Here is a 288,358-nt window from a genome sequence, read left to right on the forward strand (position 1 = left end):
TACAAGGCTATAGCCTTGGAGGTTTTTCACCTTCAAACCTACAAGGCTATAGCCTTTGAGGTTTTTCACCCTAAAAACACTCAAAACCTACAAGGCTATAGCCTTTGAGGTTTTTCACCTTCAAACCTACAAGGCTATAGCCTTTGAGGTTTTTCACCCTAAAAACACTCAAAACCTACAAGGCTATAGCCTTGGAGGTTTTTCACCTTCAAACCTACAAGGCTATAGCCTTTGAGGTTTTTCATCCTAAAAACACTCAAAACCTACAAGGCTATAGCCTTTGAGGTTTTTCATCCTAAAAACACTCAAAACCTCCAAGGCTATAGCCTTGGAGGTTTTTCACCTTCAAACCTACAAGGCTATAGCCTTTGAGGTTTTTCACCCTAAAAACACTCAAAACCTACAAGGCTATAGCCTTTGAGGTTTTTCACCTTCAAACCTACAAGGCTATAGCCTTTGAGGTTTTTCATCCTAAAAACACTCAAAACCTACAAGGCTATAGCCTTTGAGGTTTTTCACCTTCAAACCTACAAGGCTATAGCCTTGGAGGTTTTTCACCCTAAAAACACTCAAAACCTACAAGGCTATAGCCTTTGAGGTTTTTCACCTTCAAACCTACAAGGCTATAGCCTTTGAGGTTTTTCATCCTAAAAACACTCAAAACCTCCAAGGCTATAGCCTTGGAGGTTTTTCACCTTCAAACCTACAAGGCTATAGCCTTTGAGGTTTTTCACCTTCAAACCTACAAGGCTATAGCCTTGTAGGTTTTTCACCCTAAAAACACTCAAAACCTACAAGGCTATAGCCTTTGAGGTTTTTCACCTTCAAACCTACAAGGCTATAGCCTTTGAGGTTTTTCATCCTAAAAACACTCAAAACCTACAAGGCTATAGCCTTTGAGGTTTTTCACCTTCAACCTACAAGGCTATAGCCTTGGAGGTTTTTCACCCTAAAAACACTCAAAACCTACAAGGCTATAGCCTTTGAGGTTTTTCACCTTCAAACCTACAAGGCTATAGCCTTTGAGGTTTTTCACCTTCAAACCTACAAGGCTATAGCCTTTGAGGTTTTTCATCCTAAAAACACTCAAAACCTCCAAGGCTATAGCCTTGGAGGTTTTTCACCTTCAAACCTACAAGGCTATAGCCTTTGAGGTTTTTCACCTTCAAACCTACAAGGCTATAGCCTTGTAGGTTTTTCACCCTAAAAACACTCAAAACCTACAAGGCTATAGCCTTGGAGGTTTTTCACCTTCAAACCTACAAGGCTATAGCCTTGGAGGTTTTTCACCCTAAAAACACTCAAAACCTACAAGGCTATAGCCTTGGAGCTTTTTCACCTTCAAACCTACAAGGCTATAGCCTTGGAGGTTTTTCACCTTCAAACCTACAAGGCTATAGCCTTGGAGGTTTTTCACCCTAAAAACACTCAAAACCTACAAGGCTATAGCCTTGGAGGTTTTTCACCTTCAAACCTACAAGGCTATAGCCTTTGAGGTTTTTCATCCTAAAAACACTCAAAACCTACAAGGCTATAGCCTTGGAGGTTTTTCACCTTCAAACCTACAAGGCTATAGCCTTTGAGGTTTTTCACCTTCAAACCTCCAAGGCTATAGCCTTGGAGGTTTTTCACCTTCAAACCTACAAGGCTATAGCCTTTGAGGTTTTTCATCCTAAAAACACTCAAAACCTACAAGGCTATAGCCTTTGAGGTTTTTCACCTTCAAACCTACAAGGCTATAGCCTTGTAGGTTTTTCACCCTAAAAACACTCAGAACCTACAAGGCTATAGCCTTGGAGCTTTTTCACCTTCAAACCTACAAGGCTATAGCCTTGGAGGTTTTTCACCCTAAAAACACTCAAAACCTACAAGGCTATAGCCTTGGAGGTTTTTCACCTTCAAACCTACAAGGCTATAGCCTTTGAGGTTTTTCATCCTAAAAACACTCAAAACCTACAAGGCTATAGCCTTGGAGGTTTTTCACCTTCAAACCTACAAGGCTATAGCCTTGGAGGTTTTTCACCTTCAAACCTACAAGGCTATAGCCTTTGAGGTTTTTCACCTTCAAACCTCCAAGGCTATAGCCTTGGAGGTTTTTCACCCTAAAAACACTCAAAACCTACAAGGATATAGCCTTGGAGGTTTTTCACCTTCAAACCTACAAGGCTATAGCCTTGTAGGTTTTTCATCCTAAAAACACTCAAAACCTACAAGGCTATAGCCTTGGAGGTTTTTCACCCTAAAAACACTCAAAACCTACAAGGCTATAGCCTTTGAGGTTTTTCACCTTCAAACCTACAAGGCTATAGCCTTGGAGGTTTTTCATCCTAAAAACACTCAAAACCTCCAAGGCTATAGCCTTGGAGGTTTTTCACCTTCAAACCTACAAGGCTATAGCCTTTGAGGTTTTTCATCCTAAAAACACTCAAAACCTCCAAGGCTATAGCCTTGGAGGTTTTTCACCTTCAAACCTACAAGGCTATAGCCTTGGAGGTTTTTCACCTTCAAACCTACAAGGCTATAGCCTTTGAGGTTTTTCATCCTAAAAACACTCAAAACCTCCAAGGCTATAGCCTTTGAGGTTTTTCATCCTAAAAACACTCAAAACCTCCAAGGCTATAGCCTTGGAGGTTTTTCACCCTAAAAACACTCAAAACCTACAAGGCTATAGCCTTGGAGGTTTTTCACCTTCAAACCTACAAGGCTATAGCCTTGTAGGTTTTTCATCCTAAAAACACTCAAAACCTACAAGGCTATAGCCTTTGAGGTTTTTCACCTTCAAACCTACAAGGCTATAGCCTTGTAGGTTTTTCACCCTAAAAACACTCAAAACCTACAAGGCTATAGCCTTGGAGCTTTTTCACCTTCAAACCTACAAGGCTATAGCCTTGGAGGTTTTTCACCTTCAAACCTACAAGGCTATAGCCTTGGAGGTTTTTCATCCTAAAAACACTCAAAACCTACAAGGCTATAGCCTTGGAGGTTTTTCACCTTCAAACCTACAAGGCTATAGCCTTGGAGGTTTTTCACCTTCAAACCTACAAGGCTATAGCCTTTGAGGTTTTTCACCTTCAAACCTCCAAGGCTATAGCCTTGGAGGTTTTTCACCTTCAAACCTACAAGGCTATAGCCTTTGAGGTTTTTCATCCTAAAAACACTCAAAACCTACAAGGCTATAGCCTTGGAGGTTTTTCACCTTCAAACCTACAAGGCTATAGCCTTGGAGGTTTTTCACCTTCAAACCTACAAGGCTATAGCCTTTGAGGTTTTTCACCTTCAAACCTCCAAGGCTATAGCCTTGGAGGTTTTTCACCCTAAAAACACTCAAAACCTACAAGGCTATAGCCTTGGAGGTTTTTCACCTTCAAACCTACAAGGCTATAGCCTTGTAGGTTTTTCATCCTAAAAACACTCAAAACCTACAAGGCTATAGCCTTGGAGGTTTTTCACCCTAAAAACACTCAAAACCTACAAGGCTATAGCCTTTGAGGTTTTTCACCTTCAAACCTACAAGGCTATAGCCTTGTAGGTTTTTCATCCTAAAAACACTCAAAACCTACAAGGCTATAGCCTTGTAGGTTTTTCATCCTAAAAACACTCAAAACCTACAAGGCTATAGCCTTGGAGGTTTTTCATCCTAAAAACACTCAAAACCTCCAAGGCTATAGCCTTGGAGGTTTGAAGGTGAAAAACCTCAAAGGCTATAGCCTTGTAGGTTTGAAGGTGAAAAACCTCCAAGGCTATAGCCTTGGAGGTTTTTCACCTCATAAACTGTCAAACCTCAAAGGCTATAACCTGGGAGGTTTTTCACCCTAGAAACATGACAGGCTGGATGGAGGGAGAGAGGACAAAAACACAAACACTGAACTGAACTTCAAGCAACAAAAAGCAAACAGAGAAATGATGGAGAGTTTTCATGAATTCAACTTCATGTATTCCAATGGAAGGCTCTCACGTTCAAATAGAAAACAACTTACTTATATCTGTCATTATGAATCTTTTGTTTGGAAACTCTCTTTACACTCAAAGGTTTTTGTTGGACTTAAAAAAGATTAAACATGGAGTGACAGTGAAGATATGCAACCCTTACATTGTCCCTTACATGGAGCTTCATTGCATGCTTGAAATCATACTTCTCAGGGGCTTTAAAGCTGTGTAGTTTATAAAATAGCAACATAGTTATAATTTCATAATTTAAAAAATGCTACCAATAAGTCAGCATTTTAACTTGACTACATAGTATCAATCGCAAAGTGGATCAAACTACCAATGAGACACTACTGGATCAGTATGCATTGTTTATTAATTTATACAATTGCGCATTTCCCCCCCAAAGTCTATTTACACAATATAGTTCATTTCTTTAAATATAAGTTCAGAACAGAAACATTCAAATTAGCTGTTAAGTGTTGCATTGTATAAAATACAGTGGCAAACATTTAAAAAATGCATAAAAACAATTGTGAACAGCACTAGATTTAAAAAGTGACATTTAGATCCAGTACAGCAACTTTTTTTTTTCTTTTTCTTTTTCTAATCTCTGTGCAAAACTTTGCAATTCCATCAAAGTTCAGTGGACGACTCGAGTTAGCAACTTTTGTTCTACACGTGTGCTCGAGGAAAGGAAGCTTATCAAAGAAAAGACCCCCCTGCTCTCTGCTGGAAACATCTGGAAACTGAAGTCTGTCTCAACACACTAAATGAGCTCAGAGTTCGGAGGGAGGGAGAAGTCAGTGTTACTATGATTATGTGCAATATTAAATCAAGACAAACTCTTTGAACAGCGTACAGGAAACGCAGCACGCGGCTGACGGCGTCGCCTGTCTGACGTCTTGCTTGCTACATTGAAAGGCTATGCGTTGCGTTGCGTTCATCTTCACGTCGTCGTCCGCCCGGCAGCCTTACTAACGTCAGAGGGGTTCAAAACAATAAGTTACATAGAAAAATAACAGAAAAAAATTAAATACTTCTTAGAAAAATAGGTCTAACCGTTACATCTCTGTTATGAGTAATGTGCCGTACCTTCCAAACGGTTCATTGAGACCTGGTATCATTTCATCGAGTGCAGTCTCCATGCAATACGTGAGCTCGAGTTGGAGTGGTTAGAAAACTAAAATGACTAATTCATTTGTCAACATGCAGTTCAGCCTACAAACAGTTCAGTACATTTACATGTGTGACAGTGGAGGAGCGGGTGTCTGTTGCATCGGGCAACAGATGCTGTTTGTAAAGGCTAGAGCAGGCTTAGAAAGCTAAGGCTATCAGAGGCGGAGCCGTGTCCTTGGCCCAACATGTCTTTTTTTGTCACTTCACGGATAACGCTTTGAAAGAGAAACATTTGTATGTACTTTTTAAGAAGATAATGGAAGACCTAAAGCATGCAACCAAAACTATCTGTAGAGATGGTCCAAAATCTGTCCAGCTGAGGAGATTCAGAGTCACTTCCTGTTCAGCAGCTTTTAAAGGACGGCGTTGAGGCAGTTTGGGGACGTCAAGCTATTTACAACTGTGTGTGTGACACCAGGGAAAACCTGATCACTCCTGTTATATCAAATCAATCTGACAGAAGAAAGAGGGGGTGCTCCAGCACTTCATCTAAGAAGTTAAGATTTTGATGAAGTCGTTTTAGTCTGAAGAGATTCTAGAAACCCCCCAAACTGCCTCTGCATGAAAGTCCTTCAAAAGTTTCAACCACTTGCAGATCTCGCCCCATTTCTACTCTTCTGCTGATACGATGCAGGTGCTTCAATGTGGAACTTCTACATTTCAAATCTACTAAACCCACAACTGAAAGCTTTCTTTTTGAGCAAGTGGATTTGAACAAAGCAAAACAATCACCAGACGCTGTAGAAGAGGCTTCCTCTTTCTGCAGGTAGGCTGTAGGAAATGATCTGCAGAGTGATTTCAACTGGTTCCTTATTATTGCTCTCAAAGAGGGATAACAGCTTCTTGTGCTATATGGGATGTTGGCGTTTTCTACAGATTTGGAGCGGGTTCATTTCAGCTGTCGATGTTGAAACACAGATCATCGTGCAGCAAAACAGCATTACAGAAATGCCTGACAGATTTTCAAGTAGGTTTTTTTTCCCCCCACCAAACAGGAGGAGCTGTAGAAAACCACACTTGTGAGCTACAGTCATCTGTGAGCATGCTGAAAACACACCTGATCCCGTGGTGAGCTGCAGTGCATCTGTGTGTGTGTGTGTGTGTGCGTGTGTGAGAGGGAACATGCGGCAGAACAGAAAAGGAACCGTGAGGAACAGAAACATGCATATCTGCAGTAGAAAAAGCACATCAGGTGCCTCGTGTTGCTGGCAGTGTTCTATTGAAGTATGTACACCGTAGGTAGATGGTGACTTTACATGTGGTAATAATAATATAGTGTATAAATACCTCTGTATAAATGGACTTTATACATTAGAATCAGAGCGCTGGAAGGGTGGGGGAGGGTTTGTTTTCCCAAAAGGAATGGAAGAAAGTCTACAGTTTGTTTTCCTTTGCATATTCAGTCTCTTTCTTAGACCCTGAGTCAAGCTTGGAGAGAAGAGCATCGGGCAAAGACTACTTTCCTGGAAGCCCCGGGTCAGAAACTGGCCTGTGGAGACCCAACATTCCTGAGCTGCTGGGGACGTCGGGTAGAGACGCTTGCCGGCTCGAAGGGAGCCTCTGCGCCTGTTGGTGGTGGTGGTGGTTGTGCGGCTCTACAGAGTCCACGCCGTTAAGCGCGTGTCTCTGCTCTGCGTCCGTGTCGCTCTCCAGCAGTCCTGCAAAGTTACCGTCCGCTAGAGTCTCTGTGTGGAGGAGGACCGGGGAGGTTTCTTTGGGTTTGTTTGAGGCCTTTTCCAGGACAGGACTCTGAGGGGGGACAGGACAGATGGAGTGAGCACTAAAACTGTTCCAGAGCAAGTGTTATTTAATCGTATTGCTGCAGCACAGAGCAGGTATTTACTGGCAATGATTAACTCTACACAGAGCTTTGTGTCAACACTGTGATCCAGCTCCACGGAAGAGTACCTGTGGCCGAGGTGGAGGAGGAGGAGGAGGAGGAGCCAGGCTGAGCTCTGGCTGGATGGCGGACACAGGCTGGCACCTGATGGCCGGCCTCTGGTACTCAGGGCTGGAGGTGACGGTGCTGTATGCGGGGGGGCCGGATGTGGTCTGCCTCTGGAGGAGCTGCAGGATGGCTTGGATGTCTGACGTCATCTGGGACTCCAGTCTGATGGAGGAGAAGAAAACACGAGTTCAGAACAGAAAAAGGAGACAGAGCAACTCCTGATTGGTTGATGGTGCTCCAACACTTGTCAAATAAAGGCAAATAAAGGCCTGATGATGTCACATTAGAGGAGTGAGTGTGTTTTAATGTCTGTTTGTCTTGGTTCTGCTGTGACCTCATCTCACCACAGGAATCAATCATCTCATCCTCAGCTCTAAGACAGATGTCATCTTTCACCCTGCTTTAAATAATCATGAAAACAATAATAACTTTAATTATAGGGCATTTAAAAAAAATAACAGGTTACAATGTGTTTTACAAGGTGAGGAAAATGAAAGAAGGTCACTAAATCACACAAGGGCAGCATCGGGAATATACAAATGAATGACATTTCAAAAGACTTCAGTGGAAATAACTACAGGGATACAATTATTTTAAAATATTTAAAAAACAGTTCCAATCAAGTAAAACATGTAATCCAGATTTGGTGTAATTCCCAAATTGGCCACTAGATGGCAGTATTTGGTTATATATGTGCTGTGGTCTAATTAAAATGATCTGTTTGTTTGAATTTAACTGTGAAAACAAGGAAGGACTCAGCATACCAGGGTCTGTGGTATTAAAAGGGTAGATATAACTGTGTATCATCATGCATAATGAGAAATAAAATGCCTGTTTATGATGTAAATAGACAAAGAAAATAAAATCAGACTTCAAATTCACCCACAAAAACAGACACATATAAGATATTATGTTCAGTGTTCAAGGGGCAAGATTACCCCTAATCTGAAGTGAGGCAGGCTGGACCTGTGAGCCTGACATCAGAGTAAAACAAACCCTCTTCTCACACATGTTTGGGACAGAGGGACCAAACAGAGCGGCCATACCTGCAGTCTCGTTCACACACTGTCCACATGGAAGAACGTTGACCTGCACAAAAAACTCCACCACCCTCACCCCCTGAAATACACCACCCTCACCTCTCACGATGACAATGAAGAGTCTTTGCGATGTGTCTGCATCTCGTGGCTGAGTGCTATAAATACCTAGCCGCCACCGCTGCCTGTCTGACTCCTCCTCATCTGTATCGGTGCACCAGCCGAGAATCACACGTGCTGCTCACACAGTGTGTTCACACAGCTACAGCAGGTGTCTGGCTTTCAATGTCTGTGCAAGTTGTTTTTTTTTGTTGAGTTAATTATAGAGTGAACTGTGGAGGTTTGAAGGGTGACTGAGTACAGATATGAAGATAGAAATAAAGACACCAGGGCCAAACACAAACTCTGTGTCTTAAGTCATATAAGGGATCACGAGGTGTTGGATTTGTATCTTTTGCAACTGGTGCTGAGCTTCTTCTACCTTCCTGCTGTGTGTCTCTGCTCAGCCCTCTGTCACAGCCACTACACCACTAACTCTCCACATTCACAGCTGCAGACTGAGACTAAAGCAGAGGAGAGAGAGATGTCACCTGATGTCACCTGCATCCTATATATGTTCTATTAGACCTGTGGATTGTTGACAGGGAGATTTAGTGAAAGGCTGACCTCTGTAAAATGACTAAATCAATAAGGACTTCAAGATGTCTTACTTGTATTAAATCAAAACACTGACATCACTTAATGTATTTCTTTAACAGCCCTCTCCAGCACTCTGTATTCTTTCTTACTCCCACAGACCTGATCAAACTGCACAGATGTGTGCTGGAGTTTCCCTTTAAAAGGTGTGTTTCCCACATTGAAAAGCCACCTGATTCTCATAACATCCTTTGAAACAATGATATGATGAGATCTGAGCTCAAGCCTGAGAGGGGATTAAATAAATGAGGCCACAAATCATCAGCTTCTGCACGCTCACGGTCAGGAGGAAAAATCACCCTTGTGCTGAGTGTTTCACCTGGGCTGTGTCCCTGGACTTTAAGGAATGTGTGCTGCGTTTAAAGACACAGTGTTCCCTCCACCTGTTGAGATGCTGCTGCAGCAGGTCCAGCCGTTGCTCCACCTCCCCGTACGTGAGGTCCGTGTCGCTGTCCTCCTCTCCGGCAGGCGTCTCCTGACACTGCGCCGACTCCTCCGCGGCCTCGTCTGGACGCTGATGCACCCACTCCTCTGCGCGGAGCTCTGGAGGGAACAGAGAGACGTAAACACACACACACACACACACACACAGAGCAGGGTAAATGATGTGTGTCATTCAGAGTGAGCCTCTGGAGGAGCATCTCCTTTGCTGTGTCGTCTCATCCTTCAGCTTTACCGAGCTCTGATCAGCTTAGAGCCTCATGACTCCTGACATCACAACACATCTGACCCTGAGAGTTTAGATTCCCCTCCTCACTTCTCCCCGTGTATGGAGATTAAACCGACACTTTCTGTGTGTTGTCATCACTCGGCTGTTTATAGAAATCAACACCACTCTGCTCTCCGCTCTGGCAGAAATCCTCTTAAGGCCGCAGCTGAATTATGGGATATTACTTTCAAATCAACACGCTGACACGACACAGTCTCCCCGTGTCAGAGGAGAATCACACTTGGCGGCTGAAACAAAAGGAGTCCTGCAGTGTTGCTGGTGTTGTGTTGCAGTGTTTGCAGTGATTTTACAGGCTTTAAGCTGTCAGAACTGCTCGGGAGGTTGTGCGAGGTCAACATGTAGCAGCAGGCAGACGGTGAGAGCGAGGATTTCTTTCCTTTGTGTTGAAGCTGCTCAGTGAAGCCTGCAGCTCTCACTGTCTAAACAGCTCGGAGATCCACAGGAGGATCCAGAACTCGCTTGTTTCGTCTGAGGAAACGTGTCGCAGTGTTGAGCTGAGCTTTCACATGAGCTGCAGAAACAATTAAAGAGATATCCTGTACATCTAAAAAGTGACTGAACGCACACAAACAGGATTCTATCAGATCCTTCCTGTAAGTGCATTACTTGGTTCTGACCTACGATCAAAAGGGGGGTGACCCCAGGGCCGGTTGGCGGGATATAATCCTCTTACGTTTTTATTACTGAGTGGGTTTGAGGTTTCACCATAATGACACATAATCCTTGTTTGGATTTTTAATAGGTGTGACATTCCTCCTCTGGGGCTCAGAAGTTAATTTGGAAAAGCTACCAAAAAATCCCTGAGCCAATTAGAAGCATCGTGGAGGAAAACTCAAGAGGACGAGGGCGCAGATTTGCAGAAAATTTCACGTCCGCCTCAACAAGAAGACAGTGACTCGTTTCACACAGATGTCATTACATTTGGCTCTCCAATGGCTCTCAGTTATATGTGTGCGTGTGTGTGTGTGTTTGTGTGTGTTTGTATTGGGACAAAACTATCTCTTAATGTTAAACAGGAATGCTTCTTTTTTCCTGAGCCCAAAATAAATCCCTTCATACCGCAGAAGACACGGGAATGACAAGAGCTGCATGGACAGAGACGGATGCACAAAATAAAACAAAATAACAATGGAGTTTAAACCTGATTAAAAATGTGATTAATCGCGATTATCTATTGAAATTCAGAGATTACTGTAATAACTAGAATATAAGTCAGTTAAACGTCCTTCCACCTTTTATTTACTGCACTTGTTTTATCATTATTTCTAATCACAATTGTTTTCTTTATAAAAAACAAAATGTGTCTTTTTCTGAAAATGTGCCTGTTGATTTATAATCCATGTGTTCTTATATTCTTGCCATTACGGTAATTGTGATTCTATAAAAATGCTAAAGTGTAAGAGGGGTAAAAGTCTGCAATGTGCAGTTTCTGTGCAACTGTGAAGCTCTTCATCGTACCATCTGTTGTTGCTTTCATGCCAGCAATTCAATACAGCAGTTGAGCTCACTAGCACCTCGTGCGTTAGGAGGAACCCACTGCCTGTCACTATTTGTCATTGTATAATTTCATCCAGCCCTACTTGAACGGCTAACATTAAACATTTACTCTTGGTGAAGTGTTAATACATCTTTCTAACTTGGCTCATTAAACTGAGCCTCAGCCTCAAACTCTGAGACAGCCTTAATGTAATGCAATATCCACACTGACCACTAGGTGGCGCCAAAGTTCCAGGCGTGATGCACACTAGTTTAGACCATGTAGGTGTGAGTGAGTGTGATTGGAGCTCATCTTGAGTTTAAAACTTTACTGATGGATGTGAATAAATGACAGCATACAGGTGAGACATGATGAGACTCTAACTAGACATTGTTGCTCTGTTGAAGATGCTCCACAGCACAGTCCTCACCTTTATACGCCTGATTCTGTGAGTTGTCTCCCGCCTGTGCTTCTGCGGCGCCGCTCAGCCCGAGCCCCAGGGTGTGGTCCCTCACCACCGGGTATCCCAGCACACCAGAGCACAGGGGCCTCTGCTCCTCCTCCTCCTCCCTGCCCTCCTCCTCCTCCTCCTCATCCTCGTCCTCTCCCTCCTCGGCGGCGGATTCTCTCCTGTCCTCGGCCGCTGAGGAGGCGTAGAGCGGCCTCCCCGATGCGGCGTCGCAGTAGGCGGCTGCTGGCTCCTTGTTGTGGGCGCCTACAGGGAGAAACGGTAATGAGGAGATGTGCTCGGGAGAACACTGACTCCTCTGCTTCGGCTCCCTCTGGGGGGACGCCGCGGATGACTCATTATCTCTGACAACAGGTGCTCAGTGTTTTGCTCCGGGGTTCAAATGAGGACAAACAATGTTAAAAGGAGTGAACAGTGAGCCTTTAATATCGTAAGCTGCTTTGAAATGATCATGTTGTGTAACTCGGCCTCTAAATGTGTGTTTACACATCGAGCACGATCAACAGTGAGTGAGTAATGCTCCCGTCTATAACTTCACACCTGATGCACGGAGGCAGGATACGCCAGCTGCTGGACTGTGAAACGAACTGTCCTTTCCTGCGTTATATTAGGAGACGGTGTACACTGTATTCAGACAGCCTTGTAACCATGGTGAGCAATTAGATTTGCCTGAACTGAGGCCAAACTGCTGAGTGCTGCTGTGCTGAGGCTGCGTCTGCGAGTCCCAAGTCTCCGGGCTGTTAGAAGTGAAATTACAACTGTTCCCGCGGTGCGAGTCGCTCCGACACGCTGAACGCTGTCATGTCAAGGCTGCTGCAGTGTGAGGGCTGCTGTGTTTATCTATAATGTGATCTGAGGAGACTGTTGTTCATAAAGGAAGCTGAGGGAATGATTTCATGACTGTTTGAGTCTTTATCAAAGAAGAATCACTTCAATACACGTTAATAAAAGAGCTTACTGCATCAGTACTGTCCAAATCACATCCTCATGGGCTCAAATCTCACGTGACTTATTCTCTTGTACTTTTTAAATCATCATGCAAGATTTATTAGATTTATTATGACAATTAACAACCCTGAAACCTCTTTCAGATCCCAACCAGATGATCTGACACTTGAGGAATCTGATCCAAGTTTAAAAGTTTGTGGTTTTTGTTTAGAGGAGCTAACACACTACATCTAAAGAGTCTGAGGGCCTGATTCCCTTCAGAATTTTGCTGCTTTTGCACCTGCTTAATCTCTGCAAACGAGCCAAAAAACATCATCTAACTCACAAAGCATGCACAAAGGGTTAAATGCACCACGGCGTCTCTGTGCGTCTGTGTTGTTTGCATACATTATGCATTCATTTGGTCCCTTTCTATGCAAATGAGCCTCACTGCAAGAAACGCCTCATTCACAAACACTGGTACAGTTAGAGTGACATTTTTACACTCTGCTTAGAGTTTGTGTTAAATGCACTGGAGCATTGTAGTTTAGTATTGAAGTATATGCATCAGTGAGTGACAGGAGGGACGGGGAGGACTTTCATCTCTCTCTCTCAGTGCAGCAGGTTGACGTAGACCTCCTGCCTCTCAGAGCAGGATCCAATAAGAGTTAAATTTATATATGGCTGATCATGTTCAAGAGAAAAGGTTTTGTTCCAAATGTAATAAAAGCCTGCCTCAATTGGAGGCCAATCTGACTTGAGTGAATCCAGGTTGAGGTCATAGGTTAAAGTAAATAAAGACCCGGGATGATAATTTGAGTTTTAGTGTATTTAACGTGACAGATGGTTCACATGTCTGTGTCAATAACTACTCCAGCTGAGGTGACATCACCTGTGCACAGACAACGGGTGGAGCTTTGCCCCTGAGGTCTAACTCTCTGCCGGTGCCGCAGAGGGACTGAGATGTTATCACCTGAATAAACAAAGATGACACACACACACACACAGGCAGTATTTTCTGATTATATAAATCACTGGATGGATAACGGCACTGACCTGAGGAGGATTTCCTTCTGTAAGACAGACGTCTGGGACACTCCATGTCGTCCATGTTGGAATCAGTGGACTGCTTGTTGTTCTGTAAACGAGAAGGATGAGAATTAAAGGGGATAAAAATAAAAACACAAGTCTTCCTTTTTTCCTCAAACCGGTAAATTTTAGTGCTGGAATATTATTAATAAGGGGTTATAATTGTAGACCACACTCCAACACAGTAGGGGGCAGTTCTGAACACAACCTGTCTTGATTTAAAGTGTGCTGGACGCATTCCCAATATGGCGACACCCATCTTTAGGCTTCAAAACGCCTCTATAAAAACAAATGGGTGGCGTCACTGAGCCCATGTGTATGTCTTACACTGACTTTGATTCTCTTCAGAATATTGTGTGTTCATGTCTTTCTGCACCGGTGTTATGAAAAATCCTGTCAGACGTCAAATTGTACTCCCTCTCCAAAAAGAGGAAGTCATTTTCCAATGATGCTCATTTATCTCTCCTCATTCGTCCACTGATAACACGCTGTTTGCCTCTTTCACTCAGCTCCCTAAGTAAGTAATCCTCCAAGAATCTCCTCCTGCATCTCTATCTTGTCAGCACAAATAACACAAAGCTGACACAAAGTGCACTCCCCGCTCTGTTCTGAGATAAATAAAACAACAGACTAATGCTCAGTCTCATTCATAGAAAGCTTGAGGCCTTACAAATCTTCCCACTGCGCTCCATTCATCAGACTTACACAGCCTACGTGGATCCCTCCATCCACCCCACCCTGAGAGCTCTGCTAATACTCTCTATCTCTCACTCTTGTCTTCTAGCTAACGGGAGATTAAAGGAGAACAGTCAAAATCAGCCTTCGTGCTTTCATTCCCATGACCATGAATAAAATGAGGCGCTAAGGAGAATTAACAGAATAAAGGCGTTCACTGATTGAAATGGCGAGGCAGAGATATGGACAAGAAGGGACTCTTTAATTTGAGTTAAAGGAGCCGTGATTGATTCCATGTTAAAGACTGCGGTCCATCCAGCCTTCTCTTACCTTGGGGTTTTCATCCCGGAGGTCAAAGGTCAGCTCCAGGTTCGTTAGGAAGTGGTCGGCGAATTCGGGGTACATGTCCAGCACCTCCAGAATCTCCTCCCTGGTGATGGTGTGGAGGTCGCAGTAGCTCAGCGCACGCACGTCGGCGCAGGATTTCCCCGGCTTGGAGAAGAGGTGGATCAACTCGCCAAAGATGTCGTTCTTACCTAACGGAGAATAAAGAAGACAGGCGATCACACTCCTTTCAGCTAATTGAGGACTTTCCTGCTCGGCTATTTCTGCCGCCTCAAGTCACATCCACAACGTTTCTGCTTTAATTCAGCAGGCAGGAGAACACGGTGTCGAACAGAGTGTAATGCAGGATGTGGTGACCTATAAAGACGCACGCCACCTGGCAGAGAGCGTGCGGATGTTAAAAAGGCTAAAGGGCATCACGGTCCCATAAAACTGGTTTTACAGGATGACAGAGTCAGTATGGAAGTCACACGGGCCAAACATTCAGTGCTGCCTCTGTTTGGTTTGTCATGACCTTCATGGAGCGGCCTCAGGGTTTACCTCACTGCTGCTGCTGCAGAGGAGGATAACAGAGGCGAGGTTATGAAGCCCCAAATTATTTAATATGCTCATCACAGGAGCTTTAAGCCAGTGATGTTTGTGAACAAACTTGAGTCAGAGAAGATACTCCTGAATGTTACTCAGACACGAGTGAAAGTCATTCAGAGGCTTGTGCTTTGCTTTCTGAGTCAATCTATTTATAGTTGTTTAAAATTGACCACTTTGGGCTTCCATAGAAGATACGAATATTCAAAATCAACCTTTTAAAATGCAAAAAGAATCATAATGTGAGCAGAAGGATGCGTGTTGTAACATATGACTCCATGTCGTCGTTTACATGTATGTTAGTGTGAAAATGCAGCAGTTTTCTTCTTCTGAGAAAGTGCAGAGTTGAGTTTAACCTCTGTCTTCTACATCCATGTGTCCACACCTCATTGGCTGCTTGAAAACAGTCATTAAAAGAGGAAGGAATGCATATAAGGCTGAGCAGGATGTACCTGGAATAAGGAGAGGACAGGAGAGGTGATGATTTCTATTCTCCTCGTCTTCCTCTTGTCTTCTCCCTCCTCCCCACCCCCTCGCTCAGCTCTCCATCCCTCCCTGCCTCTCCTGTCATCCATCTCTATTTGAAAGCAATCATGCTCCCATTTTTTCCTCCTCAAACACAGATCCTCTGTTCCCCCTCGTCCCACCGTGCGTCCACCCCCACTCTTCTCCAGCCCTCAGCCGTTCATCTGAGACACGACAGTGAGGCGGCGGTGGCGTTCTTTGAAGTAAGTTATTACGACGTAGCCGCTGGGGATCTCAGCTGCCAGCCCGGCTGTATCAACGGCGCAACGGAGCCATCTTCATTTAGTCGGCCCACCTGCGTCTGCGCTAATGGAGCCGAGTTCAGGCGGAGCTAACCGGGCTGAATGACGGGACGTTGAGGCGATGTTTGAAGAATTTACAGCGCTAATTAAGAAATGTTTAGACGTTCTGTGAACAGGAGAAGAGAATCAATGTCACTAAGTTGGCTCATGTGTGGTGTTCGGCATCCTCAGATCTGATTTCCTACAACCGCACAGACTACTGCATGCCTTTTAACTGTGCGTGTGTGTGCAGCAGAAGGCATTTAGAGTGCCACGCTTACAGAAGCTCAACTTATGTCAGAGCCAGAGGGGGGGCACTAACCTGAGGCATAAAACAGAGCTACTCTACTCAGTTAGCTACATATGATTCATGTTTAATTGAGGATGCTTTAATGGAACAAACAGACAAAATCACTGCTGGAGACAGACCAGGAAAAGTGCCTTAGCTGGGTAAGAAAAACTGTCATCCTTAATAGACCTGAACCAAGGTGCAGATAATGCATTAAGAAAGGGAGAAATATTTACACCCATTCCCAACTTGCTAAACCATAACTTGTTTTTTTCTCTTACAGTTTTTGCATTTTTATATACTAGCTTAATGTATCATGCTTATTAGTAGGTGATCAATTAGCTAACCGTCTCTAGCTTTGTATTTACTGGACTGACTTGAGAGCTGTTTGAATCCCCTCGTCTGACGCTCAGCAAAAAGAGAGAAGTCTATTACCCCCTGAAAAACTGGGAGGAAATGTAGGCACGTCATCCATATTGAAATCAATTAACATTATGTATCAGTAAAAAAACATGTGAAAACATTAAAAACAGTCCAGCACAAAGGATTAAATCACAGTAAACCTCCCGAGTGTAAAGAAGACCCACCCAATATGGCCACCACCACGTCATCTTTCAGGATCTCGATGGATCCACGTGAGACAAAGTAGAGCGCGGTCAGCACGTCTCCGCCGTGGACCAGGGTGTCTCCAGGTGGGGCGTGGGTGGTCTTGAACCTCATGGCCAGCGCCCGGAGGCAGCCCTTAGTGGCCCCGCGAAACGCCTTGCAGCCCTGGAGGAGGTTCTTGTTGAGGTGGAGGCAGATATCTGCCTGCAGGCACTCTGGGAAACCCTTCAGGACCTGGGAGTGAAACACGGGTCAGAGCAGACGTGACGGTGATGAGTCGTGATGTCTCGTTCTAAAGTCACAGTTTTCATGGCAGAGGCTGCTGGAGTGTTGGATTTCGATTTTGGGGTGGTGCTGCAGGTCGAATTTCCAGAGAGTTTTGGTACAATTGCCACTTGTGTTCTTTCCTTCTTCTCAAAACCTTTTTTACCCTGCAGTACAAATAACCTACAATCCGGTCTTTCTGCACAGAGCTGCACTTTATGGCTCCTTTGAGCCTTTGAGCAGCTTTAGAGGAAGACAAGACAGCACATTTAGAGACTTGGAAGCTGCAGATAGACGACAAAAACACAACTTCCTAATTTAGTATGCCTCTTTTTTATAATAGTTTGACATGTCTAATTTAAAAAACTTTCACTGCCTTGTCTCCTGCGATCTCAAACTACAAGACAAAATCTTTACATACTCCTCAGTTTCTCAACAGTTATCTCTGCAGACAGAAAAAACAGAAATGAATATTATAAATGTTGAAACTGGATCAAACCGTCATCAGCTAAGCATTCCTACCCATCCATGTTAGCCTGGGAGACTGTTAGAAAATACAATGACAAGTATTTAAAAGGTCATTTTAACATTACAAGTATCTATGAGGATTTTCTGATGCATAAAAAAGGCTTTTAAAAACACTTACCCTTAAAAGACAAAGACAGAAAGACCACTGACGACACCACTAATGATCCAAGGACAACATAAACAATTTCAACATCATAACAAACACTAAGGGGCAAGGACAGGGACACATAAGGGACAGCTGGAGCAACACAACACAGCTCTACTCTTTGTCATTACACATGAAATACAATGTGCTAATGACACCAGCACAATAAAAAAGTCTTGTCTGTTTTATTTCCTCTCTTCAACTGGCTTTTTTGTTGTTGTTGTTGCATGGGACGGAAACTGATCAGTAGATTTGAAAAGGAAAGACTGAACAACATTTGGCAAGCGCAGGTGCCACCGCGGAGCGTGCAGCCAAGCCTCCCATAGTGGGAGGGAAACCTGGCAGCACACCGGCGAGGCTGTGCCCACTCTTGCAGGCGTGATTCACTCTGGCTCTGGTACCAGATGAATAGCGGTTGTGTTTGAATACGCAGATTTCATGCAAAATATAAAAAATGGGGGGGACCTCAAGGCGGGTCACGTGCAGGTCTACGGGTAACATAATTTAGGTCTCCGGTGAGAGACGTTGATGTTGCTGGGTGTGCTTTCTGCAGGGACTGACATGCACAGGTAGACATGGTGGATTCCACTGTTGTAGTCGAGTCATCAAAACTTCAGGTCTGAGTCGAGTGTCAAGTCCTCAGAGTTCAAGTCCAAGTCTGAGTCAGCTAAGAAAGATAGGGGTCAAATCTGGAACAAGTCCCTGTTACCTGAGTCCAACTTCAGTCGGAAGTCTGCAGGGTTCAAGTCCAAGTCACCAAGTTCTAGTGATGTCTAAGAGGAGCCCCCGTTACTTAAGTACAAGTCCTCAGGGTTCAAGTTCCAGTCACCAAAGAAGAATCCTAGTCAAGTCCCAGTGAAGTGTAAGTCGGGTCTCCATTACTAAAGTACAAGTCTGAGTGAGTCAGGTCTCAAGTCCTCAGGGTTCAAGTCCCTGTCACCGTGAAGAATCCAAGTCAAGTCTGAGGCAAGCCCCCATGATTCCTAGTTGACTCTCAAATCCTCAGTGTTCAAGCCAAGTCCGAGTCAAGTCTCTGTTACCTGAGAATGAGTCAAGGTTTGAGTCCTCAATGCTTAAGTCCTAGTCACCAAAGAAGAATCCAAATCAAGTCCAAGTTAAGTCTGAAACGAGTCCCGGTTAAGTATGAGTCCTAGTTAAGTCTCAAAGTCACCATTAAGTGAATCCTACTTATGTCTCAAGTCCTCAGGGTACAAGTCCCAGTCACCTCAGTGCTTGATTCCAAGTGAAGTCACGAGTCAAGTTGGAATACAGTCCAAGTTTTGGACTCGAGTCCTACAACACTGGTTAGTCCATGTCTGATTTAGGATCACAGCAACGGTTTACAGAGTGGGGATCATGTATGTAGAGGAAGCAGTGTGACAGGTAGGACAGTAAGGGAACATCTCCTCCAACAACATGCACAAGGATCAAACAACTGGATAGTAAAAATGTTCTTGAATATTCTCTAAATGCAGATCTACAACTGGGAAACATTCATATCAACATTAGTTTTGTTTATACATGTACCTCCTGCTCTTACCAGAGTGGTGGGGTCATTCCATTTGACATGAGGCAGACATGGAAAAGACAAACTTATATAAGTACCATGAACAGTATCAGGACAGGGAAAGCCAGAGTTACTGAATGACTAAGCAGCAATTGTGGCTTTCCATCACTTGTAGCTATGACTGAACATTGCACAGTAAATGTTGCGCTATTGCCTCACAGAGTGGTAAGAGCAGTTTTCATGGACAGGGTATTCAAAGACATCAAACTCACACAAATGATACCGGAAAAAGAGAAGAAACTGAAGAAACGACAACAGACTCAAAGTTAGCATTGAAATAAACTAGCTAAACAAAAGCCACACTGGCTCGCAGGGTCGCTCTCGTACCATGTTCATGTCGATGCCGTTGGTGTACGACCACGCGTGCTGGAAGTACTCCTCCAGCCTCTGCCTCAGCGGGTTCGGGATCTGGTGGAAGCGGATGAACTCTTTGACCCGGAGCATCTGGAGGTGATACCGGGCCGTACCTGAATACAACCGCTGGATGATGGCGGACACGTTCCCGAAGATGCTGGCGTACATTAGAGCTGGGAGAGAAGCCATACAGGGGACGGTTGAGCTGTGCTTCTCGGACACTGATCCTACTTGTCCTCCTTATTTATTCCCAACACACTGTGGCTGCTGATTCCACACTACTTTCTCTATGTCTCAAAGGAAAAGTATGTGACATTATGAACACTGGGAACACATTAAATCACAAGTGTGTTCAATTAAGAGATAATTAGAGAACATTTGACATTCAGGCCTTTTTTGTCTTTGCAATTACAGAGGACATTTAAATATTTAACACCTATTATACTTTTAAAATGTGGTGGTTCAATAGCTACTTAAAACACTGTTTGAGTTTCTTTTCAGATTGGCCCTGATTTCAGATGGTTTAAATAACTGCATTAAGATCTGTATGTACTGTGACTCAGCTGCCACTCACATCCAATGAGCATGACGCAGATGGAAAATATCTTCTCAGAGTTGGTGTTGGGGGAGACGTTCCCAAAGCCCACGCTCGTCAGACTGCTGAAGGTGAAGTAGAGCGCTGTGACGTACTTATCTTTGATTGACGGGCCGGAGCTGGGGTCACTGTAGTTGTATTTTTTCCCTGTAACACAAACAAAAATAAAGAAAGTGTCTTAAAAAGGGAACAAAAGTATTACTTTTATCACTGCTTCTGAAAAGTAAGACAGTCACCTATCGACACCCCCAGGTTGTCCAGCCAGCCGATCTTATGCTCCAGATAAGGCTTCTCCACGTTGCCAATGGCGTACCAGATGCACGCCAGCCAATGAGCGATGAGGGCAAAGATGCACATGAGCAGCATGAGGACGGCAGCACCGTACTCTGAGTAGCGGTCCAGCTTACGGGCCACTCGCACCAGCCGTAACAGGCGGGCTGTCTTCAGCAGGCCAATCAGAGTGGTGGTCTGTGAGGGTGAGAAACACACACAGGGTTTAGTTTGTGCTTGAATGCAGAGAAGTAAATATGTGCTAATTTATTATGTGTAGCCCTCCAGGCTTTGTGTGTCTCCCCGTTCTCCTCCTTTCCTTCCATTGGCTGGTAAACACAGGGAACTCCAGCCAACTGCAGACCATCAGGGGGTGTATGGATCCCTTCTGTACATTTTGGAAATGTTCCTGCTCCATGAAACACCCAGATTTTTTGATATTTCAAGCTATTTCACTCGGGATTGTGTCCAGCTTTGGTCTGTATAGCAGCTGGGCCTGTGTCAGTAGGTGGTGGCAACAGTGTTTAAATTTTGGCACTGTTTTTTTGTGTATTTATTGACTAATTTAATTTCTATTCAGACAGTGTTTTCACATCCAAACCACTTCTTGGTGTGTTTTAACTTTGTTATATCTCTGATCGGATTTCTACGGAGGCCTTAAGCTGCTATGAAACCACACATTTTTAGTTTTAACTCCTTATTTCTACTACTTATGTGTGCTATTATTTCACTGAATACAAAATGTTTATATTTGTATTATTGTGGGTCAAAAATGCTGGCCATGTTGTGTCTAAGCTGTAGCGCAGACTCTGTAGTCAAGTGTTTTAATTAACTGTGTTCTGAGTGTTTTGTTACCTTTAGACTAGCTAGGGAGTTCTTGAGATCATGCAATAATTAATCTGTTAAAATGGGAAAACCTGCTTTTAAAAATAAGAGTTTTCAAGAAAACATCTGAAGTTAACCTGTTAAAACAGAGGAAACAGCATCATCGCAAAATAATGAAATAGGTAGAGATTTACTTAAAGGAGTAAATAAATGTACGGATGCATGTCCACCAAGACAGTATATCACTACACACTGATAAAAACAACAAACCAACAACAGTTCCCCAGCAATCAAAATGAACAAGTTGTTTATCTCCTGTCGGCATCAAAGGTTGAGGTCAGGGTCACGAGAAACGACCGGCTTCAGGATTAGAGATTCTGAAACATATGTAGCTTAAGAAAGCTTAATCTTATTCACACATCCCACACATACGAGACTCACAGACTAGACAGTGGATCATTCCTGCTGGTGTAAACAGATGTTTCAAGGTCTCAGCAGCATCCCTCAGTGTCAGCACAGCTTCTCTGACTTATGTGCTGCTGCTTTAGGCGCTGCAGATCATGAAAGTCGGTATGACAGAACTGGATTTTAGATGGAAAAAGAAAATATGCGTATTAAGGAGAGCGATCGGTGAAGCGCTTTTGAATAAAAGTCATCCACCAGGGGCAAAATAACTTCAACAGATATATATCAGCAGCTTGGAACCTGTGTTATAGTCTCAAAACCAGCCGGTGGGCACTAACAGCATCGACACACATTTAGACGCAGACACGAGGAAACTCACGTGCATCCATGACAATGTGCACACACTGCCTTCTGTTCTGCTTAATACACTTTAATCCTCCCGTCTCTGTTCTCGTCTGGTAAAATTAACGCACAGACTAAGTGAGGGGAGTTGATGAGAAGGGGAAAGCATACAGCCATGACATGAGTCCTGATCTATTAGTGTTGTGCAATCTGTAAACACAATAAGTGAGACTTAGAGACCTCTAATAGGTCCTACCACTCCCTTTCACAGCTGACAATTACCCTAATGTCCCCTGGGAAATAATTACCTGCAGCCTCCTGCAGTAATTGGGCTTCCTCACATCTTGCTGATTTCGGCTTCATGTACAGGTGAGAGGCTGGGATTATTCAAGATGGAGGAAGGTGGATTTTACTCGTTCTGCAGTGGGGATGATTCATGAGGGGGACAGAGCGTCTCCATCATGGTGAGGGAGAGTGCCGAGGCTGCGTCTGATGGGTCAATTAAAGAGCCTCCGTCCTCCCGATCTCACCCCTAAATCACCGCCATCATTCACCGCTGAGCATCCGGGCAGCCGGCGCCTTCGCTGACAACTGAGTGAACAGTGAATGAATCATATGCAGGAACAGATGAGCCCTAAATTATCCTGTGAATGAAGCCTTTGAGCGGGCACTACCTTGGCTCTGTGAGATGACACAGCACCTGCTGGATGATGTGGCCCACACAGTGTGATGTTGATTAAAATCTGGACTTACAGTAAGTCGGAGGCGTTTGAGGCTGAGGATGCGAGGGCTAAAGCTCCCATTAGGAACCAGCTGTATAAAACATATCCGCTGAATATCCCTCTGGCCATCTGCCGCGGCTGCTTTCTAGGCTAGCTCGGCCACTTTAAAAAACACCAAGAGTCAACTGTGATTCTGATTCAACCTTTTGAAGAGAGACCTCGATGCCATGCGTTCAAATATTGCTTAAAGTGCTCAGCAGTAAAACAAGAAGCTGAGGTTTGAAGCTGAAGACCTACAGAGGGATATATATGTGCCTTTTAGCCCCTAAATGCTTTATTCTCCTTTCTGTGTCTGCTTCTGGGTAAATGGGATAGAGTGATTATTGTGAACTGAATTTGTGATGTTTTTCGGCTGAATTCTTAACCCTGCTCAAGAGACAATTAGGACATGTTGTAAATGATCAAATCAACGTTGTCAGTAACAAGTGCCTAACACAGACGGGTAATACCGTGACAGAGTTGTCACTCCAAGTAACACCTCTCACACACACACTCATAAAATCCTTTGTTAATACAAAAATATTACACCTGCAGCTTCAATCACATCACCAGCCCTTGCATCCTCCGTTTACTGAGGATGCACAGGTCACGGAACACGCCGAAAATATTCTGCTTATTCACTTAATCTAAAAACAAAACAAACACCCTGCGCACAACTGCATTGTTGTCCGAGCACAGAGAATTTAAAAGACATCTCTGTCTGTTCTGACTGTGTGCAGCACAGCAGGGCAAAAGTGAGACTGAGGGGGCCGCTTGTTACAACAAATCTGCCTCCTCTTTCTTCTTTGTTTAGCACAGCCGCTGCTGCAGGTTTTTTGCAGGATAATAGAAGTCGAAGTGCGTTTCTGTACAGTCTGTTAACCGAGTGTAAAAAACAATGCAGCATTTCACGGGAGAGATGCAGGTTCAAGCTGGTTACAAGCCGTAAAAGAAACATTAACAATGCATTTGAGTGTGAAATTAAATCAAGCTCAAAAAGCTAACTTCATATTTAAGAGCACTAAAAAAGGTCTCACATTCAAATAAGAGATAATCCTCAATGTGAACATATATTTTTGTAATGAAGTAAATCATTTATGCATTCATACATTTAGGCTGAGGAGTCTTGCCTTACTTCAACAAGCTTTGTTGGGCTCAACCCTGTCCAGGAAAGTATCATTTGAATTCTGGTTTTAAGCAAATTTCCAGGCTCTATAATTTGCAATAACCTTAACAGTACGTATTTGTGAGTATAGAGACGACAGGTGAACAATTTGATCCACTCCTGACAGGATGTTGATATGAAAACTATGGAAATGAAGTAGCTTGATGATTCCTGTAGGTAAATTCAGCACCACATCATTTCTTTACATGTACCAGTCTGCAGGATCTGCCACCCCACACAGACTGAGAATTACGTGAGATTCCAAGCTGCCATGTTTTAATGAAATCAGTGCAAAAAAAAAAAAAAAAATCTCACATATTATCAGTGATGGTTTCCAGGCAACAAAGGTGCACGAGTTGAAGTCTAAATATAGTCCCCTGTCGCCGCACAAAGAGCTAAAATAACACATCTCAAAGGCGAGAGCTAAAACTGTACCTGGATGTGTTGGTTTTTTTTAAAGCTGCCTACCACTCATGATTGGAAGAAGCTAAAAATATGACTTTTTGTTGTTCCCGTCCTGTCACCACGTGCTTTGGACAACAAGCTGTAACGAGAACACACATTCTGTCAGTGCACCAGTCGTCGAGCTGTATGACGAGGACATACATTGTGCCGTGTTGTCGCTCAGCTGTCTGCTCCGCTTTCTCCGCCTGCCAGTCACTGCCAGCCCGCAGCCATGGAGTCCCTCATAGGAGCCCAAATGTAATGGTAAATAATGACTCTGCAAACCAAACAGGCCGACATCAGGGCCTCGACCTCGACACACGAGACAATCTGGGCGGCTTCCTACGCGTGTGTGTGTGTGTGTTCTGACTGTGCGGCATTTGATCTTATAAAGTCTACAGGATGTAAACAACATCTAGAAAAACAAAGTTGGCGGTCACGTTAAACGTCTATTATGTCTGAGTGAAAGTAAACATTCGCAACTAGCTTGAAACCTTGGCCAGCTCTCAAGACTGTGTGAACCTGGCCAGTGACATTATGACTGAGTTAGGTATTTAAATGTATATTGTGTTAAAATTAGGAGATTAAAATGTTCTACTTGTCCACATTTAACTGATTGGTCATGTGTTTTGGGACTGGGGCACATGGTCCCAAAACACATGACCAATCACTCTCGATTGGCCTCCATTGACTCTTGTACATGCAAATCCACTCCTTCAAATACAAGAAACATGAGCTTTTTGGGGTGTGGGGCAAAATGCACCCCAAACACATTACCACCACAGCCCAGCAGGTGGCAGCAGACCCGTTTAATATAGCCACCTTCAGTGTAACAATACACATAGATGTATCCATGCAAAGAGGCTAAAGAAATGGACTTCCTGGTCTTGATTGCAAGGCAGCCATGTTTAATCAATCAATTGAATTCGTATCAAAGCTTATACCTTATACGTTGTGAGGCAAGCTCTTTCGGCTGTTGTAGATTTGAGTTTCTAAAGGCTTAAATACATTTTTGAAGAAGCTTATGTTCTGCTTAAGATTTTTCTTCAAGAATAAATGGATTCATTACAGGAGTATACCGGGTAAAGCCCTGCAGTGGGGGCCTGTGCTTAGATTTATATCCTTTGTTGTCCCTGCTCTCTCCTAGCATTACTTAAGTTACTCAGTCATCTCGCTCACACATACATGAACAAAGTAGTTTCTCACAGGCAGAGTGGTTTGGGAGGCTGAGACCTTTTCAACTCATTTGGGTTGCCGGGGGCCTTCCAGTCTGGCTCTGATGAAAAGAGAGCGGAGGGAAGCAGATGTGACAGCCGGCGTCAGATTGGTTTAGCAGTCTAAGTGTTGGAGGAACTACACAGAAATATGACGGCTGGAGCCGTGGAGCCGTGGAGCCGTGGAGCCGCGTGTCACGGAACAAGAACAAGTGCCATGCTGTTAGAAAAATAACCAGAGAAACTTCTAATTATTCTGCAGTTTCTACTGCGAATCAGAGGGTTTGGATACTGACACTCTGAAAACAGTTCAAATAATCTTGAGACGAATTGAGGATCAATTAAAACCCCTCTCTCTGCTGAAAACCCTCCCTCAGGACCATCAGATCCTGCCAGTCCTCCCCTTGTGTCTCCATCTGAAACAATGGGTTACTGGGGAAACTGCTGAGGGTCATCTGCTTTTTAACGAGTCTGGCCAAATTGTCCCTGGAGCTCCACAGTTATAATCATCAATCACAATCTAAATGTCACAATATGAAGATTAAAGCAGCGACTGTTTCGCTTCAAGATTGTCAGGATTGGTTTTCGGATGTGAAGCACGACCATTGTGAGGTTGAGTGGACTCTGAGTTTTACTCTTAGCTATTTCAAGTAAATTGAAGTGAAGAGAACGAGGTAAAATATAATCCAGCAGGGTTTACAAGATGAAACTGGGGAAATTAAATCACCAACACTTGGGTATTTTAAATCCTGAGCAATTTGGCCTTTAGAAAGACCAAAATGCCAAGATACAAACTTCTGAAAGTCAGTTTTTACTCTGCATGAACTTAGAGAAACCTGCATAAGCCACTGCAAAGTATTGTGTGATATAATCTGGAACCATTACCCTCTCTTTGAAGTCAAAAGGCAGGAATGTATAGCGCGAACTGACTGCTGCATTTATTCGACAGAGTAGCACAACTTGACAGAACACTGCCGCTGCCAATACACTACTGGAAACTCACCTCATCTGATCCTGAGCCAAAGATGAGCAGGTCAAACGGGATGGCGGCCACCATGTCTATGAGGAACCAGCCTTTGAAGTAATGGATGGCGATCTTGGCCGGGTGGCTGACCACCTCCTCGTTGATGTTGACGTAGGTGGTTCTAAAGTTTATGAGGATGTCCACGATGAACATAATGTCCACGATGAGATCCACCACGTTGAGCGGCGAGCAGGAGTAGCCGCACTCCCGCCTCCTCTGCTCCTCGATGTCGTTGAGGAGGAAGGCAGCCGAGTAAGGCGTGAAAATGGCCGTGTAGATGACGAGCAGCAGGATCAGCCAGTCCCACACCGCTTTGAAGGGGCTGTAGTGAAGGATGGTCCACTTGTCCATGCGGGGGGTTTGGAGCTTGTACTCGGGCAGCACGTCTGCACCCAGAGAAAGGACCTAAAGAGAGGGAGAGCATATTATCACTTTAATCCAAAATGCTTTTCATCAAAGCAGAACCTTCATTTTGCTGGTGTTTGCCATCTGCTCTTCTCATAAAAGACAGAAAGTATACTTTAATGGTGTTTAAATGTCTGTCTTCACTTCATTGACTTCACATTAAGCTAATTTAAGTCATCATAAGGAGACTGATCACTTATTTGGCAAGGTTTGTTTCATTTTTCAATTCTCTTCTCAAGTGCGGTTTTAGGCGGTAATTTATCTATTAGATTAAATCTTCACTTTTCCCATCATCCTTGGTCACGATAACAACTCTTAGGAGAGAAACCAGACACCATGTTCCTCTTACAAGTTCTCATTTTCCAATCTGCCTTTCCCTCTTGCAGCAGCAATTCAACAAAGCAGTAACATCAGAGAAATTCAGAGTAACATTTCACATCCCCAAATTAGCCGTTATGCAGATGATATCCTACTGTATTGACCCAAATATGACTGTTCAGAAGTAGGTTAGATTTTAAGCATCATAACTCGGCGGCAGAGACAAATAGCTGTCACTGAACTGAGATATGGAGTCATGGAGAGTAATGTCAGAATGTGAGCTTACACCTGACAGAAAGAGTGTCTCACAATCAGAGAAATCTCGGAGTGTGAGAGTATGCTACTGACAAATGGTAGCATTTTAAACTGAGACAGATGCCCTAATAACTAAAAAACAATACCTTACAGTCATTTCAGTGGTGTGTTTATAATCTCAGGCTCCGCTTTTTCAAATTTGATGACATGCATTCTCTAAATAAAAAGGTCCATAAATTCTCAGTGAAATGTAATTTGGTACAGTAGAAGTGGATAAGCATTTCATTTCTGTGCTTCATTAAGTAATCTGACTGTAGGAGCTGAACGTCATCATCAAGACTGTACATGCTGTACATATATACTCTACAAAACTAACCCAGATCAACAGTATGTCTTTACTTAGAGAAACTGCAGCATGATTAGAATCAAGGCTTTTAGCTCCCACTCCCTCCAATAAATCATTCATCTGTTTAGTGAAGGGTGCAAAAATACTGCTTGTGGGTGAATAATTAAACATTTTGATGATGCATAATTGTATTTTTTGTATAATCTACACAGAAGTGAGCTACTTTGGAGCATTGGTTTAATCGAAGAGAAGAAGGTGGTGCATAGCTTAACATAAAACTCTGCAAGAATCCTCTTCAACTCCTAAAACAACCGCTTGCATAAAATCCTGACTGTGTTTTGCATAAAGGACGGAGGTGAAATCTGCTCCAGCCAGCCGGGACGTCTCCATCATTATCTCTGTTATTACAGTTACTATATATATATATATACCCTGATAGGCTTTAACATCAATATTACAGCAGCGTCACGGACCATTTGGGATAAGAGTCTCGATGACTTGCAGGTAATTATAGGTGCAGGGAGAGGATCCATCTATTCATCTGAGTGTCTAACACTTCAATAGGCAGGCTATGGCTTTCCCTGCTGATTATTGGAGTAGGAAGGTGCGAATGCAAAAGGATAAAGACATATAAAGTGCATTAGATTCAAGGGCAGACTAGAAAAGACTGAGAAAAGACAAGAAATGACTCTACTTTGGCGTTGTTTGATGCTATCTCTGCCCGGGCAGACAGAGGATGATGTATCGCAGGAGAAAACGCTGAAGTGTTAATAACTGAATTGGTTAGAAGAACCTCCTGCCCTTCTGTGCGGCGGCGAGGGTCAAAAGCTTTTACCCTCTGATACGGGATAACCTTTGGAATCGATCAGGAACCAAAGGACGGACAAAGGGGAGCGTGTTCTATTATTCATCAGGCTGCCACTTCATTAAAAGCGGATGTTTCGAACGCTTGTTTTCATTACGGTCATGAGTCGGCCAGTAATTGCTGCTGACTTTCAAATATTTGTGCTTAGTGTTCTGTGCTTCAATATTGATTCCTGTTAGAGAGGAACACAGGTAGGGATGTGAGGACAAAGGAGTACAAGCTGGGTCTTTTGGATGCCACTGTGAGGAGATACTGGGTGCCAACTATCTCTAATGAAGAGCGTTTCACAGATACATGGACGACCAAACTTCATATGATAAAATGGTCTTCAGTAGTCCTGAAATATCTTTGAAATACCAGATCCACAGTAGAATCCCTAAGACCCGGAGACTCTCAGAGCCAGTATTGGAAGCTGTTGAAGGGATATAAGCGCGGGTTGATCGCCTTAAAATTCAACTTTCTGTATTGTTCACCAGAGAGCGCTTTTGGGATTAAAAAAATACACCTCATGCTATCTCTGCAAACTCACTTCCCCGCTATGATGAATTTGATGTTTTGATGTTGCAAACAAGATGGTAACCTTGCACTTTGCCAGCAGCGCTCAGCATGCATGGATACATCACCCCCTCGGCCTGCTGGGAAGCCTGGGAGGAGCTGTTTGGTTGGCACAATAACAGCGCAGGATTAACGCGTTCCAGCCAATCTGTTTCTAAATAAAAGATCCCATCTTAATTATTTAACCTACCTACTGTAGCTATGTGCACTGGGCGCAAATGAACTCTCTCCTGTGGGATAATGGAAGGCGGGTTGTGTGTTTGGCTCGGCTTCAAACGGTATGCAAATGAGCATTAGCTTTCTCTTCTTCTCTGGTTCACTCTGCAGCGTACTTGCAGGGTATTATTCATAAGAGTGGAGCGTTGTTTCATGTTCCTGTCGTTGGTCACGTGGCTGTTATCATTAAAAATGAGGCGTGCAGCGTTGATTTGATTGCATGTTCCACTTCAGTGAACCCATACGTTTAAAATTAGATAAATGCAATGACATCTTCAGAATGTAAGACACAGAATATGAGCCTTCTTCATTAGCGGACCAGCTTCCTCGCTGAACGCTCCATCTGCCTCGCCTGCCTGTGAGGCGGCCAAGGCCAGGAGAGCGAGTCTGCTCAGACGCCTCGATCGCAGCTTCACGTTGACTCACAGGAGTCCTGAGTCGGTTTCAAGACATCTGCTGCCGCTTTGTGTTCCACACAGTCAGGTGCCTGGAGAACTGTTTGCAGATTTAAACTGTGGAAGATAGGGAAACTGTAGGATCCTCCCTGAGGCTTATTTTTTCCCCGTTCTGTGCCTATGATAACATTAACGCTGAACAGCTTGGAGTAAACAAAACATAGAAATGACAATCTGCTCTGTTGTGGAAAGAGCTCGAGAGGAGGAGGAGGAGTAGGGTTAAACGCAAACTGGTGTAGCTTCCAGTGTAGCCGGGGAAACGTGCCCTTGACAGCTAATTTATAGGCCGTGGTGTAATTGTGAACACGAGGCAGCAGGAGATAACATTGTGACAGCACATTAACCGTCCAAACCCCAGTGGAGCTTTGGAGTGTTGCTGCGGTTCACAGAGAAGCAACACTTAACTGAGCATTTTCCTGTTTAATCCACCAACTCAGAAAAACATAAACCACTGTTGTCCCTGAGAGGCACAACTAAATATTCTATGTATGTTAATTCTCTGTCAAGTTGATGGTTTTTGCCACAGTGTCAACAGGCAGAGGTGAAACGTGTGGATTTATTTGATATAACGTTTCTGATCAGGTTGTCGCTGGTATTGCTTTTGATCTTGAGAATGAGTTACCTTTGTTTTAGAGTCTAAACCAATCAGAATCAAGTATTTAACGTAGCTGGGAAACATACATACTCAGAATTCTTTCACATGAAGTAATTTCTCCCTCCCTCTTCCCTGCATCGCGATTATGTGATATGATTTAGGATAAAATCATCTCATTGCAGGTGAGGATCTCTCTCACAACACAGGACTTCCCCTGTTTTAGTGTAATATAGTGCGGGCGCTCAGGCAGCTGTGGGGCTGAGAGGGTCTGCGAGGGAGAGAGAGGGAGAGGGAGAAGTGAATAACATCCTCAGCCGGAATCAAAGCCAAGACGAGACAGTTACACGGTCGTATCTTTGAAGTAATGTGCCATTTTACACACTTACTCCTGAGCACAGACAACAAACCAACACAACAGAGGTTACACAACAGCTGGTTTTCAGGTCCACTGGATCCACATCAACAAGGCTGCCCTCCTGAATAGTAGAACCAGAGGTCATCGTGGTCCGCTCTGCTCTGAGGTTGAAGTTGCCTTTGAGCGTGAACAGGGGGTCAATTTCCTCGCCCTCTTATCTGTTACACCATTAATTCAGCATAATGCAAAAGCGAGACCTTATCGGTGGTTTCTGGGCAGCTTCGCTCCACCTCTGGGAATACATTAATTTACAGTTCTGGTCTTCTCTGTGATGCCTCTCAGGCGTGGCGGGGAAGGTGAGAACGCCCTCTAACCGTGTCAGTAACTCTAGAAATACGTCCCAGGCTGAAGACGCTGTCTGGCAGCGGTAAGAGTATCCGTGATTGTCCGCCACATGTGATAGACACCTCGGCTGTTTTACGTATCAGGCCCCTATGGTTTCAATTAATCACCCAGAGGCACACAGAGGACAGGTGGTGGAGGGAGGGAGAGAGGGAGGGAGGGAGGGAGGGAGGGAGGGAGGGAGGGAGGGAGGGAGGGAGGGAGGGGGAAGGGAAGCAATCTTCTGACTTCATCGGCTTTCAATTTGTGAAGGGGTTATTTATGATGATAGTAAATGATATAATGATGAACATTAGTATTGGATTCCAATGTGACCCTAATACGGTCTGCACAGGCTCAGTCAAAACATGCTTGGTGGGATGAATTATTGATTATCACAAACCTGACAAGACAACCTCTGTTCTCTTTTGGATCTAGATCAAGTCTCAGGCCAAAATACCCAGACTACAGATTGTTTAAAACATGGATGTAGTCTCACTGTAGTCGCCCATTGGTTCCTAAAAAGGCATTATCCATAGCCTTACCACTTGCAAACAGCTGCAACAAAGACTGCTTCATAGTCTCAGTAATGTCACTCAAAGGGTTCAAAGGAAGCGTCATGAAGCCCAAAAATGGTGGTTGCAATATCCGAAATGCTGACTACACTAACATTTAGCGAATCAAGAAAACATTTGAAGCAAGGTTGAGGTCATAGCCTTGCCACCTCACATGCAGCTGCAACAAAGACTGTATAAACATAAGACACAGTCTCAGTATTGACACTGAATGGGTTCTGAAGAGGTGTCATGAAGCCAAAAAACAATGGTTGCCATATTGGAAATGCAGACTCCAACAACTTTCAGTGATTCTGGAAACCTTATGAAGTCTAGGCCACAGCCTTGCCACCTTGCAAACAGCTGCAACATGTCTAAAACATGGATGTAGTCTCAGTGACATCACCCATTAGTTTCTTAAGAGGCATTGCGATGCCCATTGATCGCATACACCATATAAGAAGCAGTGATTCCAAAATGTCATCAAGTAACAAGCAATGATGTGAAGTCAAGGCCATAGCCTTACTGCCTTACACCCATATTCATGCATAATTAAGCAAAGTGCTTGCTCATTGGGTAAATGAATGTTGGGTCTCTCTTAATAATATAACAAAATGTACAGTCAGGACCTGCTCTTTTATTTTGGGAACTTGACCTTTATTGGGACAGATATCTATGGGCATATGTCCCCTGATAGGTGTAGCCAGAAACCCTCTGTAGTTAATTTGACATAAAAGGCCTTATAGTCTTCACATTATAAAATGCTCTTCCCCTCTTGGAGGGAAAAACACATAAAGAAGAAATGCTCCTGGAGCAGCAGAGGAAGGATTCTTTTGAAATATAGCAAATTAAAATTAAATATGCCTTTGGACACAGTCACAGCAGAGCATGTTTGTGTACTACAGGTCTCTGAGAGTCAAAAATGTTGGATATAATGAACCAACCAGAACCTGACTTGTATTCATTACTATTTTGAAAAACAAAATCACAAGCAGGCCCAACCCGGACACAGGCTAACCGTGGATAATTAAAGCAAATCCAAAATGTGCTCGACCTGAACAGACCCCGACCGAAGCAGCATGATGATCAGTCAATTAACAAGAAGCCACGGGTGAAAAATGCAGCGCTATAATAATAATAATGATGATGTCCTTGGAATAATTATAAAAATCGTAGAGACTAATTCCAAAACCAATTTCTTTTATATGGCTCATTTAAAGACTCATTTAGAGGAATAATTGAAAGTTTTATTTCCTCCTCTCTCAGGAGCAATCAAACATCCTGGAGCTTGGCATTGGACAGACAGCCCAAAGTAATATCTGGGATTACAGCTCCAAACAAAGAGTCAGAATAAGCACTTAGAAGCATTACTTCTGAATCATCAGATATGATTCTTTCAAGTGTTTTCAGTGATTATGAAGTGTTCTCTGGGTAAAAGTCTTACCTGTGTGACCTTGTCTGTCACATTGTGCGTGCGGTCTTTGACTTTCGGTGCGATGATGGTTTTCTCTGAAGACGGAGGGGAGGGGCACTTCTTCTCGTTATTGGCCTCGGAGAAGTTGAGCGTGATGAGCGGGATTTTGTTGATGGTGCTGTACTTGTTGAGGTTGGAGTCGGAGGTGGAGCCCAGCAGGCTGGATTTGATCTGACTGAGCGGCCCTGAAAGGGACACAAGGAGGAGATCGATGATGAAAGCTGGCACCATCTCAGACTGCGTTCTGTCTATGGTTGGGTGTGATCTGAGGACATCAGGGAGCTTATCGTTTGTGATTGTTGTGACATGGGTAGTGAGCATGGAGTGGCCCCTTACTTTTGGAGTGAGTTCAACCACAACACAACACCAAGAATACAACAGATACTCTACAGCGTCTGATTGACCCGTCTAGGGTGAACAGGTCTTTCAAAGTCGCTCATTAAAAGATAATGAAGAACACTACTGGTGAAAGAAAAGAATGATTCAATGCACAATCAGAGAATGCAACTTCCCACACTTAGTCAACTCATCTCAGTGTGATGGACGTGACCAGTGTGTTGAATTCACAAAATGTTCCCTAGTCACTCCACTCAGTGTTCTCTAGGATGATAAAAACGGACTCTCTCACAAATTATCTCCCCGTCTTCCAGTGAAAGCATTCAACACTGTGACAATATGTGACAGCACTGTGACACACACTGACACGTGGCCCGATGAGGGGTGATAGAAAGTGAAAAAGAGAGAATTGCTGGTTCAGCCCGGGTTCTGCTTCTTCTTCTTCTTCTTTTTTTTTCTCCCCCTTTTTTTCACACAGTACAGTACAGTGATTGAGAGTCAAGGACAGAGAAACAGACAGCTGAGGATGAGAGCACATTGCATGCACAGCTTCGATTCATGCCACAGAACGGAGTCGGTCGCAGTCGTGAAATAAAAAACAACTGATAAAGGGAAAAGCGGAAGCCATACCCCCAGCCATCCAGGAGCGAGACACTGGCAAACCGGGAGAGAGAAGAGACAGGAGGTAAAGGGGGAAGTGGGGAGATGGGAGGGTGGTTGGTATTGAAGGCTCAGCAGATATGGGTGCAAACAACATCACTTATAATATCACATCAAAGCAGGAAATAGAGCAGTTTGGCAGCTTCATGAGTAACCTTACATACCAGCATAGTTATTAGGGATGGGTATCGAGGACTGGTGCATCAATGCTTCCAGTTACTGACTGATGCAATATTAAAAAGGTCCCAGACAATTGGTGCCTCCATCAGAATGAATCCAACTAGTAGTCTTTTAAAGGCAGCCAAGTGTTGCTGGAAAAATCCTATCTGTGCCTTAATGATGGTGTAAGTGACAGTATTAAGGGGTCACCAGATACATGACTTCCTGTTTACATTCTTGGCTTCAGGGCAGACACGGCAAACGACTAAAAAGGTATTGAAAATGTAGCCAAATTAAATATATGCCAGCCAAAGACTGTACAAAAATAAGGATGTCTCAACAGAGCCTCTGAAGGGAAGCCAAAACTTTTAGAGCTCCCTCTGGTGGCTGTCTGCAGTATATGCCATAAGGCCCACCCCCTCTTGTTCTCTCTGTCATAGCAGTTTGTTCTTTGCAAGGTAAGTTTGATAGATAAGTTAACGTTTGTTTGTTAAAAAAAGGGGGCATGGCATCATGATTGACAGCTCTGTTGAAAAAAGAAGAACATGGAGAGCAAAACACTTTCAAAAAAGTGTCATTTATTTTCTTATAACTATGAAAGTCTGCTTCAAAACCACACTAGTGTCTATTCTGCTGTAGACCGGGTGTGCTCTTTAACATTATATTGGTTGGTAATGTGTGTGTTAGTTAGCAAAAGGGGTGTGGCTTCAGTCCAGCAGCCCCACAAGCCAGATTGCTTCTTCATATGCCTTGGTTCCCAAATATATGTCACCTATAGGATATGTCAGCGCCCTTTGAAGCATTTTTTTGGCTTCACTTGTTTTTACAATGGGAGGAGATGGAGGCGTGTCGTCCATATTTATGTACAGTCAATGCACTAAACTACACTTCAGTTTAAACTCAGGACTGGTTAGCACTGGTTTGAAGTCTCATGGGAATCAGAGTTGATATTTGTGTTAATAAAATCCTAAAGATACCCATCCCTAATTCTTGAATTGCTAAACAACAATAGCAGTCAGAGGGTTGGGACTTCTTATTTAAACTTTAACACAGCTAAAAGTTAAGTGAGATAGAGTGAAAGGCATGCAGCATCAGCTCTGCTACAGTTCCATTGCAATTTAAATAAATATGAGAAAAGGACACGGGTGAGCATAAAGAATTCAAATGGAAAAACAGTCGGGTTTCTTTTCATTCACTTAAGACAAGGAAACGAGGAACAAGAGGTTACACAGAATAAAGAGAGGTTACAGACAGTGGGAGGAATCATCTTGTAAAAGCTTCATTGCGTTTTTTCAATGAACAAAAGCAGCAGAGGGATGTAATGTGTTGCTTCATGCATGCGCGTGCAGGCCTCAGTTTCTTTGTTTTTTCTTTAACCAAGCCCCGGGGCGAGTGGCTCGGGATCAGCAGGTCATGACACTGAGTCATTTAGTGTTGCGCCAGTGTTTGGAGACTCCTTACAAACACACTGTCCAGTCATCCAGCAAGGCATCTGCATTCAACATGGACCTAAGTCGTGTGGAAAAACTCATGCAACAAGCAGTAGACATGGAAGAAACCCATAGAAATCAAACAGCTCGGGGTGCAGAGGGCTGTTTGTTACCTTTAAGATTGCGACCATTGTCTGCGATGGCGGCAACACGGCGTTGAGAAGGAAAGAAGAAGGAGGTGAGAGAGGAAGTTCTGCTTTTTTTTCCGTGATGATAAATAGGGGCTGGCATTAAAGCCCAGCCACTGCCTCCATGAACAATTCATTACCGTGAAGTAGATATATGACCGTGTCAGCCACCGGGAGCCATTTGAATAAGGATTCCAGATAAAGGGAGTGGTGGTGGACTGATCGGCCTGGAGGAAACCGGGCCAGTTTGGGCCACAGCTACCCTCCACCGAATGAGAGGCCAAAAGGCTAATGAGGGATTTAGACTCGAGGGAAGATCGATAGCACACAGTGCAGATGGCGACTCAATGTATTGCTGATTAAGAGACCAGCGTGCGACAGCTCATATTTCCTATTTCAGGACTGCAGGGCATTTGGTAATTAATATATAGACAAATTATAGTCATTGTTTGTCGCCAGTAATACATTCCCTCGTGACTCCTGTCATGTAAACATCTTGGCAACATCGGACTCTGTGTAATTACTGACACCGCTGGGGAAATGTTGTTTTGTTGAAGCAATTGTTGCCAACTGTGAACTCTATTAAAAAAATCAACAACACAATTTATAGAATATGAATACATCTTAAGATTTGAAGAACACCGTGTCCCTCGTGCTGACCAAGTCATAGATGACTTTGTTCTTAAAGTTTGAGCACGTTCCTTTTCAAAAGGTTATGAAGGCGAGTGACATCACAACTCGACGCCATGCAATGTGACGTACTGCAGCTCGATGTAAAGCAACGCAACACAGCCTAGCTCGCCGCAATGCAGCACCATGCAATGTCACGTCACACAACGCAACACTTCAGTTCACCGATGCAAGCACAGCGCTTCCTCCAGGACCAAAGGAAGCAGAAACTAATTTGAAGGGAAACAAGGTGAGGATACTCAGGAAGTAAAATCCTAAGCACGCAAGGGGCTGCTGTCACCGTGTGCTAGATAAATGCAAATGCTTGTTTACTCTCAGGTCACATTGACAGCTTGATGGCGTTAGAAGCAGTAAAGAGTCTTAAAGTTTGAAACAGGAGGAAGAAAACGCCTCACTAGTGGCCTTCATCACCAGAGATAGACAAACTAACCGATGAGAGGTAAGCTCTGTTTCTGCTGTTTGATTTGTTATTCTGTCAGTTTTCACAAGAAGCAGGCGAGAACAGGCCTTAATCTTGACAGGAGTCTAGACCCTCTAAGATACCTAGTCTTTAAGATCTATAACAGGAAGTTAAAGGGGTGACATCGAGAGATATAAATCCTTTGAGGCAGTGAGTTGGTTCCAAGTGTCATGTTGTAATTTTCAAATGCTTAACCGGGCGCAAAGATACTTTCACGTTTAGTGGATTACACAGACTTTCATATTACATAACAACACTTTCTATTAAACAGATAATCTGGTATAAACAAGTTCAAACAGGCAGCTTACAGTGTTCATGTTATAAATATAAAGGACAGCAGGAGATTCCTACCTTCACTGGCGTGTCTGTCCCTGAACGCCATCTTGGAGTTGGACCCAAAGCCCTCCATGTCGTGCACAGACGACGCTCTGCGAATGCTGCACACGCTCTCCCTGGAGGCCGTTGGAGTGAGTCCCGGGATTGACGGCGCCGCGATGAGTGTGTCCTCTTGGCTCTGCTGCGAGGTCGGGGCGGTGGCTTGGTCCGGGTACGTCCGGTTCCACGGACCCTTGGGCGACGAGTGGTCCAAAGGCCCGGACACGGGGGTGGAGCAGTGGCTGGGGCCGATGAGGGCGCGGGTGTCGTTGGCGTAGGAGGGGCTGCAGCTCTCCCGGGTGTTGGGGAGCTGGTAGTCGCGTGTGGCCACAGAGCCGTCGCTGTGGCGGGGGGAATCCACCATGACGGCATCGGGGTCTTCTTGGGGAAGGGACTGCTTGCTGATGCCCAGGAGAGGGAGAGCCGGGAAGCGGAAGCGAAAGAATCTCCCTTTGCCTGAGAGAGAGGAACAACATCAACAAGAGAGGAAGCTGAAGGGCTTACAGACAATTGGTAACACATAAAGTCATGAGTCCTCAGGCGATGGGCAGCCTCGTCACTCAATTATCATGCAGAGCCAAAGATCTGAAGGTATTTGACGGCTAAGAGGCTAAAAACAGCAACAGTCAGAGGGGATGTTGCTTTTTTAATGAGCCGGTGGGATCGACATAACCCCCTCCGACCTTGTGTTGTGTTTTCACGGTGTGTTTGCAGCAAAACTTGCTCGCAGTCTTCAACATCCCCGCTGATATCTCATACTTGTTTGCCAATAGCATTGAGGTGCCTGCCAGTACAGCGTTCTTAAAAAGACCCTGGCAGATCAAAACAAATGCTCGATCTGCCTGAGGCGCCAGATCAATCTTCAGTTTCCTTCAATTATTCATGGGGGAGGACGTTAGCTGAAATATTGTTGTACGTTGAGGAGTCGGTAGCGGATCACGTGCAGGGTTTTATTAGTGACTGAGCTCTTGGGAAGTGAACGCAACACAAAGTGATAATCAAGGTGGTTCTGCAGAGGCCGTGGTGAGCATCACTGAGGGAGTGTTATGCAGGAAAAAGTGAAGGAACACAAAACGGTGTCCACCATTCAGAAAAAGGAGCATTCTGTTGTGTCTAACAATATCTGCAAACATGTCGAGAGAGAGAGAGTCACATATGGGCAGCAAAGCGTGGCCTGCATGTTGTGAATCATTTAGTCGCCTGAACATATGCCGTACATATCAGTCTCTACATGGTCTCTCTACCATGAGGCGCTCATGCAAACCTGAACACATCGTCATCAGGATGCAGTCGGAGGCACATCAGGAGGTAAAATAGAGAGTTCATGTTTGAGGTTTAGCAAGGGAGCAGCATGCATCTTTATCTTCCTCAGCAGTGCTCCTTCCTCTGAGACTTGGAGCACAGAGGGAGACAGAGAACTAATTTTAGACACAATGCTCCACGCCTGCTCGGGTCAGTGTAGTGTGTTAAAATTAAGTCTCCAGCCAGATGTTGATGAAGCCGGAAATAATGATTTGCATTTCATCTGCGAGTCAGAGCGTCGTCTTAGTCTGGCATGACTACACAAGTCATCCGAATGAGGATGAAAAGGAGTCCACTTGGTGGTTTTCTTTTTACCTCTGCAAAAGCATCGTAAACAAAAGTTGTGTTTCATCCGATCTGGGCACTGTGAGGCGAATGAGGCTGCAGATCAAAAAATACCTTCTGATTCATCACTCTGCAGCCGATCCCAAACCAGCAAAAGCCAATTTATATGCCAAAGAGTCTGCACAATACAGCTAAATCTGGTTTGGAGTGGCTGCAAATGCTCCCTCCCCTCCTCCAGAGGAAGATTGCTCCGTTTTGCAATCACAACAGAGATCGTGCAGGTTGTTGTGCAGGTCTTGAAGTCATGATTTTAAGGACTTACCTCTACTGTTAAAATGACGCCTCAACAAAAATAAAGAATGGTATGAGCCGTTTCTTGTTGCTGAACCTGGAGGATAAACATATATATATACCACAAATCCTTTAATTAGCTTGTAATGCAGTCATAAATCCATGCTGTGTGCTTAGAGCACTGTATGTAACTGTTTAATTTGGATCTTGTAAGGGCTGAGTGCTGTGACTCTGTGTACAGTACATGTGTCTGTTCACTCTCCCTTCCTCCGTCCCTGCAAAGAGAAAACCTCCCCACACAACCACTGGACGCTGCACAGTGGCCCTTGTTGCTATGATACCAGAAAGTAATATTTGCATTGAATACTAATTGGGCCCTCAGATCCCCCCTCGTGTTGGGGAATGAAATGTCTTCCTGTAATGCGAGCATGATTCAGATGTCATGGGAGAGGTAGAGGCGGAACAATAAAGCGTCACCCTTTGGTAAAACCGGCTTCATGTCCTTTTGTTTTCTCTGCGTTGCTCTGGTGCTTCCGCTGACGATGAATGAAAATAAAAAGCGCCGGCTGATTTGCATGCTGTGTGCTTTTACCTCCAGGAGTGTTTACCTGCGCTCCCAGTGTGCATATTACCCAACAGCTCCAGAGAATAACACAAGTAATGCTGCTGTGTCCCCACTCTCATTTATAAAGAAGGAAAATTAAAGTGTGATTGCACTGTGCCTGAGTTAACACTAGTTAATTTCAATATTTATGGCTTTTTTCAAATTAGCTAGTCGGCAGTGATGTGTGACATTAAGGGAACAAGGAATAGAAACACACTGTATGATTCTGGACACAGATGTTCATCTTCAGGTGGGGGAAACATGGCCCTTCTTAAAGATACTTTGCTTGTTGTTTTTATTTATTTAATCTATTGTGTTTTAATCCCTCTGTAAAGTAGCCTTGAATGTTAGGAAAGGCGCTTTTAAATAAAATGTATTATTATTTTTATCATTATTATTTATACGACACTATACAATATGATCAAAACAATGTGATATGATAGATGATATGATAACGTATGGTACTGTATAATGTGATACCTAAATATGGCCCATCATTACAATAACATCCTGATTCAGTGATCTGTTTTAAGTGCCGTATTATTTTTGAATAAAAATATCATTTTACTACGGCTATATAATAATTGTATCCCATGAGTTAGGATGATGATATACTGCTGTTTTTATATTTTGTCACACCCCTGGTGCAAATTAAGTTTTTATGTTTAATGATGAGAGATAAATGAGCCATTGTTGAAAGAAGTGGGAAATCACAGCTCTCAGAGTACCACCTGTATCAAGATAAATGTGTCTCAATACTCGTTTTAAACCCTCGTCAGGTTTTGTGAGAAGATATTCGTCAGCAGTTAGAGGAAGCCAGATCACCTTGTTAAGTGTTTTTCATTAGAACTTCCTCTGCTGTATTACACCTCTTTGTAAAGGCTCCTTCCTCCACTGTGTTGCTCTGCTGAGGTTGAACTTAACTGCGAAAATATTTGAAAGAGAAAGTTTCAGAACCTCTGCTTTAAAGAAAGGGAATAAAAATAGAAAAATCCTCTCTCCTTCTTTGGCTCAAAGAGAGGATGAAGGAGGAGGCTGCGAGAACACAGAGAGAGAGAAAGACCAGCAGCTGCCAACTTGCCTCGAGGGGAAGCACCCGGCTCTGCAGAGGTGGTCAGCGGGGCGGGAAATGGTCAGGTGGCGAGACCTTCACCTTATGGTTTCTTACAAGTTCAGGTTATGAGACGCTCCGGGTTAAAGGTTGTTTCACTCCCACAGTGGAGGAACAGAAGGATGTTAATTTCTGTGTATTGTTTTTATCACGACTCAGGTTTCTTTTCATCATATATATAATCCAACTATAACCTGGTGTTTCTCTGGAGACAGTCGAATATTCTCACCCTGCTTCCCGATTTAAAGCACCAGTCTGGAGTTGTATCCTACACATCAACGTCAACGGATTTTTTTCTGTTTGTGTGTAATTTATAGATCCGTGGAAGAGGCCCTGCTCGGCGGCGTCAGAGCAAAATGGGACAATCAAAGACGGCTGCAGAATGGATGGGTCCTCGCTGAGCGGCAGAGGCAATCGATAAGCAGCACTTAATGTGTGGCTGCTCATTCCCCCAGAAGGAGACTACATAATGCAACACATGGATCATCACCTCGCACCATCTAAAGGCAGCCGCTCCTACACGTACTGCAGGAATGTGTCTTAAAATAGCAACGCAGGGGGGTTTTCTCAGAGTTGAATCTACATCTGTAGCAGTTTGTACATCCGGCTTGTTCTTTAAATATGTAGAGTTATTCATAATTTGTGACCTCTATCCATCTGCTGGTAAAATCTAAGTGCAATAGTAAGTCTCTGGAGTTCGCTGAAGGAGTGGAGTGATGAAACGAAGCCAAGGAATGCCAACTCTCCGAGGTAATCAGAAAGATCGTAGAGGTTGTGTGTAGGCTGAGAGAGAGAGAGAGAGAGAGAGAGAGAGAGAGAGAGAGAAAGACGTGTCCAGCACTGAAATCAACCTCGTAAACAAATCTGGACCAGTGGCGCCCACTTAGGGAGTCAGATAGACTTTAACTCATAGAGGCCTCCTCCATCAGGGACTGCGTTTGTGTTCAGGCTGAGCAATTAGCTCCCTCAGGAAAGTGACAGAGGAGGGCTTTATCAATGACACGTAAACACACAGGCAGACGACACTGTCTTCTACACTCGATGTCCCGCTCTTTTCCCAGCGCTCCCCATGCGGCAACGCAGCCTGTAAGGGGCCCTCATCCAATTACAGTCATGTAGAGGTGACCTCTGCTCCTCTATGCCTGCACTTTTATATGTCACAGACAGAGAGAAGAGCGAGGAGGCATCAGGAGCGTGTTGGAGAGCACCGCAGGGGAACGGCATTATACGCTATTACACCGACAGCTCGGGGAAAGCGGAGTGCTCTCCAGCACTGCTCCAGTAGTTCATCAGGCCATCCCGGCAGGCTATGAGCTATAATTGGGCCAGACCTTTAAAATGATGGCAGGCTAACACGTCAGTGTCTGCTAAACGATGGTGTCAACATGCCAGAGGAGATGTCTTGTTGGGGTTTCCTTTACCGCATTGCTGCAAGAACGAACTGAAGCAGCTCATATGAAAACATCATCAAACACTGAGTAACGCAGGAGAGCTACAGATTATAGTTATTCCTCCTTTTGTTGTTAAACAGAACTGGTGTTATAACAAAAATGGAACCGATACAGAAATGAAAATAACTGCAGTTCCTTGAGTGTCCACTAGAGGCTGGCTCCAAAGGCCAAGGAATTCCAATCTAAGCCCAACGTCAAGGCTCGGACTTCACTCCACCTCTTTGGATTAGCCCAAAGTAGATTGGAGTGAGCATCTTCTACTCAGTCTATGGTTGTGTCTGAAACCACGTACTCGCTCTGTAAAGGTTTGCATGCTGAGTTTGAAACATGTTTTTTAGAGTGTTGGTTGAATATGGGTGTATGCGGTTTATTTGTCCGCCCAAAGGAGACGTGAAATCCTAAGCTGGACATCACAACCAGTTAACATCTGAATTTAAAGCCATGAACTTGACATATGTAACCATAATGGTATCCAGCATGGTGTGCAGCATTAATGTAAGGGTCATGTTGAGCTCTTTGGACACAGTGGGGGGTTTGTTGAAGGCACAAATTGATGTGGATGTAGGGAAAGGTTGCGAGGGAAAGGTCATGACTGGCTGTTACATTACGATCACTCAGGGATGATGTCTTACTTCATTTAGGGACCAAGCAGAACCTATATAAATGCCGTATTGGATAGAAACCACCATGTGCTGTCACGTTTTTCCTCTTTACTCACGTTGATCAGCTTTGGACGGCGAGGTGTGGTTGAGTCTCTCCAGCGAGTCGCTGCTGCCTTCGTCCAGGATGTAATCGAAGTTGAGGATGAACATCATGACCACGCCCTCCTCGTTCTTCACGGGGATGATGTGGGTGGCGCACAGGAAGTCTGAACCTAAACCACAAGAAATGAAACCAAGATGAGAAGTGGGTAACACATTTTTATGTTTTGTTTTTGATGAGTTTGGTGCAAGGCTTACTGCAATCACTCATAGAACCCCTGAAATTGAACTCCCTCGCCATCAATCTAACGGGCGAGCTCGGCTTATTCAAAATTCATAACTTGATTATTTCCCATGCAGAAGAAAATGGTCAAACTTTACAGAGAGCGAAAGGAACAAGAGTTTCTAGACAGAGTACAGTTTGACCCTGGAGCTTTCCATTAACACTCTTTGACATTCAAACATCTTAGTCCGGATAAAGCTGCGTGAGGCCGGGAGGAGAAACAAGGGTGAAAAGGTCAAGAGGTCCACTGAGAGCGGAGCCTCTGGAGCCGAATGATTTCATAAACCCAGACAGTCCTGCTGCTGGGGACTGTGGGGTTCAGTACAGTCAAGTACAGTACAACATGCACTCACCTCCAGATAACTTTACTGCCTTATCCTGTTACCTCCATGCTGTTTGACCCTGCATGACATGACATGCAAATTCATCACTCTGCAGCACGATTCATGCTCGCTGAATGCAGCAACCACAGTTCTTATCTTTCTTGCAGGAAAGAATTAATTGGTCTCACTTCTTTAACCTGAAATGCTGCCGCCGGCTCCACAGTGGGAGGTAAATTCAACGCAACACTCCTAATGACTCACACAGCACACAACTGGTTAACAGAGATGTTTATTCCCTGCCTCTTGTCTTAGAGTCAAATTGAATGGATGGGATGTGGAGGGAGCCATGCCAAAGATTACTGGTGTAGAAAATGAAATGTAGATTAAGTTTTAAATAATGAACGTGGACATCTCTGGAAGATGCTCTCCCTCACACTCGGCTCTAAGTCCTGCTGTCACCAGGAAGCTATTTATAGCTCGCCCAGCAGGCACCCGGCCCACAGCACTTCTTTTCTGGGAGAGGGAGGGGGGGGGGGGGGGCACAGACATGCTGCTGCGCACAGCTCTTCCTCCACTGGCTCTCGCGAATATGCCTGCCACTCAAGCCAAATAGCTGCAGACGTACAGTCCTCGTTAATATCTCTCCCACTGTATCATCTGACTCTGGAATCCTTTTGTGCTGTAACGTGACATAGCGGCCGCTTCACGAGGCTGGGGTTTGATTTATGTATCGGGTGGCCCTGATTCCGCTGGGCTAAGCAGTAACCTGCCCCTAATAGTACATCAGTGTCAGGAGGAGTGGCTGGAGTCATTAGTTTTGGTCAGAGTGAATAGAGGGCGGGGGGAAGTAAAATGTACATCCTGTGTCTTTCATAACATGCAAAAGACACTGCTACTGCAGGTGGAGTTGTCTCTGGATGCACTTTGACCAACATAGAGTCAAATTATATAATTTTTCTTCACTACAAAACCCCTTCGATGTATTTCAACTTCAAAATCAGTGTTTTAACCTTATTTAAAGGTTGCTTATTTTAAAAAGAAGATGTGATAAGCATCTTCCTTTTTGAATCCCATTTTTGCAGATTCAAATTGAAATCATCACGTCAGTCTCCATGGAAACAAACGAGCACAGAGGAGACAAGCAAACTTCACTTTGCCAAGTTGGATATTAGTTTCATTTGTCTGCGGCACAAAGCAACAGCATGATTGTTCTCCGATGAAATATAATCATCTCCCTGCTGTTAGATTGAGGAGAGCTCTTGCATAAAAAATAAAAATAAAAAAAGAGAGAAATGTTCCTTTAAAATTTGGCGGATTTTCAGTTTTAAGCTAAAAATGTTGGAATTAAAACTCAAGGGGTGCAGGTTTGGCTTGGTTGGATTTCCAGTCCTGACAGGATTTGGTGCACGACTCTACACAAAAAAAACACCCCAAAAAACTCTCAAGTTGAGATGAAACGACGAGTCAAGAGGGACATTTTTTTCTAGTGTAAAGCAGCATTAGAGGTCAAGTGTAGAAGGCCGACTTCAGAAGTTTAACTCATCTTGTACACACTTGAACACCAATGACAAAAAGCAACACAGGCACACATTCCTCCACACACACACACACACTCCGGAGTGCTCGGCGTAACCTCTGCATGCCTCAGGAGGAGCCAGCTTTGTAAAGCAATCTGAGTCGTGTGTGTGTGTGTGTGGACATGTATGCGTGCACTCTAAAAATAAGCCGCTTGGAAACCATAGGCATCTATAATTCATTGCAGCAAAGTATTATGTTCTAGAAAGTATAATGGTCGGACTTGGTTGCGATATGAGAATGAGAGGAGGCTCTATGGAGGGAGAGGGACGGGGATGGACGTCTAAATCAATATGAGAATGAGTTTGTAGGGATTCTGTTTGGTTATCAAAGGGTTAAGAAATGTTTTGTTCATGCATGTGCTGCTCTGTCATGTCGCACACTGCAGCTAACAACCAAATGTCATGCAAATGAATTTGAATTTTAAAGAGAGAGCGAGTTCAAGAAAAGTGCACGTGGTCTGGACTGAACAGGGATGAGAAGAGGACGTGTGTGTGTGTGAGATGAAAGTGTGTGTTCTCTGTATTAACCTCCACTTCGACTTGCGTGTGTTTGCTCTTAAAATCTGCATCTAAATGTAAAAATGACAGTTTCCACTTGTGCTGAGCCGAGTCAGAGTGCGGCTTGTTTCGTTTTTCCATTACTGTCAGACACAAACAGAAGTGTGTGATGAGGCACGACAGAATGAGGCGAGATAAATCTGTTAATAGGAGTTATTTTCCCCTCGCTTTCCCCTCCGTTTCCCATTATGCTTTACTTCTCTCCGCTCAATATCTGCCTCTATTACTCTCCTCTTCTTTGTACTTTCCATGTCCTTGTCTGTCTATCCCTCTCTCTCCATTCACTGTTATTAAATCCACTCTGGGCCTGATTTTTTCTCCTTTTCCAATCTCAGAAGCTGTCTGCTATCACCTCACAACAATATATAGGCCTCTTTGAACAGCAGCTACCTTGTATTGTGGTGTTGCAGGCAGTTAGTGATAAACCATTTACAGACAGGGCTTTTTTTTTCTGTGTTCAGCCTTGTTTACAGCCCAACTAGCAACTCAAGTGGCCGTGTGTTCAGGCCAAAAGCAGGTCAAGATTGTCCTCCTGAAATGTCTGCAAAATACGCCGCTATTTCTTTGTTGAGTCTCAGCTTCACTGTAAATTGTAAGTTACACAAAGTTTGACTCAAAATGACAAAAATATGATGGAGAATGTAACATTTTTAGCTTTGTAGGTTCTGTCCTCAGGTGGGAAATAAATCAAATGCAAAAATAAAAATTAGATGAATTGAGTTCAGATCATCACTTCTCAGGAAGTTGAGGGATTTTTAACAAATTGGTTTTATGGTTAGTCTCAGTTTCACTGTAAATAGAAGGTTAGGTTTAGAAGGTTTTTTTCTGGGTTACTTCATCCATATGATTTCCTTTTGATTTTCTTGCTGCAGCAGTAAGGATATCTAAACACTGTATGTCTTTCTGGCGAGTCTCAGTTTCACTGTAAATAGTAAGTAATCTAGAGGCCTCTCTGGCATACTTAAGGTATATGAGAAATTCTGCCTGCTTTTGCTCTCCACAAAGACACACTAAAAACACACTCTAAACAGACACCATAATTCATCCTGTACAGAAAATCTGCACCCTTGAGTACAGACTCTACATTTTTATTAAGGATCTGTAAAAAGAGATTAGTCTTTTTCAGTTACTTCTTCTCTGGTTCCACCTTCAGCCTTTCTTTCTCACACTCCCTGCACATGTCTCTCTCCCTGAGAAATGAGATCGCAGCTCAGGGAGGCCACCTGACGTGTTATAAGCGGACAGATCAAACACGTCCCTGGTGCTACAGCAGATGCAAATTTGTGCCTGTCTGCCTGCCTGCCTGCATATCCTGCCTCAGCTGAGGGTCAAAGACAAACACACACACGCACACACCCGCAAACAGAAACAACATTTACATTTCTCAGTTGCACACAAACGCACGCACATAAACACTAATGAGTATCACTGATTCTCAGTTCGGCTCACACACAGAAACACACAGCGGCTCACGCACAGGCTGCCGGCAGCCTTAATTAGCAGAATGTTCTCTGTCCAACTAAATCTGAAATGCAGGCGCTGGAGCTGGTTTACATGCTGCAGCGTAATGAGAGGATGCACCTTTGAAAGACACTAAAACAGCCTTAGTCAGAGCATCTCTGATCTGAATATTCATGCGGAGCAAAACACAGCAAAGCATCCTGGGTGTGATACATCAGGCCATCTTTTTCCTCTTCTTTAAAACCAAACCCTCTGTCTTTTCAAAAACAGCCTGACTCAGCGCTCTCCTTCCCAAACTCAGACGTACACTCACGGATGGACGAGCTACAACAGAAACTATCTTTTTCATTCCTGGTCTCTAATCCTCCGAGGATGATGGATGGAAGGAGAGTGCTGACTTGCAGTTTGCAAGAGAAATCAAACAATCTCAAACTTTGGCAAGGTGAATGTGAGGTAATAAAACACAGGAGGTGCCAATCATCCACACAAACATCTCAAAATTCCTCCAGCTAAACTGTGACGTGTGTTTGGAACAGGCCTGATAAGCCTACTGCGTGGCATTCTAGTGCGTTGCTGCTCCGGCCTGCTGTGTCAAAGTCAAGCAATAAGCCTTAAGCCTGAGTGGAAACGTGGGTCTTATCGATTGAAACATTTTCCACTCGGCTTCATTTCCTCGCAGTCTACCTGGATTAACGGGGCTACCTGGTAATCTGCTGCTACACAGATGGCGCGGCAGGATGACGGCGCAGCGTGCCTACACAGAATATGCCAAGTCACAGTATGCCGAGGGGCTCTTTAATGGCGTTAGGACACTCATCAACACTGGTCCTAATGGTGTTCTGACTAAACTGGACTAAAAGATAAGAAGTAGTCTGGTGGATGTTTACAGATGAGTCTGGTTCTGCTCGAGGTTTCTGCCTGATTGAAGGACGTTTTCCTTTCCACTAAATTTTTTATTACCCATATGTATTAAATACTGGATTCTGATTGGTCAATTTCACCCCTGCCTGTTGACACTGTGGCTGAAACATGACTTCCTGTTTCAGGCTGGACTTGAAGAAGGGGAAATAGTGACCGTTAGCAGGCAGAGAGCAACCTGAGGTGCTACTGGGCCCAGACCATCTTGTATGCGGACAAGGACAAGGGGAGCAACATCCTGTCCTGCAATCCTGTTTACTTTAAGTGGCAGCAGCACACTTATGGCAAAGTGTGGTGACCTGTAAGTTGGAGGCAGCAATAGTTACTGACACAGGGGCGGACAGGCAGAAATATTGATGACACAGGTAGCACTTTTAAAAGATGTGTGCTCTCCACGCTCCTGTCAGAGTCGCTGCTCATTGGAAAGAAACAGATAAAACTGTAAAACAATCAAGGCTGATTTTGAACGCCTCTGATCTCTCCTGGTTCCTTTGACCTTGAAGTTTGGACTGAGAACAGCCTCACTGTCGGACATCAGGAGGAAGTTCGCCTGAGGACACGTTAATATTGCCCTGATTCACCACTGACCAACTGTTCACACAGAGTGGCGCCTTCATTACTGAGCTCTCCAAAACACACACACACACACACACACACACATACATACACACACACACACACACGCATCTTTGAAATTACCTCCCTGTTCACCTGGGTTCACTCACCCTTTGCCTCCACATTCTCCTCCTGAAGTTATATTAATGGCTCCTTATAAAAGGTGGCGCCGGTTCAAGCTCATTTTCAGGCTGAGAGCTCGCTGCTGCTCGGCGCTGAAGGTCTCGTTTTTCCCTCCTTCATTTCAGTCTGCTAAATTAATAGTGAGGCAGCGATGTGTAGGATTTCGTGGGAATCTTTATGGATATGAGGCAGAAAAACTCGACTAATGTTCAATTATATGAATTTTTTATGATCACTTTCTAAATTAAAGCCCTCCTGACTCGGAAAAAACGATTCAATTTAGGATCTAAATGGAGACAGCTTTTCTTAAAGTTGGAAATGAAATGTGTAAAGGAAAAACACTTATTTCAACTAAACTTTTAACTCACATAGGGGAACAATTCGATTTAGAGAAGAAAAGTAATTTGCAATTTCTCTTACTCTTACTTTAACTCCAACAACATTTTTCTCACAGCTTAAAGCTAAAACTTTTTATGGTGTGTTAGAAAGTTAGAAGAGGTAGATAGACTATTTTAAACGATGGGTGACGTGTCAGCTCCATAAAAATGAAGCCAAAACACTTAGAGCTCCCTCAAGTGATTGGCTGCAGTTAAAGTACTAAAGCCTGCCTCCTCCATATAAACAGATGGGACATGGGTCAAACTTAAAAACTGAAATACAGGTCAAAGAAACTTTTCTCAAACATGCTTTCTGTTGTTATAGTCAGTTCTTATCAAGCTAATTTAAGTCCAAGGGAATTTTAGTTTGCAGAATGTCAGTGTCTGTCACAGGGGGTACCTGTGTATCACTCTTCTGTAAAACTATTAACTACTAAAACCACTAAATTACCATTTTGGACCCTTCTGTCTGAGGGAAAAGCAGCCTCAGTGTGGAAGCTTGTAGCAATGGGAAGTCCAGCTCTTTTTAGTGATGCAGATCATTTGGCTAAGCGAGAACCGACTCCCAAACGGCTCTTCATAGAACTATTTTTTAACATTATCCTTTTCTATTTACTTTCATTTGAACTATTTATATTCTTATCATCATTTTGATGCTCTAATTCTTTCATTAATAGCTTAAATTACACACTTTATTGCTGTTGGTGTGCATTTTTTTATATGTAGCATGTTTTGTCCTGATTTTGTGTTTCATTTTTCTTTTTTTCTCATTTTCAATCGCTTTAAAGTTCTCTATATCACATTTGATGTGTTCGAAAGGTGTTAAATAAATAAAGCTTGATTGATTTTGGTCAACAAGAGCTGGCTTGAAGAACTGAGTCGTTCGTGAACACCACATTGCTGCGTTTCTACAGTGAAGTACAGTAACACGAAAATTGCGGCATTAAAGGAACTTGAATTTAATAAAAGTTAAAGGTTTTAAAATTGTCTTTACATTTCAAAAGTGAGCTTACAATAACAAAAGGTTACATCTTTGTTATATGCACACCACCATGTTTTACTGCAGTACACCACAGACCTGAGCAGATATAATACATACAGCTCCCAACTCCTGTGTGATTCTGCAAGGTCCATAATGTTTAATAATGCATTGTGTTTTTGCACGTAGAAATCAAAGTATAAAGTTTTAAGGATATATAAGTAGGAGAAAGTACAACGTGTCACCGTGAAATACTGCTAAGTGTAGCAAACAACCCCAGAAAGACTCACTCAATGAGACGACTGCAGCAGTGTGCTGGTGTGATGATTGAAGCTGGTTTCACACATCATAATACGAGTTAAAGCTAGTGCAAATTACAGTTTTGCCCAAAGAGGGGAGGACAGATGACTGAGCGCTGTGGGAAAGATTTTCTGCTCCATTATTTCATCAAAGCAAAGCCACATTTCTTTGACTGTTATTACACACTACATTTCGCACATCACTGAGGAAACTTAAATTATTAAACAAATAGGGATCGCTGAGAGTGTGTGAGTGTGTGTGTGTGTGTGTGTGCTGCGGTGTGGTGAGGGGAGTTCCAGTTTCAACACGCTGGAAATTTCATTAGATTCTATTTCCACTATCAATAATTAAGACAATGCAGCTCAACAGGGGGCGGCTTTAACGCGGACACGACGTCCAGAAAGTGCGATTAAGATGCCATCCTTCAAGTGTCTTTTCTCTCCTTCTCTCACACACACACACACATACACACACACACACACACACACATTGTTGACTAGTCGTGTCTGACAGTGATTATGGCATGGTGGCACACGGGAGCCCTGATAACCTTCATTTGGAGCGACTGCTGCCAACAGGATCCCAGTGAAATCATTTTAAATTGCAGCCTCTGCCTCTTGCCCTGGACTAATAGCCATGTGTGCGGATGTGTGCAAGAGTTATTTGTGTGTGTGTGTGTGTGAATGAGTGACACTGATGTGAGCGAGGCCTCCAGCTGCAGGGAGCTAACGCTGCTTGAGGGGTTGCAGTGACATCTCCCTCATTGTTGCCCTGCAGCTCTCTCTCTCTCTGTCTCTGTCAAAGCGCTCAGCGGGGAGCGTGTGTGGCTTTACACGGCTAATTGTCAGCGTATCAACTTATCCAGGCTGCTCTCTGACCCTGAGTTGATCTCTGCGGCACTATCATCATGTCCTCCTTGACTTAACATCAAAAAGGTGAGCGCAACGTCAGCGTTCTTTGACGGCATGAAGCCCGGAGTGAAGACGGTGTCTCTTCTTACAAGCTGCTCAATCTGGCGGTCACTCTTGAGAATTGCTCAACCTTTACAATAAAATTTAAAGATGAAAATAAACACAGCCAGGCGAAGATTATAAAGATATAAAAAAGAGAAAAGTTAACTCGTATGATTGACCTTCTTTCAGCTTATTTTTTCCCCTCCCATTCCTGGGAAATGTGATCCTTTCCCCTTCTCCTGCGGGAACATTCACTCGTAGAGCTGAGAGCTGTTTAGCTCGGATGCCAGCTCTCTAATCCAGGAGGGAGACTTTATCCCCAGGGAAACAATATCATCAGAGCCGGCATGAAGGGCCTGGTGGTAACCCAAAGGTCATGTGTCAAATCACTGCAACACACAAGTTCATTCATTGACTGGAGAATCAATGGCATGTCCAACCTTACGCTGCTTCCTAAGCTCCCATTCGCTCCGTTCAGCATTTCCACACTGCAGACACTTTCACTTGATGTATTGCTCAGAGTGGAAAGTGAAATAAAGATTGTTATAAAGTGTTATTATATTCTGCTGATCCATCAACATCTGACAGGATAATGGGAAGTTTAACCAGGAGGGACACACGGCTACTTTTTGGGTATTAGAGAAAGGGGTCAATTATTTTCCAGTTTAACTCACTTTACCTCCTGACTCCTCACAGGGCGATGATCACATTCATCCTGCACTGTACCTTTAAGAGGCATTTTTTATTCTTCAGTTAATCACATACTGTGATTCATTATTACATCATTATCCTGCATCTCAACCAACTTATCCAAGAATGAATTGTGATACATTGTATTGTGATATTATCACTACTGTGGGCAATTAATCATGTATCGTATTTTATTCTTCTATGTTATATCATAGCACATAGTTACGTAACATATTGTATTGTAAAATATCATTGTATCATATTGTATCAAATTGTTATATATCCTAATGTAAGGTAACCCAATGTAATGCAACGTACTATTGTAACAAAACGCAACCCAGCGTTGCGTATCATAACGTGACGTAACGTGTCATTATTAACTTAACGTAACATAACACAACCTAGCAAAGCGTATCCTAAGATGATGCATCGTAACATAATGTATTGTATTGTAACATATCGTAATGTAACATACCTTAAATTAACACACCATAATTTAACATACCATAACATATCGTAACTGTTACTGGACAGGGAGCTAACACTATTTTTTTCACTGCAGTGACAGAAAATCAATTTTATCTATAAACTCATTCAGAGCTTCAGAAGTTATGACTCCCATAGTGAGGTATATCACTGTTAGGTAACTCCAGTGGCCCATATATTACGTTGACTCTACTTGTATCAATTACAATGAGACACCTTGCAGAAGAAGAATGTTCTCATTCAAATTTAAACCACTGGAACAAAAACCACGAGACTGAGAGACGGCTTCATCTTCAGTTCTAGAAATCCAGCATCAACAATCCATACTACTGCATCTCTACTCTCATGTTGTCATTGTGCAACAGCCTCGACTGAAGCTATAGGACCTGTGGGTGTTTTAAAGTGATCCACTGCAGCCTTTTGAGGATGTGGAGGCAGCTGGTATTGCCTGAAGTAGTAAACTAGAAAGACAAAATCAATGTGGAAGAGAACGTGATGAGAAGGACTCAGACATTAACGCCTTTAACTCAGATATAATTGTACTTTTTGTTAAATTGTGAAGCCCGGTTTGTGAAGCTGATTGAGGAGATAATCTAAGGTCCGGGGAGCGAGAACTAAGCAATTCATGGAATACAACAAAGCCTTGCAGCGTGGCAGAATTAACGGGAATAATCTGTCTGAGGCTTTGGGCGCTGTGCGGTGTCACAGCAAAAGGTTATCTGTGAGATCATGGTGGGTGATGGAAGGCTCTGCGGACTCTCTGTCAAACAGCAAGCTGTGACAGTGCCATAAATACTCTGTTTATCATAACAAATGTGGAAGAAAAGAGGAGGACTTGACAGATGGTTCAGCAAGAGACAAAAAGCAAATTGATCAGACGTGTTGGGGAAATAAAAGTGGACTTCTGAAGCGCTGCTATCTTCAAAAACACACAAAGTTTTTCTTTTTTATGTACAAAACATGTCTCAGACTTTTTATGTTTCCAAACACAAATGGAGCCCTTATCAGACGGCCAAAACAGAAAAACAGAACCATAGAAATGTAATCAAAAGCCAATTAAACTGATGTACATGAGTGTTTGGATTATTCCGGCTACAGCTAATTAGTGGCTTTCAAGTTTGCTGGTGTTTTTAAAGGGCTTGTGTGGTTTTTGTGTTCACGCTCACTAAAAGGGTGTTTGGGCTGGATTTCATAACCCTTAAAATACAACACTCACTTAATCTCTGTGCATGATTTAGCTTCTTAACTCACAGATATGTGGAGATAACTGAGTCTTTACTTGAGTAATTCAGGGTGGGAATCCCAGGGTAGTATAGGATACGATGTTACCCAGATGACATGATGAGGCAATTCTACCAAAACAGACCAAACCTATTATTTTGTAAAGCCTTGAGTTGATTCAAAATTGCAGAAATTATGATTGCAATTCTGACGTGAATCAGCCCCCTCCCCACTTCTACTACAGACGTCTTCTAAACAATGTAACGCACATCTCATCATCTGAGGCCCCGACAAAGCCTGACGAGACGGCCTGACAGAAACAAGCTAAGGCAATTACACCCTCACTGGGATGTAGCGTAAGTGCTCCTGCAGATGCTGAAGCAAATTCGATTAGAGCTCCCTGTAAAAGCTTTTGTGTTAAAGCGGTTCCTGTCACTTCTGTCTCATCGCAGCACGGTGGTACTAAATTACTTTTCTCATATTGTCAAGAAGTCGGCGATATGCATAAATATCTGCCGGTGTGTGGTAGAAGAGAAGTGGATAACCATGTGAGTTTTTGTGTCTGAGGAAGATCATCGTGGTGCAGCGGTTTGATAATCTGCAGGTGTCCCATCAGACTCTGAGGGCTTCTGATTCAATCTCCATGAAAGTGAGTCTGGGGTTGATACGGGGTGCTGACCTCTGCCTGGCATTTATGTTCAGCGACCAATAATGGGCTAATTTGTGAATGTAGACTTTCACCAAAAGGTCGAATGCAGGGATATTCAAGAAAAATCAACCCTGTGGAAGGGAGGTGATTCAAGGGCGTACTTTGTGCAGGAAATGTGAATTAAATGGCGTTTTTATGAGCGCTTTATTACACAAGTACATCTGGAAACTGACCAAATGTAAAACAGACGCCCACATGAGCATAACAATGAAGCTAGCACGTGATCTGATGAATGAAGGAGCCTGAGAGAGAGAGAGAGAGAGAGGGGGGAAAAATGAATGGCTCCTCATTCACAGATGTACTCATATCCAATCTGTGAATGAACGCAAAGCAGGGATCACGGCTGGAAATCACATACTGATAAATATGAGTGCTCCACTGAAGAGCGGGGCGGAGGGGCTGAATGAGTATGTTTACAATAAACCTCTTAAGTGCGCTCGCGTGAGTCCCTCTAGGATTCTCGCATTAAAACAAAAACTGCTATATAATCTGGGGAAATAATCTGTATTGCTCAGATACAGCTCATCACATGGATGAATCATATCCTCCATCGCTCGGGGAAGTTGGGTGAGACCGGGTGTTGTTCTGTTGGTATGGCTGGAGTTAGAGGAGCCACTGGAGGGAGGGGAGGGGGAGCAGCAGAGCGCGGTGCTGGTTGGGGGAAGGGGGGGTGTATGTGCTGTCAGACTGTTTACTGTCTGTTTGTGGTAATGCCATCACATAATGGTAGCGTGTGTGTGGGCTTAATCCATACATCCAACATGGGAGTGACCTATATTTAGACTCTGGCGCGGTGCCAGCAGAGCACGGCTGGGAAATAGATTTCATAAGAACAAGCAGAGGTTAAACTGGTATGTTTGGTTGATCCGGGTAATCATTAAATATTGTACACATGGCTGGCTGCTGATATGATACCCACAGCAGGTTTTTAAATCTTCTTTGTACGCTTATTTTGTGGATAAATGCTGCGACTGAAACCTAATTTTTATTACTTCAAGGGATATTAGTCAGAAGAAACGCTGCCAATTATTACACTCAAATTTCAGTGACAGGAAAAGAGTGATCAGATTTCTCTACGAGTGTCGGGATTTTATTTTGAAAGCATAAACATCTTTTTAATAACCTTTTCAGAGCAGCCTTGAACTCCATTCAACTTGTCTGGATGACTGAAGAGAGAATAATGTTAAGATGTACAACCATGAAGACGAATGAGGCACACGGGGGAACAATAGAAAGAGAGAGAGCCTGGAGGAACGACTTATTGATCAGAGTGACCCAAAAAGCAAAAGCAAAAGCAAGGGTCCATGAATTTAAAATCTAACCTTTTCAAAGACGTTTCTAATTGAAGTCGCTGCATTTCATTTGATTTAGCAGGTTCTTTATGCTTAGTTGTTTTAGCGGGTTTTGCATGAGTCATTAAGTGACGGTTGTTTTATGTTTTATTCTGAAAATATCTGTTTGTCTGCCTATTCAGACTTAAAGCTGCTAAACACCAACACCCTGTCATGACTCTTTGAGCCTTAACATGAAGGAACAAGGTACCTCAAAGTGCCTAAATACCCCTTTCCCACCAACACAGTTCCAAGGCTGGCTTGGAACCAGTGCCTCATCTGGAACCAATTCTTTGTGTGTCGACCATCACAGAACTGTCCCTAAAGTAGGAAAAGAGCTCCAAAAGTGGCACCAAATCCTTGCTGAGCTTACATCAGGGGCTGAGGGGCAGGGTGTCTGTGGAATAGCAAACTGGTTCTTGGAAGTTTCTCATGAACCAGCATGAGCATCAGCTGAGAACTAGCACGGCTACTTAAGTGGAAAAGGACCCTGAAGGGTACCACGAAAAAAAAGGGGAGTTCAGTTGACTGTAGTGAAAAACTATGCCTGATAAAAGATACTGTTCTCAGAGTCCCAAACTTTGAAGCCTGGGGTCACAGAGTCAAGTTACAAGTCACAGTTCTTGGTTCGTGATGTTGTTTTTCAAGGGGTGAAAGCACCTCAGAGTACGCTCAACAGCTGTTATTTTTCAAGCTTTGATTTTGTGTTTCTGCCCCCTATCGCCCCTCGACTCTATCCTGACCCTGATCCTGAAGCCCAGCGATGGCGTGCACCATTCTGGGGATGCTGACTCAACCTACCTTTCGAATCATCCTATAAAAAGAGGATGATGTGGATGCTCCAGGCAAACATGTACAACACACGCACCTGTCTGTCAACTCAGCTGTGCCCCTGATTATGCAGGACTATGACCCTTTATATCATCATAACATAAGTGTCAGCCTCAAGTGGTCGCTTAAGGAATTGCAGTCTTACTAAGTCAGATGAATCCCTGATTTGGTGCCAGGCACGCTTTTATTTTGAAAGGACGCAAACCTGATCAGCTAAAAGAGCAAGCAGTGTAATGATAAAGCGTCATCTGATGCACCTGCATCAAGTCAAACTGCTCTGCATTCATGATACCAGCTTATGAACTGATTCAGAATCACGTTTTTGATGCATTTTCAGCACCATGTGAACGACTGGCATGAATTCACACAATCAGTCCCTGTCGTCGGTTATCTTCTCCAGCTTTGAGCCCCAAAGGCAGACGTGCCAGGACGAATTTGAGAGGTGTAATGATATATCATGGCCCTCTCAGCTGTTTCCAGGACAACACTTTCCTGCAGAGAACATCAGAACTTTTTCTATTAAAGGCACGAGGTGTGACAGACGGAGAGATGCATCTGAAGAGAGCACCAACAAGGTGAAAACAGTCTCCTTTATTGTCCGTTCTACATCACTCAGGTTTCTAACGGCAACAATCGAGCAGAGAGGCGATAAATGTGCTTTTCTTGTAAATGACCACTCTGCAATCCAGGAGCCTCTTCTTCTTCTTCGCCGGCAGCCCTGAGAGGCCAATGAGACCGGTTATAGATGAGATCCTCCGTGAGGCATGAGCGTAGTGGAAATCGAAGCCTTTCCTACAACGTGCATCTGTCCGTGTCACTTTAGATTGAGAGCGGGGGGCTTGCTCATTACGCTGCTTTCTCTCAGGCTCATGAGAAGTGATGAGAGCGAGCCGAGCGGCCGTATTCAAAGTCACACCCCATTTGCCGAGGAACTCCTTCATTTATTTCACCCTTTATGGGTTTAGTGCGTGTTGGGCACTCGAGTTACTGCAGAGAGACGGACAGAGGGTGCTGCAGACGGAGCCAGGGCCAGCTGTGATTGAAGCAGCTTCCCGATTCAAGAGGTTGTCCAATCTGATACGGAGCTCCACCTGATTCCTCTCCCTCACTCACACCGAAATCTACTTTCCCCCTCTCCCTTTGTCTCATTTACAAGCCAAATTTTGTCTTTGAATCCTTCCTTTTTCCCTCTCCTCCCCAACATCTGCTCTTCTCCTTCATTTCCCTCTATCTCCCCTCATGCATATGTCTTCCACAGACACAAGCTGTCCACTCGACGCTCGCAAACACAGCTGAACCCTTCGGATGTGGGAGAGAGACTGCAGGCGAAACAGAATAAGAGCTTATCTTGTTTGCACAGCAGTCGATGTACAAGAATTGGGTTTTTTCACGGAGAGCGGTTACAATCCCAGAGTCAAAGCACCGAACCGAAGCTGCTGGAGGCAAATGACCAGAGTCCAGTTATCTTCGGTCATCATGTGTGGCTTCCTCTGGGGCTTAAGAGCCTCATTCAGTGGTAACTTGTTGTTCTTAAGAGGGATGCACACCAACTGAAGGAAAAACTGTCTGTCAAAAAGACACATAAGGGATTAAAAAATCAGCTTTGAGGGAGTAACATCACAGTAATTTCTGACAGATGGATGTCTGACAGATTTATCTTGTTATCTAAGTGATCATGAGAAGTGAGCGAGTCGTTGTGTGACTCAGCAGCCTACCAATACTTGCGTTTGAGGACAAAGATGAAACTTGCACCATTCGCTAGTATTTGCCGATGTTTGACTCTCTCACAGTTGGCTACCTCTCGTAACCCAGCCTGTAGCTGCTGCTGTGTGAGGTGACTTGGGGTGTTTACAGTGTGTAGCCTATTCCAGAATCCAGATGCCCATGCCATTTATTTTGGGAACCTCTGATATGACCCATGGAATCCCTGAAGCATCAACGGTGTAATCCTGGGACACCGGAGCGGACTGTTGAGCCTCACCAGAGTGTTGTGGCCCAAGTTTAATGAAACACCAGTGACGGGAAACGCCACTTGATAAGCCTCATGATGCACTTGCTCTCGCTGCCCATTAGTCCCCGTCTATCTTCATGTTTGGGTTGCGTTCAAGATTAAGTCCTGAGATGTATATGTTAAATCAGTGAAAGCATGGTTAATCCATAAGGAGGTCTAGTGGTTACATTTCCATTACACACATGACTTCAAGTGTAACTTCCCGGTCCACAGAGTGTGCTGTTATTATATTCATCATATACTTCATTTAAAATGCCAGCAAGAAAAAAACCCGCTGTAATCCGAGTGAGCATCACTGAAGCACAACTTGAATCTATTTATAGCGTGACATTCTCAGTCTCATTTGCTATTTGCAAGTGGGAGCTTTTTACCATGTAGTGAGCTTATGGATTTCTTTATACACAGAGGACCTTAAGAGGCAGCTCTTTAGCTTGAAGAGCAAGACGCTGAGATTTTTCTCTTTGAATGACTGAGGCAGAAGGAGCGGCTGCCGCGTCAATTACAAGCATTTATTTTTTACCGGGTGAGTCCTGAAGCTGTCGTTGCAACAAGTAGGTCTGAATACTTTCTCTGTGAATGGGGAGTTAATTTGCGGTGAATGCATTCATTAAAAGTAAAAGACTAAGTAGAGGAAGAGGCACTGGCTGCTGCATTAGTTGTAGTTAAAAACCGGAGTGCATTATTCAAACAGGTGTAAATAAGGTCCAGGCTGTCTTGGCTTCATAATTTGCATTTGTTTCAGATAGGAAGAGATCGTCTCAACTCGCAAATCCAATTTCTCTCTGTTTTATTGTCTCATTACAGAGTGAAGCATTAGCATTTAAAGAGGCCTCGAGGCTATCTTATACAACACCCTGCCAGAAGAAAACGAACCCAACCTACAACTTGGAAATGTTACAGCATTTACTGCAAATAATGGAGTGGTTCAGACAGAAGCTAATTAAGTGGAACACCATTAGAGTATGTTGAAGATTTCTGCTCTAACTTTTCCAGTTTGAAGCAAAAGTGGTGAGGAAATATCATTTTACTTATCCCAATGTGGGGCTTTTGGGTAGGACATGAAGGGGGAGCAGGAGGAGTTTTCAGAAACTGTGGCTTCTAGTGTTTCAGTCAGGACCACTCAAAATAATTAGTTGCATGCAATTGGTGAAATTTGGCAGTATGGCTCTGTTCTGGGAGCTCCCTGCCTTTCCACATATGTACATGGAAAGGCAGGGATGGGTTGCTGTAAAAGTGGGCTTTTTAACATGAGTGTTAATGGAGATTCAATGGCTTTTTTTCCCACTTTTACAGCAACCCATCCTTGCAGAATTAATTATTTGCATACAGTAAGTGAAATTTGGCGGTACAGCTCTGTTCTGGGAGCTCCCTGCCCTTCCACTTGCCTATGTGGAAGGGCAAGGTTGGGTTGCTGTAACAGTGGGCGTTTTAACATGAGTGTTAATGGGGATTCCATGGCTTTTGGAGCCAGCCAAGTGGACACTTGAGGAACTGCAGTTTTTCACACCTGGACAGTGGCTTCTTTTTTAATATCAGAAGTTGCCGCCTGGTCTGAACACAACTTTTTAAAATGTGTTTCTATATTTCAAACATTTACCACTTTGTGCACGCTTTAAGAATCAATATTTTCATCCTGTTTCCATTTTTTTCCCCCCCTTCTATGGGTCTACTTTTTGAAAGAACTGATACATTGCTGATGTCAGACTAAACCTCATATCTCCAAAACTACAGCTTTTCAGGAAATTAAACAACCTGTGTCTTTAAATAACAAAACACTGAACAGAACATTTTCCATTGGCTGATATGTTTTAACGCCCACTGAAATGCATTAAGGGTGACAAAGAACATACATTTTTGAAAAAATAATTAAATGCAGAGATACAAGGTTTCTGCCTGTGGTCTCTTTTAAACACAACTCAAATCCACACCAGTCTCTGTATCTTTCCCACGCTACATTAAGCATAATGACTACTGCAGCATCCTCAGGTTTGCTTTTTATCTGTTGGCAACGAGTGAAAACTAAAAGGTATAAACATGTGGGATGAGGACAAAAGAGCAAAGCAAAATGGCACTAATGCATCACTCTGTCATTTAAGGTGTTGACACCTTAAGAAAAATGCACTCTGTGGAGAATACACCGAGGTGGATAATTAAGAAAGAGACAAATTCATGCTGGAGAAAAGGAACAGGAGTTTGTGAAAGGAGCAGAATGACATGAGAAGACTCCCCTTGATGCAGCAAACTCAGCATCTAAATGTCAAGCTCCGGGACTTCAGGAACAAACTTTTTGCCACTTTAATGGCAGCCTCCGCTCCAGCAGAGGTCATCGAGATATGTGCAGCGGAAGGCAAAAAGGACCAGCGCTCGAGCAAAGGCACAAATCATAAAGCATTAAGAATGTACCAGAGATTGTGCTGACGAGTGGAATCTCCTTCACGGACTGTAAAGGACAGTGGGTGATGCGTTTATGTAGACCCGGGGTCGTGGGATTAAAAGAGGGGAAGATTGCCTCGCAGAAACCCCCAGCGGTCCACCGGGGAGGAGAGCAATCAGCCTGCTGCAATGACATTTCCCCGGGAATTCCAATACAAGGAGGCACTAGAGATAGCAGATAGGAGCTGAGAGCTAAGTGTGGAGGAGAGCCGACGGAATGCCAAGACACCGAAAACGATAGAGTCCTTTTTCTACTTTGCTTTCCACAATCTTTTCAGAGCCGCACTACGACAAGCATCTCTATTTTCTCACTTGAGCTGCCTGCCTCTTCACATTTCCTTCAACTTCATGCTGCATAGTCAAAGATAATAAATGGTGACACATGCTCGAAGTACAGAGCAGGTTTTTCTAAACAACACAAACAAAACTTTCCGTATCGCTTGATTACGTGATTAAAACTCTAGAGAGAAATTCTTCCCAAAGTATAATCTCCGGTCTCATTAAAGTGTCCGGCTATACTTGCTTGTTTTAAACAGGGGATTATAAGAGCAGTCTGCCCTGTTGAAACAGGTGTATGACCTTCCCTGGAGAAGCTCTGAGTCAGGTGAGAGGAAAACACTAAGGTAATTAGAGGCCCGGCACACAGAATGGTAATGAGGCCTTTTCCCCTGCTGCAGGGTCCGACAGTCAGAAGCCCTCCAGCTCTTTTTACTCAAGCCTCCCGTGGGCCGGCGAGTCGAGGGGAGGGCGTTCGTCCGTCATTGATTCCCCCTCTCCAGTGCACCGGTTTTGAAGATCAATGCAACATGAAGGTATTTGTGTCCTCATTAAAGCTGTTTGCTCTGCAGATCGATGACGACTGAACCCCCAGCACGGTTTGGCAGACAATGCGCCGGCCAAGAATGGCTTCAGACCGGTTATGGTCTACTTTAAAGTACTTAAATCCTTTATCAGGCCGATAGGACAAAATGAAAACACTCCAACATGAAGGAACGGACTTCATTCTAAACTATAATGGACCTAACTTGATTAAGTGTTTGCAGAAAATGTAATCAAGATTCTCTGATAGCCTTCAGAGATCAAACATTTTGTTGAGTTTAATTAGTTCAACATTTAATCCCAGGGGGGGTCAACATAACGCTACACAAGACAGTTTACAACTGGGAATCGCTCCTGCATCGGGAGTTTGGAAAACACTTCCATAAATCAGGAGAAAATCAGAGGAAGAGGGAGCACCTATCAATTTTTGAAGGTTCGATACTCACATCGATACCGGAGTTTCAGCATCAGCAGACAGAGATAATCCATCAAGTCCTAGAGTTTAATGATTTAGATGTTTGCTTCACTGTGTTCTATTTAAGAAATATAAGGGCCTGACTTCATAAGAAGAATCTAACATTTGCAAGTAGTCGTAGAGCTCTTTGGTGTAGCAGCATTGACGTACTGGTGCCTCTGCAGCTGACAGAGGAGGAAGTGTCAGCTGATGTAGAGCACTACTTTGTAGCATGAGAGACCCCACAGATTGGTCCATGACACAAAATCAAAGGTGTTAACTGCTGCAGGCCAAGGGGTTTCCTTAGGTTGGCATGTTGTGATATGCCTTACCTAGCAGGGGACAGTAGTTTCAGGCATACTGGCCCTGTATGAAACAGAGAAAGCAACCAAACTGGAGCTCATGGAGAGTGCTGATGCATTAACCAGGGATCCCTGGAGAGTGAAACGAGAGTGAGTGATAAAAACTATCTCAAAATGACCACCTGACACTGGCTGAACATTTTGTACATGCACTCCTGCATATTTCTGAATGTGAAACAATGTTATCTTTAAAAAAGAAACACTGTATGACACAAAATAAGCACTCTTAAGGAGTCCCGTCCCTTTAAGTGATGGTTTTGAGAGCACACTGGTGTTGCAGTGCAGCATTTATTTGACTAATAAATCAAAAAGTGAAGATTATAACGTTAATTGAATTGCATTAGTTTGATTCCTAAATGAAGACACTTAGAGGAATTGCTTTAATTTGTTGATATTGGCTTTAAACTGTTTTTAAATGCAAAATAATTGGGTTTAAATCCTTCAATAAAAAATAAAAATGAGAAATTCTGCAATTACTCATGCTTTAAAGGGTTAATGGTTTGACAGCCCTACTTAAAATGCTAAATACAGTTGTAAATGTAGTAATGCTAGAGGGTTTCATTGGTCTGTTGATAAGGGATTCTCATTATCAGAAAACTATAAATAGAATGTCCAATATTTTGTCACTATAAGCTGTCAGCTGAATGTAGCAGGAAGTTCTTAATTTCTCAGAGAAATGAAGCTGAGAAGAAAAGAATTAGAGAGGAGATGTCCACGTCTGGGAGAGAAATGTGTGACAAACATAATAAGACATGCTGAAACTCCAATCACAGGGGCACGATGTCACCTCGAGCGCAGGGCGGCACGGGGAAATTGTGTTATTCACGGCACTGACTGAGCCTCAGTCTCCTCAAAGTTCAGTAAGGACAATATGCACCGAAGCTATGGGCGGCAGTCTCCAGAGAAAAAGGCAAGCCCACTCAGAAAAGAAGCCGACATCTTTTCCCGTCTATTCCCTCAAGCTTCTCTCTCCAACCTTATCGCACACTTTCAACCTTTGACCCCACACAACTATGTCTCCAAGGATACTATCGTTTGTGACTGTTCTGTAAACCCTTTTTGACCTAATCTGCGTCAGCGCTCTCCCTCTGGGTGCTCTTGTACCTGCCCGAGTATGATTTACAGAAACGCATACACAGCTCCTGTCACACATCAGCTGTCAAAACAAATCCCTCAGACTGCATCTTGTTTTTTTATCAGATAGAATACCCAGCAGTTTGTGGGCACAGATAAAGTTTATCCCTTCCTCAAGATAAGAAACCTAGAGTATTATTTCTTGTCTTTTCTGCCCTCCCTTTTCTGTTCTGCTGCAACAAACAAAAAACATTCAACCTGACAAAAACTGCTGCAGTGTTAGGAAATAATGGTGCACCCTATGGGAGAGGCGTAAGTAAGGCTGGTGGATATCCGTTTGATGAGAAATAACTCACACACTGCAGTATTACAGAGGTAGATGTTTTCAGCAGGGTTGTTTAAGGTAACTTAAGGTGACTTACACAACCCAAGGTTTTATCGACATGTTGGTAGGGATGATGATGGAGGAGTACAAACAGAAGGTACAAAATGTGCCAAAAAAGACCCGACTGAAAAAACGATCTCAGTGTTTGCTAAGTAATCAAAGTGCCTTTCCTTTGACGTTATTTCACCACCCTTAAGAGTCTCATATGCATCCATGCAGTTAGGGCCTGTGTCCACTGCTAGCAGCACTTATTTTCAATTCAAAATCAATGCAGCTCAGTGTTCTGGCGCCTGTGTCACCTGATTTTTATCGCCACCCTTGGGGTACCCTATGGGCTTAGCTATTTTTCCACCCGTGAGACTCTTGTATGCATGCAGTTTAGGGCCTGTGTCCACTGCTGGCAGCACTTACCACTCATCAATGTCACCAATCAATCAAAATCAAGAAGGGGCGGGATTTCTGATATCAGCTTCGTAAACAACAACACTAATGGTGAAGGTGCGTACAGAGGAAATAATAACCACACTCTTTATTTCAAGGGTACAATTTCTGGGTATAAAGCTGCTGTTTCTTTATAAAATGCCACTGATTGAGTGAATATGAAGCATACACAGCATTTAGAAACATACTTAACAGTCACCGCTAAGGGAAAGTGTCATGCAACAACTTTTGTGACGTCACATCTGTTAGTTCCAGTGAGAAGTGCTGAAAAAACGCTGTTAGTGGACACAGGCCCTTAGCGGTTTTGTAGTTATATAGCTATTTGGGACAGCAGTCCATCAAAGAAGTAGTAACACATACAAGAAATGTTAAAAAGTGATTATGGCAACAAAGATTAACCAAAATACAAAGATGAGAACCTTTTAGAAAAGACAAGGGATCAGAAAGAGAGGGAAACTTGTGTGGTTGTCTGAAGAGTCGTTTTATTTTCACATTTATCTCTATTTTTCTCATGGTCGGGTACACTCAGTAGTGCTCTTCAGCAAGTGTCAAGCTGTCTTATTTCACTCCGGTTTACATAACCCTCTTCAGAAAAAGTTAGTGCTGCAAACAGGGAGCTGTTGATGTGTTGAATGTGGAGTTAAGACAAAGTTGCTGCTGCATACTTTTCCAATTCCAATTAGAGACTTTTTGAGACCCAAACAAAGGAAAATACAAGTTTTACAGAGCCCAACATACAGCAGCTCACATAAGCGTAGGATAATTACCCATATATGCCAGTTTTAAGATATTTTATGCATATATTGCAGGTTACCTCACACTCCTTGCTTAACCCTGCCAAACAATCCCTGTGTTTTTGTTCCTTGAAGCCAATTTTCCATGAATTTGCATTTTCTCACCTTCTTCTCCTTCTCTTTCCTGTTTGTGGTTTGTGAATGAAAAAAGATTATGTCACTGTGAATGCCAGAAATTGTCAAATTACGACCCCCAAACATCACTTTTCTGGAAATCACATTTTTAATTGTAGTTTATTATGTCCTCATTTGCTTTTGTGACTCATAAAGAGGCACCGCTGTTGATTTCAGTCTGTTTCATAACCGGTTAAAAGTTCTTTACTGGTGCTTTAAGGAAGAAGAAGTTTTATCCCAGCCTGAGTTCTGATTCAGTGTGAATCAGTGTGCTGCGCTCGTAGGACTGCAGAAGTTGTACACTGGAGGAAACGTAATGCTGGAGAAAAAGGGCCGTCTGACAGCAAGGTGTAAAAATACTCAAAAATATGCCGCTCCCCTAAACTGATATTGATTCCTCTTTGCTCTGCCTTTCTCAAACTTCCGTATCAGTACTCTGGTCAGCTTCTCCGAACAGATCTGCTATCCTCTGTAGGTGATAAATAACTTATGAGTACCTAATGCATCCCCTTATTAAAGAATCACGACCATCCTTTAACGATCACCTCAGATGAAACACAATGAGAACATAAACATCAAGGCGCACATGACGCTTATAAAACTATAATCCCTATTTGTGCCAAAGTGAAACCTCACCGGTCTCTGAACGTTATGCAAGAAGGCTTAATCATCTGAACACATATGTCATTGTGAAAGGTCAAAGCATGAACCCTCCCTGAACGAGCACAAGGATGCGACTGGTTTGAATTTCACTTGAAACAATAGCAGCTGTCAACGCCAAGTCCTGAAGTATTTTCACGCAGCGTATGCACACCAAAAGATTATCGCATATATAGGGAGGATGTGTGTAAGTACGCCGTACGCTGCGGATGAGATGCTGTTTTTTGGGAGCAGGAGGAGTGAACGCCTCACTATCCTCTCAGCGGTCTACAGGGAAGTGAGCTACATCCTTTGCAGGGTGCCCTATCCGGCACAGGCTAATGAACATCTCTCACAGCCACCCAGCGCCTGCATCCTTTCAGAACTGGACTTCACGGCTAAGGAAACCTGCACAGCTGCTCTCTCCGCCCCCTCAGGGTTCTAAATGGGTGCACTCTGTGATTTGCTGCAAAATGCTCCAGATAGGGCTGCCTCAGAACTAAAAATTACCCACAGTGTACCTGGAGTGTGTTTTAAAACACGCCTGTAGGTGGGTCTGTCTTATGAAGTACACACTCTTGAGTGTTATAAGAAGGAGACCTGACACAGTGGTGCGTTTTTCACTCACCATCCTTGCGGTGGTAGGTGATCTCCACCTTGCGCTCCTCCGAGCCCAGCAGAGCCTGGGCCACCTGGGCCACCGAGTGCCGGGTGGTGAACTCGCCGTGCAGGAAGTCGCACGTGCACGGCTTCTGCATGACGTCCGGCCGGGAGAAGCCTGTCATCTCGCAGAAGCCGTCATTACAGTAGATGATAGCGCAGTTCTGCACCCGGGCATTGGCTATGATGAATTTCTTATCTGTGGAGGGGCAGAATTAGAGAAGAGGGAGGATTTATTAGTGTGGTGAATCATGGGAACATCATAATCAATGATACATGAATGCATTTTGCAGAAATATAAACAAGTTGCCCCACATTTTCAGATTCTTTTACTCATGTGAAAACAGCCTAATCTTGCACTGTTTTGAATAGGCCTCCAGCAAGGTGTGCAGCATCACAGCACCTCAATAATCCATGATAAAATAAACAGAGCTGGAGGATTTAATACTGGCAATGAAGGTATTTGGGGATATGATCTGAAAGTAATTAAATCCTTTAATCCGTGCTTCTCTGGTAGCTTTTTAAACTACTGGAGCAGAAGGGTACAGCACTACTATCAAACAACCCCAGAGCTTGATAAGGTGGCAGGATAATTAACTTATAATGACTTTTAATGGACCTCTGACATGCAGTTTATCAAAAAGGGAGGAAAATGGAATTAGTATATTGTGGCATATCTGCATCACACGCCTTGTTGTTGGAAAAGAAGGCCGATTTTCTGATAATTGTTGTGAGGATTCAGGATGCAGACACAAAAGAGAGGCAGCACTAGGCACCATGGAGAGAGGTACTCACTTTGTCCTTCGAATTTCCGGATAATTACTCCCAAAAATGTGTTTTGTGGCGCAACGTGACCCCTCCGGACAGGCATGGTTCCCCTCCAAAAATAAAGATGATCAAAAACCTTGGGCTGTCCAAGTCAGAGCACGCAGGTCCCCCTGATCGCCTTCCGTCAAGTTCTAGCAGCCGAAGCCAGAGGGGCTCCCCGTTTTCTTTGTCACCAATCAGTCATCCTCGCCGGAAAAATCTCCCCCCTCTTCCTTTTGCTTCCCTTATTTCAACTCCGACGCGTCCCCGTCTGAGCGCATCGCAGTGGCTCCCCTGCGCTCCTCCTCGCCGATGTGAAGCTGCAAAGAAAGGAGTCGGCAGACCGCAGTTTCACCAACATCTCACCGACGCTCCTCGAAAGCTTCCCTGCGCGTTTGTGCCGGCGCAGAAGTGAGTGGCTGTGTGCTTGCGTGTGTGCGTGTGTGTGTGTGGGGGTCTATTGTTGTGAAAGGAAGAGTGATGGTCTCTGAGGCCAATGGCTGAGAGGCTGGCGCACCGAGAGAGGCGCAGCGACGACACTGAGGAGGGAGAAACCCACATGGATGCGTAGACAAAGCGGTAGACTGAGAGAGAGGAGAGGCAGGGCTGGATTGTAATGGATTACTGTTACGCGTTACAGCTGCGTTATTGGAATACTGTGTGTTGTTATTAAGCTTCCCCTAAGTTATATCATTGCCTTATCACGCTTACCCTATTAGCCTTTGTACAAATTATCAATATATACACTACTTACCTTATAAAGCCTATGTTAAGCTTAACTTTATGTTATAGCTGGCTTCTTAAACCAAAGACTAATGCTTTATTTTTCATTGAAATTATGTTTGTTTGTTTTTTTACCTTTTGCACCTATTTATTTTTTTAATATTAACCTATTTATTTTATTGTATTTCAACATTATTTATTTTCTTATTTATTATTTTTAACTCATTATAATTTATCTTTATTGGGTTTTTTTCAATAATCCATCCACCTTTTTTCTTTCTTTCACTTGCTTTAATTGTTTACATTGATCTTCTGTATATAATGTGTAAAAATCAAAATAAACATCTTTGAAAATAAATAAACAAATAAATAAATATATGCAAAAACAGCCTACATAGAAACTCAAGTCTATTAATTATGTTAAGCCTAATGTTTTTAACACAAATTATTCATAAATATTCAAACTGCATTCTCTGTCTAATTTCTCTGCTTCATTTTAACCAGGTGTTACTCTGCTTGTTGTTTTTTATTTATTTTATCACGTTGTTTTATTTATTGTGTTTTAATATTTCTGTAAAGTGACCTTGAGTGTTGAGAAAGGTGCTTTTAAATAAAATGTATTATTATTATTATTATTATTATTATACTTCTTACTTCTATTTAATTTAAATTCCATTTGTAACATTGTATTGTATTCTAGCTTTATTTATCTATTTTTATTTTTACTTATTTTATTTTTTCTTATTGAAACTTATTGAAACTTCTTCTTGATTTTACTTATGTCTGGGTTGCTGTAACAACTGAATTTCCCACCGGGGGATCAATAAAGTAATATCTTATCCTATCTCTTATCTTACTATTATTATTATTAGAAATGTATCCATAACTGTGAATAACGAGCCCAAATCTGGACCTAAACGCCTCATATCACGTCTCATTAATATACAGCCCGGTGGTTAGCATCAAAACATACCATAAATCAATTTTAGCATAACATATTATAGTTTTAAGAAAAACTATCAATATTCAATAATTACCTTCACCCATTTCGACCATGTTTTTGAAGTATCTGGCATATTTAAAGTATTTTAGTGAGTGCTAGCTAGCTACATTAGCTTCAAACTTAATACTCATGCTTTAGTTTGATGATATTAAAGATGTGAAACACCAACCCTTTCCATTAAAGCTTCAAATCACGACGAAAACTAATAAAAAACGACCTCGTTTTGACACAAATGAGATATTAATTTTAGCGCACCTGTGACTTCTCTCTCAGTCACGAGCTCATTAGCCTGGTGCCGCAGCACCGACGTCATCACCGCAAACGCAGGTGTGTCGCGTGTCCTCATCAAGTCCAGCCTGAAGCCACCATTAGGTCGTGTTTTTAAATGTCTTCTGCAGCCTGGAGTTTTCCACACAATGTTTGCATAAAAACGTGACTGACTTCCTCTGACTTTGCCTCAGAGTTGAGGGGCGCTGGCCATGGTGCTGCAGAGGCATTTCACTTTTCCTCCCATCAGAGGAAGGCTGGGTTTATAAGCTGCTTACACAGAGTGAGGAGTCAAGGGAGGAAGGGATCCACGCCTTGACCTAGGGCACTTTATCAAGACATTAAGAGATTGTAGTCTTGTCACCTGAGACCTTGAGTTTAGAAAGTGGTCATACAACAAGCATTAGCCAACCTTTCTGTCTCTCTATGTAGCTGCAATTTCAACTAACTTATTGGCATTTTAAAGCCTACTTTTTATTATATATGTCTGTATTAACTCTTCTTCTGCAGATAAACATCTACTGGAATAATATAGTGGTATAATAAATGCACTGAAAGCAGTAGAGTGCAAGTTTTAACCATCCTATTATCCTTGGGGTCAACTAAATTAATGACTAATATCATTTTTTTGGCTTCATATTTCATGACTTTTCCTAAATTAATGGGGACAGCTGGGAAAACATACAATTAAAATGTTGATATGTTCCAATTTCCAGTAAAAACAAATTACGTATCAGTGTTCCAGGCTGTTTTAGCTGTATAAAACAAGGAATATCAACATTTTTTACACCTTTGTTTTGGATGATATTGAGGTCACTATAACCAAAGACACTTCTGCATGTGACTGCAGGAGCTGAGATTGAACCGCTAACCTTGATATTGAGATATAATATTTCAAGCCACCATGTCTCAAAAGACATTGAATGATTTGTCCTGTGTCATATGTTTTTATAGCAGTTTGATGTTCTGTTTTACAAATAAAGCTTTAAATTGTGTTTATGCTTGAAATATATTTTATTTAAAGGGCTATTTAAAAAGTCAACAAAGAAACAGAGTACCTGACACATAAACCTGGGTAACAATCAGCTTCTGGAGGTTTAAATTGCTTAAATTTCAGGGTAACATGAGGGTTAAGTAAACAATCATGAAATCCTCATTTTGTCCAAAAGCAATCGTGTTGCAATGTTAAAACAACATCACGTGATCTTGACTAGGTGTTTAAAGATGTCAATACTCTGTCTCCTCTGTTGAATTTATTCATCTTGTTCGACTTTCCCTTCAGGATCAATTCATCCCCCCCCCCTCCTGTGCTTCGCTCCCTAGACGTGCTCAGGCAAACAAACACACACTGAGTGTCTAGAAAAACATCTGTCTGCCGCCGTCCACCAGCTCTCCCTCCATCTGGTCCATTGAGGAAAAATGATTCACCACAAGCAGACATGGGGGGGTAGGAGAGAAGGCGGCATATGCTGCTTTTACTACCTTTTGTTTTTACGATGAATACAGTACATTCCATGCTTTGTTTTCTCCTTTTCACACATGACAGCTTTCTTTGGATAGAGCATGTGTAATTTTTTCCCCTGTGGCTTATGCCCTGCAAAGACTCCCTCAGCTGCTTTTGTATTTATCCATATTAATCTTTATTTTGCTGCCAACATCCTGAATCACAATACAGTTGACACCAGTGATATTTTAATCCATATTCTAATCTCTGTCTCTGCCACACAGCAGGCACGACTCACTCATGCACAGTGCTGAAACTGAAAAGGGTAGGCCTGCCTTTGAGTCACGCTCACATTTAAGGGAGTGACGACATCACTTAATTGTATTCCACTCATAATATGCTCACAGGATGGACAGCAGGAGGTGACTTACTGCCTTCAGAAGAAGGGAGTCCCTGCAAAAACAACACATTTAGCTTCTTTGCTCGTGCACTTCAGCACAGCAGAGCAGTAGGAGCTCTTGTTCTGGATATCACACAAGTAGACTGAACTCATAAATTATACACTGCAGTGAACAGAGGAATTATTGACCGACTTAAGTATACAGAAGAAGCCTGGTTCCTGTCTTTGGATGCAAAACCAGTGAGTGGGAATCCCTGCTTTTACAAGAAATGAAATGATCATTCAGACAATTTCAGAAAGCATCAAGAGGAGATATGATGGCACTAAAAGCTCACTAAACTCAGAACTCAATTTCAGACTTTTATTATTTCATTACTTGAAGCACTAAAACTGAGAAAACGGGGAAAACAAATATTACTGCTGCAGGTTTCTGCAAGAAGGCAGCGATGAAGTATCAGAAGCTACAACCTGGACAGCTCACCTGGATTAACCTGTGAATTGAAAACAGTAAGCTAGCAGGACTGTCAGTGTGTTCATCCACTTCTTTGGTATATACTCAAAAATTATGGATTGACTGCTTTCCAGATGGTCCAGATCTTCATGATCCCTGAAGGAGACACCCTAAAGACTTGGTGACAGATGTGCATGGTTCCCAGAAGATGTACCCAACTAACTACAGACTTCCATGAGGTTGAAATGTTGGATTTTGAGTGACTGGATCAAAAATGATTTACATTTTTTAAAATGTATTCAACGAACTGATTCTCTTCTCATTTTTGGTGACCTCTGACCTTCATCTGGCACCTTCAACAGGTCAAAATGTTGAAATGTTTAGTACTTATCTAGCTTCTAGTGCAAGTTGCATGATTCTGAGTTAGTTGGTAAAACTTTGTTTGGATTCTACTTTTATTGCCAATATGAGCCAACTCAGATTCTCCATGATAATCATGTACTTTGTATATTTTAAATTCAGTGTCAAAGGAAGCTATTACGCACATTTTTTATGAGGTTCATTTGGTACAGTTAGTAGAGACTTGTGTTATCTGGGTTGTATTAGCTCCTTTCCACTTGCTAGATCCCATTGGTCGAGAGGCACAGTGGTTTATGGAAGCTGACAGCCATAAATAGATTAGACTGTATTTACTTTGCATTAATCGAGAACATCAATCTGTACATTCCCTTTATGAGGCTGCGTCATATCAGCAGGTTTATGAGTCAATGCAAGGAAGGTAAATTAGATTTTGTCCTGTAATGCTATTAGAGGTTAATAGAAAAATTATGTTGGCTAATGTTGCAACACAAACTAGTTGATTTGGAAATATCTCAAAAGCAATATTTGTTCTGGTTGTGAGATCAAGTGTAATCTATTAAGTGCAATAAAGTGATTAGTCTACCAGACTGGTAGCTGTTAAAGCCCTTTGCTTCCTGAGGAGTCAATAAGTGTAGTGAGCTAATCAATAACACACTATCAAACAGGAGGATTCTAACAATAGCAAGAAACAGCTCTACTAGCTTCTATCTATTTTCTAGGCACTGTGTGTTTGCCTCTAGCTGGTATTTCGCCCCCATTCTGATCTCACACTATATTCTCTCCTGTTCATCTATGTTTTCCAATATATTATTTTTTATGCTAAGCTACGGTAACTGTCTGATGACTGTTTCTTCATTTTAAGTGCACCCCCCATGAGTAGGGTATCAATCTTCTCGTCTAACTTCCAGCAGCAAAGCCAAGAAGTGAATTTCAGAAATTATACAAGTGTTTCTAAAATGGCTGTTAAAAAATGTTTATGCTCTCATTTGGAAGAAACCTGTTTGAACTCATTATCTCTATATGTTAATTAAGCTATTAAACTTCAAAAAGGATGTAAAGTTGGGAAAATTTGATGTAACATAGCTAATATGGTACAAAAGCTTACTCCAGTTGACTTTTAAGTAATCCTTGCCCTCATAAATCAGCCTTAGCGGTCAAATGTGGACATTTTAATGGATTTTCTTTGAGGCCAAGAGCAAATGTAAATAATGCACCAATTCTGTTTGAGTTCGAGGACTTAGTTATAAAAAATTCCAGATCAAATGTTTTTCTGACCAACAGTGCAGTTAATCTCAAACATGGCTTTGCTTCAGCGAGGATGGATTTTCTTCTCTGGGATTTGGTAGGACATGTCTAAGTCTGTAAAAAGACAGAGCTGAAACCGGCACTTTATAATTGGAGCTGAGTCAGCAGGTGAATGATTACAACGATGCCCTTTGGGATCATCACCATCATTATGATGTATTGCAGAAAGACAAAATGGTTATTACTGTAGAGTCTAACCTTGCCTTGGGCCCTGCTAATTAGGTGGACTAATACCAAACACCACAAGCTCCTGACAGGCTGTCACTCTTGCAGCAAAGAGGTCTAGATCCGGCATTGCATGTGGTAGACTGTTACAGTGGCATGGACAGTGTTTAAGCGAGTGAGGAGACTGTCCTTCAACCTGGGTTCAAGCCCCCTTGACAGCAAACATCAATCCTGCTGAACTATCCTGGAGCAAGAGCAGACACTGAATTCCCACCTGCTCCTAAGATGTTCAGCCAAATGAGAACCTTCCCCTTCAATCAATAGAATATCTCATCATTTCCTCCTCCCCGCTCAGTGCTAAATCATTTAAAATGAGCTTTGTCATGCAGAATTTTGGGATGCTGTCCACTGTTGAACAGCCCCCCCATGGATTTTGTGCAACATGGGATTTAAAGGTTAAGAACTGAGTTTTTTTTTCTCCAGATTTTGTGAGCATAAGAAAGCTAACACGGTTAATTACATGGGCTGCCAACAAACCCGCAGTGATTTCCCCTGGTGGTTGTAAAGGATCTCTATTACTATGAGGCATTTTCTCTGACCTCAGCCCAAGAGAGAGGCTCAGTGTACTGTAGCCTGTGCAGCAGTCATTAACAAAACCCAGCGCGGTCTAATCCACTCAGCATCGGCTCATTCATGGCTACAAAGAAAAATGAATTGTTGCTGTGTATGAATAGCTGGTGAGAGTTCATATGAATCTGATTGCATTTAGAGCATCTGGATATCCTTTGACAGCAACATCATTGTCTGACTGAAAGCCTTTTTTATTGGCAAGACTCTACAGCCAACACACTGACAACACAGTGAGTTTATTGTTATGATAACAATAATATTTCTATTCAAACAGAGAGGCATCAAAAAAAGGTAGAGTCTCTGGTTTACACTGTATACCCGACAAATCCCTGAAGACATGGACAACACATGAGCAACTTGGCACTGTGGAGGTCAGCATCAAATGACAATTCATGAGATTTCACTAAGAACCACAAGTATAGACCTCGTGGTCACACTAGATGAAGTCAAGGGATCACCAAAGTCAAAATGATTCATCCTCTGAGGAATATGAAAGTCTTCGGAGAATAAAATTTACACCCTGCCAATCAATGTCATGTTATTCAACTGTAGAGATCAAAACTTGAACCAGCTGGTGGCCTGGCTTGCAAAAGGGGGTTGTCAAACATGGTATGATTCATCATATGGGGACAATGACAACATGTTTAAAATGTTGGATAATTGTAAAGATATTTTCCCTAGAGCTAAAAGTAAACCTTATGGCAACACTAGACAAAGTCGCAAGGTCACAATATACGAAAGGGTTCATCCTCTGAGGACAAGATACAGTAAAGGGAACCCTGAAATTAAACCAACAATGATAATGGAAGTCTTAATGACTACAAGCCATGTCATGATGATAGTGGCAACAAACAATACAGATCCAGCTTGATGGTGCAAGAAATTGGGATGACTATGATAAAAAATAAGTAGCATCGCTGAGGGTATACTAATGTCCTTCCTCAGTGAGAGAAGAAAATCCTGTCTATGCTATCTGCTTTTGGCTGCCCCTGCTGCTGCGAGTGTATTTGAGAGGAGAATATCCCCCCGAAAGCCTGACTCTATCAGCTCAGTTGGCCCATTCATTTTTAACTTAATCTCCTCAGTATGTGGAGCAATTTAGATCGGGTAGCCGGGCCGTGCCCCCTAATCCACGGATCACTCCAGGCAAATGGCTCCTTACATCCAGGAATGACTCTACAGTCTCTCTATTCTCTCTCAGTTTATTTTAGCCTGTTCTTGTTATTGTTGGACCTTGATCTTTGCTCTGGCCTGGAGCCAGGAAAAGACAACAAGAGAAGGCTGACCAGCTGAAAGACCATAGCTGGAAGGTTGCAGAGTCAAGCAGAATAGAAAAGTGAGGTAGACAGGGAGAGGAGTTGATGACGACCGACAAAGAAAGTTAGCCAATGTTCCTTGCTGGACTTTTTGTCTTCTCTGCAGTCAGCTATTCAACTTTGTCCCAGACTTTTTCCACAGCAGGCCCCTTCCACAGATAAATGTCTCACCTTTCCTCATCTGCTGTCTTGCTATCTGTGGGGAGCTGGGCAGTTCAGCTCAGAGGTTCATGGGAAATACGCGCCAGGGACGCAGTGTTGGCGTGTCAACGATAACCCACGTGTCACCCGGAGATACCGCCGGCGGCTCCCTGTAAACTCATGGCTTTGTCTTCTGTCATTGTCGCCATCACAGCTAAACGCCTGTGACTGCACAGCTCATCACCAAAAAGAGGTGTCATCTCAGAGATGTATCACCCTGCTCATGTCCCCGTCTCTGTACTGGTTCACTCGAGGTGTCAAAGTGTAGTGACTCTTACTCAGGGAAGTGTGTGTTTGTACAGTATCTCCTTGTGTGTGTGTGTGCTGTTCCAGTCTGTCCTTGTGAGAACAGATCAGAGTTTCGGCCCATTTGAGGGAAGTCATTTTGGTAAAGTGAGGTCATTTCACTTCACATGGACATTATTTTACGGACCGTCGCCAGTTTAACCTGCTTGGGGGCCCAAGTGTAGAAATTGGCTGTTTGGCACATCTTGCAAGTTTCCATCAGGTACAGTGAACACAGGAAACTAAAAATAGCTGCTTTATTTTAACACAGGGACCCAGACACTTCAATACTGATGGTTTCACTTTTTTGCACCTCCATTGATTGAGATGATATGAAACATAGCCTTGCCAACCTGGAGTAGTAAGATTGAGAGAACCATGTAGTCTTGGGAATTGTATATTTCAACAACTATTGGATGGACTATTGCCATAAATGGACGAATGTAGTCTCAGTGGTGTCACCAATTGGTTTCTAAAGAGGTGTTATGAAGCCATTATTGGAAGTGCTGATTCCAACTACCTTTCGGGAAAATCTAGAAACCATGTGTCCACAAAATAAGCCACACCCCCAAATATGCATAATGATATTCTTCTTATTTTCTAAATTATTCTCATTACTTAAAGAGATATGATATAAAAATACCCAAACCATTTTGCACTAGGGTGTTAACATGCTTTAAAAACAGGAATTTCAACATGGGGCCTAATGGGGGTTCTTTGGCTTTTGGAGCCCCACGTGGACATTTGGGGAACTGCAGTTTTTTTGCACTTTCACATAGGCTTAATATTTGAACACTGGTGGTTGCCGCTTGCTTAAAGCTAACAATCAAGACTATCATTTGAGCAGTTGGAACATTTTCCCATCTGGTTGAATACAGTACTTCCTCTAGTCTTCGCCCCCTGCTGTCCATTAGAGAGAAAGCTGGTTCAAGGCTTTTCAGCGTTGGTTCCACTTTAAGAAACAAGCAGCTCTTTTGAACTCCTTTATAAAGTGAATTTGGTTGACACTTTTTATTTTGATTTACACGCCTCAACAACTGACAAATGGGGTGAGTACTTCACTTTTAGTCAGGCTATAAATGTATTAATTCCAAGTACTTTAAAAATAATCAAGTAGCTGCAAACTGTCATGATTTTTTAAGCAACCCTGTTAATAGTTATGAATTAAAAATAGTATGAGTTTATATCAGTGGAGGCTTCCTTTTGGACAAACATTAGCACAAATCCAGAGCCAGCTCTCAAATCAGCTTCATGTGCCAGTTCCCACAACCAAACCCAGGAGCATATCACTGCAGTCTGTTTCTGCATTTAGCATTTCTTTGCCCTATAATGACTCCTGCTGAGGGACCTCACTGAAATCCTCCACTTATGAAATTACAGCTGTGGTGCCAAGCTCCGGCGTTGTAGACATCCCGACTGCCGCTTCCCCTCACTCGAAGCTCGTTACGTGTTTACACCTGAGATTTGCACTCATATTACACTTATGTGTGGTGTAATTAAACAAAGCAGTTATTGACATTGCAGATGGTGACAATTGCATCTATTTATGAGAGCAGCTGGATGTTTCACAGCCACAGAATCACAAACAAGTCACATGAATCATCCTCTGGTAACCATAGAGAGTTGGCGTTGGAAGCTGAGGACTGATTTTGGAACAGAGTCTCAAAAAAGGATTCTGCACTTGGCAGCAAAATTACTCTGGGCGACATTAAAATTTAAATATAGCCTAGTTTCTACAAAGATGAACAGGAATACTCCTAAGCTTGTACAATAAATGCAAAGTTCACACCACTGTTTCCACTCTGAAGTGTTGTCTCATGCACAATCTCACCTTGGAAACAGTTTACGACAGTTCACAGCAGCCAAAAGAGCATCATGTTACTGCATACTCGCGGTACAGCTCATACTCCCCACACACACACACACGCGCGATTAGACCAACATCATGATGAATTGCGATCGGTGTTGACAGAGCACACAGGGACTGAGGTATTTTTAGACTTTGTTTACCTATTGAATTACACTCCATCCCAGTAATCCCTTGTACTTCCCTTATGATCTGGAGTCAGTACAGTAGCTGGTCAAAATGTAGCTGTATGATATTCAAAGCTCATACGGTTACAGTGTGTTCACAAATATGGTTCTGAATGTTCCTGTGGTTATGTAATGTTTGATCCTCTGCCAATGAGAATCAAAGAAAAGAAACGCCATTTTGGCCGACATTACATTCAAATCTTACTAAATCCTAAGCTACGTCTACTTTTGAGTTTGTAGATGCTCCAAAAGATTCATAGTCTCCAAATTTCTCGACACAAAACATTTAGATTTAGTATTTTGTAACAAAATCAAGGCCAGTTTAAAGATATATATATATGTTTCCACACTTGTTATGTAAGAGATGTAAAAATACATGTATGTAAATACAGCTTAAGCTAGCATAAAACAACTGTCAACATGGTGTAACAGCTAGCCTTGATCCGTCCAAAGGTATCTAAATCTGCTTCCCTGTTAGTCATAAACTCATTAATTAACATATTTTCACTAGTTTATCAAATGCAAACAAAACAAGAAGACTTCCTGGACCGTACCCTTTCACAATAAGAGCGAGTCTGAGGAAAGTTACTGCTCCAGGCAAATAAAGGTCCAACACAAATAGTCTAACCTAAACAGTTATCCCCTGAATCCCAAATGTGTCCTCAAAGTATGCTTTCTATCGTTCATCTTTGTTTTCAAATATCTTGTGTTTTATGCTAAGCTAGGATAACTGTCTGATGACCGTTTCTTCATTTCAAATGTACCCCCATGACTAAGGTATCAATCTTCTCGTCTAACTTTCAGCAACAAAGCCATGAAGTGAGTTTCAAAATAGAACTCATTTGATGTCAACATGCCTAGATTCATAATCTGTTACTCATGACTCATAGCTTGCTGCAAAGTAAAGTGTACATGTATTTCTGTATTTATATGTGTATACCTGTGTTTGTGTGTTGTGCGCACTAATAGCAAATTTCATCTATGTCTCAATTTGTCCATGTTTGTATTTTTATAAGTCTGCAGCATGGTTATCTGTGTCTACAGGTAATATAAATGTACTAAAAATGTGTGTGTGTGTGTGTGTGTGTGTTTACCATCTGTGTCAGTGTGTGTTCAGTCAATACATCAAGGGTTGATGGTTTCAAATGACCCTACTATTAAAGGGCTATTCCTCTTGAGTCTCCTGCCTTCTATGTGATGGCTCCATTCATCTTGTTCATTAACATACTGTTGTCAAAACCTCTGGCAGCCCTCCAGCCCACTGAAGCCATCTTGCCTCCCCCCTTTACCTCTCCTCAGGTCTGTCTCTCTCGCTTACTTGCATGCTCTCACTCTCTGCCAGCTCCAGCCGGTCTAGGGGATCAGGAGCCTGGGTTGCCGTGGCAACTTGTCCTATCCCTATCACTGGATGGATCATCCCTCTGATTGTGCTCCCTCCTCTTGATGCTCACACAAGACAAGCACACCTTCACCTTTACCTCTTCAATAAAGGCATTTACTCTTTTAGTCACTTTCTTTTTCGCTCTCTCATCATCCATCTCTAAATGTTACCCTGAGTTGGCCAGGTGGCAGAGATGACATGCTGTGTGGCAGATGAAATAAGCCTTTTCAGTGGCTTGTGTGAGTGGCGCTACAGGGTCAGCCAGACCTCAGTGGGATTTCCCATCATGCCTCCTCCAATGGCAAGGCATTAGTGTGAAATCAGTGGCTTGCAAGGATGGGATTCACCAGGCAGAACTGGATATCTTTAGCTGTCCAAGCTGTAGGAAGCTTTTAGGATTCAGGACTGTGATCTCTCATGGGGATACTGCAAGTGGACAGCGCACACATGCATATGCATGAGCAAAAAAACCCTATGCATGCATTATAGACACATTAGGATACATACGAGTCCTGGATCAGTTAAATCTCATAGGATGGAGAAGTAACATGAGCCTGCACGAGTCTGCTAAGAGGCAAAGGGTAAAACAAGAGGCGGTACATCTTGATTTGGAGCTGCCTGCTTCTTAAATAATTAGCAAGTTTGTCCTTCCGATCTTCCCAATACAAGCTAAGATACTGCCAATCGGTAACTATATCTAATCTAATCTGCTAGACGGATGTTTCTTGACCTTGAACCCTTGGGACAAAAGAATGGGCAAGCCTGGACAGTCAGGCCAGCACCTTGGAGATAAATGTTGTTTACAGCTCGGTCTTGATGAAAATAATAATGCTATGGGGCGTCACCATACTGGTAAAAGCATAAAGAATGTGTAGAAAATTTGATGGCATGATGGCATTTCTTTCAAATAGTTTTCAATACATTTAAAATCCCAAATGAAGAAAAAAAGTCAGGGAAGGCATTTTGCATGCATCCTCTGGGGACCATGAATCTCTGAATCACAGTTGAAGTGCATTCAGTGCTATCAGATGTTTTTGATTGATAATACTGATAAGAAAATGCTTGAATTTGAACTTAAAGTTGCGCTAATAGAAAAGCCAGCAGGTCATCAAAGTCAGGGACCATCCTCTGGGGGCCATGATGAATGTTTAAATCAAGTTTCACTGCAATCCATCAAATAACTGCCTGGAAATATCATTTAAGAAAACAAGTGTGAGCTTCATGATAACACCAATTGAAAAGTCAGGCAATCCCCAAAGGATTCATCCTCTGAGGACCATGAAAATCCCCAAATTTTACAGCAATCAGTTCAAACAAGGTGAGATTTTATTGTTAGGACCAAATTGAAAATGTTTTCCATCATCCTCCATCCTTTGATTGCCGTTAAAGTTTTCTATCAAGCCCCAGTGTCACTGCGGTCATATCTGCCTCACTGTGACTGTGTTGCAGATCAAAGAATTGCAAGAAGTTGCCAAGGATAGTAATTAAATTGCAGATGAATATATCTGCTACAGCGCCCAGATCCAGACAACAGACTAGTCTACACTGTGTATAAAAAGCACTTTGATCACTGCATCACTTTAAATCAGGCACAGCAGTGCTGAGAGTGAGTTTACGTGTGCTGGCTACAGCAGCACCAATTTACCACCGCCAGCTCTGGGAGTCAACACATTGCTCCCCACCGTCCAAGTAAAACGGCGAAATGTGCGCCTGGTTGTTCCTGACAAATTAAATCACCTGGGGTTCCTGAAAAGTCTCTAAATCTTGAAACATTTCCCTGGCTCTGAAAAATGTTTGAATAACCCAAATGCTCATTTATCACGCTGCTACACACACAAACATCATCATCGACCGTGAACAAAATCTTGACAGGACAATCCATTTAAAGGATGTCATACAAGGTGAAGTTACCCACTGATCAATCTCCTCTATTGATTTATGGCTAATGACATTGAGAGATGACTGCAAAAAGCTCCTACATTTAGCTTATTGACAGGCTGTATCGAGTGACAGAGCCCACTGAGAATCATTTTTAGGATCGTAAAGCTACAGGCCGGCTAATTGACAGTATGAAGGGCTTAATATAGAATGTAGCTTCAATCTATTAGGATATTTATAGTATCGCCACTGAATATCTCTGTGCAATGAATCAGTGACTGAGTGACTTTTGAAGGAGGGATAATGAACAAGGATGTGATCTTTCACCTGCATGACCTGGTATCAAACTTTTTAAAAATGATGTGTCTTTTACACCTTAATAATCCACTTCAGTTTATGTTGTTGATGTCAAATTAAATCAAGTACCTTTATTTTGTGCCTATAAGAGTATTTAGCGTACACATCCATATATTCCAAAAGGCAATTCATCTGGCTGCTGAACACTGTGACCTCGAGTCAGTGAAACACGAATGAAAAACAAGCGACAGTCAGTAACCAAAGACATCCACTCTAAATCTTAGTATACTCAAGTTATAATGATGTAATTAAACTCAATTAATTAGAGCAGCCCGCATCTGATGGTGTGACGCACCTCAAACGGCCTCTCAGTAACAGGAGCTCGGGCTTAAGACGCTGCCTATCGAGGGCAAAGGAAACTATAGAAGCGTCCTATAAACTTAGACAATGACTTCTACGGCGCAAGAGGGATTCAGTTTCTCTTATAGGGCACCACCAACAGCAGCTGGCCTCATTAGATGGTACAAAGTTATACAGAGGTGAGGTAAGGAGGGAAGTCACCTGGAGGAGCTCCAGGATTGTTTTACAGCGCTGTAGTTTGGTTTTTAAATGCCGTGCACTCTGAATGAGCTTCAGTCCTGACTGAACTCTCCGGGTGGTGATATAGATGACTCACTGTAGAGCCACCCTAAATATTTAATGAAGTGGTTGCCAGTGTTTACATTAAGCACAAGGTGTCCGGCTGTGAAACCTAAGGCTTTGTGGGAAGATATAATCTAGCTGGGAATGGAAGCACAGCAGGCGTTACAGGTGACTTGGAATTGTAAATCTCAGAGCTTACAGGGGATCTAACAGCTTCGTCCAGTGGGAGGAGAGAGAAATCTGCTGTATGAGATATCATCTTATGGAAGAACAATGAGTATATGTCGCCCTCTGTTGGTGATATTTGTCAAATACAACAAAGTGTCTCATGTTACATATCACAGTTTGAGTCCATTAGGAATAAGGAATAAGGGACTTTGTATGCACTTGAGGTGCAGACAGAGGGGTCAGAGGTCACAGTCAGCTGCGGAACAGCAGTGGTGAAACTAAATTAGTCTCAATTTTAGGTACAGATTAGAGCCAGAACTACATATTTTGACATTTCAATAGTTTGTAATCTTCTGGTATGAGAATACAGAAAAAGTGAATATGTAAATCTATATTTTTAATGGGAATTTTCCCAGTTAAGAATTTTTAAAACTATATTCATACATAAAATTACTGTTATTATTGATGCAGTGTTGCCAATAGGTAAAGTGGGTCTTAATTTTTCATATCTACAGTTTCCAATCTGTGTGATAACTAAAGATATAAATGTTCAAGAGAGTAGAGCTGTAGAAGTAGGAAATATAACACCACAAAGTCACTTAAAATTTGAAATAGTACCATGTTTTAGGAAATGTATAGATGGCTGCTCTTTTAAAACATATTGTTTAGAATAGATATATAAAGGAGGGATACAATTACAGGCTATGTCATTATTTATCACTGCTATAAGTTTAAAATGAGAAGATAAATACTGTTCTCATGTCTGTCTGGTTTATTTTTACATACATACATAGACAAACTTAAGTGCAAGTACCTTATAGGGGATGCTAGCTAGCAACACCTGTCAGTAGACAGGCTTTTGTGAGTAAACAGATGGAAAAGATGAGTTAAAAGGGAAAACAGAAAAGGTAAACTGGTATGGAACAATGAAAGGAAGTCATTGTTCTCCAAAAACATGAGATAGGAGAGAGGTGACCATCATCAGCATAAGAGCTAACCAAAGATCTGCGGTGCTAAGGTGTTGTTACGTCAAGGGGAGATTCTGACCTTCAGGCGTCCATCCAACAACCAGTGGGACTCTTCTGTATTAAGACTTGTGTCAGTCAGTAGAAGTTATAGTTTGCCTTTGAACCCAACTTTGACTCATACCAAGCACCCTGATAAATGCCCGGAGATCAGTCTGACACATCTGACCCGGATCTCCGCCGGCCTAATTTCATCAATTGCGATCATTTACAAGTCTTGTTCTCGAGGTGGAACACAATAAGCCGAGTTACGCGAGCCGCCTGAAAGAGGAGCCACGACTTTCACGTCGTCTGAAAAGGCCGGCCGCGCGGACACACAATCACAGGTGTCAGCTGACCTCTGCTGTAAGGACACAGCTCAGGGCGAGCTTGATTTCATGATATGACTTGTGTCTCAATCAAACATTTAGCGCACCTTGTCAAAGTACACCTGGTGTCACCCTGGGCCCACTGCCAGTGTAGTAGAGTATCACTTCATGTCATTAACTATAAAAGAACCAGAGGACGAAGAGCGGGCGCAGAGTGAAACTAAAGGAGGAACCTTAGAGGAACACACCTGCCTGAATCTCACGTGTGTCTGAGTGTGTGTGTCTGCAACCTAGACTCTGACCAGGACCCGGTTGGGATGAGAGGCCTTGTCACGTCTGCAGAGATCTAAACCACTTAGAGGATGAGCACTGGTCTGAGCTCCCGTCAGACATCCCAGCGCAGCATTCTGCCCAGAGTAAGATCCTGCAGTAGCCCTGTTTAGCCACAGATAGCGGCTAAGTGCCCTGTTAGTTCACTCTATCTCCAACCCTTCAAGCTCGATTCCCGAGAGCCTCTTAAGAGACGCCGTGCAGCTTTTTTTCCCCCCTCCTCTCAAAAGTAGCTGAGCTGAGAAAAACACATTTGTCACACTGGGGAGCTTTACAGGTATCAGCGCCTGTTATAGCCTATCAGACTGCTTTTACAGTGCAGGTTTATAGACGCTGGGAGCGTTTGTTCAGCTATTAACGGACAGTGTTTGCTTTTAGGAGCGTTCACATGTGGGATATACTTACATTTCAAGTTCAAACTCTGTAGTTGTTGTCGTTATAAATACATTAGTGTGTTTATGTCAACAATAGAGGCACTTCTTGGGGACTACAGCAGCGGATTAATATAACTTTACAGTATTTGGATATGGGATTGACAAGAAAAGACTTAAAGTTTATCTTCTACATAAGTGAAACAAACAAACACAGGATGAGAGTTTTAAAGCTAACACACATTAAACAACAATAAAAATAAAGGCTTATGTTTGAGGTATTCAGATACAGCGGTATATTGTATGCACAGGGGTGAATCAACTGATTTTGGGACACCAGGGCAAACATAAACCCCCCTCACCCACTAGTGTATATTAATGTATATTAATATATAACTGTATTTGTATATATTTTTTCAGGATACATACCATATATGGTACATGTTATCATACCTTTATTTTCAAAAGTTGATGCTGTAAAAGACAAAGTTTTAGAGCCACCCCAAAAACATAACAGCACCCTTTCATATCACAAATTGTATAATTTATGCATATTATATGTATTATATTAATAATGTGTAATTTATGTTTTCTCCAAAGTTAGGGTTGCCATTTTTCTTGGGTAGAGTAACACGTAAGTTAAACCTGAGAGTCAAAGCAAAGGGCAAAAGACTTATTCCTCAACAATTACTGAGTGTATCAATAAAATACACCAACGTAGTGAGAAATTCAAACTCAGACAAAAATAAACAACAAATACGAATAGGGTCTACATGAAAGCTTAGTAAACACAGGGGTGTATTAACACACTTCAGGGCCCCAGGACAAGCATAAGTTGTGGAGCCCCAAAGCAGCCCCACCAAACTTAATCTGATTTTATGCTTCTATCAAAATATATATATTTATGTTTGCTTATTTTTTTCTGCCATGTTAAGAACATACCTTGTTATAATACCTTATTTGATTAAAAAAAATAAAAATTAAACTTCCCTGTGAAAGTGAACAAACTGAACCTCCTCTGCACTACATACCTGCTCACCTGACTCCCCCTCTCCTATGCAGACTGACTCTATACGGGCTATAGGTTTACCGTCACTAATACTGCTGCGTTATGTCTTAAGTGTCCAGGGGTTAAAGATTTCAAGGAGAATGCTTACTGTACCTCACTTTGTAGCGTCTCCATTTTCAGGCTGGGAGCTCATCTGTCCATCAAACTCTCACATGGACGATCTCTTTCCATCCATGAGAGGTGGCGGGAGTCACTTTCAGGCAAACGAAGCGGGTCTGGGAGGTGAAAGGGAACACAATACCAGCTCTGGCGGGTCAGGGAGTGTAGTTTGGATTGGACTCTGCAAAATGAGGAAAGAGTAGAGTCCAGAGTTTAATATTTGACATTAAAAGCATCAGTTTTTCATTTTTATGTGAATTTTGTGTTTTTAAAAAGCATAGCTGCAACTTTCCATCAGACTTAAAGTGGAAAATAAACTCCTGCTTCTTTGTGTTTTAAATATTCATGCATCTACACTACTAGAGAAACTCTATAAGGAGGGTATGGCCAAGTTTCCTCCCTGACTTTATCAATAAAACACCAATATTCATCGAATTACAACACCGATTTAAACCCTACAGTCTGACTGTCACATCAACCACATTCTGCTCTCACACCCTGCATGTCATATAAAAAAATCATTAAAGCTTCCCACTGCTTTTTAATTTCAACGCAAGTCATAAAAAAGTGATCAATTAACGTGATGAAAGCAGAGAGAGAACAAAGCTGAAAGGGCGATTTGGTGCACGTAAGATAGAATATGTCAAGGGTTCTTTCAAAACGTTGAAGAAGTGACAAAACAATGCAGCTAATATTAGCGTGATAAACCTCTTCACATTTGTCTGCTTCAGGAAAAACAGCCTGTCCATCACTCAGAGCTCGGACAGTCAGAGGGCGGGTTATTAATGGATGTATTTTTAAGGGTGCTGAAGAAAGACGAGGTTGAATCAGAAGTTGAAAGAATGAAGCTGAATTGAAAAGAGGGGGAACTATTAGAGTGAAGTTGAGTAATTTGTCCAGCAGATGGCGCTCCTTCTGCAGGAATGAGAAGAACACAACCCATGCCTTCTGCAAACAGCAGTTACATGCTTTCTTTCTTATGTGTTCCTCCCTTAACTGAGCAAATTTGACATTTTCATTGTTTAATGTTAATTTTAAATCTTAAATTAACATTTTTTATGTCTAAATCCCTGCTGCACTCTCACTGTTACAGCATGCTGCATGTTTAAGACACAAGCAGCCTTCAACATATTTCTTTGAGTCTTCTCCTTCAAAATAAAGTAAATGAAATGACTCAGAGCATTTTAATGTCTCTTAATTTAACATTTTAATGAATGTATGAAGTGAAATGTTAATTTTCAAAATTTAAACACTAGACATTTAGATGTTACAGGTTTTTACATCACAACTGAGAACCAAAGTAATACACAGAGGTGCTTTTTAGGGTGCGTATTTTAAAACAAAGGGAGGTTATTAAGAAGGGAGTCATCACTTGTTAAACCTTTTGTTTCTGCAGGGGCCCCAAGCCTCTCTTTCCTAAACAACACACTAAAACACACTCAGACAAATCTTTTGCAGACAAATGTTATGCATCTCTGGAATCATTTGGAGCATTATCTGAAGATAATATATTGTTAGTGTTACGTTTAGCCAGCCCCTCCTCTTGGGTCACGCCCCCTGTGTGTAACAGTGTTGTGTAATAGTGACATTATTTTACACTAGAAGAAGGGTCACCTTTAAGACGTAAAAAGCACACATTAGTTGTTGACCATGAAAGGTTGCTACAGTCTTTATCTGTTTCTCCTTCACATTTTATAATATTGTGTAAATTATATGAGGGATGCACGATATCAGCTTTCTACTTATATCCGAAATGCTGATATTTTCCCACTCATTTTGGTGGATACAGATATTTGCACACCTTTTTTTCTATTGCAAAGTACACCAAGTCTCTCCTGTACCAGAAGTGACCTGTCACTGTTATTGTGAGAGGCTATTTGTTTTGGAAACAGACACAAGATGACGAACGAAATGTTATTCTACCATAAATGGTAAATGTGTTATTTGTTCTTACTTTGCAGAAACTCTTGCTGCTGTTCATGATGACACTTCCTATCTATTTCTACTAGTTTTATTTTAATCTAATTATTATTGAAAAATCTATTCTAACTTTTTGTTATTTATTTACTTATTTTGTATGTATTTAATTCATTTTTAATTATCTATTTTTTAACTTTTCCATATAATAATAATAATAATAGACTAACTTCTGCCAACATTCAGAATAAAGCGTGATATCTGTGCGATGAGGACACCATGTATCTGCTGAGTTGATGACATCACAACTTATTCCATTGTTCTGGGCGACTTGCCTCCTTCAGTGTATTAATGTTAAAACACACTCTGCACAGAAAGGAGCAAGAAGCCAGATATAATACGGAGTGGCAGAAATGCAGAAACAGAACATTTAGTCCGTTTTTATGATTATTTTAATAAAAAAGAGGAGGGGTTGTCTGAATGTGAGAGAGTTATAAGAGAAACTGGTTATTAGAGAATATAGGTCAGTTATGAACGGCACTCAGGCAATCATTTCCTCTTTATTAACCTTTATGATTTTAGATTTGGAGCCTAAGTTTATGGGTAATTTGTTCTGTCTTATAATGCTCACATACATTCTCAATATTAATGTTGTAGTAGCAGAAAAAGAAGCTTCAATCACCTACTGAGGATATAGCCTCAGTCCTCAGTACCAGAATCCTGGATCTGAAAGCAGCCGCTACCTGACATGAAATCTTCCCTGTTTTCCTTTGAGTACATTTTGAGGAAGTCATCACATCATATCTACAAATAATGCAAAAAAATGAGCATGTAGTATCCTATATTTACATTTATATTATTGATGTCATAAGTAATTTTAATTTTGCCCCCATGTGTCACACAGAAATTTAACATTTCATCAAAAAAAGTGTTGAGCTAATAACACAACTTTCTGCAAATTTAAACACACTGTAATACAATTCATGCACTTTGTTATGTTTCTATAGTTTCGTGTCAATTTTAAATGTAGATAAAATGTTATTAACTTTGCATACTTACCATTTTAATGACACATTTCCATTTCATCTATGATTCTAAGTCTTTTCATACATTTTTAAAAAGATGTACGGATTCTAAAGAACAAGCCTTTACAGCGACTCACACATCCGCTACATAGGTTCATCATACAACGTAATTAGAGCACCTATTCATGTATAAATTATATACATTGACTTCAGGTGTTTCTGTTTAAAAAGCCTGTGAAAAGTCAATTTGTGTCCTTTTTATCCACTTAAATCTGAGCATTTAATTATGGGCTAAGGCTGAACCCTTTATCTTACACGATTCAAATAAAAGACCTAAATTAACCATGACGGAAACTGGTATTAACTCCTCTGCAAGAAAGAAAATTTTGCAGCTTTAACTTTGTGTTCTGATTTTTTAGGAGCATTACTAGTCCAAAATATGCTGCAGTCTGAATGTAATTAGAGTTATCTATAGCCCTGGTTAACCCTCCCCTGCGATGTGAGTTACTCTGAGAAACACTCCCCTGTAACGCTGCATTTATCTTCATGAAATGATCTCTCTACTGTTGAAAAGGCCCTCTCTCTAACACAGCTGAAGTCTTATCCAGTACGCCCTCTAGGGGGCGATAAATATCAGGAAACAAAGTCAGTGAGCTGGACTGCTCCACTTCTGTTACATTAGAGGAAGATGTGAACAAAAAAAGAAAAACTCCTGCCTGATCTCTTCCTGTGCGATTAAGGAGTGGATGAAATGAGGAGCTGCTAATGCTTGAGTCAAATGATACCTTTCTTAAGTCCTCCTTAAACTCCGCTCTAATGTGTGAGAGGAATGCATCCACCAGGCTAACGGATTCAACATCTGAGTTATGAGACAAGATAAAGAAGAGATGTAGATTTCTTTTCAACAGATGAATACGATGCTTGTTTGGTTTGTTTCACCTCAATACATTTGAATAAATCCATTTTTAATTACAACAAGAAATGACAACCAATATATCTCTATCTTTCCATGGAGCCAACTTTCTTTTAGCAGGCAGAAAAACTTGAGCAGAATCTCACAATGATTCCTATCCTACTTTTTGACAGATGGCGGTACACCTTTGAGTGTGTGTATGCTCAAGTTATCTGATTATCAAGTTATCATGAATAACAACGTGGCAATCTTTAGACAGAGAACCAACATGAATCTAACAGTGAGCAAAAAGTAGCAAGGGAAAACTTACCAAAGCAGGCAGACAACGTGAGCAGGACCAAACTCACTGGTGGACAGCCATCTGCAACAAAAAGACATACAATAATAACATCTTAGAGTGTTGGAGATGAGAGTCCGTCTGTCTGTTTGTCTCCCTCACTTCAACCTTTTTGGCAGATGGCTTTCCTACAACGATTCTGGTCCTACTTGAGTTGTCTGCCTGTTTCAGTACGTCTTTATTTGCTGCTGTTTCTCATTACTAGAGTAATATTGGCTCTTTATGAATAATACTTCAAAGAGAATCATGTAGAGGTGTAGTTGTTTGTATTTGTGATAACTTAATAGACAGATAACTTGAGCAGGTCCAGACTGATTTGGGGATAGCCATCTGCCAAAAAAATAGAATTTAAAGACAAGGACACATTTTTTTTTGAGACAAACAATACATAAGAGTCAAGTCAGAGATGAGAGTCTGTCAGTCCGTTTATTTGTGTTAGTAATTAGTCTGGTTCTGCTCAAGCTGTCTGCCTGTTTCAGTGTTATACACAAACAACCAATATAAATCAACCATATTTTATTAGTGTACAGCCATCTGCCAGAAAAGTATGACAGACAGAGAGTCAGAGGAAAAATGACCGAAAGGCTCTCATCTCTGACACCTTAAGATGTCATTAAACCCATAATGTGGCATATTAAATGATTACTAGCATGGCACGCATAATTATCATCAAGCTAATGACACTTTGATGCTCTTATTCCCCCATTTTTCTGCTGTTCTTTGCCATACAGGTGCAATTTAAAGACTCCTCGAGGTCATCAAGCTGATTATCTTGTCTTCTTTGCATAAAGTCTAACCGTCTTTTTTCAAAGGTGGGGGAGGTAGGAACCCACAGGTGGTCTCTCTCTCCCAGGGCGTGGGAGTGAGCCAGGAAGTAAGGTAGCAAAATCAATATCATGTGAATTATTAAGAGCTTCCTCCCTCCTTCTTTCCCTCCTTTTTTTTTCCTCTTCGTGTTTCTTTGTAAGTTTTTCTCGACGCACACATACTATAGGATATTTCTGCCCAGGCCACACACACACACACATGCACTGGTCTTGGCGCTCACCCCTTGTTGGAGTGCTCATTAGTCAGTGCAGTGATGCAGAGTCGCCCTGTCATTAGCTGAGAGCTCTGTGTCCTCCACTCCCTTTCCCTCTGCTTTTTATTCTTCCTCCTCTACTAAAGGATTCGTCTTCATTTTATCTCCAACGCCAGGGGCCGTTTCAGAGATCTACATGACAAAGATCTCCCTAATCCCACTGACGTCTAAATACCCTCAGCAGACTGTCTTTATTAGCAGAAGTGAGATCAGGTATCCTAATTGCCTTTGCCGTACGTGTCACTTGTTACAGCCTGAGCTGAAGCGGTTGGAGTTTGTTCGACTCCGGCTTTGTTTCGTCTCTTTTGATGGTCAGAAATTAAACCATTATCTGATTCAGTCTAAATTGCTCTGCCTGTCATGTGTTGATAACTGTGTACAATATAGGTATCCTAATTAAAGTAATGTACCAAAACAAAGATGGGAAAACACACAATAAAAGCAGCAGCTCTGTATTTAAATCTGTCTCAGTAAAGAACCTAAGCACCATCAGATAATGTACTATAAGTATGAAAATTACAGTATTTACTCTGCAGCCAAACACCCCCTGTTGATTCATTACAATGTTAACACTATGCAGCATCATTTAAGCAGCAAGCGACTTAAAGTAGAGCCACAATAAGCTGATGTTGACCAGTTGTTGGGACCTAGCTCCTTTAGAAACTTCCTGATGGGAAACATCTTTATCGATGAAATGCTAACAAATGAAACTTGATAATGGGCGGCCCTAATTTGACACTGCTTTAAAATTTAACAATGCATTCTATTTTAAATTCTCTGACGTGAAAAGCTTTGGTATGCATGTAGGAGAATAACATGTCGAACTTTAAGCCTGAAACATTGCGAAGGGGAAGTACTCAAGTCGATGGAGGAGACCAAATTGGTGCTAAAACTATAGAAGGTCGAAGCTGTGATTCCATTTCTTGCCAGTGAACACATCACATGACCTGAGTGTTTCATAAAAAGAACATGATGGTAGTCTCTGTGATGTCTCTTAACCTTTAATTTATCTTAATTGATGTATTATCATCAAACCATTCAACCCCCTTACACCAAATATTTCCTAAACTGTACCGCCATGATGCTAGTTAACATCCTGCTTACACATGCATGACTATCAACAGCATTTAGAAAGAGTTATCACATTTTACTTAGATTCTTTCTCTCATATCCTGCAGGATAATACTTCAATTATCAAGAGGTAGATGCTATATAAGCTGAATTTCTTACACGTCAGGAAAGACATGAATAGATTCAAAGCACAGCTAAGAAGGATTTCGTTTTTCCCATTTTGACTCAGTCTCAACATCAACAGTAAATGCCAGGTTTGGGAGCCAGTCCTTCAGAATCAAAGACTAATGGCCTCTCTCATCATTTTTTTTTTTTCACCAACATTCAACAATTACACACACAGAGAGCTACATCAGAGGGGAGGCAGAGATAAAATGTCTCCACAGAGAGCAGCCTTTGTGATGCAGCATGCAGCACAGCCCAGAGACATGTTCTGAGTCACAGGCTTCACTTTCACTTTTTACTGGACTGGAGGACCTCTCACTCTGCTGCTGCTGCTGCTGCCATCACTAGAACTAACGATGCTCACTGCTGAACACAGCTAGTACAACTCCTTTGAAGGCATTCTGGGAAATGTAGGAAATCGATAACTGAAGTTGAAAACGTATTGTTAAGCAGGCAGTAATGATTTTTGATGCAACAACCGATTATCACAGTTATGGAATCCAAATGTAAGTCACAAGCTGCCTGCTAGGTGTAATATTAAGCTGAAGGACATTGGGATTAAAGGACACAACTTACTTTTAGCTAACAAGAATTACTTACAAGTGTTGATGCAGCTGGTTCAGACAGTCCTCTTCTTCATCATCCTCCTTATCATCCTCCATGTGTGGGAACTCAAAGTCTTCACAGGGTTGCGGCCTGCCTCTTTACCTCACTCCAGCTCAACAGAAGTTAGATCAGGTGGTCAGCATTTCCAATATGGCACCTGCCAGTGATAGCACTTCAGAAACAGATAGGTGACGTCACAGATACTACGTCCATTTATTAAACAGTCTATGGTTTTGACACTTGGACCTTTAACTGAGCTTGCATATTTGACACCACAGAGGTGAGCACAGTTTGCAGGAACACATGTTGCAGTTGATTTTGACTCAATCTTAAATGCAGCATCATGCTGCCCCAAGAACCAAGTTGTATTGATCCACCACAGAAAGTAGTCCCTTGGTAACTTCTTCATTGACAGGATGTATTTACATATGGAAGATGACAGACATTACACAACTGACTGCAGTCAACTTGATCTCCCTTTAAATTTGTTATCTTCATGACACTTGTTCAAACAAATTGTAGCATGTCATGATTTCTCATGAACCGCTACAACACACACATACACCACCCTCCATTCATCCTTCTCATCCTCTCTGTCCCCCCTTCAGCTCTCATGACACTAATGCTTGTTCCTTATATGTACACACATGGGTGATGAATCCATCACAAAGAGGAGATGTATTTATTCTGTCTCTGGACGCCCACCCCATGTTCCAAATCCTAATTTGTCTGAGAGAAGAGGGGGGTCTGACACGCAGACGGATGGGACACGCTTCAGTACATGTGTCGTCCGATCAGTCTTCGTCTTCTTATCTCTGAGTCGGCCTTTTGTTTACTGACACCATCAGTTTGATCCAACATCAGCTAATATCCGTTGGACTAATGACTGCATTGTGAAATCTATCAATCCTGTGGACGCCGAGGGAGATGTTGAGCGACAAAACTGCTCCGAAAAAGTTGTTGGAAAACATGCCAGGTAAATTTCCCATTAGACGCTCTTAAGTAAATTCCCTGGTATGTGAGATATTCCTGTCGCACAAACACTCATCATATCCGACCTGCTGTGTTTCAAACCACCATCAACAATGCAATTAATGAACACAATGATGATAGCGCCGCGAGGACATTCCTCTTTGCTCATCATGCATTCCACACCGCATGCTATTACAAATGACCAAACACTCCATATAATAGCACATCATTTAGCCGATGTCCTTCGCTGGCTTGGCTCCCCGCATACTCACACGCCGGCCATCAAAATCTCTCTGATAGAGCACATTAATTACACCCATCCACAGACAGCTATGATTACAATTTCACACGTTTGAATGGACTACAGCCATTTGCCACAAAACTGCAGAGGCAGAGCAATGACTTTGGCGAACAGAGGTGGGGGCGGTGGTGTTGGTGGGGTTGATGGGGAGTTGTTCCTAATTCTCCGGAGAGCCGCAGATGCAGGATATGTGGACGCATGGATGCTGACAGCTCATGGCGTTTAAGCAATGTGCTGTAATTGCATGCAAATGGACCTGAATCTGTATCTTCACACGTCTTCATTAGCCGGTTCACAAGTGTCCGCGGCTCGGGATGGAGGGACAATGGAGGGTTGGCGTTAATTCTTAGTAGGCTGGTTCTGTTTTCACATTCGACAACTTTAATTAAGCGATAGATTAAGTTTTGAAGGGATGGTTTAATGCATTGAATCCCTTGAGTGCTCTCATAAACAGCAGAATGTAATCAGTCAGTGATATCTAATGGGGTTGAAAATGGACACAGACATTTAGATTTTCAGCACCAGCCTTTTTTTTTCTAATTCAAATCAATCTGAAACATTGCTCTTAATGTCTTCATGTGCGTTGCTTTAATGAATATAAAGTAATATTCTTCCTCTTTATGAGAAATACAGTCTGTCCTTAGGTTTATTAATATATACTCCTTTAGCAGATACTGGTTGTTTCTTGTGACGCTAATTTTAGTCTTGTAGAGAGGCAGAGAAGATTCACACCACTCTTTAGTGTATATGTGACATGAAGTGGTCTATATGCTAAGCTAGGCATGACAATGAGCCTCTAGAAAGCTCACTAGTTAGCATGCTGCATCACATTTATACAATTTAAGAGTAAAAATGGCCTGTTTTGTTTTTAGAAGCAGACTGTTTGGGCTGAGACCAGTGAGCCCCCCATCTCATGTTATCAACATTAACAGGCTATAAGCTAATACCATGACACGGCAACATGTCCACTTTTTACTTCTGTGTATGGATGAATGAATGCTAGAAAAAAAGACATGTTTTTAAGTCAGCTTTGGAGTCACAAAAACATAATTTTAAAACTTTTTTAAGGTTTACTTGATGTATAACTACAGAGAAGGCTAAAGTATGTGGCAGCAGACATCATATTCATTCTCCGCAGCAAAGGGTGTCTCAAATATTTTTTTTTTCAGTGTCTGGAATCGTTTTGACCTGTAATCCCCAAGATTATAGTGGCTAAACTGCCCACTGTGTGTTTTCATGCTCTTTATCAACTCCTGGTATGCCGCGCTGAGAGGACCGCTGGCCTCTGGATGCCCTTAGCCTGACATTCAGGGATCACAGGGGTAGCTCGCTGTGCGTGCGCACGTGTGTGTGTGTGTGTGTGTGTGTGAGACTGTTACCGAGTGTGTCCTCACCAGCGCGGGTGTCTCTGATGCCCTTGGGGCGGAGTCAAGCTCCTAGGAGGTAACAGTGAGGTCAGGGGGCACCGCAATTAGGGAGCAGTTGGAACCATTAATTAGACGATATATCACTTACACTATTGTTGGTATAGACTGTGTACTGTATGCTTGAAATAACCTCTGGACAACTTTCCCTCCTCATCATTTTCCTATTTGGCTCAAGTCCTGTAATTATCACCACCTTCTGTTGAAGTCCTCCTCCTGAGATAACCTAAAAGTGGAGGAGAAATGACATAATCTTCAACATGATAACACAAAACAATAAGAAATGAGTAATCCAATCTTTAAGACGATGCCTGGAATTGAGAAATACTCTTTCAACTCTGTGCCACGTCTGCAGGCAATGTGTCTCCTGAATTTACATCAGATTTTTCTCTCTTTTCCCTTTTTTTCGGAGGGTTTTCACCTGTGATCTAAGCCCGCCTTGAGCAGTTTGATTTTCCTCTCTGTGCCTCCAAGCCAGGCTGTGAACTTTCAAAGGCTGCGAGTAAAGCCGCAGTTAAAATAAAAAAAAACTCAGAGAGAGGGGGATCTGAGCCTGGTGAGCTCCGGAGCTCTGCGGCTGAAAGGAATGGCGAATGGGTAGAGGCTACGGTTGTTTAGAAACTATAGAAATCACGGCTTGTAATGGGGATTGACAAGGCCACCCACGTGCGGGAAGGACATGATGTGCACGAATATGATTGTGCAAGGCGCCCGCCTCCTAAATACGTCACCACGACCCCCTGTGTGTGGTGAGTGGGGTGATATCCTGGCGAGCAACACGCCGCCAACCCTTCAGTCCAACGATAAGGCTTCTCTCCTTGCTGTTCCTGTACCTCCCTAACCTGCAACTGAAGGATAAGCGCCGGAACACAGTAGCGGCTCCTCAGAAGCAGCAGAGGCCATTTTGCCAAGCCACTGCGTGATTGACAGGAGCTGACGATAAAGGGAGAGAGGAGCGGCGTTGAAGGATAGCCGCCTCGGTGATGGAGTGCTCATGGGGAAGAGTAGCTATTGAATCCTCTTTTTAATCTGTCCGTCAAGGTTATTGAAAGTGCTGTCTTCGTTATTGCACGCCAGCCTTGGACTTGGAGGGGCCATAAGTATGAAAACACACCCTGTTCGAGTGGGCAGATAAACAAGCTGTAAGCAAACAGAAACACAACTCAGAGGGACACTTAAAGACCCCCATGTGTGCTAAATAAAACTCTGATTATCAAATTGTACTTTTGCGTAAAGAAAGCTGCAATAAAGTTTTCCTCTCTGCGCCAAAACGTACCACGTGCACAAAGCCCTGATCCCCTCAACCCCAGATTTAACAAAGTGAGGATTTTGATCCACTCTTCACACCTCTCCTTTTCCCCCCTAGTGTCGTTCGAGTTCAGGTTCCACTCCAAACCAGACCCCTTTTTCAATCAATGTTCATCAGCGGGTCCAGCAATAACTTGTCAATGGGATTCTCATTAGGATTCAAGTACGCTTTTGAATGATATTGTATAGTACTGAATCACAGTGACAGATGACCGGGTGAGTGGCAGTTGAGAGCTTGTCATGGAGTGAATTTCAATCAAAAGGGGGGGACAGTGTCAGGCTGAAATTGATGTGTCTCTATCAAAGTACTGATACTGCATGTTCCTGTATTGTCTGATAATCTTTAGAGGAAGTTCAGAGGCTTACAAACTATTTTCACTCGGCTTCTGAAGAATACAGCGGCCATTATTCAAGCAAACAACCAGGCTAGCTACCTTATACTGCACTGAAAGCATCTGAGTGAGGTTACTTATTAATCTTGCTTTGCTTACAAGCACAACCAGGGTTGTCTGGTTTCATCGTTTAACACCAGAAACTTGCAAGAATTAAAAAGTAGAGGCAGAAAACCAACATAAATATCTGCCCTGTCATGATAACGTAGATTTTACAGTGTGTGTTTACTTCTACGGGTGGCGTTAGCAAAGCCAAAAAAGAGAGACTCTCACAGTGATAAATGAGATTGCACTATTACCAGGGAGTTAATCTGCTGGTGAGCTAATCTGCTTGAGAGCTAATCTGCCTGAGAACTAATCTGCTCGTATGTTTGCTGCTGCCGGTGCAAGCTAGTGCATTGTTATCTAATAGACTACGCTGAGTTATGATGGTTTAGGAGTTTTTATGGGTAATTGGATTAAAGTGAGCTTCAAAAGGAAATTGTTGTCCAGTTATACTAGATCAATTCTCTCATTTCATATTTTTCTGAAAATAGATGGTGCATCATTTTAGCTAGCTACAACAGATGTATATTAATGATTCTGTATTCTATCTTTTGCTATATTTTGTCATTATTTGCCACTAATTTCCCTTATGTTGCAATTTTGTTTTAACATGAGCGTCCTCTTCTAGAGCCCCTGGAAACATCACCGGTGCACCCCATGTATCGTGCCAGTATCCCGTCCCTGTCGTATGTTGACTTAGAGGCTGCATAGTCAAAGCAATATCTGCACGAATTTGGAACTCTCCAAATTTAGTACCTAACTTATTTTAATGTCTTTTAGTGGATCTTCTGAGGTGCCACAGTGACTTTAAAATTGCAAATGTTGAAGCTTAGAGCCACAAACTGAGCGGCTATATTTGATGAGTTGGGATTGAGATGGTTTTTGTTTACATATTCTTATACACGGAACAAGGGAGTGATACCAACACAGTTCTTGTTAGCAGAATATATTCGTGTACACAGTCTGCACATTGGATTTACCAACTATTAAACTACTGACCAGACGTCTCCCTTTATAACTCATAACTAATATGATGAGTGCAAAGTAAACTTTATGGAAAACAGAACCCATCCCCTTGTCCATTTGAAACATCCCGAGCTGGCTGAATTGCATGACTAACCAAATGGAACTAAACGTAATTAAGATCTACTCAAGGTTAATTTGGTCAGTAATGGCATTAAGTATGTATGGAGTAGCCCTTTTCTAAATACCAGTCCATTAAATCTGTATTATTATGGGATGATACTGAAATGAGACCAAGCATATACACATTAAAAATAATTAGTTTGTTCTGTGTGTTTTTCTTGGAAGAGGATGAGAGGGGGACTGAGGTTGGATTTAATGTTTATTATTGCTAATTGTCTCTATTTAAACATGTCTTTTCACAATCCCCTCCCTCAGTGTGGAACAAGTTATTCATGTCCTTTGGTTGAAATCAATTGGTCGATGTCCACTCATTTGAGCTCCATTCAAAATCCAAATAAAAGACCGTCTTTTCGAAACGGAGCTCTGGTAGGCAAGGAGTGCTTCTTTAAAAAACCGGCATCTCTTCAAGAGAAACAACCTTCCTTTCGCTTATTCATTTCATTTCAAAACTTGGTCCCAGATTGCCCTTAAACAGAGTAATTTTCATATGCCGAAAGCGTTGCTTTGTTGTTGCTTGCAAGGCTAGCTTCTATGAACAGCGTTCTGAAATTACCAAATAATCCATCAAGAGCCAGTGCTTTTCAGAGAGCACTACCTTGTATCAAAGGCTTACCTTGCCTTGTATTCAAATTTCCCCGCATTATTTGACCATTCATTTCTCTAGAATAAAAAAACCTCCGGAAGATATAAAATCTCTGAAAGATGTATTATAATGGAGAAAAATCACTTATTTACTCATGAGTAGCCTTTAATTTATGCTGTCCCTGAACCATCAGCGGCTACTGAATACCCTCTTATCTATTCAACTCTTTATGTGTCCCTTTTTAATATAACATATTAATCTGCCATTGACTGTGTAGTGTTTAAAACAAAACTCCCTCTACACGATAAAGTCGCCATAAGTCTCAGTTTACATGCATGTGTGTGCATGAACGCATGGGAATATTTGTTTAAGGGAGAGATTGTTATCCCTATAGCATTATCAGCTGCAGTTCACACTCCAGTGGCGATTTGAATGCCTGCTTGTGTGTGCACACTGTGGATGCATGTGTGTGTGTGTGTGTGTGTGTGTGTGCAATCACAACATATGCTGGAGTCAGTGGGGAATAGTTTTCCCCAGAGGGTATTCCACACAGCCCTCCAGTCAGTGTCTCAAATTAGAGAGAGCAGCAGCATAGCCGTGCCTCATCCACTTTAATAGCATTTTAACTGTTATTGGAGCTCTTATATATGAGCATTCAGTGATGCTGGTCATGCCGGCACGCCTATGAAAAGGACAGTGCCACAATAGCCTCCAACTGAACTGTGACAGGCCAATTAATGAGCCTTCATTGGGAAACAGTCGTTACATAGGTCACCTAAGAAGTGTAATTAGAATGCATTGTGGATTCTTATTTTTATTGGGAGCGTTAAATTGAAAGAGGGAGCGGGCGCAATCAATGGCGTGTGGTTATAACGATGCAGAGTGATAGATTTGGGTGAAAGGAGAAAAAAAAGAGCCTGTTTATGGAAGAGATGCAAAGAGGCGAGAGTTAGAGCTTGTGTTTTCCACCACACACACACATGCGCACACACATAAATGTCGCCCATGAGGGTTGATAGATGTGTCACAGTGGGGATGTGAATGGGAGCCAATTACATTTATAATGTCAGACGTGGTGCAGAAATTAGCTTCAGTGTTATTATGTGGAAGCTAATTGCAAGGAAATGCTAAAATGATTTAAATCACCAGGGCTATTTGAAGACATTAAGACATTTTGAAGATAGCTACAGCGCTAACAATTTGTACCACCCGCTTTATAATTACATTTAATAGGTTGTCTTATCAGTGCTCGAAAAGTGGATTCGGATTATCGCCAGGCTGGACAGAACAAAATTGTATTTTTTTCCTCTTTTTTTTTTTTTTTTTTAAGTGATGAGTGCCGGCCATTCTGCTCATAGGAGAAGGGAGAGAGATAATATTCCGGGGGTTAAACTCTTGGATTGCCTCTTCAAAAGGTAAAATGAAGCAGAACGCCATTGGCGGGGGCCATGCTTTGTGTTTTCAAGAAGCCAGTCTGGAAGGTCTACTATTGGCATTCACCGCCACTTAACTTTCCACCGCAATAGATTTCCTACAGTATGCAAAGACACATACAGAGCGTGTTGCCAAGCCGTCCTCAGAGTTGACCCCATCCAGCGGCACTGACCTCACCATTGTCGGCGCTCTCAGCATTCAGATTGTATGCTAATAAGGGCAGCGATGGAGGGAAGGGGGAGCTGGAGACATGCTTTGTTATTAAGTGTACGCAACACTTGAGTTGCTGCTGCTTATTAATGTTCAGGGTCTAACACTTGAATGGTTGTGAATTATGTTGGTTTTACAGAGCAAGGCAGAATGTAAGTATTGTCCAGAAAAAAAAAAGATGAGAATTTAAATGGAATCTTTAGAAAAACTTGACTTTTGTTTTGCACTGAGGAGAGACATTTTCCCACCAAATTCATGTCACTCACTACTCTTGCTTTTGAAGGACGATTGGCATTAGGTATAGAGAGATTTATTGTGGAGTCTGGTCTTTAGGCTAGCTGTGCTTTAAGTACTGTCTGTCCTGAATGAGAAAAAGATCTATAGAGGATGTGATGTGGAGAAAGAATCACAGCAAGAGAGCAAACATGATCAGGATGGTACAATTTGCCCTGTTCACATTCATCTGCCACGTTCCCCTAACCTAGCTAACTACCTATTTAATTTGTTCTTTTAGCTTAAAATATGACCAGACTTAAAACCAGTTCTTCAACATTTAGAGTTTTTCAGCTCCATCTGAAGGCCATGAATGAGGAACTTAAACTAGTACAAATATTTACAAGCCAAAGTAATGTAAGCTAACATAAATTCTGTGCTGTGTTCAGGTACCTAATCGCATTTTATCTTGACATATGGCCAGATGTTCTCCGTCTATTTTCTTTTCAGGGACTAATTTCTCATGAAGTGATTAAATCAAACCAATGTTACCTAACATTGAGCAACAAACATCCTGTAACATAGCGGTACAGCATATATCAGCATTCAGCTTCCCTCTCTGAGCATGATGCTGGAAGCAAACAGCCGTCAGGTGGGTATCATCACTTGAAAGGAAGCTGTTAAAGAGGTATTTCCACATTCTGTGAGCGAAGGCAGCCAGAGGCTTAGAGCTCTCTGTCCGCAGCACCTGAAATCCTTATCCACAGGTGTACAATCAGCAACATAAGCAAGAGGCCCTTTACCCTAAGACCACATCATCCGCAGGGCCGGCCATGCAGACCCGGGGTGCCACTCGGAGCTTAGAAGGAGATTAAGGCCCGGATCTGGCGAAGGAGGAAATGTATCATTCATAAAGCAGCGTTTCCTAATGGTGTATGATGTCTGCAGCATGTCTTAACCATTTAACCCCTGGATCAAATTATTCCACTTCAAGTTTGGCTTTTAAGGTTTCACAGTGTGTGTGGGATTTTTACCCAAATTAAAAAATCTTGATCTGATTTTGTGTGTTTTAGTTTTCGAGGCTGCGAGAGAAGCCTTGGGTGTTTGTTCCCTCTTTAGATGTGTGTATGATCTACAGCAGGGAACCTTAACTTGTTTTAGTAATTGCAGCTATTATGTGACACATTTCCCTCCATGATAGTAACAATATTTGTGAGCAGTTTTAAAGGATAAGTCTGGTTATACTTTGCATTTATCTTCTTGTGAACAAATGCCACTAAATCAACCAAGCCTACTCTGCATGCACCTTTTAAAGACCGATATATGTAGTTCTCATGTGTTATTGACCTCCATTGATGCCAACAAATATGACAAATACACATATAATTGACATTCTTAAGATTTGAAACCACTTTTCAAGAGCTTTGAGAAAAATACAGATTAGCAGTAGAACTGTAAATCTAAAAAGACTGATTTTACGCTATCTTAATACTTAAAGCTCCTGTGAGAAACTTTCAGGTGGTGTCGATTTTGGCGCCCCCTGGTGGAGAAAGCAGTACCTCTTATCACCTGTTGTGTTTTCTGATGAAAGATCTCATTCTGCTTCATCAAACGTGCCTCTAATTATACATCTTTGTTGTGGGAAATGTAAATAAAAGCTGTCTTTGGGCCTCATGTGACACCTACCCAGTCGCAGTAGGTAAAGGTATTACAAATAACGATATAGAAGTAATCAATTTAGTCCCTAGTGGTCTGTATGTTGTTTTTTTATGTTATAAGAAGACCTTACTATGAATGCAAGTCTATTTCATTACCAGCTAAAAACTCCCTACTATAGCTTTAATTTCAGTAACAAGATGCCTTAAAGCTCCTGTGAGAAACTTTCAATTTGTGTTGATTTTGGTGCCCCCCTGTGGACAAACAGGACCTCTCATACAAAAATCCTCATCTTTCATTTTAACTGTTAAATGGATCACTCATTATGAGTCTGTGTGGCCGTTTCTGTAGACTAGCCTTTGTCCGACACCTACCCCCCGGCAATGATTTCAGACATTAAAAATAACTACATAAAAATAATCAGTCCTTGTGCTCATGGCGGTGTCTGCTCTTGTAGGTCATAAAGAGGCTTTGGTATTAATTTCAGTCTGTTTTGTGACTAGCTAAAATCTCCTCACAGGAGCTTTAAGGTGTCAAAGTTGTATTAAAGATTCAAAATAAAACAAGGTTTCGTTTTTTACATTGTTACGGATAACCAATTATCATTGATTAGTTCAATTTCGTGACTCTTTAGGATATCCTGAACCCCCCTTATAGAAACACACCTCAAGTGTCACCTACGTTAGCATGTTAGCGTCAGTCAGCAGCAGGAGGGAGGTTTGTGAAACCCCGGGCTGCTGCTGCTGATGAGTCGGCCTTGATTTGAGTGTGGCGGTAATCAAGCTCTGTGTGCAGTTAATTCTATGTTCCATTATGTGCTTACATGCATAGGCACACGGTGAATGATTTCCCCTCACACACACACACACACACACACACACACACACACACACACACACACACACACACAACAGATAGAGCTCTATATGTCTCTCTACCTTCGCTGCTGTGAGTCATTAGCCATTCCAGACGCAGGGTGATCAGCAGAGCCAGCCTGGCCTGAGACAATTAGAGACCCCAGAGGTGGCTGCACATCACAATGAGCCCCGCGGCCATGATTAAAACATCAGCCGCTCTCTATGCAACGCTGACGGAAAAGAGAGAAAAAAGGAGGGAGGGAGGAGATCACTAAAAAGAGATGAAGGGATTGAGAGTTGAGTTCTATCAACTGCCTATGTTCCTGATTAAAAGAGGGGTTTGTACATCATTTTGTGGGCTGGAAAAAGACGTCAAAAGAGGCGCTCATTCATCCTTTATTGTACATAATATTCCCCACGCACACTGTACACACACACACACACACACACACGAGGGAATTCATTTTAAAAAGTCACATGCAACTAGGTTAGAGCATATTCGAATAAGACCACAGCAGCCAGTGGATTACCAGTGCTACAACGCTGCTATCTCCTTTGACATTTGTGGCTTTGATATGTATCTCAGCGAAGGGAGATTTAGATAGCAAATCCCTCAAGTGCTTCAATGAACCCAGGTGTATACTGTTCAAGACGCTGAAAGACACGGGCAACATCACTGGGAGACTACTTGAAACAGGATCTGAGCTTTTTGAAGCGACGAAAAATCATAATTACAAAGAGGAGTCAAGCTCTGTTTAACATGAGGCGAAGGAGTTCAGAGAGTTTAAAGGGTCCGTATGGACGTGACAATTCACATTTAAGACCTCTTATCAGGTATGAATGAAAGACGGTTTGGTAAAATAAGCAATTTATTTCTTAAATAGATTTCCTAATCTGGGTTTTGTGTGTCGTGTTAGCTAACGTTTGCCGTGTCCGAATTTAAAGGCCGCATTTGAAGACATCACATCGGCACATATGTCTCAAATAGAAGGCTCCTTTAAATGCTACCAACACATTTATCCTACTTTTCCCAAGGACAGGAAGGATACATCAGGTGCAACCTTCACCGCCTCACATATCCCATGATTCTTTGCACCTACGATCAAAGTAGACAGCAGAGTCCCAGGGGGTAAAGCACAAAAAAAGAATAATAAAAAAGGCGGATTATGGTTAACTTTCATATCGTTCGCCGTTTAGCCAGCTAGCTACACGTTGCTAGAAGTCAGGGGCAGTGCTATGTGACTCAAGTGTACGGGCAGGAACAGGCGGTGATGCAAACCGAAAACCCTCCGAAGACCAGACCAGGCTACGGAGACTAGCTCTTTCGAAGACTGGGTCCTTTCGAAGGATCCTACCTCTGAATTGGGACACAGCTCTTCTGTTATGGAGCTCTAATTTGTTTTCGTGCCCTCTTATTTGGTCTTGCTAATCTTTTAAGCTTCTTTAACACACAGCTGAGCACACAAAACCAGAACGAATGAACTGCCTAGCTAATTCGTGACAGCAAGTACATTCTTCGGACACGTAACTCTGAGCAGATTACGGGTTCTTCACGAAAAAGGATGTGACGAAATCTTGGTGGTAAACGTACCAAACAAGTAAGATACAATGTTAGCTGGCGTTGGCGTTCATGGTCAGAATTGAAGCCACAGAGGCCAAAATGATACAACTTGTAGTTCCTGGTATGAGGTAAGCACTACAAAACTCTGCATCCTTATAATGCTTCAACTAAATATTATCTTTCATTGGAAACTCTTCGAATAGTGAGTCACCGAAACCCTCTGACTTTGTAAGATGAGACTTGTAAAGTTCCAGACACAAACTTTGTGATACAAGCTTTGAAGTTGTCCAAGTGCCAATGAATGCAACTGCGGTGTCATCATCGGTGTAGACTGCCAGGTACAAATGGTCCAAAAGTATCATAATGGAGCTGATTTAGAAAAAGTACCGCCGTTTTATTGGAAGGTATTTCCATTATTTCGTCCATCCTCGGTAACTTTACAAATCTTTGTGCTGTAGCGACAAAAGGAACTGGTTGATGTGACATTTGGAAACTTAATCTAACATCAGGGGCTGAATCAGTCAGCATAACACTCACTTATTATTGTGTAGCAGGAACACTCAGAATAATGTTCTGACAAAAAAGTACTGAATATCAATTTCTGCTCTATTATCAGCCACAGATACAAAACTGTCTCCAGTCAGGGAACCTATTCACTGAGCTATTCCCTCTGTGGGTTACCCTCCCATCCCCAGTCCTCACTGCCTAGGCCGACCCTCATCTCCCCCTTGCCCCCCCCACCAACCCCGCTCCCCCTACCCTCCCCTTCTCTGGAGCCTGGCTGTCCTCTGATCTGGAGCGACACCGACCACTTACCCACGGCAGCGGTCCTCCCGGAGAAGGTTGAGCTATCCCAGAGTCCCCGCGGTGTGCGAGCCCTCTGTCCCTCTGTTCTTATGGTTCAGTCACCATTGAGCAAAGCCACATGGGAGCTCCACTCCAGCGTCCCCCTAACCCACAGAAGTCTCCACTAAAACTCCCTCAACGCCCACTGTGCGGTGTGTTGTTCTTTTTGTGGAACCAGAGGAAGAGACGTTGCAGGTTTCAACTTTCTAACAAAGCTCCATGAGATGTTTTTTGTCATGTAGACTTATTGACTTTCTTTACTTCTAACTAAGAAAAACGTTAAATGATGCATGATTAGGGAGAAGTTGCTGGTTCAACGTAAATGAAGGGTAAATAACGCCTGTCTGACGCAATTTCGTATCTAATCGGTCTAAGTCGAGGCCGCTGATGCTGTCTCGTTGCATTCCAGACGTTGCTGCATCCCCTCCTGTTCTGACACATGCTATAACGGCTAATTAAATGTGATGGCTGGTATTATTCAATTCGGAAACAGTCGTACCTCAAAGAGCAAAGAAAATTACAAAATTGATTTGATGACAGCTAAATTGCAAGAGAAAGGCCTTGATTTAACCAGCCAATGTAAATGAGTCCAATTTAGAATCGTGTAATGCGGGGCCGGCGGAACGCGGCGGAAAATGATCAGGCCTGGCCAGTCACAGATATTAAAATGAATTATATCTAATCGGAATTTTAGTCACGCTACATTAACTAATAGAAAGTTATTAACATTTCAAGAGCGCGGGGAGGAGAGGGAGGAAGGGAGAAAAAAAAGCTTTTGCCTGCAAAATTAACAGTGGCTGGGCTGACCCGTGGGCCCGCGGATGTGAACACTGTAATGACAGCATAATGGCATATTTACATTTAAAACCGCGCCGGCTAATATTCAGATTCAGAATTAGACGTTAAGTCAAGGAATATTTGGTTTGGCCTCCTGAACTCTCTGCTGAGGGTTTCTCTGATTTCAATACTACAGTCCAACTTTTAATTTCCTTCATATTTCCCAGACTAATCCCTTCTTTTTCATCCTCCCTCCAGTTGTCACTGCTTTCTTTTGTAGCGTGTCTCGCATGTAGCATGCTACAGTAAAGTGCCGTCTCCTTCCCTTGTTCCCTTCTCCTTTCATCTTTTCATTAGTATGTGTATAGAAACGTGTTGTCTCCACCTGTGTTTGTCTTTGTCTCCCTCTCATGATGAGCCCAGCCTGTCATTAAGGCTAGAAGGCCATCCCTGACAGCTATTTTACCTCTGGCAACAGAGTTTTGTATTTTAAGTGTTCCACTTTTATATTAATTTTCTTTGCTCACCAATATCACTTCAGTCTCTCATGCTTCTTCAATCCTCTTCTTTTTCTTTTTTTTTTTTAAGTTCAAGGGCTGTGGAGAACACAGAGGAGCGCTTAAAGACACAGCTTTTGAGGCTGTTGATACCTGCCAGGTTTTGCTAATTTTCAAAGTACAGTGAATAAACCATAATGAAACAGCACCCAACAGTCAGCCAAGGACGGCACGGCATTCAAAGATGTTTCATCGCTTATCACACACTGCCCACCGAGCCATTAGTATTCACAACATATTAGAAGTTTCATGGACATCATACAAGATGAACTCAAAGCGTAGTCAATCCTTAATAAAGGCATCAAAATCTTTCAGTATTCACAAAGTTTGTTTTCATGACCGGGGGTTATTCAAATTCCTGTGTTTTTCAGTGAGTGAATAGAACAATTTACAATCACACATTGTGAGTGAGTGTGTGTGGAACTGTGTGTGTGTGTATGTGTGTGTGTGTGCATCTTTGTGTGTTATTGTTTCTGGGTTTTTTCGCCGGAGTTGGGCTGACCTCTGGCTCTACACGTTCAGCGCCAGACATCACCGCTCCTCTGCTCTCCTCATTTCCACTCCTCCGCTTGTCTGCAGCCGCTCTGTTCATCCGCAGCGAGCGATGAAATTTTTACATAGGACAGACCGGCTGCTTTATAATTTAACACAGTATGGAGCGAGAGCAGCAGCGGATAGCTCGGACTATAGAGGAGTGATATGTTTAATGTTTGATAAATAACTGCGAGGTGGTCGTCGTGGTTTTATAAAGGTGTGTGTGTGTGTGTGTCATCATAAAATGTCTCTGCAGCAGAAATGATATTTGAACGCTTCCTTGTTCGTGTCCTTTCAGGTTGGCACTCTTAGCTTTTGACATTCATGCATGCACGTGTGTGTGTGTACACGTGTGTGTGTGTCAGTGTAAACTAGGTGTCTGTATGCGTGTACGTCTTGCCTGAGCCAGCGGTGGTCTGCTTGTGAAAGAAAAAAAAAAAGAAGCAACAAAGAACGTCTCAGGCTCTGACGTCCAGCCAGCAGACCTTCCTCTCAGCCCACCATCTGCTCCCCAGGTCACCAGACCCACCAACCCACCCATCCACTACCCCCCCCCCCCCCACCCACCCACCCACCCTGTCCCTGCCTGCGAGCTTAGTAACTGGTTTCAATATGCACTGATGTGTGAAGCGCTTAGAGACTGAGCTCTGATTTACTGTCGACTAAAACTTCCCCCCAACAGCTATTTTATAAACACGGCTCCTCAGCGCAGGAGATTCGACTGTCTGGCAACTTACTGCATATTAAGAGTAGAAAAACACCTCGCTGTGACCTCACAGGAGGCGCTTGACATTTGAGTTTTTCTTATAAACATAAAAAAGAAAAAAGAAATGAGGCGTGTTCATGGACAGGTTACATGATTGACACCTAACTCTACTCTGATTTGTGTCAGTGCCTTAATCTGATGGAATCAGCTGATTGTATCGTATTATATTGTTATATTGTTATTATGAACAAGAGTTTACAGAGATCTTTCTCATGGATTTGGAGACATTGGGGTCCTAGCTTTAAAAGTCAACTACATGGTGGCGCTATGGGGAAAAACAGGGGCCCTGTGAAGGCAGTAGAATTTATCTACTGGGGACCATGAATGTCTGTGCAACATGTCGTGACAAGTCATATAAAAGATGTTGAGATATTTCAATCTGAAACTAATGACAGACAGAAGACAAGAAAGTAGAAAAACACTTAGTCATTAAAAGAAATGCTGGATAAATAAATGGAATATTATGAAAAAGTCTATTAGAGTCCACTTAGAGTCAGAATTTGTCAGGTACTCTGCTACTCAGGTGTTTCAAGTGCAGACAGAAGAGGTAGCTTGTGTTAAATGCTCTTACATTTGCAGCAATTTTATCTATTTTATAGAGAAACAGAAAGAGCTGTAATGTAAAGTGTTAAGTGCAGGTTACAGTGTCCTCCAAGCATCTGCCGGCATGAGTCTGAAAACTACCTGCAAACATCTCTAAGATGTTCAAAGTAAATATATGTTTGAGGATTGATGCATCCTGGTGTCTCTAAGGAGCGCAGAGCGGTTTAATTGTTGTTTTCTTGCCTCTTTCTGCGTGCATGGAAAAGTCTCACATACCAATAACTCTCCTCAGCAGCCGTGCTGAGATAGCTCACAGCCTGTTGTTGTACTTCACTTAATTAGACTGCTTCTAATGGTGGGTTTAGGGTCTATTTTTTATGCTGTGGTGTATGAGTGTGTGTCTGTGCATGCTGGAGACCGAGGTGAGCGGCGGGGCACGAGTATGAGCTCGCATGTTTGTGTTTTTGTCAGCGAGCGGAGGTGTCGGCTAACGTGGCGGCGGCGGCTACATCCGTTAGCACCCCATGGAAAAAAAAGCCCCGAACAGTTAGTCTCCCCCCACCACTTTACAAATGAAATCAGTGCTGTGAGGCGGTGGATTAATATCATAAGGAAGGCCAGAGTGGGCCATTAGAGTGGTGTAATGTTGCTCCGGGGCCTTGTGATGGATGGCCATCGGCGCTACGGCCCTATTTGCACACAGTCACCTCTGCGGTGGCCACCATTAGCAGGACATGGGAGGTAAGGGCTAAGGGATGGTGGCGAGGTGGTTGGACCGAGGTTTTTATTAGAGAGGTGTGTGTGTGTGTTTGTACATCTCTGTAAATGCCTGCGTGAGCACATGAGTGTGTTTATATTTGTATGTGCATGAGTTTCTGAAATTACCAACATGTGCGTTTGTGTGTGTGTGTGAGTCGGTGAGTGTGTGTGCGTCGACTCTTCAGCAGACAGATGTTGCGCTCCCCGCCCTCCACTCCATCTAACGTGTCTGTCTCTCTCGGTGGACGGCGGTAGTAGGCAGCAAACACACTCAGTGTAATTAAGACAAATTAGCCCGGATGGCAGCTTGCAATAACAACAACATATGTTGGGAGGTTTGTGTACAGAAGAATACAATCAAAATCATCATTAGCGAATCACTTATAGTAAACAGAATCACATTTTCCACCTTAGAGCTCTTGTCGATTAATAAATGGCTTGATTTCTTTTCATCTATTTATCTCTTTCCTCCCTCCTCGCTCTCTTTGTTTCTTCTTTCCTCTGCGATCAGCGCCTCTGCTTCGTTCTATCTCTCACCACGTCAAGCTATTCGTCCCTCTGCTGCTCATGTGGGTGTAGTTTACAGTGATAATGATGGCATGAACCAGCAACATTTCCAGCGACTGTGGGTTTCTTGATTTGAGATTGGAGTAAACTTTGCAGCTTTGTGTGTTTGATAGGCAGCTACGGATTTATATGGGTGTATTTAGGAGTAAAAGTTGAAAGGTTCCAAGTCCTATGACTGAAGAACTCTTGCAGAAGTTACATTGTTACAATGTCATTTAGCAGAGGCTTTTATCCAAAGCGACGTACATACGAGAACAAGAACAACACAAGCAAAGACATCTACAATGAAGCAACCAAACCATTTAAGACCTTCCATTATCATCATCAACAATTAACATCACCACAATAATGACCAAAGTACCAAGTGCTGGGTCACTCCAGACCTGAACACAGATTCCCAGAGTAGAGCAGGACAGTGCGAGTCAACTGTAGCTGGACGACATGATCTGCTACTGAGGACAACAGTGGAGAACAGTCTAGCTAAGTGCATAGTGCTTCATAAAGAGCTGGGTCTTTAGCTGTCTTTTAAAAGTAGAGAGGGACTCTGCAGATCGAATGGAGAAGTGAGGCAGTGGAGCCAAATCAAGAGGCAACCTCCAGTCTAAAAATATGAGTCCAATGCAGAAGTGCTAGAAACTGCAGTTCATCGAGCGTCCACTAGAGGCTGGCTGCAGAAACACCGGAAACCACATACACACCAATTCAAAAGAGCCGATCTTTACAGCAGAAATAGACATGTTTACAGCCTGGTTCAGAAGACGAGTGTAGTCTGGATAGCTCATTTCTCGATCAACACACACTGTAGGGGGGGTGAATTTTTGTTCTGACGCGGCAATTTCGAAGATATTGTGATTACTAGTCTTCCAATGAGAGGCACAGCTGACTTGATGACAGGTGGGAACACTGTAGCTGTTGGCTAGGAGGCTCAAAGCCCGCCTCATTACGTCACAATCACTCAACAGCAGCAATATGGCCGCCACCGCCAATTGGCCTCAAAACAGGGCTTCAGAAACCGATGGGTGACGTCATGGATACTAAGTCCATTATTTATACAGTCTATGGTCAGCCCCCTGTGTCCTGAGTCCCCCTCATAAATCATAGGTATAGAAACATTCAGTCAACAGCAATCAATTTAAGCAAGCTACAGAACGCAGATGCTGACTTGAGCTCATTGTTCTTGCTAACGCCAGTTTCTTCAAAGTGCACTTTGCAGCTATAATGGTGACAAATTAGACATCAAAACTCATAAATATTAACTACATGTGTGTGGCTGAAGAATGTAACATAACTGGAGATTGGTGATTTTTAAGGGAAGTCAGGGTTTTAGCTGTCTTTTAGAATATTTACATCTGTGCTTTGAATCAAAACCGCAGTAAAGCAATGTTTTTAAAGTCGCAAAATACTTATTTTCCAGCTTTGTAATGTTAAAGTTGAAATGTAACCCATATAAATTGCCATTAGCTTTAAAGAATTGTCCTTTATCTAGAAAGAAACATCCACTTTTACTGCTTGTGTACAGCTGTGGCATTTGTTGCATGAAACAACAACTACCAACAGAGCTAAATTGTATTTAACATTACTAATATCCAATAGTATAGTGACAGTTAGTGTCACTAAAGCTAAAGGCAGATATCTTCCTATCTCTGGCAGGCTTTTCAGTCTGACATATTCCAAGGAACAGGCTCATAAATATGCATATTGATGCTTATATTGATGCAACGCGGCTAAAGCTAGTTCCCACCTTGAACTAAATTAATACGACGCCTTGCTTTCATTTATTTATCTTTACACCCTCGCTAACAGGTTATGTTTCTTTCTGTTGACACTCTTTGATTATCCATCCGTCTTTGTTTCTATCATCTCCTCTCCTTCCCTTCCTCTCCTTCTACTTGTCTTGCTCTATCGCTCTCCATGTCACTCCTCTTCTCTTCACTTCTCTCTCCATCTCCCTAAACATTTCAAAAGAATGAATTACTTTGGGCTGTCACTTGGCCCTGGCCAAGAATTCATTTTTGTGGGTCAAGTGTTTCAAACTGTCATCTTTGACAGGAACCATCTCATACAATAACTACATGGATGGACCTTGACTTGGAGCACTTTCATTTTTTCTCTCTTTCCTCTCCTCTCTTCATATACATGCTAAAAAGATCGCAGCTATTGTTGGTACAGGAGTAGGGCGGGATGGAGAGATAGGAGAGGGGAGGTGAAGAGCGTAACCCTGAAAAGGGCGGAAAAAGCAGGGATCAATACTGGATTAATAGATTCAACTCGACCACATGCAAAGTTATATGAGTGAAAATATCAAGAGCTTTGGGCGAGCCCTGAAATGTTCCAAGGAGAGGATAAAGGAAGACACTCGACACTACAGGAGTGCTGCAACATTTAACTGCACCAAGGTCTTTAACATAACTAATTCATTAAAGAAAGGGAAATGCATAAAAGATTCTGTCTCAATGTGAGTGATTGGGCAAAGATGGCATTGAAGTGAACATAAAGCCTGTGCATGTGTGTGTGTGTGTGTGTGTGTGTGTTAGTGTGTGTTTGCTGGGGACAGCAGGGCTTCAATGGCATTGGACTTGTGCAGACAATCTATTTACAGTGTGCTCAGGGGAGCTTATAAACAAATGTTGAGTAATTTCAGCCAGGAGTAATTACCCTTGCCGCTGACAAGGAGAGTGTGTTAGCACTCCCCTTCACCCTCGGCCCTGTCCAGAAGGCTTCGAGCTTGTGCACAAACACACACTCCCACACACACACGAATGCGCGGACATGCACAGATGCACATTCTCAAAGTGGAGAACTTCCTCGCATACGTGTGGCGTTTGTCCAACAGTCGATAACACAAACACCTCTCCAGCCTTTTGGTTTCACCTCTAGATTTGAGAGCGAGCTGATGAAATTTTCCTGCCTGCTTGTGAAAATGCAGCATGCAGCTTGAAACGGGGGGGAAATAAGCAAACCACACATATATCTGTATGCTAGCTGCTAGCTTAGCACTGTGACACATGTAGCCTGTTCAAAATGTCCAACTGAACACATGAAAGCCCTGTAGCTGCTTCGAGGCCTCTTGGTAACTTATATCTCTCCTAGCTTTAGCTACAAATTTAACAAATGTTCACAAATTTGAGGAAACAAGTGCATTTAGCCGATCTATCGTACACATATATCCTTTTAATATCAAGGTTTTGAGAAAGGTGATGTAATTAAGTCGCAGAAAGCAGTAGGATCTTATCTTATTAGTTTATGAAAACACTAAGGTGGTAGTTTAGGGGATACATCTCTGAAAGCCTTGATATATTTGAGGATTCTTGACTTCTCTTTTCCCCCATAAAGATGCACTCCTTAATCTCCCTCCCTAAGATGAACTCTGGAGCCGCCTTGTAATCGCTGTCAAGGAGAAACTGAGAGAAAACAGTCTGAGAAAAGTAAGAACAAAACAACATAACAAGAGGATCTCTACCTCCGCTCGTTCACCTTCATTAGGATTCAGCAGGCATCGAGACAACAGATCATGTTATCGAATGGAAAAAACAAGCAATCAAAGTCACATTCATTGCTCCATTGTTTTACATTTTAATCATTCGCAAGACTTAATTACAGGATTGAAATGTAACTAACGAACAAGCAAATTAATTTTCACCTCAACCTCTGGAAGGCAAGCGGGCCACATACAGGCTTTATCCCGCCTGATCGATTATGATCTCGCGGCTCAAACGGAATAGATTCCCATGCAAATTCAGCCGGATCAATCCGCATTCCCACAGAATCAATGAAACCGCTTTTTTCCAGAGGAGATTGTATCATTAAGAGATGAGGTGATAAGAACTGGAGAAATAACGCACGATCAGGATAGATTACAGAAATCAAAACCCAGCATAGTTGAGGGTTTGAAATGTAACCAGTGATACAGAGAGGAAGAAGGGAAAGAGGAAGGACTAAGTCTCTGAGGCTGGATCTCTGAACAAACAGTGTCACATGTAATGTAGTGTTGGAACTGTTCAACAATAAGGGGGGTGATTTGTGTGGCATACAAACTGAGCTGAAAAGCTCTGGGATGCTGCACAAGGTTGAATTTCTCTCCCCTTAAAACATCTCAATCCTTTTATCCTAGAAATCAAACATGCCAAAATTTGGAAATATTGAACTTGCCTTACTTTCTGGAGTGAATTCAAAATGTCCAAATTTTTGGCACGTCTGATCTCCAGGATAAAAAGACGGAGGTATCTACACTGCTTTTCTTTTCGCCTGTATTTTCAAGGTGTAGGAGCTTTCTTTAATACTCAGGTGAGGCGAAGCTTTTGATTTGATGTATTACTACTGTTTCAGATCAGAAAAACGTTACAGGGAGGGCCATAGCCAGGTTTCTATAAAGACAAGGGTCAAGGGCCAAGTTAGAGCCAGGGGTGGGTCTAAGAGCTGGCTAGGGGTGGCCATGGCCCCTCAATTTTTTGGGGTGGCCAATCAAGGTGGCTACTTGCTCTATCAGAGGCGGAGCTTATTTGTACACCTTTTGTTAATTCTTTAAATTGTGATTTTGGTCATACATATTTTTATTTTTTATCCTTCCAGATTTAAGCTAATAGATTCAAATATTGCCACTTTTGTGCTACTTTTTAAAGCAGAAAAATACAGGACTGTTACGTCTTGCTGTTACATTTGTGTTCATAGTTAAAGTAGATATGATTAGTGTTTGCTTACAGACATCATTTCTGCCACCCCTGCAAAAGTCACTCCCAATTTCTTGCCACCCCAGTCCAAAAAGAGTCTAGACACACACCTGGTTAGAACACAAATCTTATCTACACATGAAGCTTATATTAAGTAACATTAGCATTCATTAAGACTTCTGTTTTTGCCATAATGACAAATATTAGCTCATATTTGCTGTTCTTTGTGCTCCATTTTTGTTTACCACCAACCCCTAAGTGAAAAATCCTGCTTTTCAGCTGCTGAATTTGCCTTTAAATGCACTAGGTAGTTACTAACTAACATCTTTGCTATTTTAGGCTTCACAGGGAGTGTACAGGGGATTTATTCAAGCTTTGTCAGTCAACACAAATAAAATCAGTATGGAGCAGCCAGAGTCGACAGCCAGAACAAACTGAAAGACACTAAAATGCAATTTATGCTAAAAAACTGCAAAGTGTGGCGCTGTTCTCTGCAGCTTCCTCATGATGAGGGAGCAAGATGACACAGCATAGTCATGTGAATAAAGAATATTGATTACAGCAGCTCTAAGTGCGTTATACTCTTTACAGTGTTACTCTATCGAGTAAATTTAACATAACATGTTTAAAGATTTCTTAATACGTCAAAGAGAGGTAGAAATGTTTAAACTCCAGACCCTAAAAAAAGTCACCTTAATTTAAAATGTCAAGATGATACGGCTCGTAGCTTTCATCATGTTTTGTTTGGGTTAACACGTGTCGAGAAAAGCTTTTCTCACGCTGGAAATCTTGCGTCATCTGGGAACGACACCGAGGTCACCGGTGGGAAAGTCACATTTTCACATTCCAGTGAACAACTTCAATGTCAAACTTGTCTGCTGTGTCCTCCACATCGAGCACAGAGAGAGGAATAAACACTACCACTTCCCCACTTTCCACTTACAGAGTGCGTCATCTGCATATCTACACATTGTGGTTACATCACTGTATACAAGAGTCTATATGCAGCACCTGTGCGTGTTCCTTTAGAATTAAATGTGTACGTCTTTGTCCTCTCTTTGAATAACTTTTCCCCCGGCTGATATAAAATGCTGCGAGGGTGGTGGGCGACGTTAAGCGCCATTGTGTTGCCTTGGCCGAGGACTGCAGGAAGTTGTGTTTGGCACGAGGCCCAGAAGCAAGGTGAGGACAAACACTCCCAACAAACACGCACCGACATCCACAAACCTACGGACGCATATCTGCTACATGGTCCACATTCATAGTGTGTGTGTGTGTGTGAGTGTGTGTGCAGGTGTTTGAACGTGTATCCAGGTCTACCTTTCATCCGTGCAGAGATTTGGAGAGGCAGGCTCCTTAATTCTCCCTTAATTCATTTGTGCTCCAGATTCACTCGGCTGCCGGGATAACCTGGGAATGATAATGAAGAGGAAGGAGGGAGAGGAAAGAGATAGAGTGAGGCAGAGTGAGAGGAGGAGGAGGGGGGGAGAGAGGAAAAAGGACATGAAAACATCACAGCACATGGCTCCTTCTCCTATCTCCCCTTTGAATGTGTTCAGAATGGATTTAGGGCTTTTCACAGAGTCTTTTAAGAGAAGATGGATCTTATTAGCGCTGATTGCTAGTCACAGGACGTTTTCAGCCTCAGGAACCCACCTTACTTAACCCTTTCACAGATGAACAGGGAGAGCAGCACTGAGAGGGATGGTGGTTTGATAGCATTTTATCAAATATGAATTCAGTATTGACTCCACTTATCAAATATGAGTGCTTTAAACGGCGTTACAAATCTTCAGTGTTTGGTCAAAGCCTTGAATCCAGACTGGTGTGTCGATACTGGAAACTCTGTGACAACATGTTTTATCTAAAGACACCTTACATAGAGAGCAGGTCTAGACCGTACTCTTTGTTATATGACATAATGACAGGGGTGTGTCCAGAGACTTGACTTGGGGTGGCTTGCCCTTCAAACCTTGATTGGCCACCCAAGGTGCAAACCTGAAAATTGAACTTGACATTTTGCACAAGCTCGCCTCTCGTGACTTAGGATTGCGTGAGAAGGGGCGCTGGTGGCCTAGCGGTCTAAGCAACCCACATACAGAGGCTACAGTCCTCGTCGCAGGGGTCGCCGGTTTCGATTCCTGGCTGCGACCATTTCCTACATGTCTTCCCCTGCTCTCTACTCCCCACATTTCCTGTCTCTCTTTAGCTGTCCTGTCAAAAAAGGCAAAAAGCCCAAAAATATAACTTGAAGAAATGTATTTATTGTGTGAGAACACTTTGAAGCAACATGGCGGCGTGAAAGTGGTAGGAGATGAAAATGACGTCCCTTTCAGATGTTTTTTTTTTGGGAGGGGGGGGTTGTTCTGTTTTTGGGCAGGAAAATGTGGGGAGCAGAAAGTTGTGGAAGTCATGCAACAAATGGTCAAGGCTGGGAGTCGAACCTGCGACTACTGCGACAAGGACTATAGCTTCTGTGCATGGGGTGCACACTTAAACTGCTAGGCCATCAGCGCCCCCTTTTGGCAATTTTTAAATAATTAAACATCAGCTTAAATGAGGGAAACCGCTGATGATCTCTCCAAGACTGCTATGATGTCACGCTGGTGGGCTACTACCATTACTTTGATTGGTGCTTTATGTTAGCCTGGAATACATCAAACATAATGGACCTCCATATTTTCCTCTGTGACTTTCTATCTGTACGTATTGAAGCAAGGAGACCAAGTCTACTTCCAGGATCTGAGTCTCACTTAATCTACAAGCGAACCTCATTCTTGTTTTTAGGGATATTGTCACTTTTGGCTTCCCTTAATTGAGCCGTTTGCCGTCTTGCTTAAAGAAGTCTCCACAATGGGTTCAATTACTTCCCTGTAACTAATTGATCTCGCCTGAAACAATGGCAGCAGTAGAGTAGTCCCAGCAGGGCGCTGGCCTCCCCCTCCAGGAAACCACACGCAAACACCGCCGCTAATTGAAATTATTTCGATTAATACAAGCTAATCGAGGCTAACTATGCGGCATCACAGTGGGTCATGCAGTCGGAGAGCATCCCTGTTCTCTCCTCCGTCTTCTGTTTGTGCACTGCACCTCTGTGTTTTGACAGTCCGGCCCTCCTCAATACACAAAGCAACAATTCATCCTGCGGAGAAGAACAGGAGGAGAAAAAAAGAGAGAAGGCGCTCGGAGCAGGGCCGATCGATAAACAGAGTCGGAGCTGTGATTTATTTACCGCTGTGTGTTATGTAGAGAGCGAGAGCAAGGGGAGAAGAAAAAGCCTTCTGATATGGCCACAGGCAGCCGACATAATGGGGCCCTCTCAATCTTCAGTGAGTGGCTTGTTGGATTGTCAGGCAGGTTTTCCGCCGCTGTTCAAAAGCGATCAAACCCCCGAGATGCGGGCGACCAGACAGATGATTACTCACTGTAAACGATCCAGGAGGAGTGGAGGAAAAAAAAAAAAAAGAGAGGAATAACTACAGCGGATATTGATGACTCAATAGACTCGGTGACAGACGATTCCATTTGTGTCGAGATAAAGTGTTGACCGTCTCGGATCAATCATAATACGGGGGCTCTTATTGAGCATAAAAACCATGTTTAATGTCATTAAATCCAGATCAGGCTCTCTTCTTTTCTGGAAGTGTACACATATCTGAGCTTGTACAGTAGAACGAGGAGGGAGGAAGAAGCGGGGGGATGGGGGAGTTGTGTTGTTGTTGGGGAGGAGGAGGAGGAGGAGGAGGAGGAGGAAAGGCATGGGTGAACAAGGGGGAAGGAAAAAAAAAAGAAACCTCCGAGGCAATCATTTCTGGCAGAGCGGTGGCAGTCAGTTTTCAGTGTGTGTGTGTGTGTGTCCAAGTGTGTGTTTTGTTTCGTAATTTCAGACGCTTCGGACGCGGCCGACACTCAGAGAGGCCAATAACAGTTTGCAGACTGCTGATGTCATCACATTTTGACAAACTTCTCAATCCGGAGTGACCTTCGAGCCGCCTCACACACACAGACGCACTCACCTCTCTCTCTGCATCCGCTCCACTCTGCTTCATCTCCGGGCAGACGGCGCCACAAGGTGTTCGAGTTGTTGATGGGAGTTCTATGGAGGAGAAGAGTGACATAATAAGATGTTATGATGGAGGGATGAGACATTTATGGATGAGCCTGTTGAATTAATAACGTTTTAAATGACTGGGGCAGGTGGCAGACGGCTGTACATGAATGTGTCTGGTCCTGCTCAAGGTTTCTGCCTATTACAGAAAGTTTTATATGCTTGGGAATGGAACTTTTTGTCCCCCAGTCTCTCTGAATTTCCCTCAAGGATTAATAAAGTACATTCTATCTATTCTATTTATAGAAGAACAAATGTTTTGTGTACATTGAGGATGACTTCTGTTGTGATTTAGCGCTAAAAAGTGATTATGACGCTTAAGTTGGCGTCCGATTCAGCTGTTGAGTTAAGGGAACTGGGTCCTGATCCACAGCCACTTCACCTGGAGCTATCAGATCTGGACTAGATTAACCCAGCCTTTATAAAACACAGTTTCACAGGCATTCTTGTTATATTTTTAATCACATACCATTTTGTCCCTTTCAGCACACTGTAGTCAAGCTGCTCCAGTGTCTTCCTGCTTCCCGGTGCTGCTGTGATGTCAAATAACTCCAACAGGACAGCTGAAGAGAGACGAGAAATGAGGGGAGGAAGGAGTTAGGGATGATGACTGAGGGGTATGGAAATGCTTAAACTGCTGGGCTGACTAATTTCTCACCCTGCACTCTTTTAGCAGTCAAACAGAACACTCTGCAGGGGGACGTGAAGAAGGGCTGACATCACTCAATCTGACACCTACCTATCAGTGGTATTCAGACTCACCAATGACTATATAGAAACAGTATCTCTTCCTGTTAACAGTCTTGTTTGCTTTTGTTGCTCATAAAGAGACATCAACATTCATTTCAGCCTGTTTCATTAGCAGCTAAAAAACCCTTACTGGAGCTTTAATTTGGACTTAAATACAAGAATAAATGTGATAGTGTATTTAAAATTAACTTGAAGATAGAGTAGGTCTACACCTGTTTATTTAACTGATAAAACAGCTTTTAAAAAGTATGTTGCCCAACATGTGATTTGCACTAATAAAGTTGTTTTTTTACATTTCATAGTTAAGAAACAGCAAATATTTGTTTCTCACACAAGCACTGGTCAGAGAGCTTTTTGTTTTTACACCCCTAAGCTGTGGAGCTCTCTGCCTCTGGACATTAAAGTGGCGAGCTCTCTGGGTGTTTTTAAAATTAAACTTAAGACTTACCTTTTTAATCTAGCTTTTAATTTGGAGTAATTTATTTTCAGCCCTGGACTGCATTATTATTTTTATTATTGAATCATTGCTTTAACATTTATTTATCTTACTTAATTATTTATTTATATATCTATTCCCTGTATTAATCTGATCTTGTTAACTCTACCTTATTTTAAACTTTTCTTTCCACTATCACTTATTTTATTAATTTAACTGTATTTATTTCATTTTAAAGCATTTTATTTATAATAATGCCTTTTATGATTTTACCATTGTTGTTTTCTATCTCTGTTAATCTGTGAAGCACTTTGGGCTGCATGTCTTTATGTATAAAAGGTGCTATATAAATAAAACTGAGTTGAGTTAAGTTTAGAAATGTAGTCTTTAATATTCTCACTCATATGTGACACATTTTCAGATCCAGCTTGATTTACAAAAGCATGATTTGGTCCTGTTTGGTTAAGATTTGCAAGTATTAAATCTGTATTTAAGGTCTTAAAGAGCCAAATTAGCTTTACATGCTACCTTTAAAAACAGAGTTTCTAGAGTCATTTGTGAGTACAGCTGAAGCCAGGTGACTCAGCAGGTAGTGAAACAACACAGGCCTGAACAATAAGGCCAAACACTAACAGGACTAACAGAAGGGGAAAGTTAAAGTTACAGCAAGAAGAAGTTTGAAAAGTCATAACTGTGTTAGCTTGTTGAGCTGTACTTCAAGCTAACAAGGAGAGCTGACACAGAGAGCTTAAAACACATGAAGTGATCAAACTGAGTGACTTAGCTCAACTTGCAGCTCCTCTCTGGTCACATGTTTGATCCCAGGTGTGTTTGAAGAAGTTCATTTCAAAGTCACACTGACTTTAAACCTCCTCCACACTCCTCAGAGAGTCTCTGTGGTTGTTATGTGGACAGTTAGTATGTTTTAAGCTAGCTAATCACTCAGTATCTTAGCTAACTGGCTGTGTAGTGGGGCTTCCCAGAATGCATTGCAGTGAGGAAATGGAGGGGAAAGGGTTTGCAGTGCTTAAAAGGAGGTCCAGGGAGGCATTTCAAAGTAAAATACAACCAGGAAGTAGATGAAAGTGAAGTGGTAGAAAGGGTTATGTGTTTCTGAGGAGTTTGATTCAGTTTAGATGCTTATATTGGCTTGCATGTATGTATGCTTACTGCTTAAAAAAAGAACACACTTCATTTTTTCATGATTTTATGCATTTATCTTTTGATTTAGTTCAAAATATCTCTCTTCTAGTCTGATAAATATGTTCCAAGACACTTTATATATTTGTATTTTCTGATTATATGTTCCTACCTGTGTGCAGCAGGTGATGATGAGATGAACCTGTGGAGGAATCCACGGTTGACACTCACCCCATCAGTCAGGAGCCCTGTCCTCTCCAACCCCAACCCCCTCCTCCTCCTCTTCTTCTGTCTCCCACCAGATCTCCCCCTCTGCCCCCTCCCCACCCCACCTTCTCCTCCGCCGGAGGCCTTCACCCTGGGGCCCACCTGACTGACAGCTGTTGATTTGGATCTCTCCATCACACGGCAGATAAAAACGAACGAAGGTGGAGGAGAAGGGGGGGGGGGTTGGGACTCATTCCTGCCTCCAATCCTCACTGCAAACGCAATTCCCGGGCACGGGACTTTCTGCAGAGGCCTCCTAATGAAGTCATTCCCTGTGCACATGATTGGGTGAGATTGCCACCATACACCACCACCACCGTCCTTACCTCCACTCCCATCCCCCATCTTTACTGAGTGTACTCATGTGGAAACAGCAAGTGGTTGTGTGCATTTTTCCATGTGCATCCATCCTTTTCCCTGCATGTGTGTGTTTATACATCTGCAACACATGTGATACGTGTGTGTGTGTGTAGGTGTGTGTTCTTAACTAAGCTAACACAGTCTGACTGGCTGCTAATTGGATTTCTCCATTTTTGTCCAGTTACACACAATGTAGTGAGAGGAATGACACAGAAATGTGATCCAGTGTGCAGGAAAGGAGGGGTTCTCCACTTAGCAGAGAGGTAGAAGAGATGAAGATGTGATGAAGGTGTTGGAGCAGAATGTGCAGGTATAAAATCAATCAAAAGGAAAAGCAGGATTTGAGTTATTTCAAGCTGTCAATCACTGTCAAAACAGAGGAAAGGCTCTGATGAGGGATGATCTGAGAGAAAAGGTAGACAGCTAATGAATTTATCACAAAAAAAAAACGGCGGCGACACTCCAAAAAAAAATATTTGCAGAGGTCTCTTAATGCACATCACAGTCCCTGATAGTTCACTCAGCGACACCTCCTCAGCAGGAATCCTCCCGAGACAACCTCGCCGCCTGTCAGTCGGTCGGTCTGCCACTCACCGCTAACACGACAGCCCGTCCCAGAGTGCCTGTGAATCTGACAACACACACACACACACACACACACACAAACACAGCAAGTGTTTCTGAAGGTACCCTCCTGTGACGCCGGGAAAGCTTGTTTTAAGTTTTCCTCGCTGAGGGGAGGTGGGCGACGGGAGAGAGAGGATGAGTCACGTCTGACTCCCCGTTAGCGAGGGGGCCGAGCGATGGATGGATGGGTTTTTTTTGGCGCCTTTAAATCTCCCTGAAGAATCTGAAATCATGAGTGATACCTTTTTGGATATCCCAGGCGTGCAATGAATGAATGAAGTTTGAGGAGTATTGGTTTATTTTTAAAATCACATATCTAATTATCAATCCTCATCAAATCAAAGCTGAATCTCTAATAAGTGACGATTAATTGGCTTCTAACTGAATTTGCATGACAAAAAAAATGCAATGCTTTATCAATATGCCAACATCATGCATTATTAAAGATGGACGCCATTAGCATAATAATATATTAGCATAATCAAGCAGCCGGATTTGCATCAGAGCTGCTCTTGTAAACCGCACAGGATCTCCATGCATCAGCGAAAAGGTGAAGTCGTTTCAGTCTCCGTGACATCTTCATCTTCAGCGGGTCCGCCGCTTTGTGAAATCTCAGCTTAAGTTTCCCCTCTGTCATTATTCCGTCTCAATGGAACCAAAGTCCAGAGTGTGTGCACATTTGGAGTTCTCACTTTGGCGCCATTGTTGCTTGACTTCCTGTCTGAAAGAAGATTTCTGGAGGGTTGGAAAGGTCGCCTGAAAGGACACGCTCCAACAGAAATACCAGCACTACAGCAGCTTTAGTGCTTTACTCCACTCAAGCATTTCAGTTTTACGCCACTTTATCTGACGGATGTTTACTTTCAGGATTTAGATTTTGCTCACAAAACATAAAATATGAAGCTTTACAACTGATTTAACCGCCTCAGATAATATTAAAGCTCCTGTAAGGAGTTTTTAGACACTGAGATGAATACTGATGTCTCTTTATGACTTACAGAAGTGGCTATAGTTGACATTGCTAGCCATCTAATGCCTGTTTGCCTAACTATGTCACTCATAATTTTAATCTCTTTTAGATCCAATTTGGTCTCCACCAACTGCTTAAAACATCCTTGTCCTTACTATTCTGCTTGGTTAAATATAACTTTTAGCTAATGGTGGCTAAAGTACTCACATTTAGATCTTTTATGGTCTTCAACAAATATCTTTACCTTTAGCTGCTTTATTTTAAAACATGTTCACCAGGAAGTTGCTCATTTTCCTGAATAGCTCTACACAGGAAGTTCACAGTTGTTTCTTAAAGCTGTTAAATGAAAACAGCTAGAGCTACACTCATGCTTGGTTGATTGTGAACTGTAGCTAATGGTGGCTAATAGTGGCTTATGGCTATTTTTGACATTAGCAAACACGTTAGCTAGCTGTTGCCTATTTGTCACTCATAGCTGCTGAATTTTCCCCACTTAAAGAGTAACTGGATATAAACACAACATGGTGATACATTGATTTAATCAAAAATGTAAGCTAGCTGTAGCCTGTTTACATTACACAGGTACATAAGCTCATTAGCGCACATTTGGGGTCTTGTTTTGTAACACATTGATTGAAAAGACAGTTTTCACTATTATTTGTCCTGTTTTGGTCTCAACCATCTCATGAGAAACGCATTCCTCTCTTTAGCCGCTAATGTTTACACTACAATCACAAGCTAGCTTACTTGCTCTGTTCACTTCATGCTAGTGGGAAGTTAGCATATGGCTGTTTCCCTGAACACAGCTATTTGCTATGGAGGAAGACATATAAAGAGGGATATTAATGAACTAACAGTAATTATATGATCAGTTGTTAATCTAAAAGTATTGATTATTTTAGGTGCATTATAAATTCACTAAGGTAACAAATAAGGATCCTTGTGTGTTAAGATAAAACATTTAAACAGTGAGAATAATAACTCCACTCTCATGACATCTATGGATGCAGCTAAGGCGTTATTAAATATCAGTTATGGACTACTTCATGCACTGTGGTGGTCTGTTTTCCATACTGGCGTCCTGCATGGACAGATGTCATCAACATGTGATAAGAAACAGACTATGTGATTAATTTCAATTGTATGTAGGAATGCACACTGGGGTTTTTATCATTAAAATCAAGTAGGTTTGGGTTTTCAAGTTATATTCAAAGTGAAGCAGTGTGCCCCTGATAAAACAAAGCAAAGGCACTTAGCATGTGTTCTCCTAGTTAAGATTCCCTCTCAGCAGTAATACAATGTTTCTGAGTGTCTGCTGGAAAACAAGTGGAAGGTCAAGAACACGAACAATAGATGTTGATTCCAATTATGTGTAAAGCATTGAACAAGATGCGCTAATGATGGCGTTGTCGGGAGAAAAAAGGTGTTTATATGCTACTCTCCCAAAGCCTGTGGAACGGTTTATTAGGCAAAGGCTTTATTTCCATAAAGGCTGATAAGACTTCAAATGATTCAGTGAAAAACAGTCCTGGCATCGGCACAGCAAAGCAGTGTGTGTATTTATCTCTCCCGACGCTGGGAGACAATCAAGACAAAGATGATAGCACGTTTTTGAAATGCAGCACAGAGGCATAATGAGATTGCGGCTACTTCAGGAACAAAACCAGACAAAATGCTTTTTTTTCATAAATGGCTCCTTGTTTTATTCACTCAGACCAAAAAAAAGAAAAAAAAAAAGGCCATCGTTTTCAATTAATGAAGCAGGGAATTGAGTCCGAGGTCCAGCGGGATATGGATTAACCGTGATGGCTTCAGGGCCCAATCTCACACTGAGTCTGCGCCGCGGTCTGCATGGAGGAATTTCTCATTCAAGGCCTGGACCAGCCCCCCTCCAACGCCACCTCCTACCCCCAACTCATCCACCCATTCCTCATCCTAAGGTGAGTTGCTTCAGTGCAGACCGCTATTAGTGGCGGGGGGAGATAAAACTGTAAGTGTTGCTCCCAATTAGTGCATCAGTGACCGCTCTGTGCCTCCTCCACGGCGAGGCCTGCGAGGAAGGAGGAAAGAAGGAAGGGAGGGAGGGAGGGAGGGAGCAGGGGGCTGCAGGGAGGGAAAGATTGCAGGAGGGATGACAGGAAAGAAAAGGAAAAGTAAAGGAGTGGGTTTTAGAGGTAGATAAAGAGAGGACAAGAGATGAAAAGTGACTAAAAAATGGCTTAAGCATTCATTTTGAGTGGCGAGACAGCTCCTATTAACATTTAACAGCGTTTGCGCAACTTGGTGTGGAGGTTAGGATGCAAATGAGGAGGAATTAAAACTGGCCAGAGGTTTGTCATTGATGGATTGCAGTCTGGCGCTACTCACCACTTCCTAGTGTCCATCACAGACGATTACTGTATAATTAAACCTTATTTCTGGACTCTGCGACGCATAATTACTTGTGTGGGAATGTAACCATCATCTAAAAGCTCCGGCAAAATGCTTTAGCATTTAGTCTGGCAGGCTGCAGTCATTTCACAGAGCAGTGACAGATAGAGCCATCTGATGATGGGCAAAAGAACAGTCACTTTTAATAAGAGGTGGGGGGAAAAATATTAGGCGACAGTGTGCTGATTATAGGAAAATTAGGCTTTCAAGTGGTAAAGTCCTTTGTGTTATTTGCATAATTTATTCCTTCTTTACCCCCCTACTTCTTCAACCACCTCGAGTTTTTTTTTTTTGCGAGCTGTGGGCAATTTCCTCTCATATTTGAATGGATTGCACATTTAAGACTACTTAAGGAAAATGATCACTTAGCATATTTTAATTGTCGTGCAAAGAGTGAGCAGAGGTGTGAGGCGAAAGCTTATAGTAGGAGGACCCTTTAATGTGAAGGGGACACAGTGGTGGCGTGGCAGATAACCTCGGGGTGCACACACATGGGCCGACCTCCCCACACACACTCACTGCTTTAAAGTACAGGAGTGTATCGCAGTAAAACTAAGTCATTCTCATGCAGGAAGAGTTCTTTCACCTGATTTGGAGAGAGACTCGCTGGTCAGGTTGGTTATATTTACCACATAATGTGCAGTGTTGTGAAAACAGGTTATTTACTCAGCATGCTGCCACAATATTTATGAAGCCTAGAGCAGAAAAGGTAGTGAAACAATCAAATCTGGTCTGCCTGGCTGTCTGGTAGGATTAGAAACAACATTTTATGTTTACTGGACAGAACTTTAACTTTATATTTCTTTTTATCACTCCTGCAGCCGAGACAAGTCTAGACCACCTCCAGAGATGTGAGTACAGGTTATATCTGCAGCACTCTGCTATACTTCTTATTAAGCTTAGAGCAAGAAAAGGGGGAGGACAACTCACAAATATCTTTTCCCTGTCTGGGTAGTAAGATCAACATTTGCACAATTTCTATATGTATACAGTTTATATACACACGTATATTACTAACCAACCTGCTGCAGAAGTATGTGAAGCTTAGAACAAAACATAGGGGAATAAATTCAACCTTATCTCTTTATTTTCTTACATTTTTTTAAGTTGGGGACCCCTGCAACGAGGACTGTAGCCTCCATATGTGGGGCGCTTAGACCACCAGGCCACCAGAGCCCCAACCTTATCTCTTTAGACACTAAGGTCAGTTTGTCAATAATTCCTGTACAAGAACAGCCTAGACCATCTTCAAAGTTTTGAATACTTCAATTTGCAAACCAGCCTGCTGCTTTGGTATTCATGGAGCCTAGAGCAACATAAAGGGGGAGGGAAATAATCAAATCTCTTTTTTGACGCCATCTACTATAGGTTGAAAGATCTGCATATCACACTATATGAATATTGCTCAGACAAGCCTAGAACACCTCCAGAGGAGTGAGTACAGGTTATTCACAAACGAGCAGTAGTAATGAAGCTTAGAGCAAAAAAATAGGGGAGTAAATGATCAAATCTTTGACTTGGGATATTTAAAGCTGGGAAAATGCATAACAACTTATTTCTGATGGTATGTTTCTAAACAATAAGAGTATTTAAATTCCAATAAAGCTTAAAAAAATCAGGCTCAAGCTCACTCACTGAGTATTGTTCATTAAAACAAACTACAAAACAGTTTGTTGGGACTATTTCATGTGTAACTTTTCCTGCTGGGGTAAGCAGACTCCATCCACAATGCAGTGACTAAGTTATTTACAGACCAGACTTCTTCAGCTGTATTGAGGGAGCTTAGAGCAAATAAAAAAAAGGGGAGTAAAACAATCAAATCTCTTTCTCTGTCTGTCTTATAAATTTGAAGTCTGTAAGAAAATCACTGTATTTACGTCTGGAGGAAAAGCATGTGTCACAAATTATTTCTGATCATGGTTACGGCGTGTTTCAAAGTGGGGAAATAAAGAAAACAGCGGCCCTCGGTGACCTCCGACCTCTCGTGAAGCGTTCGAGTTTCCACGGATAATTATAGAGGCTATACAGCAGCTTCCCACACCTCGCCACCAGCTATATAATGATACCTTGGCGGTGTAGTGTAGTGGGCAAATGCACATCATTTTCATTAAGAGCACTCACATAATCCGAATTCTTTGTGATGGAGGAAGATAATTAATGCTTTAATGTTTTTTGGTCTTGCCACTCTTACCACAGCAAGAGAAATGAATTGTTACATTTTAATGAGAGAAGCGATGGCGCCGGGTTCCTGCGCTACACGGATGGTTTTATAATTGCACACAAGGGTGACTAACTCAAGGCTCATTAAGGCGATTTTTCAGCTGGGCTATTTTTTGGCAGGACAATACATTTATTTTCCCGATCTCCTCATAAATAAATTGTTATTTTTATTCATCCCTCAAAGTCTTAATGTGGCGTTTTTAAAAAAAATACAACATATACAGATATAATCTCCCAAGAAAATGTCTTTAATGAATCGTTTGTTGCTGCTTGTACCTAAGATTACATGAAAATACATTTAAGTTGACTGCAAGTATGGCAACATATTCACACATATAAACAAGTGGTGCATTTTGTATTGTATGTATAGGTATGTACAACAGAAACACGTTACACTCTGGTTTAAAGTTGTGCAAGTGTGTTATATATACTAACAATTTATAAAATTCAACACACTAAATAAAAAAAAGAAGAGTGTGCCCACATATATACACATTCACACGCGCACAACCACAGTAGTTCACAAAAGATTAAAGCAAATGTATTGGATTATACATTTCCGGGTCACCTTAAAGGCGACCCCAACTGTTCCGTCCTCACAAACGCTTGTGAGTGTGTTTTTGATGTCAGTGTTAGCAGGTGTGTGTGTGTGTGTGTGTGTGTGTGTGTGTGTGTGTGTGTGTGTGTGTTTCGCCTATAGCTCTGACCTGACACAGTGACAGAGACACACACACTATAGGCTATGCTGCAGCCTGTGGTTGCACCATCAGCTAAATGTTTTAAGTACAGTCATCTGAGGTAGACTGCGCAAAACGTCATGGTGTTACTCTCCTCCTCCTTCTTTCTTCTTCTTCTTCTGTTTTTTTTTTCTTCTTTTTTTTGTGATTTTTTTTTCAATGCATTTTTCACAAATGTCTGACATTTGGAAAGACGTAAAATCAAATACCACGTGTGTTTTGTAGCCATGAGGTAGAAATGCTTTAAAGAGGAACTCAAGCGTCCATTTAAAGAAAGGTTCCCAGAAAAGAAAAGAAAGCTAGAATCAAACACCATGTAGAAAAAAAAAGAAAAGAGGTCGAGACACAAAAGAAGGACCACAGAACACGCAACAAACAAGCGTAGCATTGACCGGTGTGTTTCAAGTCGTTTGTTCGTCGGCTGTGGAGAGAGAGAAACGCCTGTGCTGTTGATGTGTGCTCTGAAGTGCATTAGTAGGTTTTTCTGTCTAAGGGGACTCTCTCTCCAGAGGATTTGCTGACAGAAGGAATTCTGGTACAGATTGTTTTGAGGGTGGTTTTTCTGACGGACCACTCTGCTTTCCCCTTGTGCTGCCGCCACGCTGCCTGGCTGTCTTTCCTTTCCTTTCCGTCAATTTTGCTGACGCTCAGCAGAACTTTCTCCACCCCCCCACTCCCTCCTCCCTCCTCCCTCCTTCCACATCAGGTGCTGCACTGATGGCGCTCAGATCAGAGATAGCAACACAGAGCTGGGCCTGAGCGTACAGAGTGTAGCTCCGAACTCCTAATAAAACAATAAGACAGGAAGTGGCGAATGAAATCTCCTTCAGGGTTAATATCAGACGAGACAAATCAAGCGCTGCCAATGATACATCTGAAAAAAACACGTACATTAAGCTATCTTCCTATGTCACAACGGTAGTGCTTAAAGAGAGCGTCTTACAGAGTGACGAGGAGGAGGAGACAAAAAATACATTCCAATGTAACACAAGGTAACCTTTAGGGAAGAGGGACCTTCAAGAATAATGCCAAAATTCCTCTATTGGGTTTCAAAGCTTCTCAGTTGGCTGAAGTATCCAGATGTGTTTGGATGAGGTGCTTTGTGCCGCCTGTGAAAAATAAAACTGGAAAAATACTGACGTGGGTTTGGATTTGATTAGTTTGATCATGACTGTAATCAATATTTTGATTAGAACTCGTCTTATAGTCACTTGTGTTAACTTTGTCTCAGATTTGGTTGGACAGTATTCATAACAACACTAAGAGGCGTCCATCAGTTAGAATTACTATCATCAAATGACCTGTGACCTGCACCAAACAGTGATTTACTCCTGATTTTTCTCTTTCCACTTGTGTAATAATTATAGATGTTAAGATGTACGGGGTCAATGACCTTACCTAATTTAAATTACAGGAGTTGTATCCTGTTCTGCAGCTACTCCAGTTCAAATACAGGTAACACCATGAACAACCCTATGTTGTTTACAAGTTGTGAAGCCTGTTATGAAAACCAGCTGCTGTATACTAAACAATAAACGGGAAGTCCAATGTTTACTTCCCAAACAAAGAGAAGTATGTCTTTGATGTCACTGATTTCAAAGGAAAGTCCAACATTTTAGGAAATGTGCCGTTTTACTTTAATGCCAAGAGTGAGATTAGATTTAGAACTGCTAATAAAATGCTCAAATGTCTCTTTTAACACTTCTGATGTCATATAACTCAACAATTTATAATCATATACACATATAACAATGTATATACCTGGGTTTGTTCACTTTTAACACAGCCATCTATTGGTTTTACTGTTTAATGTCCCTAGTATGCTAGCTAAGCAAAGCTAAGCCACGCCAAACCAAGTTAACAGTCTCAATTTGATATTTTAACACTAGGAAAGCTAGCTAGCGAGTAAATTACCTCAAAAATTAAATAATATCATAAAAAAATTGACACAGCTAAACCTTGTTGGTTTAAAACTAGCCTATAGCAAGACGCCTGTTAGCTTAACGGCAAACTTTGATACATTTTGTCTCTTTTTTTTTGGCCTTGTCATTGCTCCTTTCTAATTCATTATCAAGTGAAGCTAGCCAGCTAGTAGCATTAGATAGTGGCTAGCTCACAATAAGGCGTAGTTAGACAGAAGCTAGCATACCTCCTATAGCTTTGTTATAGCTTTCTTTAGTGCTAGCATTAACTTAAAGCCAGTTTGCTCCATGTTTAACTGTTGGTGGGAAGAAAACTAGCGTGTTTCTTGTAATTTTGTAACATTAGTTAGATTAGCTTAACATTTTACTCTTGGCAAGAAAGAGAACTAGCATGTTCCCCTTAGCATTCAACAGTTTCTTGGCACTAGCATTAGCATGTAGCCAGTTAGCCTCACATTTAACTCTTGGTAATAAAGAAGACTAGATGTTTCCCATAAGATTGATCAATTCTTGGACGCCGTAACAGTTCATTAGAATTTTTTGGTGGTGTTTCAGTGCATCATCTCAGAGGACACGTCTCCCTCACTCCACAGTATCACAAGTTAGCGCAAAAGTTAGCCGACAAACGGATGAAGCCACCATGCAGCCTGACCACGAAGCCTCGATCGCATAATACAAACAATGATTATGTTGTTTTAATAAATACACAACTCCCACCACCCTACACCTGTCCGCCTGTGAAAACCCCCCAAACGACAAAGCAGGGCAACGTGGTTTAACATTTTTTTAAAGAGCTATGGAAACAAGCTTCAGGATTGGTCAAGTACAAACAGGTGAGTAACACACCTGCTGTGAGGAAAAGGAAATCATGTTTTTTAGTCTCACTGTTGATTATGTTCCATCACTCCAGAACATATCTATTACATTCATTGTCACCTCTTTGCTGTTTATCCTAGCCAGCTGAGGAACACCTAACACTGTTTAACTAAACTGCCAAACCACCTCGGATTCCCCCCTCAGATCTTAGTGCTTTTTGTCAAGGTATCTTGAGGTACTATACAATTCACAAACGCTTTCCTGAGTTTTGTTTGTTACGTTTGTTTGCTTTGCAGACAAAGGATCAGAAGAGATGAGTGTGAGTCAGGGCCCAGACTACTGCCACCCTGATGGATTACTGCTCTAAGCAAGACAATAAAGACTGATTGACCACCGCCTATGGCTTCTGTCAATCTCTGTTTTTCAGACTCACCGTTGAAGTTTTAAAGCTCTTAATAATCGTCAGCTCATGCCATGAATGTAGATTGTGAGGCAAATAAAAGAAAGAAACTCAGAAAGCACCACTTCAGGCACTTGGATAGCCAACTAAATCTCAAGAACAAGAACATAAAGATATATACACAGACACTGGGGCGTCTCTTCTGAAGCCAACTTGCTTGCAATGTGTAAACAACGCCTGGCTTTCCGGAGTGTCAAGAATTCAAATTAAAACTCTTGCTCATTAACTGCAAAACTGCCAGTTGTCTCATCAAAACCAGGTCTCTCTTGGTGCATCTAAACCCTGCTTGTGAGAACTCTGTGGGCTTGTGTTGGCCTTCTGTGTGCCTTTCCCTCCAGCACAATGCTTCTGCCCTGAGGGGAGGAAATGTGGATGCCTCTTTTTCTCAAGGGCGGAATCCTTCCTTTCACTGGCTGCAGCCGAACATTTTGTTCCACTCAGTGTATGTGTCAATCTCTTTCTGCGATATACTGGCTTGGAATTTACAAAAGACACTCTCAAAGTCCTGGTAGGTAAGTGGCCTGACCTGTCCCCTGGGCATCATACCCGTCATGTCCATGCCCTGTGCAGAGGCGTGTAACAGACCAACCAGGGCCTCCTGGCAGAATCTGGCCAGGTCCAGTCCAGAGAAACCCTCGGTACGCTGGACCAGCAGCGCCAGCTCCTCCTCGCTCAAGCAGTATTTGTGCTGAGATTGAGCCAGGAGCTGGCTCACGATCTGGTGCCGGGCTGTGCTGTCCGGCAGGGGCACGAGCACCCTACGAGAAAAGTACCTGCGCAGCCCTTCGTCCATGTCCTGGGGTCTGCTTGTGGAACAAACCACCAACACTTGGTTGCTCCCATCCTCACCCGAGCCCATGAGAAGAGAGTCCAGCTGGGAAAGTAGCTCCCCCTTCAGGCGGTTGATGGGACTCTCTTCGCTGAGGTGGGCTGACAGCAGCATGTCCACCTCACTTATGAACAGTACTGAGGGCTGCCGACAGCGGGCCACCAGGAATGAAGCTCTTAAAATCTTTTCTCCGTCCGCCAGCCACTTAGTGGCCAACGTGGAACCACTGAGCTGGAGGAACGGTGCTCCCAGTTGGCTTGCCAAGCAGCGTCCCAGCAAAGTTCTGCCACTGCCCCTGGGTCCAAAGAGCAACACACACCGTGGAGCTGGTCCTAAACTGCTGAACATGTCTGGGCGCAGAATTGGCCAAAGGACCTCCTCCTTAAGGGTTGCCTTGGCAAGTTCAAGTCCTGCGATGTCACACCAATCCACTGGGGGGCCTTGCTGAACAATTTCAGAGGTAACCATGTCGAGGAGGTGAGGGTCACTGGTTTTCAGCTGCTCTTCAGCAGGCCTGGAGGAGGGATTGGATGAGGCGGAGGTAGGCCCTGGTGCTGAGTGGGGGATGTGAAGGCGGTGGTCCTCAGCACCTTGCTCACTGAGGGAGGGGGAGGTGAAGTTGACAAGAGAATCTGCAGAGCGAGAACTCCCCAGGGTGGAGGAAACATACGTTGGCGGAGTCATTGGTCCACCTGTTGCCTGGCTGCTGTACTTCCTCTGCTGCTGCTCTGACGACATCGAGGACTTCTGAGGATTAAACGGTAAGGATGACTTTTCTGCACTTCGGTCAAATCCACCACCACTGGCACTGTTGGAGCCTCCGTTTGTACTGCTGCTGTCTGCTATCCTGTACATGGGGCTCTCAGACGCGCTCCGAGCCTGGCCATAGCCGAAGTTACCATAAGAGTCAATCTCTCCTTGGCCCGTCATGTAGAAGGCTTTCCTCTTCAGTGAATTAGAGGAGCTACTGTTGAGAGGAGTGGGGGCAATCGGGGTCAGGTTGTGGCTCTGGTATGGGTATCCAGGTAAAGTAGAAGGAGGGGGAAGAGGTGTAGGTGCAGCAATGCCTGAGGGGAGGTATGAGGAAGGAGGGGGCGCCCCCCCAGGGCTGTACCCTGGCCCTACTGAGCTCTGAGCTGGGTAGCCTGCTGGGGGGTAATTATAACTAGACAAGTTAGGGGAGCCTCCATTGTAAGCTGGGACTAAAGTGGGGTGGGAGGGCGGCGGAGGGGGCGGCTGCAGGAGCCCAGAGCTGTGCAGGGGGGAAGGAAGTGCCGGGGTGGGGGCAGACTGGGAGCTGTAACTACTGTGCAGGTAGGAGCCGCTGTATGCGGGGCCGTATTCCTGAGAGGGCATGGAGGAGGTGTGGAGCGCGGTGGCGGCGTGGCTCCCACAGCTGCTGCTGGAATAGCTGGGTTCGCTCAGGGTGCTAGAAGCCAAGCCCGGGGAGCTGCACATGCCAGACACCACCTCTGAAGCTGCTGCCACCCCACCTTTTCTGATAGACACCCCCTCTGGGATACAGCTCATGGGATAGACGCCATCCTGCCAAGGTTCTGATTCACCTTTCCGTCCATTCATCACTCCTGGCCCCTCGGAGTAAGCGCCCGGCATCTCGAGAATGCCGGAGTACTTCTCGGCATACTTCTTCAACAGGTTGGAGGCGGTAAGGGCTGAGATGTCGTCATTGGCCCAGGCGTACTGGTAGGTGGCGGAGCGCTGTAGGTGGCCGGGCACCGCCCTGTACGCCTCGGCCTTGTGAGCTGGCGAGCGCGTGGTGGAGGAGATGTCGAAGTGCTGTTCGGCCCACTGGCTGTGCTCGGGGGTCCACTGCATCTTTAAGCCTGAAAGAAATAAGGACACAGACGACTTCAGGTTAACACAATGACTTCTAAAATAATTTGAGTAATAATTGGGATAACAACACCTCCAAATTGCTTGGGATTGAAGGTGCCCAATTAAAAAGGTGGCATTCAACTGGAGACTTGTTTGTGGTAGTTTGATTTTTGAGGTTAATTTGACTTCATAACGTACACAGATCTGTCTCACTGGGCTGATGGTAGTCTGTTTTTTTCCACTCGTGAAATGTAAGTATTTCCTCATGCTGTCAACAGGCTTTTGCTAATTGGCGGTTTATGTTGGGCCTCCATGGTCTTTCTTGATGAACTTGTGCTTCGATTTGGCGCGATATAAATAAAAACTGATGGTTTGATTGATAAGGAGACTGGAGATGTCAGCAGGTATAGTGCATTACAGAGGGATGGTGGGATGGCTGGTTACGGCAGCCTAATGCACCCCGGCCAGACCAATAAGACAGAGGCATCGAGGGTCACTCTATAATCCCCGGCTCATCTGAGGTGGCTGGAGATGGGTTTGAAAATGCGCCTCGCCGAGTGCCACAAAGCAACACACACACACCCATGCACCATCCACCCCCCCTCTGTTCGTGGGCCTTTCATCCAGCACACACACACACACACACACACACACTCACAAACCCTTGCTTAGACACACAGGCGTTTAAAAAAACTATCTCTGCCTGCACTCAGGCGTGCTGACGTGCACACACGCACACACTCCAGCTCACATCCACTGACCCAGACGGACAAACACAGGCACGCACACAGGAGCTGTAGCGAGCAATGAATTACAACACATTGTGTCTCAAGCTTAGTTCCTGTCTGCACAGCTCCACCTTGACCTCTCTCTCTCTACCGTTCTCTTTACCTTTCTGTCTGCCTCTCTTCTTTATGCCTCTCTGCCGCCTTGTCTTCCCCCTCAGTCTCTTTGCTTTTTTTGGTCGACCATTTTCCACCACCCCTCCTGCTAGATCCTTCTTTATTCCTCTTCACCTCTCCTTTATTCTGACTCCATCTATTTCGATATATATCTCTGCTTTTCATTCCCTTTCTGCTCTTTCTCTGCGGCCACCCCTCCTCTTATTTACTCCCTCTGTGCCTGCTCCCCCCCTCGCCCCCTCCTTCCTTGCTCCATCTCATCTCAGACACACTCACCTGGCTCTCCCCTTTATTGCCTCAGGAGGCTGGAGAGCCACTGTTTCCTTTAATCCCAGCCAATGCCATCTGCAAACACTGACAGTCACACAGCGGCTCCATCGTTGTCTCACTATCAAAGCCGTGGCACTATCAAAGGCTGGACGGGGCGTAATCACAGCAGCCGCGCGGCAGATTGAACCCCGTTTGATTTGACTTAGTGCACACAAATAAAGGATAATATCGGTGTCATTTAGGCTGCTTCCTCTGACTTATTGACTGGCAGCGGTTGCATGTAGAGATCCACAGTTGGGGGTCTGGTGAGCAATCCCTGCTTCGGAATTGGTTTATGTGTGTGTTTTTGTGCTTGTGTGAGTAAAGCAGGCATACACAATGAAAGCCATTCATGGTGGAGCAAATCTTCCATCCCTCCCTTCCATTTATGTTCGCACAAACACAGACATGCACACAAAATAAAAGCACGGGCACTCGCACATACACGTTCACACTCTCTTGCTCTCTTTTCTGAGGCCCTGTGTTTGTTTGGTAACAACACAGGGAAGGCGGGGGGAATCCCCAGACTCCTATTTCCTCTCTGATTCTCCTCTCTAGCCATCTCTCGGCAGACGCCAGTGGCTAATTAGCAGAATGGCGATCTGCTAATTGTGTTAATTTACAACATTTTAGCCGAGGGGAGTCTAGCAGGGGCTGGCAAGCCTGTCACCCTCCCGGTGTACCGAGCAGGGAACGCCTCAGACAAAGAGCTGAGCGGAGGAAAGTTTTGTATTAGCTGGGAGGCTCCTTTAATATTGAGAATATATTAAGTGGGAGCAGCCTGATAAAAGGGCAGTGTTTCAAGGAGAAATTACAAGGCAGGAAAGCATAGAAAACATGAGAAAATGAGGCTGTAGGCACAGAACAACAATCTGAAATAGCAGTCTGACTTGTACACACCTTTATGTTGCTGTTATGTGTATGAGATAATTAACCGTACAGATCCTGAGGAGGATGAAGTGAGTAAATATGTCAATATAGCAATCAAATAAACTAACTGTGTGGCACTTTTTATGTACTCTAACTCCTTTTGAAGACACAGATTATAATAAAGTAATGATGCTGATGAAATGTGTGGAAAAATGTCTATATTCTGAATTTTTAAAGGTGTACAGAACAGTATTCTCCAGGTTCATGTTTGATTCGTAGCCCCAAGCAAAATGCAGGTTTTACCCGTTCACATGAAATCTCAATTATTTCCACATTAGCCCTTTAGCATTCATACGGAATATACTGCTGAGGAGAACTGGGAGGCACATGGTGAAGTCTACAAGCCGGATTCAGGCATGACTCTTACAAATACCACACACAATCTGCTGCCAGATTCAGAAACTACAACTATGTGTTGTCTTTCCACGTTGGCTTGTCATATACTCGTCTCACATACTCACCATTGTCCCATCAAGCTTGATTTATTGGCCTTACATACCACCCTCAATGCTGGCACTATTTTCTGCCCTGATATCTGCACTATCACAAGAGTAATCTTCCCCACGTCTCTTGTTTACATCCCACATCATCCAGTAGTTGTACTCTGTCTAAACTGTATGACTTGCCCTTTTGGAGGCATCACGTAGTAAATAGTGTATGTGCAATTACGCTAACGTTAGTAAAGCTAGCATCACAAGCCTTCAGTACACATGCATGCACTGGATACCCATTCCTAGACCATTGCCTAGACCAACTGAGTCGTACTATGAGGCGCCATCTGTCATCTATGCTTGATTACATCCGGGTGGTAGAGCTTTATGGCTGTAGCAACTAACCAGCTTCATTTTAGGCCTTCAGTGATAAAAAATATTAGATTTTAGGGTGACTTCCTAAAAATAGCTCAAACACATGAAAAAAAGGAGCTACAGAGTCTTATGAAACAATTCCAAAGGGCAAAGATAAGCCTTTTACAGGCATTTTTTTAAGGTGAATTAATCAGAGTACATTTGCAGAAATCTTGCAGTATTATGAGGCTGTTCAAACTAACAACAGTTTCTGGAGTACTCCAAATCTGACATTTCAGTGAATGATTTTTGTCTCCCAGTCCTCAGCTACCCGCAGTCAGGCAAGAAACTCCTAGCGAGCGACTACATCTTGCTTTGGGCTGTTTTAAAACAATTATCAGTTGATTTGACACATCTCTCACCACCAAGAAGCCTCACTGCGCCGCAAACAAGTGACAATATTATGACGTGTTAAGATGGATGTGCGTTAGCCGCCGTCATGATGAATCGCCTTGTTTAGACTTCATTTTTTAAGTGCCGGGCTCCGGTTTTGGCTTTCCGGTGCAGGGATGCGTACGGAGAAAATGCATGGAGATGGAGATGGAGAATGAAGGGAGGAAGAGCAGGAGGAGAGTGGGTGAGGAGGGAAAAAAATAAGAGAAAATAAAACAAGGCTTGTGAATCGCACGCATAGTTTGACACTCCATCAAACTCGGATGTGTCCTCCGTTTAAAGAAACATGGATCTTTCTAATTCCATCATTAATAAAGATAACATATATAAAAGAGTGTGTCAGCCTCCATCAGGGCTTTCATCTCCTCTATAATGAGGTTAATGCAGAGACGCAGTGATTACCCCAGCAATGCAAATGAAGGCCAAATGATAACTTGCACTATTTAAATAAGGTAATAGCGATTACTCCACGTTATTCAAATGAGGACGGAGGCTTTGAACTGAGCGCTTTGAACTCGCTGCTCCTTCTCCAAAACATATGAAAGGGATGGAGGAGGATTGACTTTGGACTCATTCAGTGTGTATCCTCTAATTCAATGTGATGTAAACCAAGGGCAACGAGAGAGGCAAAGTCGCTTAATGTGGTGGTGCGGGATGGGCGGGGTCATACGGGGAGAGAGGAATCAAGGTGGGTTGCACTTTGAAAGACATTGAAAGTCGCCGGAAAGACATTGAATTCAGCGTCAAAGGACTTGATACATTAAAATCAACGCAAATGTAAGAATTACTTTTAATGCTGCTAACTTTCAAGGCATCTTTCGTTAAAAAAAAGGAAAGAAATGCTACTTTGCTTCACTTCTCTGCTGGAAAGGCCTTCAAAATTGTTGTGAGATTACACAGAAACACGCTTTCAAAATAATCATCAAAATATTCCTAAAAAGGCGCTGAATTCCTCTCATTCATGCCTTTTATTCTCAGATTTCAGCAACTCCATGAAGCAGCATATCTCCTGTTTTATTCCTCCAAGGGTTTCAAGGTCTGAGGGACATTTGCAAAAGCATTTGGACGGACACGCGAAGCACGGAGAGACGTGTTTGTGTTGAGGGAGAGGGAGGGAGAGAGATCGTGCACTCAGCTGAAACAACATCCAACAGAAACCTTCTCCACCTTCTGAAGCGTCAAGTCTGCCAGCGCCTTTTTTTTCCTCCTCCTCCTTCTTCTTCTTCTTCTCCTTCTCCAGCCTCTACATAGAGAAGCCTAATCATTCTCATTACACTCGGCGTCCATCTGCATCAACAGAGCTGCCTATTACTGTGCTGTGTGTGTATATGTGCAGTAAACAGCTCTTTAGAGAGAGCTAATGAGCTCTTTTAAGTCTGTCTGCCGTGTGATTCTGCAAGCGGGGTGTCAGAGCAAACTGCCCATTTTGGTAACGTCATAATTAAGCCGCACGTCGTCTATGTGTGTGTGGGAAAGAGATGCAGGCACACACGCACAAAATCCGTGACAAGAGGTGCGAATGTGCGCCCTTTTCTGTCTTTTCGTACACAAACAGGCACGAAAGACCTTCGAAAAGACAACAAACTATTAAACTATGGTGTCATATTTTTATAAAGACCTGCTCCTGCGTCTTCAGGCGAGTGGAGGAAGAAGAGGAGGAGGAGGAGCGGCGTGACAGGCGATAACTTCATCAGGAGAGACCTGTTTTTAGTCACCACAGGGGAAATCCAACCAGGCAGTTATTCAAATCCTTATCAAATACACCAGAGGGCATCTTTTAACCTCCAAATCGCTATGAAAAAAAAAAGAGTATGTGCCAAATGTAGCTATTGTCTTATACGCGTGTGTGCGTGTGTGTGTGTGTGTGTGTGTGTGTGTGTGTGTGTGTGTGTGTGTGTGTGTGTAGTCTCATGCGCGCAGGCCCTCGTGTGTGTTTGACAACCTCCGGACCACCTTGTTAATGAGTCCAGCACACTGTGACTAAGCCACAGGCTACGCTGTATTGGCACACAAGCTACAGTAGAGAGTCAAATAATGTGATTAGGTCCTCCAAAAGGCAATTAATTATGAAATTAGTCATGAGCTGGTGTCACACACACAGAACCCACACGCTGATCAAAAAAATCCCACCGTGTGTTTGTGCGTTTGAGAAAAAACGCCACAGGAAACTTTGAAAAAATTAAAGAAAGATTCGTAGGCAACCTTTTTTTTTGAGTCAGAGTGATTAAAAAAGACAATTTGTGTGAACAGACGAGTTAAATTTCTCTTCCATCCCCTCTGACAGGCGACAAAACTGTCCCCAGACTTTTCTCTGCGAGATCCGACCGAGCACGAATCGGGCGCCTTTGAAGCGCGGCTGCAGCTTACCATTACGCCAAACGACTAGCGACGACAAAAACAACAACAACAACGACGACGACGACAGAAAAAGGGAGTAAACAGAGCGAGTTCAAAGTCTAGACGGCGAGCAGTGACCGGGAGAGATGAGCTGTCACTAACTCAAAGACGGGAAGGAGGGGAGGGGGAGATTGCTGTACGGATGACAGCTCGGAGCTGCGATATAAGGATATTTGACAAATGACGGCGTCTTTAAAAAAATCAAATATTCATTGTAATCTGCGATCTTTGACCTCCTGATAAGTTTCGGCGCAGCTCCGACCATCAAACTTTTTTTTTAAATCAGTGTGTCTTTGTGGAGCAGATTTTTAAGAGCGAGATCAGACACAGGCTTCATTGTGGTATGGAAATGTGGAAGCTTTAAAAATATTAGAGGTTTATTTAATAATGATGAATCTAAATTTAGAGCGCCGATAAATCAGGACTATAAATCTCTTAGTGAATTCCAAAGGCGTATCATCACCGCCCCTGCCTGCCTGTATCAGATCTTCCTTACAGCTGGATAAATTGACACTGTCTAAATTTCCTTTTACTAGACAGACTATTGAATGGGTGGGTTAAATGGGTAGGGCGCAGTTAAACAAATGCTCCGGATCAAGGAAATTGTGCGTGGCTTCTTTTGTCATTCAGAGAGGAAATTGAGAGATATTCGGCGGGGGCTCGGAGCCCGCTAACGCATGGCCATTCATCTATAATGCACTCGGCCTGTCCGTCAGCTACTCCATTTCCTGTGACTAGCGCAGCGTGCCTAATCACCCGGCTCAACGCGGGGTTCCTTCCTCAAAGACACACACACACACATATATACACACACACACAGACGACACAAGACGTGCGCGCGGTCACACAGGCAGGAATGAAGGCAGACACATGCAGGACAAAATAAAACATGCAGAGAAACATCAGGCCCCGCTGAGGCAGAGCGATTATTCTTATCTGGTGAATTAAACATCTGTAGAGACAAAACACACGGATCCTTCATCCGCTGGGAGAAAGGACTTGAACTACGGGACACGGACGTCCTGTTAGAGGTGAAATATCATCACAAATACGCTGTGTTGAAATGCTTTGAAATACTGAAGGTACAGAATTCTGAGCAAAGATACAAGACCAGGAAAAACCTGACTATATTTATACCTGAGAGCAAAAAATGATCTTCTGCTCCAAAAAGATTCATTTTGTTAATTTGGTTTGTCATCAGTCCACAGAGGTCAGGACTTATAAACATATAGGGACCATGTGACAGCACTCTCTCTTCTCTGCTCTCAGTCTGTCTGCAACACACAAGTGCAACTATATGTCAGTATTTGCCGTCCTGTGAATGAGAGAGTGGTGAAGTGGTTGTGATGGAGAGTGGAGCAGAGAGACACACACAGGAAGGAAGAAGCATGATTTCAGCTACATGTTTGTGCAGAGTTGTGGATGTACTGATGAGTGTTTCAGAAAATAATGTCTTACTTGTCTTTTTCAATCAGATGCAAGTTGATGCAAACCAATGTTTCACACAGGAGCTTTAAAGCATGGAGGAAATGGGTATTTATCTATTTATTAATACCTTAAAGCTACTGTGAGGAGATTTTGGTTGTTATGAAACAGACTGAAATTAACACTGATGCCGTACAGTCATTCTATACAGTGATCTTTAATGCCTTTAATTACTGCCGCAGGGTAGGTGTCAGGCACACTGAGTCACAACATGCTGCCTTAACAGCCTTTTTTGTACATTTTCAGCAATAAGATTAACAGTGAGTGATATATTTGACCAATAAAAGAAGCAGGATAATATCTTTCATCTTAAAACACTAATTTGACCACAGGGGGCGCCAAAATTGACACAAACAAAAGTTCCTCACAGGAGCTTTAATGCATTGATTATCAGGATATTTCCTTAAAAGGGGCAATAGTAACTTTTGAAGCTTTTAAAGGTCTTGTTAGGGGTTTGTAAATTCTTCCAGATGTTAGTATAATATTTGAGAGAGAATTTAACACATTTTATAACAATTAAAGCTACAGTAAGGAGTTTTTAGATGGTTATGAAACAGACTGAAATTAATACTGATGCCTTTTTATGGCCTACAAGACCAAACAAGACTATAAGGACTAATATTAATTATGCTTTATAGTCATTTTTAATGCATGAAACTGCTGCAGTGGGGACACACTGTGTTTTACATATGCAATAGCAATGAGCAACATACTTCCTCGCATGTATAGGAGATATAAGAGGTCTTATCCAAAGGGGGAACCAAAATTGATGTAGACCAAAAGTTCCTTACATGCGCTTTAAGAATCTAAAATTTCAAAGTGTTACTATTTAAGTGAAGTGCAGTTACAGGGAACACAAGTGACTAAAGTTGTGCTTGATGAACAGACTTTCGGTACTTTTCAGACTAAGTGAGACAAACATCCACCTACACTGGTGTCAATTAAACCCACACGGTCCACAGCTGCAGCCTCCGTCAGGTGACAGCAGGAACAGTCGCACATCTCCATCGGCATTCCCCGCAAACACCTCTCAGGCCGCCGCGCGTCTACCTGAGGGGCATCAACAGGATCTTTCGGAGCTGCCCTGAGGTTAACATGGGGCCACATGCTATCAATACTCCTCTGACGCCCGGATCTATACCTGTGAACCACCAGCACTTTGTTTACCTGTGTGCTCAGTAATTAAAATAGATTTCTGAGAGGGGGCCTAATCCTTTCAGAAATGACATCGATCCCTGCTACCAATGCAAGAGAGCAACTTTTTTTCTCCTCCCGCCGTTATTCCCTCCCTTTTCCTCTTTTGATGGAAACTTTGGAAAGTCCTCGACATGAAGGACGTCATTTAGGGCCAAGCAGGGAGGAGAGTGGCGGAGGGAGGGGGTGCGGCAGAGGGGTGGCAGGTGGAGATAATAGAGAGGAAGCCTCTAACCTCGACTAAAGCTGTCTGTCTTCGTAAATAAAATGAGATAATTATTGAGTGAACAACATTATACGCCGACGACACTCTCCTTCTTCTACCCCCCCTCCTACCTCACATCGGCGCGGTTGTAAATCTCAACAAACACGGTGCTTTCGGACATTAAGTGCTCACTAAGCACAGTGGATGCATCATATTTCAAGAGCAGGCGTTGTGTGGGTGAGGAGCTGGGGAAAATGGAGTGTAATGGTTATCCATTATCTTATACGGCAACGGCGGCGATGATCATTTTCAAGTGACTCATTTCTGGAAGTACCTATCTATTGGCCACTTGGAGGGAAGACTTTGATGGCTAATCCAAAACAACTATTCAGAGGTCATTTACCGCTGCGGCGCGGAGACACTCTGCACAAGAGAAAGCGCTCCAGCCTCCCTCATTATTCAAATACAATCCTCAGGAAGAGCCACATCACAAACAGCGGCGCCGCAGCCCCGGAGTGGGCGATTACCTACACAGCATACTCCGGTCCAGAGTGGAAGCATTAACAATGCATCAACAAATGAATATATCACAATTCAAGTAAGAGTTTGAAAGCGCTGAGAGATATTTGTCATGGGAATTAAATAGTGATACTGGAGTGTATTAACATATCAATGATCCCACTTGGTAGTCAATAATATCAAGAGAGAAACTTTCGTATTATTCAATGGTATTATTTTATTCTGCGGAGGTAAAAGACATATTTTTAGAAGTGTAGGTGCGATGTTTGTTTGTGTGTGGTCCCGGCTCCACATGAATGGTTACTTAACACCACACTGATTTCCCCTCAGCAGTTAGAGAAAAACCAGCCGATGCTCAATGATGCATCACCGTGTTTGTTGCCGCCAGGCTGTGTGTACGTGTGCGCATGTGTGTGTGTGTGTGTTAGCATCGCTGGCACGTAGACAGACAGCCCAGGAGTGACTGCCGGAGTGTCACCATCTGTGGATGCATTATGTCTGTCTGCACTGGGCTGTGTGTGTATATATATATGTGTGTGTGTGTGTGTGTGTGTGGGTGGTGAAAGAAGAGGGGTGGAGTGGTTGGAGAGAGGAGGAGGAGGAGGGGGGGTGGGGGGGGCATTCAGTCAGACGGTAAACTGGACCACAGCTCCGTAGTTTGCTTCTTTTCACAACAGCAGGAAAACTCGGTGCCAAAAAAAACGAACTGCACTTAAAAAAGTGTCGATTTAAGCGAGGAAATAAGTTTGTGAATATGAAATAATGACCTTTAAGGCTTTCTTTTTTTGAGAAAAGGAGTGAAAAATGGTGCCAAATGTGGGGAAAGATGCATAATTTATCTCAAAAGTCTTCTCCAAACGACGACAACACGACACATTCACCCTAATTGACTGTTTTTAACTGTCACGGCGATCCCAGCGCCCGTAAGGAAAAGTGCGAATTGAAGGCGTCCACTCTGTTAAATGACTCGTCACGGAGAGTTTTTGCAGTGTACCAAACACTTGGCAAGCGAGCGAGATTAGAGTTCAACAGCAGTTGGTGGAGATTAACGCCCGCCGTGAGTGGCGCACGTGCGAGGGGCGTGTGTGCACGTGTGTGTGTGTGCGTGCGCCTGTGGGGTGTGTGTGGATTACTGAAGAGGCCCTGGCTGGGATAACCTCTACCCCCAGCCTTGTGAACTCGCAGGATCCTTCAACCGTGCATGTTTGAAGTGTGAAAATCCTGCACACTTCATATGGATTCTGGCAAAGATCTGCCAACTCACGCCTTCGCTCGCTGCGTCCCGATGAAAAGGAAAATATGGAGTCTCTGGGACCGGCTTTTCAAAGTCCTTTTTTTTTTGCCTTTAAAATAAACCCAAAACAGACGGGAGGTTAGAGGTAAAGCTTTTATGCTATTAGAAAGTAATTTAATTGCACAATTATTCGTCCTCCTCTCTGCTAAAAATGAGTTAGGCACGAACTTTGGAGTCATTTATCATAATGGCTCAGCGTGACAGCAGAGTATACAGGATGTAGCTGAGGCTGACAGGTGAGGTGAAAGGGGAAAGTGAGGACATGTCGCTTCAGGTCACCGAGTTGGATGCAAACTTTAACGCTTGCTGCTACGAGTCGTCCAGCTTGTCCTACAGCTTTATTCTTTTGCAGCCTGGGTTTGAAAGTGGCGTTTGCACGTTCCAGCAAGTACACGGCGGAGTCGTGTACGCGTCTTTAAATCCACTGTGGCTCACATTATGCTGGAATTCACACAGGTTGTCTAAACAGTCAAACAGCTGATCAATACCTGCATCGATCTGTGGCATTGAGACTGAACTGGTCGTGTCGAGGGGGCAGGAGATTCTCACTTGAGCGCTCCAGCTGCAGGCTGCAGGCTGGAGGACGCACATACAAACAGAGTTTATATATATGTGTTTGTACAGACTGCACTTAAGGAATCTGGAGTGGAATATACTGCAAATATTTGTGAACGCATGTGTGTGTATGGATTTATGAACACTCGTCTTTTTCTACCCACTCCTCAGGCCTCCTTGGGACACAAACTACCTCCACACGAACATCTCGTACGAGCAGATTCAGGTCCTGTCTGTTCCAGTCAGAGCAGTCTGCCAGCAGTTTGTCTCAAAGTGAGGGCATCCAGTCAGCTCCAGCAGCTGAATATCAAGCTGGCTGCTGCCGCCGCCGCCGCGCTCGTCTCCCCGCGCTCAACTGACACAGTCGATAGCTCTGCATTATTCATGGGGACGGCAAGGGGCCGACGAGATGGCCTCTCACTGAGGGCTGGATTTCAACAGGGCCCAAACTTTACAGGGGCTGGCGGACGCGTGACACCTTCAACAACTGCTTATCGTCAGCGAAAATGACAACGTGCGGCAGCGGGGAAAGGGCAGGGAACTTGAAAGAGGAGGGGCGCTCTGGGGTGAAGCTGTAAGCAAATTCAATCGCAAGTTTGTGGGTTTTTTTGACTGTAAGTTTGATAGCTTGAAGACAAACCCTTGTTCACAAACAACAAGCCCTTGTGTCTTTTAAATAAATTTCCACGGAGCTAAAATAGCCCCAGAGTGAAAAATAAAGTACATATTATGACTCCCCTGTCAGCTCATCTTGTTTGCTATCAAGTCAATAAACACGGATCACAAAGTTAACATGAAAACCTGACGCGTCCCTTTGCGCTAATAAAAAGAAAACAAATCATAATTTCAAATGCAGCTCATCCGTGTTGGCTGATTTCCATTACACAGACTAAAGACATCAATTAGCTAAAGTGCGTACGAAAAGAAGGAGGAAAGGAAAAACAGAAGAAAGGAAACAGACAGTTATTTGGAGTAAATCAAACAAGACGCAAAAGAGAACCAGAGGCAATAAAAAACGTCAGGCTGCTTGATATCAGATCTCGGAGGAGAAATTTGATGGGCACCGATGAGCAGAAGGCATCTCAGGAGAATTGGACAGAGGAGAGATTTAATGTGATCATAGGGGACGCTCATCTTTCAGGGAACGGGGTAATAATGAGCAATCAATAACGTCCTTAACAGAGTTAGAGCGAGCGGCTGACAGCAGATGTAAGGCTCCGGCTAACAGGCTACGTCTGATCTCACATTACCACGCTGGATCTGGGTGTAGCAGGAACACACGTACACAAACACACACACACACACACACACACACACACACACACACACACACACACACACACACAGGCGTACAGTAGAGTATGTATGTGCATGTGCGAACGCCGGCATATGGGCGAGCGCGCACAAACATATGGATACACACTTTCTTTCCTCTCTCCTCCTCTGCTTCTCTCAGTCACCCACACACACACACACACACACACACTCTAACACTCTCCTCAGGTGACACACACCAGCATCGTGTCATTGTCTATCGATCAATGCCTGTAATCACATTCACAGGCGATGAACACGCCTGTGGGCTCCGTGTTGTACGAACACAGGCTTCTGGGTTTTTGTCCGACGGCTGCTGATTTTACACGCTGAAATGACAACCAGCGCTGGCAGATTCTATCAGCCGCGCTCGCGAGAGGTAATAAAAAAAAACATGCAGTATTTACTTATGAAGTAAATAAAGCTGTGTACTCAGCCTGCTGCTGTCGAGGCCACTTAGGCTCAACTGCCATCCACACTCAGGGTCTGAGGCTGGCTACGCCTGAAAGTGACTTACAATTTGTCCCATTCCTTTTATTGACAACAATAAAAAGGTAGTTGTGCTGCTGTGTAGCACCTGACAAAGAGTTTTAAGATAACACATTATCAAATATGTGGCCTTTTCTTTGTGACAGGATGTGTTAAGAATTTACCAATCTCCATTTGCATTAACTATCATCCCTAGTTTTTTTATTTCTCCTATCTAATGCAGAATAAAGAAAGCAAAGTAATCTCCTTCACTTGAAAAGGTGATCCCTTTTTGTTCAATATTCAATCTATTATCATAAGATGGTCAACAATGATTCCCTTTATATGTCCTGTTTTATTCACATGCTTCCAATCACTAGCAGGAACTGTAATCTGTTTTGGCTGAGTACTCTTTACTAGCAAAACATAAGGATAAATAGTAATGTGTGTTTTTCTTTGACTGACCCAAATTATGAAACCAATTCATTTGAGAAGTAAAGCAAGAAACCAGTTTGTATGAGGTCAACATTTGTTAGCTAAATTAGCCAAATGGAGCACTGTTAGAGTTGCTCTCAAAAGTTGGCAATTTTAAATTTAAGCCTGAAAAATGATGTACAAGTTTGAGCAAATTTAACTTCCTGTTTTTCAAAAATTAACAAACCTTTAGTACTTTTCCAGCTTAATTTGTTTTTCTGGTCTATTTAACGGCACTTATTAGCAAAAAATGAAACTTCATGATGTCTTTTCAACTTCACAGAGCAGCATTTTTAACATTTTCTTTCCTGAGGTCTCACATTTTTACATTTTTCGGACAAACGTCAGGCACAGTTCAAGCCACAGTTCAAAATGACAAATGTCATATACTCGATAAAGATCTGGACATTACCTACAGCGCTGCAACATTACTCATGAGCTTGTTGTGAAAGAGGCTGGAATATGGAAAGTAGAACTGTTGTCACTAAATGTAGATTTTGGATATATTTTAAGTGTGATAAGATGTATAACCTTTATGTCCCCTGCTAATAATAAGTGACACTGTTTTGCATGTTTGTTAGGTTGAATTGTAGCACTGCAGCAACAATAAATGATGCTATTAGCAGCAACTCTCACACATCCTTCCAGTAGCTTCTTGTGTACCCTCCCATTCAATCCCATTAAAGCTGTGAAGTAAACAGAATATGAGATATTTAATACCTCTCCGCTCACTCTTCAGCATTTTCCCTCCAGTTCTGCCTGATCTGGAGTGAGAAAGACCGGGACCTTGATGAAAGTGTGGATGCGCATGTTTGTGTGTGCATGCTGGCAACTTAATGCACTTTCACATATCGTCTGTGCAATATTTCTCACAGAGGCAGCAGTTAGAAAGTCTTGTTTTCACTCTTACTAAATAAATAATTACTGCTTTATTACTGTGGGGCGCTGCTGCAGCCCCGAGGCAAACACAGGATCTTTGCTTGTTTGTCATCTGGACCCAAACCAGAGAAGTGTATCTCTGACAGGCGAATCATGAGGCCGATTCAAAACATTACTATTCCAACAGAGAGGATAGCAAACTACGCTCTGGTGCTGTTTCTGAATAAAGGTGGAGTTTTATCTTTTAAATCAACACGACGGTGTTACAAAAGCATTAGGAGATAAACGTCATCTTGTTGGTACGAAAGATACGGATATAATCAGGGAGAGAGGTGTAAGAACGGTGTAAGGGAGAGGAGAAAAGGAATTATTTATTGAAGAGATGAGCTCTGACATAAGATAAGGAGTGACTCTGCTGTCCTGTTGGAAGATGAATGTCATTCCACCACTGAGGTCCCAGGAGGGAGATGAGTCAAGGCCGAGGGATGAAACGAAGGGCCGGCAGGACAGCCTGAAATTCAGCTCGTGATATTTTCATTTCTGGAAACTTGTCACGAAAACGGCAACTTCTTATAAAATAAGACATTTGGTGCTACCTTTTTTTCTCTGCCAAGGCATCCGCCTTTCACTTGAGACATCAAGATTATTTATTCAGATTTCTTCTCTGAACTTAACTCATTCCTGCTTCTGAACACACACTCACACACACACACACACACACACACACACACACACACACACACACACACACACACACTCAAAGACAGCAGCCCCACAGTGCTTGCATGCGTTCTGCGACTGAAAAATCTGATTGACAAGACGGGTTCTCGTAAACAATATCATGCTGTTGCAGATGCTCCAGCCCTTGTCAACAACTTGTACTAACAGCTGACCAGATGTGTCCGAGGGTTGCAGCGTCTCCTAGCAACAGCAAAATGTTCTGGCCTTGCGGCTAAACCAGAGACCACAACGCATTTATCTATACTGTGTTGATTTTTAAGGCTTTCTGTCAAATAAATGCTGCCAGGGTGAATCTAACTCCACTTATGTGCTTAAAAACCAGCTTCAGATTTCTCTGACTGCTTGAGCAAATACTTGTAATAAAAAAATGACTGTTTCCAGTTCTCGTGCACGAAACACAAACACTGATTGATACACATATGTTACAAAATCACTAACTTTAGAGTGGGTGGTAACTTCTAATTTGAAATTCATACTACCACTAGAAAAATAATTTCACATATGACCTAAAATCACTGTCTCTCTAACCGTTAGCACAAATAACGTTTTTTTTTTCGTAGCTAACGTAAAACGGAAACAACTAGCAAGCGCTGCCATTTAACAGCCTAATATGTTAGCATTAGGCTGACTCACTGACACTAACTCTAAAAGGAAGTCGTCCCTTTCAAAACCGATTTTAACGACCTGTTTAGGTTACAGCATTTTAAGCTAACGTAAAATAAACGCAACTAGCTAGCTGTGATTCTTCTACCGAACAAATAGTGACATTAGTTAATTTGACAAGTGATAAAAAGAAGTATTTCATGTCAGGCAAGAGAAATGGAACATCTTTGGATAAGGCTTTGTACTGAATTTATAAGACCACTATGTTTAAGTTACGTTAGCTTGTAGGTAACGTTCGTAAGAAGGGTCACAGTTTGATTTAGGTTTAAGCTCATAAGTAGCGACTTTGTTATGATTCATTGCCTGTTTGTTTCAGTCTCTTAAACTGATGTTTTTTAAACATTTGGACATGTCAACACGGCCTGCTGGGTTTGTTTACTTTTAGAATAACGTTAACGCAAAAAATGTTGCATTCTTCACTCTTCGATGGGGTAGTAACTTTTAATCCAAAAGCTTGTCTTTCATATTAAAATGGGTTAAAAATGTAACTTCACATATGCATAAATAATTTAAATTCACTCTCCTTCTGACAGGCTGCATATATTACTCGTTTCGTGTCTTCTTAGCTAACGCCACTTTAAAAAAACTAGCATTCTAAACTAATTCAAGGTGAACAGATTATCATAAACCCAAACTATTCCTGGAGTAATTTCACAAAACATTTTGTGTTATGCAACACATAAGTACATGTTTCAGGCGAGGCTGCTATGCTAATTTTGTGAGGTTAAACTGCATGGAAGTGACGTAGCAAGTAACATGAATGAGAAGGGCACCATTATTTCTATAAGTTACATATGTGTATTATTTTGGCTTTTTAAGCAGTCTATGCTTTAAATCTAACTTCCCCTCACATTTTTAAAGCCATGAGATCTGTGTTCATCCTGCACAGATTTCCCTGCGAGTGCCTGAGCCGACGCTGCCCCCCCCCCTCCTCTCCTCTTCCCACCGTCTTAATCACGGATCACGGCTTTAGCGCTGCCGTTCATCAGGTTGTTAGTCGCTCCGAAAGCTCTCAGACGTGGCTACAGGCCTCTTATCTTATCAGTCAAACAGCGGCAGGAAATGAGACACACAACAGTGATACTGCCAACAACACTCATCTGTCAAGACACGCTGGCTCCATTACCATACTGTAGCACAAAGACACGCGCTGAGCAGGATTCGTAGCGTGTCGTTGAAGGATAAATTGAATTGCTGACGTATCTACAAGCTAAGTCATTAGTCACGTTCTTATATGGGAAGGGAATGTGAGAAAGAAAGGGGGATTGGAGTGCTTTATTTGGTGGATTCATGCAAAACTGGGACTGGTTAACTTTTTAAATATGCATTTCTCAAAGCATGAGTTTGTGTGTTTCTGATGTGGCCTCCTTCATTACTGTACTTATTTTCTGCCTCTGTCTGGAGGTAGAAAAGGGACGAAGAGAGGGGTGAGGGAATATATGTAAGAGAATGAAAAAGAGATGCACTGTGAGAGAAACAAAGAAAGACAAACATTCAGAGAAAGAGAAGAGGGAGAGAGACACAGACAGAGAAATGAAGAGGGAGATAGGGAGGGATGTGTGTGCAGCATCCCAAGGGATCACTTACTCAGTATAGACACAGTACTGGAGGACAGTGCACAGCAAGGGTTCATTGGCCAAAATCTCTCCTCTTTATATACACACACACACACAACCCCTCCAAGCAATATTCCTGTAAGCACTCGTCCACTGAGAATAACCGCATTGACTGAAGTGGAGTCAATGTAAGAGGACGATAGAACGAGGGGAGGTGGAAAAAAAAAATAAAACTGAGGGATCAGGAGGAAGCAGGAGGAGGAGGAGTGTCCACCTGGCCGGTGTCCAGGGGAATTAAACAGTCTGTTTACCGCTCTCAGCGCCTCAGCAGCGCCATGTTAGCCTAATGGCATGGACATGAAGCCAATTGATTTGTGGACCAATAGACCTGTCCCACAGCACAGGCAGATTACCTAGATCACTGGCTCTGCATCGAGTAGACATCGCTTCTCATTCGCGCCCCACAGGCGGCTGAATGTGAACAGGGTTTAATGTGTGTGTGAGTCTCACTGCGTGGGCATGCTTGCATATATGTACACAGTCCCTCAGATTACAGCATTAAAACATGGGGGCCGGTGCAACTGTTTGGCTTCATTTATTCTACAGTTGACTGATGATGTACGGCGCTTCAAGGGTGAAAAAATCTAACAGCTGGGTTATATTTCAGGGCTGCAGAGTATTGCATGCTACAAATGGATCAAATGTAACTTTTGCTAGGAAATTTTGCAGATCGAATTATTATCATATTTTTTTTAAATTTTGTTTTTAAGTTATATTTTTGGGCTTTTTTGCCTTTAATGATAGGACAGCTGAAGAGAGACAGGAAACATGGGGAGTAGAGAGTGGGGGAAGACATGCAGCAAATGGTCGACCGGCCGGGAGTCGAACCGGTGACCTCTGCGACGAGGACTATAACCTCGATACATGGGCTAAGACCGCTAGGCCACCAGCGCCCCATTATCATCATATTTAACATTTTTACATTATCACTGTACCAGCTATAATCTTAAAAATACACACATTTTTATTTGTTTTTGCATTCAAATCAACAAAGTAACCTGGCTTGGATTAGCCAAAGTGTTAATGGCTTACAAGTAGAGTCATAAGAGTACCTCCTATTAGCTTGTAATTCAAATTTTTGTAATGTTATAATAAAGTTATACTTGTTTTATATCTTGCAGCCAACTCTCATAAGGTTGTCTCAAAAACTTCACAAAAACTGGGTGAAGATTTGGTATTCGTAGACACATTTCATAGTGTTCTACTTCTTAATTTGGTGAAACAGCAGCTTATCTGTTTTGAAATTGCATTTATTTAAACTACAATGTTAAAAAACTCTTTAAACCTAATGTCAATAAAAAATTAAAGTATTCTTTTTATATTATTATATCAATTTAAGCAAATCAAACTTGATTAAGTTAGACACTATGTACCATGGCCTGGCTAAGGGCTGAATCTGTTCCAATAAAGTTGACTGTTATGAGATATTTAGTTGTGTAACATATGCTGAATAAAACTAGAGTTAAAATACTTCTGTGTGGAGATTGGTGGGTGATATTTTCCCAGAAGGCTGTATTACTGGTGCATATTGTTCCAAATTGAATGTTACACCAACTAAAAAAAACCTTGCTGCAGGACAATGAAAGACCACACACACTTGAAACTACTGTTGTCAGTGTGTACGGCCGAGAAGTGAGAATAATTCCACATTCTCCACAGTTTTCACTCATGTCAGTGTCCAGCTTGATAAGCATGAAAATCCATTTATCTACAAAGGAACTGTATGGTCCATATTGGACAATGTCTCTTTCATGGTCCCTTGCAGGCCCTTTTTCATCCACAAAGCCACCCAACTGACTCCACCACGTCTGTAATAGGCCACATTCATTTGATATAGACACATCAAGGGAGAGATTGCACTGGTTTCGCCGTGCATCAAGCGAAGTGGAGCTGGCTCAGTGGAGCAGGAGTATGCTCTGAACATAAAAGAAACAATAGACGCAAAGCAGATGCAGTTGGACGGGGTATAAAAAAATACAGTGGACCCCATGCAGAGCTGGACATGACCACCAAACATGTGTGCTGGCGCGAATGCATGCACCGAAAACCATATGGAGGCACAGCGAGGCTCACTGTCATTATCATTCAGCTTTTCTCTCCGTCTCAGAGTTGACAGCATCAAGAGCAGGAGGACGTATATCCAGAATTAGGCCTCTGAGGAGGAAGAGGAGGAGGGGGATGAGGAGGAGGAGCCGTCAGATTACAGATTAGAAGGTGGGGAAGTGGTGGGATTAAACATGCAGTCTAGATGGTAGCCCGACTAATACAGCTCACAGCTCGGCTCAGGGCGTTGTCAAATTTAGTCCTGTGGATTTAACTGACGTTGGCGTCAAACCGCACGGAGGGGAATGTTTAAAAGAAACACGACTCTCCTGGAGATTCTTACTCAAACTCTTTCCACGGTCATCGATGTTATTCATTGGTCATCTAATCCATATTTGTGTAAATGAGCTGCGTGGAGCTTTACAACACAAGGCAGACACACAAAACCTCTGAGACATTGGTATTAACAATGATGCTACATCTTAACCACCCTCTGGCTAATGCGGCTAATGAATGAGAAAGCGCTAGCGGGCTAACGGCTCTAATTCTCCTTCACAGGCTATCATGTTGCAGCCCGGAGACAGATCAATACCATTTGCTCAACACACAGGAGGCCTGGGAATCTATAAAAGGGCTTTTATTGAGTAATTAAACACCCATTACTGTCCTGTGCAGCCAAACAATAAATTTGATCAGCCTCTCAGGCGCAGATCCAGCCGTGATTAATACTCAGTGCATGCATGACATAAAAGCCCACAATGACATTTTGTTATGTCCTGTCTTGGACCCTTTGACGATGCCGGGACAGGAGTTCTGCTGCTAACAACGGCGCTTTCAAGGTTGTTTGGTGAATACAGACTCTAAAAAGAGCTCCAAAGCAGGGATTTGGGGAATCCACATCCACGTACAATCCACTTTTCCCAGATCTCACCAGCCTCTGCTCTCCTGAGGCCACCACAACAAAGTATTTTGCTGAAAGCTAGTGGTACGATTATGCCACTATTAAAGCTCCTGTAGGGAGTTTTTAGCTGGCTATGAAACAAACTGAAATTAACCCTGACGTCTCTTTATGACCTACAAAAGCAAATGAGACCATCTGCATTATAACTGAATATTTCTATACAGTTATTTTAATGTCTGAAACCTATAGCAGGTGGGTAGGTGACAATCTGCAGTGAGCCTTTATTTAGATTGTTGGTGTTAAATTAAAACAGGATGCAGTTTATGTTAAAGAACATGACTTGAACATGTAGAGGACAAAATACGTGAAGAAATAAGAGGTAATGCTTTGTTCACATCAGCACTGCTCCTCACAGGAGCTTTAATATGGACAGGAAGTAGCGTTTTTGCCACAGTGTCAACAGGCAGAGGTGAAATGTGCCAGACTGCTTTACACGGATTGATTTGATATGATGTGTGTGATCAGGTTGACCTTGGCGTTACTTTAGCTATTCAGAATTAATTATGACCGTCATGGGGTTGACCGATTTTCGGCGTTGGCCAATTATCAGGCCCAATATTCCACATTTGGATGATTATCTGTACCAGCATTGTTTTACCAATGGTACATAAAATGAACCAATTTAAAAGTATGTTTACTTAAGCTCTGCTTTTGTGCCTTTTCCTCTGGGTCTGCTTTCACTCGACACTCTCACCTAATGTCCCGCCCACAACACGATCTGATTGGCTAGTAACTGTAAGTGGTTAATTGTTATTTCCTGTAAGTGAGCTTAAAAGTTTTAGTTTTTAAGTCTTGTGTTGGAGTTTGTGAAAGAATATTGGTTCTAAATATCGGTTATCAGTGTAATCCACAGTAATCTGTATCGACCCTGAAAAACTAATATCAGTCGACCCCTAGCTTTGACCAATCAGAAACCAGTATTTAACATGTCAGAACTGTTGATTCTAAAAGCTTCCAGTGTGATAATGTTAAAAGTTAACATGGCAGCTTCTAAATGTCTTTTTTATCATCCTGTAAAATAATTAATATTGAAAATTACTCTTAAAGACATATAGAAGCTACTTTGGATGTTTCAAGTATGAAATGTGTTGAAGTAGATAACTCAAACCCTCCCATGTGAACTTATTTCAACCTTATTTAACATTTCATAAAGTTTTATTTCACCCTTTTTTTGCAGTTGTTTATATAAGTGGGTTAAAATGTTAAAAAAAACATGTCTATATTTTTCTATTATACATGTTTCTGATGACAGTTCTGCCATAAAATGTTTAAGCAAAGTTGGGAGATAATCACGTCAAAGTCGACTCGCTCTGCGCTGTTTATTCTTTTCAGTCGGACTGAAGGCTTGACTGCTTTTTTCCAATTTCCCAACGTCCTTTTCTGCTCTCGCACAATTCAAAAACCTGTTACAATCCCATCCTTGTTGGAGAATATTTAGCGTTGTTGAGCCAACAATATGGCATCTGGGTGATTCTCCTAAATATGAATGGCCCATTCACGGGGCTCAATGGAGTCGCTTGGCAATGGCCCTTCTTCCCCTCCCTCCTCCATACTCAAAACAATATTCAGCGCAGCAGTCTTGGCACTTTTCCCCGAAATCAACAAAAGAGGAACTCGAAGCCGTCCCTGAAACCCTCAAAGCATTAAGCCTCTGTGAGATGCAAGTACTTGGCACAAGCAAAGCGATTTAACGACAATGGGCAAATCATACAGTGCTTTGTGAGATTTAGGGGATACAATAGCACTCCGTTTCCAAAGCACACATTAGTAAGCATGTCATCGGGACCCCCTGGGGGATTTGAGCAGCCTAGAGGATTGTGTAGTGAAGAGGATAAATATATGTTACTGGGCAAGAAGATGGAGCACTGCCAACGCCTCATACTGTGGATTATGAGTGTGTGGAATACATTAATAGATTAATCTTCTGAACACACAAACTAACCCGCAAACTGAACCCATTTGGCTTGTTAAGCGTATACATAGCAACACATCCAAAATCAATTTACAACCATTTAACAGAGCTCAAGAGGTGCAGATGAGGAGAAATCTCGCCTCAAATAATAAAAAAAAAACTCCTGCAATGAAAATAAAACACACACACACAGAAAAAAAAACAAAAAACACTTGTTATAAATGTGCGGCGCTTGCAGCCATGCTGACCTCTGAGTGCTAAACAAAACCAACAACGGACAAGCAGACACCCACTCAAAAGTCAATACCATGCGTGCCTCCTCTTCCTCTTGTATGGTTAATGCATGATGCCAGGTAAGGGAGACAGACGGAGAGTAGGATCTCATTATACGCTGCATGCTATCATTAGCTATCTACCACATGTGTCCATCCTGCCAACAGAGTTGTACAGGCAGCACCCTAATGCTCCCGCCTGCTTCTGGTTGGAGGGGGGGAAAACTTGGCCCACAAACACACACTCACACACACAAACACAGTCAAGTATGCATGTAAATAATCACAGGTAAGCAAACAAACACCTGCCATTCCCAGAAGGGCCTGTTACAGGACGTATTCGTGGATTTGGGGGTTGGAATTAAAGCAAGAATATGAATTATGCTCCAGCTTTCGAATGCAGCTTTTATTCCTCTTTGTTTTGTCGGATTATGACGAAAAAATTGGGGTTTTATGGCCAATTTAAGAACTAATTCAAGGTGTGATCATGTGCACACTTCATTGTTTTGATTGGCACAGATGCATCTTTGAGAGCAGGTTAAAGGTGCAGTACGTAAAGTCAAATAAAGGATCCAAAGCTGAAGAAGTTTTTCAAGAAAGAACGGGATATAATGCTGCATTCAAGGGAGATTCATGTCTTTAAATCTTTAATATCTGAGTTTCGGTGCTTCAGATGAACAATAATAATAACAGCTGATTTAAGCTGTAGCATTTGTGGCTAGAGGTTGCGTTTGCCACCGCTCACAGTTTGTGCCCATCTCCCAGAGGCCACAGGCAGCTCAGTGATGCTGTGCCACACGCCCAGCCACTCAACATCCTTTGTGTCCATTCCCTGGCAGCCCGCCAAGCTCAAGCACGCACACACACACACACACACACACAAACTGATTCTCCCTCACACCCCAACGAGGCATTGTTCATTAACGCGCACGCACACCTTTGCCGCCTCGCAGACAAAAGTGGTTCGACTTACTCGCCGCTCGCTAATCAAGACGTTCAAACTGAGCCGCAGACGTGCAGGGGAGGGGGAGGTGGAGGTGGTGGTGGTGGTGGTGGTGGTGGTGGTGGGGGCAGCAGCCGGCCACTATCTATCTGAGGCTGGCTGTTAACAAAATCAGATCATCCAGCCAGAGCCCGAAAGAGAAGAGCAGCGTCGGCGAGAGATTACAGTCAGATCCCTCCTCTCTCCTCGCTGTCATTTTCTCCGGCCCTTGTGGGGGGAAGGAAAAAAAAAAAAAAAAAAGGCTCTCGTCGTCCTCCATCGTCGGGGCCAAATGACTGGCGAGCTTCCCCGCATATCAATGCACAATTTAACTTAAGACTTCCATGGCAATAACCTAATTAGAAGCAGCGCCTTCTCATTTTGGAGGCACAATGTAAAGGATAAGCTCCACGCCGCCATGTCTATCGAGGTCTAATGGCGCTGGATATTCCAAAGTGGAAGTTAGATTTTTTTTTTATAATAAGTCCTTAGCATATTTAACACTTCCACACGCTGAATGTTTTAATATCTGCGAGAGAATCCGGGCCATGGGTGGCTGAGATTGCTGGTAAAGAGTAAAGCGAGGTGAACGGGGGTCTGCTTAAAATTCAGAGAAGGGGGCAGCGGATTGCAAAAGAAGGTAGGAGGGAGAGAGAGGGAAAGTCTACAGCTTTGATTTGATTAAACCTATGAAAATGGCGCATTACATAAACCAAAGAAACTTCAAACATTTGGGGGGGATTCAGAGTTCAAAGAAAGAGAGATAATGCTTTTAGCGCTGGAATTAACATGGAAATGAATTTGGTAGAATCTCTGCTCGAGGATGGGAAATTCAAGGTGAAGGAGTCTGGGAATTTGACACTGATCTTAGATCAGTTTGGTTAAAAAGGTTTGAAGCGTTGCAGAGTCTGAATTGACTTTGGTTGTTTTCTCAGATTAAAAACTTCCTCTTAATGTCTTCCTCTCACTTTTATGTAACTCAGACTCTTTTACCTTGACACATAGTTCGACGATCGTATAAAAACTTGATCTCATAAGTGATACGTAACAGCGCAATATCGGTTTCTTGCAACACAGGTTGCAGCAGGTCCGAAGTGGTAAGCTGCAGGTATTACTCCACCCCTGAGTCAGCTGTGCGTGGATACCCCTCGTCTTTAAGTACACCCATCAGATTCTGACTGGATAATCACCAGTCAGCACTCGGAGTGAGGCGTGAGGGCACGATGAATATAATTTGTGATGTGTGAGGGCATGAGGCCGCGTGTGTGTGTGTGTGTGTGTGTGTGTGTGTGTGTGTGTGTGTGTGTGGGGGGGGGGGAGTCTATCAACTAGTGACTGTCAGTCACAAAAACACGGCCCTCCCTTCCATGTAAAGACAGGAGGAGAGAGAAAGAGGAGGATTGAGTGGATCACGGTGTCAAGGATTTTAGGGGGACTGGCGTCCACTCATCCACCAAGAGACACGATTCGAGCAGCGGTGCTCCCGACAGCAGCTCGCCGTCTTTGGGAGAGGAACTTAGATCAGCGAGGAGGGGCTGTCAGGGAAACACACAAAGACTTACACAGTCGAGCTAGCTGACACACAGCCCCGGCACTGTCTTCTGGGACGAAGATGGAGAGAGAGGAAAGAGAGAGTAGAAGAGAGAGAGAGAGAGAGAGAGAGAGAGAGAGAGAGAGAGAGAGAGAGAGAGAGAGAGAGAGAGAGAGAGGAGGGGAATAAGTGGACAAAGAGTGAAATAGATGAGAGAGCAAGGAGACAAGACAGGCTGACGCACTGTCGAGCAAACGTGGAGAAGAGAAAGAGAGGGAGGGGGGGGGGAGAAAGATGAGAAGACAGAGAGAGATGGAGAGAGTGAAACAGACAGACAAGTCCGAGAGGGATTTGTTCTATTTGCATGCGCCGGGCTCCCATGGGGTCCAGCTCCGCTCGGCGAGCCGAGAGCACAAAAGATAACACTTAACATATTTGCTAAAAGATGACAACCCTGGCTGGATCTCGTTTGAAGAGGCCCTTTGTCAGGACGTGCAGACAGGAGAAATCCACTGATATGGATGCAGCCGAGACGAACAAATGTCTCTCTCTCTTTCTCTTTCTTTTTCTCTCTGTCTATGTGTGTGTGTGTGTGTGTGTGTGTGTGTGTGTGTGTGTGTGTCTAAAAAGCACAATATTTCCCCACATCGTCTTACATCTGGCAGAAGTCCCACGGGGGGCGGGCTGGATCGCACGCCGGTGGCTCTGGGACGGTAAAACAGCTTTTAATGGTAAACATTACAGACTGATAGAAAGTGTCAGGATAATTTATTTATACGGTCCCACTGGGAGTCGCTCAGCCACCCTCGCCGCACACCAGCTCTCTCTATTCATTTGAGGGAGAAGTCCGTATTTAGATAAATAAAGGCGGTGTAAAAGGGGAGCCTGTTTGTAAAGCACTTTTTCTTCTATTCCTATTATCTCTCCTCTCTCTGTCCCTATTAGCTGTACCGGGGGGCTGCCGGAGATGTGAGGCAATATGTTATGTGTATAATGAGGGGGATTATTGCTACTGTCACTGCAACACGCGCGCACAGACGATGCACAGGGATGGATCTTAAGCCGGGGACTGTAGCAAACAAATACACTTAGAGGAATAAACAAACTGCTGAGTATCTACATTATTTACATTACACACAGAACAGACACTTGCACAGTTGCGCCTGGGTTTCCTCGACTCTTAGGAGCACACACACACACACTTCAATTTCAAAACTCGCACCCTATCAGTCCCTTAATGTGGAAGAGACTCCTTTATTTCACTAAAAAGAATTGTGTTTCTGAACTGTCTTTCAATATCTTGAATAAAAACTGAGACAATTTTTACTCATTTCAATAAAAAAACTGCCAAAAATGTCTAATTGTGACAATGCGCTTCTACTTATGCACCAAAATATGCACTTATTTGTTGTTGGTGTAAGTGCAAAGAGCCATATCAGATTCAAAAGTAGCATTAATAGGCAAACACTCACACATTAGCGCAAAACAGCTGCCAAAAAAAGCACTATTGTGACAACGCACTTCTGCTAATGCACCGAAATATGCACTTAATTTAGTGTTTAAGTGCAAAGAGCTATTTAAGATTAATAGGAGTGTTGTGTTTATGATGGTATGGGTACACACTCACATACATAATGCAAAAAACTCCCAAAATGCTGAATTGTGACAATGCACTTTTACTTTTGCACCAAAATATGCACTTATTATGTTGTATGTGTAAATGCACAAGGCAATATAGAATTAAATAGGAGTGTTATGATTATAACAGTATGGTCACACACTTGTAAACACAAGTGCAAAAAACTCCCAAAATGCTGAATTGTGACAATGCACTTTTACTTTTGCACCAAAATATGCACTTATTATGTTGTATGTGTAAATGCACAAGGCAATATAGAATGAAATAGGAGTTTTGTGTTTATAACAGTATGGGCACACACAAACACAAGTGCAAAAAAACTCCCAAAATGCTAAATTGTGACAATGCACTCTACTTATGCACCAAAATATGTACAAATGTTGATTGACTAAGTGCAACGCGCCATATCGGATTACAAAGAGGCATCATTCCTTTGACAGTATGAGCACACACTTGCAAATACAAGTGCAAAGAAACAAAACATTAACAAAGTGGTAAATGCACCTGCTGCCTGAGTGAAACACACACAAGTGCATCGACAGGAAAAAGAGTAAACAGCACATGACATGGAGCAAATAACTGTACGTGTGTGTGTGAGAGAGATAGCGCAAAAACATTCACAAAGTAGTAAATGCACCGTCTGCCTGAGTAAAACACACACAAGTGCATTGACAGGGGGAAAAAAGAGAGGAAACAGCACATGACATGGAGCAAATAACTGTGTGTGTGTGTGTGTGAAAGAGTGTGTGTGTGTGTGTGTGTGAGGGAGAGAGAGAGAGAGAGCGAGCAAGCAGAGAGAGAGAGAGAGAGAGCTAGAGGGATCAAAGGTGAAAGGTTGAGTCCTCACTAATAACTGCAACAAAAACCCAGAATGTGCAATCGTGGAAGTTTGGTGCAATAACAGAAAAGCGCATTGTGGGGCTTTTGTTTATAATTTTTGATTATTCATTGGAAATGAGAAATGAACCCACTTGCTTGGCTTGTCGGTCTCACTTGCAACAGGGTGGGATGTTTTCAATTCTAACAATCCACCATTGTTCTGCGTGGATGTTGTTTCCTGCAGCGGTGGACGCTCAGCGCTCACATAAATCAGGGTTTGTTTTTTAATATTGCAAATTTGAATGTGCATATTTTAAGATTTATTGGCCTCAGTCTGTCAAATCTGAGTGTTCCTGTTATCAAAGCACTATTCACTTTATTACCATTTAAATAATTATGAGTTAAATTACATTTAACCTAACATCGGATGAAATATGAAATAAAGTGTGACAATATTTATGATAAATAAGCAATTTAAAATGCACTGATGGAGGCCTTGTTTACTGTGACACCGAGACACTTGTTCCATAAATATGCTTTTCAGCCTTCAGTAAAGAAATTCAGCAAAATGAGACAAAAATATCCCAAAATTGAGAATTATTTAAAAGTTTGTGAATGGTTTTGAGTGCTAGTTTTAACAATAAAGAATGCAAATTAATGCTAAAATTGTATGATTTCAAAGATGCATGCATGCACTTATTTCAATTGCATTATAACGGTTATTAAAGTTAAATGTGAAATGAAAAAGCAGCTGAAACATGAAAGCTACAATTTGGATATTTATGCAATTAATTGCAAATAAGAGCAAAGTTTAAATCCCAGCTTTGGTTTGATATATGATTCTGCAGACACACACACACACACACACACACACACACACACACACACACACACACACACACACACGATATGAGTGGAGCACATCAAATGTTGTTCTGCAGACAGACACCTCACCTCCAGATCTGACCATTTCTAAACACTTTCTACCAAAAAGCACAAGTTAAGGAGAAATTTGGACTCACCATAGACGCTGCTGCTGCTGCTGATCATCTCGTGCTGGAACAGATGAGGAGGAAGAGGGAGAGGAAGAGGAGATGAGAGCATTGGGATTAATTTGTGGAAGAGAGATGGGAGAGAAAAAAGAAGGATTCCCAAAAAAGAAAAAAGGGAGATGGCTTTACATTACACTCTGTTTTTTCTCTTGGTCTAGCTCGGATTACAAGCCGTGTGAAAAGTGGGCGAAGAGCAGCTGAATAGGAGAGACATCTAACCTACATGCATGTCATTAGAAAGTGGATGACAGGCGGAGTGAGAGGAAGAGAGAGGGAGAGGGAGAGGGAGGGAGAGAGAGAAAGAGAGAGAGAGAGAGATCAACTGGTGCAGCTGGGATTGTTTGGGGAATGACGCCCGGAGTCAAGTTAAATCTGGAGCGAACGCCCTAAAATGTCCAAGCTTGTAAATAAAAAAACATGCTGCGGTGACATTGTATCCGCGCTCTGCACAGACTGCACGCATGCACACGGCAACTTGTTGTAAGAGAACCCGCAGGAGCCCGATGCAGCCTGGATGAGCGTCCTCCCGCATGCAAGTTGTGCTTTTTGCCTCTTTTTAAGCGAGTGCCGCACAGCCGAGACATGAACCAGGCAGCTGATAGTGCAGCCGAGCCTGTGCAGAAAGGGGGGGAACCGTGGCGCAGGTGCGTTACTTGAAAAAATCACATTATTTAAAAAACATGCACCATAACGCACGCGTGGGTATCATTTGCAATTCGTGGAACTTGTTAAATCGCAGAGTGCACGAGATAAGCAGCGCTCCCGAGCTCTGCACAGACGCGCTGTCTGCTCTGACCACTCTGTCTAATTGCGCACGCAGCAGAAGCAGCAGACTACCCGTCCTTACCTGCTTTTTTAGCGACAGGTCGACCTCTCACGTGCGGGGGGTTAGGGTCGCATCGATCCAGGGGAGGGGTGCTGCTGAGGAACGGGGTGCTGCTGAGGTTAAGCCGGGTTGCGTGCGAGCTGAAACCATCCCAAGTTAGCGCAGGAAACACTGACCACAGCCACTGCCATGTTGGAATTTCACCAGCCCTGAACAGCTGCTTCTCACACTGACCAGTACGGCATCCACTGCGCATGCGCCCAACAGGGAAAAAAAAAATCCTCAATTCCAATTAATGCCCATAAGGTTATTATGGGCGTATAGTTTGTGTTGCAGGGTTGGCACGGTGAATCCAAAGAGCCTGTGCACGAACTTTAACGAGTTATTTCTGCTTAATGTTGCTCAAATGAACTATTTAAAGAGAAGAGTTATTTTTCCTCTCATGCATGCTTCTTTTCTTACAAGCACCTCCTCAATTTTCAACTATACATCTATAAATTATTCACCTAGTTTGCATATTATTAATTAACACACCTGTTTATAAGTAACTGAGACTTTTTATCCATAAAGTTGCTTAAAAGTGACAAAATAAGCTGATAATCAGGTAGCATATCAAGGACACTAATACAGAAATCTACTGTCAGCTTTTCAACTCATCCAAAATTATAGATTTTAACAGAAACCCCATCTCTGACAAGGCAAACTGCCAATCATAGTTTAGGATTTTGGGGTGGCCAATTGGATTTCAAGGGGTGCCAGTGCCACCCTTGGCCACCCCTCTGGACACATGCTTTCTTTTTACAAGCACCTTCTCAATTTTCACCTATAAATCCATAAATGATTCACCTAGTTTGCATATTATTAATTAACACACCTGTTTATAAGTAATTGAGACTTTTTATCCACATAAAGTTGCTTCAAAGTGATAAAATAAGCTGATAATCAGGTAACATATCAAGGAAAATCTCCTGAATTCCACTGAGTGCGTCAAAAACACACAAGAGGACCCCCAAAGAAGCCCCTAAACCACAGTTTGGGAGTTCACCCGCCCCTCTAAGCCTGCCCGGAATCCCACAGCAAACGCACCAACAGTGTCCGCGTATCTCCCAGTGATAATTATAGCAGCAATATGGAATTAGCAATTGAAGCCCTAATTAGAAGGAAAATGTCCCAGTTAGCGAGTTATCAAAGCATCAGCGGGGGGAGCACGTTTAAACAAGACATCAAAGATGGAAGGAACTGTCAGTTCATTGTTCCCAATCACCCCCCACACAAGTTGAGAGTGCGCGTGCCACTGATAACACACTCGCTAAATCAAATTAAAGGTGCGGGTTGCGACGTGTGTACTCTTAAAGTGGTGGGAATAATGCAGGAGAGTGGTCGCGCGCGTCTGGAGGGTCATCCTGTGATTGTGTGCACGCGCGTGGAGAGTCAAACATGGTGCCCTTGAGTAGATATATAGAAAAGTGGGCTGTTTTATCACTCCACCTGCTGTTATAGCTGCATTACGATGACCTAGCTGTACATTTTCTCTCTATTTTAGCATTGAATCATTAAATGTTGATTAAACTATCAAGTATTTGTTGTTTTAATTAGAATTGATTTAGCCATCCGCTTTGTAACCGCTCTGTTGTTGCTGTTTTGTTGCGTAATGCTAATTATTATTAGTTAGTGATTAGAAAAGGCCTTAAATAGGCACCTTTAACGTGTAAGTCAGGAAAACAGAGGCTTTGTAGTGTGTTATAGCGCATGTAGATGCATTAGCACACATGCTCTTCCTCCATCTGATTTACATACCGGAGGCAAAAGGTATAATTCAAGTGTGTTGAATATGCAGTGTTGCTATAAAAGGAACCCCGCTTTTATGTGGAAGATATCATGTGGAGACACAGGATGTAATTTTTACATCATGTTTTCTGATTTGTGACGGACACACTGCATTCGAGAGTGTGTGTGTGTGTGTGTGTGTGTGAAGCTTTAACGGCAACATAAATCTAAATAGATTTTAACTCATTAGCCATTGGAGAGGTAATGATGTAAGTCTGCCACTAATGAGCTTAAGCTCTTAATTGAATAGGAGGGGGGTAGAGCAGCAGACACACACCACACACACACATATATATATATATATACACAGCATGGACGCCCACACAACCCAAAGTGCACAAAAGGATGTACACACAAAGACACATCCTCACACAACTACAAATACAATCCCGCCTCCTGTGTTGGTATGGGGTGTTTTTTTTCCTCCTTTCTTTCTCCGGGGTCATGAAGAGGGGGGGAGTCAGAGTCACATGACCAGCTAAATTTCAACTCCAGTGCCTGCGGACTTCAGTGTCGGCCCTCATCACTTCAACACTGCACTTTTTTTCTGCTTTTTTCCCCTTATAACGCTGCTGAAAGAAACAAGGAAGGAGGAGGACAAACAAACCAGAGAGGATATTATCTAAATGAGGTACAAGGCAAAAACAAAAGCTCACAATCAAAGCACCCACTGGATGTCACGCTAATCAAACCTCCACTACACATGTTCCATATTCACGGTATAAGAGGAAAACATGCAACAAAACCCGGCTGCTTTGATGCCACCTCTTCCAGACACATTTCATATTTTTATTCATCTCAACCAAATAATTATCAGCACTTAACCCGGCATGTCTGCAGCGACGTAAAAACGTCAAAATCAATTTAGAAGAAGAAGAAAGCTTATAGGATAAAATGTCCACTCTTTATAAAGTGTACAATACATTTAGAGGAGAATGTTCCCCTGGTAATACAGGCTATGAAAATGATGATATCCAATTTCTTAGAGTCTTCTATCAAATACTGTGATATAAACAAAGCCCCAGTGAATGGGGGACAATCTCAAAGCAGGAAATCCAGAGGGAGAAAAAAAGAAGAGATTAGAGCAGGCGAGACAGTGTTTCCAGTCGCTCAGATAAAGAAGAGCAGGGGAGAAAAAAAAGAAGAGGGGATGAGTCGTCTTTGCTCAGAGGCGAGTGTGTGTGGCCAATCCACTTTTATGAGCCCAGACTAACGCCCTGATGGGACACGGCGTGGATTTGAGCAGAGCCTATTGAGCATAAGCTGCTAAATTTGGCAATAAAGGGAATGTGATTTACTGTAAGCTCCACTGGGCAGAGAGCGACACGGCAGCAGGCGCGCGTACACGCACGCACACACACACCTGAGAGCACGAAAAACACACAGCAACAATAACTCACTCACTCTGTTACTGTCTCCTGCTCTCTCCCTCATTCTCCCTGACGCACACACACACACACACATTGCGACGCCCGGCCGGCTTGCCTCTGAGCCCCGCACACTCGCGCAGCCACTCATGCGGCTCAGCGGCAGTGACTTTGACAAATAACCAGGAAGTCCTGGTGTTGGCTTAAAAACTCCAACTTGTTCAGTTGCAATTCTGCATTTGTCCTGCTTTAATGGCTGTGGAAGTGGCTTTGGAGGTAATCTGTCAGTGATTGATTAGAGGCCGGCCAAATCCCCCCTTCGCTGAACGCATTGGTAGGCTGCAGGCCCGCCTGCTCCTGCTGCTGCTGCTGCTGCTGCTGTGTGAGGCAGAGAGAGACACAGCGAGGAAAGACAGCAAGATGAGGAGCATGGTCGCTGTGTGTGAGTGCATGTTTGTATCTACATCAACTCAGCTGCAGTTCAAATGCCAAAGTTCATCTTGTCATGAAAAAAATCTACATTCTTCCTTTTAAATGTTATTAAAATGTGCAAAAATGTTGAGCTTGCAGAAATTACCATAAAACATTGCTGCCAGAACAAATAAAGAATTCTTAGAGTTATTTCTTTACTTTTAAGCAAAAAAGTAAATCACAAACACGGTGGGGTCACAATTTGACCCCAAAGCATCATGCCTTAAGTATTCCATCAGTTAAAAATCATGTTTAAAAGAAGTTGTGATTAAATGAGTTTAAATGGTAATAAAATATTATAATTATGTTTCACATGCCGTCAGAAATTTTCAGCGAAACACTTGACCCCACTGACCTACTCAGGGGCTAACTGCTTCGGATGACATCATCCAAACTAAAAGATATTTAGAAGAAGGGTATAAAACATTTTATTGGACAAAAGTTTTAAGTTTGGAGTTTATATTTTTAAAATGGGGGGTTTGTTGTCATTTAAAGGTTGTATGGATCACTTTCATTTGAAAATGTAAGGTAACATCAATAATGCATGTGTATGCAGCATTTAAAAATATTGTGTTTGGCCTGAGGTGGTTCATTTTAAGTCACATTGAACCTCTTATAAGTGCAACTTTTTAAGATTCAATATTAAATGTTTGCAATGTGCATTAAAATGAGTGCTGTACCTGAAAAAAATCCACAGAGTGATGCGCACCACTTCATACTCTGTGTGATTTTCCTACACCTTTAAAGCCCCTTTAAAAGACTTTAAAGATATTATAAGTTTTGTATTTTCTTTCCAAAAAAGGCTTCTCCTGCTGTAGATAAATTAATCTACATACTGTATAATAACACTTCCAATTATGTAAACTTCTTTGTTTCGTACGAGTTGATGAATGCAGAATAAATGAAGCAGCTTGTAATGTTGTTTTTGAATCTAGTCTGCTAATAAGTAATAAAGTAATGCATTAAGTGTTAAATGCACACGTGTGATGTTCACACTGTCTTGCTTTGGACTGACCATGCCTCAGCTGTTTAACAGCATTCAATGCTCTTTGATATCACAGTCCCTTTCTAATCAGTCAGAACTCTTTCTCCAGTACAACACATTCAGCGCCTTCTTTCTCTTTTCTCTTATAATCACTCCTTTTTGCCAAACATGTAGAGGCTCTGACCATGAAAATGTTTAGCATGAATCTTAATATCACTTAAGTGATAATTATTCTGCTCGCCACAAACCTGACTAGCAAAATGGAATTCAATCAGAGGCAGCGCATAATGACAGTCATTATGAAAATAATGAATAAAAAAGTAATAATGACATCCCTGTCTGTATTCAGACCTCTTTTTCTCACACATCTCCATGGTGATCTGAGGTTTTTTTTTTTTCCTCGACTCTACATTCTGGCTGGCCCATGGCCGCTTTAATCACATTGTTTATGGTAAACCAAGCGTTGTGTGCTAGCTCTATGCTTGGACTCATTTAATTAACCACTTGAGAGGTGTAGCCGAGTCTACAGTAGAGCAGCGTTGTCTCCTGCAGTGGAGAGTGCGGGGTTATTGTTGCTGACCAGTCCATCTCACAGCAGCTTTCTCTGTTGGCTCTTTTGAAATGAGACAAATCTCCCTCTGAGCAAGAATTTGCCTTTCTACCACTAATGTGAATCTGACGTCTGACAACCAGGAACAATATAATTATGGGGAAAAACATCGCACCAGGGTTGTAGAGGAACAGATTACACATGCTGGGATTAAATGATAAATCACTCGGCTGCTTTGCTCGGTTACAGCTTCTGAGTCAAATTCAATAAAGCGTGCGTATAAAATGTCTCTTTTACTGTTCCATGCTTTCATTTGCATTCCTGAATTTAAGTAGATTTTAAGTGTCATCTCCAAGCAGGTTTCTGAATCCACACCCACTGTGCATTCATTCCTCCCACATCAAACAATGTGTTTTCTGTACATGTGAGCATATTCTTAGCTTCCCCCCGCCCTGTAGATGTGTGTGTGGTGGACCATGTCCTTGAGGTTTACTCTTTTTGATTCAATAGCACTCCACATGGATGGACTCAATCAGATACCTCGAACCCAGTGAAGGGTGATGCTCAATGGAGCTGAAGTTACACCACGGCAGCTCCTCGGAGAAAAGACGGCCTGGTTCTGAGACGATGTTTACACGTATAGACGCTTCTTACCCCTGTAGAAACCACAGAGTGACACTTTTTAAGGAGGTAAACAAAGACATTTTGACTTGTCGACATGAAGCGGCGCTGCCAAATTGCTTAATTGTCATCACTGGCATGGAAGTGTATTTCATGTCTGGTGTCTGCTTGATATAGTTTGCTTACTGTCAGCGTATGTGGTTGGTTCCTCGTATGAGACTCAAGGCCACACTTAAAATAAATCCTCCACAGCCTTTTTTTTCTCTGCTTCTCCAACTGTCAAACCAATTCGCAAGCAAGTAGATTCAAATGTGTATTTAAATCATCAAAGGCGTAGCGCAGAGATCACATCAGTTACCTCTCCTAAAATCAGATTTAGAACAGATGTACAGCTTAAAAAGGATCGGAGGGATGTCAGCAGATACGGCTGCAGTCAGCTGTGCAAAATCCCTCCAGAATTTTCTTCCCACCTCTCCAGACACTTACCAGCAGTTCCTGAACAATAACTACGAAGGTCTGAGGAGAGAACTTGAAATGGCCAACAGGGTGTCTGGCCCTAGAAGCCATTACTCCTTGAATACCTTGAGGATAATGAAACTGGGCCAGGGGAGAGCGGAGATGGAAAAGTGTGCTGTTGGAGTGCACTGAGCCATTGCACATTTCTGTTTGAACCCATAACACTGTGGCCATGTGACAAATGATAGCAAACACAGAGCCTGGGCCACTCCAGGAAGATTATAGCCAGCTGAGTACAAAGTAAAACTCAGAAGAGGTGCATTTATCTCTGTTTGAGTCATTATCAAACCTCATGTCACTTAGCTTTAAGCTTAAGTTTCATATTTCAAGGGACACACATTGCACTTCATTTCTTTTTCATCAGACAGTTAAAATTACACCACTTTATCATTTATCTGTTACTTTAAGTTGCTACAGGAAAAAGGCTGTTAGCTTAATTAGCCTTAAAATGTTGGCAAGTTAAAACAGATACTTGGACTTTTATATAGAAACAAATACGACTAACAACAGTTCTGTGCTAATTCTATGACAATCTTTTGCCATAATGTTGCCGAGCTAGGAAAACGTAAGCTTGTTCACTCTGTTAGCAAGGTGTAACAGCTAGCTTGACTGTTAGTGTAATTAAGCCTCACGATCATTTGCAACCGAAAACAGCTAGCCTGACTTTTCAGGTGAGAAAACTACTTGCAGCTCCTTGATATCTTCTAAGTTTTGGGCCTATATTATTTAACATTTAAAGAAATGTATCACTTCAGAGCATTTGGCGACTACGGAGGCTGTTAGCTTGTTTCTGCCCAAAACCTTTAGCATGGCGACACAGCTAGCTTGGCTTTCCACAAGGAAAATACACCTACCATCTTTAAAGGTCACAAAATGTTGTACCTTGTTTCATTCACACATGCAAAAGAGGTATTTCTAGCGCACTACTACAAGCTCCTAAAAAACTCTCTAATTAAAATGTTTTGATTTGTTTTATTTGGAGCATACTGCTACTGATGCTTTTAATAATTAACTGTTCACTAACCCTAAATTTAGGAGTCATCTGGCAACAAAGAAAGGCAGAAAACTAATTACATTTTCTTTTTTCAAGGTTTTATTTCAAGGTTAGCTACTATTTTTGTCAATATATTTTACTGTAATGGGTAAAATGTACTATTTCTAGATAACTTAAAACAAATATTCTTGAAGACATCTCACGACCCCCCATTTGTGTCTTGAAACCCCCCCAGGGGGTCCCGACCCACACTTTGGGAAATCCTGTTCTAGCCTATCAAAAGATCACAAGTTTAGTACTTTTGTTCAATACACACAAAAGAAAAGTATGCAGCGACGGCATAAAAGACCACTATGCTAGCTCCTCTTCAGCCTTTTAAGTTAACGATCTCCCAGTTAGAGGTGACATTTGTCAGGCAGAATAGTAGATGTAACTTATGTAAGTGTAAGTAACGTTTTATCTTACTAAATACATTATTAAGAGAGTCTATTTCTCATACAGTAAAATCCTAATATCGATTCCCTCTAGACAGGGTAATAACTTTTGTTGCACTTACAACAGGAGGGACAACCCAGACTATTTCTGCAGTGAGTCACATGTCAATTTGTGCCAGTTCTATCTGAGAAATGAACATCGTCTGGGAGCAGACTTCCTGATTGGTCATTTTGAAGCAAAGAAGTACGTCTGCATGTCCTGACCCCTGCCCGTTGTTTCTTCATGCTCTGCTGTATAACAAGACCATCACACAGCACCGACGGGAGACAGGTCTCAGCTGCTCGCACTCTTATCAGAATGGGCTGCGCAGAGCGAGACGCCTCGAGGAAGTATCAGTAAACAACGCTATAGGGTTCCAGTTGCTATATGCTCAGGCGCTCATGCAAAATTCAGCACTTTGTATGTAGACTGAGATGGAGCCAAGGCAAAAGGCAGGGGTTATGTTTTAACTGGTGAACCTTCAGAACTTGACTATTCCCTCTCTAATTCGAACGGAAATCTTCGTGAATTTGACCTTAGAGAGTGAAACGGAAATATTAATTGCTGCCTTATACACGAAGATATCCGCACGGTGGCTGCTGCACTGTAGCCCGAGCTCCAACCAGTTATCTTTCTCCGTCTCTCTGTGTCTTCCTCCCAAGTCCTTTAATGGTGTGATCGCCCTTAACTCCACTGTAAATCTCTCCCCAACGGCTTATGGTTCAAATTAATGGCCCTGCCATAAGTGTTTGAATTTCATGAATTGTAATAATACTTACATCACAAGACACATGAAGTCATGTCTCTCTCTCCACAGTGGAGATATGATACATTTTAGCGGGATGCACAAAGTGGTCCCCTGGTACAGTAGTGATGTATTCTAATAGACTGTGCTGGCCAACCCCCGGGTGCAGATATTCATGATTCATATTTGAAGGCAGCAGAACATTTAAATGGGACATTAAGTGGCGTAGAAGATTAAAACACTGTTAGCTTTGTGGGATATCTGGGACATTCACTGGTGGAGTGTTACACCTCTTTTTTATTTTTACTGATAACCCTGAGTGCTGTGATATTCATCAAAGGATACTGAAATAGGGATTCGCTTCCCTTTTTATGTTAAGCAAGCAAAACCTATGAGCGTACTGGAGCTATTGTGCAAATTGTTCCATTTTTAAAAGAGGAGAAAACTGTTTCTGGACAAATTTATGAAAGCTGTCTTTTTACATTTAAGAGGTAGAAAAAAAAACATTCAAGTGGCAATAAGCATGCTAGAAAGGCATTGATTAACATAACTTGCTATGAATTCAGTACAGATGCTAGCTACAGGTAGAAGATGTTACTTTGCTTTAGCAAAAAACTATTAGCAAGGTGAAAAAGCTAGCTTGGCTTTTGTACAAAAGAGCAATTGTGACATTTAAGTTAGCTAGTAAGCTAGACAAACCATTGAAGGTTTATTTTCTCTCCTTTTTTGAAAGAAAGAAAGATGTTGGTTAACCTCACTTGCTAATAAAAGTGAAAATTTCATTTGTCATTGGTTGCCAACTGAACTGGCTAACGGAAGTACAAATTCGTTGGCTGTAGCTTTTAGCTGAGTCATTGGTTGCCAATTGAACACCCAGTAATCTATTTTAAATGATTATGGAGATGATTATGGAGATTCAGCTACTGTTGGGAATTTCTACTGGCTTTTGAAGTCCAAACAAATTGAACTTAAGCATCATAATCCATGGAGAAAAGTCATCTAACGTGCAGCAAAACCAACCCAGTGCTAGCATAATAATTCCCTGTTTTATTGTTAAAACTTAAATTGTTACAAACTGCTTTTTAGAATCAAAGCACCACCAGTCAGTCTGTTAAATTAGATTATTTCTTGCTATAATTATGAAAAAGTAAGAAAAAAGAATGCAACAATAAGGCTCTTTAATTTAGAAAGCTATAACTTATTTAAATAGCGGTTGTACTTCCTATATCTTTATTAAAAGAAGATAAATACAACATGTTTTAGGCTCCAATAAGGGTTAAGGAAAGGACAAATGTGTCCTTGTCTGTCATTATGATCTTACAACTTCATCCAGCCATTATTATTATTACAGGTGCATGTTGTGTGTCTATGAGAGCGAGCGCACAACCGTGTGCGGCATGGATGTGTACGCGTGTGTGTGCTGGAGCAGGAAGACAGACTTGATGATCCCCTGTCTCCTGGTGACTGTGTGGAGCCAGCCAGCCGTGGCGAGGCTGCCATAACTACCAGTTGAGCTCTGTCAGGGAGATGACCCACTCTCTATTCAACAAGACCTGCCACCCTGACAGAAAGACAGACACGGAGCATGACGGACAGTAAGACAGGCGGGCGGCGAGACAAAAGACACAGCATGTGAATATTTTAACTCTCGACTGGATTGGAGAACTCTCCGTCTCGCTCCAAACAGCTGAAAATGGGAAAAAAGCTGTAGGTGTAATTGGACCGCAGCAGCGTGGGTCAGAAGTCAACGGTCTTATTTGAGGGCTAACACCATTTAAGACTAATTTGAGACTATGTGTTATTGTGCCTTTAACTAAGTTTCTAACCTGATCTGTATAGAGGTTCATTGTGCTTTTAAAAGGAGACCTGCTGCCCTGCAAAAGGCCATCTAATGGTTTTTCAAACCCACAGTATTACATTAATGTACTGCAGATCAAAGGATAAAACAACCGCTTCTGCAGATGAAGAGTGTGCAGAGAAGATTTTGAATTATTTCCTTTATGAGGAGTCCATCCAGGGTTCTCACTGCCGCGAACGATTACAGTCTCACCAACGATTAAAAGGCACTTAAGCAAAAATCAAAGCACATTTATCACAAGTTTACCTGGCATGTTTCTGCAAGTGAAATGCGGCATACTCTGATGGATATGTGAAGACTTTTTTTTAACATTTTAAAGGAAGTGGAGTTTGAATGTGTGCAGAAAATAAAGCACAACAGCACTTTGAAGTTTTTAGAGGCGAGGAAAGAGGGTGTGATGGCGGAAGAGATTAATGGTTTCAATATATGTTTAAATTACATGAATTTTTAAAGCCCCCTTCTTTGCATTAACACAGCTGTTAATTGGGTTTCTAGTAATAAACAAAAGCACTGTTGCTCGAGTGTACCTGTGCAAAGCGGTGTATCCACCTCGTTCATTTTGTCATTGGTGTTTGTGTGCATGTAGCGAGGTCAGGACCCTGGCTGGAGGCCCGTCCCCAGAGAGCTTGCCTCCAGCGTGACCAACTAACACTACAAACAATTAAAAACCACGGCTGCCTCCCCCCCGGGGCGCTCGGCTTTACCCAGCTCAGGTCGGAGAAATCGCTGCACAAGATTCCAAACTGAAAAACCCTCGCTATGTGCTCTATAACGATGCCGGGGCTACGCAGGAGATGGAGAGGCAGAATCGATACGGCTACAGCCTGTGGACCAGTGTGGAGACAGGGGGCTATTATTAGGACGTCCTTTCTTTACCACCTGAGCCACTTACACACTTAGGATAGTCACACACACACATTTCCTCAAAAGAGGTGTGTGTAATAGCAGCTTTGCTATTTATCTCCAGGACTATTACAGCAGAAATGTCTAATCGTGTAGCAGCAGTCCCAAAATATGCGCTTTACAAAATCAACAACATGTTCTCTCTGACGCTTTGAATTCACATGAATAGAAGCAAGACTGCTGCAAAATTAATCACAACTTTGAGCGCAAACAAATAATTCAGACTCGTGGTCTTGCCTGATGCAATACAGACAAGTCTGCGGCACAGAGCCGGCCCTGCAAAGTCTGTTTGAATTAAAGGATCTGAATTTATTAGCAGAGTGGGCGCAGTTAGCGTAGCAGCCAGCCAGTAAGATAACCAGTCAGCCAACCAGTTATCTCCCTGGGCATATGCTGTGTCCACTGCTCCAGAGCCCTGCTGTCAAAGCCATTGTGAATCCTAATGATCACAGTGCATCCCAAACCGGTCAACACACACACAAACGCAGACACACACACACACACACGCACGCACACACTCCCCAGTCTTCGCTCCAGGGGTCCTGACAAAACAGGAGACGGCGGGGACTCGTCAGAAGACAGCGATGCCGGTGCGCTCCACCTGCTCACTGATTCTTACGCCTGGAGGAGCCTGAAGGCACTGCCATCACACACCCTCCCTGTCCATGGCTGGCACACACACACACACACACACAAACACACACAGAAATACACAAATCGATAGACACACACAGATGCCTACATTCTTACAGACACACATAAATCCACAATGCACACATCCAACCTGATCCACTCGCCTCCTCCTTACCTATCTTCTTCCCTTTTTTTATTTTCAGAGTATACTTCCCAATTCGACCCTATCCATATCCTGTTGTTGCCCCCCCCCCCCCCCCCCCCTCCCTCACCTTACTCTTCACCCCCCACCCCGGACTGCAGAATGCATGAAACAACGTACACACACACCTACACACACCCTCCTCACCTGTCAGGTAACATCAGAGAGGGGGAGAGTTGAAGAGACGTGACAGCGTGCTGAAGGAAGCGTGTGCCAGGAACACAAGACCTCTCTCCGTTCACCTCTGCTGTGCTGGAACACAACGAGCCCCCCCCCCTCCCCTCCGCTCCTCTCCGCCCCCCTCCCCTCCTCACCTTTACTAAGGATCAGACCTGTTTGGAGAGTGCTGGAGAACCTCCAACAGACAGAGCGGCGAAGACAAGCCGAGAAGAGGAGGTAATGTATCCGAGTGTCGAGAGGAAGTTCTGATAATCAATAGGCGAAGAGAAGAAGAAACAAAGATGGAAAGAAGGAAAGTGAGCATGGGGTAGGGACGGCCAACACATGCAGCCCGAAGGCCTTTTCACTATCCATCAAGTTCAACAAGTTGGCCCGAAAGCGAGCAGCTGCCATATGTGGTGAACCATTTACACAGTGAAGTCCAACAAGTCAGCAGTAGCCCGGCAGATGATTTGTTAGAGAGGAAGAACTACACCGAACACGAAGAACTTCAACAGTGTTAGACAGGCGGAGAACATTAGTGCACTTAACATTTCAAGGCCAATTTTGTTGACCGATGGTGTACGTTAAATAAAGTGTTCATGATGGGCAAGCTTAAGCCTTTTTGTTGTGTTTTAAGATAGGATAAAATAGAACTTTTTAAATTAGGAAGGGAGTTTCCATGCCTTAAAGCTTCAGAATTACTGTACAAGAATAAAGTAACACAAACATAACATCACGTATGAGTAATATATTTATTAAAAAATGTTAAGTGTAAAGGGTTCCATACAAAAAACTGTCCACAGCAAGTTATTTGACGTAGCTAACTAAGGTGGTGAAAATATTAAAGCTCCTATAAGGGACTTTCAGGTTTAGTGTCATTTTTAGTGGCGCCCTCTGTGGGGCCCAATAGCTACTGAATATTAACATATTAATAAAAGTGAATATGTGGTGAATACTTTCTTTATCAACAACCAATATAAGTCACTACTATCCTTATGCTACGAATACGAAAAAACATACAGATACCGTCAAAATCATCATTTAAATTCATAACTTGACCAAGATTTGAATACATTGTATTATTTTTTTTTATGTGTGTGGGTTAAAGTCCCTCTGTGTCTTGTTTTCACTTAGTTTTTGTGGTGCGAATTAAAGGGTTGACCTGACTGCTCACTGTATCTGAAAGCGTTCTAACTTCCCTGCACATAACGTCTTCAAAGTAAAAGCATGTAAAGTCATGTAAATAGCAGGAGGGTTGTTAAGGTTACTTCTGTACCTTTAGAATCACTTGGAAAAAGAGCATTGAAATTAACAGAGCTGCAATTGACCCTGTGACAGAAAGGTGAGCTTGAGTGGAAGACGTCAGCCCCCCGTGACCCCGGCAGAGAAAGGATGAAAAAGAAATAGTGCTGAAATCAAATGCTTTCAAAAATGTTGTTTCAATCTTTGAAGAACGACTTAAATGGATGTTATTTGACTTTATTGAAGAATTATACTACTCCTATGACCATTTGATATCTTGACGTGGATGTTGCGGACACAAATGCATGGTCATCAATGAAAAAATCGTGTATGTGTACAGGTCCAAAGCACGCTCCATACAAAACTCTATGCATTCATGCTGCAAAATGAATAAGTAATATGTCTGCATGCGCCGGCCTTGGGAAAACATCCTCTCTTTATAATTAAGCCATTGGCATACTTGAGCGAACCTCTACGTCTCCTCACGCTTTGAGGGGAATGTTAAAAGCCGTCGCAACTAATTGGTTCCCCTGCCTCCTGTTTGTCATGGGAACGACACAACAATCAACGCCTTCCATCAAGTCCTCCAGAAAACGGGAGGTGGAACAACAGGGCGGTTGTGTTGTGTGACGAAAAAAATTGACTGACAGTCGGGTCATTATCATAAATGTTAAAGAAGTGAGTTGGTGACATACATGATGATTCATGTAAAGGGGTACTGGCTGGTTTGGTTACTTTGTTAAAAAGTTGCAAACACTTTTGGGTATAGTAGAATTCCTGTGAATTTGCATAAGTGGAATGGCTCCAAATAAAAGACCTCCCCCCTTTTTGAAGACAGGGGCTTCTTCAAGTCCAAATTTTGTTTACTACAGATGAAAACAAGTGTTGTGGATAATAATATTAAAACAAACACGTTCAATAAATCAATACAGCTTGTTGTTTTTCTCCCCCTTAATAAAAACATATCTTCAATATCCCAAAATTGTGTACACTAGCTTTACAGATAAGTGTAATAAGTTAATAACTGTAGTCAACACATTTGACTATTTCATCACCAAACCCCACATTTTTTCAGATGTGTTTGAAGGAAAAAAAACACAGACTTGTATCTTGTTTCCAGAGGGTCTGATTTGTGTCCACTGACTGTTGGGCCTCTTTGTCTTTGTAAGGATTTGAGCTGAAGCCAACAAGCTTTAAAACGTGTTCAGTTATGAGAAAACAAAAAGAATCATAAGTCTTTGTTTGTGCTCCCTGCCTGTGCTGGATTAACTTCTCACACACAGCTAAATCCTCTATTGTCTAATGCTGCTTCTAATTTCCTTGCTTCATTTGCTTTGAGGGAACACTCACGGCATTTATATTAAAGAAAAGCCCTCCACGCGGATTTGAGGGGCTATTTGCAAGTTAGAGAACGCCACTCGAACAATAACTACCAATCTCTAGTGTTAGTTATCCTCTGGATTCACAAGAGCCTTTTCCAACAAGGGTGTTAGGGGGGGGGGGGGGGGGGGGGGGGAATTTTGCTTCATCAGGAAGAAGTGGATCTTCTAAAAACAGTCATTTTGTTTCCACGTCTTCCCCGCCCACCCGCCCTTCCATCTCGAGAGACGGTGCGCGGCTGATTCTCTACGTGAAGTGCCTCTCAACGCTCTCAAAACTTACATCATGCATTGTTTCGCCTGCTGGCATGTTTTGCGGGCTCTTGGCCCATTTGGGTGTTGGACTGGAGTGTGTGTAGGTTAGTGGGTGGGCAGCAGGAGTGGGTTCTCTGCGAGGGGCAGTGGATGCTGGAATTCCTAATAGAAGGTAATTGAAAGTGAGCACTTAGAAGCTGCTGGCTGGTATTTTCCTCATGCACGGTGAAGGGCTGCTGTAATCATGTGCTAGACTTTGTTGTACCAAACATGCAATGGGAAGACTCATTAGTGGATACTCTGCATTATATAGGTGTTCCACGCACATTTACACACAAAGCAAATAGGAACATTTCCTTGGAGGATGCTGGATTGAGTGTTTTTTTTTGGCGCTTAGAAGGAGCCTTGAAAAGTTTTACTGAAATTTGACAAAATTCGAAGAGTAGCCTGCTTGAGGATTTGAAGTGGCTGGCTCACAGAAAGAGCTTCCACTTCAGTATTCTTATTTTTTCTCTTGTTGTTGTCTCCGTCCGTGGCTTCCAGGACAAAACGGTACCCTAACCCTAAGCTACGTCCCCACCCTCGGATAGACTCGAGCAGCTGCTAAAGGCTTTCATGTGGATGCTTCATGCAGAATAAGGCCTTGTTCCATTTGTGGGAGATGAAAGGCAGGAAAGTAAACTCGAAAGAATGCGTCGAGTGCAAGGTTTGGTTATCCCATTGAAGGACATGTCTTCAGGATACTGGAGGATAAAGTGGACAGACTAAATTGTGCTTAACAGAAAAATAATGCTGCTTTCTGCTGCTATTGTGTTCCATAAGGGTGTGTGGACACGAATCTATTTACAGTGGTAACCTTGAGGGAGGAAACGACTTGATTTAAAGGAGAAGAATAAGAGGGAAGAGCAGGAGACAGAGAGGGGAGCTCCCTGAGGTCACATGATCCAGCTCCAGTTCTGATAATCCACACTTTAAACGGTTCGGCGGTGTTGGAACTGAAATTCTATAGCCGCCCGCCCCGCTCAATCAGCCACAATATCTTGCTCCAGCAAACAGAAGCTGTGGTGCCGCCGCTTAGCACCAGGATAATGATCAGATTAAAAGCTTTGACTGGTGAGACTTGGACTAATGCCAGGTGATGGGAGCAATTTGCCGCCCAATCAACGCCACACGAAGGAGGGGAGGAGTGCGCCATTGGCTACTGAGGACAGCAGGGAGGGGTTACAGGGGCGAGGAAAAAGGGGTTGGAAGCATCCCAACCCCAAAAAGCAGCTGGTGATTCAACAGTTCCTATTGTCACATTCCATTACATCCCTTTGTCTCTGTTTTCCCCCGCCTCTGTTTCTCCGTGTCTCTCCTATTTTCCCTCTAATCAAGTTCTTCCCCTGTCTTCCTCACTTTCACTCAAAAAAAAAAATGGGTGGTCAGCACAAGGCCCCCTTTTTTTCCGCTGAAGATGTTTGCAGTTTGGCTTCCGTCACACACACTTAATCTGATGCTGCGCTCAAAGACACACAGGGCAAGATGAAGGAGGAAGTAAAGAGGAGGAAGTGAGGGGCTGAAGAACACAACGGGCAAGCAGAGACTAAAGGAGATGTCTTTGTCAGGGAGAGGGAGACATGAGTGGGCCGGCGCGCTAATCATCGATCGGATGATTAAGGCAGATGAGGAGGGCTTTTTCCCCCAGTGAAGGATCTGATTGTTGGTCTCCTCCCGCCTGGCGTCCAGGGAGCACGCCGGCGGCAGCGGCTCAGGATCAATACACTCAATCACGGCTGAGAGGGGCAGCGTCAGTCACGCTGTGCCAGACTATTAGGACCAAGTAGGCAGACAGTGAATAACTCCATGCTTCCCTGGTCCCACCTCACACCTCAGGGGGAGGTGATGTACTGGCTGGCTGGCTGGGTGGAATGTGTGTGTGTGTGTGTGTGTGTGTGTGTGTGTGTGTGTGTGTGTGTGTGTGTGTGACTATGAAGAAGTGTGTGCAGCTGAGACACCTGCTGTAGTTTTGGTTAAAGGAACAGTCCAAATATTTAGGGAAAAACGCTGATTCAGTCCACTTTAAGTTTGAAGACAGGATAATCACATCTATGCTTAGAATGCAACAAAGCTACAGCTAGGAGAGCTAGCTCTGTAGAGAGTACATTCAGAACTTTCAGAATTTGTAAAAATATCAATTTTTCTTTTTCTTTAAAGTGGGCTGTGTCCTCTCCAAAAGTGAGACCAATATAAAAATGCAGAAAGAGCTAGCTTACCCAAAGATGGCGCTATAATCTAGCTAAAGCTTCGTCATGGACATGGTGTCAGTTTTCAAATGTTTACAGTGTTTGGAATTGTGGTTGTAAGACAAAAAGTTACCAGTGGAAGTGGGTCCTTACCTCTCAGCTATCAAAGTAAGCTGAGCTCAACTAGCATACCAGTAGCTAGCAGGACTGAAAATTGCACATGGCGAAAGCAGATGGTTCTAGAAAGAGCCTCTACAGTTAACGCAAGAGGAGACCGCTAGCTAGTTCTGTCCACATATAACAGAATCCACCAATCAGGGCCACTAAATCTCTAAACGTCATTCTTTGCACATGGCTCAGCTAAGCTAACCTCACTAGCAAATGGCTATAGCTAATGCGTACGAATATTTTTAAGGATAGTTTTAAGATTAGAGAAAATGGTATCTCTCTTTCTTTATTTCTGTCGTCACTAAAAAGCGCATAATGCAAAGTTGTTAACTTATTTCAAAGCTCAATACCAACATGAAAATACGTGACAAAAATCGCTGTTCCAAAGCTATACGCAGACACGAAGGAAGTGGTCGGTGAGTCACTCAAGTCTGCAGAGAGTGTGGGATGGTTATGGTTATGGTCTGGAGCAACAGACCCAAAGCAGCTAAATTCGTTAGCCGACAAATAGCCTCTAAGTAGCTTCTCCCTAGTTGTACTCTAGGTCAGACTTTCATCTGAGGTTGTTTGTATCTCAATCACTACAATAGTTTGTTTGCTGATGCAGAAAACACTTCTACTTGTACAGTATCCTTCGTCCTTTCACAAAATCTCATTGAGTTTCAGAAGCCCAAACACTTCACAATGCAACACTGAAAGTCATTTGTCAATGTATAACACATCACTGTGAGCTTTCCTGCTCTGACACAATGCCTGAACATCCTCATGTCGCTACTTGAAAACTTTGGCTGTGACAGAGAGGACCCTCCTTCCCTTATAGACCACACCGTCCTATGCAGCAGGTGAAAGACTCGTTAGCGGCGTAAGAAAGAAGGAGAAGGAAGGACGGCACTTCTGAGACAGCTGTGTCCCTGACAGACAATGGATGGCCCGGGTCCATCTGGATGCAGCAGCCCTGGACCAACATGATGTATACATCTTCACTAGCCAATGAGTGCCATTAATCCCTCCTTCACCATGGTGACCGGCGGTGACAGCTTGCTGAGGAGCACGGCCTCTGTCCAACTATCATCTATCTATCTTTGGATTTTCTATCAGGGTTGTAAACAAATGTACGGTGTTTGCAGTAGTACTCACTTTTTCCCTCCGCAGTCCACTTCCTTCAAGTGTGTGAAAACTGTCCTGCAGAGAGAGAGAGCACATGAAAAACATGATGAGATACAGTATAAGTGGAAAAGTAGGATTTTAGTCAATAATTTAGCCGGTGTGAGATTCAGGAAATGGATAATTGAGGTTAGGGACTGTCCTAAAAGAGTAAGCAAAATTTGAGTTTGGAAGTTTAGGCCTCTTTTTTCCACCTAGATGACTTTGGTCTATTATTTTTCATGATTATTTCATTACTTCAAACCAATTTAGAAGTAGCCAGCTTTGTAATTAACTTCAAAATTTTGTTATTTCAGGAACAATGAGTTTTCTTTATCCACATTTAATTTTGTCCGTAGACCACCTCTTATATGGATCTAAAAACTATCCTACAAAGAAAACATCAGACACCAAATATATGAACGATGATGGACAAAGGTTGATTCATTCCACAGAAAATCATAAAAAAAAAAGTGCTGATTATTTGATAAATAGGCCCAAGTGTCGTACACAGAACTGAAAACTGAATTTAGGGACTGTCCCAAAATTGCAAGCTAATTTTTAAAATTCAGATTTAGAAGTATGTTTATAGTTTATACGTCTTAAAAGCAATTTTCTTTTAATCTGAATGGTTAGCAATGTTTAATAGATTGTCTTTATCACGTCAAACCACTTTTTAATTAGCGAACATTACTTCGGACTGTTAAGGTGAACCGTACGTCATTATACTGCTGTACATTTTTAAAGGCTGGACTCAAATTCATCTTGTTTATAAGTTTTAATTTAGGAAAATACATTATAACTTGCATCTTTATAGTTCAGGGTAAGCTAAGAGGAATGCTGTTAGGGACTAAAGCACAGTACAAACAATGTTAGAACCTTATAGTTCCACTCCCACAGATCTATGTACTTTCTTTCAATGCATATTAAGCCTATTTCCCCATCTCCTCATGTCTCTTTTCTTTAATTCAACATTATCCTTTTAGCAGACTCTGCTTTGAGTTGAGTGTTTGCAACATTCCTCTCTAATCTCCATCTTTAAAAAAAAAAAAATAACAGGCAACCTTGTCAGCCGAGCAGTGGAGATGCAAAGAGGGATTGGAGGAACGGCCTTGCTACAGGACCATTCTGAATATGTTAACAGCACCGCTTCCCTTGAACTGTCACAACTTGAAAATCCACCGTGTTAAGAGCTTCACATGCAGGCAGTCATGAATATCTGCCGTTTCCATAGACTGTGGCCACAGAGGCTCTTAAAAAGCACTTGTTGTAATACATGACCAATTCCCCGGCAGCGAGTGCAGGGGAGTATTAACATCTCCTCAGCCTGGTTCGGTTTTAATGTGATGGAGATGTTATTAGAGCCATCACGGGCCCAAATGAATGGCCGGTGGAAGCGCCACAGCGGGAGAGAGAGGGGGGAACACATCGACCTTCGCCTTACCAAGGACAAGGACACTTGTGCTCGTAAAAAGGGGTGGTCCAATTGTTCACACCAGCCATGGCTGCTGAACCAAGCCTTGGAGTCAGGCTTACATGTTTGGAATTACACAGTGTGAGCGCCAAATTGACATAATTTAAAGTTAAAGATGGCGCAGGTTTATCTTCCATCCTTCAATCCAGTATTGGATGATCAATAGCCTTTAAATGATATTTTCTTACATTAAGTCATAAATAAATATCAGAAATTCAAGGATAAATGTGTTAATCTATACATGATCAAACATTAAAGAGGACATCTGATGTATTGAATGATTTTCTAATCATTTATAAGCAGATTAAATATGAATCACTTGAAGGCAGGCCTGTAGAATTAAATGATTGATTGATATACAGGAGTGCAGGGATGTTCATCTTCATGTTCATGTTTCAGCCCCATAACTTCTGTGATAAAACCACCTTTTTTAATATCGCCACAATCCATTTGATTAATATTGCTGTCCCACATTGTTGTGTTAAGCAATTCTCCACGCGACAAGAGGTGCTCTCGTCTTTGAACGCTTCTCCTGCCTCCCCTGCTCCTTTGAAGTATAATTATTTCGCTTTAATTAGAAGCGAATCATGCTTAGTAAACACAAAAACACGGTCTCTTCAGATTAATAAGCCGGGGTAATGCGTTAGACACGACGAGTCGCTTTTGAATGGGCTTTGGCTCGGCTCCAATCTGGGCATGATTCTCATTGTGCGGCGGCTCCCAGGCTTGACGGAGCTGACCGGTGACTCGCAGTCTGCAGAGGGGGAGAGTGAAGAAGATGCAGCAGGAGAAGCAGCACAGGCCACGTGTCCGACACTGAATTCTCCTATTGTTTCAACACAAAACATGTTGTTCTTTGTTGTCTGCTATTAATAATACATCGGACACAATCTGTAAGTCAAATGGAGAGGAATTAGGCATGAGGCACCTTGTTCAAAACCCTGACTGAGTATTACATAACTTATGAGGACTCCTCGCCACGAAAATTTGAGATATTTAGCTCAAGTGAAATGTGAATTTAACATTTCCTGCTACTTGTGTCATCATTTCTTACATAAGCTTCTACTTTAACTTCAAATTCACATACAATTATGTGCTATTCTTCAAAATGTTGGATTTAACTGTGGAAAAACTAACATTAGCTGTACAATTCACTACATCTAAACATTTAACATTTTCATGTCACATGATCCTTAAATGAACTTTGATTACATCAAACCTAATGACCCTCCTGACACTGTTCTTTGTTGTCTGTTATTAATAATACAATGGCATCAATCTGTTAGTTAAGGATGAGGCAACTTCTTGGAAACTGAGCACTCCTCACCACAAATAATTTGAGTTATTTAGCTAAAGTGAAATCTGAATTTAACATTTCCTGCTAATTCTGTTATAGTTTTGGCATAACCTTCTACTTGAACTCCAAATTGGAAAGTAATATTCTCCAAAATGTTATAACTTTGCAGTTAGATCTAACTGAGGAAAAACTTTCATTACCAGTACAATTTGCCATATTTTAACATTTCATGTCACATGATCCTTATATGAACGACCCTCCTGTCACTGCTCTTTGTTGTCTGCTATTAATAAAACAAATTAAGAGGAATGAGGCAACTTCTTTGAAAGTGAGTATTTCATAACTTTTGAGAACTTCCCGCCACAATAAGTTCAAGTTGTTCGGCCATATTTAACATTTCCTGTTACTTCATCTACCTTCTACAACACAACCTTGTACTTGTGCTTCAACTCCTGGCACACTCGTGTGTAATTCCACAAAAGGCTTTAACTTTGTAGTTAGATTCAGCTGAGCTGCAAAATTCCGTCAGCAGTACAATTTAGCATATCTAAACATTGGATTTTTTCGTGTCAAATGATCCTTAGATGAACTTTTGATTACACCAAACCTAACAACCTTCCAGTAACACATTCAATTATGCTATCAAACTGAAAAGATAAAATGCTCTAATATTTACTTGCCAGTTTCAGCAGCAATGCCGAGGGAGGGAGAGGAAAAGGAGGGGGGGTGTCGCTCTCCCAGCAACTAATTACTTAAGCAGTTGTCAAAGGTTTGAAGCTCGCTCTTGAATTCCAATGAACACTGTCCATGGACAGCGGTGGTTTTGCATATATTATGAATATTTCAGCTTCTCCCAGTAACCTTGGTGTCGTTTGGCAGATAGGGGCTGGCAGAGAGCCATTTAAAAGCTTCTCTGTTGCAGAAGGGAGGAGACAGGGTATTAAGCTTTATCTATACTTGACATTTCGAAGCATTTGTAATTAATTCATATAGAAAATCTTTCCAACCCCCCCTCATTCTCTAAATTAGCAGTCCAAAGCAAAAGGTAACTGCTATTGTTTCTGGGAATGGACACCTGACACGAACATCAAACTGTGTGCGAAAATACAGAGAAAAATCAAATCATGTTTTTTTTTCTTCTTCTTTCAAACCACTGGAGATTCTTTCCAAGCTAACAGAGACATCTTTGTTTACATCGTTCAAAAATTCAAGGTAAGAGCTCACAAACAGTCTGGCCCTGAATACAATCACAGGTTTAAGATTGTGAGTGGGAATAAAGATGCTCATGTTAATGCTGAGAAAAAAGAATGTGAAAGTGCAACCAGATGGGGAAACTATAGTCTGTCTGTGTGTCACAACTCCTGGCAGGGAACCAAAGACACAGGTGTGTGCGCGTGTGTGTGTGTGTGTGTGCGTGTGTGTGTGTGTGTGTGGAACTTAATATTGATTCGATAATGAAAAATGTCTTCAATGTGTAAGTTTATTTGTAACAGACAGCACTAAATTCTTCAATATCCACCCACACTGACTCTTTCAAAGTGTTTTTATTCTCCCTTGAGAGCAAGATTGATGCATTTCCATCTGTATAGTTTCTTTCTGTTTGGGTGGGCAGGTTAAAAACGCAGATATGAAGAAGTACTTAAATACAAGTTGGACCTTCAGATAGCCTGAACATTTGGCCTTGCATAGAAAATATCTACAGCTCTTTTGCTCTGAAACTGGCCACTAGCACCCACTTGTATCCACCTTGAGCAGACAAAAGCCAAAAACTAGAAAAGCACGTAATTACCATTCCTCTATAACTTCTTTTTAATACACAGCATTAGCACCCGGCTTGCAAAGGACCAGTATTGCCTGTGGACCTTTAGTAATCCGTACTAATAGAAGGTGTCGACTGTGATCTTAATCTGGCGGATTCTGCCATTTACCTAATTTGTAAAGTGGAAATTCCACTGTAAACCACCTGATGTGTTTCCCCACTCAGAGTTCATGTTATGTTATAACTACCTTGCAAATGGGCATCACAGTTATTTCGGGTCACACTCAAGTTTTTCCTGTGCCTTTTTTCTCTGTGCCTTTTTCACGACATTTCTTCAAATAAAAGCTCTCTTCGCTTTTTCTTCTGAGACCTATAGTTGATTCTTCCAACAGGGAGTTCAACAGATTTCACACAGCAATTTGAAGAGCCACAAAAGCGTCTCTGTATGCAGTTCCTACCATTGGGTAAACACAAAAACCTGACAGTATCCAGTTGGACTGTCGACTGTTCAGTTAGAGATTTGAAGTGGTATGCTAGTGGCTGCTAACGTAGGTTCCAGCGGCTGGTCTTGAGCAGTTAGTTAAAAATAAGAAAACACTCTTAGAACTGCAGACAGGACCACAGAGTCTGCTGGTACAAAATGTCAAATGATAATCAGAGTCTGTCTAACAATAGCAGAGCTAGCACCATCAGACCTCAGTCCTTCCAGGTTAACATCTACCTGCCTGTGCTAGTTATATGCGAGTTTCACCAGACACAGCCTGCATTCAACTTTATCTACACTGCCAGACCACACAAGATGCTAGCTGTCATCTGTGCGCGTTTACATCCGAGTAGTAGCGTTATAGCATCATGGCAGTAGTAATTAACCAGAGCGGCAGCCCCGGCTAGTGGAGGATGGCTGCGCTACAGCTTAGACACAACATATCACCAGAACTCGTAGCTGACTCGTAGTTCTGATGCTAGCTAGCAAGAGTGACGACTTTTAATCATTCGGTTAACGAACTCGTACTTTGCTTACTCGAAGGGCATAATTTGAGGCAGCTTATGAGACTTGGTGAGGCTTTCTATGGGGCTCTATTGCAAAAGACCCACAGAGGTGCTCTAAATTCAAAATAAAAAGCCTGCAAATGGTACAAAAGCAAAGTCCTGGATTAGCTTACTTTATTTTAGCGCCTTTAAAGCACAGTATTATGCCCTACTGTAAACGCTCCCTTCTATCTTTAGTGTTATTTCCACACAGCCAGAAAATGTTAAATAAATCCACAGTAGGCGATCTTTCCAAGCATCAAACTGCACCAAAATCAAAGTTAGCAACAAGTTAGTTAGCAGAGTGGAGCCAGATGTTTTTTCTCTCAGTAGTTGATGGAGTGCTAAACGGGGCTATTAAAAAAAAAGAGAGAGTATTGGACTTACAATCACAGAGTGTTCAGAAACACAACTCTAAACGAATGTGGTTCAATTTGTGTTTGATTTGAATTAGCATCTGGTTGCAAACGAATTCGCTGAAACATTTCATGAGATGTTCAAGTGCTGCGCTTGTTTTGCTGCCAAAAAATGTAACAAATAAAGGTTCAATATCACTGATGCACAAGTGGTTAGGCAGTCTTTTTAGGGGGATGTTTTTCTTTTCAGTGCGACATGAACTGTAGTATAATGTGGAATACACACAGGATGTAATTTAGGGTTAAAAGAGATTATTCTCAGTAAAGCAGAGCAGCAGAGCTACAAAGGGGAAGTAATGCGTACAGGCCATTGTAGACATTGTGTCACAGGTCAGCTTTTTTTCTGTACTTCCTTTAAAATGTAAGCCTCTCATTCGTGCGAAACTTAATTATGATAATGTCTGTGTGACGCGTCAGTGGGTTTTCATGCCTTTATTTGTATTAAGTTCATTTCAAATGCGTAGGTGGTGCAGTCAAAGGAGCTCCGTTTTCAAACTTCTCTCGCTTTGGTGATTCGTTAAATACCATATCCTGAGTTTTTCTTGATAGGGAGTAATCTCTTCAGAGGCTCTGATATTCCCAGGAGCTCAGCCTCTTTCTTGGAGGTGATGTCAATCCACTGAGATGACTACGTAAGTGTAAAGACTTCAATCTGAGCCTGAGCCTCATCTAAAGCCGGACCCATCCACACCATTGTGTCCGTTTTCTAAAAGAGTGAGTGAGTTAGAGCGGCGTGGGGGTTGTGGGCGAGTGTGTTTGTGTGTGTGTGTGTGTGTGTGTGTGTGTGTGTGCATTTGTTTGTGTGTGTGTGTGTGTGGGGAGAGCGTGCCTGTCCAAGAGGTTGCCAACTGGCATTAGGGGAATGTGAATCAGTGAGGGACCACCGCGGTGGTATCCAGTGGTGTAGAGAGTGCCCCCCCGCCCCCCCCTACTCCCACTTCTCTACCTCCACCACTGTGTTCTCTTTCACAAGCAACCCCCGTCCCCTCCCCCCACCCCCCCACCCTTGTCCCTTGTTTCTGCCTCCAGCTTTAGCACTTCCTAGTTTAGTTCTGCCTGAGCGCAGAAGAGCTCTCTCTCCAATTTAGTGAGTGGCAGGGAAGATGCGGACTGACACCATACTGATTCAGAGAAGTGTAAGTGCGTGTGCGCTTTGGGGAGGGTGTGTGAGCCATTATGTCTCGGTTTATTGAAGGTGGAACAAACCTGCAAAGATCGAGAGCGGGACTACATCAAGTCGCACGTAAATAAAGTGTGTAAGAAAAGAAAAAAGGCACATTAGCAGCTCAATAATATCTTCATTTCACCTCTATAATCTTTCTAAAATAATCACCAATGGTTGCAACGTGACCCCTGTGTGTCACGTCTAATTAATACCCCATTCATGTCGCAGGAAAGAAGACAAAAGGAGCTCTCAAAAAGGACCAAATCATATCTTCTATCAGCCATCTCTCTAAATCCTCTCTTTTCATAGTGATGACTGGTGTTTGCACAAGGTCTGCCTCCACGTGAAGCCTGTATGTGTAGAAAAGCTATAGCTCTGTATGAGAAGGCCAGCTCTTAGTCTTCAGGGTGCCATCCTGTGGCAACATCAGAAGAAATGTCAAAGATTTTGAAGGCTTGGTTAAATACGACTGGATTTCTTTGCCTTAAACCTTCAATGACATTTTTGGCTGTCTGAAAGGTCAGCGTGCAGCTCCTGTGAAATGCTAGCTCTTTTGGGGTGAACTTCAATACAGGATAATAAATCCCTTTCTCTATTTTTCCCTCCATACTTCAGCGCTGTCCTTGCCACAATAGCCCGTCAACAAGTAAGAAAACATGCACGGTTTGATGGATATTTCTGTGCATTCTGGCTTTTGTTGATACATTTCTTAGTCCTAAAGCAAGTATTTCCTTTCTTGAACTCTATAATGCAGCTGTATAAATGTGATATTAATGTCTGCCAAGTCATTAGAAAAACTACACTGAACATCTGTTTTTTCCTCATCCGCAAGGGTAAGTGCTGTGTTTATGACTAGCTTGAGCCGCGCCGCAAATTACATCTGAAAATAAAGGTTCTGCAGTTTGTTTAAAGGTGAATTCACCAAGGATATCAGCATTTACATTCCTTTGTTGAGGTTCATAGTTTGGACAATCTTGATAGAAAAGGACTGCATTCAACGGACACTCAAAGCAAGCCCCTAAGTGCAAGCTCTCTAAGTATGACAACTATTCAAGTACAAGTGAAAGCATACTTATGAGTGGTATAGGATTTCTTTTTTTGAAAAGTCTAAAATGATAATCAAGCAAAAAAACTTGACACAAGATCACTTTCAATGCCTTCATTTAGCTATCAAAGCTATCCATGAAGTTAGCTCAGTGGAGCTCTGTTACTTCAACTCTCCACAGCTGTTGAACATGACTAGTTACTAGCTTTCAAAAGAGATGACAGTAACTGTTAATATGGTCTCATTTTGTTGAATTAGCTAGCTTGATAGCATTAGCAGGCTCACAAGAAGTTGGTCCGCCGATGTTGCCGAGTTGTTTTAAGATTAACTAGCAAGTTTAATATTAGCAATTGGTTCAATGTAAGCTAGTGGGCTTACTTTTAGCAATAGGGTATAACATTGGCAAGGTAGCTTAATGTTAATGGCCTCACTTAACATTAGCAAGCTGACCTCTCGTTAGCAACATGACTTATTATCATGCTGGCTTAATATTGAAAGTTGACTCAACGTTAGCAAGCTGACATATTAACAAGCTGATTTATCGTAAGTAAGCTGATTCATCGTAAGCAAGCTGATTCATCGTAAGCATGCTGATTTATCGTAAGCAAGCTGACTTATCGTAAGCAAGCTAGCTTGATATTTTAAAGTTGAATTAACGTTAGTAAGCTGACATATTAACAAGCTGATTTATCGTAAGCAAGCAGACTTATCATTAGTAAGCTGGCTTAATATTGTCCAGTTGACTTAATGTTAGCAAGCTGACCAATTAGCAAGATGACTTGTTATTAGCTAACTGGCCTAATGTTGTCAAGTTGACTTAATACTAGCAAGCTAACTTATTGAAGCAAGCTGGTTTAATATTAGCAAGGTGACTGAGAATTGTTTTGATCACATGTAATTGGGCTTTACATTTGCAAGACTGTTGTAGCGTTTGCACTTTGCAAGCTGGCTAAATATTAGCTAGTTATCCGTGAAGCTTTCTCTGAGTCCTTTTTTTAATTTGCCACTGTTTAAAATTGCACGGAAGTCTGGCTCTGTATCACTATGACTCGACACCTCTGCAAGGCAAATTCTAAAATATCTACCTCTGACTTCTGGCGTGAGTAAGCATGTTATCGGTGAAGGCTCAACATTGTGGAGCTTTCTGGAAAGGTGTAATTAAAATATTGATCATAGAGCCAGGCATTGGTTTGCAGTCACTTTCCATTAGTTGCAGTTGTTTTCACTGCTGTGGCTGCAATCATTGAGTCACATTCACTGAAAAAGAACATTACCGTGGTATTGGAAATGGCCAGTTAAGGGAAAAAGGGAGGAAGAGTCCTATTTTTAGGGAAATTAGACTTAAAGTAGAAGTTAATGCTGATAATATCTCAAGCTCAGCTGATTTTTTTTTACCAGAGGATGTTGCACTCCACCATCCACAGCAATGCACAATTACACCTTCAATACGATGGCACACAAAGACGATTTGGAGCGATGGAGAACCTGATGAAAAGCATTGAACAGGAATTAAATCATGTTTTCCACACCATAGGTTCAGAAAATGGTGCTTGAGACACTGGAGAGCCCAGCGGCGGATTCCAATCTGCGGGCTGAAATTGGAAATGAACAGCGGTGCCGTCTCCATTCTGACAGCCTCATGTCAATAAAAGTCAGTTTCCCTCCATTGCTTCCCTTCGCTGACCACAAAGGGACTTTTGTCAGCTACAGTCAAGAGCTCTGGACGGCTAATATTGTGCTAACGTGAAGAAAAAAAAAAAAGAAGAAGAAGAAGAAGAAGGCCGATTACCGGGAAGAATTCAACTATTAATCTCCACATACAAGGAGACAGTAAGCGATAGAAAAGGAAAAACAATGTCTTTAAAAGCTCAACCTGTGCCCGTAAGTGCCGTATTATACAGCCGTGAATTGGCCGTTTTCTGCATTCAGAGCGAACAGCATTCGCCATTTCTCCGTGCAGAGGAGATCATATAATGTGATTTATGGTCGTGGAGTGAATTATGGAAACACTGACCTTCCCTTTACATCCCATCAAACAGATAACTGGCCAGTAAGTTGCTGTTATGATAGGAGGAAGGGGGGGAGAGAGCGCTGTCACGTTTGTTTACATGTTTCAGATGCAGGCAAGAAGTGGCGAACGGGACGAGATTCGTATCACGCCACGCTTCTGATGTATGAATCCACGTCAAATTTTTGGCTGCGGGGAACACACTCTGGATGTGTGTTTGCTTTCATGCAATTGGCCTTGGTGTGACAGAAACGCCATTAAAGGTGGTATCTCACATTTTTCTCCCCCAGTAGAGTGTCGTGACAATACCATCTTTGAGTTTTTTCTCTCCTTTTTTTTTTTTGGGAGGAAAAAACCCCTTCATCTCCCCCACCTTTGTTTGCACTTTCAATTTGCATATCAAAGAAATCCCATCGGGACCTGCTTTGCATATTTACATCTGATTAGTAACTTTAAATGAACATGTCAAAAATGGTCGAGTTTTCTTTTTTGAATGTGCGAGGACTACCTAGCTTGTATAATTAGTGCCAGCACATGTAACATTAGCCCAAAAAACAAAACAAGCTGATTTCAAACAACACAAGAGGCACCTTTTATATTGCCTTTCATTAGGCGTACTCAAATATTCCTGTCTCACCTTAGACCTCCACGCGTGCTAAATGATAACTCCCTCCGAATGATAAAGACAAAAATATGTACTGTATGTTTGTGGTAATATTTCTTTGCAATGACATTAGGTCTTGTAAATCCTATCAGTTTGCTTCTGATGGGAATATTTTTAGATGTACGGAGGAAGAGTTTGAAAAGAGAACGGCTGGGTTCGAGGTCACTTAGTTCTGTGACAAAAACAATCTGTCTGCTTACCGTCATATAGTTCAAAGTCACAATAGGGTAAAGTGATATTCTGTCTTCTTACCTGACAGCAGAGTATGTCTCAATGCTGACATGTTATTCCTCTCATTCTAGAGACCAGAAGAGAGATCTGAAACCAAATTTAAACATTTTATTTTGCCTGTGTTTTGTCACATGTGGGAGGGACAGACTCGAGGGCCTGTGCTTTCTTATTTCCACCAACTTGACATGTTTGACGCCTTGTGTGTGTATGTGTGTGAGAGATTCGCATGAAACTTTTCCTTGCAGAAACTTCTGGAAGAGGATGCTCCTGCAGGCTGGAGTGTGTGCACCCAAAAACGAACTAACTATGTGATTATTAATTGGGGTCTATTTTGATTCAGTATTCCACGCTGCATATCGTCACGGGTCCTCGGTGGGATTGTGTCGGCGTAGCGGTGTGTTGGGAAGAAGGGAGGGAGGGGGTTGGGGGGGGGGGGCAGTCTGGAAGGCTGTGCCGTTCGGAGCACGGCTCGCTTACCCGCACATCGGCATACCAATGAGTGGGGTTAAGAAGGCACGGCTCCTCGCGGAGACACCGTTCCTTCGGCAGACCCAATCCGCCAAGTCTCCATGGACCCATTTCCAAAAGCTGCTCCTAATGTGGGCCTGTGTCAATCACCCCCACAGACAGCTCCCCCCCACCCCAATGCCCCCCCCGCTCCTGTCCATATGAAATAGTCATACATTAGGAACCAAGGGAGCGCACCTCTCCGTCTAGGAGTCCTCATGTATTCTAATGCTATTCAAAAGCTATGGGTAGTTAAGAGGGAGACAGTTTCTGGATGTTACACCCCGTTCTCTGGAAGCTCTTCCCTTTTTTTTTTTTTTTTTTTTTTGGGCTTTCAAAGAGTTTGAATTTCGACATGTAAGATATTCGACTTTCGTCTCCGTCTTTTGTCTCTGTTTGTTTGTTTATGAAGAGTCATACTGTGCAGGCAAGGAGAGGATTTAACAGAGGAAGCGGCGTTCTGTCAGCGAGTGGACGGGGGCTAGATATTGGATCTCGCCGTGACATGTTTATGTGACAACATCATTTGACAGCTTTGACACTCCATAGACAAACACCTTCAAAAAGGAGTCGGCTGTATACCCGCTCAAAAATATAGGGATACCTTTTTGCTGCCAAATGTACACCGAGTTGATGAGCTTCTGTTATTTTTAAGCAGATTTAGGGCTCTGGGTGTGTTTCAAAAAACATTAGGGTTACATTTGCCTTCAACTTATAATGATGTTTGACTGACTGCTGGAATACGCAGCTGTATGCACGACGTGTTTGAGCTTGATAAAAAAGTTAAGATGTTGACAAAGACGGATCAGAAAGCAGGATGAAATTCTCTTTCTGTGTGATCTTAATCAAATGTACTTGGGCTTAGAAAAATGTAAAGGATAGGACTAGAATAAAGGAACAGAAGTTTTAAGTTTATAAACTTACAGGGACTGTCTGACTAATCTTATTGGACAAGGAGTTTTTATAAGTTTAATCTAACGTATTTCTCGAAAACCTTTTATACTTTAATTACAGTAAAATCCAGAATATAAGTCACACTGGTAAAGAAGACGCCTTCAATTTTTGGGGGTGTTTTTGGGGGTTGTCCTAAAACACTTATTGGGCTAGGTAGAACTGGAGTTTATAGTAAAGAAGTATGGACAAACAGGGGGGGGTACATTAGCTTTAGCCTGCACAGTGGGACCTGGGATCCAACCACGTACCTTCTAATTGAGAGACTATACCACTGAGCCAAAGCCGCCCCACATATAGACTAGGTTTTTTTTTTATTCCCTTGGCTGTTCCCACATTGGCTTTATTTTCCAATACTGGATTTACAAATTTGGGGGCGCGGTCAAGTGGTTGAATTACAGGGGTGTGTGACATAAATGGTTGCTCCACCTCTGTGTCTGATCCCAGGTTGACCACAAGTCATCTTGAGTCAGCATTTCCAATATGGCGACCACCATCAATTAGGTCCAAAACCCCAATTCAGAAACCAATGGGTGACATCACTGAGATAAAGTCCAGAGTAGTGCAGTGTATGCTACATTAGCGTATGTTCAGATTAATAAATGCTACAACCAAAATGAGGCGGAAAAATATCAAGTTTTTTAAATGTAGCCCCGCCCATTTTCAAAAATGGACATGTACACCGACAAAAACAAACACCAACTACTCATCCCATGTGCAGTGTATTTAAGATACCTCCACCCTCAGGATCTGTGTGACTTGTTCCTGGGTTTTTTGAGGGGCTTGGTGTAATATTTGGGTTTGGATATGTTGTGTTGAAATAAAATGTAAAAAACTAGAAAAGTTTACTTGATTGTAAATGTTGGCTCCTTAGGATTAAAAGTGATGTCTCAAGTTTGAAATGCATGACTTCAATCTTCTAATCAGAGATGATTTATTAAGTATAGGTGGTCATCTGACATAAATTGTATTGACTTAAGGTTCGTGGCAGCTTGGAGTCTTGTCACTCAACAACTAACACATTATCCCACTGTCAGGAGTCGCACCGCAGCGCAGTGCCACGGAGGCAGCCGCCGCAATGTTCCTCCATGACCAAGGATCCAATCTCCTCTGGGGTCAAAGTGCACAGGGCCTCCACAGCTGGTCCAATAGCACCATGCCTGGCTGAGTGCAGCCCACGCTGGGCCTGAGGTATAGTGGCAAGTCCATGGGACGCGAGGCAGGATGAGTAAACCGCAGGGATCCGAGTGGATTTACTCTCCTGCTAGCATCCTTTTTAGCCGGCAGTGAAGCCATTGTACTCACTCAATATGTTGGGAGAAACACAGAGATAAAGAGGGGGCTAAGAGAGAGAGAATCGGGAAGAGGATGGTGCTTTTAAATGTAGTGTAACAAGGACACTTTATTGTTTATTTTTTTAAATTGGCTCTTTAATACAGGAAAAAAAATTAAGTCCCAATAGAATGAAAGAACTGAAGGTCACCGAGCAGAAAATTATCAACACTTGAAGTAGTTTTTAAGTTCTCATCTAGTGATGTGGAACTTGCCTCTGAACTTAATTTAACATACGTGAAAAGAAGTTGATAACCCAATTAATCGTGAAGAAGTTTGCCATGAAGAGAAAGTGGACTTCTTTTAAATAGATTCATTTAAGATGAAAATGTTGAAGGCTACTCCTCAGAGAATAGAATTCTCCTCTAATAATTCGCACTGTTCTGACCAGAAATTAAGTTTCAGTGTACCGACAATGAAATAAAGCATTGAATTAGTGATAATTTATCATGTTGAAGTGTGACAAACCTTCCTCTAGAGCGGAGTCTTTTAGAGTTTCTGATGAAATAAAAAAGACAGGGTCACAGGAAGATTAAAAAAATGTTCCCTTTGAAGAAATTTCTTTGAAAAGTTGTTTCTTTATGATGCTAGAGAAACCGCCGAAGCTCTATAGTGGCAGGAATAATGAACACTCAAGATTATTGTGAGTACCTGCCGCTTTATTAAGAAGTGTTGGACCTAGGGCTGTCTCATAACTTCCCCTTTGTCTACTCTTTCCAAGTACAAACCTTATTTTTAATTTGTCGGAGTACGCTAAAGAATAGTTGTGTTTTTAATTTAAGGAAATGTAACAAATTCGCCACGACTGATACGTAAAATCGCGTTATGTTAGTGAGCTTATTCATTTAGTACGAAACTTAACCCAGGTAGGTACATTACTTACAACAATACATGTTTTGATAGCCACCTTCTAGCCAATGATTCACAAGGCATTCTGGGAGATCTTCCAAATCCCTCTGAAGTTTCTCTCTCACAAATCCAAAGCCCTTACTCTTCCTCCCAACAAGAATCAGGACACCCTTCCCCGAGACGTGGACACATCACATTCACCCATTCACACATACAGTACATTCACACATTGTATTTCCCATTGGCATTAACCAATCCAATGCATCCACACTCTTCCTGTTCCTCCGAAGCAATATCCAATATGGTGTCCACTAAGTCTACCACTGAGCCAAAGCTGCACCATACTTCTTTGGTGTATTGACATGATGATAAAAGCAACAGCTTGCTCTTAAAAGAAGCTATCTGATAAATGAGAATAACAGACCTGGGAATGCTGCTATTGACCAATCAGAGTGAAGTATTATGCCCGTTGTGGGGTAAGACGGACAATATTTCCTTCTCAAATTGCACAATTATACTCAAGGATACCAGAACAAGAGGAATATGTCAAACATCTCTCTTACACCTATTACAAATGTGAAGTTAAATGGTTTTCAAAGGACAGCAATGATATGAAGTTATTGTGCATATTAAATGTTATGACTACACAAGTCGACCCCATTAAAAAATTTAGTTTTCAAGGCTGTTGTGTTTTAATGAAGGGTGCATTGAGAACTTCAACAAAGCCAGAGAAGGGTTTGCTTTTTGAAAAGTACAACAATCAGCCGCCCTCCAAACCACAACTAATTTTCATACAGTCCCTTGATGCTGCAAAGTTGCAATTATGCACATCTTCCTAAATTTCGCTTAATGCAGCAAGACCTTGGATTCCACTGGATTCAGAAAAGGCTTAAGTTCTTACCACACAGTCGTTGACACAGTTAACATACGGCATAAAGCCCAATGGAGGAATTTATCATTACTGTGTGAAGCCTGATGGTATGTGTGCTTTTAAAATTAATGACTGAAGCACTCTGACTTTTAGTCCATCTAAAATTTTCATTAAATTTCATTATTCAGCTGTCTCTGTGGCCCTGAATTAATAAACTCCAGGTATCATACCATGAATTCATATTACGTTTGAGGCAGAAAGAGAGGGGGGTTCGGACTTTTTTTCCTCTATACAATATCCAAAAAACATACAGTGAAAAAGTAAGTTCAAAGCACGAACTTTGCTTATTGCCTTGAATCCAAATGGCGAAGTTAGGAATCAGCCATTGCTGTTAAAGTTCTATTAGTGCAAATCAAATCACTCTAACATGCATCATACTATGAGGCTGTAGAGGAAGCTAAACTCGAACAACAACTCTTGTAGCTGAAGCTGGTGTATTTCTCCTCCTGAAAAAAGGACTATTTGCATCCAAGTCCGTATATTTTGTCTGCACAATCACAATTTCCTGGATTCTGAAAAGAGATCCCCGCTGCTTGTGTGTGGTTCATGTTTGTTTACCCTGAGTGTGATGGCGCCGAGGTTAAAGCTACCTTTAGGCTCCACAAAGAGCCGAAGCTGGAGGGCGGCGTGAACACCTGTTAATAGCGATGCCCCGGCGGTTTCTCTTCAAGCAAACTCTTTAAAATGAGATTTGAAAGCAGCGGTGATTCTCCGTGCATCATTCTCAGGCTCTGAACCTTCCACCTCCAACTCAAAGCAGAGATAGATGAGGAGTTTGTGCACTGCAGTGCAACAAAGAAGAAGATAAGAAAGAGGAAATGTTGTAAACTGTATGCTTTTGAGAGAAGAGGTTTGGTTGCTTCGCAGGGGAAAAAAAGGTTTGGTTTGGGCAGCCAGTGTTCACGGCTTGTGAGAGGTAAACTCAGGAAACAGTTACAGACAGACTCCAGGTGAGAGAAGTCATTAACTGCATTCAGAGATTCTCTTTTATCTTCTCCCTCTGGAAGTGAACCACGTCTGTGCTCCTGCTGGCCTAGCATACATCCCTTCTGTGTCATTCTTTCGTGTGTCGCCATTATTTTTCTCTATCTGTCTCTTTATTACAAAAGACAGTGTGCATAAAGAGTAGTAGTTAATTATTTTAAGACAATCTGACTTCAAAACTTTTAAACAAACATAAATTAACTTCTTTTCACAGTACAATCTTGTGTTAGCTAAAACAGCACATAAGTTACTCTTACGTTACAATCTTGTGTTAGCTAAAACAGCACATAAGTTACTCTTACGTTACAATCTTGCGTTAGCTAAAACCACACATAAGTTACCCTTATGTTATAATCTTGCGTTAGCTAAAACCACACATAAGTTACCCTTACGTTATAATCTTGCGTTAGCTAAAACTGACATAAGTTACCCTTACGTTATAATCTTGCGTTAGCTAAAACTGACATAAGTTACCTAACTAGTAAACATAATTTAATTTCTTAAACCAAATACTGTTTTTCGCCGTAACCTAGCTAGTTACTTTCGGTGCCCTAACGTAACAGAAGTCGAAAAATGCTAAAAGCTAGCAAGCATTATTTTTTAAATTAACTGGATATGACTTATTTATCAGTGACAACTTCATGGTTTTATTTTAAAGTCAGTGGATGTTATGTATTGAGAATATCAAACTTGACCTCTGGGAATTGCACAAGAGTAATACTCAAATCTCCCTATTTCGAAGCTAAGGGTCAACGGATTGGTCATCATTGTATTCGAAATGTCGGGATTGAGAACGTTGCAGATTGCGAGTATTGTAGCTTTAAGAAAAATGCATGAAAACTGACAAAAATATTAAAAAGAGGCTTTTAAGATCGAGAAATAGAATAATTACACAAGGGCAAGTATTGTAATGTGAAAAAGTAGAACCCTTCCACACCCACAATCAGGGTGCAATGACAATAATGCAAAAACAAAGGGTCTGTATTAATTTGAATTTGTTTCATGACTAGCCAAAAACTCCTTATAGTAGCTTTAAAAATCAAAGTTTCTTTCCCAAACTTTCTTTTGTTGGACTGCTACAGAATTAGATGAATGCTTCAACTACTGTCAACATTTTTATCAAAGATATACCCCCATATTTTCTACAAGAGTGTTATTACCATTGTGGCCTGCCCAAGTTTAAAGCCAATACGTGTTTATAACCGTGAAATGACTCTACTTAACGCAACAGAAAGTTTATTCTAAAGTGAGCTAAAGTCAATGTTTGAATCCCTGGAAATCTTAGTTCATAAAAGGCGAAGGGCTGTCAGTGAGATAAAGACTTAACTGTTCAGCGTGTTAGTCTTCAATAATAAAAAAAAAACCTTCAGATTTGGAACACAGTGGATTATCCGTGTTGTAATTAGTGTTCAATTAGCTAATTCCTCCATAAGAATGAAAGATAGAAATATCAAAATCCTGTTGAAGAGGGCCATGTTTGCCAAGAGCAGGACAACCATGAAGACAGCGGAGACAAATGTAACTAATTGTCATATAACCTCAAATTGGGGGGGGGGCATGAAAGTGTCTAAATAATGGCAGCTAATTTGCCTTGTATTGTGCTTTCTTGATGGCTTTAAATTGAATGAGTCAGGATCCATTCTGGCGTAATGTGAAAGCTGGGGCCACTGGTTCACACCGCAGACATTCAAGGTCGGACACTCCAAATGACGGGGTGACGGTGGGGGGAGTGAAGAGATTTAAAGCAAGGCAGCTGAGTCAATGGACGGCCGGGGTGCAGATTTGGCAGCGTATTCATGTAACCTTGAATTATTGGTTGTTTTTTTCCGCATTGAAAGCTTTTCCACGAGAATATATCCCTTTTTTTGTCGCCCACATTAATGGCACAATCAGCCTGAAAAAATTGCAGTCACAAATTATTCATTGTAATCCTCCATTTGAGGACCCTAATGCCTCTAATTGGGCTTTTATGACTTACAAACTGTATCTTCCTCTCCTTTTTTTTTATTTTTTTCCCCTCTGGCGTTTGTTTTTCTTCCTTCCCGCCACGCTGCGGAGTGACATTGAGCCTCTCCCTGTCGGGGTGCTCTCTTGTCTCACTCCAGTGCACATTTTCGCTGTCCCCTCTCCTCCTCCCCCAGACAATGAGCTTTTGACTGAATACATTATCTGAGCTGTTGTTCTGTTTGTTGTTGTTTTAGCATCCAAGAAAAAGAGATGAATTATTAATGATGACAGACAAAAAAGAAAGTAGAGAGCGGAAAAAAAAAACTAGTATCTTTTTTTTTTAGGGAGTGCAGCTTAATGCTGCGGCTCCATCAAGAGGCCTGAACAAAAGCCTGTAAAACCTAGCTCTAATGCAGCCCATGACTTCTAGTGTAAATGAGTTAAAGGGCTTTATCTATTAACCTATTAAAGGGCAATCAACAAATGTTTGATTAATTAATTGATTAATCATGTAAATATGTTTTTAATCCTCTTTCAATCTCTATAAAATGTTAAGATTTTAAGCTTTTTTTATCATTCAAAACAACAAATGAAGAGTCTCTGGGTTTCAGATTATTGCTTAGACAAAAGAACCTTTTTCTTCAAGTCCTCTGAAATTGCATTCAACCCCCCCCCCCCCCCCCCCCCCCCCCCCCCCCCCTACTTTTTTAACATTTATAATCAAAATAACAAAAATAATCATCAGACTAACTGATAATGCAAAAGAAAACCTCATTGTACTGTATTGAGAAGGGGCCAATGAAATACTGAATAGTTCCTGCTGGTACTAACAACAGGCTACAGAACTGGTGGACTGAGGTGGACCTCATGTGCATCCTAAAATATTACATTTGATTGTAAAGTCCTGCGTTTTAGTCAATGAACTGATCTGGTACCATTATTTATTAGCACCGGTAACAAATCATTTTTTTCAGTGGAAATCAGTCTTTTACCACCACTTTAATTAATAGATGAATACAATTTGGACATCTTTGCTGGACATCTAAATGGAAGTGTTTGAAAGAGAGACAACACTAAATATAACTGCTTTGTTTTTACTTCCCCACTCAATTATCAGCCCTGTTAATTAAAGGGAAATGTATTTTTTGTCCCTCAATAATCCTGTAAGAGTTTCAGGGGATTTCTAGAAGCTTTTTGTGACCTCAAATTTCAACCTTAAAATACATTTATTAGTGTTTCCTTTAAAATGCATGTAACTGTGTTCCTTATTACTCTTGTTTCTATCACTAAAGCTAGTAGGAAGTTTTCTATTAGTAAAATGGATTTACATTGTGAATCCAAGACAGACTGAGTTTGACTTGAAGCTCTGGGGCCTCAGTTTAACATATACAAAAAAAAACAGGGTTCACAGCAGCCCCACAAAGCGCCTTAATTACAAATGTGCCTATAAAACAAGTTAATTCCAGCTGTTTGGAGTATTAAATGGGAGACAAATGGGCTTACATCTCAATACCACCGTCAAAGTCAATGCTTTTCTCAGGCCTGAAATGTCACTGATCTCAAGCAGGGATTACTGTGCCCCCTCTTGGTTGTAAATCAGCACTGCATTGTCATTCAAAGCTCCATTACAAGCTCCACAGAAAGCTGTCAGGGAGATTACGGCCGACTGGTGTGATCATTTGATTGATAAGGCAGAGAAGACAAAGTCAAACTCACGTGTGTAACTTGAATCAGAAGGAGAAAATACATTACTTCAATGAGCATATTTATTGTTTGACTGTATGGAATCAGAGGGCTTCTGATCAGATCAAAAGGAGCAGCCACCAGTGACAAACTAACTGCGGTGATTGTGTCGGTTTGTCAACACATTGAATCTGAGATGTTGAGCATTTATCACAGAGGAGAGCTGCCTTTTTTTCCCCATCCTCTCAGGGTTCAGCGGTACGGGATGAATGAAGACAAATGACAGAGAGACGGCTTGTCCTCTATATCCATCAAAGAGCAACAGTGTACCATAAAGCAAAAGGTGCTTCTACTTTACATTCTGGTTGCTTGTTTTTGATTTTTCTGGCCCGCTGGTTGCGGCAGACGGGTGTACACCTATGAGTCTGGTTCTGCTCAGGGTTTCTACATGTTTAAAGTAGACACTATCTTTAAACACTGCCTCTAGTTTGGCTCCGTGTTACTCTTTTCCAAACTGTGTCCCAGTGGATGGCTGTACACTAAGTCTGGTTGTGTTCAAGGTTTCTGCCTGTTCACAAGAGTTTGAAGAAATCACTACCTGTTAAATGCTACCTCTTGTTGGATTAATGTATTAATTAAGGCTGTCAGATGAATCATTTTTAAAATTGAGAGTAATGGCAGATTTTTCATAGTTAACTGCAATTTTAATGGCATGTTTACAATATTTAATTTCACTTCTCAATAGTTTTTAAGTCCATATCGATTATGTAAAAGCAGTGTCTTGATTTGGGAATCAAATGATCTTGGTCTCTGGAATTGAAGTATCTCAAGCTGACCACCCGTTTAGCTATCACTGCCTTTTGCAAATAACTTTGGTCTTATCTAGGGAACTGTCATGTAGAGTTTTGAAGCTGAAATTACCTTTCAAAGTATCCGTTGTTCGTCCAAACTTCCAGACGGGCTGAGGGTCTCAGTCACGGAACCTGAGTGCATTAAAAAGATTAGTGGCGTTAAAAGGAATTAGGATTAACACATTATTGCATTAACTTTGTCAGAGCAGGCTGCTGTACACTAATAAGTCTGGTCTTTCTCAAGGCGTCTGCCTGTTAAAGGAAGTATTTCTCTTCACACTGTAGTAAATTCTTTATTTGGAAAACTAATAATGGTCACTGTTATCAGAAAACTGCTGTGATTTGAGGTTATTCAACTTAAAAGTGTGAGACTGACTTTGTATCAAAGTGCTATAAATGTAGACTGACTTTTGAGCATTTGTTAAATGCTGCACTTTGTCCTCTTTGCAGTTGCAGCAGAGAAATTTGAGAGAGTTTAACACCAAGCAGCTTCACTTTAGACGTCTATTTTTTCCTGTTGTTTGTATTTTTAGCACCTCTTTAAGTCCGTCTTCCCTCAACCAGGGAGAAAAAAAAGCCCTGCCTGTTTGGCGTTTACAGGATCAAAGAAGAGGTAAAATATCATTTCCATAACATTTGAACCAGTTAACCACCAGCACAATGCAGATAAACACTACTGTAAGCGTCTGACAATGCCAATGAGGCAGGAACTCTGTGATTTGCCGCTCCGCCAAAGAGGAGGGAAGCGAGCGCAAACATGGAGGAGGTCAAAGGTCAACTGTGCTCTCCCTGCATCCCTTTCCAAGCAGAGCCCTCGAGCGCTGGTGGTGTTTTAGGCAAGCGTACCTCACTTTGGGGTGGTGGGGGGGGGGGGGGGGGGGGGGAGAAGGCCTGATGGATGCCGTTCCCAAGGTGAATGGAAAGAATAGCATTAAGCTGCACCACACCGCCTGGAGAGAGCTACACCGCTTTGGGTGATTCATCTATTGATTATTTCTACCCAAGCATGGAGGTGCCATGTAAACACACATATATTAGTAGTCTACAATGCACATGTGCGCCCCGAAACGCACATGCAGACACGGTGGATCCAGTGAAAGCACGCCCCGGGCCTACTCACTGTTTTATAATCAGATTCCGACTTCTACCAGCTCGTGGGCATCTTCAAACCAGCGGGCAGATGCATCTGATGGAGAACTAAATAGAGATGAATGAAGAGATGAAGGAATAAATAAATGATAAATGTGCATTACCGCTATTTGTGTGGGCCTATTGTGCTATTGATTTAAGCAAGTGTGTGTGTGTGTGTGTTTTATTTGTACTAGCAGTAGGTTTAAGCATGTGGGCCAAGAAATAAATACTTATTCTGGGTTTCACAAAAAGTGGAGAATTTTAATTTTCCTCAGAGGAACTGACCTTTCTCAGTCGAATGAGGAATTTAGTTTGATGAGAGTTTCATTTTGTGACATGAATATAAGAAGCAGCTTATAAGATGTGTTAAATGTGCAATTAATACATTCTAGACATAATTCCACCTCCCCCAAGATAACCAAGTCCAAAAATACAAACTTACTCATTTCTCGCCTTGAAAGTTAGTCACCGCCATCGCTGTGATACCAGCGGCTCATGCTTGACCGATGGCAACATTTGACCAGATAAAAAATAAAAAAAAACATGGCAAGATGTGTGTTTTGTTAAGAAAAATGTGGTGGAACAAGGACAGAGAAATATACAGCAACATGGAGAGTGTGTAGCAAAGTGTTGTTCAAAAATTATCATTTAAACCGTTCAAAATGTGTACTTTAAAAATGTTAAAAATGTGTACTTTAAATATGTGAAACATGAGTTCTTTAAAAATGTTAAACATGTGTTTTTTAAAAATACAATTTCCCTTGTCTTCATGTTTAAATGTTCAAAGTACATCAACACTTTTTAAGTTAGTTACATTTTTGATACATTTTTTAACACATTTTCTTTAACATTTTGAAGTATACTTTATTGACATTTCAAAGTGCAATTTTGTAACATTTTTTACATTTTAATGCTCTGGTGTTGCTTGTGTTACTGCTTTTTAATATTTGTTAAAATATTTGAACATCCAATTACTTTAAGAAAACCATCTTAAAAATTAAAACCAATAAATCCTTTAGTTAATATGGGGAAGCTAAATTTCCTGTCTCATGCCGTTTCTTTTTCATGTGTAACAATGTGAACCAAATCAAAAAATCTCTGAATTCATATCTTTTTAATATTTTGTGTCTTTACTTTTCCTGTTCCCATAAAAGATGAAGGGCAGTGTTGTGGGAGGTGAACTGAGAGAATGAGTGTGTGTGCTGTAGAGTCTGAGGTTAAATCCTATGCTCCACCATATGTCCACATTAAATTGCTGTACTGTCTCCTGTTTGAAAATATGCAACACTGGTTTAGAACACTAGACACATAATGCTTCCTTTGTCTAACACTCAGAAGTCGTCCGTGCTGCTTTCATCTACAAACACATGACATAATAACAATAGTTGTGGTCAAACACTCCACGTTTGTTCAGGTGTGCGTGTTGCATTCACACCGCGGCCTCCTCGTTAGTTCCTTTGAACCGCTCATGTGACTGAAGAGTCCACCAGGATTTAAACGCACCCTGTTTGTTCACCTCGTCTCCTGAGATGGGAATAAACAGAACCCTCTTTGTGGAGCTGTTTTCGCTCTGCGCTGACAGCCTCTGGATTTTAAATGTACATGACAGACTAGCATTTCATGTTATCCTGCGTTATGGATCGAGCGTTCTTTTGTCTGCATAATCATGAACATCTCCGCTCAGGTTGAAATTCAACCTTTCAACGCTAAAAAAGGATAATGCCAGAGTTGTCACTAACATTGGATATCATTGCTTTGGGCAGGGAAAGAGCTCCTCTCCAGCATGTTTCTTTCTCCATAGTCTTTTTTTTTTTTTAACATTAGACGTGGCTCTCTCCCTTAGGGGCGGTAATGGCATTCTCCATGACAACGGCAGTGTGACACGGCTGTGCCCTTGAGGGCCGGGCGCCCCCTCTGGGGGGAGCGCCGCGGAAACACGACAGGGTCAACGGTCACCTCCCATCATCCACCAGCAACCCGTCCTCCCCTCTCTCCCTCTCTCTCTCTCCTTCTATCTCTCCTCAGGTGGAGCAAAAGAGAGAGAGAGAAATAGAGAGAAAGAAAGTCTTAAAGCGAGCCCACTCAGTCCAGGCCTGGCAAACATGGAGCTTTAGCCACAGGCGGTTCTGGCTAGGTCTCCAGCTCCTTGCTGTTCCCTCCAAGGCCAGGGCTGGATCAATACGTATAGTAGTGCGGATTCTTTTGGCACCCAAGTATAGCTGTGCAGTATTGCCCCGAGGTATGGGTCCGTTAAAGACATAACAGTGTGTGCATGTGAGCAAAGTGGACGGAGTTTATTCAGGAAGGTGTTGAGATGCTTGGCATAAAACTGATGCTTCTGACAAGGATGTTTTTTATTTATTTTGGTGCTTTAAATTCTGGAAACCATGTCTGCATTTAATATAGCATTTTCTGTTATTTTGTATAGAAATAAAGTGGATTTTTGAGCAGATAAAAGCCTTCTTAAAATCAAATATTAGAATATTTTACTCAATGTTTAGCTCCTGAGTTATTAAAGAACATTTTTAGTTATTTTCTGTTAAATCTGTGATAAATTCAGCAACATTCATACAGTAAAAAGAAGCACTAAAAACTGATGTTACAAGGGTCTCCACTGAGAAACAATACTCTACTGCCACCTGGTGGCTGAAAAGCAAACCAGTCTGACACCAGGTTCTGACTGCACATTCAAAGTCTTTAAGGATAAAAAAAGAACACCCAAGGGAAACATAAATACTGGCACAAATATAGAATAAGACTTACACGACATTATAATGAAAAAAACAGCTCTCACGTCAGCGTTATGTCATTTGGCACGTCTTGAATGAGAACTCAAAAGGAAGTAAAGAAAAAACAGGACGTCGTCAGTTCAACAATTCACGTCCTGTGCATTTGGCGTCTTAGACAAACAGAGAGAGTTCATGAGAGTAAAAAAAGAAGAGTCAACGCGTCCTGAGAGGAGAAAAAATTAGAAAGTAGAAAAAAATAAAAGTGAAGTCAGTGTGCGTCCCGTCAGGAGAGTTGATTTAGTCCTCTGTAGGATTTTATTAAGCTGACCTTTTGAGTCTGGCGTCCTTGGTCGTCTCTGAATCCTCACCCTAAACAAACACTTCCATTCAGAGACGGGCAAGGAAGCCGCTCAGGCACCTGAAGCAGAGAGGAGGCCAAAAACAGACAAATATTTACATCAGAGTTCCTCATAGGCAACATGTTTCAAAGACTGAGTGGTAAACATGAAGTTTTGGGCGACATCGAGTATCCAGAAATACACTTGTTATCATTCCTATCTGAATATTAGCTCCACTTGTGAGATTTTGTCTGACATATATCACAAAACATTTATAAAGCTGTCCAGCGTCATGGTTTTAGTGAGGTCTAATATTCAAAAATGATTGTGTAAGTTCCTGTAATAATAAATATTTAAAATCATCATTTGACTCATAAGTTTGTAAAAGTTAGAAAGAAGTAAAACCTTCCTGAGATCATTTATGGTGAGGTCGTTAACACGGCTGTGTGGGTGTTGTTTAATCACTTTTGATTGACAGGGATGGCAACAAAAGATCAACAACCTCACACTGCTTTGACTTCTTCAATAAAGTTTCCTGATCTGAAAATGGCGGACGTTAATACAAGAATTCTTTTTTTATTATTTAAAAAAAATAACACATAGTATTCCCCAAACCCTCTAAATCAACATTCCTAGACATTAGGAGGGTTCTGGTTGGTGTAAACCTTGAGATTTAATTCCAGAGCTATAAAATAAAAACATACTCATCAGTAATACTCACCAAACTGGTATATAGACCTCGGCGATGATGGGAGTGTGCTGTGTGGACCGCTGGGAGATGGAGGGCCTAAAGTTTTCCCATGGCTCTGGCTCCGGGACCTCTGCACAGCCAATGCCACTGCTTGTGCAAACCTGGAAGGGGAAGCGCTGAGCTCTTCTTCAGGTGTTTCTGCGACTGCCAACTTGTAAAGCGAGGCTGTGGAGCGCCCATTCTGGTGCTCTTCAGTAATCTGCCCGTTCAAGGTCAGATATGGTGGCTGAGAAGAAGCGGTTGTAGCGTCTACGTCTTCACTAAAGAACACAGGTGGAGGAGGTGGAGGGAAACAGTCATCCCCATCCTCCTCAATGTCTTTCTCAGGAGCGTTTGTAGTACAATTAACTGTTTCTGATTCTGCAGACTCTCTACTCAGGCTTCGAAGGACATCACTCTGATCCTCGCAGTTGCTCTGAAACTCACTTGGAAGTTCTTCAGCTGCTTGAACTACCTCTATCACAGCTTCAGGTTCTTCTTCTGCTGCTTTAACCACCTCAGATGAAGCTTCAGGTTCTTCTTCTGCTGCTTTAACTACTTCTATCACAGCTTCAGGTTCTTCTTCTGCTGCTTTAACCACCTCAGATGAAGCTTCAGGTTCTTCTTCTGCTGCTTTAACCACCTCTGATAAAGCTTCAGGTTCTTCTTCTGCTGCTTTAACCACCTCTGATAAAGCTTCAGGTTCTTCTTCGTCTGCTTTCACCTCCTCAGATGAAGATTCCGATTCTTCTTCTTCATCTCTTTCAATGGTTTCCCCAACGTCAGATGGACTTGAGCTTTCGCAGCCCAGATTGCTGTCCAAATCCAGATCTGGAGGAGATTTTGGAGCCTCCTCAGAAGAGTGCTCAGGACTCATCGAAGGCGTTTTCATTCTTAATGGATCTTCCTCTGCCTCAGGTTGGTCATCCCCAACCTGCATAGAAGCTTCTTCTGTTGGGGTTTTCTCTATTTGGATGTGTTCAGGGATCCTCAGGGTGATTTCTGCATCTGTTGACCTCTGTTTCTTGGATGGAACCACTTTGAAGGTGGTCATCCTCCTCTGAATCGGATCCTCCCACTCCGGCTCAACGGGGTCGGTTGGTAGATTAGGATCAAGTTCTACACAGACGAGTCCATTTTCTGAGCGCCTGTGAGGCACCGACATAAAAGAGGAACTGCGTAATTTTGGTAAGGTGGCAGAGCCCAAACGCCTCACAAGCGCTCCTTTGCTAACAGACGACGTCAACACTTTGGCGAGGGCACAGCGAGCATCAGAGAGGTCTTTCCCTCGTAAAGAAGGCAGGTGCTCGGCGACTTCGTGGAAACGAGAACGCGATGGATGTGAGAAGGATGAGGATGACCGTGATTGGGATGGTCGTGGGGATGACGATGATGAGAACGACAGGGCTATAGAGTCTGACTCATCACTTTCTTGCAGGTCGGCCAAAGGGTGCAGGGAGTCAAGAGTCCCTGGAGGAATAGGACAGATTTAGTGCCAGAGAAATTCATCTTTCAAACTCAAATCAGAGGAACTGATCATGAAATACAGACAGTACTACACTCCAGATGAACAATCAGTGACATAGTTTCTGAAATAACATCAAGTATGTATATTTAAGAGATACATTTTCATATTTATTTTATAAAGAAAAAGATTAATGAAAAAAATCCTGTACATATTTTGTAAAACATCACATCTCAAAATAAAATACAATACCCAAATGAATCAGAAGAAATATAAAAGATAAAGAAGATAAAAGGAAATTAGAGATAAAAGAAAATTTGAAGGATCAAAGGAAGGAAAGATCAAAGAAAACTTGAAAGATCCAAAAAAAATCAAAAGATCAAAGAAAAAAATCGAATTAAATTATTAAAAAATGCAAAAAGAATCAATAACATAGAAAGAAATGTATGATAGATATTTTTAATGTAACATTAAAGACAATATTTATGAAATTTGTCATAAAAACAAAATACGAAACTGGAAAAACAATGAAGGATTATAAATATTTCACAAATGTTGACGTTTACTTCACTTCTGATTTGGTTTCTCTTTTGAATCAAAGGCACACTTAGTTCAAAAAGTCTGATTAATTAAAAAGAAAAACACACAAACAAGAATAAAAACCCAAAACATCATGAGAAAGAAGTACAGAACAGCAAATTAAAGCACACAACATAAAAACACAGGATAAATAAATAGTATTTAAGTGCAGCGGGCGACAAGGACACACATCCATATAAAAGCCACTAAGACGGGAAGGAGGAAGAAGAGACCAACGCAGGAGGAGGACGGAGAGGAAGAGGAAGAGGGACGGTGGAAGGAGGAGAGGGAAAGGAGACAGCAGCAGCAGCAGCAGCAACCCCCGATCAATCACCCGCATCAGGTAACACAGAGTCTGTAAGCAGGGAGGAGAGAAAGCAGCCATCCTCAGTCTACAGGTTTAAAAAAATAACAGGAAACACTTGAGGTGAAGGGTGGAACTTTAAGAGACTGTGATTGTGAGTGGAGGAGGACAGAAGAAGGAGGGATGGTTGTTTTCTTTGATTCGGTTTGGTGCAGAGTCAGCAGATTCTTTTGGACTTAAAGAAACAAAGGAGGCCGGATAATTAAAGCACTTCGAGCGTTGATTGTTTAAACGTAGGGCGACATAACGGCGCCCCAAAAGCAAGGAAGAAAAACGGCATGTTAACGGATGAGACGTTGGTCAAAGTTGGTCCATATCAAACATTAGCAGAGGAGCTTTAAAGCCGAACCTGAGGATTCTCTGCCTCACTTAAAGTTAAAGTTTCACATAATGACATAATTACAGATCCCTAATAACCTTTGCCTTATCACAGAGATGTCATTGTCCCCTGGAGCCTGTGAAAGCAGATCAGTACAAAGAAGGAGCCATGCACCAGGTGCTGAAAGCATATCAGAAGGACTAATACGAGGAATGAAAGCTCAGACAATAGAGGGATTTATCTCCCAGCAGACTGAAGCCAGTGTGTTCCCTGAACGCCCGCTCTCCGGGTCACTTTAATTGCCCTGAATGGGGTTAAATTGTTCTAGCTGATAAAAGCAGAGTTTTTCGCGCTGGATTTAACGGCTAAATCGCCCGTTTGATGGTATTCGCTCTGACATTTTAATCTTGATTTGACTTCAATCTCTCGTGACCTCGTGTGGTAGTGAGAGAAGCCGTGAGGATTCGGCAGACGCGGGAATTCACCTCACTTTAAACCCTTCTGGATCTCCACTGAAATACTGTAAAAGGTCAATCTGGATATTTGAACAGGCATGTTTCAGGGATGCTTACTCACGTATCACCACTAGATGGCGACAAACTGCCCTTATTGATACTTTCAGAAGCAAAGAAGTCAGAAAGCCTTTTTTAGAATCCTCATAAAGTTGAAAAATGTTACCTTCAGTGTCTGCATGTGGCTCCAGGTGGTGGTTCACACAGGGAGGGGGAGGGGCCCTCCTCTTGGTGCTCCTTAATGTGGACTCTGCAGACCTCTACAGACAGATAATGATGTTACTGGAGGATTCTTCACCTTCATTTATTACAACCTTTCTTTTTGGTAGACACGGAGAGAGACAGACGCACTAATGCACTGAATCTAATCAGCTGTCAGAACCATGACCGACATTCATCACTGATATCTTTACGGAGGGAGGGAGAGGGGGAAGAGAAAGAGAAAGAGTTAAGGATAAAAAGATACAAGGAGGAGGGGGGGAAAAGGTAGAGAAGGAAAAAAGATGAATCAGATAAAGTAAAAGAAAAGGAACAAAGAAGAGAATGAAGGCAAAAGATGAAGAAAGATATAGAAGATGAAGAAAAGGGGGGAGGGGAGTGAAGGAAGGAGACAGGGAGGAGTAAGGAAGAGTAAAAAGGGGGGGGGGGAAGATAGAAGAAGAAGGGGAGTGGGGAGGAAGAGCGAAAGAAGAAGAGGAAGAGCAGGAGAAGAAGAGAAGGTGAGGAAGAGGAGCAAAAGTTGAAAAAGTAGTTGAGGTAAAAAGGAAGAAAAGATGAGGAGGAAGAGGAGGTGTGAATAAAAAAGAGGAAGAAGAAGAAGAGAAGAGGATGTGGTGAAGAAGAAAAGGTGAAGAGGAAGAGAAGAAGAAGAGGTGAAGAGGACAAGGTGAAGAAGAATAAGAGATGAAGAGGATGAGGTGAAGAAGAGGAAGAGGTGAACAAGAGGTAGAGGTGAAAAGGAAGAAGAGGTGAACAGGAAAAGAAGAAGAAAAAGAGGAGAAGAAGAAGGTGAGGAAAAGAGAGTAAGATGAAACAGAAAGATAGACAGGTTAAGGAGATATGGGAGGAAGAAACAAGTATATAAAAAGTAAGGGAGGAAAGCAGAAGAAGAAAAGAAGGCGTTAATCACCCTGACCAGCCCACCTGTGCTCCTCTTACATGACAGGTGGTGAGGTTGTTGGGGACGCTGAGTGACCCACCCATGGGCGGCTGAGGGGCTCGCCTCTTCTTCGGCATGTCTACCGTCAGAGTGTTAGAAGAAGAAGAAACACTCTGCACGTTCGCACTGACTCCCAATTTGAGCCCGGGAGAAGGTGGAGCACTCTGACTCCCCTCCTTTAAAAAAAGAGAGAGAGAGAGGAACATTTGATTAAGAGGAGAAGAAGAACTCACACCACGTCTATCACACTCTGCTGACACACCGTACCGTCTGAGTCTTCTTCTTCTTCTTCCTGAACAAGCTGAGAAACCCGGAGTTCTCCTTCTGCTTCTTCTCCATCTGTGGTGGGTCTGAACCAAGGAGAAACATCTTGATTCAACAATGATCTGACTCAGACAAGATTAATCTGATGCTTTGTGTTCAAGTGTTTGTGTGTTACCTTGTTGAGGAGGTGGTGTGATGACCTCTGTCGGCGTGACAGCTGTTGCAGACAATGAATAGAATAGTAAAAGAACAATAGACGAGAACACAGAAGGATCGATGTGTTTAAACTGCAGTTTAAGGGCCACTGTAGAAAGCCTCTGTGTACAATGGGAGGAGTCAATGTGACTTTTGTGTCCTCCAACATACCTGTTTCAGGTGTCTTGTCTCGTTGTTGATGCTCAACGCCTGTGTCTTTGGCGAACACCTCCCTCACGCCATGTTCGTTCAAGCTCTTGGTCAGATCCAGCGGCTCGTTGGACAGCGCGTCTCTCAGCAGAATGGTCGTTTCTACCTGAAACTCACACTTGTCGCACACCGCCGGCATCAGCAGCTCAATGGGCACTTGGGGATTCACGCGCACCACAGCCTTGTGGGACTTGTTGTAGTTGATCAGCAGGCGCACTGACGGCTGAAAAAGAAAAAAGGATGAACTCTTATTACATTCTCTCTGTAAAGAAACTTTAAAGTCAAGAAGAACTGTCCATCTGAAGTCTGTCACCTCGGGCATGTACGGCCTCCTGATCTTCTCCTCTGTGGCTTTAGGCTTCAGCACAATCTTATCTGCTTCCAGTGATCCGATGGGAGAGTTCGGCTTGAAGCGGATGTTGTTCTTGTTGGGCGAGAGAACCTCGACAGTGTAGTCAGACGGGTTGAGGTGGTAACTCGCGCAAAGGGTCACAAGGAGGTCCATTACTGGTTTACTATGAAGAGGAAGAAAAGAAATGACCTGTCTTAAGGGTGCTCATATCATGCAGGTGAAAGTTTACTATGAAGCTGAGACCTTTTAAGGATGAAATATCCAGAATTAGCAGAGAAACAATTCAAACATCTTCATGCAGACTAAAAATCACAAAGAGGAGGAGGCATATTTCAATTTGGTGTCACTGTGAGTCAAGGTTTAAAAAAGGTACTACATTTCCCATAATGCAGTCTGAGCTAGCATAAGAAGAAGGCTAAAAAAGTGGCATTGACATCTCTTGTAACATGGCCTACCTCCCATGCACCGTGGCATGCTTCTCCAGCCCTCCTGGCAGAACCACAGACAGACAGTGGTCCCTATCCAGTGGATTCACCTGCTCATCCATCTCAAGCGAATTTGAAGCCTCTCCAGATCTGCTGCTGCTGCTGCTGACGTCAGGGAAACCTCCTGAATGACACAAAATATCGCAGAGTATAAATTATTTGCATAACCTCATGGCCCTGGATGGTGTCAGAGAGAGTTCAGGTTGTTGATGCAGGAACAGAAATAGGGGCAGTGACAGGATTTCCCCCTTGAGTGCCAGTATGACATATCTTACAGCTGATCTAAATATGTTAAAGATGGGGATTTGAAGGCCTCTGTGACTACATTAAGACATATATTATCTACTGCAGTGATTCAACTAGCTAACATTATTGTTTGTTATTTTACAAAATGGAAAAAGAGAGCACACAACTTTAATTAGATTAAATTGGCCGACCAAAAGTTAAAAAAAACACACTTTTTGAACATTTAAAAGCTATATTTTGAGCATTTAGCATCGTTCAAACACATAAAAAGCAGATATTTGTGTATTTGTAACAGTTACCTGAGTAGAAACGTCTTCAAACAGGTAAAAAAAACAGTCCAAACTAACTTTTCTCACCGAATAGCGAAAAAATATCAAAATTGCCGTTAAACGTTGACGCACGCGCAGGAGTGCCAAAAAACAACTGTTTCTGCTGAAAACTACAGAGCAACAACGTCCAACCGTTTACGACGCTGTTTTAATTAACGACCCTGCCCTCTCCGCCTCCCTCTGTCGTGACCTTTGACCCCGTGTAGTCCTTTCCCATCACAGAGCAGCAGTCGCTTTATACAGTTTGATTAAAGTCAACGCCCTCGCGGTATTTTAAGCTAGTCGCTCACCTGTGTGTGTATGTGTGTGCTCATCATCAAGTGCGTGTGTGCTGCTGTCCCCTCCCCACAGCGCATGTGTGGACACAGACAGGCGCGTGCACTAAGGTCACTGAGTACAGTAAACTACTGACATTTGACGTAAAAATATAAAATATTAGGTTTTATTTTTTATTTTTAACGTCTTCAAACATGTTTTCAGGAATCACAGTTAATTAAAAAAATAAACTTTATTTTTTATATTCATGTTTGTAAATTTAACATTTGTCTGACAGCTTTATGTTTTTGTTGGTATGCTATTTTATTCATTCCTGTATATAAACATATTAAAATAACCTGAACAGATGAATAAATTCGTCAAAAAGTACAGTACATCAACACCAGAATCCTGGTCTATAAGCAATAGGAGCCAAATACTGCTTTTTCAGGCTATTTTTACCAAGTAGCCACATTCTTTATACCTGCAAACTCACAGTTAACAGAGTTAACTAACTAAATATTAATTTATTTAAAGGTACAGTAGCCTATATGCTGTTATATTCATTTTTTGGAAAGTAGAAAAATAACAAAAATATTTTGAATTAATTAACATTCCAATAAGACAGTAAAAGTAACATTAAAAGACAAACCTATGCAGGTATAAGGCTAAATAACAACATAAGCAAGATATCACCATCGTGTGCACTCAGCCATGCTCTTCAAGCAGTAATACTGAGTTCCAAATAAGCTTACACTGTTTCTCCTGTAAGAGGGATTAGTGCTCTTTAAAGGCCACGTCTCGCCATGCCAGCACACTCAAAAACAATTATAAACACACATTGCTTTTTAACTCACCTGCGTCCACACATTCGTCCCATTCTGTTTCAGCTCTGTCTTCTTTGTTATTAAGTGACAGGAGGAGAGAAATTGAGGAAGGGAGAAAAAGGGTTCCTTCCCCCTGTAATCCCTGTTGAGCAGACCAGCCTACCACACCTACAGGCCCTGCCCAGTCATGTGACATCGCTTTGCATGTCTGTGTTTGTGTATGTGTGTGAACAGTGTGTGTGCTTTGTGGGAGGTTGTGGTGGTAGTGAGGGAAGTGTATGTGCACAGGCATGCACGTTGTAACTCTTTCTAACCAGTTCTGACTAAGCAACAGCAATGCTTGAGGAACATACCATCCAACTTTTGCAATGCATACATTTTTTATAGGTTTTGGGCCTTTTTTTTTTGCAAATCATTTCTATTTTAGTCCCATTTCCTGAAAATGATAAGTAGAATCACAAAACTGTCACCTGGCAAACGTCCAGGACAGTATAAATTAAATGCAGCCATCAAATTGAGCCTTTAGTTTGCATCTCTTCCACTATCTCTCTCACTATGTCTCCCTCCTCCTCTTTGTTTAGCCCTGCTGCTGAATAACACAAGTTCATGCCAGTTCTCTCAGGGTTGTTATGGTCTTCAGGAATCTGTGCTAAACCACTGACTTAATAGAAGAAATGAGGCAAGTTGACGAAAATAATTCCTGAATGCTTCTAAATCAGTGGTTCACAATCATGGGGGTGTGACCCAAACAAGGATTTACATAATTCACTTTTTGTTATTTAAAGAAACTTTCTAAAATACTTCATTAACATACTTTGTGTTTAGATTTTACATTACATCTGTTAGCTATATATTGTCTTAAATTGTCAGCACATGGAAGGAATAATAGAGAATATAGGGAGTTATAAAAAGTTGGATACGAACATACTGAGCCTGGTGGATTGGAATATATGCCCTAGCTACAAGACTTAATGCTAACCTATATGTCACACAAAGCTCTTGATTAATCTGCATACAGAAGGTGAGCACCAGCATGCAGTTAAGTGGGAGTTTTAATCAAATTAAGCACAGGGAACACATGTCCCCACGGACTGTAATCTTGTAATCTCATTGTGAACTCTTCCAGTGGACTCTCAATGGGCCTCTGCGATAAACAGATCACTATGTGACTGTCTAAGCTAATGAACTTCTTTTGATGACTAATGGATGAACAGAAAGCCTGTTAGTCACACCATCCAGTCTGTTTTACTTTATCATTACTTATCATGTTGTGACCTGGAAGCAGGCCCAGACATCACACTGCAAAGCTTTAGCTCCACTGTGATAAAAAAAAAGGTGTTAATACATCAGTTCACCATCTTGCAGTTGTAAATGTAGCCAAATGTTAGTTTGGACCTGTTGCATAATCCCCAAGCTGGCAGATATGTGTCATACAGTAAGTTGTGTAACACTAACAAGCTTTATTTTCTCAGTTGAAAGATTTTTTAAAATTAATTCATTTTAAACCATTAGTTCCCACAGTGTAATCTGATTGGAGAGAAAATCTATGAGTGCTAATATACAGCAGAAAAGCACTGGAGCTCTCACCCACATGTATGGCAGCTGTGTTCACTGAGCTGAAGAATGATTAGATAAACTAAATATACTCTAATATATGCAGATTGGCGAACTGTTGCATAAAAGCGATAACACACTCTGCATCGTGCTGTTATACTGAATATCAGCACAGCACTCTCTCTTGTGCATGTAACTAAATCCCTTGACTTGGAGTTGTACAACACAACAAAGTCAAGTGTTGATGTTCTACAACCTCATTCTGACATCCCACTGTTTGAATGTGAGCGTCAGCATTCAGCACTTTGCTTCTAATGAAACACACGGCGAAGTCTCAACGAGCTGTGAACGCAGCTTTGGAAACACTACCCACACCAAGGAAGCATAGTATTCAAGGAAGAACTCCGTGTGTTGTTGTTTTGTTGCTTACTATTAAAAGACAGAGGCGTCCTCAGTTGTTTTAATCAGAGTTAAGGTGGGGGCACATGATTGTAAGGACACTGACTGTCAAAATCATGTGTGTATAAATGAGTTAGTTATTTAGACATAGTGAAGTGAAACAATGTGCACCCATGTGAGAGGTGGACACGCTAAATGGAGCTGAAGGGTGTGTCCAGCTCTTCTTTTTTGGACTCTGTGAGAATATGGATACACTCAAAGGATACCCTGAGAGGCAAAACTCAGGGCCTATAACCCCCGAGAACATGCAGCCATGCACTTACTCCATTAGGAAGGTATTCACATGAATGTATATGCATTGTAATCATACCATGTGTGGAATTCTGCAGCTTTACACTCAGAGGGCAGTGCTAGGTTTGCATAGGGAAGTGAAACTGCACCCATGTGAGACTGTCATGCTACATGGACCTGAAGGGTGTGTCTCCCTCTGCTGACTAACCCTGGAGGGATGGAGTTTCCTGTTTTTCAGTTCCTAAAAAGAGATTAAAAACAATACACTATTATTTAATAAGGTGATTGTGTGTGCACCTGTGTCAAACAACTGCCTTTGTAGCTACATGAGCTTTAACTTACTCCCAACTACAGAAAAGGAGAAACTTTATCCCTTAAAAAGGGCATTGTGTAACCAAGTGTGGGTGTAATGTAGCAAAATGTCCAGCAGGTGGCATGAATTCACAAGAAAATGCAAGGTGAGTAATGTATTGGTCTTGTATTTGCCCATCAATGTTGTCTGGTGGCCTAGTGGTCTAAGTGTCCCACATACAAAGGTTATAGTCCTTGTTGCAGAGGTCCCTGGTTCAACTCCCAGCCATGACCAATTCCTGCATGTCTTCCCCCGCCCTCCACTCCCCATGTTTCCTCTCTCTCTTCAGCTGTCCTATCTAATAAAGGCAAAAGTACCATAAATATTTAGATTTAACATTTCACATTTAACAGTGATTTTGACTTAAATAAATTTGTCATGACCAAAATGTGGAGAAGATCACACATATTGCTCTAAATGTGATTTAAAAAAGTGACTTTTAAAAATTCACACTTCATTTTTATGAAGTTTTGGAGCTAAATGTTGAGAATTGTTGCTGTTATTTTCACTTTGCACAACTTTACAAACAGTGCCTCATATTGTTTGTGTTCTATCGTCGTGTAACAACAGGTTGCTGCAGCTCTAACTTCTCTAGAAGTGGACATCCAGGCCATCTTGCGACAGCTTCAGGGACATTCACTCCCAGCCTGTGAAGCCTAACCAACCGGAAGCGCGGATTGATTTCTCCACAGCGAGCAAGGGTGGCTAAAAAAAAAAAAAAAAAAGAATCAAAGGAGAGCTTATTGAATGTGAATCCATCAGTCCTCGGATCAAACAGACGAGGAAGCGTTTTTAAATCTGGAAGTGACATGCTGTGCGCTTAAAGAAAGGATTGTGTTTTTTTTTTTTCCATGGAGATGGGATCTACCTTCAGGGTCCCCACCTGCTGGGCACCGTAATGGTGGTGAGTATTTAGATCAGTGCAGAAGGGGCTCAGCCTTTTGGATCTTATAAGTTAGAAAGCTTTAATAGTTAAAGAATTGCTCTGAAACGACATAATTTGAGCATATTTATTTATTTATTTACAGCTGTATGAAGATTTTTTAATGTAGTTCCTCTATTTCTACTTCTTTGATATCCCTCCGCTAATTGCACAAACTCTAAACACCATGTCTGACACCTATTATAATGGCTATTCGTCGTTTAAATCCCATTAAAAGTGGTATTCGCTTGAAAGAGGATACCATTCTCCCTGTGGTGTCTGTAATTGGCGCGTCACAGCCACTTGTTCCTCATCTGAACACAAAGTGCTCATTATCATCCATTTTCATACTAAATATGGACGAAAATCATTCAAAAAACGCTTTGAATATGACTAATCCTCGATAAACAGGGAAGAAAAAGCCCCTGTGGTTACAGGTCCCCTTTGGTGTGACTGTGTCTCCTGCACATTATGTGATGCAAGAAGCGCAAACACATACAGAGGTTTAGGTCAGTGCCTATAAAAGCCACCAACCAAGGTGACAGAGACACAAAGGTCTATTTTTGGTTCCTTTCTGTGTTTGTGCACTTGATCACAAGCAATACACACATCTGGCAAGGACACGCCCAGACTCATTCAGACCCATTCATGGTAGGCTTAATCAAACATTAGTGTGCGTTAAAACCGACTACACTCATATCAGTGGTTTCAACATGTTAGTAGAACGGTGTCTTGGTGGAGAGTGAGGACGCGTAATAAGAGCAGGAAACCAACACTCCAAGGACTCTAAGTGGCCCCCGGACCCTAGTTTGAGCAGCAGTGGTATCCAGGGTCTGTTGATGGGTGTCTGCTGATGAAAGCGTCAACCTCGGTCTCTCTCTCCCCGGTGGCTTCGCCTCCCTTGTTATTTATCTCCTGTTTGTCGTGTCGCTGGTTGTACTCTTTTAAGAAGGAAGGGGAGGGGAAGTCAACATGGCAGCAGCGGCTAATTCCACGAGCTTTAGTGCGCTTCAAATAGGACAAGTGTCTTTTTTTATGGAGTGATGGAGGAAACGAGGAGACATTATCAACATGGCGACAGCTACCGCGGCCCCCTCGGCTCCTTCTGAAACCGCGACAATTAAGGTATCGTGTCGTCTCCTTATTCTGCTTTCTAACTAATCTTATTTCGCACATACTTTCACGCCAGTCTCCATCTGTTGCTCTGAGTTCGGAAAATCAATACAGTGGTCGTTAAATAAAACATAGTGTACTATAGAAGCGTCTGTAACAGGTAGCACCAAAGGAGGCGACAATTAACCCTCCTCAGAGTGGGTAAACGTCACGAAAACTCATTATAGAAGCAAAAACATGTATGAATACAACACACGTTACTTTTTTACACCTTAAAATATCAAACATGACTCATACATGTCAGTACTTTTCCATTTTTGCTAGTTTTCCAGTGCTTTCCTCCTTGCAGCACCATGGACAGCAGCGCCCTTTTGACACCATGTCAGCTGACATTTCAGTCACTCACATGAAACGTGGAAAGACAAAGCAGACAGAGAGCACTCATGGAGCTCTGGAATATTCTAGAAACACCATATTTTGATGTGAACAAAATGTGTCATGTGATAAGTCAGGTTTCCTCTTGTTTGTTTGTTCTGTGAGGCAGCTGCTCTCCTTTTTCAGCACCATGGACCATGGGGCTCGCTATAGAAATGCTAACACACATGTTGACATATATCATACATATATATATCAATATGTGTATAACATTTTTAAGGAGTTAAATAATTCAAAATGAGTCAGTATTTTTCAAATTTCTTCCATTTTTCAGTGCGTTCTTACTTTCAGCACCATGGACAGTGAACATCTGTGCTTAAAAAAGGGGGCTTGCTATAGAAATGCTTACACACCTGCTAACATATATCGTATTAAATATGTTTAAAATGTTTTCATAGTTAAATATTTAAAATAGTGTCAGTAGTTTTCACATGTTGCATGTTCTTCAGTGCGTTCTTACTTTCAGCACCACTGACAGCAGCACCCCTTTGACACTGTGACATTTGAATCATTCAAAGCAAGCAGAGACCACATGTCTCACTCGAGCAATTCTCGAAAACAATATTATTTTTGTTCTCATTCATCGTAGCAAGCTTCCACTTGTTTGTTCTGCGAGGCAGCTGCCCTCCCTCTTCAGCACCATGGACAGTGAAACATCTGTGCATGGAAAAATAGAGCAAGTGTTTAACTCAAGGGCACTTAAAGGAGGCTTTATCGCTGTGGTGATGCGGACGTGATGAGGGCCATAGAAAGGACAGATTTCCCTATTCTGGTTGCCCTAGGTTAATTGTGATTGGCTGTTGGCTGCTTTAGCTTCATAGCATTCTAGCCTCTTTGCTATGAATGCTGTCAATGTGCTAGTTCTTAGTTCCATGCTTTCGGTCTGTCATATTGCATTCAACTCCAGGGATGACCACCCTGATACCCGGGCTCAGAGGTGGCTGTGGATGTTGGGCCTACAGGGTCGATCATAGACCCATAACACCCCCTCACAACCGCCACCAAGCAGCTCATACCAGACCAGCTGTCAGGCCACATGTCAGTGCACTAGGTCCCGGGGCAGTCTTTGAGACACAAGCAGATGTGTTGTATGAGATGCCCCTATGGGAGAGGCTGCAATTAATTACCAGTTAATGTCTGATGAGTTCTTAGAAATGCAACATTTACTGGACACTGTGGTGTCCTAATAAGCTTCCATCTCGGCAGTAATGGATACCACACTTGGCTGACCAAAGTTTATGAGCCATTTCTGGTTTTCCTCTGGTGTTTTCCTTGATAAATGGTGGATATTGAACATTGTGGTGTGTTAAGGCATAAAATTAAAGTTTGTTATGTAGTACATGGAGCACACTCACAAGGTGGGCTAGCAGGGCACTCTTGGACAGCACCTTTTTAGCTAGGGTACACCAAGTAGGTTTAGCTAGGCTAACCATGTGCTAACTTTTACCTTCTAATTATTCTGCACTTCAGTGTCATATTCTAAAACTCTGTGGTAAGGTTACGATAGGTTTCTGGGTTTATTTTTCCATGTACACCGGCTCCATGAAAGTTTGACCTTTCGTGCCTTGGAGTTAAAATGAAAGGTTTTGACTTTGTTCAGCTTTGGTTACACATATAGTCTATAACTGGTCATATATAGATCACTAAGCCTTAGTGTTTTGCAAAATGTTATGTTGTCTAGACTTTTTCTTGCCTCCCACTCAGACGCAGTCCAAATGTCAGATGCGTTTAAAACGAACTCACCCTGCCTCTGCTCTTTTGAATATAAATAGGTTTTCGCACACTAGGGTGGCTTCTGTTCTTCCATTTCCTCAGCCCAGTGACTCAAAGAGACATGACTTTTGAGCTCTGGGCTTTCTCATATGGTGCCCTTCGAGGAACAAGCCCCACCTGTGGTCAGGGGAAGGCCTTGTTTGTGTGCTTTCTACGGGAACAAGACAGACTTGTGGGTGCAAGGTTTGGCTGATGGTTTTCAAGGGAAATCAAGGGTTTGGGTTGATTGTTACAAGGGGAAATCAATAATCCCTGAGAGCTGTAATGAAAGCAGTTCATATTTTACTAATTTGAGGCTTTATACCAATCAATTATGCAGTTATCAATTACTGCCTCCAGTTCCCTGGGAAGCACTTTTTGGATGAAACAATCAAAGCAGTTGAAGTTCACATCGAAAAACAAATCGGGAAATTTGTCGTGATTAGGTTCCCTCCAGAGAGGCTTGTGTTTGTCCTTTTTTCTCATGCTGTCCACTTTAGTCGATACTGGCTATTTTTGTGTCCCTGTGAATCAGCTAAATGCACGTCACCAACACCAGACTCCTTATTAATAGCCTGTCTTATCCCCTCTCTTGCCGCCCTACCTGTGACCTCTCCCTTCCTTTGATTGAAGCAAGTTGACGAGACGCAGAGGGCTATCTTTATTTAAAGTGCCTTTTAGCAGCCATTGGTCAGCTTCTAAATGAGCTCAAGAGGCATGTAAATACATAAAGGGTGTATTTTTATCACACAATGACTCTGTATACGTCATTAGGAAAGCATTCCATCATTACAAATAAATAGATGGTTATCAATCAAACACAAAGACCACTTATGCATTGTGGGTCTCTTTCAAGCTACTCTATGTAAATCTGATGGCAATTTAACGTGTGAGTCACTCTTATGTAAAAGTCACTGCTGTAAAAGTTTCAGCCATGCTTGATTGGTCTCTCACTCTCAACGCGTCATAAGTCTGGATTGTAAGCTTTCACAATCCAAGGAAAGGCTTCATCAGATGCTCAATGCATCATATTCACACAGAACATTAAAAAGTGGTATTTTGATTTGGCTCAAGCTGAAATCATTCAGTAAGGAATATGTCATTTTTGGCAGCCAGCAGCAGGAAAACAAGTATGTTAAGATATGCATAAGAAGCAGATTGAGGCTAGCTGTGAAAGTGAAAGATACAATACTTTTGTAAGATTCAATACAATACGATATGATACCGTACATTACGTTTATGTATGGAACAGTACCATAAAAACAATATAATATGACACTACAATTTGATTTGATATGGCTTGATTGATGATAATATACTCTACCTCCACAGCTGAATCCACAAACTATTTCCAGAAGCCTGGTCTTGACATCTGACCCATCCCCCTCCTCCCTCTCTCCCCAGCTCTCTGCCCCAGCTGAGCCCCTCGCTGCCCGCTGAAGGAGCAGGATGACAAGATGGCACAGCTGCTTGTACCGCCCGGACCTGACAGCTTCCGCCCCTTCGTCCCCGAGTCGCTGGCCGCCATCGAGAGGCGCATCGCCGAGGAGGAGGCCCGGAGACCACGGGTGGAGCGCCGCTGCGACAGCGACGATGAGAATGGGCCCAAGCCCAACAGCGACCTGGAGGCGGGGAAATCCCTGCCCTTCATCTACGGGGACATCCCTCGCCACCTGGTGTCCACCCCTCTGGAGGACATGGACACCTTCTACAGCAATCAGAAGGTCCGCCTCAAACATAATAAAGTTACAAGTCTGTCTTGAGTTTGAAAGGTTACAGGTCTGTACTTTTCTAAACAAGCCCTTACATGCTCAGAGGTAATTGCTAGACGCTCACTTCGATCTATTTTAAGGAAGCACATGGGGAGATGCAGCAATTTCCTCCCACTTAAAGTAAACTTCTGCTTAACAGAGCTGAGAGCTGCTGCTTTCTTGTAATTAAGAGAAGGAAGATTACATTTTAAAACTTTTTAATATTGAACACCCCTTATTTTTGAGCACAATGTATATAGAAATGCTACACACAGGATCACAGTCTGGGGGTCAACAATGTCAAAGTACAGTGTCGAGTAAGCACAACTTTGGTGCTGTCAGCCAAGTCAGAGCCCTTTAAGCACGAGCCAAGAGAGGTGTTAAATGCTAATTCGAGCTGCCGTGCCAGGTGAACTGCGGTGCCAACATGTCCTGCCTGGAGTGGACTCTTTCAGCTACATTTTTAAAAACCACAGACCTGAAGAGACGCCAGTTATCCTCCCTCTTATACACAGGGGGCAGATATTATACTAACATTAATGCATGAGGGTTTAAATGCTAAACAAATGTTTCTCTCTCCTTCTTTCAGACCTTCATAGTATTGAATCGTGGGAAGGCAATCTTCCGTTTCAACGCCACTCCTGCCTTGTACATCTTAAACCCCTTCAACCCTCTGAGGAGGGTAGCTATTAGAGTTTTAGTACACTCATATCCTTTCAAAGTGTGCCGTGGACACAGCATTGATTTGGATTAGGGGGTTTACCAGACAAAAGGAGGATTTGAATTTGCTGATTATTAAGTCTTAATGTCATGATTGGTTTAGACTTCCTATGTAGGCATACACCAGGATTTACTGCAAGCTGAATGATAGAGGAAGAAAAGCAGTGGAAGCACTTAAGAATAGACTGTGTACTATAAAGAGTAAGAAGTGTTAGTTTTGATGCTTGATGAAAGGATACTTGTAAGAAAACCACATTTGTTTCAGTTTATTCCTTGACTTTGTCGCTACGATGTTCAGCATGTTGATCATGTTCACCATCCTGACCAACTGTGCTTTCATGACCCTCAGCACCCCCCCGGATTGGGCCAAGAATGTAGAGTAAGTCTCTTATTTTGCTCACACTTTGGTGATCAGTAAATGTGCTGTGTGGCATTTGAGTGTCAGTACAAAAAATAAGACACACAGACCACCAGAAAGACAGTTAATGCATTCAGGCTTCTATTCGAGACAGGACTTGTCAAAACATACTGCCACACCGGCTTCTAAAAGGGACCCTGCCTTTAATTGGGGCAGGCTTTTATTGGAAGTTTTACAGTATGTTATAGTTCAGGAAAGCTAAAAAAATAACCCAGTTTTATTTTGAAAGTTAATGATAGTTTAAAGCTCATGCAAGGAGTTTTTAGTTATCAAATTGACTGAAATTAAAGTCAGTGACTCTTTATGACCTGCAAAAGCAAACCCCATCATCAGCATACAGATTTTTTGCTATATAGTTATTTTAAATGCTGAAACCTCTGCCGGGGGTAGGTGTCAGACAAAATGGCTGAATGCACCTTATAGAAGCAGTTCTTTTTTCACGTTCCACAGCAAATATTCTCAGTGAATGATAAACGGGGATGGGATTTTCCTCCTTGGGGGGCGCAAAATGTACACAAATCAAAAGTTCCTTACAGGAGCTTTTTTTTTTTTTTGGAATTGGAAGTTTGTGAGCGCAGTATATCTGATTTGGAGTGAAAAGGCAATAGTCACTAGCTTTTTTAAAACATAGTAGTTCTATGGCAGTAATTTCTAATCCTCAAAGCATCATAGGAACTGTAGTTTCACTCCCAGCATAACAGGAGAAATCGAAAAACTCCAATAAAGCCAGACTATTACCTTGTCTCTGAGCAACACCTCAGTAAACCATCATCTTCACACTTCCTCTCCTCCTCACCTCTTCTGTTTTTTCCCCAGGTACACATTCACAGGGATTTACACCTTCGAGTCTCTTATCAAGATCCTGGCCAGGGGCTTCTGTGTGGGGAAGTTCACTTTCCTGCGTGACCCATGGAACTGGCTGGATTTCAGTGTTATCTCCATGGCGTAAGTATTGTGACAAGCAGGGTTAGGATCAGCTTAACGTGATCTGGCGTAGATGAGGAGGCCAAACGCTTTTTTTTTTATGCTAATCAGGCCGGCAGCTTATGAGTGAATGTGAGAAGAGGAGGAAGAGCGGCGGGATAATCTGAAGCTTATGGCCAAAAATCTCAAGTCTAGTCTGTTTTAATGGATGTAAACCCTTTAAGCATGGAGTTTCTTGGCCTGTATTTCATGCACGGTTCAATTACATGAGCTACTTGTCTTCCAACCCTAAAAAGGCCTTTAGCATCAGGTTACACATTGAATTCTGCTGTTTTTTACACTCATAGAGTGCTGCAAATGTTAAAAACTGTATCCTTGTTCTGTCTCACATGTGTGCTTTTCTACACTTTGAATGGATTTCTGCCTGTGTGGTAACTGTGCATTTGATCCTGCAGGTATATAACAGAGTTTGTAAACCTAGGCAATGTTTCAGCTCTGCGCACGTTCAGAGTTTTGCGAGCTTTGAAAACTATCTCAGTAATACCAGGTAAGGCCGCCTGCGCCTGCTGCCAGCACTCCTGCCATTTGTCCTCTGTGCGTGACCGTTTGCCGTTCCCTCCTTCCTTTCCCCTTTCCCATCCAAATCCTTTTGTCTCGTCCTGCCGTGTGTGTGGGTGCCTGGTTTGCGTGCGCGCGTGTGTGTGTGCGTGTGCTCTGCCCTCCCTCCTCCCTCCTCCCCCCCTCCCTTCCCTTACAGATATGTCACAGAGTTTGTGGACCTGGGCAATGTCTCAGCACTGCGAACCTTCAGGGTTCTGCGAGCCCTGAAAACTATATCAGTCATCCCAGGTGAGAGAGCCACCCTGGCCCTGTAGAGTTAATCAAACGCTGACTGGCTAACATCTCAGCACATCTCACTGTAGCTAAAGCCTGATGACGCCTGTCGCCGACCCCTCACGCTGCCTTCGTCCCAAGGCCAGTAAAAGCTGGAATCTGGCTCCAATCTGCACAGATTGACAGGATTCATAGCTTTTAGATGCATCCTTTAAGGCAGAATTCCTTTTGGTTGAAATCTATTCTTGCCTTGGGAGACTTCTGAGTAGATTTTGTGCACTATTTGTTTTTTCCTTTCTGCATGAGACATTGCAAAAGCCTATTTTTCTGGTGGCAAGCACTTGTGTGTGTAGGGTTCCTCCTTACCTTGTTTTCCTGTGCATGTCTTGTTCAATGTTGTGTGTTTTTTGGAGACATTGTTGTATGGTGAGTGGTGTTTGGGTAATGGCGTTCTGAGCACTAACACTGACATCACTGACACAAAAACTGATTACCTATAAAATGCATTTCCTGGTTTCTATTTAGGCTTATGGGCTCAATTTTGTAAGCGTAATGTGAGCAGATCAATACCAATCTCATAACATGACACTAAATATGAAGCTAGAGGTAGCAGGCAATTAGCTTGGCTCGGCCTGAATCTGCCCATTGGTGTAAATATGTCTATAATCTCTATTAATGGTGAATTAACCTCGAAATTGTATGGAAAAATAAAGAAAACTCCCTAGTTTGCTGAGTAGATTGATACCTCACTCGTATATGTTCATGCAATATAAAGCTAGATGTGGCAGGCAATTAGTCTCTTAGCTTAGCTTTGTTTAGTTTAGATTAGCTTACAAAGAGCTCACTAGCTTGATTTTTGAGAGTTTGCTGAGTAGATTGAAACCCCACTCGTATATGTACACGCAATAAAAAGCTAGAGATGACAGGCATTAGCCTCTTAGCTTAGCTTAGTTAGCTTAGCTTACAAAGGACTCACTGGCTTAAGTTTTGAGAGTATGTTTAATATGAAGCTAGTTTAAAAAATAGCAATAGAGGTGAACATAAAAAACACAATATTCACGCTATATCAGGCACGAGAAACATAGTTTCTCTTGTGCATGATTAGCAGTGATCTGTGCTAGCGTGGTTCCTGTATGAAAGCTAGCAACATACAGGAACCTCTCCACAGATCCCCCTGGCTGCTTGCTACTGTTAGCTCCAATTAGCTTCTGCATACAAACTTGTGGGTGTCATCAGCCAACAGTAATCACTCTGCGATGTCCCCTCCCATCCCTTCGCCCTTTCCCTTCGTAGGTTTGAAGACCATCGTCGGCGCTCTAATCCAGTCCGTAAAGAAGCTATCGGACGTCATGATCCTCACCGTGTTCTGCCTCAGCGTCTTCGCCCTCATTGGCCTGCAGCTCTTCATGGGTAACCTGAGGCAGAAGTGCGTGCGCTTTCCAATCCACAACAACAGCAGCAGCAACAGCAGCAGCAGCAACATCACTGCATACGACGACATGTTCGACCCCACCTTTGCGCCGAACGTGACGGCGTTCAACTGGACGGAGTACATCAGCGATGAGGGTAGGAGGAGCATGAAAGAGCCGTGTCAACTGGGGTCAAGTTAGTGTTTGAGGCAGACGGCATGAGTCAGATGAATGCTGCTTTACATGCAGAGATGGGTCAGGGTGGTGGTGGTTGTGGTTGGACATGTTGGCCTGCTGCCTTTATAAGGAGTGACAGCGATGGCTGCGAGCATGGGCCGCACTCTCTAACAAAGGCTGGTGGGGGAATGAGGCAAATGTGGCAGATAATCGCCACAACAGTGACACCCTCCACTACCCCCACCCCTTGCTGCCCACCATCATTCTCCCATCGCCCATGTAAGGGCTGTCTGCGGGTGACTCACTGACCGTCAGAAGGATATTGAGGAGACGTGAGGCAGCTTTTGAACAAAGTGATGGCAGGGGAAGAAAAGAAGGACGTCATCCACTGCTTTGTCAGCTGCCTTTTTTAAGGTGCAAGTTTGTCACGCATCTCATAATTGGCAAATTTATTCTAGCAAGCCGCTCTCTTCACTAGAATAGAGGTGTTTCTACTCTACAGTCCAAAATATTGCCACTTCCTGTTGAAAATAAACAAGGTGGCGACAGAAATGCATCGCCTCAAACATGGGATTTAACAGCCTATGGGTGGCTGTGTCCTATCTTTGGCTGTGATTCAGTGACAGTAACAGAAAAGAGTGGGCGTGACTGCATCCCAACCCAAATGTGCTTATTTTACATGCTCACCAAAAGGATGACTAATGCTATCTGGTGTTAAAGAAAAGAGCAAATCACCACCTTCCTCTCTCTGCATTATTACACCTCACAAACCCTGAAGGGGAACCCACAGGGTGCATATTGTTTTTCTGTCCCCCCATCGATCTGTGCGGCTTCCTCATATCCGCCGTTTCACACCTGTGATGTTGCTTTCACTGACCATTCTGTGTGTCCCCTCTCCTCTAGATAATTACTATTACCTCCCCGGCCGCAGGGATGCTCTGCTCTGCGGGAACGGCAGCGGCGCCGGGTAAGGCTTGACATGTTTTATTTATATGGCCAATTAGATGCAGCACAAAGCTGAGCATAGACAATTAGTGTCGACGCTCGGTGCTATGCTGAGGCATCGCAGGAATCCAAAGTGTCGGCTAACTATGGGGGCAATCCATTTAATGTGTTTGGGAGTGTTAACATTACACTCTCATTTGAATTGCCAATCTAGTGTTATGGGAAGACATTTATCAGCCTTCAACATAAACATACTGTAGATTATAGAGGCCATAAACTGTATAAAAACATGGATGGAGTTCAGTGGAGTCACCCATTGGTTTCCATATGAAGTCCAACAATGGTATCCGCCATATTGGAAACGCTAATCTTAGCTACAATGCTCCCATCTGTCAATTGAATAAGCCACACCCCCAAATTTCACCTCTCCTCTGAAAGGCTTCTTCAGTTCTGACCAGACTGGGGAAGAGCTTGAAGATATAAGCCACTAACAGTCGTGGTGTGTCCAGGAGTCACAAAAGGGTCCTAAATAGGGTCGTTTCCTTGCAATTGTTCCCCTATCACCTGACAATCCTGGCAGTCGTCCTGTTGCTTTTCATTTTGACTGGTACTACCCTTTACAGATGTTGCAAAGTTAACTTAGTTCCTCATTTAAGTAGCCTATATAGCTTCTAGAGGTTTCAGATTGTAGACTTCAGACTCACAGTCGTCTCTTCTGTGTCCCCACAGGCAGTGTCCAGAGGGCTTCATCTGTGTCAAAGCTGGCCGTAATCCAGACTACGGCTACACCAGCTTTGACTCCTTCAGCTGGGCCTTTCTGAGCCTGTTCCGACTCATGACCCAGGACTACTGGGAAAACCTCTACCAACAGGTTGGTGAAACTCTCTGTGTCTTTTCTATCTTTTCAAACTTTGCAGAGTGTTTTCTACAGGGTGTGTCATTCAGTGATTACACTCTGAGCAAGTTATGTAAGTTTTTTGTGTTTTGTTCCAATACAATGCAGAACCACAACTGAACACTTAATATTGTCTCACCCTGACTACAAAGACATACAAGGACAAAAATACCTTCATGCATGGTTGGTTTTCTGAGAGTCTCTAACAATTTCTCCCTCCTTTGCTCGGCGAACCATCAGACGTTGCGGGCGGCAGGAAAACCCTACATGGTCTTCTTTGTCCTTGTCATCCTCCTGGGCTCGTTCTACCTGGTCAACCTGATCCTGGCTGTTGTGGCGATGGCTTATGATGAGCAGAACCAGGCGACCATCGAGGAGGCCCAGCAGAAGGAGGAGGAGTTCCAGGCCATGTTGGAGCAGCTGAAGAGGCAGCAGGAGGAAGCACAGGCAAGAGTTGTATCTCTTTGTGTTTGTGTTTGGATTCATGTTAGAGTTGAGCTTTGGAGAGTTCACTGAGAATCTGAGACTGACCTGACAAAGCTTGTATTTTTATTAGCAAAAGAAATCTACAACTTAAGACATGTTAGTTGCAAGAAAATCACAAGAAAATAGTTATTTATTTTGAGTCAATAAGCCAGAATAAAACCTCTGTGAAACTTATTATTTACAGTGAAACTGAGACTCATGAGTAGACCCACATGGGGAGAATACAATGAATCAAGAAATGACTTTGCAGATATATCTTGAGGGGGAAATGTATGATTCCCTTTAGATCTGTATGTAGGGGAAGCCTGTTTAGGCTACAGCTAACCCCCCAGAGGTTAGGCTGTATACTCTACTTCCTTCTGCTCTTTCATTTCATGAAAGAAGTGAGGAAAGAAAACAAGAGAGAAGTATCAACCCTGCATGCCGTCATGAAAACATGCTTTTACTTCATACTTTGAGAAGAAAAGATGCACAAGATTGTGAATCAGTGGTAGATATGCAGTATCTGTATATAATATTGTGTATAATAGTTGAAGGGAAGGCATTCTGGGATTTCACACAATCCTACTACACCACATTATCTTACCTCAAAGTGAAAGGTTGCTGCTTTGCTTTTTGTCTCACCGCTGCTCGCTCTTTCAGTAGCTTCCAGGCTCAACACTGTCTTATCAGGCTTGTGCACATTCGGATTGTTGTTGTTTGTGCAGGCGTTGCCATGGCAGACTCTCAAATCCTCAGTGTGGGTCTCGTCGAGAGCCTCTGATGGTGTTTTTTGTCAAAGACTTAAGTTGATCCACTCACATCTTCAAACCTGGCTTCGCTTAAGCATTTCATTAAGATAAAAGAACACATATCCGTGCAAACATAACCCATACCTAACCCATAATCCACACATTTTACTTTCGTCTGGTGTTTATTAAGAATCAGGACTTCAGTGTTGTTTTTGGTTTTCATGAAAACATGCAGGCGTCCATTTTTAGAAAGTGTCTCAGGCTTATTTGGCTGCCGCTGCTCCTCTTATCTGCCAGACTCCCTCTCTCCTCCACTCCGGTCCGCCAGTGCCTCTGAGACAGGCAACCAGGTCACCATGACAACTGTGTTTGTGTGCTCCCATTGGCTGGCAGGTTGCCGCGGCAGCAGCCACCGAGAGCGGAGAGTACAGCGGCAGAGGGGGCCCCACCTCGGAGTCCTCCTCGGGGACGTCGAAGCTCAGCTCCAAGAGTGCAAAGGAGCGACGCAACAGGCGGAAGAAAAGGAAGCAGAGGGAGGAGGAGGAGGAGAGGGGGACCCGGGACAAGTTTCACAAGTCTGAGTCCGAGGACAGCATCAAGAGGTCCAGCTTCCGCTTCTCTATTGACGCCAACAGGCTGTCCTATGAGAAGAGATGCTCCTCACCCAACCAGGTAAATACTGCCTGACAAATTTGATTTGTCAGTGAGTGTTACCTGATCAGTGGAGTATCCTTGGAGCTCAAACTGCACTGAAGTTGAGCTTCATTTCAGACATGTCACAAACATACTAGTGAATATATTCAAGCTTGTAGATTCAGGGTTGAATCAAGCCCAAAACTGTACACTCTCATCAAAGTTTGGAACATTAAAGGAAAAGATAAGCATTTTAGACTGTCTTCCTCATATATGTTCTGGCCCATCGTGTTCCAAAGTTCTACCTTCTCCACCCTAACACAGTTTTTCTTCCTTGTTCCATTCCTGCGTTAGTCCCTCCTCAGTATCCGTGGATCCCTCTTCTCACCGCGAAGGAACAGCCGTGCGAGCCTCTTCAGCTTCCGGGGCCGGGCGCGCGACATGGGCTCTGAGAACGACTTTGCAGACGACGAGCACAGCACCTTCGAGGAAAGCGACAGTCGGCGGGGCTCCCTGTTCTTGCCGCGCCGTCTCGAGCGCCGCTGCAGCGCCGTCAGCCAGACGAGCCTCGGGGCGCCCCGTGTCATGCTGCCCGCCAACGGGAAGATGCACTGCGCCGTTGACTGCAACGGCGTGGTGTCGCTGGTCGGGGGGACTTCAATAACAACCTCTCCTGTAGGTCTCCTGCTTCCTGAGGTGACTTTTGGTTCCATGCTTTATTTTCTCATCGACCTTTCTCTTATTCTCATCCCTTTGTTCTTATGTTGTTGATTAAAGAATAGTTTGGCATTTATTCTTTCCTCATGTTCAGTCAACCTGTGCTCAGTTATATGATAACACTGTGTGGTTAATGTTGGATCCTTAAAAGGTAACATTTGTGATGTCTTGTATTTTGGGTTTTGTGTACAAAGTGGAAGTGGTACTGAGTATAGTGGGCCCTAATGTGGAGGGGGATGTGAATTTGAGGGACCATGGAAGGTACCTTTGCAGGGGGCCCATGCAACTCTCTTATTCATAGGGCTAGAATCTAGAATTTGGAACACCTCTGCAGAACAGAACTTTATGTTCTTCTTTTTCTGTAGGGGACAACTACAGATACTGAGCTTAAGAAACGCCGGTCAGGCTTTCACCAACCATCCACAGATTACTTAGATGAGCCAGGGAGCAGGCCGAGAGCCATGAGTGTGGCCAGCATCCTCACCAACACCATGGAAGGTACGATCAACCCCAACCTTGGTTGTGTGTATATTTGAAGAGTAGGCTAAATGCAGTCATCTTTCCTTTTTGTAGAGCTGGAAGAGTCGAGACAGAAGTGCCCCCCATGCTGGTATCGATTTGCCAACACCTGCCTGATCTGGGACTGCTGCCCGGCATGGCTGAGGATCAAGGAAGTCGTCAGCACAATAGTCATGGACCCATTCGTGGATCTAACCATCACAATTTGCATCGTCCTGAACACCCTCTTCATGGCCATGGAGCACTACCCCATGACGAAGGAGTTCGATAGTGTCCTCTCTGTTGGAAACTTGGCAAGTATTGAGCTGTTACAAACTCAGACTGGGAAAGAAGTAAACTAAAAGTTGAGTGTAAATCTGACATCATGCTTTTGTTGTCTTTAGGTGTTCACAGGCATTTTTACAGCAGAGATGTGCCTCAAGGTCATCGCACTGGATCCCTACTACTACTTCCAAGAGGGGTGGAACATCTTCGATGGCATCATTGTTAGTCTGAGCCTGATGGAGCTCGGCTTGGCCAACGTGGAAGGCCTGTCTGTGCTCAGGTCCTTCAGATTGGTAAGTGCACCATGGATGGATTAAGAGAAAGAGAAAAGTTGAGGTGCATCTTTACTTCTTGGGTAAGGACACAATAACATTCATACTATTAATGAGGTAATGATGTAATGATGGCTCTTGTGGAGAACTAGAAGGCCCCATGGAGGGTTGTTGTGGCCTTTGGGGCTTGGTGTGTTTTTTTCAAGTCACCTGATTAGCTTTTCACTGCTGCTGTGCAGTTACAGTCAGAGGTTTCTTGAACGTGTACTCACAAAGTCATGTGGTTAACCTTCATATTATTTTGAAGGAACAGATCATAAGTGCAGTCTGCAGCCACTTGAACTAAAATAGGGAACGTAGAGCATCTTGTGGAAAAATAACTCAATACCCAATTGTTAGGCTCATCAGCGCCTCATTATCAGGATTCTGAATCGATTGTGCGAGAAACTGTCTATTTTGAAGAAGGGCAGGCTAATTGGCAGCCTGGGCACGCTTCTTCAACCTTCTACAGCTGCTGAGTACAACTTCCCAAGATGATCCACGCTCTTCATTTAAATGCAGGCAGCAGTGAAAGTGAAATTGTGGTTTTGTGAAAGATGTCAAATATGCCTGAGGAAATGATATTCCAGAGTTTTGACAGTAGCTTAAAATCAGCAAACATGGGGCGAAAGCTATCTAGTCCAAAACCCATAAGAAACTACAGCAAATGTGCCGCTTCAATCAATATTTGGTGTCTTGCTTGGTATAATTTTCTATCCTTATAAGAAGCCTGTGCAGCTTTTCCCCCTTGCTTCTAGTCTTTGTATTAAGCTAAGCCAATATGTCATGTGTTCAGTATGAGTTCACCTGATGTAAATTGTATTTAAAGATCCATGACCTCAAACACTGCTCTGTATTTTCTTTTAAAACAGCTGAGGGTCTTCAAGCTAGCCAAGTCTTGGCCCACTTTGAACATGCTGATTAAGATCATCGGTAACTCAGTGGGAGCTCTGGGGAACTTGACTCTTGTCCTGGCCATCATCGTTTTCATCTTCGCCGTGGTGGGCATGCAGCTGTTTGGCAAGAGCTACAAGGAGTGTGTGTGCAAGATTTCCAGCGACTGTAAGCTGCCACGCTGGCACATGCATGACTTCTTCCACTCCTTCCTCATCGTTTTTCGGGTGCTGTGCGGAGAGTGGATCGAGACCATGTGGGACTGCATGGAGGTGGCAGGACAGTCCATGTGCCTGATTGTCTTCATGATGGTCATGGTTATTGGAAACCTGGTGGTATGGGGTTCACTGTTTTCATTTCCTTTGTTTATTTGGTAGAGATGTTAAGAGACCAGTGTTAGTGTTGGCTTCTAATGCTACCTAAAATACTTTTGGATGGTGTTAGCAAAATCTCTTATTATTGGCTAGTACTATTAGGCTAATGAAAAGAGTTAGCTTAAATGTAGCTTAGATAATAGTTATAAAGCCAAGTCCTTCAATGCACTGCGACCAATCAGGACTCACTTTCCTTGTGTTGTCCACATGTTTCCAGGTTCTTAATCTATTCCTGGCTCTCTTACTGAGCTCATTCAGCGCCGACAACCTGGCGGCCACTGATGAAGACAGTGAGATGAACAACCTGCAGGTTGCCGTGGGCCGAATCCAGAGGGGCATCGCCTTCATCAAATCCGCCGTCCGACAGTTCCTCCGCAGCCTCTGCTTCGGCGGAACCGGCAAGGGCTCGGTCCTCGCCGAGGAGAGCAAACCACTGGACGAACTGCACAGCAACGGCAAGGGCAACTGCATCTCCAACCACACTTCAGTGGAGATCACCAAAGACCCCAGTGGGGTGTACGTGATGGAGGGAAACGGACGTCCTGGAGGAGGGCTGGTGGTTGGGGTCGGGGTTGTTGCTGGGGTTGTCGTTGGGGACACTGCGGGCAATTACCCAATGGAGGAATGCGACTACATGTCGTTTATTCATAACCCCAGCTTGACAGTCACTGTGCCTATCGCTGTGGGTGAGTCAGACTTTGAGAACGTGAACACGGAGGATTTCAGCAGCGACTCGTCTGATGTGGAGGGCAGCAAGGAGGTAAGATGAAACACTATCATTATGTAGAAAATATTTTGAGTCACATCTTTCCAGTATTTAATTAGCTCTTTTTTTTCGTGTGGTATTTCACACAGCAAGTTGATTGGTGTATGAATATGTCAAGATCCTGAAAAAGGTGCTTGTTAACATAATGACACAGCTAATTTTTCTTGGTAAACTCTAAGGGGTCGGTGTCTAGATAACGCTGAGTCATAGTGAAACAAAATGGCACTGTAGTTAAAACCAAAGTGCATAATTATCTATATCCAAAATATTCATTGCACCAGACTAAATGCCAGGTTGGCCGTTAAGTGTTGCCAAGCTGACAGAGCAATGGGACTGTGCACCCTGGTGATGTCAACCTGCCACTGTGGGTGTGGTGCCAACTCCCTGTGATTCAAAAACAACCCGAGAGACTATTTCTAGCAATGGCACCACATGTTCCCTCTCTGGATGAGGCTGTCCTCTCTTTTAACATCAATCAATGAATCAAGGGGTTGGTGTATTGTAATATTTGAGCACTTTGTAATCAAACTGGAGGCTCTACCTACTGTTACGCATGTTTTGTTGCTTAGTGAAAATTTTGGAGTGCACTTGTTGAGTAGTAGCCAGTGTAAAAATAACACCCCCATTCTTTTGCATTGAATTTTTTCAAGGAATATGCTCTCTGCGAAGCAAACTTGAGGTTGTATGCTAGCTTTTGGTGTGTTTCACTCACTTTGTTTAACCCCCCGTTTGTTATTGCAGCGGTGTCACAGGCGCTCTCAAGGTTTTCAGTGAGAGGAGAATTGTAAGACCACTTTATTGTACCATAGCACTAACCATGAGGACTGCCTATGCCATTTACAGACAAACAACATATTTTCTCATACCTTCAACGGATTGCCCATTTTTCGTTCTTTGCCTGGTCTGCCCTCCGTCCCCCCCACCCAACCCCTACCTCTCCTACCCGCCCTCTTTGCTTTATACCCTCCCTTTCCCAAAACAGCAGCACACTCAATGCTGTAACCCTTGAGTTTTCCCTTTACCCCCTCCTCCCCACCACCACCACAACCACCACCACAACCACCACCCCTTTCATAACTTATCTCCAAACATCAGGCTGTTCTACAGCTCCAAACCATTAGGAATGAGCGACACACCACCCATTGATAGTCATCTAACATTTCTTTGCTTTTGATTTCATTGCTTGGTTTTTGACTTGTTTTTTTGGGACTTGATTGGCATCCAACACTCTGAGCTTGAGAATGAAGGAAGAGAGGAGATGGAGGAGGATAAGGAGGAAAAAAAAAGAGAGAGAGAGCGATGGAAATGAGGAATGAATTTTGCTGTAGTTTGACAAAATTCATTTGTCTGGTTCAGAGCCCATGCATACACACATGAAATACTTGAATGTACTTGTTTTCTGCGATACTCAAATAGCAGTGGAATGATGTTAGATTATTCTAAGGAGACAATTTTGAAACAAATGGAGCAAGATTGATTTTTGCAGGGTGGCAAAACGGATGACACATGGCACTTCAAATTAAATCAGATGTATTTATGATAATGGTCTTATTTTCAGTCTTTCTAACCCCAATTCCAAAAAACGTCTAGACACTGTTGATTTACAGAGATAGTGATGGTTTTCCATTTAAACCCCACCTTTATTTAAAAATAGTGCAACAAGCAGTAGAAAAGAGTGCACTATTTTCAATGAAATATAGGCTTAAGATTATCTAGATGATGTGTTATTATCAACAGTTTGTACAGTGTCTTAACTTTTCTGGAATTAGGGTTGTACAAACTTGTAGAAACTTCTCTCAAGTACAGAGAATCCTACCAGATCTGCTTCTACGCCTTTGTTATTCATTTTGTTCTACTGTAACTATCTTGTTTCCCAACTTGTCCAAATAAAGAAAAACTTCCCAACAAAATCTGCTAACCAAAAGCTAGCTAGGTTTAGTAAAAACATCATAAAATCCACATCCAGACGATGTTAAATGGGTTTCTTGCTCAAGGAGACAAAGAGAAACCAGATGGAAACGCTTCTCCAGAAAACGATGCACTTGCGAGCAGCATGCTTCCATCATTCCCATGCCGTATTAGCTGGGTCCCACTGCAATCAGAGCTGCTGCACTGTCTAGGATGACATGTTCCTATCTTACAAGCAAGACAGGTTAGATATGAGGCACACATAACAGTAAGTTTGATAAAGAAACGGACAGGAAACCTCACATTTACAAAAAAAAGTCTCTCAATGTGCAGATTATGTTGTAGTGTACATTACTGTAACCCAAAGGTCACAGGGTTTGAGAGGAGTGTTGCAAGGAAATTCAAAGATAGGAAGAATGATATATTTAAATGATCTTCAAAACAGCAGACACACTTATCCCAGCTTGTGTTTTGCATAGAGGAAGGAGGTACCACACTTAATCCTGCATGTTTTCTGGGTATCCTATGTTTTACAAAAAGGAACAAAAGCGGCAGACCACATGCTGTCTTATAAACAGTGCACAGTGCTGGTTTTTGCTGGTAAGCTAATGTGGTTATCCGTCTACTTCAGCACCAACAGAAGAAGCTTGTACACTGCTTTCAAGGAATGGAATTAATGTGTTTTCATGCCACTGATAAAGACGTTAAGAGGCCTTTTTATGGGTGGGACTGTAGCTTTAAGGGATGGGAAAAGTATGATTCAAAGTAGTGATTTTAAAGATGGGATAAATTACAGATTAATTGATTTTTCAGTGGACATGAAAATACTTCAGCACACGTTCTGCTTGGTACTATTTCAGGCTTGGATTGATAATGCACTGGAATACTGCATGCACTCTTCCTCGAACTGAGGTAACATCAAACGTACCCACAGTGCACTTTCCGTAACGCCAACCTCCTTATGGCTTGTGTTGCCATGTAATCTGATTGGAGCCATCAAATAAAACTAATAACAAAGCCTGTAGGTACATTTGATCGATGCTGCATGTGATGATGATTCAATGACTTCAGAGAGCCTTACTCTGTGAGCTATTCCAGTGCCTAGTCTCCACACTAAGGTATGCAGTTGTGGCACTGGGGTAGATGTGAACAGAGAATCACAATGTTAACCAGCTCAGAAGGTTGGCTCCTATAACCCCTGAGTTTTCGTCTCCAGGCTGTGCAGTGTAACTTTTTTTACTCTCATCTTCTCCCTCGCCCATGCAGAAGCTCGACATAGAGCCCCGGCATCCGAGCTCATCGGAGGGGAGCACGGTTGATATCCGCCCCCCAGGAGACGGGGTGGATTCGGAGGAGCTGGAGCCCGAGGAGTCACTGGACCCAGAGGCCTGCTTCACAGAGGGTGAGGGGCGGGGATGTAAGGGATGTAAGGACAGAAAGGTGGGAGTTAGATGCTCCCTCAGCACATTTCAAGAGGTAGAGGAAATCGCGTTAACTGCTTGTGCTTTGCCCCTGGTGTGCTGGATTCACAGCTGAGTGACGCTGAATTCAAATGCTCAGCAGAACAGAACGGGAAGTAGTCTGTGGGAAAGTCTTGGGTTGTAATGTAACCTGACACCTAGCCTGACACACCTCCAGTGCAAATCTGAATCTGCAAATCCCTCCTTTGTCTTTAGCTACAATGGAGTGTTAGGGCCACAATATAGAAGAAGACAAAATCTGATTTTTACCAAATTTGTACAACCTTTTTGACTTTTTTTACAACTTAGTGAGTTACCAAGTTTTGTTTCACCACTTGCAGGCTGTGTGAGCAGGTTCCAGTGCTGCCAGATCAACGAAGAGGCCGAAGATTTTAAGAATTGGTGGAATCTTAGGAAAACCTGCTTCGTCATAGTGGAACACAACTGGTTTGAGTCCTTCATCATATTTATGATCCTCCTCAGCAGCGGAGCGCTGGTGAGTCAGTGTTTCATACATCCATTGTGACTCAGAACATGTCAGAAAATATGGGTGATTTAATATTCCCCACACTGTACAGGCGTTTGAGGACATATACATCGAGCAGCGGAGGACCATCAAAACAGTGCTGGAGTTCGCGGATAAGGTCTTCACGTATGTCTTCATCTTGGAGATGTTGTTGAAGTGGGTGGCTTACGGCTTTGTCAAGTACTTCACCAACGCCTGGTGCTGGCTCGACTTCCTCATTGTGGACGTACGTATCTCCAGCCCATACATAAAAGACTTAAAGCTCAACATGAAGTCTTCAGAATCAGTTAATTTATGTGGAATAAATATGTTGCATCAAAGTTGAATCAGCCTAGAAATGAGACTGAGAAATAACACATGGCGGCTTTCTTGCTAGGTACCAAATACTGACTTAGTGCTAGCAAATATTTAATGACATTTAGTGTGTTTTACTGTCATTGCTCATATTTGTCTTCTTCTGGATGAGACTCTTCTGCTCTTCAGCTTTAACACTTTTAATTCTGTATTATCTCTTTAATTGAATGCAGACTCCTCATTAATGCCTAATGAACCATCCTGATTCTTCACCTTTCACCCCGCGTGTCTCTTCTATCGTCCTCTCTCAGGTGTCCCTGGTCAGTCTCGTAGCCAATGCTCTGGGCTACTCCGAGCTCACTGCCATCAAATCTCTGCGGACACTGAGAGCCCTCCGACCCCTGAGAGCTCTGTCTCGGTTTGAGGGTATGAGGGTAAGGACATCTGGAAGAACAACTTGTCTCTGCTGAGCTAAAGAGACTCTTTTTTGTGTACCTGCTTGTCTTCTCCTTGTGGTTGTGAATAAAAGTGTATCTTTTTAACTTTTATATACACTTAAAGTATCTCTAATATACTATATATTTATACATAGCTAATGTTTGATGTCAGTTAATGGTTTAAGCTTGTTTTTAGGGTGCCTGGATGTAAGACTGCATGCTTTTTACTACTTCTGTAGTTACCTTTTCCTTGCAGTTCAACACTGTACTTCTTCTATCTGCATGACCTTGTTCACATTGTGTCAATAGGTGACTGTATATAGCTCTTCTCAGGCATTGTTCTCTGACGTTGCTTGTGTGGTGCCTTTTGACCTGTAATTTTTTTCTTTGTTGTGTGTCTTTTTTCATTTACAGTCAAACAAAATGTTGTGACTTCATCCCGCCTCTCTAAGGTTTTTTTCTGTTTTGCTTTTTTACCTATCAAATGTTAGCTTTTTCACCTGTCCACCTTCCTCTTTCCAACTGTGATGTTGTTAAATTCTCTTTGTAGCTGGTGTTAAGAGCTTTATGTATGCAGACATTACATATTAAATACAGCTCTGAATAATGCAGGAACTTGAATTTTTGAACAGTCTCGTTCTAGAAAGCCGTAGCATTAGCTTTACAGCTCAGTCAAATCAGGTTAAGTGATTAGATGATTGCCACTTATCTAAAATCAAACACACTCTATTTTTGGAAGCTGTATGTCCGGTAGGGGAGCGCTGAGTTCGTGTGTGTGCTCCACCCTGTCTAGGTTGTGGTGAACGCGCTCCTTGGGGCCATCCCCTCCATTATGAACGTGCTGCTGGTCTGCCTCATCTTCTGGCTCATCTTCAGCATCATGGGCGTCAACCTGTTCGCAGGGAAGTACTATCACTGCGTGAACACCACCACGGACATTACCCTCCCGACAAGTATCGTCAACAACAAGTCTGAGTGCTTGAATTTGGCTAACGACAGCGCCCGCTGGAAGAATGTCAAAATCAACTTTGACAACGTCGGGGCCGGATACCTGGCGCTGCTGCAAGTGGTGAGTTTAGTGTTGAAGACACAGCTAGCTTAACTGACTCCTCCAAAAAAAACAACCCCCAGCTAGCAACTGCAACACTGCAACACTGATTCTCCTCTCGTCTCTACCAGGCAACATTTAAAGGTTGGATGGACATCATGTACGCAGCCGTGGACTCACGAAATGTAAGTCCTTGCAATATTAAGAGTTACTTTCAAACAACATATCTTTTTGAGATTCACTTATCCTCTGTTTCATTTGCTCCAGTTGGAAGAACAGCCCGACTACGAAGTGAACCTGTACATGTACCTCTACTTTGTCATCTTCATCATCTTCGGCTCCTTCTTTACCCTCAACCTGTTCATCGGTGTCATCATCGACAACTTCAACCAGCAGAAGAAGAAGATGAGTTGCATTTAGGAACAGTTTACATGTGGCGCATGATTGAGAGTTCAAGCAACAGTAATATTTCAGTGGGACGGTTCTTATTCATTCATAATTTGAGGTGTTGCCCAGAACTAACAGCAGGCCTTCCTTTCATTGATAAAAACCCTTCAAGGGAAGGATAAAATCCCAGTTTGTTGGTCCAACCCAATGTTAACGCTGCACTGTGCCATCACAGTCCAATCCACAACAGGTGCCAATCCTGTGCTACCCTGCGCCAACTACATGCAAAGCCTGGCTGCAAAGCATCCGAACAAGTCCAGGTCCAGCCAAAGTAGACCGGCAGCTGTGTTTAAGGAAAAACTCCACCACGAAATAATCGTTATCTGTAGCACGGTGCCAAAGATTACTGAGGGGTGCATGAGTCACCGTGAACATCCTTCCTACACACACATGCAGAGTCACGGTGAAAGTCTGGAGCAGTGCCGCTCATTCAGCCAAGTACTAACAAGTAGAATTGGCAGTGCCCTTAAAAGAGAGAAGGGGGGGAGGAGGAGGAGGAGGAAAGGGGGGTTACTTTGCACTGTGTTTTTCTGGCTTGTCTTACTTTCCTGCTACTGCGCGAGACACTGTATCAGTATGTGTGGCTCAGCAGCCCCAAAGCCACGGCGTCACACGCAGATGGCTGTCCAGTGTTGACACCAGTCCTCCCTCCAGACATGCATCACGCACTCAGTGAGCAAGACAGAGTGTGATATGTGAGAGCAGTGTGAGATATGGTGCGAGGGCATTCGTTTATTTGACTAATAAGAGCGAAGTGACTGTGTTCTTCATGCTATTTATTCTCAATGGACTATTTCCCACACTCATGCTACTTGTGTCTCTCACTGAACATTAACACAGGCTGGCTTCTTTTAAAATTGTACATATATCTGTGCTGCCAATTCCCATTCATGATGCATCCAGGAGACAAGAGCCTGTTCACAGTTGCTGGTTATAACCAACTTTTGTGTTCTCCTTTTACTTTGGAGGTCAGGACATCTTCATGACAGAAGAGCAGAAGAAATACTACAACGCCATGAAGAAACTGGGCTCCAAGAAACCACAGAAACCTATCCCTCGACCTGCAGTAAGACTCAGACGACATTCTTTCTGCTACTTCTTACTAATGGACCACAAGTTGAGTTACAAATTGACTTCTGTTCCTCTTGTCCTTCTCTGCCCCCAGAATGCATTTCAAGGCTGCGTGTTCGACTGCATCACAAAGCAGGCCTTCGACATCGTGATCATGATCCTCATCTGCCTTAACATGGTGACCATGATGGTGGAGACAGACGACCAGACGGATGACATGGACAGAATCCTGTACTGGATCAACTTAGTCTTCATCGTGCTCTTCACTGGGGAGTGTTTGCTTAAGATGATCTCTCTGCGTCACTATTACTTCACCATTGGTTGGAATATATTCGACTTTGTGGTGGTGATCTTGTCCATTGTGGGTAAGGAAGTCTTCAAGTTTTGTACACTTAGAGTACATTTTGTGTAAAGTTGTGTGCTGAGTGTTGTTCTTTGCTTCTGCAGGGATGTTTTTATCTAAAGTTATTGAGAAGTACTTTGTATCCCCGACACTGTTCCGAGTGATCCGTCTGGCCAGGATCGGTCGCATCCTCCGCCTCATTAAAGGTGCCAAAGGCATTCGGACGCTCCTCTTTGCCTTGATGATGTCCCTCCCTGCCCTCTTCAACATCGGCCTCCTCCTTTTCCTTGTCATGTTCATCTACGCCATCTTCGGCATGTCCAACTTCGCCTACGTGAAGCGCGAGGCAGGGATCGACGACATGTTCAATTTCGAGACTTTCGGGAACAGTATGATCTGTTTGTTTCAGATCACCACATCAGCCGGTTGGGATGGCCTTTTAGCGCCGATACTGAACAAAAGAGAACCGGACTGTGACAGCCAAATGGAGCATCCAGGGAACTACTACAAAGGCAACTGTGGCAACCCCTCAGTGGGCATCTTCTTCTTCGTTAGCTACATCATCATCTGCTTCCTCATCGTGGTCAACATGTACATAGCCGTCATATTGGAGAACTTCAGTGTAGCCACGGAAGAGAGCGCCGAACCCTTAAGTGAGGACGATTTTGAGATGTTCTACGAAGTGTGGGAGCGTTTCGACCCGGGCGCCACTCAGTTCATGGAGTACAGCAAGCTCTCGGACTTTGCCGATTCCCTTGATCCACCCCTTCGAATGCAAAAGCCGAATATGATCCAACTCATCTCCATGGACCTGCCAATGGTGAGTGGCGAACGCATCCACTGCCTGGACATCCTGTTCGCGTTCACGAAACGAGTCTTGGGTGAAGGTGGTGAAATGGATGTGTTGCGTGGGCAGATGGAGGAGCGCTTCATGGCCTCGAACCCCTCTAAGGTGTCCTACGAACCCATCACCACCACCCTCCGACGCAAACAGGAGGACATGTCGGCCAAAATTATCCAACGAGCCTTCCGCCGCTACATGATCCGCATCGCCATGAAGAAGGCCTCTGCTCTTTACAAGGAGCAGCTGAAGGAGGGCATCCGCGACCCAGACAGGGACGTCATGGTCATCAGCAAATTCACAGAGAACTCAACCTCGGACAAAACGGATATGACCCCATCCACGGCTTCTCCGCCCTCGTACAACAGTGTCACGAAATCGGACAAGGACAAATATGAAAAGGAAAACAGGGAAAAGGAAAACAAAGGGAAAGACTTGAAAGATCGAAAGAAATAGACTCTTTAAAAAAAAGGAACAAAATGCATCAGGGACATGACGGAAATTTGTTTACAGCTTAAAACAAGGGGAAGATAGACGTGTACGCTTGTGTGTTGATTAAGAGTTGAGAGATGCTGATAGGCCTGAAAAGGGAGTGAGGTAATGTCTTATGTGAATTCTTTCGGTCTTCTCAGAGTGGAAACAAATGATCCAGCAGACACTGCCAGAGTTTTACTGGAACACGGAAAAGCCTCTCTGCAAACGCTTGTGATTTTTCAATTGGTTGTTGTTACTATCTGACACACTTGAGTGTACTGTTAAGTTGTCTGTAGCTAGTGCTGCTGCTACTACTATAAATCCAGTGTCTTGAATTTAACAATCGCTGTATCACTTAAACAAATACTCTGCATTTTTTTTGTGTTCTCTTTTTTTATGTCCAAGGTTTCTTTTTTTAATGAGGAAGAATGTTTTCTACTTTGTCGTGTCATTATCGTGAGAATGTGTCCACCGCGCTTTTACTGTTGTAAAAATCACCAAGGGCAGAAAAAGTCAATGCTGGAAACTACAACAACCACATGAAACAAGCACCGGAATTGTCTTTGTTCTTACAGTACAGGAAGGTGAAACAAAAGGCATACTGTTTAAGTGCAATGGACGTATACGTTGCATTCACTGGGCTGCCATCAGTGAGTGTTGAAATCTGTATTTTGCTTCTATCTGGACTGCAATCTCCCCTTTTCATTCGAAAATACAAGTCTCTGTACAGAGAAGCTGAATGTATGCAAGGAATGAGACACCATTAAAGATATTGTTTGACATTTCGGAAAATTGTCTGCTGCTTTTTTGCGTGATTATGAGAAGATTGATACCAAGTCTATGTCTGACTTTAAAGTAGCTAGAACCGCTAGCTAGTTAGAGACTGGATACCCAAAGAAACAGCATTTTGGGATTCAATGTACCAAGTTTCAGTCCCCCATTATCAATTCTGATACTCAAAATTATCTGGCTAGCTTATTTGAGTAGCCCACGTTCAAGAACATGATATGATACACTACAATACGACACGTACAGTACAATACAGTACGGTACGCTACAATTTATTATTATTATAGTCATTGTGTAAATGTCAAGTAGCTACTAGATTTAACATGAATTAGCTCTAGTTGAGTAGCCTATATGACGAAACTTGGTAAATAATTCTACATCACTTGACCTAACCACTTCACCTAAGTTGCTATAAGCTAATTCTTATAGAAAACAAAAGGTGCAATACAATTAAGTCTCTCCGTATGTTCAAATAGGTTCCAGACTAAGTTCATCGATTGTTAGCAAAACTACATGGAGTGCATTTGTGCTTTGCTAATTAGCAAAGTAAAGAAAGTAAACAATTCATGTCTCCATTAAACAAGTTTATTTGAGAGCTTAAAAAGTGCTAGTTGATGTAGTTTCCCGCCCTTTTTCCAACTGCCCTGAGCCACTCTGAGGTTAAGCTAGGCTAAGCTAATCAATTCCAGGCCGAAGCCCCAAGCTAGCTAACGCACTGCCATGTGTATGGTATCAATCTTCTCATCTACCTCTCAGCAAGTCAGCACAGACTTTTATTTCCCAAAAGAGTCAAAGCTATTCCTTATAAGACGACGCTCATTCATCCACAGCCCTACAGCAGTGTCTCCTAATGCATTTGTTCCCCATCCCACCATCTCCCCACATCTTCCAGAGCTCTTGTAAAGAATTGATCTGAAGAGGTACATGTTACAGCTTTCAGCCCACGACATGACAAATACTGTATATCACATTTAAAGGTTATAATATCAGAAATATTTGTATGACATTTCATGTTGTTTCTTGGTTGGAATCAAGAAGTGGGTGGTTTTGATGTAGTGGTTCAGTTTGTAAATAATATAGCTATTTGGGCCCACAGTATGCATCACACTTACATTTGATGTAAGAGCACTTTTTATTCCCACTGCTATGTTATTCCACATGTGGCAGTCATAAATGTAAGTGTGTGTATGTGAGGGAGTTAGGTGTGTGTGTATTTGTATGTCTCAGTGTACATTTGTAAAAAAAGGGAGCGAATGTAAGCATCTGTGTTTGTGTGTGAGGGTGTGTTTGCCTTGTGCAACTGGGGTCATTGGGTTGCTTTTGTTCCACCGGTTAGAAGAGAACATTTTTACTGTAGATACGAGTGCATTTTTCCAGTCAGCGGATTTGTTTTACATTTTTTCTAGAGCTCTTTTTATTTCCAACACATGATGAAACACATGTTTGGTCCCCGTGTCTGTAGATACAAACCATGAAGCAATCAGTAGCCATCTCTCATTGCGCTTGTAGTGTTATAGTGAACTGCATGCAAGAAAGTGACTACTGTCCGCTCATATGGTCTTTTCATTTTAAAGCCAAAAGAATAAAGGACATATTTTTTGTAAATGCTTGATTGTTATTTTATTTTGTATCATTTCAGGCCATTTCTTTCTGCGAAGTTTCTCTGTGATCTCAACTTTGATTGCTTTAACATGACAAATACAGGGTCATTCATGTGGTTCAAGTACATGTTACACTTAACTCTGTATCAATTTGCAAAATGTGAAAAGTGACATTCTTTTGTTATAACCAAAGATGTGGCAACAAAACTCAAAACCTAGATTTCCAAAATAAAAGCTATTTTGGGAAGCACATTTGGCATGCAGGGTGGATTCATTACAGGGAGGTGGTGGAGGGAGGTGGGAGGCTCAGCATACCAAATGAGCCGAGTAGACTTAGGTGGTCCGTCTTTTTCCGCCTGAGGATGATGTATTTAAGATTCAGCTGACATTCCTCATGGGTAAACTGGGCAGCTTGAAGCCTCAGGGGTGATTTTTATAAAGACACCCTACTTATTCAGACCAAGCGACAACCTTCAGCCATGAGAAATTAAGCCAAGCGCTAAAACTGCAGTTTCTCGAGTGGCCACTTGAGGCTAGCTCTGAAAGTACTCAAAACTACATGAACACTCATTCAAAAAACAAGATCCTTGCAGCCAAAATAAACATGTTTACAGCCTGGTACAAAAAAAGTGGGTTTGGTCTGAATAGCTAACTTCTCTACCTGCAAAATCTTCAATTTATTTATTTAAAGATACATTTTTGGGCTTTTTTGCCTTTATTGGATAGGACAGGTGATAGGAAACGCAGGGAGTAGAGAGTGGGGGAAGACATGCAGTAAATAGTCAGCCAGCCAGGAGTTGAACCAGCAACCTTTGCGACGAGGACTAGAGCCTCTATACGTTGGGTGCTTAGACCACTAGGCCACCAGTGCAACTTGTTAATTTTTTTAACATTATTGCACTTACAAGTTAAATAACCACAGCAAAGGACCTTAACATTACCAAGGACATTTTTAAAATTTTAATGTGAAATTGATTTCTTGCTGTCATGTTGCTTTAAATGTAGCATTTTAAATAACATATTCTGACAGCCTTCTCAAACATCACCCTCACTCAGTGTTCAGAAGAACCAGACAAACAGACAGAGGTGAAATAGCCCACCCCCACCCAGCAGCCCCCCCTACAAACACCACGCAGCTTCTCCGTCCCTGTTGCCTGGCAACCTGTCGTTACAGCTCCCCTTCCTGTGATTGATCAGCAGCGTCTCTGAGCTTTTCTTACCCACAATACCTTGCAGGCTTCGAGCAGGAAGGCATTCCCAGGCTCCAACCCCCAACACACTGTAGACGCACACACCTTACCGGTTTGATTATATAAGGAGAAGGGAAAGGTCGAGCGATGGCCTTGTGCTCCTAATGAAAAAGAGTTTACCCTCCATGTGGCAACATGCTTGGAGGATCATAAACCACCATTGGATGTGTGTTCAGTCACTACCATGAAAAACACCTGCTGCAGAATGAGTGAATGCAATGAGCCGTGATATTTTTCTGCATGAATAGGCTGGGAAATGAGATGGGAGCACAGAGCCTACCAAAGCAAGAGTAACTCAGCGCTGCCATCCAGAGGCTGAAATGTGGTACTTAGTCAAACTGGAAGTACTGGCAGAGTGAGACAGCATTCTGACATTGTAATCTCTAATTGGAAAGGTGTGTGCTGACATTATAATGCCCAAAAGTCTCATTTGTATGCATATGTTACAAGTTTTTGGAGTAAAAAATACAAAGAAGTTGGGTGTTTTATTTTTGGTGCCAGAAGACAGATGTTCCAGGAACCAATGTCACAGTTTGTCCTGAGGCAGGAGCATGTAATCATCAAATATACTGACGTCAGAAATATTTTTTAACCCTCTCATGCTGGGGGAAGTAAGTGGTTAGAAATGGATTCATTTGTGAGCCAAGTATGCCATCTAGTGGTAGAAACATGGAACTCTTTGGGAAGTTTTATCTTCAACTCAAACATACTCAAAACCATTGAATCAGAAACATTTTAATTAAGACTGGATGGCAAAAAAAATGTATTCACATGCATCTGAGAAAGCAAATTATCTTAAGCGTAAACATATTTGTGTCCCAGTTTTATCAGCTTTGAGGGGCACGTTACAGTCTGTTACATTCAAACATGATAACTGATTTATTAATTTAATTTACATAGCTACTTAAAAGTGTTTGATAGATGTTCTGCCCTGCTAGCTCCAGTTTGGTCTCCACCCCATTAAAAACACATCCCCTGCTAAATGCCCATCTATGCAAACCAGTAAGTTTACAATATAGCTGGAGTATTTAGCTCCCTAGGTTCTTATTGCTCCTCCACGGTAACCTATTTAGTCAACCATGTAACTGTTTGAGTAGCTCTCGTGGCCTAGTGGTCTAAGCACCCCACATTTAGAGGTAATTAGTTCACAATGCAGAGGTTGCCAGTTCGATTCCCAGCTGTGATCATTTGCTGCATGTCTTCCCACACTCTCTCTCTTTTCAGCTGTCCTATCAAATAAAGGCGAAAAAGTCAGAAATATAACTTTAAAAAAACATGTAGATCTTTAACTGCTAAACATTCCACTATGATCAATTGTCAATGTAGCTAGTAGACTATCTAGCTCATTAGGTGCTACATATTCCAACATTGTTAGCTAGACAACCATGTAGCTAGCTGACTATACAACTCTTAAGCTTCTAATGGCTCCATCTTATTCAACCACCAAGTTGACAATGTAGCTAGCTCACTGTCTTGGTAGCCTTTTCATCTTTATTAAGCTAGCAAGTAGAAAGTGTCTTGTTGAGTATTTGGCTCTTCAGATTCCTTACAATGTAGCTTATCAATGGGGCTCTGGTGGCCTAGTGGTCTAATCGCCCCACATACAGAGGCCTATAGTCCTTGTTGCAGGGGTCACCGGTTCGATTCCCGGCCGTGACCATTTCCTGCATTTCCTGTCTCTCTTCAGCTGTCCTATTGAATAAAGGGAAAAAGAAATATCACTTTAAAAATGTAGCTTATTGACCATGTAGCTCTTAAGCTGCTTAAGTGCTCTATGGTCAACAAGCTAGCTGCCAACTTTGTGGGTCGTAAAAGTGAAGAATAACAGTAGCAATACATAATCATTGGTGGGAAAACCAAATCAGTTAGCTTAAAGATGCTAGAATGCTACAAAAAGTGGAACAGAATCGCACCATTCACTACTAGCATTGCCTTTTTAAGCTAGCTGAGTATAGCCGACATAAATGTCTTCACATAAGCAAGGATAAATGTTGAACACACAATAAAAGAGACCTTTAGTATGAATTGTTTTTATGTGTTTTTATCATATTACAGTTTCTGCTGGGTAAACTGAACACATGCTATACAGACAGCCATTTAAGAACGATTAGCAGCAATGTTGAGACACCAACCAGTACAATGAAAAATATTATAACAAATACAAGCACCTCAAAATCTTGATTTGTCATAGATGCCAGTCACAGCCACAAAACATGCTGGAATGACGGAGTACTTTATAACAGGATAAATTACACAAACGATGTAAATAAGAAACACTGGGTTTGAGCTTTATTGTGAAAGTTCTGTGTTTTTTTTTTTATCTAAACCAATTTCAAACAGTTTAAAGACAAATGGAGCTAAAATGACATCACGTCTTTGAGCCTCCTGTGTCAAATCTGACTCACTCTCTCTTTGGAAGTGCACTTATCAAGGATAAATCAAACTGATGGCTGAACACAATAGTTGACTATAGATTTCAGTGTTAGAAATCTGACTCATCAGGTTGTCTGTGGGCATGACGTGCTTGTTATCTGACCGGCGTCTCCCTGCAGTTCTGTTTGCGTCAGACCCCTCGTTTCTTCCTCTGTCTGCTCCACAAACCCGGCCGAAGCTTCGGTCTGTGAGTCATGTTGGCGGTGGTGGTCTGGATTGTTCTGGAGGTCTGTGGAAAGCGGCAGTTCTTCGGTGGCGCCAGCGGGGGCAGCGCGGCACTCACGGGTGTCCGCATGTGAGCGGGTTTGGAGAGTGAGGGAGTCTGTGGGGTCGGGGAAGGGGCAGGGGATGCTCTGCGACTCTGTTTGGCTGCAGATTTCGGTGGTTATTTTCGACTCTAACGCCGACTCCACTGTGGGGAGTGTTTGGGTGACACCGGAGTTCTCAGTGAACGAGTGGGCGTCGCTCACAGACGTGTCCATGTGATAGTGCTGCATGGAGGGGGAGCTGTGGAAGGGGGTCAGCAGACTGCTGTTTGAGTAACTCAGCACTGAGGGAAGTGGAACCGGGTAAGGCGGAGGACCTTGCAACGAGCAACCCCAATCATCCTCTTCATCCTCATCTTCCTCCCCTTCATCATCTTCTTCATCTTCCTCATCCTCTTCTTCTTCCTCCTCCTCCTCCTCGGGGTCGATTGTTTCCAAGCTGTGCGTGCTGCAGTCCGACAGCCCACTACAAACACTGCTCCCATCCTCGTCTTCCTCATACGCTTCATCATCATCATCGTCCTCATCATCATCCTCTTCCTCATCGTCGTCCTCTTCCTCTTCTTCATGTAGATGTGAATCTGTGTCGCCGGTGTTCTGGAGGTGCATGATGGGAATGTGCGGGGGGAACTGCAGGTTCGGCTGCTGCTGCTGCTGCTGCTGGACCAAGGAGGAGTCGCCATGGTAACCGTTGCCATTGGTTACAAGCTGCTGCTGCTGCTGCTGCTCCGGCTGCTGATGCTGATGCTGCTGCTGCTGCTGCTCCTCGCGGCTCTTTTCCAGCTCCAGCTTCATGATGGTGTGCAGAAAGTGGGTGCGCACCCGGACAGGGTTGAACTCCAGGCGTCCCGTGGTGTTAGTGCAGCCCTCTTTGGTGCAGCCACATGGGAAGGACATCCTGTCCACCTGAGGATGGGACACAAACGTGTTCAATCAGAGTCGCTCTGTAGTAACAAGTAAGATGAGTCCAGTGACAAAGAGAGGCTGGTGATGTTTGAAGGGAGGCTGCTGTTACATGTATGCTATCATGGGAATTTATGCCATAGAACTCCATGAACTAAATACCCTGTACACCTGTTCTCTGATTTGAGATTCATTTGGATTACCTTAACAGAGTATAAGGGCCATGATATAGAGATTAAAAAAATAATAATGATAAAATTAAGTTTTAATGAGACAATAAAGTCAAAATATTGCGATAGTAGTTGTAACACTTTTGAAAATAAGTTCCTAAAATTAAATCAAATAAAGTCTTAAATGTATGAGAAAAAAGTCATATATGATGAGAATGAAGTTATAATATTTTATGAATAAATCTGTAAATTTCTGTGAAATACCTTTTTTTAATAAAGTCAAATTTATAAGAATAATGTTGAAATATGATGAGAATAAAATCTGGAAATATAGAAGATAAAGTCCTAAATTTATAGGAAATTAAGTCATTATACAACAAGAATAAAATCATAAAATATGCTGAAATGAGCCAACTGTAAGAGTGACCTGGACTTAGCTTTAAGCTAGCAGTAGTGAAGTCTCTTGACTTAACAAGCTACTACCAGTAGATAGAAAGCTAATGTGTAGGTGGTTGAAGCCTGTAGACCCAGCCCAAACTGTGGCTAACTCAGGCAAACAACTTAACAGCTAGAAAGCTAGCATTGTATTTTAAAAGAATTTGTTGTGTCAAGTTTGTGTGAAGTTGTGAGGTTTGTATTCCACTTGAGAAATTTAAGCCAGCAGGTTTAACAGCACAGCTAGCTAACACAGGGCCTCAAACTGGGGAAATGCCTGTCGAATATGTCCGTCAAACCAACAGTGCAACCATGTCAGTGGATACCACTTCATTAATGTAAGGACTCCAGGTTTGAGAAGTGGTGTTTGACTTAGTTTCAGTTGATTGTCGAGACGTTCAACTGCACAGACAAACAAGAACAACACTTGAGTATTATAGATGGGCCTCACCACAGTTCCATTTACCTGGCACTTAATGCCGGCCAGGCTGCAAGCACAGGTCTCGGGGTCGCATACCCCCCGGCAGCGACACCCACACTCCTCTCGAGACATGCGCAGGGCACGTAGCTCGTGCTTCTCCTCCACATCGATGCGCCGGACCCCTGAGGAACGCAGCAGAGCCCGTCGCCGTCTGGTAGTCAGAGGCTGGAGGAAGAAGTAATCGTCCACCTCCGTGTTGTCCACATCGAGGTCGTCTTCGGAGATGTCATCAAGCGTCAGAGTATCCGCCTCCATGGATGATACAGTGCCGTTCTTTGTCAGCTGGAGGAAAGAAAAAGTAAGTCAGATTGCACAGTAAGTCTACGCCTTCTTAGAAACATGTACCCTTGAGATGAAGATACGAAGGCTGCGTTGAGCCGTCCCACTGACTTTTAGTTTGATGGCGTTGAGCTTCTCCGCTTTGAGATGATCCCTCAGCATGTTGCGGTGGCTCTGTTTCTGCTCCATGGCGAACTCCCTGAGGGTGAAGCGCTTCACCCCGCTGTGACGTGGCGACATGCCCAGGGTGCTGCCACCCTGCGTGGGCACGCTGGTGAAGCCCTGCCGCCGGTTGAAGTAGTAGACCGTGACACTTTCAAAGTGCACGTTGCGGCCACGCAGGCGCTTTGACTGCTGCTGGAGGTTGGCTGAGATTGGGACGGAGAAGAGGAAACAAACTGAGTGACTTCAACAGTTTGAATGAAGAAGTAAGGTGGGTAAAAGAAGAATAAGGCCTTTCAGTGATTTATTCATTTATATTAATATGGCTCATCTATGCAGACGTTTCATTTTTGGTGACATTTAAGGATGTGTCATCAGCGTAGAGCTTGAATATAATGAAACCTCTATGCAAGTTTATAGCATCATGTTGAATGTAAAACAAAAGTGGTCCCAAAATAGATCCTTGGGGTACACCATAAGGGTTAAGTTCAAATAGTTTGTGTTAACTGTGACCTTAAGTGTTTCCACTTCTTTGAGTCATTGAGAAAGCATTGTGTCTGTAGCTGCTGACAGGAGCAGTGTAGAAATGTGATCTTACAGTCCAGCAGTCCGGAGGGGACGGGATGATTTAGACTATCACTGCTGTTGCCGCTGTCGCTGCAGGAAACGTCATCATCAGAGCCCTGAAGGGACAGGTAAGGAGACGGGCCCTCTTCAAGCTTTCTCTTCAGGATCCCACTCATCATGTGGCTTCTCCCACTAGTCACACCTGCATAGAGGAAATACATAAGCGACAAAAAACATTAAACATCAGGTAAGGTGAATATTAAATCAATTAGCTTTGCAGATCCAAGATAACGAAATCTGCAATTTTTACATTGCTTAGCATTCCTATGATGACATATAAAATGTTTGAGGTCACCTCATGATTTCAGTTTATCAATTTGTTTTTGAGAACATATTCATGGGTAGAGCAGGAAAACTGGACGAGATATTAGGGGATGACATGAGCCAAAGGGCCAAATGTTGGATTTGAATCCAGGCCACCAACTTCTACTTGTACTCATGAATATGTTGATTAGCTGGGATCTCATATCCCATTGGTTGCTTTTGTCCAAAACTGACTTCTGGAGAGGACACATGGTAGGTTCTATCCATCCCCCCTGATACCAGGAGGTGTATCTCCAGCCAGCCCTCTGCTTTCCATTGATACTCAATTTTAAATTGGTAATAAAGTGTTGAGTTGACTGCTTGGACTGGTGGAGGATTACATCATATGCAGCAGAGCTGGATGCTGGGCCAAGCTCTTGCTCTCTCACGGGCTTTGTCTCCTTTCTCCTACTACCTACTGCAATATTCCTACTCCTCTGCCATCTCGTTTGCATTTTTATCTTCCTATCCATGCCTTTTTCCTGAGCCCATTCCTCCTTCCTCTCCTCCAATTCCAGCCAGCGTTGTACTCAGTGACTCCTGCTCAATTGGGAAAAAAGCCAGGAAAATGTGTGGAAGAAGAGACATTGAACACATCATTACATCTCCCTATATATTTTTTTTGTGATGTCACAGAAGGGGTTGCAGTTTTTCCTGGATCCAAGAGGCTGTCCTGTGTCGCCTCTTTATCCTAAATGTTCCCAGTCGAGCTCTTAGCCGGTGCCATTTAGAGCACCAAACCTGCACACACACACACTCACACACATGTTCAAGCTTGCTCACGTGTCTGCATGCATACGCAGCCTCCCACTCCCCATGCATGTCCACATCCCACTAACAGGGGATTTCTTATTGACAAATGTAAATCAGCATCTTCCTGTGACATGATTAAACATCCATTTACCCGTGTCACAGCGTGCACAAATCTTCTCTGTGTGTTTGACCGTCACTGACCTGTTTCCTTGTCTTGCCTTTGGTTTCCAGGAAGTCCTCGACTCTCTCCTCTGCATCACCAGCAGCAGCCAAACATCCCCATGTGTCGTGATGATGCAGTGAGCGCTGCCATGATGCCTGCTTTCTCCCTCTCTCTCTCTCTCTTCCTCCCTCTCTCTCTCTCTCTCTCTCTCTCTCTCTTCTTCCAGCAGCCTCTGGCACTATTTCGCAGCACCGAAACACCTCTGCCTCTGTCACTATCTCCTGCGCTCTCCCTCTGCACCCTCACTCTGTCAACTCTCTCACTGTCTGATTCTCTCTCCTGCTCTGCACCCCTCCTCCTCCTCTCTATCTCTCTCTTCCCCTCGCTCTCTCGCTCTCTCTCTACTCACAAAGACTTGTTAGCTCGATGCTGCTGCCGGCTGGAGCGCTGGAGCTTGACTGAGGTGAAGCAAGCCCTTGGAGATCAGAGGGAAAAAGGGGTGGGGGGGTGGGCGATGTGGTGGTGGTGGTGGATTTGATGGGGTGGGGGTGGAAAGTGTAGATTCTGCTATGTGAAAATTCCTCTTTTGCACAGTCTTCAGGAGAAGCACAATAAAGATCACCAGTAGAAACAATGAGTTCCTATTTCTTCTCACAGTTTTATCCCCCCTCTCTATAATATTTGCAGGCCACTTAAAATACAAACCTCTTCTTTTTTGTATTGCTCCTCTTTGTTGTTTCCACATAACGGCTAATTTGAAATTTAAATTGATAGCAGGGACAATTTAATCAGAGGAAACAACAGAAAACTCAGAAAATGACTGTGGAATGAGTTATTTCCCTGAGCTTAGAGCAGAGAAAATATTCAGAATATAGTAAAGTCACTTGTACATGACAAAAGAAGAAGAGTGATAACAGAAAGAGCTAAAAAAATTAGCTAACAGGACCTTTTGAATGAGGCCAAAAAATGTTAAGGGGTTTTATGCTAGCCTTGAAGCTACATATCAAACAAAAGGAAGGTGTGCCTTAACTTCCCCTCAAATAAGATTTGAACAACTCAAAAGTTAACTTTATACGTTGCTATTAGATGTGTTCCAAGTAAATAAAGCCAGCTAGCATATCTGCTTAGAAAATGTAAGAAAATGCAACCCCAGCAAAACGGTTCATTTTAACATGATCACTGCCACTGATAAGGCAATCAAGATATTTCAACATTAAAACAGGGGTGGCCAATCATGTAGGGCCTGTGCCCCCCTTACTCCAACATCTGGATGTGCCCCTGCATGCAAGGCTGTTGAAAGAGAAGACTTTGTTCTTTTTAACAAAAAACAACCAAGGTTAAATAAAAGGTAAGACAATATCTAAAACCTTCACATATATTTTGAAATAAGGTGTTTTTATATGAATGTCACTGAAATTAGGCACCAGGCAGAGTATTAATGATATTTGACTTCTTCTTAAAAGAAAAGCAAGAGCGTATTTCATAACAATATTGAAGGTTTTGTTCCATTCAACCATGAATCATTTATATATTTATGTTTGTAGTAAATGTGAAAATGTGCTCTTTATAAGAAACATAACACATTTAAAGAGTTATAACTCAATACTGATTAAAATATCTGTTAAATGTGTTTCTAAATGTGTTTAAAGGCGTTACTTTAAACCATATTGTATGTAGTTGATATTCTACTCTACAAATAATGCATGGAGGATGAAATCTCCAAGTATGAAAAATATATCGTTAACAACCCAACCCCCACTGACGAGCCCCTAAACATTGTTGCTATAGCAATGCTGGACCCTGCCTGTTCTTCTCTTCCCATTAAACGCTGGGCTGAAAAATATATTAGAAATAAAGCAACAGAGGACTGTAGCCTTGAGTTTCCAATGTAGTGTGCAGAAGGATGGAGTGTGTTAAATAGATTCGGCCTCATGTCTGGGTTTCTTTCTCTGGTGTTACACAGAGGGGGAACTGTAATGTTTATGGTACTTGAGGAGTTATTTAAAGGCAACACGGCTATTAAGTTGTGTAATATTTCAAAGAGGAAGCAGGGGGATGATTATGTGAAATGGGTGAATTATTGTATTTATCTAAGGGGTTATAATTGCGCTGCGTTAAGCTGTGACGCAGGTGATTATTGTGCATTTATTTTGTAGCAAAGAGCTTCAATTTTCAGATTAAAGGTCGATTTAAAAGTATTAAAGCCTCTGTTTAGTTTGGGTGCTGTGTACTGTTTACTGTTTTATGAAACTACCAGCATGTGGGGCAGCATACACTTCATTAAAAGTGGTTAAGTATTTTTAAATCAGGCAGAAAAGTGTTGGAAATTGGAAATTTGGGACTGAAATGAAAAGTTACCGCAGCTTTCCTCAAAAAGGATATTTTTTGGTTTTCGCTCTGCATCGCCCTGTTTTCTCCTGGCAGAGATGGAGCGGCAATGTGCTGGAGAGACGGAGTGATCCTTCCAATCAGCTTCCATGGCAACGGGCCACAAGAGGGAGGGAGGGAGGGAGGGAGGGATGGAGGGAGGGGGGCGGAGGAGGATGAGGATGAGGAGGAGGCAGCTAGAGGGGTTGTGGGGAGGTGGGGGCTGGGATGTGGCAGCTCCAAACACTGAAGCACGAGGGGAGAGCTGGGAGAGGTTTTCACAGAGAGAGAGAGAGAGGGAACATGTGCGTGTGTGTGTGTGCGTGCTGAAAATATGAACAATGGGGTACAGCTGAGGAAAATTAGGCATCAAAATAACCGTCAACATGAAATATTCCCACCAAAGGAGGAAGAAGACGAGAAGAGGAAGCGAAAATAGCAAACTGTGGCTACCTTTCTGCACACAATGAACATTCCCACTATATAGGTCCCCTCAACCTGTGTGCTGACGTGGCATTTAAGGTCACCAGAGGACACAGCAACCATCTGTACATGCAATGTCCCAAGTGCTAATAAGACACCACATCTCCACACACAGCACCCTGCAATTATAAGAACAAAAACACACTAAGATCCACTCCCATTGTGCCTCTCGTCTGAAAAAAGCAAAGATGGGAAGGGTACCAAACAATGTAGCTAACTTCAAAGGGATCTGCAGTGTGCTATTTAGCATGCTGGTTGAAAAACCAAGGAAGCCCCATTAGGTCCCAAAACTTAAAGGTTGAAATATGGGAATTAGTTAGGTCTTCTTGAGTTTTATCCAATAGTATGCCTATTATGGTTATATTTCATAGTTTATAATTTTACTGTAGTGTCAAATATATTATTGAAGTGATTCGTGCAGCTTCTGATAATCTAGCATAATCAAAGACCGTTGGGAGTGTGGGGTTCCTGGTCTGTGACACCATCCCCTTCACTGTAAGTTTTTGCTTCAGCTTGAGTCACGAGCCCATCATTAATACCCATCGCCTGTCCGGCTCTGCTGCCTCGACGGGTGTAATTGTTTCCCCAGGGACTCAGATAAATGGCTCAGCTGTCTCACTCTACTATGACCCACAGACTGGCGTGTGTGTGTGTGTGTGTGTGTGTGTGTGCGTGTGTGATTGTGTGTGAGTGGATGATGTGGCGTGTTCGTTAGAGAAAGAGAAAAGGATGTATGCTGTTTCTTTGCCCTGTGGGAAATAAATACATCTGAATGACATCATTTTGAATTCATCAGTCTAAACTAGCTGATATACTTTAAATATAGGAATATAGGAGTAGTTAATATATAAAAATAAAGGTTTTCTAATCCGCAACAAGCAGCTTAATCATCATGTAGTCATTGTTTGAGGTAGTGGTAGCTTTTCTCCTTGAAGTCAGAAATGTTCCTTTAATTCAACTGTAAATCCAACCAAGCTCTGCTAACATTTTACAGGGATGTTAGTGGGATTACATGTAACATTTAGTTTCATAGGCTATTGTAATGTAGTCAGTCTGTAGGCTGTTAAATGAAGTGTCTTATGTAAACACATAGAGAAAGCCTGCACACCCACACAGGTGTTTTCAATTCACCTGATTAAGCACCTGCCAGCTTCACCCTGCCGCTGATTAGTGGGCGGCGCATGCGCACTCATATATACAGGTGTGTGGCCACAGCTCACTCTCTTTGACCTCCCAGGTGGCTGCAGGTATTGTATGGCGTGCTGGCTGTCGTGGCGCACGCTTCCTCCATTCATGGTAATGCGCGCTTCTCTTTCCCTCGTGCCATGTGTGTTGTGCGTAATCTGCGTTTTGGTGACAATCTCTTTCTTTGTATGTCGGCTGATAACTGGAACGAGGAAGAGGGAGGCTCGGTGAGAAGCTTGTTTGGGGTCGGTGAAGTGGTCACTGGATAAGTCGGCGTTTAGTCCCTGGCTGATGGTGGTTTGACGCTGCAGTGGTTGAGCTGCGGCCCTCCTCCTCCTGATGATCCGGGGCTGAGCTGCATGCGTGTTGGACATGGTATTAAATGATTTGTATTAATGAATCTTATGTGTTTTAATTTAGAGGCCCTGGTTATTGGGCATTCTGCTTATGCTGTTTTGGCTCTCTACAAGAAGCCTGTGTTATAATTATTTATTTAAAATTTTAATTATTTTAATCATTATTTGAACATTTTATCTTATTTAATTAATTATTTAACTATTTATTTATTGTATTCATCTAATCTTGTTAATGCTACATTATTTTAAACTTATTTCCACTCTTACTTATGTTATTAATTTTACTGTAGGCTATTGATTTTATTTAAGTATTTAATTTATAATCAGGCTTTTTATAATTTTGCTATTGCTAGTTTTTATGTATGAAATGTGCTATATAAATAAAGTTAAGTTGCAAGTATTTCTAGCCTAAATCAGTGTTTCCCAAACTGTGGGGTTGCATGATTACATAAGGGGGGGACATGGCTAAATAAAAACAGTACACCCAGTTCTTCATTGCTAACTACTGCACACATAGCTGAAAATATCTTTAATTCTGCAGAAAGTTTTGGAACCAAATGCTTATTTTCTACCATTAAGACACCCAGTACATGACATTTTAGTTTTGTTTGAATTAGTTTGAACTTTTTGAATTTTTTTCTTTTTGTAAATAAAAGTACTAAAACCCTTTCCCTTGTATGTTTCGAACACCTGTTAGACATTGCTCATTTAAAGTTTAGTGTAAAACTTCCCTTGTGGCATTGCTGCAATATTTGTTTATACCACTCAGGCTACACTAGCATGAATATTAGCTCTACCTGGTAGCTGTTGATACGAAGGCTGCTAAGGTGGCTAAAGCTTTGCTAGTATTTACATTAGCTCACTGTTGAGCTGTAAAATACTGTCAAGGTTTCACGAAGGGTCTAAGGTGAGTCCAAAATGTAGGTTTGTAGCCTTTCCTAGCTGCATTAGCAACTTTTATTCACTACCTTTGTGATAGATATAGTTAAACAGCATACGTGTCTACTGTGAAAACTGTGTTTATCACCTAGCGGCTCTTTAATTTGACATTTAGAGACTTTCTTCTGCTTCCACTCCACAAGGAGGCTATTTTGTTAAAATGTTAATTTCATAAGCAAAAGAAGGAAACACTTGCTAATAACAAAAAACGAACTCAAACTAGCTAGCATCCTGTCACTTTGCAGGCTAGCTTGGCACCTGCTTTTGTTACCACCTAGTAATCCCTTTATTATATAATATAAGAGATGTTTATTGTCACTGTTGTGAAACAATGAAAGCAGTTTAGCACCTCTTCCCAAAACAGCACATAATTTAACATTTAAAATATAACATATAGCACAATATGACAATGTAAATATAAACAAGGCACGTTAGAGTGATAGAATAGTTAAGAGAATAAAATAAATTAAATTGCATGACTTTTAATAAAGACACTCCTGCTTCGACTCCATAAGGAGGTTTTTTTTAAGTAAGAATTTCACAAGCTAAAGTAGGAAATAGTTGCTAATGTTTGCACTTTTTAATTTAGGTTTTTTAAGTGTAACTGATGCTGTCACATTAACACAGCATTCTGGGAATCTTGCATAAAGCACATCCTTTGCTAATCAGTCTTAATTGTATTGAATGGAAACACCTGTGTGCCCAGGGTGGTTTATGCTCTTTTTAACAGCATTTGAGTCCTGGCACATTAGCACAAGGGTGCAACTGCTTTTGTATAATTAGCTAGCAAGTTCCAGCAATTGCATCCACCAGGTGTTGCAGGAGTAAATCAGATTCTTTTTAATTGGCTGAAAGGACTTTTAGCATAAGCAAGACTCATGTACTAAAAGATGGTGGCTAGCAATAAAGTCACTCAGCTACATATTTCTATTTTAATTGTTTGTTAGCATCTGTAATGCCGTGTCTCCATCTATTACAACTTTAAACAGCCTGATTAAATGCAAGACACTTTTAATTCATGGAATTGAAAGGTGATCTAACCATATCCAAGCCTTTAAAATGCACTGCATATCTGTAAATACTCAAACCGGCTGTTTTGGTTTAAAATTAGCGCTCCAATATAATTTCAAAGTGCCACAAAAGCCAATATTCCCACAGTTTGAAGCTCCAGCAGCTCCTGATGTGAATTTCAATGAAGCAATGACATCAGTTTTGTTCGGGGTACTTCCACAGTTTAGACACTAGATGGCAGTCTTGACTTAGAAACAGACTACAGGCCTGTGGTGGTGGATTAAAATAAAAAGGGGACTCATGGGACCTTGAGAATGATACCTAGAGACTTTTATGTCAAGTGTAATACCCAAATAACCACAAAGGATGGTGAAGTTTATTCTAAATGTTAGCAAATGAGTCCCTTTACCGCCCTTAATAAATATGGAAATGTGCAGTTACAGCCATGAAAGAGGGATTACTTGTTATGCTTTGCTATGATAAATAAGAGACCCTTAAAGATGCCCTGACCTTGCATTGGAAACCCCATAAAAGCTGTCTCTGCACACCAGGCTGTCTTGTAATGTTGAATGAGATACTTTCTCTATAAAACCACAAGGTAAATTAGATTTCTTTAAAGACTGTCAGCCCAGCGGTGCATTGAAAGACCAATGCAACCCCGCAGTTACCAAGTGCATCCACCTTCCCCGCTCCATATTTTACCATGTTTTATCGCCCCCTTAAAACCAGGGAGTAATGTTGCAGCCAGCTGTGATGAATGTGAAAAGGCGAGACGGTCATATTTTCCTCCTCCAAAGAGGAGGAGGTGGTGGAGAGCTGGTCAGGAGAGCAGATGGCCTCCCCGTCTGTCTAGTCGGTTTAAAAGAACACTGCAGGCCAAGCCCCGAGGCAAACAAGCCAAACTACATGAGCTGTGATGATCTCAGAGCTTCCACTCTTGCTTTCCAAACCCAAGACATCAACATTTAATCCCTTCTTTGAAACCGTTGCTGTGTAACCAGCTTGCAAGACTTCTCCTGGAATCATCACATTTGTTTTTTAATCTTCAAACAAACAAACAAAAGTGAGCATAAAATTGTTGCTACACATAATACAAACGCTCTCATGAAGCCAAATGTAGAGGATTAAGTGTACCTTCACCTTAAAAGACTCCTGTGCCCTGTTTTCACAATTAGTACGTCAGACTATTCCTACCATGCATTACTATCCTCTACACCTATCGGGTGACCTGCTGTGATATAATGAAGGCAGGTTAGGAAGTAAAACCTCAGTAACTGGAGTAGTGTAGCTGTCATCTGATCTGTACTGGATGCTGTGTCGACTCGTGTGCCTAGAAAGTGAGCAGGAAGTATCACAGTGTGTTTAAAGAGTAGAGGCACTCTGTCCTGGAGTATACGGGTCAATTCTGTAGTTGCATGTCCCGTTTAGCTTCTTACCTTATCTCTAAATACAAGCACAATTTAGTCCTTTTGCTATAAGTTGCAGGATTCCTAAAGGCTCTATTCTAAGTCCATTCATCTTTACTCAGGATATTCCAAAGCCATTTTTTGCCTAGTTGTTTGAGTGGAAATTTTAAACTCAGTCTTCAAGTAAATGATGCAAAGTTGGTTTGCCAAGTGTGGCTCACATTACAGAATATTAGAATTGTATACAAAATAATTTTATCTAAAATGTAAAACCCCAATTTAGCACATTTAAAGCTCCTGTGAGAGGTGTGGATTTGGCCTAATGGCTAAATTGCGTGCTCATGAAGCAGTTGGCCTGGGTTCAATTCCAGTAGGTCAAATACAGGTGTCAGTATTAATTTCAGTCTCTTTCACAACCAGTTAAAAACTCCTTACTGCAGCTTTAGTTTGCTTATACTTACATTCAAAACTTTGAACTGCTCTTTCTCACTCATAGGTCTGTAGTGACCTCTATGACACTACCTGAGTAAATATTGCTGCCTAAAAACAGACACCTTACAGGAACCTGCCTTTATTTAGTCAGAGGTCTGCTTGTTTGTCATTTTTAAAGCGTTCTTGAGTTTTAAGATCAGGGTTCAAATGGAAGAGCTGTTAGCCCATGACTCAGCTTTATAACTGTAAACTTTATGCTTTAGTTGAGCTTATGAGTCTATTACTTCTTCTATAAACCCTGCTTTTATTAGCTTGCTGTGAGGCCTTAGATATATACATAGAGAGATAAACTTTCTGGAAAGAGCTGTCGTAAGGTACAGAGTAAATAAACTCTGAGGTGAGCTGAGGATAAACAATTAGCAAAAAAAAGCAAATTGCTCCTCCTCATCATAAACATTACTCCTCGTCCATGGGGAGATTTTTCATTTAAGTGAGATAATAAGATAAAACTTTATTGATCCTCACTGAGGAATTACATCACAGAGGCTCTGAGCTAATGGGGAACAGACAAGACGAATAGAGTGACATAAAAACCTAGCAAAGAAAATCATTAACCATTAAAACACTGAAGAATGAGACGGTGAAATACAGTGTTTACAAGTACAGGGTGCCGTTTCAATGTTTCAGTGGGCTGTAGTTCATTGTCTGACTCATGTTGGATGTTCTGGAGCCATGATGAAGATAGAAGATGTGCTACAAGTTTCATTCTTTTGTCAAAATTCTGCACTTTGACAGAATGTGTGCTTTTTATTCTTATACATTAAAGTCATTCTGAAGTCCATGAAATGATTACATCATGAAAACAACCCCCCAGTAAATAGAACACCAAACAATATAGCAATCTAATGTAGTTAGGTATACCGCATTAGGGTACTTAATTAAGTACAAGGTTTACATATGGGGTCCTGTTGGCCTAGTGGTCTAAGTGCCCACAAATAGAGGTTACAGTCTTGTCACAGAGGTTGCAGGTTCGACTCCTGTGAGGGTTGCTTTTATGTCACAGACTCATTTAAAGACTCAGTTTTTCTAAACATTGACTAGTGCAATGTTAAGACTTCTTCAAGCCTTCAATGATGGATTTGAGGAGCTAGGCGTCCAAAAAGCCTAAATGTCCTTTTTAGCTTAAAAGGAGTGGAATAGAAAAATATGTCTTTTATTGTAATGGAAACAAAACAACAGGAATGAGTTATGTGTCTTAAATGGAATCTATGTTAAGACTGAGACATGTTCTTTTTATTTCCAGACCTCTTCTTGGGAACGAAGAGGACCTTTGGCTCGGTGAGTGGATACCATGTTAAACTATGTTAAGTGGGGGTGTTTAGAGACAGTATCTTTCTAATGTCTAGTGGATCATTTGATATCTGGTCCTCTGTAGCTCAGCAGACCAAATAAAATGAGAACAGTTACTTCCATGTTATCATCTCTGTGGGGGTTTTATTTCTGTCTGTCCTCCAAATAAAGTACTCCAAAGCCCTCGGCCAGGAATTCAAGCACAGGACCTGCAACATATTTTATTTAACAGAAGCAGACAGTGTTTTTACCCCGGCGTATCTTCACCAGAAAGTCTCTCTGAAGCCCCACTAGGGCTGAAATGTTGTCTAGTAGTATTAAAGGAAAGCTGCTGTGGAGCTGTGAGTAAGGGGGTATTATATTATGTTTGCTCTCACACTGAATTCCACTCAGACCTGTGCTTAAAACTGTGTGTGTATCTACTTTCAATATGCAACACATCAAAATGAATATCACGGATAATCTTTATAACTCCATTAGTCCAGAAAATAACCTCATGGATACGTTTCCTCTCTGATATTGACCTTTTATGGTGGAGGAAATTGAATAACACTGCAGGAAAAAGTCAATAGGAAATCCAAATTGCGTAATAAGACATAAAAGTGTGTGAGTGTGTGTGTGTGTGTGTAATTGGTGTGAGCTGAGAGGATGGGACACAGGATCCAGCTGAAAGTGACACACAAACCTCTGGCCCCCTCTGAATAATGGATCCACCGCCAGGATAAATGGAGTGATACTGTGTCCTCCAGAGTACTATCAGATGCATATATCATGGCCTCTCATTCATTAAGATTGGATTATCTGGATTGCCAATCAACTCCTTTCTCTCTCTCCGCTTGTATTGATGTGTCTTTTGTAGATCTGACAGCCCGTTCCAGGCTCGTAACTCGGCTGTCTTTGTTTCAACTCAATCCTGTAACTAAGCTGTCAGTCTCTTGGCTTCCTCTTACTCTCCTCTCTATCATTTGACCCCTGCTTCTTCTCTTTTTGTTTTTCTCAGCTCATGTCCGGATAAAGAAAAATCCCTCCAACCCCCCCTTTATTTCCTCCAGGAAGCATCCACACAATAAGGTGAGATTCACACTTTAAAAAATGTCTGAATGAAAGAGGAAGAGCTTAACGTCCAAGAGCAGGAAAACACTCCCTGCTGGTGTGGCTGGTGAAATGTTAACAATCAAGCCAAACATCATGGCAACAGTGAAGGCCAGCGGGGTTAGTCGTTGTGGGCCTTCCTTGATTTGTTCAGGAATAATGAGCTTCCCTACCCACCCCAGACCTGGTGTTAAAAGCAGGATGGGTGAGGCGAAAAGCTGTAAATCTTTTCCTGAAAGCCCGCACATGTTCCCCGGTGAGCAGCTGATGGAAAAGTAAAGCAGATTATTGATTATTGTTGGCTTTTAGCCTTTGAGTTTTGTTCGGAGTGGCTTAATGTACCAGAATTTTAGGCCCCTGAGTCCTTAAAGCTGTAGGTTACTAAAATCCATGACTTTTATCCTTTGACTCTGTATTTTTTATCTCAGTCATCTTCCTCTTTATTGATAAACTCCTTAAGAAATGTGCTACATTACCTGTTTCTACTGTCATGACTTAGCTGACATTCATTAGCCTAATACAGCTTTAAAATAGTCTACATTTCACAATTTATGCAATTAATATGTTGGAATAACAAGCTAGCAGACAGCAGTTTGAGGTCTTTTGACTCTCAACAACTAGCTTCATGTTAGCTTGACAAAGCAGATGTATAGAAATTAAATTTAAGGTAAAGCAAAACACTTCACACCCTTGTAATATGCCAACAGTGGTGAATAATGTTGGTGTAACATGAGTGTTCCGTGTGTGGTGGTTGGGTCACTATCAATAAGAAATAGCACTTCCTTGTTACTCAACCACGTCACAGAACCAACCAATCAGAGGCTGGGATGACCAAGCTCCAGGTAAATGTAATGAGAACCACAGAAGTACAGTCAACAGGTTTTGGTCCCAACTACAAGATGCTGCAGAAGCAATTCTAACAAAATACACCAATAAAAACTTTAGCAAATTTGCATGTAAATAGTTCACTGTATAAATGATAGAAACATATTTTAACCTTAACTCAAGTTCCACACTGACTTTCCTGTTAAAGCCTGTTTAAATAATAACAGTACCATAATGTTAAAGTGCTCTGCTACAAATAGGAGTCTGGCCCTTTAAGGATAACTCAAAAAATAGCTAAATGTGGTTTAAGATCAGAAAAACTAGGTACTTAAGTGGAATAAAGCTCATTATGCAGTGAGATGGGATCTTCTAGTGTTGTAGAGGTGCAGCAAATGTGGCAAGGGGGGAACTAAGGGTTGGTGTATAATAAACAATAATCTAACTGAACAGACAACGCCACCCGGGGAATTTCACCCCAGGAAATGTATAAACAACTTCGTCAAAGGCAACACAGGTTCAACACCTTTATTAAGACAGACGTGGTTCCAAAAGACAATGTAAATTTAATGATTTAGACAGGTAGTACCTGTGAAGAGAGGAGTGTTAGTTATTGCTGTAAGAAATTACTCAATTTAGGAAGATGTATCACAGTTTAGTTTATTTTATTCTAAAAAGGACACTTCCAATTGAAGATGATTTAAAAATAGCAAAATGGGAGGCAGCCTAACATCACAGGGTGTGTTCCAGGAGTGCAACTTACTCACCACTCTTGAACTCACAGCAAACAGGTGCAAACTATTGTGTCCTGGTGCGCTTACACATCTCAGCAATGAAGACACCAGATCACACGAGTCAGAGAGGCAGACTAGCAGACAGGGGGCTATTTCAAGACAAATTCAACTTTGTTAATTTCAAGTAAATGCAAAATTACTCAAAACAAGCTTGGAATAATCAGTTTGATCCATCACCTACCTCAGCACACAGAACATGTGGCAACCAGCAAGCAGCCAAGACGAAAAGGAAGCCATGCTGCCACAGGTGCTTTATATATGGCTCAGCTAATTAAGGGGCTGGACCAGGGGAGGGGTTGACTTAATTTCAAGAGGCTGCATTCAAGGCCAACAATGAAAAACCAAGACTAGAACCACTGCTCTCACTGCACTAATAACTCCATCAACAACAACAAAAAACAGAGGGACAGTGATTTAGAAGAATGCACAACACCAATACACTGACAGAAGCAGGTAACCTAAGTCTACTTTTATCAGGTAGCCTCCATGTCTCTAGTCACAGTCACTCAACATATATCATTAAATTAAGTAAACAGCTGCTGCTCACAACAGGGCTAGTTGTAGAACAGCTTGCTAACATTTTATCAGCAAATGTCATGCTAGACCATTCTCTACTCTTCCCCTTTACATTGATTTGACCATTATTTCATATTTTGAGGCTGTTTTTTTCCTTTATTGATAGGAAAGCAGAAAATATGGGGAGCAGAGACTGGGGGTAGACCTGCAGCAGAGGGTCATGACCGGGACTCGAACCAGCAGCGGCCTCTGGAATGTGGACCACAGCTTCTACACGAGGGGTGCCCTGGACAGAGATAAAGGTATGCTTAATATGAAAGTTTAATTCATCTTTATTAGCTGTTAGTGCATAATTAACACTACTTTTGTGATATAAGGGAATTAAAACAGTGTTCAGTGTGTTTAGTTGCTTTAAAGGATGAGGGCTCTCTAAGAAAAGGAGCACTGAGTCACAAACTCCTCTGGTTTCTCTCTGGCAGCCTCTCTTTCTCTTTCTTCGCCGGCCTTCTCTCACAACTCATATCTCAATTTGCTTTTCTGAGCCCACATGCACGTTTACATAGGCTCCTGTGTATTTCTGAGTAATTACAGGGCAGTGGAGAGAGGGAAAAAAAACTTTCCCTGTGAACTTTTTCTTCTCCTCCTCTTTTTTTTTTTCCAGCCGCTTGCTGCGCATGCAAAACCCAAAGACTCCAGACTTCAAGACACTCCAGTAACTCCTGCATCTCCATCTCTGTTTCTCACCCTGTTTTTTTTTTTTTAACTCTCTCCCTTCCTCATCCTTCCTAAATCCACTTCTTACAATAGACTCGCCCTGTAAGCACAAGCCTGAAGGGAAAAGAGTGGGGGAGAGATACAGTTTCTGTGCAACAATGGAAATTCAATCAGGAAATGGAGAGGAGGTGGCGAGCGCAGTGTCGGCGACCTCGGGCTGCGTTTCCTGGAGTCCCTGTGGGTCGCAGGTAGAGGCATCCGACGATCCAGTGATCAGAGAGGACCTGCAGGCTGCCAAGAGGATTGAGAGGTTTGACATCCCACTCGACAGCCTGAAGAGGATGTTTGAGAAGCCTGCCGGGGCAAACACAGTAAGTCCTACCCACTGTGCATTTTTATTTTATTTTCCAGAGTGTGTTTTTCTCCAGGTAAATTGACTGTTACATAACCGCCACGGTTTGCACTTTGTGCTAGATGTGTCAGAGAGATGGATGAGTTTGATGCTGCTGCGCGTTTTAACAAATTGAAAAAGCTTTCGCAACTTTCAAAGATACTTGAAAATATAAAAGTCAGCGGTGGTGAGAGGACTGGGAGGTCATTTGTCAGGCGAAGTAGCTCCTGTTTCCGAGTGGTGAAACTGTACACTTTGTGGATTTCACTGCTGAAAGCTGTAGTTTCTCTATGCATGGATGAAATCATCCAACCTAAGTTGTGGCTTATTTTTGTCAATAATACAGTCACTTATCTGGATACATTTTCCATCATTTGTGGACTCTAGTGAAGAGTGTGTGTCTTCTAGCTCAAGAAGAGGCTGGCACTCTGTCTGCAGCTTCGTTTTTCCATCTCGGCTGGCTTCTCAGAGAGGAAAATCTAAGTCTGCTGGAAGTGAGGCGGGTCATTAGAAGAAAAACCTCCCATTTACCAAATGGCTGACAACGGGACAAAAAAGGCCCCGAGTGACCTACTTTTTTCGCCAAATGTGGTCGTGACATCACACTAACCCTTTAAAACATTCCAAGGACCACAAGCCTAGAAGTTGTGCTTAGAAACTGTCTCCTAGTCACCCAAACTCCAAAAAAAACCAATGCATTATGGGAAACGTAGTCCTCGTGAGCGCCAGCGCCGATTTGTGGCACAGACACTCACCAGCTGCCTCCATGCAGTGCCACTTGGTTGCTGATATTTGACACCCTGTTATTTAAGAGCTACTTTGAGGAGCGTTTCGGTTAAGCAGGATTTTAAAAATAACCCTGTAATTGGTATGTCGGCTGCTGCTGCTGCTGCTGCTGGAAGCAGAGATAAGTTTCCTCCATCAGGCCAGAGACAGAAGAGGGAGGGGGGGCGGGGGTCTATTGGAATCACATCACATCTGGCTCCTGAGATGAAAACAGTCTTCTGATTACTGTGGTTAATGATCCACATCACTAAAGCCAAGAGTCACAGACGACATCTTTCGAGGGTTTCTTTTCTTTGTAGTGCAGCTGGTCTGGCTTATTTTGTCCTTGGACACATGTTTGGGCTACTGGGATATGAGCTGGAGAGATAACACCCCCTCTTTGCTCTTATTATGGCTCTCTTACTTCCCAAAGTGTCATCGGCTAAAAGGCATGTATAAAACTGACTCGTTCAAAATGCAAAAGCACCGTAGAATCTGGAATATAGGTGCACTAGTATATAAATGCAATCTGTTTTGGGGTCTCTTAGTTTCCGCTGCTCACTTGTTGTCTTGGAATGAGCAACTTTTCAATCAAACTAGCACTCCGCAGTGTTTATTCAGTTCACAGTATATTAATGTTGTCATTTAATGCATGATTATGACCTATAGGTGTAATAAAGTGACACCATCTGCCAGGTTTATTTCACTTTGTAGCTAAACTAGCTCTGTGCAGTGAAACGACCAAATTTGTGTGGAAATGTCATTGTATTATTATGAATTTCTTATCTTTTGTGTTTTTTGGTTGAGTCCTACATCTTGTTTACGGCCTATATCTTCTATTAATAGCTTCATTTCTTTGGTGTCTACCCAACACCAAACAGCAGCCACACTTTGTTATCTTGATCTTCTGAGAGTAGTACAACTGGAAGCACTTAAAGGCAGATATTACCAAAAATTGGGGGTGGAGACCCAATACAAAGATAAAAGGAAGGCTATTATTGGCTTCTTATTTTTCTGCATACAAAATATCAACTTAAACATAGATTTTAAATCAGTGTTGTGCTGGCAGCTTGTTTCCACTGCCCTCAAGTGGACAAAGAAATTGTCAGCGTGAGAATTATATCCAACATTATGAACCATTTTTCAGGAATAACAGTCTAGGACTTAGTTTGGGTGATGGATAGGGAACTTTGTGGCTCTATATCGACACCATGTTGTTTCCTCAGATAGTCAACAGTCATAATTCCATCCCTGGAGAGGACTTTGACACTTCAAGTTTCTCTCCTGAAGCTTGAATTAAGTTGACACGTACCCTTTGTTTGACTTCACATCTAAATGTAAGACCATCCCAGCAGGAATCCTTTTGGGAAACCTTTCTCTTGATGACTTGTTACAGCCAATCAACTTCACTACTAAACAGTTACTTCCATCTGATTTGTTTTCCAATTGAGCCCTCAGTTTTTCACCCAGGAGAGAGGAAGGCAGCACGCTTGTGAGGATTACATGCAGTACAGCTGGTACAAATGTCTGTGTGTACATGCTGGCAGTGTAACACATGCTGTATCTTGGCGTTGCATCATGAGTGTGTATTGTCTCTACCTAAAAAAAAGAAAAGAAGCAGCAGCCTGTAGTCGGTGTTAATGGAGCATGCGGGCAGTGTTCCCAGATTCCCAAAGAGAGGACAGGACCGGAGCTCTCTCTACAGCCGGCTGCTTATAAAACATGACCTCGTCTCCGGCTCATCTGTAATGCTGAGCTTAATATTTGATGATGCGCTGTATTTTTCTTTCCCTGCCCCATTTCATTTATTTAAACAGCAGCACTGTCATTGGACAGCCGGCCATAACAATGACTGATGGATTCCCAGGTGGTCGCTCAGCCGGGGCCAAAATGCTCAGCAGGCAGGCAGAGAGTTGGGGGGACAGGACAGGACAGCGCGCGCTCCAGATAGCCTCGGATGTGAAGCGATGCAGTGGTTTATCTGGAGTGCAAAGAGCGTGTTTTTCAGTGGGGGCCGGTCCTCGAGGGACGCTGGCTTGTGTTCACGACATCTGTCTGACCTCCTGGTCATGACTGTGCACACAGAGACGGACTCGCACACACACACAGTCTGATGCACATGCATGAGACAGATGATGTGCTCTCAGGCCGATCATGCTCAAGCTGTCCAGTAATTCTCATGCAAATAAGCGTTAAAAAAAGGCCAACTAATCAAGTATGGTGAACATTTGCACTCTAGAAAGCTTCACATTACTCTGCACTGGCTCATTAAAATGTTTGGACGTAAATTAGCAGTTACATAACTCAAATGTTTCTAATACTCATGACCTCACTTGGCTCTCATCCATGTTGTAATGGCGTCTGTCGGCCAGTGGGTGGCAGTGTAGCATCTGTGAGACTGAGAGAAAGCTGATGTGAAAAACAGCCAGAGTTTTTCAGAATCAGGAAACATGATGTGCTCTTAATCAGGAGTTTATCACAGGGAGACAATTACCAATCACCTGGTGTTAATTGGAGTTAATTCTTAATGCCTGGAGGTGTCTTAAAATGGCTTTACTCTTCTTTCTTAAGCTGTCAGATTAACAGGATTTGCATAATTGGGGGGAATATCTAATCCTGATGCGTTAGGTAAATTTAAGGCGACATAAAAGAGTTTAAAGGGATTTCATACTGTGGGTTCAGGCTTGTCACGCCGGGTTAACAGGATAACATGGTTGAGTCTTGAGAGGGGAACTTTTTTTGAGGTGCTCAGTGACTCTGGCTGAGGTGTCAACATAAATTCAGACAGTGGCACTAGAGGTCTGGAATGTTGCCTTGGTTTATTTTCATGACAGTATCGTCACTGTCACCGAGTCAGGCTTGTGTTTTTCAAGCACCCGTGTGAAACAGCTGAAGAGAATTTAGCCTTTTTTTGCTCTTGGAGAAATAATTCTGATGTATAGCCTTCATAAAAAGTGCTCAGGAAATGTTTCAGGAGGCAGTATATAACATGAAATAAAGCTGCATCCAAAAAGAAGCCTATCCTGAAAGAGTTCAATATTTCTGTCAGTTTAAGAAAGTAAAAATGTAATATAAAGTATATAAAAACAGTATAAAATCCAGTATGAATACCGTGTATCTCTCGGTCTAGTCCAGAACATGCAACCACAATCATGTGGAGGGCTGCTGACTTGACGGTTGTCCAGAAGGCAATCATGGACACCCTCCGCAATGAGGGTAAGCCTCAGAAGGTCACTGCTGAAAAGGTCTGTTGTTCACAGAGTGCTGTGTTCAAGCATATTAACGGGAAGTTGACTAGAAGGGAAAAGTGTGATAGGAAAAGGTGCACAAGCAACAGGGATGATGCAGTCTTGTAGAGAAAAGTTGATTCAAGAACTTGAGGCAGCTTAACAAGGAGTGGACTGAGACTGATGTCGTCAGGAAAAGGGTCACAACTGTCGCATCTCTAGTATCAGGTCAGTCCTGGACCAGAGACAACATCAGAAGCGTCTTCTGGGCTAGACTGTTGCATGTGAACCTTTCATGTGGAAATCAAGCTCTTAGAGTGTAGACGAAGAGTGAAAGGGTACAGAATCCAAGACCTTTGAAGTCCGGTGTCAAGTTTCTGTGGTCTGGGGAGCGCCGTCATCTGCTGGTGCTGGTCTACTGTGTTTTATGGAGTCCAAAGTCAACATAGCTGTCCATCACATGCTATCATAGAGATGCTGAGCCCTTGGCACCTGCCCACAGCGCCAAAATGTCCACGGAAGGGTTGCAAACTTTAATATTACTCTATTGATCGGCCAGCCAGCTCACCTGACCTGAACCCTTTAAAGAATCTGTAAGTTAATGTCAAGAGGAAGGTGAGGAATACTTGACCCAAAAATACAGATGAGCTAAGTGCCACATGCTGGATTCATCCACGCCACATAAATGCCCAAATTTGCGGTAAGAGGGCTGAATCTCTTTCAGTATACTCTCAGTTGTTGAAACAATGGAGCTCTGCATTAGGCTTCCCATTGTGTTTCTACAGCTGCCCTTTCTTTGGCTTTTAAGCAAAGAATGGTGTTTTTGTCACTCTGCCACGCTGATAAATCACACTTTAAAGTGTCAAAAGACGTGCTGATAGATGTGAATGAGACAGCCTTTAGGCTAATGGTGAACCATTTTCGCTTCCCCCCAAAAACATCAATCAATATGCACCACCGTTCCTAAACGCACTTAATTAAATGTTAAATAAACTAAAAGCCACAATGTGTCTGCAAGAAATTGATCCGGACTTGATGAGGACACCGGCGTCCTCCCCATCAAGTCCATTGAGCTCGTAAAAATTCCATTAACTTTTACCAGGCATCTCTTTGGTCTCAGTTTCACAGATTCAAATCTTTTAATGGAGCTGGCAGCCGAGCCTTGTCTGTGTGTGTGAGTGTGTGTGTACGTGGTGTGTCGTGTGATGGCGACTTGTTGCTGGCAGCCTTGGCTCTGAGGATAGTTGCACTGTTATGCTGTGTGCCAAACACAGCTCTGAAACTCCCTGCTTCATTTGAATAACCCAGACTCATTTGCCTACCTGGCGTTTGTTTTGTGTTTGTGGATCTGGCGAGTTGAAACATTCGTAAAAGTCTGTGTTGCCGTCTGCAGCCCTTTTTTTTGTCTTCCCTTCTTCCTTAGCTTGGTAATGAATGCATACCTCGGAGCATTTTTCCATGCAAACTGCAGTGTGACTCAGATTCTTTCCTCTAACACAGTTTGACACCCACATTGCCACAAGAGCATATGTGTTCAATAATTAGCCAAAGACCTCAAGGCTTATTTTCTCAATCATTTATTTATTATGGCACTGTGTCATTAGGAGGGCAGCACCACACTATAACTCATCTCTGCCAGTCAAAGCAAAAGCACAAGAGGCTCTCCTCAGAATAGATTTCCAATGCAAATCTTTTGGCTGTGGATCATAAATGAAAGCTCCACCATTAAACTTTACAACTGGAGCAGAGAAAAACACAACAAAGAGATAAAAGGAACAAAGAAGCTAGTGTTTGGACTGTGCGGCCATGCTAGCAGAGACTATATGTGAAGCTTTGCTAAAGCACAGCAGGTGTCTTGGGTTGAATGCTAACACGCTAACTCTGACAATGCAAACACATTGGTGTTTAGCCTCGCAGCAATGTCCTGTGTTGAAATGTGCAGAAAATCTGCAGTTCTTTGAATGTCCACTTGAGGCTGGCTCCAAATACTGAGGAGACCCATTTGCGCCTGATTTCATAGCGTTAGCAAAAAAAAGGCCTTGCTAATTCATGGCAAGCGAGGTCAGTAAAAAATGCTGAAATAACATGCTAACATAATATCAGTGAAAATGACAACATGCAAATTCATACCTTTTTTATCTTAGTTTAGCATGCTAGCATGATAGTATTTGCTAACTGGCGGTAAACTGAGGTTAGGCTGTCGGTGTTTAACAATCGATCACATTTATATTAAGACAGGAAGTTATTATGAGTCATCCTCTGGGGAACATAAACATGAGCTAATCTAACATTTCACAATTCTATCTTTGTAGCTTTAGCACCATGCTAGCTCAGATAGATATTCATGTATTATTAGTTTATAGTTGATACTTTGGAGGAGCTTTTAGGGGATTATGAAAGCCTGAAGGGTTCATCCTCTGGGGAACCTGGTTGTCCAAATTTCCTAGATATCTAAGCAATGACCGCTGACACATTTCAGACAGTGATCTGTGACTGTCCAGGTGACATTTGATTTAATACACGATTTGGTATGCCAAGGTGATGCGTACTGTGTCCACATGCATAAGCTTGTATTACATTTGCACATTAATAGACTTAAATCCTCAGAATATCAACCAGGCATCCAGTGTGTCAGCCCATGTCAGTTCCCAGCCTCAGTGTATATTTGGAGAGGCTGAAAAAAGAGCCGGATCCCGAGCCGCTTTGGAGTCGTCATGTATAAATAGTAGTGCCTGGTGATGTTGGCATTGCTCACTGAACATTAAGAGAGCACAGAGCCTGATGAAAGAGACTGAAATATGATTTACATTCAGCGAGCACAGAGCCGCATTGTGAAAGAGAGGACTGAGAGAGTAGATGGGAGGAGAAGGCAGGGAGTATAGAAGATGAAGATTGATAGGGTGTGATAGAGCCTCAGAGTGAATCAGCAGAGGCATTAAGAGGGAGAAAATCAAAATGAAGAGCGAGTTCATATTTCAGCAGGTAAAGCAGGTCAGAGTCTGATTAACAAATTATATTCATGTTTCAGTAATGATTAGCTTCATCAGGCACCACTTCACGGCCGCACAATCTCACACGCACAGTCTCTTTCACCCTTTTTCTCAATTTTCTCCTTTCCCACAACTTTCCCTCCCTGGAGATGAGCACATGTCAGTCGGGTTTCAGCCCTGGTTAAAAGCGCTGATAATCACGGGAGGAGGTCCTGAATGCAGAATGAGGAGATCTGCCACAGGCCAGAAGATACAGATTCTAAATATACCCGGTTTGAACCATGTGAACTACATTAGTGTGATAATATGAACACATTTTAATAGACTCTGTCAGTATGAATTACTGAGAGGAGTAACTTTCAGTATTGTATATGGTCATGTTAATTAAGATAGGTGTGATATTTCATCCATTACAATACATGAACATTTCTAAATGTTGAAAACAAACCCCTACACCTTTAATTGTAAATATAGCGCTTTCTCTGTTTATAGAGACTCTACTGATCCATGATGCTGTAAATAAAGATGAACGACATAGCAGCTCCCCAAAAGTGAAGCCCAAACATTTGTATCTTCCTCTTCTGACTGGCTGCAGTATAGCTCTTAGTGGCCTCCTCTATGTAAACAGATGGGACATGGGTCAGACTTTAAAAGTAAAATACAAGGCAAATACATTTTTCAAAAACATGGCGTCTGTTATGCTAGATAGTTCTCATCATTTTGTATGTAAGTCCTAGATTTCATTTTGCTAGTAAATTAAATTTAAATGAGTTATTTGATCCTATAAAAAGTCGTAGACTAGAGGAAGACAACCTCACTGAACTTTCCTGGGCTGTAAATGTCTGCCTCAAGCTTACACAAGAAGCTGTTAGACTTTACTGACGTGGGGATCTTAGCGAATTACGGTTAAGCTAGCAAGTGTTTTAGTTAGCGAAAGGCGCAGGATGTCAGTATCACAGCTTTACTAGCCAGTCACTTCTGCACAGACTCTGGCTCTAAAGAAAATGTCTTCAGTTCAATATGATAGCGCTTGTTGCAGGAGGCATTTTGGCTTCACTTTTGTACAGTGGTAGGAAGTGGAGGCACACCATCCATCTTTACATACAGTCAATTTTGCAGTTTTCATCTCGTATGTACGTGAGGCACACAAATGCCTAACATCTTGATTTAGACACAAAAAACAGCACACATGATCCATCTGTTTTAGGGTTTGCAGAGGTCTTGAAACTTTAAGTCATCGCACGTCGGTCAAGCTTTCAATTCATCTCCTTGCTCACAACATCTGGGTCAAGTTTGTCATTTGCAAATGGAGCCAGTTGGGCAAACTAAATTACTCTGCTCTTCTTTAAAAGCCTCCGCCCCAGAGTGTCCCCGAGTCAAGTCACTCAGCCCTGCACAAATTAAGTGTCAGGCGCGAAGAAACCCTGGCTGAAAATTGTGGGGATTTTAGCACCAAATTGATGTCACACAAAAAACCCACCATGTCTAATATGTTTGATGGGCAAAGTTTGATGACGCCATAAAGGGAGTTGAGGAGCCACACACCAATTAGTGGTTATTATGTTAGTTTGAATTGATTGACGTCAGCTGCTGGAGGCATGCGTCACAATGTGGGTGATGTTGAATCATATCTAGGCAGGTGAGCTGTGCAGCCATTATACCCGGACATGTCTCATTCACAGTTAGCTGACACTCTGGGTGACATTTGAAGTTCTTATATCATATATGCCGCAGTTTGAGAGCTCGAAGTGTCCCCGGCTTGAATCCTCCTTTATAGAAAATTGGAAATAAACATCCATGTTGCCTCTCTAGGCTGGCTGGACTACCCCCTGGCTTTGCCAAAGCTCTCCCATGAGGAGCGCTTGTAATGCTAAAAATAGCAGCAGGTTTAGTCACTACCTCCAGCTGCTCCAGTGATGCCGAACAGTGACCAGCAGAAGACAGCTGTGTTTATAACTCTGACTCTGCAGGGTTCGGCCATGGCTGCCAGTTTGGGGAAATGTCACATAGAACCAACAAAAATAGGTAGATGTCCGAGGGCCACGGCATTAAGTTTAACCTGAACTGCAATCTGCTGACACAGAGCTAGACAAAGTAAGTAGAGGAAGCTAGTTTAGCATTAGCTGTGTTGCACCCAAGCGGCAACCTCCAGCCAAAACTGCAGTTCATCGAGGATCTGTTTGAGGCTGGCTCCAGAAGTACAGGAAACCACATACACACCAATTCCAAGAAGCCGATCTTTACAGGAGAAATAAACATGTTTACAGCCTGGTACAAAAAACAAGTGTAGTCTGGATAGCTCTTTTCTCCATCGGCACACACTGTACAGGGGGGTGAATTTTGTTGCCGCTGTGCCAACACTTGAACAAACTCTGGACTTGAATTGGATGGTTAATTACTGTCTCTCTGGGGTTTTGGATCCACAGTAAGTCCTGCCGTCTCGACACTTCATTCCAGACACTGCTTAATCGAAGCTACAGCGAAGTTTGTGACAAGATCCCGGTGATTTTACACATGATGCAACTTTTGTTAGTTTTAAGACATTTGGAGCTCTGACGGTGGTACCATCTGGATTGACTCCTCAACTTTGGAGTTGTAGTGTTCTGTGTTGCATGCACAATAGCAGATGATGTAAATCGGACTGTTTAGGAGATGCTGAACACTAACAATGTAGCAAACTAATTTAGCTAACATCTCCCTCCATGAAACAAAGGTTTCAAATAACAAATAATAAAAGACAGAAACCACTGCAGCGTTCGTCAAGCCGACACAGGAGCAGGATTCTGACAGGACAGAACCACAGACACAGCTGAGGGAGAAACTCTGACTAAATGTTGCATCACGCACCCAAAACAATCCTTTTTTTTCACCCACACGGGCTGCGATAGAACAACATGACCCCAGTTTATATGTTTCTAAAGAATCTGTGCGGGAGGAAAAACAAAGCACTAGCTGTGACCACAGCAGCAGTTTAAGTGCCTACAGCTCATACATCACGACAGGAGAGCCTCGGTATGAAAACATCCCATCTGTTGCAGCTCTGTTTGTCTGTCACCGTGAATGTGAATCATATATCCTTACGGCTTTGTCTTGGCTCCCCCATAAATCTGCCGCTCCTTTTTTTTCTTTTTTTTTTCTTTTTTTTTGTTCATTTCCTCTGCATGTCCCTCAAAGTCTGTGTATGTTGCTGCTGTCCGCCTCCCCAGCTCTTCACCGTGCCTCTCTTTGGTTGTTTGGCCTTCAAGTTAATCCTCTCCGTCCCAGCTGGCCTCGGCTGAAAAGCTCAAATCACTGCTACAAAGCACCACCTCCCACTTCTCTACCTCACCGTCACTCTTTCAGCTGTTCATCAGGTTTGTTTTTCCCTGTGTGGCTTTTCTAAAACCCTCTGCATCACCTCCCTCCGTCTGTTCTTCTTTTATTTCCCCCCACATAGATTACATTTTACTTTGTAACTTCCTTCCTGGCCTCTGGCTCGTCTCGATGTCTCCTCCCTCTCTGTTTCTGGACCGTGTCTCTTTTGTGCCCGTGTTTGCCCATGAGTGCTTGAAATATTGATGCGGCACTGTTTGTTCATAACGAGGGCAGTCGGTGGAGGATTGAAAAAAAAACAAAAAAAAAACAAGGTTCGCACTTCTGCTGGCTTGCAAAAAAAGAACGCTTATGGCGCTGAAAAGGAGGCGCGAAAAGAAAGAAGCTACCAAAAAGTAGAGGAAGAAAGGGATTGCATAAAAGCTGTGATGACCTTAAAATGAGAGATGAACACAGTTGCAGGGACAGAAAAGAAACTGAGATCCAAATTGAGGCGTTACATGACACCTCTACATGTTTGCAAGGTTCTGCAGGTGTTATTTAACCTGCAAACGAACACTAAAGTGCCCCTTTTAATTCTTTCAATACTTCACGCTGCTTATCCTCAACACTATTCTTGATTGAAAAAGATCTGTATGCTTCTTCAGTCAATCTGCAGCTGATTGAAGTGCTCCTCAGAACAAAGAGAGCGAGGGAAATGAAGGGCTTGAGCACACTGGTGATTTGCATCCTTTAATAGCAGAACCAGACGTCAGCCTCATCAAGCTCTATTCTGATTGTGACGGCGTCAAACAGTGTTTCAAGCTAACCACATCTATAAAGGATGAAAAAATACTATCTCAACTGCAGGGGTGTGTCCAAAGAGGCGACCAGGGGTGGCACGTGCCCCCTTTAAATCTGGCCACCCCTCTCCAATACTTCTTCTTTGTGATGCAGATTTTTCAGGTGACTTGAAGGAATACCTGCAGCATGTTTTGTTGATTTCAATCGTCTTATCCTCCTTTGAAATAGCGGAAAAACATCCACACCGGTGACGCCATTTTGGCTCTCCGCAGAATGTTGGAAACACGCTTTTTCTTCGTCTCTGATGAAATTGCTGATCGCCTTCCAACACCTGCTGTGTCAGGATGTATCGGCTTGTTAATGCGGACATGAAAGGGTTGAATTGTGTCATCAGTAAAAATGTTACACGGAAATTTACATACACAAAAAGCAAATAGTGTGAGTACTTTAGCGAATAGATTCCAGGAAGCATTTCAAATTTAACGATTATTTTGGGGCTATTTTTGCCTCCTTTGAGGAAAGACAGGAAGTATTGGGGAAGAGGGATGAGATGTAATAAAGGGTCGAGGGCAGCTGTGTCAAAGACCGCAGTCCTGCCGTCCGATTTTGGTGTGCACACTCTGGCCTCCAAGCTAATTTGCCTCTTGAAGCATAACAAATTAAAAGGATTCAACTCTCTTTAATGTACGCCCAGTGAAAGGAATGTCAGCACATCAAGAAGAGTGACAATTTTCCCGGCCCTCCAAACTTAATTAAAGCGACGCAGCCTTGAAAGCAAACTGCAGCTTTATTTTCAGATACAAACCTAAAGAAGCCTTTTTTCTGTTAGTCCAACACGAACCAGACCACATGGATGTTTGGGAGAATTCTCACAGTGGGAGCTGATGCAGATCTGATGGGGTATTTTTAGCAATGCTTGCAGCGTGGCTCCAGGGAGGGTTGATGCCGGTCTGCTTGGTTCCTTGGCTCACCTCTTCAGTCCGGTCTGAAATATCTCAGCATGTATTCAATGCTTTGACACAGGACATGGTACAATTATTCATTGTTGTCAGAGGATGCTGTTTTGCTGTCCCCTGAGTATCCTGGTCTCAAAACAATACGTCTCCAGTAAGTGTGGCTTTTTTTGTAGCTTTTGACAACATATCAATCATCAATAACTTATACATTCAGAAGACTATAAATAGTGTTTTATTGTGAAATTGACCACATAATATACGTCATTCCCGTTTCTACTTCCTGTCCAGGCGGATCTTCTCTGATCACCTTGACGTGTGTTCCTGTGCAACCGTTGTTTTACCCATTACCCAGCTGTGTTGAAAGCTTGATTCTGATTGGCCAAAACCAAAATACAACTGTGATTAAGAATCAACAATAAAACTGATGCATGTCACATCAAATCAGTCGTGCCTGTTGACACTGTGGCAAAAAATGTGACTTCCTGTCTCAGAGGAAGTAGGCCAATAAGAATCCACTTCCATTAAATCAAAGGGACTATTTTTTTTAGCTGTTTTAATAAATCAAATTTAAATCAATATTTTGTATCATCTTGTTTATGTCTCTAGCTAGTAGCCAGCTAACAAGCAGGATTATGTGTGATTATGTGAATTAGAATTCTGACAGGGTGAGCAGGTTTCCGACGATTACACACAACGCTGAGCTTCAAAGTTGCATCACCTTTGAGGTCACCTGGTGTTTGAGGATAATATTGACTTTACCTGCTAGGGGAGAATATTCAGTACGAAAGGCTGCATATGTGCATTTTTTCCCCTCATAAGTCTGTAAATCAGTCGCTCCTCCAGTCCCTTTTTTTCCTCCCTGCTGAGGTTTGTAGTTTCTAAGTTTGTCTGCGGCGTATAATAACTTAGACAAAGCTTTCCTTTCCTCTCCATCGCTCCTGTACAACACAGAGCAAACCCTACAACGATAGGCAATCCATCACAATGAATCCATCACCCAGCTTAAAAGGGAAACTTTAATGTTAAATTAAATTATTATATCATTATGCTTGAATTGAATATTCAATTTCCCTCCGCTCACTATCAGTCACCTCACACACAGCAGAAAAAACAGAGTCTCACAGTGAGTAATACTCAGAGGAGAAGAATTCATATCCATCTTTTATTTGGTGCTACAGCGGCTGACTTTACCCGTCACTCTACATTTTGATTAAAACACTGAAATGTTAAATGATTGAATACCTAAATAGCTAATTGGCGAACATGAAAAGTTAAATGGTAAATGAGGAGTTCATTTTGTGGGGAGAGAATGGGCTGTACTCTGAGTGTTGTTTAAATCATCCTCTGGTTTTTACAATAGCGTCCTCTTTCAGGATGACAGTCACCTCGTATAATTAATGCAGCCTCTCAGTCAGGCACTCATGCATCCGTTCACTCATTTATTTATCCACACAGCCTGGATTTGAATGATGTAGGCCCCGAGGTTAAAGCACTGCACTGTGACTGCAGCCAGCTGCAACCGCCACAGCGCAGCGTCGACGCCACAGCAGAACGCCTCAGGATGCGGGTTGCCTGACAGATTCGACAGATATGAATCGATGCAGCAGACTTTGAGATATCCTGACTTTTAGCCTCTTGTATGGATCCACTTTCAATTCTACATGTTTGATAATGCAACCAAGAGTGGAAGTCAACACATTTCGTTTTGGGAGATTGCTCCAACTTAGTCAACTTAATCTTGACTGTAAAAATAGAAATGGATGTAGCCTCTTGGTTGTGGAAGTAGAGTCTAATCAGAAGCGCTTTTAACCTGCATTATGTCTTGCGGCCAGAAGGGGGCGACTCTACTAGTTGCAAAAAACAAACAGTGGAGGTGCTAGCTTTTAACTTAAGTGCTAATTGCTAGTTCCAAAATTCTTAAAAACAGTATAAAGCCGTCAAATGTGATGAATTAAAAAAACAAATCCATAGGCTCCAAACGATATTCTTGCTAACTTATTCTTGTTTTTTTTTTACTATTCGACTTTTTAAGCTAGTTGGAATTAACCCTTCGGCTTAACCAACTTGGAAATGAGTCGATTAGTATCAACTCTCTGTCCAAATAAGATCACTAGTGTTGTCCAAAATATATCAAAACATCGTCTGCATAAAGGCTGAACTTGGTGTCCAAAAACAGCATCCCAAAAACAAATGGCAACATCATGGTGGCTAGCTATATCTTCAATGAAAAACAGAAGAACCAAACAGCTTGAAGACAAAGAAAACTATTGGGAGCTCGGAAAAAGACTACTAACTCCACTTTGTGTCCAGATTTTGTATCTTTGACCATGCTTGCTTGGTTTTTCCCATTCTTTAAGAACCTGCAATAACTGTTGGTAAAAAAAATGGCTTTCATTCTTCCCTAAAACTTTAATTAAATGGAACTTATAAGAATGTGGCATGTCAGCAATAGTAAAAGTAAAGTGCATGAAATCCAAACTACAGATTTGGTTTTGAATTCGTTATCTCCGAGCCAAAATAACCGTTATGCCATCAGCGTTTTTTCCTTTTTCCCTCCTCCGCCACAGAATACGTTATTCAGCTGTTTGAATCAATGCAGGAAGAAGTCATGACCTTCACTAAACCTTATGTGCTGAATAACTTTCTTTCATTCTCCACTGGATTCCTCACAGTGTTGCTGCCTCTGCACTTTGACTCCATCTCTGCTGTTGGGGATCACTTCTGCAACGTTTTGAATATTTAAGCTTTCGACTCAAAGACAGATTTAACACACATCTAACATCACTTTTATTGGAAAAGAACTTCACAACGTTAGTAAGATCAGTACATTCATTTGTTTCTGCTCCCAAAACTGTCCTTTTTTAACTTTCTGTTTTGGCAAGCAGAAACAGCCTGACCCGTTTGAACCATCTCTGTGACCTTTTCCACTACCGGGAACTTTACAACTCATAACTTGAGGCGAAGAGATTCAAGCAGCCGGGAAGTTTTTTGATGGTATGGAGCACAGAGGGAGAGAGAGCAGGGGGTTCTGTTCCTGTGTTCTGTCTTTCTGCCGCTTCTCTCAACCTCCCGCTGCGGCTCTTCTGTTAATTTAACGATGTTGAGGCAGTCACATGCAAATGTCAAAGAAAGTCTATATTAGGGCCACATTTCAAGTTCTTGTGTGTCACAACTTACCTGCAAATTTTATACACTATGTCTTCTTCTCAATGAGGCATATCAAACACGTTGCAACAATGGGAATGCCATCACAGGTACACGTTCAGGTTGTGGGGCGCTCTTGCATTTTAGTCTTTAAGTTCCCTTTGTGGAAAAGAGCTGTTTCACCTCATAGAATAGCACAGTTCTTTACTTGGTGTCCCTTTTTTAACAAGTCCTAAGACCAACATGTGGCGCTTTTAAGACAAACACAACTGCACAGATTGCAGATGATTAAAAAAACAACATATATTAACATTGATTGTTCAAGTTAACCATGTTCTTCGACTGTCACTACCATCACCATCCTAAATCCCTGTCACAGCCTTCACCACTGTGACAACTGTCCCCAAATCCATCACTGTCGCTATTTTTAACAGGGCAGCACCATCACCTCTGTCACCACCATCGCCATCCTCACCACTGTCCCCATCTTCAATGTCATTACCCCACTGTTGTCACCATCATTGCCTTCCTTCCAGCCTTCACCACCTTTAATATCTTTGCCACTGTTGCTACTGTCGCCAAACGTCCCTAAATTCACCACTGTCACTAATACTGCATCACCATCTACCATTGCCATCCTCACCACCAGCACCACTAATCTCATAACAGTAACTACGGTTGCCATCTTTACATCTGCTGCCATTGGCGCCATCTTCACCGCATTCCCCACTGTTGCCACCATTGCCAGTGTCGCCATCATCACCACCTTCACTATCTTCACCACTACCACCTTATTCACCACCATCACCACTGTCGCCATTTATCCTCCCCATCATCCCATCATTACCTCAATCTCCACCGTCAACACCCACCCTAGGTCGCCACTGTTGCCACCACAGCCATCTCCTCAACTGCTCCCACATTCACCCCATTTACCGCTAACACCATCTGCACCACCGCCACCAATCGCCCACCACAGTACCTTGTGCCGACACAGCTAATATCCAAGTACATGCCTCCATAATGCATTCACTTCAAGTAGTGAGTGTTGCTCTACTCATGTTGTTGCTACCGGCGTGCATTTGATATGCTTGAGCTTGACTCAAAGTGAAATTGGGGCTTTGAAGTCCCCATGTTGCACATTCACACTAGACCTGCTTCTTCTTCCTTGTACGCCTGTGGGCATCCACAACGTGAGATCACTGAAACCCTTAGCTTTTAACCTCTCAGGTTAATGCATTCATTTGCTGATACATCAGTCAGACTTTAATATGAAGTAGCTTTTTCACAGTCTTGTTGTTTTGAGCTCATCCAGCTCTACTTTAAGTCTAAGACAACAACTAGGGAAGAAATGCCAACAACACTTTTTTTCTGACGCACCTCCTGGCGTTGTCACGGTCTGAAATGCCTGTTTCAGACCTTTGGCTCTCCACTTTGAATTCTTGCGCAGGTCAGGCGCGTTTGGGGAAATAAGCAACTGGTTGCCTTTGGTGAGCCCAGCAACTTGTTTACTGTTGCACACTCTCATGAGTCATTTTTTCGAGAGCAGCCACTTGTGCGTTATGCCAGCAAACCAATAAGGCAGCTTTCACAGCCAGCAGCACTCAGTCCAAGAGCTGTTAGAGGGAGTGTGCATGTGTCTGAACAGTGCGTGTGTAAATACAGAGGCTGTGTCCACATGCGTGTCATGTACGCCGACAAAGGGTATGCTGTTATTCAAAGTGAAGTACCCAAGCAGAGAGTTGTGTGTGAGTGACTTCTTTTCTTGGCAAGCCCCTTTAGTCACTCGCTATACACCAAGAGAGCTGCAGTGCTTCTGCAGCGACACAGTCAAATGCATTTAATTCAGGGCTTTATTTGCAGGATGCCAAGAGGACATGTGGTGTGCTTATCATCGAAGACCCTGAGAGGATTTGTAAGAAATTTGGTGTGAGGAGGGAGAAACAAACATAAGAAAAAAAGCATGAAGACAGTCACCCCATGCTGAACGTAATGGGAGATTTTATGCATCTCCTGGGTGTTGGTCCCAGGTGCTTTCAGCCTCACTGACAGCACATCCCCGCCTGCAAGACAACCAGCAACACTCAAGAAGGCGAAGAAGCTGCCTTAACACAAGACAGATTAAGAAAGGAAGAAAGCATGCAGAGGAAAAATCAAAGCAGAGGAAAACAAAAGCCAAAAAGAAGAGTGTTTAA

The 288,358-nt window shown here is 42.6% G+C and overlaps 6 protein-coding genes and 4 long non-coding RNA genes across 26 annotated transcripts in view; 5 read left to right on the top strand and 5 right to left on the bottom strand.

The window, feature by feature from the left end:
• The first annotated feature begins 3,784 nt into the window (after nucleotides 1-3,784).
• LOC117808135 lies at nucleotides 3,785-7,340 on the top strand. 2 transcript variants are annotated; one of them, XR_004630153.1, is made up of 4 exons: nucleotides 3,786-4,729; nucleotides 6,102-6,174; nucleotides 6,510-6,879; nucleotides 6,973-7,340. It is a non-coding gene; the product is annotated as an uncharacterized LOC117808135 (long non-coding RNA). The 2 variants fall into 2 exon arrangements; XR_004630152.1 differs by having other exon boundaries at nucleotides 3,785-4,729; nucleotides 6,510-7,340.
• Nucleotides 4,286-120,921, bottom strand: kcnh7 (potassium channel, voltage gated eag related subfamily H, member 7). Of its 6 annotated transcripts, none has more exons than XM_034677624.1 (22): nucleotides 120,196-120,921; nucleotides 119,635-119,714; nucleotides 116,939-117,028; nucleotides 93,495-93,657; nucleotides 90,551-90,601; nucleotides 86,380-86,566; nucleotides 68,222-68,553; nucleotides 67,395-67,625; nucleotides 43,523-43,678; nucleotides 37,737-38,216; nucleotides 33,433-33,647; nucleotides 26,668-27,093; nucleotides 20,475-20,706; nucleotides 20,218-20,385; nucleotides 19,616-19,816; nucleotides 16,767-17,021; nucleotides 14,485-14,690; nucleotides 13,447-13,528; nucleotides 11,425-11,709; nucleotides 9,171-9,330; nucleotides 7,015-7,216; nucleotides 4,286-6,855 (listed from the first exon to the last, which is right to left on the bottom strand). In XM_034677624.1, exons 7-22 carry the CDS (start codon nucleotides 68,295-68,297, stop codon nucleotides 6,562-6,564), a joined length of 3,669 nt encoding a protein of 1,222 aa, XP_034533515.1. In that variant the 5' UTR covers nucleotides 68,298-68,553; nucleotides 86,380-86,566; nucleotides 90,551-90,601; nucleotides 93,495-93,657; nucleotides 116,939-117,028; nucleotides 119,635-119,714; nucleotides 120,196-120,921; the 3' UTR covers nucleotides 4,286-6,561. The 6 variants fall into 6 exon arrangements, with proteins under 6 accessions (XP_034533515.1, XP_034533518.1, XP_034533520.1 ...); XM_034677627.1 differs by having other exon boundaries at nucleotides 86,380-86,501; nucleotides 90,588-90,601; nucleotides 93,495-93,672; XM_034677629.1 differs by having other exon boundaries at nucleotides 16,767-17,010; nucleotides 19,617-19,816; nucleotides 93,495-93,672.
• An 8,232-nt stretch (nucleotides 120,922-129,153) lies between these two features.
• On the bottom strand, nucleotides 129,154-164,977 carry LOC117808121 (fidgetin-like). 2 transcript variants are annotated; one of them, XM_034677651.1, is made up of 3 exons: nucleotides 164,768-164,977; nucleotides 163,891-163,924; nucleotides 129,154-135,534 (listed from the first exon to the last, which is right to left on the bottom strand). In XM_034677651.1, exons 2-3 carry the CDS (start codon nucleotides 163,916-163,918, stop codon nucleotides 133,268-133,270), a joined length of 2,295 nt encoding a protein of 764 aa, XP_034533542.1. In that variant the 5' UTR covers nucleotides 163,919-163,924; nucleotides 164,768-164,977; the 3' UTR covers nucleotides 129,154-133,267. The 2 variants fall into 2 exon arrangements, with proteins under 2 accessions (XP_034533542.1, XP_034533541.1); XM_034677650.1 differs by lacking the exons at nucleotides 163,891-163,924; nucleotides 164,768-164,977 and adding an exon at nucleotides 140,524-140,601.
• An 18,483-nt stretch (nucleotides 164,978-183,460) lies between these two features.
• On the bottom strand, nucleotides 183,461-216,391 carry LOC117808120 (protein cordon-bleu-like). 6 transcript variants are annotated; one of them, XR_004630146.1, is made up of 12 exons: nucleotides 215,967-216,260; nucleotides 215,392-215,545; nucleotides 214,898-215,099; nucleotides 214,546-214,807; nucleotides 214,355-214,396; nucleotides 214,183-214,265; nucleotides 213,900-214,091; nucleotides 212,923-213,016; nucleotides 209,509-210,987; nucleotides 208,778-208,867; nucleotides 204,660-204,721; nucleotides 183,461-183,505 (listed from the first exon to the last, which is right to left on the bottom strand). XR_004630146.1 is itself a non-coding variant. In XM_034677649.1 (10 exons), exons 2-10 carry the CDS (start codon nucleotides 215,481-215,483, stop codon nucleotides 208,860-208,862), a joined length of 2,439 nt encoding a protein of 812 aa, XP_034533540.1. In that variant the 5' UTR covers nucleotides 215,484-215,545; nucleotides 216,287-216,391; the 3' UTR covers nucleotides 208,395-208,859. The 6 variants fall into 6 exon arrangements, 4 of the variants coding, with proteins under 4 accessions (XP_034533540.1, XP_034533538.1, XP_034533539.1 ...); XR_004630147.1 differs by lacking the exons at nucleotides 183,461-183,505; nucleotides 204,660-204,721 and adding an exon at nucleotides 208,395-208,672; XM_034677649.1 differs by lacking the exons at nucleotides 183,461-183,505; nucleotides 204,660-204,721; nucleotides 215,967-216,260 and adding an exon at nucleotides 216,287-216,391 and having other exon boundaries at nucleotides 208,395-208,867; nucleotides 213,915-214,091.
• A 4,946-nt stretch (nucleotides 216,392-221,337) lies between these two features.
• On the top strand, nucleotides 221,338-248,907 carry scn1lab (sodium channel, voltage-gated, type I like, alpha b). The gene is made up of 27 exons (XM_034677623.1): nucleotides 221,338-221,721; nucleotides 225,301-225,620; nucleotides 226,237-226,355; nucleotides 226,657-226,746; nucleotides 227,602-227,730; nucleotides 228,467-228,558; nucleotides 229,837-230,109; nucleotides 231,033-231,096; nucleotides 231,804-231,945; nucleotides 232,210-232,416; nucleotides 233,580-233,858; nucleotides 234,174-234,515; nucleotides 234,902-235,034; nucleotides 235,110-235,348; nucleotides 235,439-235,612; nucleotides 236,503-236,859; nucleotides 237,116-237,658; nucleotides 240,839-240,974; nucleotides 241,374-241,528; nucleotides 241,611-241,784; nucleotides 242,164-242,286; nucleotides 243,083-243,358; nucleotides 243,469-243,522; nucleotides 243,605-243,742; nucleotides 244,746-244,850; nucleotides 244,950-245,220; nucleotides 245,303-248,907. Exons 2-27 carry the CDS (start codon nucleotides 225,354-225,356, stop codon nucleotides 246,493-246,495), a joined length of 6,075 nt encoding a protein of 2,024 aa, XP_034533514.1. The 5' UTR covers nucleotides 221,338-221,721; nucleotides 225,301-225,353; the 3' UTR covers nucleotides 246,496-248,907.
• A 3,265-nt stretch (nucleotides 248,908-252,172) lies between these two features.
• LOC117808126 (cysteine/serine-rich nuclear protein 3-like) lies at nucleotides 252,173-257,610 on the bottom strand. Of its 5 annotated transcripts, none has more exons than XM_034677661.1 (5): nucleotides 257,167-257,610; nucleotides 255,881-256,051; nucleotides 255,232-255,488; nucleotides 254,827-255,123; nucleotides 252,173-253,758 (listed from the first exon to the last, which is right to left on the bottom strand). In XM_034677661.1, the coding sequence occupies exons 2-5, from the start codon at nucleotides 256,026-256,028 to the stop codon at nucleotides 252,652-252,654; spliced, it is 1,809 nt and encodes a 602-aa protein (XP_034533552.1). In that variant the 5' UTR covers nucleotides 256,029-256,051; nucleotides 257,167-257,610; the 3' UTR covers nucleotides 252,173-252,651. The 5 variants fall into 5 exon arrangements, with proteins under 5 accessions (XP_034533552.1, XP_034533549.1, XP_034533550.1 ...); XM_034677658.1 differs by having other exon boundaries at nucleotides 254,812-255,123; nucleotides 257,167-257,609; XM_034677659.1 differs by lacking the exon at nucleotides 257,167-257,610 and adding an exon at nucleotides 256,408-256,445 and having other exon boundaries at nucleotides 254,812-255,123.
• LOC117808136 lies at nucleotides 255,153-257,611 on the top strand. Its single transcript, XR_004630154.1, has 3 exons — nucleotides 255,153-255,553; nucleotides 255,846-256,096; nucleotides 257,197-257,611. It is a non-coding gene; the product is annotated as an uncharacterized LOC117808136 (long non-coding RNA).
• A 3,554-nt stretch (nucleotides 257,612-261,165) lies between these two features.
• On the top strand, nucleotides 261,166-261,563 carry LOC117808134. The gene is made up of 2 exons (XR_004630151.1): nucleotides 261,166-261,274; nucleotides 261,376-261,563. It is a non-coding gene; the product is annotated as an uncharacterized LOC117808134 (long non-coding RNA).
• A 7,522-nt stretch (nucleotides 261,564-269,085) lies between these two features.
• On the bottom strand, nucleotides 269,086-269,673 carry LOC117808132. The gene is made up of 3 exons (XR_004630149.1): nucleotides 269,547-269,673; nucleotides 269,339-269,454; nucleotides 269,086-269,160 (listed from the first exon to the last, which is right to left on the bottom strand). It is a non-coding gene; the product is annotated as an uncharacterized LOC117808132 (long non-coding RNA).
• A 39-nt stretch (nucleotides 269,674-269,712) lies between these two features.
• xirp2a (xin actin binding repeat containing 2a) overlaps nucleotides 269,713-288,358 on the top strand; it is a 52,649-nt gene continuing 34,003 nt past the window's right edge. The window contains exons 1-4 of the mRNA XM_034677617.1: nucleotides 269,713-269,818; nucleotides 270,048-270,183; nucleotides 270,543-270,593; nucleotides 270,689-270,966. Of these exons, the coding sequence (XP_034533508.1) occupies nucleotides 270,102-270,183; nucleotides 270,543-270,593; nucleotides 270,689-270,966 (411 nt within the window). The 5' untranslated portion in view covers nucleotides 269,713-269,818; nucleotides 270,048-270,101. The remainder of the gene's footprint in view (nucleotides 269,819-270,047; nucleotides 270,184-270,542; nucleotides 270,594-270,688; nucleotides 270,967-288,358) is intronic.

Source organism: Notolabrus celidotus, chromosome 24 (genome assembly GCF_009762535.1).
Source record: "Notolabrus celidotus isolate fNotCel1 chromosome 24, fNotCel1.pri, whole genome shotgun sequence".
NCBI classification, from domain to species: Eukaryota; Metazoa; Chordata; class Actinopteri; order Labriformes; family Labridae; genus Notolabrus; species Notolabrus celidotus.

Excerpts from the sequence above, each read along its gene's own strand:
- LOC117808121 (XM_034677650.1), bottom strand. The coding sequence starts at position 140,596 with ATGAAGTTATCGCCTGTCACGCCGCTCCTCCTCCTCCTCTTCTTCCTC. Across the intron at positions 135,535-140,523 it reads GCCTGAAGACGCAGGAGCAG|GCTTAAAGATGCAGTGGACC; the intron begins GTCTTTATAAAA and ends TATTTCTTTCAG.
- LOC117808120 (XM_034677647.1), bottom strand. The coding sequence starts at position 215,483 with ATGGATGAGCAGGTGAATCCACTGGATAGGGACCACTGTCTGTCTGTG. Across the intron at positions 214,266-214,354 it reads CACACCACCTCCTCAACAAG|ACCCACCACAGATGGAGAAG; the intron begins GTAACACACAAA and ends TCCTTGGTTCAG. Across the intron at positions 213,017-213,899 it reads GTCATGTAAGAGGAGCACAG|AGGTCTGCAGAGTCCACATT; the intron begins GTGGGCTGGTCA and ends ATCTGTCTGTAG.
- LOC117808126 (XM_034677656.1), bottom strand. The coding sequence starts at position 256,070 with ATGTATTTCCTCTATGCAGGTGTGACTAGTGGGAGAAGCCACATGATG. Across the intron at positions 255,124-255,231 it reads TCAACGCCATCAAACTAAAA|CTGACAAAGAACGGCACTGT; the intron begins GTCAGTGGGACG and ends TCTTTCCTCCAG. Across the intron at positions 253,759-254,811 it reads GCCAGGTAAATGGAACTGTG|GTGGACAGGATGTCCTTCCC; the intron begins GTGAGGCCCATC and ends TCCCATCCTCAG.
- kcnh7 (XM_034677624.1), bottom strand. The coding sequence starts at position 68,297 with ATGCCTGTCCGGAGGGGTCACGTTGCGCCACAAAACACATTTTTGGGA. Across the intron at positions 43,679-67,394 it reads CACCTACCACCGCAAGGATG|GTTCAGACTTCCTGTGCGCC; the intron begins GTGAGTGAAAAA and ends CTTGTGGTTTAG. Across the intron at positions 11,710-13,446 it reads CAGAAGGAAATCCTCCTCAG|GCGCCCACAACAAGGAGCCA; the intron begins GTCAGTGCCGTT and ends TTCTCCCTGTAG.
- scn1lab (XM_034677623.1), top strand. The coding sequence starts at position 225,354 with ATGGCACAGCTGCTTGTACCGCCCGGACCTGACAGCTTCCGCCCCTTC. Across the intron at positions 226,747-227,601 it reads GATTGGGCCAAGAATGTAGA|GTACACATTCACAGGGATTT; the intron begins GTAAGTCTCTTA and ends TTTTTTCCCCAG. Across the intron at positions 241,785-242,163 it reads TCGACTTCCTCATTGTGGAC|GTGTCCCTGGTCAGTCTCGT; the intron begins GTACGTATCTCC and ends GTCCTCTCTCAG.